This window comes from Danio rerio, chromosome 1, assembly GCF_052040795.2.
Source record: "Danio rerio strain M-AB ecotype USA chromosome 1, GRCz13ab, whole genome shotgun sequence".
Classification (NCBI taxonomy): domain Eukaryota; kingdom Metazoa; phylum Chordata; class Actinopteri; order Cypriniformes; family Danionidae; genus Danio; species Danio rerio.
In genome coordinates this window covers 59,961,787-60,244,209 of record NC_141021.1, presented here as the reverse complement: position 1 = coordinate 60,244,209, position 282,423 = coordinate 59,961,787, and the positions used below count along the sequence as shown (strand labels likewise).

At 38.6% G+C, this 282,423-nt stretch overlaps 22 protein-coding genes and 6 long non-coding RNA genes across 61 annotated transcripts in view; 21 read left to right on the top strand and 7 right to left on the bottom strand.

The window, feature by feature from the left end:
* The window catches only part of LOC147847088 (B-cell receptor CD22-like), a 10,144-nt gene extending 8,958 nt beyond the window's left edge, over positions 1-1,186 (top strand). Inside the window, exon 12 of the mRNA XM_087237992.1 lies at positions 1-1,186. This exon is cut by the window's left edge and continues 364 nt beyond it. The gene's annotated coding sequence lies outside the window, so the exon portion shown is untranslated.
* Positions 1,187-1,234: 48 nt separating this feature from the next.
* LOC147847087 (pregnancy-specific beta-1-glycoprotein 5-like) lies at positions 1,235-11,657 on the top strand. Its single transcript, XM_087238173.1, has 9 exons — positions 1,235-1,296; positions 1,451-1,507; positions 4,089-4,433; positions 4,532-4,777; positions 9,998-10,252; positions 10,371-10,446; positions 10,555-10,600; positions 10,692-10,769; positions 10,853-11,657. The coding sequence occupies exons 2-9, from the start codon at positions 1,453-1,455 to the stop codon at positions 10,955-10,957; spliced, it is 1,206 nt and encodes a 401-aa protein (XP_087094299.1). The 5' UTR covers positions 1,235-1,296; positions 1,451-1,452; the 3' UTR covers positions 10,958-11,657.
* Positions 11,658-13,344: 1,687 nt separating this feature from the next.
* LOC147847086 (B-cell receptor CD22) lies at positions 13,345-20,026 on the top strand. 2 transcript variants are annotated; one of them, XM_087238104.1, is made up of 10 exons: positions 13,345-13,474; positions 13,711-13,767; positions 13,958-14,311; positions 14,410-14,655; positions 17,071-17,325; positions 17,429-17,671; positions 17,746-17,836; positions 17,949-17,994; positions 18,086-18,163; positions 18,247-20,026. In XM_087238104.1, exons 2-10 carry the CDS (start codon positions 13,713-13,715, stop codon positions 18,361-18,363), a joined length of 1,485 nt encoding a protein of 494 aa, XP_087094230.1. In that variant the 5' UTR covers positions 13,345-13,474; positions 13,711-13,712; the 3' UTR covers positions 18,364-20,026. The 2 variants fall into 2 exon arrangements, with proteins under 2 accessions (XP_087094230.1, XP_087094231.1); XM_087238105.1 differs by having other exon boundaries at positions 13,363-13,474; positions 13,711-13,771; positions 14,064-14,311.
* Positions 20,027-21,952: 1,926 nt separating this feature from the next.
* Positions 21,953-28,358, top strand: LOC147837582 (B-cell receptor CD22). Its single transcript, XM_087238056.1, has 11 exons — positions 21,953-22,009; positions 22,172-22,228; positions 22,474-22,827; positions 22,926-23,171; positions 26,619-26,873; positions 26,977-27,231; positions 27,338-27,580; positions 27,655-27,736; positions 27,849-27,894; positions 27,986-28,063; positions 28,148-28,358. The coding sequence occupies exons 2-11, from the start codon at positions 22,186-22,188 to the stop codon at positions 28,232-28,234; spliced, it is 1,689 nt and encodes a 562-aa protein (XP_087094182.1). The 5' UTR covers positions 21,953-22,009; positions 22,172-22,185; the 3' UTR covers positions 28,235-28,358.
* A 3,118-nt stretch (positions 28,359-31,476) lies between these two features.
* LOC141375242 (B-cell receptor CD22-like) lies at positions 31,477-43,669 on the top strand. Of its 3 annotated transcripts, XM_087238128.1 has the most exons (10): positions 31,477-33,035; positions 33,570-33,595; positions 33,693-33,917; positions 34,016-34,261; positions 38,930-39,184; positions 39,286-39,540; positions 39,679-39,769; positions 41,211-41,256; positions 41,351-41,428; positions 41,514-43,669. In XM_087238128.1, exons 3-10 carry the CDS (start codon positions 33,722-33,724, stop codon positions 41,580-41,582), a joined length of 1,236 nt encoding a protein of 411 aa, XP_087094254.1. In that variant the 5' UTR covers positions 31,477-33,035; positions 33,570-33,595; positions 33,693-33,721; the 3' UTR covers positions 41,583-43,669. The 3 variants fall into 3 exon arrangements, with proteins under 3 accessions (XP_087094254.1, XP_087094252.1, XP_087094253.1); XM_087238126.1 differs by having other exon boundaries at positions 32,759-33,035; positions 33,570-33,917; XM_087238127.1 differs by lacking the exon at positions 33,570-33,595 and having other exon boundaries at positions 32,764-33,035.
* A 105-nt stretch (positions 43,670-43,774) lies between these two features.
* LOC100333244 (B-cell receptor CD22-like) lies at positions 43,775-53,682 on the bottom strand. 2 transcript variants are annotated; one of them, XM_087238076.1, is made up of 12 exons: positions 53,657-53,682; positions 50,987-51,055; positions 50,553-50,900; positions 50,206-50,454; positions 48,261-48,515; positions 47,910-48,158; positions 47,765-47,840; positions 47,573-47,615; positions 46,507-46,587; positions 46,328-46,408; positions 45,884-45,964; positions 43,775-44,100 (listed from the first exon to the last, which is right to left on the bottom strand). In XM_087238076.1, exons 2-12 carry the CDS (start codon positions 51,039-51,041, stop codon positions 44,077-44,079), a joined length of 1,542 nt encoding a protein of 513 aa, XP_087094202.1. In that variant the 5' UTR covers positions 51,042-51,055; positions 53,657-53,682; the 3' UTR covers positions 43,775-44,076. The 2 variants fall into 2 exon arrangements, with proteins under 2 accessions (XP_087094202.1, XP_087094203.1); XM_087238077.1 differs by having other exon boundaries at positions 50,553-50,897; positions 53,657-53,674.
* Positions 53,683-57,380: 3,698 nt separating this feature from the next.
* LOC147837581 (uncharacterized) lies at positions 57,381-61,040 on the top strand. Of its 3 annotated transcripts, none has more exons than XM_087238319.1 (7): positions 57,381-57,660; positions 57,906-58,074; positions 59,543-59,593; positions 59,809-59,908; positions 59,999-60,044; positions 60,136-60,213; positions 60,297-61,040. In XM_087238319.1, exons 2-7 carry the CDS (start codon positions 57,999-58,001, stop codon positions 60,387-60,389), a joined length of 444 nt encoding a protein of 147 aa, XP_087094445.1. In that variant the 5' UTR covers positions 57,381-57,660; positions 57,906-57,998; the 3' UTR covers positions 60,390-61,040. The 3 variants fall into 3 exon arrangements, with proteins under 3 accessions (XP_087094445.1, XP_087094444.1, XP_087094446.1); XM_087238318.1 differs by having other exon boundaries at positions 57,766-58,074; XM_087238320.1 differs by lacking the exon at positions 57,906-58,074.
* Positions 61,041-62,806: 1,766 nt separating this feature from the next.
* On the top strand, positions 62,807-71,727 carry LOC103909463 (B-cell receptor CD22-like). 2 transcript variants are annotated; one of them, XM_087238041.1, is made up of 13 exons: positions 63,506-64,845; positions 66,047-66,151; positions 66,256-66,321; positions 66,402-66,749; positions 66,834-67,079; positions 67,165-67,419; positions 67,603-67,860; positions 67,945-68,193; positions 68,263-68,338; positions 68,488-68,530; positions 68,660-68,740; positions 68,826-68,906; positions 71,329-71,727. In XM_087238041.1, the coding sequence occupies exons 3-13, from the start codon at positions 66,264-66,266 to the stop codon at positions 71,350-71,352; spliced, it is 1,719 nt and encodes a 572-aa protein (XP_087094167.1). In that variant the 5' UTR covers positions 63,506-64,845; positions 66,047-66,151; positions 66,256-66,263; the 3' UTR covers positions 71,353-71,727. The 2 variants fall into 2 exon arrangements, with proteins under 2 accessions (XP_087094166.1, XP_087094167.1); XM_087238040.1 differs by lacking the exons at positions 63,506-64,845; positions 66,047-66,151 and adding an exon at positions 62,807-62,954.
* Positions 71,329-79,487, top strand: LOC110439930 (B-cell receptor CD22-like). The gene is made up of 12 exons (XM_087238073.1): positions 71,329-72,352; positions 72,760-73,873; positions 75,348-75,413; positions 75,494-75,841; positions 75,940-76,179; positions 76,264-76,518; positions 76,622-76,870; positions 76,940-77,015; positions 77,166-77,208; positions 77,338-77,418; positions 77,504-77,584; positions 79,086-79,487. Exons 2-12 carry the CDS (start codon positions 73,849-73,851, stop codon positions 79,107-79,109), a joined length of 1,488 nt encoding a protein of 495 aa, XP_087094199.1. The 5' UTR covers positions 71,329-72,352; positions 72,760-73,848; the 3' UTR covers positions 79,110-79,487.
* Positions 79,488-83,212: 3,725 nt separating this feature from the next.
* On the top strand, positions 83,213-93,386 carry LOC137495308 (B-cell receptor CD22-like). Its single transcript, XM_087238119.1, has 11 exons — positions 83,213-84,702; positions 88,449-88,514; positions 88,609-88,956; positions 89,054-89,296; positions 89,381-89,635; positions 89,740-89,988; positions 90,058-90,133; positions 90,283-90,325; positions 90,455-90,535; positions 90,620-90,697; positions 92,984-93,386. The coding sequence occupies exons 2-11, from the start codon at positions 88,457-88,459 to the stop codon at positions 93,005-93,007; spliced, it is 1,455 nt and encodes a 484-aa protein (XP_087094245.1). The 5' UTR covers positions 83,213-84,702; positions 88,449-88,456; the 3' UTR covers positions 93,008-93,386.
* On the bottom strand, positions 87,177-88,427 carry LOC147847085 (uncharacterized). The gene is made up of 4 exons (XR_015477229.1): positions 88,365-88,427; positions 88,171-88,278; positions 87,313-87,367; positions 87,177-87,231 (listed from the first exon to the last, which is right to left on the bottom strand). It is a non-coding gene; the product is annotated as an uncharacterized LOC147847085 (long non-coding RNA).
* A 616-nt stretch (positions 93,387-94,002) lies between the features above and the next one.
* Positions 94,003-101,047, top strand: LOC147837579 (uncharacterized). Its single transcript, XR_015477228.1, has 3 exons — positions 94,003-94,089; positions 100,625-100,717; positions 100,851-101,047. It is a non-coding gene; the product is annotated as an uncharacterized LOC147837579 (long non-coding RNA).
* LOC141375222 (B-cell receptor CD22-like) lies at positions 95,642-114,350 on the bottom strand. Of its 6 annotated transcripts, XM_087238132.1 has the most exons (15): positions 103,978-104,002; positions 103,325-103,416; positions 103,136-103,198; positions 102,237-103,044; positions 101,594-101,685; positions 101,405-101,467; positions 100,967-101,311; positions 100,623-100,868; positions 100,287-100,541; positions 99,937-100,185; positions 99,139-99,214; positions 98,923-98,965; positions 98,741-98,806; positions 97,634-97,702; positions 95,642-95,984 (listed from the first exon to the last, which is right to left on the bottom strand). In XM_087238132.1, the coding sequence occupies exons 6-15, from the start codon at positions 101,457-101,459 to the stop codon at positions 95,943-95,945; spliced, it is 1,446 nt and encodes a 481-aa protein (XP_087094258.1). In that variant the 5' UTR covers positions 101,460-101,467; positions 101,594-101,685; positions 102,237-103,044; positions 103,136-103,198; positions 103,325-103,416; positions 103,978-104,002; the 3' UTR covers positions 95,642-95,942. The 6 variants fall into 6 exon arrangements, with proteins under 6 accessions (XP_087094258.1, XP_087094261.1, XP_087094256.1 ...); XM_087238135.1 differs by lacking the exons at positions 101,405-101,467; positions 101,594-101,685; positions 102,237-103,044; ... (1 more) ...; positions 103,325-103,416; positions 103,978-104,002 and adding exons at positions 112,353-112,601; positions 112,677-112,922; positions 113,019-113,363; positions 113,450-113,557; positions 114,319-114,349 and having other exon boundaries at positions 95,643-95,984; positions 98,741-98,809; XM_087238130.1 differs by lacking the exons at positions 103,136-103,198; positions 103,325-103,416; positions 103,978-104,002 and having other exon boundaries at positions 95,643-95,984; positions 98,741-98,809; positions 102,237-102,260.
* Positions 114,351-117,355: 3,005 nt separating this feature from the next.
* On the bottom strand, positions 117,356-124,428 carry LOC101883531 (B-cell receptor CD22). 5 transcript variants are annotated; one of them, XR_015477141.1, is made up of 11 exons: positions 123,559-123,658; positions 122,625-122,732; positions 120,855-121,202; positions 120,511-120,756; positions 120,172-120,426; positions 119,823-120,071; positions 119,678-119,753; positions 119,493-119,532; positions 119,289-119,359; positions 119,128-119,198; positions 117,356-117,758 (listed from the first exon to the last, which is right to left on the bottom strand). XR_015477141.1 is itself a non-coding variant. In XM_087238121.1 (11 exons), the coding sequence occupies exons 2-11, from the start codon at positions 122,683-122,685 to the stop codon at positions 117,735-117,737; spliced, it is 1,446 nt and encodes a 481-aa protein (XP_087094247.1). In that variant the 5' UTR covers positions 122,686-122,732; positions 123,559-123,658; the 3' UTR covers positions 117,356-117,734. The 5 variants fall into 5 exon arrangements, 3 of the variants coding, with proteins under 3 accessions (XP_087094247.1, XP_087094248.1, XP_087094246.1); XM_087238121.1 differs by having other exon boundaries at positions 119,128-119,208; positions 119,294-119,359; XR_015477140.1 differs by having other exon boundaries at positions 122,625-124,332.
* A 2,632-nt stretch (positions 124,429-127,060) lies between these two features.
* tspan34a (tetraspanin 34a) lies at positions 127,061-201,549 on the bottom strand. 4 transcript variants are annotated; one of them, XM_087236342.1, is made up of 10 exons: positions 201,435-201,549; positions 200,709-200,803; positions 136,861-137,152; positions 134,288-134,365; positions 131,509-131,724; positions 130,034-130,108; positions 129,460-129,567; positions 129,237-129,368; positions 127,740-127,832; positions 127,063-127,513 (listed from the first exon to the last, which is right to left on the bottom strand). In XM_087236342.1, the coding sequence occupies exons 4-10, from the start codon at positions 134,342-134,344 to the stop codon at positions 127,463-127,465; spliced, it is 732 nt and encodes a 243-aa protein (XP_087092468.1). In that variant the 5' UTR covers positions 134,345-134,365; positions 136,861-137,152; positions 200,709-200,803; positions 201,435-201,549; the 3' UTR covers positions 127,063-127,462.
* On the top strand, positions 137,889-160,295 carry LOC103908692 (B-cell receptor CD22). 7 transcript variants are annotated; one of them, XR_015477138.1, is made up of 12 exons: positions 137,889-138,030; positions 139,019-139,072; positions 139,193-139,537; positions 142,751-142,996; positions 143,077-143,331; positions 143,408-143,653; positions 143,719-143,803; positions 143,896-143,926; positions 146,878-146,955; positions 147,864-147,947; positions 148,041-148,580; positions 150,330-150,754. XR_015477138.1 is itself a non-coding variant. In XM_087238114.1 (11 exons), the coding sequence occupies exons 1-11, from the start codon at positions 139,009-139,011 to the stop codon at positions 159,716-159,718; spliced, it is 1,875 nt and encodes a 624-aa protein (XP_087094240.1). In that variant the 3' UTR covers positions 159,719-160,294. The 7 variants fall into 7 exon arrangements, 5 of the variants coding, with proteins under 5 accessions (XP_087094240.1, XP_087094237.1, XP_087094236.1 ...); XR_015477137.1 differs by lacking the exon at positions 137,889-138,030 and having other exon boundaries at positions 139,009-139,072; XM_087238114.1 differs by lacking the exons at positions 137,889-138,030; positions 143,719-143,803; positions 143,896-143,926; ... (2 more) ...; positions 148,041-148,580; positions 150,330-150,754 and adding exons at positions 154,382-154,639; positions 157,326-157,565; positions 157,646-157,721; ... (1 more) ...; positions 159,223-159,303; positions 159,701-160,294 and having other exon boundaries at positions 139,009-139,072.
* On the top strand, positions 163,934-168,808 carry LOC147847084 (B-cell receptor CD22-like). Of its 3 annotated transcripts, none has more exons than XM_087238142.1 (10): positions 163,934-164,075; positions 165,976-166,044; positions 166,125-166,469; positions 166,568-166,816; positions 166,895-167,152; positions 167,254-167,502; positions 167,574-167,649; positions 167,847-167,898; positions 168,191-168,256; positions 168,360-168,808. In XM_087238142.1, exons 1-10 carry the CDS (start codon positions 164,009-164,011, stop codon positions 168,378-168,380), a joined length of 1,452 nt encoding a protein of 483 aa, XP_087094268.1. In that variant the 5' UTR covers positions 163,934-164,008; the 3' UTR covers positions 168,381-168,808. The 3 variants fall into 3 exon arrangements, with proteins under 3 accessions (XP_087094268.1, XP_087094269.1, XP_087094267.1); XM_087238143.1 differs by having other exon boundaries at positions 163,973-164,075; positions 167,847-167,886; positions 168,360-168,670; XM_087238141.1 differs by lacking the exon at positions 163,934-164,075 and having other exon boundaries at positions 165,956-166,044.
* LOC100006752 (B-cell receptor CD22) lies at positions 174,482-179,232 on the top strand. 3 transcript variants are annotated; one of them, XM_087238123.1, is made up of 10 exons: positions 174,482-174,574; positions 174,654-174,998; positions 175,097-175,342; positions 175,418-175,675; positions 176,986-177,234; positions 177,306-177,381; positions 177,570-177,621; positions 177,727-177,801; positions 177,942-178,007; positions 178,115-179,232. In XM_087238123.1, exons 1-10 carry the CDS (start codon positions 174,514-174,516, stop codon positions 178,133-178,135), a joined length of 1,449 nt encoding a protein of 482 aa, XP_087094249.1. In that variant the 5' UTR covers positions 174,482-174,513; the 3' UTR covers positions 178,136-179,232. The 3 variants fall into 3 exon arrangements, with proteins under 3 accessions (XP_087094249.1, XP_087094251.1, XP_087094250.1); XM_087238125.1 differs by lacking the exon at positions 175,418-175,675 and having other exon boundaries at positions 177,570-177,609; XM_087238124.1 differs by lacking the exon at positions 175,418-175,675.
* Positions 181,018-188,354, top strand: zmp:0000000971. 2 transcript variants are annotated; one of them, XM_087238178.1, is made up of 10 exons: positions 181,018-181,062; positions 182,886-182,954; positions 184,692-185,039; positions 185,138-185,380; positions 185,460-185,708; positions 185,785-185,860; positions 186,055-186,094; positions 187,143-187,220; positions 187,420-187,479; positions 187,584-188,354. In XM_087238178.1, the coding sequence occupies exons 1-10, from the start codon at positions 181,059-181,061 to the stop codon at positions 187,602-187,604; spliced, it is 1,188 nt and encodes a 395-aa protein (XP_087094304.1). In that variant the 5' UTR covers positions 181,018-181,058; the 3' UTR covers positions 187,605-188,354. The 2 variants fall into 2 exon arrangements, with proteins under 2 accessions (XP_087094304.1, XP_087094305.1); XM_087238179.1 differs by having other exon boundaries at positions 181,061-181,144.
* On the top strand, positions 192,287-200,482 carry LOC147837578 (B-cell receptor CD22-like). Of its 2 annotated transcripts, XM_087238072.1 has the most exons (11): positions 192,287-192,598; positions 196,308-196,376; positions 196,476-196,823; positions 196,922-197,165; positions 197,245-197,499; positions 197,586-197,831; positions 198,275-198,350; positions 198,592-198,628; positions 198,741-198,821; positions 198,966-199,031; positions 199,134-200,482. In XM_087238072.1, the coding sequence occupies exons 4-11, from the start codon at positions 197,162-197,164 to the stop codon at positions 199,152-199,154; spliced, it is 786 nt and encodes a 261-aa protein (XP_087094198.1). In that variant the 5' UTR covers positions 192,287-192,598; positions 196,308-196,376; positions 196,476-196,823; positions 196,922-197,161; the 3' UTR covers positions 199,155-200,482. The 2 variants fall into 2 exon arrangements, with proteins under 2 accessions (XP_087094198.1, XP_087094197.1); XM_087238071.1 differs by lacking the exons at positions 192,287-192,598; positions 196,308-196,376; positions 196,476-196,823; positions 199,134-200,482 and having other exon boundaries at positions 197,081-197,165; positions 198,966-199,040.
* A 1,042-nt stretch (positions 201,550-202,591) lies between the features above and the next one.
* LOC103909461 (B-cell receptor CD22) lies at positions 202,592-213,724 on the top strand. Its single transcript, XM_087238144.1, has 11 exons — positions 202,592-202,670; positions 205,710-205,796; positions 205,885-206,225; positions 206,324-206,569; positions 206,671-206,925; positions 207,008-207,262; positions 207,343-207,591; positions 208,032-208,110; positions 209,464-209,503; positions 209,588-209,844; positions 210,908-213,724. Exons 2-11 carry the CDS (start codon positions 205,729-205,731, stop codon positions 210,960-210,962), a joined length of 1,845 nt encoding a protein of 614 aa, XP_087094270.1. The 5' UTR covers positions 202,592-202,670; positions 205,710-205,728; the 3' UTR covers positions 210,963-213,724.
* Positions 213,725-216,538: 2,814 nt separating this feature from the next.
* LOC100006649 (B-cell receptor CD22) lies at positions 216,539-227,146 on the top strand. 3 transcript variants are annotated; one of them, XR_015477121.1, is made up of 10 exons: positions 216,539-216,814; positions 217,175-217,243; positions 217,450-217,833; positions 217,931-218,188; positions 220,782-221,036; positions 221,124-221,378; positions 222,903-222,996; positions 223,279-223,321; positions 223,461-224,236; positions 225,817-227,146. XR_015477121.1 is itself a non-coding variant. In XM_087238068.1 (10 exons), exons 2-10 carry the CDS (start codon positions 217,183-217,185, stop codon positions 226,057-226,059), a joined length of 1,572 nt encoding a protein of 523 aa, XP_087094194.1. In that variant the 5' UTR covers positions 216,539-216,814; positions 217,175-217,182; the 3' UTR covers positions 226,060-227,146. The 3 variants fall into 3 exon arrangements, 2 of the variants coding, with proteins under 2 accessions (XP_087094194.1, XP_087094195.1); XM_087238068.1 differs by having other exon boundaries at positions 223,461-223,621; positions 225,999-227,146; XM_087238069.1 differs by having other exon boundaries at positions 216,539-216,818; positions 223,461-223,621; positions 225,999-227,146.
* A 4,262-nt stretch (positions 227,147-231,408) lies between these two features.
* LOC147847083 (uncharacterized) lies at positions 231,409-234,410 on the top strand. The gene is made up of 4 exons (XR_015477254.1): positions 231,409-231,441; positions 233,525-233,596; positions 233,741-233,839; positions 234,319-234,410. It is a non-coding gene; the product is annotated as an uncharacterized LOC147847083 (long non-coding RNA).
* A 3,975-nt stretch (positions 234,411-238,385) lies between these two features.
* Positions 238,386-240,009, top strand: LOC147847082 (uncharacterized). The gene is made up of 3 exons (XR_015477225.1): positions 238,386-238,521; positions 238,786-238,897; positions 239,778-240,009. It is a non-coding gene; the product is annotated as an uncharacterized LOC147847082 (long non-coding RNA).
* A 9,479-nt stretch (positions 240,010-249,488) lies between these two features.
* On the top strand, positions 249,489-256,479 carry LOC147837577 (uncharacterized). Its single transcript, XM_087238337.1, has 7 exons — positions 249,489-249,591; positions 251,661-251,732; positions 252,244-252,315; positions 252,790-252,880; positions 253,162-253,204; positions 253,338-253,498; positions 255,490-256,479. The coding sequence occupies exons 2-7, from the start codon at positions 251,669-251,671 to the stop codon at positions 255,548-255,550; spliced, it is 492 nt and encodes a 163-aa protein (XP_087094463.1). The 5' UTR covers positions 249,489-249,591; positions 251,661-251,668; the 3' UTR covers positions 255,551-256,479.
* The window catches only part of LOC141375215 (uncharacterized), a 45,031-nt gene continuing 13,797 nt past the window's right edge, over positions 251,190-282,423 (bottom strand). The window contains exons 3-4 of the long non-coding RNA XR_015477241.1: positions 282,076-282,130; positions 251,190-251,765 (exon numbers count right to left, since the gene is read on the bottom strand). This is a non-coding gene — a long non-coding RNA (uncharacterized LOC141375215). The remainder of the gene's footprint in view (positions 251,766-282,075; positions 282,131-282,423) is intronic.
* LOC147847081 (cell adhesion molecule CEACAM2-like) lies at positions 266,584-276,573 on the top strand. Its single transcript, XM_087238169.1, has 7 exons — positions 266,584-266,882; positions 266,981-267,238; positions 272,076-272,330; positions 272,419-272,673; positions 273,959-274,052; positions 274,128-274,170; positions 276,484-276,573. Exons 1-7 carry the CDS (start codon positions 266,609-266,611, stop codon positions 276,571-276,573), a joined length of 1,269 nt encoding a protein of 422 aa, XP_087094295.1. The 5' UTR covers positions 266,584-266,608.
* LOC147847080 (uncharacterized) lies at positions 273,206-278,468 on the bottom strand. The gene is made up of 3 exons (XR_015477243.1): positions 278,346-278,468; positions 276,472-276,595; positions 273,206-274,041 (listed from the first exon to the last, which is right to left on the bottom strand). It is a non-coding gene; the product is annotated as an uncharacterized LOC147847080 (long non-coding RNA).

Genomic DNA, 282,423 nt, shown 5'->3' with positions numbered 1-282,423 from the left:
TGTTCTTTTTGCAAAGTTTGCAATAAATTACACAACTGACACATTTGAAACTTGTATAAACATTTGTCTACACGAATTTTGGATGTGTGCATGTTGATCACTTAATATATGCAAATTAAATGTTTTTTTTTTTTTTTAAACCTATCCCTATCTTCTGTCATCTCTTGCCTGCGTTTAACATGACGACGAGCTAAACATGTTTATTCCTGCACATTTGAATAACATTTAATTTTCTAAGCAAGAAACTTTTCTCAGCAAATGGTGACTGACTGTTGCACAACTCAGAAAGTCCACAGACATCATGGCTGAAAATGTGGTTAATGAAATGCACACATGATTCAAGTCAGGCTGGTCTGAGTATTTCAGAAACTGCTGATCTACTTGGATTTTAATGGTCAACTATTTCTAGGGTTTGTAAAGATTGGTCCGAAAAAGAGGAACTATCTAGTGAGCGGCACATATGTGGGCGCAAATGCCTTGTTGATGCCCGAGGTCAGAGGAGAATGGCCAGACTGGTTCCAGCTGATAGAAAGGCAACAGTAACTCAAATAAGCACTCGTTACAACCGAGGTCTGCAGAAGAGCATCTCTGAACACACAACACGTCCAACCTTGAGGCGGATGGGCTACAGCAGCAGAAGAGCACACCGGGTGCCGCTCCTGTCAGCTAAGAACAGGAAACTGAGGCTACAATTCACACAGACTCACCAAAACTGGACAATAGAAGATTGGAGAAACGTTGCTGCTCTGATGAGTCTCCATTTCTGCTGACACATTCGGATGGTCGGGTCAGAATTTGGCCTCAACAACATGAAAGCATGGATCCATCCTGCCTTGTATCAGCGGTTCAGTCTGGTGGTGGTGGTGTAATGGTGTGGGGGAGATTTTCTTTTTTTTTTTTGGCACACTTTGGGTCTATTGGTACCACTTCAGTATCGTGTCAACACCACAGCCTACCTGAGTATTGTTGCTTATTTTATGTCTATCCCTTTATGACCACAGTGTACCCATTTTCTAAATCATCTTAGACTGGTTTCTTGAACATGTCAATGAGTTCACTGCACTCAAATGGCCACTACAAGACGGTACTAGTAAGGTGTACCTAATAAAGTAGTCAGTAAGTGTATATTCTGACTCTCAAAGTTTATTAGGATACTATTTTATTTCCAGTTATGTGGGCAGGAATCAAAAAAGAGGAAGAATTATTTCTGTTTGAGCAAGCATTTAATAAAAGCATAGAGAGAGAGAGAGATGTGTCAGTTTGACGCCTCCTGAAGAGAAGGGTCATCAGGACACGGTAAGTGTTACTGATTTATATGTGAGAAAAACCCTGATTAATACAGTTGAGAAGACCAAATAGAAAAATTCACAAACCGTGATAAACGGATAAATTCTAAGAGCATATTAAGGTGTTTTTTTTCTAATATGTGTGTGTTATTGTGATCTTGTAGTGATGTCAGAGAGAATGGCTGCTCCTCTTACTCTGGTGCTTCTGCTCATGATACACAGTGAGTCAATGGAGAATTATTGAACATTTGGTAACCCTTTACAATGACAGTACATGTATAATGATATGATTATATGCAAATTACACGTTGCTTCATTTTAAACTAATGATGAGTTAAGCAGGTGCTCATCAAGAACTATCTTTAACTAAATCATGACTTCATGCGTGAATAATGCTTCTAATTAATTGTTAGTTCTTGTTTGTTATTAATATATTACGTTTAAGCTAAATGTAACTCATCTGAACTCATGCGCTGTTAATGTATGTTTATGTCTTGACTTTACTTGAGAGGGGCACATTATTAATACCTCATTATTAACCATTCATCAACATCTGTGTTTAAACTGTTTGGTTTGATGTAGTCAGAACACTTATATTATTTTTAATTTGAACCAGAACTGGATGTGCACGAGCGTTACATTTAGGCCAAATCCCAATTCTGTTTTTGTACCTCTTCCAGTTTCAGAATTTTTAAGCCCTTCCCTTTCACACTCAGTTTTAAGGGCCAAGGAGAAGGGCTTCAAAATTTACCCCTTAAGAAATGGGACAGCTATCCTGTCGTTCTGGCTGGTGCATTCTTACTCCTTGACTTCGAGTGTGGTCCTGTAAATTCTCTCTTTTGAGGGCTATCTACCTCTTCCCCTTACCCCTACGCCTTCAAGCTAAAGAGAATTAGGACTCCCCTACCCCTTCACAGGAACGTGCAAAAAGAAGGGGAAGGGCTAAGGGGAAGATTTGGGATTGAGCCTTAAACATGAGTTATTGAGTAGTTAATAATGAGGTGATGATAATGTGCCCCTTCAAGTAAAGTCATTACAAAAATTTAAATTAACAGCTCATGAGTTCATGTTAGTTCCATTTAGTTTAGACTTAATTAATATATTAATTAACAAACCAGATATAATAATTTATTAGGGTAGCCATAATTTACACATAGATTAGTTAAAGCAGTTAAAGTTAGTTCTCAATTAACCAACCCAGGCTCATTCTGATTACGCACTGCTATATACTCTGGATATTACTGCTATAGATCATTTCAATATGGTGATGTCATTGGCCCATAAAACATTTCCTGCAATTCAATCACAAAAGAGCTCTCATAACATTATTTTTCAATATGTGGCTCTTTTTGGATTCTCGAAAGCTATAAAGTGTTGTAAAGTGCATTAAAAATGTAAAACGGGAAATACAATGGGACCACTGTTTTTGTTTACATCTATCAAAATGGTCTACATATTTCTGGGGACAGCAAAACATTCCAGGAGTGAAATTTATTTTATTTTATTTATTCATTTTTATTTTTTTGTGGTTTTTGTTTTCACGAATCCACTAAAAGCTGCTGCGTACACTTTTTGAGATCTCAAAGTGCCTCTCGATTGCCAATCATGCTTGCTGTTCTCACAGAAATCCACCAGAGACCGCTGACTTTCAGACTGACCAGTCGACCAATTTCCCCCACCCTTCCCCTTTCCTAAACCCAACCAATAGCATTTTAAAAAGTAATAAGTGACCCGTCCACTCCTGTCCTTAAACCCAACCTCAGTATTTTAAAAAGTAATTCAGAAAAAGAAAGCCCCCAGATTTTTACCACATTCTCACCCTTTTATTTACTTGTTTATTGTAGCTTTTAATTTTTGTTTTTGTCTTACCTGCTTTCTGGAACCCTTCTTCACTGGATTCGAGCCTTGTTGTCATGGTTAACTTCTCTCTGCATCGCAAGTCTGCTGACGTACGTGTCGTAATGGACAAACGTGTGCTACTGGACAAACTGTTAGCAGCAGTAAAGCCATTCATAACGAGGTAGAAAATGAACTTCGTCATACCACCTTGAAGCGTTCATATGTAGCTCTGGTTACATAATTTGCAGTCTTCAGTACACACCTGTCAACATTCAGATCATAAAATCCAATAGATTTTATCCGGGAGTGCGCGCAAAGTGAAGACCAGGGGGAGGGGGTGGTGCAAAGTAAAGAGGGGGGGGGAGGTGCGCTCAAAGCAGATATGAGGATGGTTGCGCGTTGAGTTTGGTGAGGAGGGGGTTATTGTTCTGTCTCCCAGAAAACTGTATGGGAGATGGGTCTGAAAAACGCAACCCAGGCTCATTCTGGAAATGTAGCTCCGCGAATGTTTCCTTAGACCGCGATTTATGTGGCCAGAGGTACGTATGGCCGCATTTCATTTATTTAAGCAAATGCTACGGGGCAGTGTGATGCCGCTCCTTTTTACGCTCGCCGGCTGATGGCTTACCTCCTTGTGGAGGGCTTTCCTGCCACAGCCAGTTTGTCCAGTTAGCTCATCGTGTATGTCGGCGGAGCGGAGAGCCGGAGGAGAGCCGAACGGGAAGAGCGGCCCCAGAAATTAGGTAAGACAAAAAAAAAATTTTACAAATAAAGCAAACGAGTTCATAACAGAGCGAGAATGTGGTCAAAGTCAGACGAGGGCTTTTCTTTTTCTGGACGGCTTTTGTAAATCATCGCTTGGGTTTAGGAAAGGAGGAGAAGGAGAATAATTTTAATTATTGTAATAACGTTCATGAACAGCAAATCTTTTTAAGTGAATAATTCATTTACTCTGTGTTTCAGGAGTTTATAGTCAGTCTGGTTATGGTGTGAGTTACAGCTCTGAATACATCTGTACACTAAAGGGCTCAACAGTGATAATGGGCTGCACTTACACATATCCTTATGGAGGTTATGTCATGAGGGCTTTCTGGACCAAAGACCTTGTTGAGGGTGTAGAGCCTACAGATCTGTCTGAGGACCCTGAATACAGTCACAGGCTTCAGTATCTGGGAGATAACCAGCAGATCTGCACCATCAGACTGAGTAACGTGACAAAGAAAGATGAACACATGTATTATTTCAGATTCATAACTTACGCACATGACAAATGGCTTGGTACTCCAGGAGTGCGTCTCTCTGTCACAGGTGACTCTCCTGAGGTTTCTCTCTTCTTGTGGTCATTATGTAGAATAATAATCAGTGTGTGAGAGCAGCACTAGATATAATGTGTGTGTTGTGTTCAGATCTTCAGCTGGAGTCTCCTGAGAGAGTGACAGAGGGACATTCAGTCCGTCTGACATGTAAAAGCAGCTGTAAACTGACTGGCATTTCAACATTGATCTGGTACAAAAACTCACAGAGATTGACTGAAGGGAGTGTTCAAAATGATTTTGTCTTAAGCTCAATCAGTAGAGGAGATGCTGGCTACTATAGCTGTGGTGTGCAGAGACGAGATTACATTTCCCCTGCTGTTTATCTGGATGTCAGATGTAAGTTTTTATTATTATTATTATTATTATTATTATTATTTTACCTTTTGAAATTTACCTTTTTAAAGCATTCAGAGTTGCAATAATATTAAAAGTGGTCAATCTATGCAAGTTGAAATGCTAACTTTAGCTATAGTCTTATCATAGGATGAAATATGTGATATTCAGTCTTAAGAAACACTTTGAAGTGGGCGTTCATAAGACTGTCATGACACATTTATAATAACCAATACATTATGAATGTGGTTTTATGAAATCATTTTCCGAGTTGTCATATTAAATGCCACAATGACATTCTTTGGGATGTCTTTGTCATAACCCTGACATTATCAAGAAACTTGTTATGTATCTGTCATAAACATGATTGTTATGTGGCCGTTATAAATGAGTCATAATTATTTTTAATATTTTTTAAATAAATGTGTCATTAAAATGTATTTTAAATAATATTAATGATGATCTTATTAAATTCTTAGATTCTTAAGTGTTTTAGACTAAAATTGCAGCAAGGTGCCGTAAGGTGAAGTTCCATGTACACATTAACAACATATTACCCCACAACATACAATACATCATATTGTAGGTGCATCTCCCTCCTCCCTGGACTCATTTAATGATGTAATGGCCACCATTATAAAATCATTTTCAACTCTATTTGTCCTGCAAATAGGAATGCTAAATCGACATCCTGATGGCAACAGCTGATACACAGAGTAAAACGGGTGATCCCAGGTGCATAGGATACCCTGAGCTTTCTTATAATACCAGGATGGTAAATTACCATTAGACAAGTTTGGCTAAAACCAATGATCTTGCCTGCCACCTTCACAAGGCTACTCGACCTGTTCTTATTAGACACTCATATTACCCTACCAAGCTCAAAGCAGAAAGATAAAACTGATTAATAAATTGTTTATAAAACAATGAGGTACAAACCTGAAACAAACTAGGTTTTCTCAGATAATAACAGTTTTGTTGGACTTTTTTATGGACAGCTTGAGTGTTATGTTGAAATGTCAACATATTGTCAATAACGACCCCTAGATATTTATGTGTGTCCACAATTTCAAAACCTAAACCTTATATATTTGTTATCCCTACTGAAAAAAAACAGCTTAAACCAGCCTAGGCTGGTTGGCGGGTTTTAGCTGGTCAACCAGGCTGGTTTTAGAGGGGTTTTGGCCACTTCCAGGCTGGTTTCCAGCCATTTTCAGCCTGGTCTGGTCAGACTGGGAGCCCAGCCAAAACCAGCTATGTCCAGCTTAAACCAACCTGCTCAAGCTGATTTTAGCTGGTCATTTTCCAGCCTGACCAGCTAAGACCAGGCTGGAAATGGCTGGAAACCAGCCTGGAAGTGGCCAAAACCCCTCTAAAACCAGCCAACCAGCCTAGGCTGGTTTAAGTTTTTTTTTCAGCAGGGATGCTGAGGGTAAGATAAGCCTTCCTGTAATCTATCAACATGTCTTTTGTTTTATTTACATTCAACTGGAGAGAAAATCTGTCACGCCAGGAAGTAAATTCTTCCCCGACAGGACCATGCTCCAAATCCTGATCGTGGAGGAGACTCACAGCAGTGGAGGACGTATCTGAAAAGCGGTGGGGGCGTGTGCACACGAAGTATCTGAAAAGCGATGGGGGCGTGTGCACACGAAGTATCTGAAAAGCGGTGGGGGCCTGTGCGCACGAAGTATCTGAAAAGCGGTGGGGGCCTGTGCGCACGAAGTATCTGAAGAGCGGTGGGGGCGTGTGCGCACGAAGTATCTGAAGAGCGGTGGGGGCGTGTGCGCATGAAGTATCTGAAGAGAGGTGGGGGCGTGTGCGCATGAAGTATCTGAAGAGCGGTGGGGGCGTGTGCGCATGAAGTATCTGAAAAGCGGTGGGGGCGTGTGCGCACGAAGTATCTGAAAAGCGATGGGGGCTTGTGCGCACGAAGTATCTAAAGAGCGGTGGGGGCGTGTGCGCATGAAGTATCTGAAAAGCGATGGGGGCTTGTGCGCACGAAGTATCTAAAGAGCGGTGGGGGCGTGTGCGCATGAAGTATCTGAAAAGCGGTGGGGGCGTGTGCGCACGAAGTATCTGAAAAGCGATGGGGGCGTGTGCACACGAAGTATCTGAAAAGCGGTGGGGGCGTGTGCGCACGAAGTATCTGAAGAGCGGTGGGGGCGTGTGCGCACGAAGTATCTGAAGAGCGATGGGGGCGTGTGCGCACGAAGTATCTGAAGATCGGTGGGGGCGTGTGCGCACGAAGTATCTGAAGAGCGGTGGGGGCGTGTGCGCACGAAGTATCTGAAGAGCGGTGGGGGCGTGTGCGCACGAAGTATCTGAAGAGCGGTGGGGGCGTGTGCGCACGAAGTATCTGAAAAGCGGTGGGGCGTGTGCGCACGAAGTATCTGAAAAGCGATGGGGGCGTGTGCGCACGAAGTATCTGAAGAGCGGTGGGGGCGTGTGCGCACGAAGTATCTGAAGAGCGGTGGGGGCGTGTGCGCACGAAGTATCTGAAGAGCGGTGGGGGCGTGTGCGCACGTAGTATCTGAAGAGCGGTGGGGGCCTGTGCGCACGAAGTATCTGAAGAGCGATGGGGGCGTGTGCGCACGAAGTATCTGAAGAGCGGTGGGGGCGTGTGCGCACGAAGTATCTGAAAAGCGGTGGGGGCGTGTGCGCACGAAGTATCTGAAGATCGGTGGGGGCGTGTGCGCACGAAGTATCTGAAGAGCGGTGGGGGCGTGTGCGCACGAAGTATCTGAAGAGCGATGGGGGCGTGTGCGCACGAAGTATCTGAAGAGCGGTGGGGGCGTGTGCGCACGAAGTATCTGAAAAGCGGTGGGGGCGTGTGCGCACGAAGTATCTGAAGAGCGGTGGGGGCGTGTGCGCACGAAGTATCTGAAAAGCGGTGGGGGCGTGTGCGCACGAAGTATCTGAAGAGCGGTGGGGGCGTGTGCGCACGAAGTATCTGAAGAGCGGTGGGGGCGTGTGCGCACGAAGTATCTGAAAAGCGGTGGGGGCGTGTGCGCACGAAGTATCTGAAAAGCGGTGGGGGCGTGTGCGCACGAAGTATCTGAAAAGCGGTGGGGGCGTGTGCGCACGAAGTATCTGAAAAGCGGTGGGGGCGTGTGCGCGTGAAGTATCTGAAGAGCGGTGGGGGCGTGTGCGCACGAAGTATCTGAAGATCGGTGGGGGCGTGTGCGCACGAAGTATCTGAAAAGCGGTGGGGGCGTGTGCGCACGAAGTATCTGAAAAGCGGTGGGGGCGTGTGCGCACGAAGTATCTGAAGAGCGGTGGGGGCGTGTTCACGTGATGTATCTGAAAAGCGGTGGGGGCCTGTGCGCACGAAGTATCTGAAGATCGGTTGGGGCGTGTGCGCACGAAGTATCTGAAAAGCGGTGGGGGCGTGTGCGCACGAAGTATCTGAAGAGCGGTGGGGGCGTGTGCACGCGAAGTATCTGAAGAGCGGTGGGGGCGTGTGCGCACGAAGTATCTGAAGAGCGGTGGGGGCGTGTGCGCACGAAGTATCTGAAGAGCGGTGGGGGCGTGTGCGCACGAAGTATCTGAAGAGCGGTGGGGGCGTGTGCGCACGAAGTATCTGAAGAGCGGTGGGGGCGTGTGCACGCGAAGTATCTGAAGAGCGGTGGGGGCGTGTGCGCATGAAGTATCTGAAGAGCGGTGGGGGCGTGTGCGCACGAAGTATCTGAAGAGCGGTGGGGGCGTGTGCGCACGAAGTATCTGAAGAGCGGTGGGGGCGTGTGCACGCGAAGTATCTGAAGAGCGGTGGGGGCGTGTGCGCACGAAGTATCTGAAGAGCGGTGGGGGCGTGTGCACACGAAGCATCTGAAGAGCGGTGGGGGCGTGTTCACGTGATGTATCTGAAAAGCGGTGGGGGCGTGTGCACACGTAGTATCTGAAGAGCGGTGGGGGCGTGTGCAAACGAAGTATCTGAAAAGCAGTGGGGGTGTGTGCACACGAAGTATCTGAAGAGCGGTGGGGGCGTGTGCGCACGAAGTATCTGAAAAGCAGTGGGGGTGTGTGCACACGAAGTATCTGAAGAGCGGTGGGGGCGTGTGCAAACGAAGTATCTGAAAAGCAGTGGGGGTGTGTGCACACGAAGTATCTGAAGAGCGGTGGGGGCGTGTGCACGCGATGTATCTGAAAAACGGTGGGGGCGTGTGCAAACGAAGTATCTGAAAAGCAGTGGGGGTGTGTCCGCACGAAGTATCTGAAAAGCGGTGGGGGCGTGTGCACACGAAGTATCTGAAGAGCGGTGGGGGCGTGTGCACACGAAGTATCTGAAGAGCGGTGGGGGCGTGTGCACGTGATGTATCTGAATAGCAGTGGGGGTGAGTTGCCTTCTGAAGGGTTGGGTTGAGTTGCGCCTGACGTACCTGAAGAGCTGGGAGGGATGCGATGGACACTATTTAAGGACCAGGCAGGAGACGCACGATTTAACACTCGTTTGCGGGATTTCGGGAGTCTCAATGCATTTGCGGGAGACTCCCGGAACTTCCGGAAGACTTGGGATGTCTCAAACTGTCTCTGGTGAATATTATGGCCATATATTACCTACTTTATTCACCTTATTCTCCGCCGTCGAGCGGGCGTTGCCATTTGAATATTTTTGTCTCGCGACTTTCGGTCTCATTTACTTCCATTCATTTTTTGACGTTACAAACTGCTCGTTACGCTGCTTGATGTTGCAATTTGATATTTTCTTATTATATTATTCTACTTGGTCTGTATAGTCATGCAAACATTTGTTTGTAGGGCAAGTAGTTTGACCATTTTCTGCTGTTTATTATTCCTAGTCATTTCTTCCATAGACGACTGAATCGGAAGTTCTAAGACAATCGTGAAAACAGGTGCACTTCCGCATTTTAGAATAAGGTCAATAGCAGTAATGCACACATTAACAATTCCAACTTTGATCGACTCGTCATTTCTGCTGCGTCACTCAGTATAGCATGTGCACCTAAAGAGTTTTAAAAGGGGCTGCACACGCGAGCCGTTTCTACACTCATGTTTATGACAGATTTATGACAAGGTGTGATATATTTGCTTATGTCAAGTTGTCATAATTGATATGATTAATTATGAACTTATTAAAACGAAAACAGCAAAAAAGCATTAACCTAAAACATGAGCACACGTTTATTGTGATGTATACGGTGCATATTTAAACTGATCTTCATATTTATTTTTGAGTCTTGTGTTTACATGTTTCTCCTGCAGATGCTCCAGATGCTCCTGTGATCTCCATCAGTGGATCTGCTGTAGTAATGGAGGGAGATTCAGTGACTCTGAGCTGCAGCAGCGACTCAAACCCACCTGCAGAAATCAGCTGGTATAAAGGAGCAAAATATATTGGATTTGGAAGCATTTTCAGCATCTCAAAGACTAGCTTTAATGACAGTGGAGAATACAAGTGTAGAGCCACAAATGAACACGGAGATGAATACTCTGACCCTGTGACTTTAAATGTCCAGTGTGAGTTAACTATGATGATACTGTTTGCCATTTGTCTCTGTTGTTGGTGAAGCTTTTATCACCACACCTGTATCTTCATCAGTCTGGAGAGTTAATCGTGATCTGCTTCATCTTTCAGTTCATCAAGGCTCTGGGAGTGTGATCGCAGTGGTGTTTGGAGTATTCATCATGATCATCATCATCCTATTTATAATGTAAGTAAAATAAAGCTCATATTCATGTAATTGACTATCAAACTAATGCAGAATTACATCTTAATGTTTATTTATGAAACAGTATAATGACTATTGCTTTTTTGACAGTCGACTGAAAAGGATGAACAGAATATCTCCAGTAAACGAGTATGAGGTGAGATGATTAAAAAACCACATAATAAAGTCTGTGAAATACTGAAATAAACCTTTATTTTCCTTTATTCACTCTCTCTGTTTCCCTGTAGAATGTTGATCTCAGTGCAAACACTTATGCAGGTCTTGACCTCCAGTCCAGATCACCTGACCTGTACAACACACTCACTGTAAGTGAAGAATTAAGCACAACACATGTACAAGAGTTTGTTTATCCATGAGTCAGGCAATAAATAATGTGTTTTCCTCTTAGACGGTCCATCCCAGCCCTGCTGCTCACCAGACGAGCTCTTCTGATTATGAGAATATGTCAGCAAATGGGAGATCAGCAGTAGATCTTCATCAGTCTACAGTCTAAACAACCTTGGATTCATTTACAAGCTAGACTAGAGGAGTCATTTTGCCAACAGTACACAAATTACTTACTGTATAAATGCATTTTTTGTTTTCATTATAGCCATGTTAAGATGAACCACATGTTATATGCACAGTGAATAATTTTGGCCACTAGAGGGTAGGGTTGGGTACCGTTGGGGTTATTTCGATTTTAGTGCTAAATGGATACTTTTAAAACGGTACCAGAGCCAAAACGATGCCTGAACCGATGCTTTATAGCCACGAAATTATTAAAAATGTATATCTGAATCATTATAATTGAACAATATAAATAAATCTTTATAATAAGTTTAAAGTAAACATCAGTTCATATTTTATATATTGAATTGCATTAATATATTTTCTTTGATCATTTGTTTGTTAGCATGATTTGTGTGTTAGCATGTGATTTAGGTGTTTACATGAGTTGCTCTTTAAATGTTTCTTTCAAATGTGTCATGTATTATGACACATTTGAAATTTGCATAACATTTGTGTACAAGATGTTTGCATTTATACATTTAGATGAGTTACTATATGTAAATTAAATCTGGTTTTTAAAATCAATCCTGATCTTCTGGCATGTGTTTCCTAATATTTGAGATGATGACATGAGCTCCACTTTCTAAGCAAGCAATTGTCTATAAACAACACGGCTAAAATGTAGTTAATAAAAGACACGCATGATTCATGTCTGATGTTTTGCTTTTTCCAGTGATCAGTGGTTACAAATACTCAAATTACTGTAATTGACTTTTTTTCTCAGAAATTGTTATTTACTAAGTAGTTTTATAAATGTGTATTTTTACTTTCCCTTGAGTACATTTTTAGTGCACTATCACTACTTTCCTTCAACCTGCAGTCACTACTCTATTTCTTTCTTGTCTATGGGGATTGGCTAAAGTAGACAAATTAGTCTTGTGATTCCTGTCAAATCAAATAGCACTTAGAAAGTAAATTGCATGATACTGACCAACATCAACACATGGGTGCTTTATAAATGCAGCAAACCTTTTGGAAGCTTTAAAAATGAAAAAGATGTTCAAAATCTTTACACACATTGACACACAGACTTTAATAAACTTAATGTCACTGATGAAAAAATAGATGTCAACTGTAAAAAAAAAAAAAAAAAAAAAAGGAGGTTGTCTGTATGATGACTGAAATCACCACACAGCCTCAAACAATCACTAAATGGAACGAATGACAAATGGAAGGAAGGACCGAACGAAGGAAAGACTGAACTAATGAAGGAAGGAAGAACCAAATGAATGAAGGAAGTATTCATGGAAGAACGGAACAAACTAAAGAAGGAAGGAAGGACTGAACTAATGAAGGAAAGAACAAATGAATGAAGGAAGGATTCAAGGAAGAACTTAACAAACTAAAGATGGAAGGAAGGACTGAACTAATGAAGGAAGGAAGGAACAAATGAATGAAGGAAGGATTCATGGAAGAACTGAACAAACTAAAGAAGGAAGGAAGGACTGAACTAATGAAGGAAGGAAGGAACAAATGAATGAAGGAAGGATTCAAGGAAGAACTTAACAAACGTAAGATGGAAGGAAGGAAAGACATAACTAATGAAGGAAGGAAGGACATAACTAATGAAGGAAGGAAGGACCAAATGAATGAAGGAAGGATTCAAGGAAGAACTGAAAAAACTAAAGAAGGAAGAAAGGAAAGACTGAACTAATGAAGGAAGGAAGGACCAAATGAATGAAGGAAGGATTCAAGGAAGAACTGAACAAACTAAAGAAGGAAGAAAGGAAGGACTGAACTAATGAAGGAAGGAAGGACCAAATGAATGAAGGAAGGATTCAAGGAAGAACTGAACAAACTAAAGAAGTAAGGACTGAACTAATGAAAGAAGCAAGGACCAAATGAATGAAGGAAGGATTCAAGGAAGAACTGAACAAACTAAGGAAGGAAAAGAAGGAAGGAACGAACGAATGAGCGAACAAAGGACCTAATGAAGGAAAGAATAAAACTTATTAACGAAAGAACAAATGAATAAGCAAACAGATAAAGGGAGGAAGGAAGGAAGGACCGAATGAAGGAAGGAATAAACAAATGAATGAAGGAAGAACAGAACAAACAACCTAATGAAGAAAGGAACAAAAATATAAACGAACGAACAAACAAGGGACCAACTGAATGAAGTAAGGATTCAAGGAAGAACTGAACGAACTAAGAAAGGAACGAACGAATGAACAAAGGACCTCATGAAGGAATGAACAAAAATCTGTTAAATTCAGACATCTCTAAACATCACTGGAAATAACACTAATATATATTTAGTTTAAAAGCACTTTTTTGGCCTTCACAGACTCTCAAAGCTTGGTCAGAGACCATGTCACTTCCTTCCCTAGTTATGTGGGCAGGAATAAAAAAAAGAGGAAGAAACTTTTTGTGTTTGAGCTAACACTTTGTTTAAAGCCAAAAAGAAGAGAGAAAAGTTAGCTTAACCCCTGATAGAGATCGAATTCACCAGAACACGGTAAGAGCTTTTTAATAATATTGGAAATAGCCTGATTAATACTATTGAGGATAGCAAAGACAAGTATTCACAAACGAATATGGGAGCTTAAAATATGACAATCTGAAACTGACAAATTCAACACATTCAGATAGTTGTGCCATTTGTTTAGCTTCATTGATGAACAGGTGGTGATTCAATGAGAACTATTAAAGCTGTATTTTTCTCCTAACCTGCTTGTTATTGTGATATTGTAGTGATGTCGGTGAGAATGGCTGCTCTTCTTACTCTGGTGTTTTTGCTCATGATACACAGTGAGTCAATGGAAGAATTGTACTTTCTGATGTGTTTATGTCCAGTATTGTGTAAACTTAAAGTGTATACTTAAAGCAAAGTTTATTGAAGTGCTGCACATTAAATATGTCATGTTCAAATAAAAATGACTGTTATATAAATCATGAACAGAATATTTGAGGTGAAATATCCCTTTACTGTGTGTTTCAGGAGTTTATGGTCAGTCTGGTTTTGGTGTGAGTTATGGCTCTACACACATCTGTGCACTACAGGGCTCAACAGTGACAATGAGCTGCACTTTTTCATATCCTTATAGAAGTTCTGTTGAAACAGCATTCTGGACTAAAACACAAATTAGAGAAGAGAATGAGGAGTTTCCAGATCTGTCTATGGACCCTGAATACAATCAGAGGCTTCAGTATCTGCTAAATAACCAGTGGAATTTCAACCTCAGACTGAGTCATGTGACAAAGAAAGATGAACGAGAGTATTATTGCAGATTCACCACTGAAATAGCTGCTAACACATGGATTGGCATTCCAGGAGTGCGTCTTAATGTCACAGGTGACTCTCCTGAGGTTTCTCTCTTCTTGTGGTCATTATGTAGAATAATAATCAGTGTATGAGAGCAGCACTAGATATAATGTGTGTGTTGTGTTCAGATCTTCAGCTGGAGTCTCCTGAGAGAGTGACAGAGGGAGATTCAGTCCGTCTGACATGTAGAAGCAGCTGTAAACTGACTGATGCATACACAACATTCATCTGGTACAGAAACTCACAGCCAGTAGCTAGGAGTATTTTAAATGTATACAGTGTTAGTCAAGTCAGAAGAGGACATGCAGGAAACTACAACTGTGGTGTGGAGGGAAACAAATACACCTCTCCTGCTGTTTATCTCAACGTCAGATGTAAGTATTTATTTATTTATTTTTCTACTTTTTGGTATTTACTTTAAAAAACATTAACACTTGCAATAACAGTAAAAAGTGTGATTTATAAAAGTAAATTTACTCACTTTTGCAAAAGTGTTTTTAAATTGTATGACACATGTTGTGTCTTAGGAAATCCTTTCTAGTGTTCTTTGTGGGAATTTAAAAATACATTAATCTTATGTTGTACTCCATTACCCAGCAATACATATATGGATCTTAATCATCAGTTTTTACTTTTATGATACAATTATCACAATGTTTAGTAAATATCGTGTTTCATGAAGCCATTTCATACTTTTCCAATTGTAAATATAATACAATTTTATATTCAATTATTAATATGTGTTGCTAAACACTTAATATAAACTATTTTAAAGACAACTTTAGAACCCTCAAAAACTATTAAAGTTGTATCTCAGCCAAATATTATGCTATCCAAACAAAGTATGAATTAATGAAGATGCTATTTAATCATTCATTCATTTTATTTTCGGCTTAGTTCCTTTATTAATCAGGGGTCGCCACAGCAGAATGAACCACCAACTTATGTTTTATGCAGTGGCTGCTCTTCCAGCTGCAACCCATCACTGGGAAACACCTATATACTTTTATTCTCACACACACACACACACACACACACACACACACACACACACACACACACACACACTCTACAGACAATTTAGCTTACCCAGTTCTCATATAGGCATCACGGTGGCGCAGAGGGTAGCAAGATCGCCTCACAACAAGAAGGTCACTGGTTTGAGTTCCGGCTAGGTCAGTTGGCGTATCTGTGTGGAGTTTGTATGTTCTCCCAGTGTTGGTGTGGGTTTCCTTTGGATACTCCGGTTTCCCCCACAAGTCCAAAAACAAGTAGTACAGGTGATTTTATGGAGGTGAATGAGTAGCACAATTCAATTCAAAATGTAATATGCAAAGTGGCAATGCAATATTGCAAATGGCAATGTATTTCTGTATTTAAATTTCGAAATTCAAATACAGAAATACATTGCCATTTAACACATTGCATTGCCACTTTGCATATTACATTTTGAATTGAATTATGCTACTCATACGCTTCCATGTGAATTGTGTAGGCTAAATTGGCCATAGTGTATGTGTGTGAATGAGTGTATGGATGCTTCACAGTGATGGATTGCAGCTGGTAGGGCATACGCTGCGGAAAACATGCTGGATAAGTTGGCGGTTAATTCCGCTGTGGCCACTCCTAATAAATAAGTGACTGGGCTGAAAAGAAAAGGAATAAATTAATTAATTAATTAATTCCACTATAGCGCATGTGTTTGGACTGTTGGGGAAACCAGAGCACCCGTAGGAAACCCATGCCAAGACAAGGAGAACATGCAAACTCCACACAAAAATGCTAGTTGACCCAGCTGGGGCTCGAATCAGCGACCTTCTTGCTGTGAGGCAACAGCACTACCCACTGGCCCACCTCAGCTTTCATGTAATATAAAAAAATGTATATACACATATACAGACATAACATAAGCACCCAATTGGGGAAAATCCCAAGCACAGATTTGACTTGATCCCATGTATAAGCATTTAAAGACAACAGAAAAGTTCATACTATGACTGTGACATCTGTGTGAGCAGCGCTTTAAACATCTGCACACAAGGTAGAACCAGCTAAAATAAAATTACTACAAAAATAACTACTATAAAGATCAAATAATGCAGTTTAAAAAAGTTTGCAAATGATTATCAAAATTATTAGCTTCATTGATCTACAAACAATGTTATCAATTACTTACTGTAACAGTGAAGTGAAGCTTAACAATGTGGTGAGGATCCTTCTGCAGATCCGTATTTAACAGAATGTTCAGGCAAGCAGAGGTCAATACAGGAACAAATAGATGTGTATGGCCAATCCAGAGTCATAGTTGAAATAGCAGGCAAGTGGTCAGAAGGCAGGCAGCATACAGGAATAATCAAACCAAAACAAAGCAAGGTCCCAAGGGAAACCGCGTCGTAATGTTCACCTACAGGATACAAGACTCAGCAACAGTGTGTGTGTGTCTGTGCTGTTAAAATAGTCCAAGTAATCATATATGAGAGCAGCTTTAGCTGTGAGTGTCTAATCAATGGAGACTTGGAGCAGGTGTTTGTGTGTGTGTATGTTGCATGACTGAATGTGTAGTCCATAAAATGGAGGATTTGTAGTTCATATGAATGTATTCCAGCGATCTATGGTGGTTAGATCGCTGGTGTCACTCAGCTGCTGACTGAGTACCACACCATTACCTTATTATTTAAAAAGAGAAACACAAAACAATGCGCAAACCTTTTAGGACCACGTGTAAGGTACTTAATTAAACTGATCTTCATATTTATTTTCAGTCTGGTTTTTACATGTTTCGCTTGCAGATGCTCCAGATACTCCTGTGATCTTCATTAGTGGATCTGCTGTAATAATTTCTGGAGATTCAGTGACTCTGAACTGCAGCAGCGACTCAAACCCTCCTGCAGAAATCAACTGGTTTAAAGGAACAACATCTGTAGGATCTGGAAGAATCTTTAGCATCTCCAAGATCAGCTCTGCTGACAGTGGAGAATACAAGTGTAGAGCCACAAATGACCATGGAGTGAAATACTCTGATCCTGTGACTTTAGATGTCAAGTGTGAGTTAAGGGTGGCTTAGTAATGGTGATATTAAATGTTATAAAGATGTTGCTTGATATACATTTTATGGTTATTGTTACTGATATCTCTTTTCTGTTTCAGATCCACCCAGGGGAGTGTCAGTGTCTATAAATGGATCTGCTGTAACGGAGTCTAGAGATTCAGTGAGTCTGATGTGCATCAGTGACTCAAACCCTCCTGCTCTGAGCTTCAGCTGGTTTGAGGAGAATCAAAGCTCAGCTGTTGGATCTGGACAGAGTTTCAGTGCAGTACAGAGTGGACGCTTCTACTGTGAGGCTCACAATCCACATGGAGCTCAGAGATCAGACGCCGTCACTGTCACTGGTGAAGCTTTTATCATCACACTCCTGTAACTTCATCAGTCTGGAGAGTTAATCATGATCTGCTTCACCTTTCAGTTCATCAAGGTGCTTCGATAACTGTAGTCGCAGCGGCATCTGGAGGATTATTCATCATCATCATCATCATCGTCATACTACTATGTATAATGTAAGTAAAATAAAGGTCATATTTATATAATTGACTGTCAGTCTAATGCAGAATTACATCCTATCATTTATTTATGAAACAGTACAATGACTATTGTTTGCTTTTTTGACAGCCGAATGAAAAGGATGAACAGAAGATCTGCAGTAAACGAATATGAGGTGAGATGATTAAAGAACCACATAATGAAATCAGTGAAATACTAAAATGAGCATTTATTTTCCTCTATTCACTCTCTCTGTTTCCCTGTAGAATGTTGATCTCAGTGCAAACACGTATGCAGGTCTTGACCCCCAGTCCAGATCTTCTGACGTGTACAACACACTCACCGTAAGTGAATAATTAAACTCTACATGTGTATATGAGTCTGTCAATCCAGAAGTCAGGCAATAAATAATGTGTTTTCCTCATAGACTGTCCATCCCAGCAATGCTGTTCACCAGACGAGCTCTTCTGAATATGAGAATCTGACAGCAAATGGGAGATCAGCAGTAGATCTTCATCAGTCAACAGAGACAAAAAGAGACTAGACTAGAAGAGTCATTTTGCCTACAGTTCACATACATTCCTGTATAAATGTGCTTTTTATTTACATTGTAGCCATGTTAAGATAAAGCACAAGTTAAAAGTACAGTATGTCATTTTGGCCACTAGGGGGCGAGTATTAACAACAAGCAAAGACATTATTTTGATGAGGACGTGTGAAATCATGAGAGTTGTGGTCTTCATCATTAAACAGGACTGCAGAATAATATTGATGAATTAGGGCTACGTCCAGCCCATAATATCTAAACCAGACCAGTGTAGTTTCTGTGGCAATTCGCATCAGATGGCTCGCCACAGTCCAGTAGTAGCTTTTCCTTATATATTCTCTGTTTTTATTTGTAGAGCAATTGTCCCAATATAAACAGACCTCCATTCCAGATCTATTGATCAGTATAACATACTCACTGTAAAGCTGTGGTCACACTGCAATTTTTCGCCCCATAGACTTTTATCCATATGCAAATGCAGCAGAGCTGAAATGCAAACTTTTGTACATCACTGCTTTTCAATGTTCAAGCTTGGTGAACTCACATGATTGCATGAGACCAATAAAAGATCAAAACAAGTGACCTCTCTGTACAGAAAATATAAAGCCATCGCTTGCTTTATATGAGAGTTTGTCAAGAAGTGGTTGATCACCAGGTCTATTCAACATAATAATAAAAAAACTAAAAACTATCAGTTTTCAGGTATTTCACCAACTGATAAATAAATACATAAATAAAATCGTTATAACCAACTCGCTCCTTAAGATCTCAAAACTCAGGGCTTCTGGTAGTACCTAGAATAGCAAAATCAAGTAAAGGAGGTCGAGCCTTCTCTTTCATGGCTCCTACACTCTGGAATAGCCTTCCTGGTAATGTCCGAGGCTCAGACACACTCTCCCAGTTCAAAACTAGATTAAAGACCTATCTGTTTAGTAAAGAATACACTCAATGCATCACCTAGCGGGTTCCACACTGGCTTCTGCATCTTGCTTATATACACTATGAACAGCAGCTACGCTAATTATTCTCTTTATTCTCTATTTTCACCTGGGGATACTCATCCCGAGGTCCTCAGATTAGGCGGAGTCACTGATTGGATCCAAGACCAGCGACATGATGATCCCAAGGATTCCATATCCGGGACCAGGTCATATCCTGAGCTGCTGCTGCGCTGATGGTCGTGGGGAGTGGAGAACATGTGTCTGATTCCAGCGACGCTCCAGGGACAGACGAGTCTTCATTGAGGCCATCTTCCAGCCTAAACCACGGCGAATGAAGTTCTGCACAAGACTTTTGGCCAGCGGAGAAATTTAAATGGTCGTGCCCAACTGAGTCTGGTTCTCTCAAGGTTTTTTTTCTTCACTCCCATCAGGTGAAGTTTTTTTTCCCTCTCCGCTGTCGCCACTGCCTCGCATGGTTCAGGATTGGTAGAGCTACGCATCGATGAATTTGATCTTCAGTGTTTGAACTCTCAGTAATGATTAAATCACACTGAACTGAGCTAAACTGAACTGAACTTAAACACTAAAACCTGAACCACACTGTTCCAGTTACTGAACCACACTGTTCCAGTTACTATGACCATTTATGTGAAGCTGCTTTGACACAATCTACATTGTAAAAGCGCTATACAAATAAAGCTGAATTGAATTGAATTGAATTAATGTGTTTCCCCTAATTTAATTGTAGCAACAAACTATACTACTCTGAGGTAAAGCACAAATTAAATTTTCTCAACTCCTTTCGATGGACACATCCCAGCTACCAATGAAAGGGAAAATGCATCATTAAGAGTCTTTTTGGGAGAGTGTGTTGATATTTCTTTTACTGTAAAAGTAATGGATTATCTCGATGTGTGACTTCAAGCCAACCAAATTTTATAAGTGAAGTTTATTTATAAACTAATTTCAAGAGGATCACGTGCTTATGACTGCTTGCAGCCGGTCCGTCATTATTCAATTTATGATTCACCAATAAGAAGATTCCAAAGCCACTATAAACACCCTGAGTTCCATATAACAGCCATCTTCGTTTTGAAGAATCCAAATCCCCCCTTCCACCCCTACTCCTCCTCCTTTCCTAGATGGGTGGTATGGTGGCCCAGTGGTTAGCACTGTTGCCTCACAGCAAGAACGTCACTGATTCTTGTCCTTATCAAGCCAGCCGACATTTCTGTGCTGAGTTTACACGTTCTCCCGTGCTCATGTGGGTTTCACCCGGGTCCTCTGGTTTCCCCCCACCATCTGAAAACATGCAACTTAGGTTAATTGACTAATCCAAATCCACACCATAGACATGCTCCTAGTAACTAGTTCTCTCTTAAGAGCAATCACTATTTGTTCATTAGCTACTACAGCAGGAGAGTTCTCCAGATCTACCTGAGCTCAAACTCCCCTCTCGCCTTGCTAACGGGAGAACCCCGGGCTCGAGGATCTTATGAACTCAGGGTTCTCTCCCGGGACAACATGCCAGTCGAGCTTTATAACCAATCATAAGCTAAGTGTCAACTTTTAAATATATTACAAAAGTGACACATTTGAAATGTTCACACATTTGTCTACAAGAATTTTGTTTTTTTTTTACATTTGGTTCACTTAATATATGTAAATTAAATGTTTCTTTTTAATAATTCCTGATCTTTCTGTCATGCCTTGCCTGCATTTGAGATGACAACATGATCTCAACTTTCCAAGCAAGCAAATGCTCTCAGAAAATGGTGATGGATTGACAAAACACATTCTTTGTTTTGGCCTTCTGTCCTCATTTGGATGTTGTTTTTATGCAATTGAAAATGTAAACGCTGTAAACACTCTCCAAAGTAGATGCATTTTAAAATATATATTATTTAAAAAGCACATTAGTGTTATTATGCAGCTATATAGGAACATAAATACTTAAGTATTCTTCAACTTAAGGTGCTTTGCTCTGTTGTAACCAGTTCATTCGTGACAAATTGCATTTGTTTATTGTTGTTGTTATTATTCTTATATACATATTTGTTCATTTATTTTCATTCAGGTAACCCCTTTATTCATCAGGGATGGCCACAGCAGAATGAACCACCATGCATATTAAAACTTGTGCTTTTATTTGTATTGTTTAGAGTTGTCTACCTGGTGGGATTTAGAGATGTATGCATCACAATATAAAGGCATAGGAATTAGGATGTGTTTGGATGTTGGTCATGGTGGAAAGCTCACATTGTTTAGATCACACTTGATATATTTATTTGCTGAAAATTAGAAAAGGTTTTAAAACAAATCTTTGAGAATATTAAAGTAAATTACGAATTCAAATATTAAAATGGTCATCTAGAATGAATTGCGCCCTTAACAACCACGTTTTCCCGAAACCACGGTCAATGTTGGGTGTAGGTATCATTTGGAAATGCTCTCCAAAGTAGATCAATTAGAACATTTTAGTATCCCGTTGCAAAATATTAATATAAAAATGTGTTTACCGACTCTCGAAGTTAGCTCAGATACCATACTATGTTCTGTTCCAGTTATGTGGGCAGGAATCAGAAAAGAGGAACACATATTTTCTGTTAGAGCAAGCATTTAAAAACCCCCAAAAAGACCAAAAAAACTAGGAGAAATGCGTCAGTTAAACGCCTGAGCGTGATCAGAGTCACCAGAACACGGTAAGTCTGATTAACACATCATTAACACACATTAACACATCTGAAAATAGCCTGATCCATACTTTTGAAGAGACCAAAGAGAAATATTCACAAACCTTGATAAACCTGAGAATTTTTAAAGCTGTGTTCTACTAATATGTGTATGTTGTTGTGATCTTGTAGTGACATCAGAGAGAATGGCGGCTCCTCTTGCTCTAGTACTTCTGCTCATGATACACAGTGAGTCAATGGAGAATTGTTGAACATTTGTTAGTTGATTGTTCTACAAACTTGTCCTTTGTGACTTGTAATATGTACATTTTATTAAGAACAATATATATATATATATATATATATATATTTTTTTTTTTTTTTTTTTTTTTTTACTGCGCATTAAAAACATCAAGTTCAATTAAAATGATTGTAGTAACATTCATGATTAGCATATATTTGTGGGTCAATAATCTGATTAATGTGTGTTTCAGGAGTTTATGGTCAATATGGTCCTGGTGTGAGTGATGGCTTTGTAAACATCTGTGCACTAAAGGGCTCGACAGTGACAATGAGCTGCGCATTTTATTATCCTTCTGGAAGCTATGTCATGAGGGCATTCTGGACTACAACACAAGTTAGAGAGATGTATGGGGAGTATCCAGACCTGTCTGAGGACCCTGAGTACAGTCAGAGGATTCAGTATCTGGGAGATAAACAGAGGAATTGCTACCTCAGACTGAGACATGCGACAAAGAAAGATGAACGAGAGTATTATTGCAGATTCACAACTAATATGCATGGTAACGGTTGGATTGGCATTCCTGGAGTGCGTCTCTCTGTCACAGGTGACTCTCCTGAGGTTTCTCTCTTCTTGTGGTCATTATGTAGAATAATAATCAGTGTATGAGAGCAGCACTAGATATAATGTGTGTGTTGTGTTCAGATCTTCAGCTGGAGTCTCCTGAGAGAGTGACAGAGGGAGATTCAGTCCGTCTGACATGTAGAAGCAGCTGTGAACTGACTGAGACACCAACATTCATCTGGTACAGAAACTCAGAGGCACTGACTGAAGGGAGAATTCAAAATTATATCGTCTACAGTTTAATCAGTAGAGGACATGCAGGACACTATAGCTGTGGTGTGCAGGGACAGGATTACACCAGTCCTGTTGTTTATCTCAATGTCAGATGTAAGTTTTCATCTTTTTCTGTTTTAGTATTTATCTTTGTAATGCATTAAACTAATACTACACAAACTTTATATTTTTAGTCACAAATAAAAAAAAAAAACATTCACTGTTCAGAGTGGATAAAGTAAGTATAAGCCCCTAGGCTGCAGGTGTCAAAGCCAGTTCCTGGTCATGGTCATTCTGGTGGACCATATGCGCTAGAGATGCGCGGTTGGCGGTTATAGCCGCGGACTCCGCGGATAAACCGCGGATCGGGTGGATGAGGTTACGAAAAAATGATATTTTAATTAAATTCGGGCGGGTGGTGGGCGGTTGTACTGTTTTTATATTCATAGCTGGCGCACCAACAAAAAAGCCTAGGACTGACTTCACAGAATGGGAGGAGGAATCGGATACACTAATTCTGGATGAAGTACAAAAGTATTCCTACAAACTTCCGTATAGACGGATCAGCAGAGGAAAATCTACTTTCCTTTTGGGAGAAATAAGGCCAGTCATTCCCACAGCACCTTTCCAAAAGAATTCTATGTATTTCAGGAACAAGTGCTGCGAGCGAGCGCTCCTTCAGTGCAGCAGGGCGCATTATAGTGGCTATGCAGGCGCTACCGTCTGAATCCTGACACAGATGCTATTTTATTCCTGCATTGTGCCAAGAAAAAATCAAACTAGACCTAAAGTCAGGCATATTAAACCAATTAGCCTATGTTATTTCGGCTACACATATGTTCAATATAAACTTTTGAGTTCGGTCAGCTGATAATTTTACGTTCACATTGGTTTAGCCTATTCTATTCTAGACATGTTGGCCTCGCTTTTACGTTCCGAGGCTAAGGTTATTTTGCCAGAATTTCTTTGTCGCAACTTTAATGGCATAGTATTTCGTTATGCTTCAAGTTTGAGGGGAATGGGGATGATCCTCCATGGGTTATTGGGGCACTTGTCATACTTTAGCCTGGTCAGACTTTATGTTCGTTTAAAGAGGGATGGCATATCTGTTTTTCTAATTTAATTTCTAATTGTGGGGGTGACTGAGCCTACAAGGCTTAGGCATGATATGACTTTTTTATTAAAACTTTTTTCAACTGTTTGCCAAAGCATGCGACTATAGCCTATGCCTACATTAAGATATTTATGTTAATATTTTTTACTGCCTGTTGTTTCTTTTGGCATATAAAATAGGTATTGTCTGATAGAGATATCAATAAAGGTTCATCTGTGTCGCAGAACTGGTGTTGTTTCCGATTTCTACAAGCTCAATAACATTCACAGCAAAAAATAAAAAATAAATAAATAAAAAAATAGTCGAAAAACTGTGCCCATTAATTAGATGAGCAAGGCAAGCAGGTACGTTTTTGGGGTTGCTATGGACAACTACAAAATGTAAACATTATTAGGCTATAATGTAAATGACTTATTATTCTATCTATTTACTAAAAAATAAAGTGAAATAGGCATTTAGTAGTAGGCTAAATAGCAGCATGTTGAAATGATGTGTCAATTCGTTTTCTATTAGACTACAATGAAAAAGTTGTACAGTACAGTGCGTTTAATTTAGGCTATTTATTTACTTTTGTCCCTGTGCGCCGATTGGAGACGGAGTTCACTGCTGATATTCTGAGAGCTCGGGTGCTTCTCATTTTTTATTTGTGCATCCTCGTTTCCTTTCCTTGCTTTCTTTCCCGTGTTTCCACCCCACCGGGATAACGGTACGAGTGAAGGACGCAAGGAAAAGACTCAAGGACCGAGGAATCGAATCAAGTGAAAAGACACGTCCTCGTATCTTTAGCGTCACTTCAAAGCGTCTTCAATTAATGACTTGCAAGATTGGATTAACTGCATGTCTACATTAAAGTCATTCTCTATTCTATAATGATCAATAAAGAAACATTCATTTAATAAAAAAAGGAATAAGCCATTCAAATAAAGAGCCCAATCAGCAGATGGCGGGCGGGTGCGGTTTTAAAAATTGGTCAAAAATGTTAGTGCGGATGGATGGCGGACGGATGATGAATTTTGCCATGCGGTTGCGGATGAAATAATAGCCCATCCGCGCATCTCTAATATGCGCCCAATGATTTAATCATTGTATTTGGAACCGTGTAACAGAGTGATGCACCAATACATCTCCCATGGCCTGCAAAGTCACCCAAACTAAATATTATTAAGCATTTTGTTTTTTGATGGAGCGTGTCAGGAAATGTATTGGTTGCAAGAAGAGGCCCTACACCATACTAATGAATTATTGTGGTCTAAAACCAGGCATTTCGGTGTGTGTGTGTGTGTGTGTGTACATATATATATATATACAGTGTTGGGCAGTAGCATGGCTACAAGTAGTGACGCTACTAGCTTAACTACATTTCTCAGTAGCGTGGCGATAGTGTCGCTACTTTCTAAATCAAATAGCTTTTCAGTAGCCAAGCTATTTTATTAGTCAAGAAGCGCAGTAGCGTCCACAAAGTTACCAATCGTGGATCAATAAGTGACGGCACCAACATTCACTGAGCTGTGAGGGCCAGTGTTTAGCCGAAGAAAGTAAATCCACATGATAGGGAGAAGGATGATTTCTGTTTCTTCCTGTTTTACGGCGTTCGACAACAAACTTTTTGGTGCATTACTGCCACCTCTTGTGAAACTTGCTTGATGGAGAGATGACTGAGGGAGAGGAATTATTTCTGAAGCAGGATTCCTTGTGACCATACCTCAAGAAGTGCATGTTAAGATGCAATAACTTAATTTCTGATGCTGTGCTCAAAAAATAAATAAAAATACTTTAGTATTTATAACACTATAATGCTTTTTACATATATATATATATATATATATATATATATATATATATATATATGTGTGTGTGTGTGTGTGTGTGTGTGTGTGTGTGTGTGTGTGTGTATATATAAATATATATATATATATCATAAAAATACTTCCCTTTACTATAAATGATTATAGTATTTTAAAAGTATGTGTAACACCTGCTTTTATTGTATTTGTTTTAGTTGTTATAATATAATTTGTTTCTGTTTAGTACAGCATATTATTTACAGTAAATAACTAAACTAAACTATTCTTCCTCATATGGTTCATTGACAGTTTTATTGATCTCTAAGATATGATTGACTTGGATTTAAGTTGCTTCGATTTAAAAATTAAAATTGTAAAAATAGCTTAGATGTAGCTAAGCTACTTTTGCCATGTAGCTTTTAGCTTAGCTTGCTTCATTTCCCAGTGAATAGCTTTGGTTTAGTTAAGCTACATTTTAAGTAGAGTAGCTAATAGCTTAGCTCACTTACTTTGTCAAGTAGCTTGCCCAACACTGCATATATATATATATATATATATATATATATATATATATATATATATATATATATATATATATACATATACACAGTTGAAGTCATATATACATAATTTGTCGTTCTTGTTTACATGTTTCTCCTGCAGATTCTCCAAATACTCCTGTAATCTCCATTAATGAACCTGCTGTGATAATGTCTGGAGATTCAGTTACTCTGAGCTGCAGCAGCGACTCAAACCCTCCTGCAGAAATCAAATGGTTTAAAGGAGACACATCTGTAGGATCTGGAAGGATTTTCAGCATACCAAAGATCAGCTCTGATGACAGTAAAAAATACAGGTGCAATGCCAGAAATGAATATGGAGAGAAATACTCTGCTCCTGTGAATATAAACATTCAGAGTGAGTTAATGATGGTTCAGTAACTGTGACATTAAATGTTCTAAAGATATTATTTGATATCAGTTTTTTTATTGATAGTTGATGATTTTTTATCTTTTCTTAGAGCCACCCAGAAGAGTCTCAGTGTCCATCAGAGGATCTGCTGTAATAATGGAGGGAGATTTAGTGAGTCTGAGCTGCAGCAGTGACTCAAACCCTCCTGCACAAATCAGCTGGTTTAAAGGAGAAACATCTGTAAGATCTGGAAGAATCTTCAGCATCTCCAAGATCAGCTCTGATGACAGTGGAGAATACAAGTGTAGAGCCAGAAATAAACATGGAGAGAAATACTCTGATCCTGTGACTATAAATGTTGTGTGTGAGTAAATGATAATTCAGCAATGAAAGATTCCAAAGGCAGTATGTAATACCATTTAATTTTGTTTAATGATAATTTGGGCAATGTTTCTTCTTCTTTTTTTCAGATCCACCCAGGAGCGTCTCAGTGTCCATCAGTGGATCTGCTGTGATAATGACTGGAGATTCAGTGAGTCTGATGTGCATCAGTGACTCAAACCCTCCTGCTCTGAGCTTCAGCTGGTTTGAGGAGAATCAAAGCTCAGCTGTTGGATCTGGACAGAGTTTCAGTGCAGTACAGAGTGGACGCTTCTACTGTGAGGCTCACAATCCACATGGAGCTCAGAGATCAGACGCCGTCACTGTCACTGGTGAAGCTTTTATCATCACACTCCTGTAACTTCATCAGTCTGGAGAGTTAATCATGATCTGCTTCACCTTTCAGTTCGTCAACGTGCTGGGAGAAAAAGAAGTGTGATCATAGTGGCATCTGGAGGCATATTGATCATCGTCATACTATTTATATTGCAAGTACAATTAAAGTAAAAGAAGCATATACAAGTGACTTTCAATCTAATGCAGAATTATGACTTATTATTTATTTACAAAATAATCAATTGACTGTTTTTTTTTTGACAGTCGAATAAAAAGGATGAACAGAAGATCTGCAGTAAACGAGTATGAGGTGAAATGATTAAAGAACCACATAATGAAATCAGTGAAATAATAAAATGAGCCTTTATTTTCCTTTATTCACTCTCTCTGTTTCCCTGTAGAATGTTGATCTGAGTGCAAACACATATGCAGGTCTTGACCCCCAGTCCAGACCACTCGACCTCTACAACACACTCACTGTAAGTGAAGAATTAAACTCTACACATGTACAAGAGTTTGTTCATCCATGAGTTAGGCAATAAATAATGCGTTTTTTCCCCTAGACTCCCAGCCCTGCTGCTCACCAGACGAGCTCTTCTGAATATGCAAATCTGTCAGTAATTGGGAGATCAGCAGTAGATCTTCATTAGTCATCAGAGACTAAACAACATTTAGTGAACAAAAATTTAAACTAAGACTAAAACAATTGGTCAAAAAACATTATCATCAACTGAAATGAAATTTAAAAATTCACAATAAGTAAAAAAAATATATATAAAATAAAACAATCTAAAATAACACAAATAGTTGCTGTATTCAAAATTAATAAGCACTTATTTTTTTACAGAAAATCTGACCTGGTTATAAGTACATGTAGAGGGCGCTTTTATAGCTGAACATCCAGCCTGATCTCATGAGAAAGCATAAGTATTTTACGCTTTGCCAGTTTAGTGGCTAATTCGTATGAATTCGTGCGAGTTTAGTCGTACGAAATGGTACGATTTTAAAAAGGAGGCGTGGCACCTGACCCCACCCCTAACCCCAACTGTCATGGGGGGATAAGCAAATCGTACTAAATTGTACGAATCAGATTGTACGAATTCATACGAATTAGCCACTAAATGAAAAAGTTAGGAATTGCCGTGAGATTGTGTTGGAACATCATATCATATATAAAAACATCCTTTCTATATACACTTAACATTTGTGCTCTAACTTTTGTAAACTAAATATGTAAACGGTTTTGTGTTCTAAAGGTGTAGCTTTATTTAAATTTAGCATTTATCTACATACATGGGGCATACACCTGGCGCAATACGCACGATGCAAGTGTTTTTTGCTAGTTTCAGCCTTGCGTGGGTAACATTTTCACATCTTGCATGATTTGCATCTTGCATTTGCACACATTTGTGTGCCCATAGGCCTACTGGTCTATTAACAACCCAGGCTCATTCTGATTACATACCCCTATATACATATGTGGAGAGAGCAGAATACATCCCAGAAGGTATGTTTTTTTTTTGCAGTTTTAGTTTTCGTGAATCCACCAGAAGCCGCTGTGTATGCTTTTTAAGATCTCAGATTTCTCTCGCTTGTGCCATTCGCGCCTGCTGTTCTCATGTAAGTCCGCCAGTGGCCGCTGTTTACGCTTTTTGGGATCTCAGATTTCTCTCACTAGTGCCAATCGCCCTTGCTGTTCTTACGTAAACCCACCAGAGGCCACTGGCGACTGACTGACAGACTGACTGACCATTCGACTGGCCCACCCTCCTCCTTCCATAAACCCAACCAATAGTGTTTTCAAAAGCAATCCAGGAAAAGAAAAGCCTTTGCCTGTTTTTTTACCATGTTTTCAGATTTTACCACATTCTCATTATTAATTACTTGTTTATTTAATTTTTTGACTTTTTATTATGTCTTACCTGTTTTCTGGAAACATTCTTTGCCAGACTCGAACCCCTTTGTCATGTTCAACTTCGATCTAGGTCTCAAGTTCGCCGACGTACATGGCAAGCCACTGGACAAACTAGTAACAATGGAAAAGTCATCCATGTGGAGGTAAGTGGTCAGTTGGTAACCGCGAAAGAGAACAGTGTCATGCCGCCCTGTAGCGTTCGTTTTAAAGATGAAATGCAGCCATACAGTTGTCCGGCTAAATCATTCGCGATGTCCAGAAATGTATATAGGACTACATTTTAGAATCAGCCTATGTTGTCTAAAAAGGTGTGTTGAGGAGCATTGTTGCCATGTTACTATTTCGTGGCAACTGAAATAAGACCACACCATTGACCAATTAAAAGCTGGTGTATGTCTTTTTTTATTTTTTTATTTTTTAGTCTAGAGTACCTTAGCAAACACTTTGCTTGTTACACACACAGGGATGCACAGCAGCTCACAAATATCTTGAAATGTGAACATTTCAAGGATTAAAATGTGTATTATTGTATATGTAAATATAAATACTGCTACCTTTTCCCACACATTTTTCATTTTAGGGGGCTTTAGTAAGTGCAGCTCTGTTGTAGCTAGTTTGTTCATGACAAAATTACATTACTTTATTGTTGTTATTGTTATATGCATATTTAAATTTGTGTTTATATTTTTATTGTTTAGAGTTGTCTACCTGTCGGCTTATAGAAATGTATGCATCACAATATATATATATATATATATATATATATATATATATATATATATATATATATATATATAGGGGCAAGGAATTTGAACGTGGGTTTGGATGTAGGTCATGGTGGAAGCTCACAGTGTTTTGACCACATTTGATTTATGTATTTTCTGAATATTAAAAATAGCTTTGAATCAAATCTTTGAGTGTAATAAACAAAATTAAATTTGAAATGGATGTCTTGACTGAATTGTGACCAAAAAAAAAAAAAAAAAAAACAGTTTCCTGATTCAACGGTCAATGGTGATGAGTTAAGGTGTAAGGGCTGGGTCAACAGTGTACTTAATAATATATTAAAATATAAATGTAATTACATGCAGATATTTTTTTTTTTATTATAAGTTGAGTTAAAAATGAAGCAATTTAAATGTAAGTTACGTTATGGACATATATTACAATGTTTAAAAGTCTATTGTTATGCATTGATTTACAAGTCTGCACATGAGTAATATGGGTTCATGTGATTAAAATGATTGTTGTTTATGTAGAATATAGCAGAAATTTAGTTTTAATGCATTTATGCAAAGAATAGGGTAATATTTGTGTGTTAAGCCGCCTTTCCACTGCACACAACATTTGGACACGGCTGTTGGAATACGTCCTGTTGTGGCAGTCACACAATTTTCAGTGTTGTCGTGCACCATGGGAGAGAAGCTGTTCTCGCAGTGTCTGAAATAATGGAGTGCAAAAGCAAGAGCCTTTATTCTCTGTGAGTTCACCATGGTTGAATGAACGAATACTAGAAACTCATAGACCACTAAATATTTTGGAGGGAATGTGGAGACACAACATATGAAATCATTTTTTTAGAACTCATTTCTAAATAGAAATGTTTTTTTTTTAATATAGACTTTTTTTCTGATTAAAAAAATAGCAAAAATATAATGAATAAAATTAAATAACAAAATAATAAAATAAAATAATAACAAAAATATATATTTCCCATCTCGCACACACTGACTTTCTTGGACAACACTGAAATAAATCCGGTTGGCTGGTCGCATACAGTCTAGTTGCAGGAGTTAAATATTTCAAATAGTTGTAGGTTGTTATCGGCATTAACGCAAGACTTTTATTGAGCGATTAAAAAAAATTGCTGTTAATCTATTCTCAAAGTTGGGTTGGGAGCTGGGACTATTCTACGCAAGCTATGATGTCTTTGACCTTGATATTTTAGCACGGATGTATACCTGACCAGTGAGCCGTCTGACAAAAACAGTGCCCTTCTGAATCAAGTCAGCAGGATGCCCTTCTGAATCCTTCTCTTACTTCGAAGACATACTAACTATGCTTACATGGACATCTGTAGTCTAGTTATTGACTTTAATAGACAATAATATAACTAAGGTGTTTACGTGAAGTGCTTTCATGTAAGAGTTTTCTGTCATTTTGGGTGACTTTAACTGCAGTTCGGCAGTTTCACCTTCCCTCATGAACATTTCATTCATGCCCCCGTGACAAACTGGGGTGTTAGATGGAAATAAGGAGTAAGGACTGCTAAGAGTGTTATGGAATATAATAACACATATGCCTAATGAAAAGAAAAAAACATGTGTGTGCAGTCCTTTACTGACAGCCGCATGTGTGGATCTTGTTGGAAAATATGGCAAAAAGTCCTACATTTTGGTAATAGTTTGATTGCAGTGTTTACTTCAATAATGCCACTAATATCTGCATACTCAACATGCCTTAATTCCATTTCTGTTTAGTTCAGTGATGACTTTAGTCGGATTAGATCAACAAATATGGCTGTTTGGAGCTTATGTAGGCCTACAGTTCAACATTCATGTTTAACTGAATAAACATTAAGTAAACACAAGCACATCTTATTGAACATCATTTATTTTTATCATCAATTATCAGAGTAGAACAGTTTCTAAAGCAGTTTGTGATGCATTTTGGAAAAAGGAGATGCGCCCCTGATCAAATGCGCCACCTGGCTTGAGAAACATGACTTACTTTTAGTGATTATTTGGGTAGCACACAAATTCTGAATGCCTTCGGCAGAATTCAAATGAGCTAGATTAATTCCAAGATTACAGTGAGATTAATCTAGATTTAAAAAATATATCTATGCCCACCTATAATTTTAATGTATCCGCGGCTCAATTCGGATCCGAATTTTCTACAGATATGATAGGAACTCCATGCAGCTCCCGGAATACTCTCCATTGGAAATGAATGACTTGTCGCTTGTCGTGGCTCAAGAAAGTAATGTTTAACACATGCAAAGTCTCGAGAGAGAGAGAGAGTTCACCATGAGTGCTACTACTAAAGTTATTGCTTATTTCAAAATAAAAGTCCATCTTAAATGTGCAACCACCATCTATGAATTCATTAATGTGCACTGGAAAGCATTGCAACACACAAACACGCCTATATGAATCATTTAGAGTCAGTGCTTTTCAAAACTTGTTTAGTAATTTTATTTCCTAACCCAGCCGTGTCGTCAGGAGTAAAGAAAGAGGAAGAAACTGTGTCTGTTTGCACAACCATTTCTAATTCTACAGTGTTAATCATGAGAAATGCTGAAGGTCAGAGTCACCAGGAGTAGGAGCTACTCTGATTTATTTGTGAAAATAGCCTGATTATTACTGTTGAGGATACCAACAAGAAATATTTACAAGCCATGATGAACAGATGGTGATTAAAGGATCATTTTAAAGCTGTTTTCTTCTGCTAACGCGTGTGTTATTGTGATCTCGTAGTGATGTCGGTGAGAATGGCGGCTCCTCTTACACTGGTGCTTCTGCTCATGATACACAGTGAGTCAATGGAGAATTATTGGTCACACTTTACAATGAGTTTCATTAGTTAATGTTAATTAATGCATTTACTAACATGAACAAACAATGAACGACACATTTACTACAGTATTTGTTCATGTTAGTAAATGAAAATACAGTAGTTCATGTTAACTCATGGTGCATTAACTAATGTTATCAAGCATGGACTTTAATGTTAATAATACATTAGTAAATGTTCAATTATGATTAATAAATGCTGTACTAGTGTTGTTCATGATTAGTTCATGTTACTAAATGCATTAACTAATGAACCTTATTGTAAAGTGTTACCCAATTATTTAACATTTGTTAGTTGATCATGGAAATAACTCTGTGGCTTGTTTTATTGACAAAAATAGTAGTAGTATGACTAGTACTGTATTCAGGGCTATGTATATCTGAATGTTTCACGCTTTATGATGTTCAATGTAAAGGATATTAGTGTAGTAGTGATCGTGAACAGGATGTGAGAGAATAATATGAGATGGAAAATCTGCTTAATGTGTGTTTCAGGAGTTGATGGCACTTTTGGTTTTAGTGTGAGTTACGGCTCTCCACACATCTGTGCACTAAGGGACTCAACAGTGACAATGAGCTGCACTTACAGATATCCTTTTTTACATTTTGTCTCGAAAGCTTTTTGGACTAAAACACAACTTCAAGGGATGTATGGGGAGTATCCAGATCTGTCTGAGGACCCTGAATACAGTCAGAGGCTTCAGTATCTTGGTGATAAACAGCAGAATTGTGACCTCAGACTGAGTCATGTGACAAAGAATGATGAACATGAGTATTATTTCACATTAACCACTAATATAGCTGAATGGATTGGCACTCCAGGAGTGCGTCTCTTTGTCACAGGTGACTCTCCTGAGGTTTCTCTCTTCTTGTGGTCATTATGTAGAATAATAATCAGTGTATGAGAGCAGCACTAGATATAATGTGTGTGTTGTGTTCAGATCTTCAGCTGGAGTCTCCTGAGAGAGTGAAAGAGGGAGATTCAGTCCGTCTGACATGTAACAGCAGATGTAATCTGACTGACACACCAACATTCATCTGGTACAGAAACTCAGAGACATTGACTAAAGGGAGTGTTCAAAATGATCTCGTCTACAGTTCAATCAGTAGAAGAGATGCAGGCTACTATAGCTGTGGTGTGCAGGGACACAATTACACCTCTCCTGCTGTTTATCTTGATGTCAGATGTAAGTTTTCATCGTTTTTAAAACTGCTAGTATTTGCCTTTTTAAAGCATCCAGACTTATAATAGAAGTAAAGGGTTTGACTCACTTGTGCAGTAATGTCACAATATGGTATAAAGATGTGTAATCGTAGTCTTAGGAAATGCTTTCTAGCCCACTGAAAAAAATTATTCAAAGATTATTCCTTGGATTTACTCAATTTCTTTATGTTAAGAGGTGGTAAACAATTTATTTGGGCTGAATTTAAACAAACAAATTAAGTTGAACATTACTACACTTAATTTGTTTGTTTAAATTCAACGCAAACAAATTATTTGCAACAGTTCTGCATGCAACACTTTTTTCAGTGTGTGTGTGAATTTAAACTACATTTTACAACTGCGTTGCTTATATTGCTCATATTTATCCATATGTGAGCAATATAACATATAGATATCATATCCACATATAAAGCACAGCATCTGAGGGCTTTTTTATTTAATCAAACTACTATTTGTTCCGCCTGTGCAGATCGCTGGTATACACACAGATCGCTAACGGACTACAAATCCGCCATTTCAAGAACTACAAGTTCCAGTCATGCACTACACACACACACCGGTTCCTGATGCAGTTTGATTACACTCACACAGCTGAAGCTGCTTAAAGACTGATTAGTTCAACCCAAGCTCATTCTGAAAACGTAGCCCCGCGGACGTTTCTGGAGACCGCAATTTACATGGCCGGAGGTACGTAAAGGCCGCGTTTGTTTTTTTTCGAGCGAACGCTGCCGGGCGGTGTGGCGCCACTCCGCCCCTCCTCTTCGCGCTCGCCGGCCGACGGCTCGCCTCCGAGTGGAGGGCTTTCCCGACGCAATCAGTTTGTCCGGAGGCCCCGGAGGAGGAGGAGGACGACGACGACCGGGTTAGAGTCCGGGGAACGGCGGGTTCCGGAAATCAGGTAAGACGAAAAACGGAATCCGGAAAATAAGGGCGAGAACGCGGCGGGATCCAAAAAGGCGGTTGAAATTGAAGACGGGGGCTTTTGCTTTTTTTTTTTTTTTTTTTCCCCGATCCGGCGGCTTTTCGCGCGAGAACAGCGCGGGCGCGAACGCCGCGCGATCCCGAGAGGCGCCTGCCCGAGACACAAAAAAGCGCGCACAGCGGCCTGTCGCGGATCCGCGAAAACAAAAAAAAACGCTCGAATACGTACCTCCCGGGACGTAAATCGCTGTCCGCAGAAACGGCCGCGGGGCTACCTTTCCACAATGAGCCCGGGTTAGATTAGTTGGACCATTTATACAGCACATAAACTCACTGAGCCCTATCATACACCTGGCGCAAGGCGCAACGCAATTGTTTGCTAGTTTCAGCTTGGCGCCAGAGTCATTTTGACATTTTGCACCACCACACTGTTTAAATGGCAAATGCATTTGCGCTCATATGTGCACCCATAGGCATTCTGATCTAAAAGAGGAGGTGTGTTAAGGCGCAATGCTGACGCTTTGCTATTTTGAGGAACTAATATACACTGCAATAGACCAGCTGAGAACAGGTCTAAAGTTCAGCGCAGAGCGCGTTAGTTGTGCGCCTCGCTTATACATTGCTTAATACACACCGGATGAACAGTAATACACAAATATCTTTACAGATGAAGAAGAATTTAAAGATTAAAATATTACCAAAATTATTTTCTAGGCAAATATAAAAACCCCTGCTTTCATGCCTTCTTCATCTTGGGGGCTTTTTCAGCTTATTCATGACAATTTCCTTTTGTATAATGTTATAATTATTAGCAGTGTTATTTATTATATACATATTTATATTTGTTTTATTAAAAACAAGCTTAGCTTTGTCCTCCTGTCAGGTTTTGGACCATATGGGGCACAGCATGTGTATTAGGATATAACTGAGCACGCTTCGTTATTATAGTTAATTTATTCGTTTGCTGGAAATTAGAACTGAATTTAAAAATAGTTTTGAAACAAACCTTTAACAAACTAAATTAATTATGTATAGGCTAATGGATGTCTGTGCGTACGAGAAGTTTCCCTATTTACAGGGCCAGCCTGTCACGTTAGGCGTGATCAAAACAATAACAAAAACGGGAACAAAAGATAGCGGATTCAAGTGCAGATTTTAATATATTAAAGTGCAAAAACAGTGAACAAAAATCCAAAATATCAAAGTGCAAAGTAACAAATAAACAACAAAACAAGAAACTAAGACAGATAAACATGAACTAGACTAAAGCAAGATACAAGGCAAGATCAGGAACAACAACTAGGAAAAACAGACTTACTGGGTACAAGAAAGACAAACGACGCGATGACAAATTGTGGTTGAATGACTGAATATATAGTCCTGGTAATCACGGAGAATGGAAACAGCTGTGGTTGTAATCAATGTAAACGACAGACCGGGTGTGTGCATGAAAGAATGCATGGAAATGTAGTCTTTATGGACGCTGTAGTTTCACTCATTGTCCATTGAACTACAGCGCCCTCAGGTGGTCACTGACAGATAGGCAGTATAGGCAAATGCTAAGGGCGCTGTACATCCAGGGGGGCGCCTGAAATGTGCGCAGTTAAGTTGGTTTTGTTTTCGATACTCCTGACTGACACATTCAGTGAAAGACGGCAATAACTCAAAAATCTCTTACCCTAAAATGATCTAAAGTGTGTTTCCTACAAAAAGACCAAGCTGGTTATGTTTCACAGCTGTCTTTTTCTTTTATTTTTCGCTCAACATTACGACCACTGCTCTTTAAGCCCTCGCAATATCCATCTAGCCGGAAGAGCTTGGCAGAGCGGAGCTCTTAGTAAGGGACCGTCGGAAAAGTGCTTCTTTTTTTTCCTTTTTTTTTGGCTCCGTCCTGCGTGTTTTATTTGAAACACAACAAATTTTCTCTTAAATGAGCACAAACATTTTCTAAAGTAGTCGAATGCTTCATTATAGATCTGTGCATTCTTACATGAACACCTCTGTTATCAAACAAAACACAATGAGAGCTTGATCTGCCGCTCTTCACTAAATAACTATAATAACTTTAATCAATATCCAAATACAATTAAAAGTTAAATAGATTTTATAGCTTTATTTAATTTCTGTATAGGCCATTTGTTTTTAAAGGTTCAGGACACCCTGGAGAACTTTTTTTTATATATTAACAGATGTGTGTGTGTGTTGAGCATCAGTTAAGACAATGTTAGCACCTGTCAGCTTTAATTGTGGGGAAAACTGGATAATTTTGAGCTTTTGTCAGCTAATTTCAGCTTCCGGGTTTAAAATGATTTTTGGGGCGGGATCAAAATCGGCGACGTAGCGCAGTACTGCAAGTGCAATGATGACGCGTCAGTTTCTCATTATTATTCATAGCGGAGTTTTCTTATCCTATGAGAAGAGCCGGCTGCTTAATTATTCATGAGAGCACGTGCTTTCCGAAGGCAGACCTGCCAGTTTCAAGCAAGCTGTGAGACACGGAGTCACGGACCCACGGAATGCATTAGCCATTCATGAAGGCTCATATGAGTTTGTTTCCATGATCCACGCGGTTTGTTGCATGTTTTCTCCCGCGATCTTGTCAGGGCCGATCATACAGCAAAACTGTGTGTGTGCTGCTGGCATTTTTGTCGGGAGAGCAGCACGAGAATTAGAGAATGGCGGACGCTGTGTTTTATCAGGAGTTCGTTCACATTCAGACACATCGCCGTGCTGCTGTGTTCGCCTAAATCCTCCAGATTACCAGCAGGGCTAATGGTTAAAATAGGCAGGTCAGGAGACCTGCTGCACTGAGTCTGCATTCAAGATCTATAATAGACCCGGGGATCGAGGGAGAATCCTCATTTATAGTGTTTACATGAACACACTTATCTTTATAATTATATAAATTGTGGTTATGTGTATATGAAATTACGAATAACAAATGTAGCAGGGCATTAAATCACTGTTTATTTCTTTGCATTTTAACTTTGTGAACTATAAACTCATGCGTCTCCTCACGGTTTGTCTCATTTCGTGAGCTAACTGTCAACAACAGTTGTTCTCTCCCCTGCTGGCCACGCCCACTCCTGCCCGATGCTCGCGGAGCTCCACGCCCATTAATCATGCATCTTTTGAAAAAATTCTGAAGTAGACTCTAACCGAAAGTGGGGGGTGTCATGGCCCTTTAATAGGCTAAACTTTGAATTTTGAATTTGACACATAATACTGTTTACTCCTGTGATCAACCCTTGCCTACCTGACCATTCCTTGTGTGATAAAGACTCTGCTATTGGATTCTCACCTCCGTTGTCACATTCGGATTGTTACACTATCAACAATGCTTTGATCAAAAAATCTTAGTCGTGCTGAAATACAGCCTTCTCAAATTGCCCACAAAGGCATGATGGATTTGTTTGCATGTTCAATAGCAATACACAATTTAAGCAATTTGGTGGAGTGAGTGATGGATGAAAGCACACCAGTAGCATGAGAAGATTGTGAATACATTACTCTGCAGGTTTTGGAAGTGTTTTGTGCCGCATGAGAAGAAAGAAAAATTCCCAAATAAGTGAATGAAAAGCTGAGTCTGTTCACAGTCCAATGTTTACATTTAGATATTAAGTCCATAATACATTTAGTAGCGTGTATATTTTTAAACTTATCTTTGTATTAATTTTCACAACTTTGTTTTTACATGATTCACCTGAAGATTCTCCAGGGATCCCTGTGATCTCCATTAGGGGATCTGCTGTAATGATGGAGGGAGATTCAGTGACTCTGAGCTGCAGCAGTGACTCAAACCCTCCTGCAGAAATCAAGTGGTATAAAGGAAAAAAATATATTGAACGTGGAAAAACCTTCAAGATCTCAAAGATCAGCTTCGATGGCAGTGGAAAATACAAGTGTGGAGCCAGAAATGAGCATGGAGAGAAATACTCTGATCCTGTGATTTTAAACGTCCAGTGTGAGTTAACAATAACAACTGTGACATTCAATTATTAAAACGTAGTGTGTTATGACAAATTTATTCTTGTTGCTTATTATATCAACATTCCTCTGTGCTAGATCCACCCAAGAGCGTCTCAGTGTCCATCAGTGGATCTGCTGTAATAATGTCTGGAGATTCAGTGACTCTGAGCTGCAGCAGCGACTCAAACCCTCCTGCAGAAATCAGCTGGTTTAAAGGAGAAACGTTTGTAGGATCTAGAAGAATCTTCAGCATCTCAAATATCAGCTCTGATGACAGTGGAGAATACAAGTGTAGAGCCAGAAATGACCATGGAGAGAAATACTCTGATCCTGTGACTTTAGATGTCCCGTGTGAGTTCATGAACGCTCAATTTGTTTTCTAAAGATCTTGTTTCAGATGCTGTCAGATAAGTTGGTGAATCTTTTGTCATGACAGTTCTGTAACTTCACCAGCCTCGAGAGTTAATAATGATCTTCTTCGCCTTTCAGTTCATCGAAGTACTATTACAAGCATGATCACAGCAACATCTGGAGGATTATTCATCATCATCATTATTATCACCACCATACTATTCATAATGTAAGCAAAATAAGCAGCATATACAAAATACTGACTGTTAAACTAATGCAGAATGATCAGTCTCAGCAGGGAAACTCAGAATCTCTGCTACCCAGACACTTCTTCCAGCTCCTCAGGGAGGATACCAATGCTTTTCAGGCAAGCAGAGAGACATACAGTAGTCCCTCCAACATATCCTGGGTCTTGTCCCCAGGACATGAGACAAGCCTGTCCCTGTGGGACAAGCCTGGAACCCCTGTCTAGAAACGTTGCCTGAGTCACCTCAACAGGCTTCTCTCAATGTGGAGGAGCAGCGGATCTACTCCGAACTCCTCCTGGGTGACAGAGCTCCTCACTCTCTGAGGGTGCACTCTGCCACTGAAGGAAACCTATTTCAGCTACTTGTATCCGAGATCTTGACCTTTTGGTCATGATCAATGCTTATGACTATAGGTGAGAGTAGGAATGCAGACTGACCTTTAAATCAAGAGGCACAACAAAGCAGTAAACTGACCACATTGATGCTACTGCCATCTGCCAATGTCAGGTTACATCCTTCCCTCACTCGTGAGCAAACGCCCTAGACTCCTGGGGCAAGGAATTTCCTCCAACTTTTTCAGTTTGAGCAGCATGGCCTTGGAGGTGCTGATTCTAACCACTGTCGTGTCACAATGAGCAACAAATCATGCCTATACGTGCTGAAGGTCCAGCTCCAATTGAGCCAACAGCACAACATCATTTGCAAATAGCAGAGTTGAAATCCTGTGGTCCCTGAACTAGACCCCTCTGACCCAAGGTTGCACCTATAAATCATGTCTACAATTAACAGAACCAGTGATAAAGGGCAGGCCTGAGTTCAACATGCACTGTGTGACCTATCCTGCTCTGGCCATATGATGCAGGACTCTGGAAGAACTGGCAGATCTTGCCTGAAGATTAAGAACCAATCCCCAAGCATAAGTAGAGACCAGGCCAACCTGGTGCTGATGGGGAGGATTAAGGGGAACTTCCACTATGTCACCTACATAGTTCAGTAAAACAGATTATTTAAATGGATTATTTTGTTATAAGCTGACAGAATAACTATTATGAGTGACGTGGCATTAGAGTCTTTCTAGAGCTCTCATTCCCAGAGGTCAAACTATGCTTGGAGGTAAGCCCAACTGTTTCTAGTTGGTAATGTTCAACCTCCTGCTCAAGCTCTTGGGTTAGGGCCTGTTTGTGCTATACTGGGGAATGTCTCTGTCTTTATATTTACTCATAACTAATTTTCAAACCAAACTTAGTCTGACCTGTCACCTTGGACCTTTTGCCTTGGGAGACCCTACCAGGGGCATTTAGCCCTGGACAAAATAGCTCAGATGATCATTCAGCCACTCAAACCCCTTCACCAAATGTGTCAGTTCAAGAAAAGGTCAATTTACAATACAATCACATGACTATAATTTGCTTTTTTTGACAGTCGAAGGAAAAGAATGAACAGAAGATCATCTCCAAACATTTATGAGGTGACATGATGAACCAACTACAAAATAAAATCAATAAAATAATAAAATGAGCCCTTTATTTTCCTTTATTCACTCTCTTTTTTTTCCCCTGTAGAATGATGGTGTCAGTGCAAACACATATGCAGCTCTTGACCTCCAGTCCAGATCTTCTGACCTGTACAACACACTCACTGTAAGTGAAGAATCAAAAAACTTGCATATGCAAATTCATTTGTTTATCCAAGAGTCCGGCAATAAATAATGTGTTTTCCTTTTAGACTGTCCATCCCAGCCCTGCTGTTCACCAGGCGAGCTCTTCTGAATATGAGAATCTGCCAGTAAATTGAAAATAAGCAGCAGATCTTCATTAGTCAACAAACTTACATTCAAATCATGAGCAAAACAGTTCTGTGAGCAGAATTTTAAAGGATACTAAACAGTAATATAGTATAAATCTTGTTATAATTTGTTGTATTTATTTATTTTTTAGAATAGATTTTTTTACTAGATTTTACAAGAAATACCATGGTTAAACTATGGGGACTGTTGCAAAACCATTTTTGACAAATCTAATTACCTACACAATAGTTTATGCTAAGGGTGCATGAAAACATGTTGTAAAAGCCCGTCAGTATTTCACACAATGACTGGTCTATTTGCGCCACCTGCTGGTCATCTTGTACCATCGCAGTATTTTATTATTATTATTTTTTTTGTTGTTGTCTTTTTAAAAGTGGATTAAATGCGAACGTCAAATTATGATAAGAAATAATCCACACGATTAGAGAGTTAAAATGATCAGAATCCATACAATTAAGCCTTGTTAAGCAATCATTGACCAATAATATTCTAGCACGTGACGCAGAGCACTTGACACACCGACAAAAGGCGCCATTTTCAAACGTCAACAATAGAGTTGGTCAGTTTTGCTAAGTTCGCGAATGGTTTCAGTCAGCTCGCTTCTAAGGTCGTAAATGAATCAGCATGTCGTGTTCGGGAGTACACCCACAGGTAAGGACAGTAAAGGGCTTGGTTCTTGGTTCATTGCCTACTACTATTTATGAACAACAACAGCACATACATAGTTTTTTGTGACTATGCCTAAAGTATGTTATAATATAAAGCATTTGTGTTGTACCCGCCATATTTCATCAACTAAATATTATAAGTGTTTGCTAGAATGTTCTCATACACTCTAAAAAATGTTGTTATTTATTTAACCCAATGGTTAATTTAAAAATATTTGGTGCTTTTCTGGCTTATTTTTAAGCTTTATTGAGTTATTTATTTATTAACTCAACTAGTTTGAAGTAGAGAAGTAGAGAAACGTGCAACTTACCCACAGTCTCTCTACTCCACGCACTTATTACACAACGCACACTCTAAAAGGCGCTGTCCCCATTTAGGCATTAATTTACCATATTTCTTTGCTCCGTTACACCTATTACATATGAATAAAACACTGAGATATAACCGTGCTCGGATCGTATCGCTTTCTCACTGCAGTCTATCCGCTTCAGAGTTTGTTTCAATCGAGCCGAGACCACCTCGTTCAAGCAATCTCGGAACGATTGATTTGGCGCAGATCCTAGCGCGATTGCTGGTTTCACATATGCCAAACGAACTGTGCTAACTGGGCAAACGAGACAAGTTCTGAAACAAAAGCGTAGGTGTGAAAGCACTCTTAGAATCAGTCAATTCATGCACACATGTATTTTCACATACCAATGTTGATCTGTAAGATCTTTGTGTGTTTATGCCTAAATATGAAAACAAAATGTTTAAAAAATGACTAATGTTTAAAAAAATTGGTTAAGGGTTCATAATGAGCACTAATGCTCCCTAATTTTCGCAGTGTATTGTGGGAGTTTTCAGAAGTTTAACATTTTGGTAGAAGGAAATAATTTTTGATTGAGAGTCCTTAAAATGGCTCACTCCCTGATAAGTGCCCTGACTTCTGACCAAATGACTACTACTATCATGATAATTTTTTTCTTGCTTTTTGTATTTGTCACCGTGTTGTTTTTATCGAAATGTAAGCCAGCTTTTACAGTATGCATGTAATCTACTAGTGTGTTTAAGTTTGAAATAACATACATAATTCAATAACTTAATGGTGCAGGGGGTAGCACTGTCACCTCACAGCAAGAAGGTCGCTGCTTCAAGCCTCAGCAAGGCCAGTTGGCATTTCTCTGTGGAGTTTGCATGTTCTCCCCGTGTTGGTGTGGGTTTCCTCTTGGTGCTCCGGTTTCCCCCACAAGTCCAAAGACGTGCTATAGGTGAACTGGGTAAGCTAAGTTGTCTGTAGTGTGTGTGTGTGTGTGTGTGTGAATGAGAGCTGGAAGGGTAATTGCAATGTAAAACATATGCTGGATAAGTTGGCGGTTCATTCCGCTGTGGCAACCCCTGATTAATAAAGGTACTAATCTGAAAACTAATGAATGAATGAATTCCACAACTCATAAAACAATAACTCATGATAATAGCAGAATATCAAAAGGGTTGAATTTGACATTAGTATCAACACCAGACAAAACCTAATACTTCGGAAATGATTTTATTGAAGGCTTATCAAAACCAGACATGTTAAAGCAAATAATTACAGATAAAATAACAAAAAGAAATATAAAAGTAAACATCATTGTCTCAACTCTAGCAGACTAACATTAAAAACAGGAGGAAGAAATAGAAATAATCTGGCACTTCATATGCGGTTATTGGCTTAAATAAAAGCGGTTATCAAAGCTTAAAACTTAACAGTCAAACCCGATGTTGTCTGGGAAAGCAAAAGCTCTGCTGCTTTACATCTGCTGCTTTGTTCAACAGTGAACAACACTCCTGCTAATGAGGAGAATATTCAGAGACCTGCAGAGAGAAAGAGAGTATAGCAAAACACCATTAATAGAGATCTATTATGTATATTTTTACGATATTTAAAATATGTCTATGACGTCCCTAGAGCGTGTGTGTGAATTTTCACCTCAAAATACCACAAAAATAATGTTTTCTAACTCTGAAACTGACCTTTATATATATCTACATATATATTTATATTGCTATTCATGCGTAAATAGACACATTTTAAGTTTACTCGCTTCATTTGTGCATCAATTCCGCTTTATTTGCACGTAAAATTCACTTCACAAGAAAAGTTCATTCGTGTCTGCCCAGTGACTCTGTCTTCGTTGCTAAATGGTTAACATGGATTTTATGGTGCACCAGTAGTTCAATAACTTCTCCAGAAACTGTATGTGGAAGATGGAAGCTTTCAGCTGTGCTTCTGACTGAGCCGAGCCCAGTTTGATGAACTGTTGTCTGGTGTCGGAAGGAGGATTTTCTCTTGGAACACCAACAACAGGCACTACAACATAATCACGGCCCTACAAGAGAAATGCTCAATTCGCACCACTGCATCCGGGCGAATTGTGTGTCAGTCTATGTCGCTCCTGTTGCTGTTTATTTGTGCTTCATCTTAACTCCACATCTATAATCCTCTTTATCTACAGTATGCTGACATTATCTTCAGCAGCTCAACACTCTAGCGCCCGATTCACTCGGGGCTTCAGTGTCAACGCTTGACAGAGGGCGTGTCTGAAGTTGGGGCTGACGCGATTGTCAGGGCAGCGTCAGCCAATAAAATTAGTCAGCAATCGGCTACTGTCTGTGCTGGTGTATTTGCATACAGCTATCTGATTGGCTGACGCTTCTGTCGGCGCTTGAAAAGTTGAGCAAGGCCAAACTTCCGCAGCGAACAATGCCTCTGAAGCAGCGCCAACGAATCCACAATGCAGTTCGGCAATGCTTGACGTCACCCATTCAAAGTGAATTTGGGACAGACGGCTGCTTCTCACTCAGGGCTGCAGTTTATGTTAATGAGGCAGAGATATTCACTAGTATATACTGATGACACGTTCAAAGGGAGAATGTCAAAGTGTTTCTGCAGACTGTTTTGATCATGATTGATCAGAAAAAATACTATTAATAGTTTTAAAGTAATTAATTAAAGTAATTAAATATAAGTAATTTTTGCATGATAGGTCAACACATCCCTCTCATCAGAATCTCTTTATTTCCACCAACACCTGTAGCCTCTTTTTTAAAAAGTAATTTTGTGTTTTGAGTTCATGATCATCCAATAGGATAGGATAATATAAAAAAAATGTCTTAGAATGCTAAAATAATAATTTGTCCATTTGTTTTAGTTGTTTTTTTTTTTGCGCTTCACTCCGCGTTTCTAAACGGATGTGAGACGCACTTCAAAAACCATGCATATTATCAAGAGCCCAAGTTCATTATTTCAAAGATCGACACATGGCGAGCACACTCAAATAAAGAAAGCGAAATCACTCACAAATTTACACACACTTTGTTCGACCACCAGAGGTCATTATATGTCTTTTTACGGTGGCGCATATCGACTGTGTATTTAAAGATATGTGGTTTCTGTGTTACGAGCTATACCTATAATGGTAACTTGTCACTTGGTTTTTATATGCAGGGCCAGTGCACAGCATCACATGCTTTACATTTGTAATGTTGAGCTCTGAACTGATTCATCATTGTTATTAAAGAGAAAACAATACAACAGACGCACAATAATAGTTAGGTAGCATCCAGACTAGTTGTTGGAAAACTAACAATAACTTACCATTACATTTCCATACACAGGGTCAGTGACGTGTACATCACAATCAGCACGTGTGCCACCAGGAATCCTCGAAGGATTCATCTTTAGTGTGAAAGAAAAACACAAATAAACAAGTACAAAATACCTAATAACCAACTGTCTTATAGTGCACATCAGTGCTTTAAAAATGTAAAAATAACCAGCCTGATCTCACGAGAAAACATAAGTATTTTAGGTTTGCCAGTTTAGTGGTTAATTCGTACAAATTCATAAAAGTTCAGTCGTACAAAATTGTACGATTTTAAATAGTAGGCTTGGCACCTAACCCCTCCCCTAAACCCAACCGTCATTGGGGGAGGAGCAAATCGTACTAAATTGTACAAATTAGATCGTACAAAGTCATACGAATTAGCCACTAAATCAGAAAGTTACGAATTGCCGTGAGATTGCATAGAAATAACATACCTTTATATTTTCATACAGGGGGTCAGAGAACTGTACATCACAAGCTGTAAGTCTGTCTTGATGAGGCCTTGAGGGATTCATCTTTAGTATGAAAGAATACAATAAACAAACACAAAATAACTAATAACCAACTGTGTTATAGTGCACATTAGTGCTTTAAAAAAATAAAAATAACTTGCCTTTATATTTTCATACATCGGTTCAGTGAAATCAATACAGTTATCGTTGTTTCTGTCATGATGAAGTCTGGATTGATTTATCTTTGGCATTAAAGAAAAATACATCATACACAAATAAACCAGTGCCTATGAACAGTTAAGTCAGGACTGCACAGATATTAATATTTCTGAAAGTTTCCCTGATCAATAAACAACCAAAAACACAATAGCTGTTTCCATCCAAAGATGCGAATTAAATGTATGCGTATAACTGAAATATCGCATAAAAGACGTGCGAATAAAGAAGCGTTTTCATCTAATAAGTCAAAGTGAACAAAATCATCACAAAAATGCCAAATATCAACATTAAAAACAGAATTTGCGGCTGTAGGAGAAGCTGCGTCAGTCTTTTCATCATTTAATAAATGACTTGAAGACAGTACGCTGACACACAATTAACACGTGGTGGTGTTTGAAGGCGTTAGACAAGGAGCACAGATGCTTTTGACAGTTCTGAAGGTCAGTAATAATAAAATAACATTAATACTGGCGTTTTAGAATGACCAAAACAACATTTCAGATGTTTTTGCAGTGTGCTCAGCCTGATGGTTTGTCCCTTTACACGCATTGTTATCATCACATGATCTCTTTTAACAAAATCACATGACCTTTTTTAATGCACATACTGGAATTTGTACGGTAAAAGTGTTTCCATCGTAGTTTGTGCGCATCTTTTCTTATCGAATAAAAAGTTTATTTTACTCAGTTATGCGCATGTTTTTTTTGTGCGCATCTTCAAAATGTATGCGCATCTTGGCGTTTTCCTCAACGGTTTCTTTAAGCACAAACAAAATGCGCATAAAAATACGATTTTTTTTTTTAAATAATTTTTTTTTTTTGCTCGTTCAGACTACTTATTTAAAATGAGCTGAAACAACACAACTCCTGAGGCATTTCATTAGGACAACTGAATTTTTTATGTTCAATCCACATACATATCTTAAAGGTGTTAAGTAAACTTTGTGTAGGGACAACATGAATGAATTATGTGGAACCCTGCATTTTTTACAGTGTAACTATTTCTCACCTGAGACTCCTCTGTATCATTTCTTATCTTCATCCTGTTCTTCCTTTAGAAATAATGATTATATTACGTAACATTATAGAGTATGTAAAGTATTGTGCTAGTCCTTGTTGATTTTCTTTTGATTTTTTTTGACCATTCATGGTAATGTTACCTTAACAACTAGACTACAGTTAAATGCTTAACACATCTTACCAAATCAGCAATATCATAATGACAACCGCAGCTCCACAACCCACTCCAATAGATATGTACAATATCAGCGGACGTCCTACAGCAGACGAAAGAGTAAAACATCAGCACATGTTCACTTTATGAGTAAGTACATGATCTGCTTTACCTTTAACAGTGACAGTGACGGCGTCTGATCTCTGAGCTCCATGTGGATTGTGAGCCTCACAGTAGAAGCGTCCACTCTGTACTGCACTGAAACTCTGTCCAGATCCAACAGCTGAGCTTTGATTCTCCTTAAACCAGCTGAAGTTCAGAGCAGGAGGGTTTGAGTCACTGATGCACATCAGACTCACTGAATCTCCAGACATTATTACAGCAGATCCATTTATAGACACTGAGACGTTCCTGGGGGGGTCTGAAAAAAGACCAAATTTACAATTTACTATAGATAAATATTATAATTATTATGTATTCTTTTTTTAAAAACAATGAACTGTAGAAATAATCATAAACTCACACTGGACAATTAAAGTCACAGGATCAGAGTATTTCTCTCCATGTGCATTTCTGGCTCTACATTTGTATTCTCCTCCGTTATCAGAGCTGATCTTGGAGATGTTGAAGATTCTTCCATATTTAACATATTCTATTCCTTTAAACCAGCTGATTTGTGCAGGAGGGTTTGAGTCGCTGCTGCAGCTCAGAGTCACTGAATCTCCAGACATTATTACAGCAGATCCACTGATGGACACTGAGACGCTCTTGGGTGAATCTAAAATAAATAAAAATAAAAAGTTTTCCAAAAATAAAATCCAGAAATCTTTACATCCCCTCTTAGACTGCAATTTTGTCTAGATAAAATCTTGATGTGGGTTCCAAATATGCCAGACTACACATGAACTCTCAATCAATCATCGCGTGATATCAATAATCTGCATTCTGTCACCAAAATGATGCATAAGTTAAAAATGTCTCTGTAATGTCTTCATTTGTTAGTTTACTTAATTCAATTAATCTTTATTTGTATAGCTTTTTAACAATGTAGATTGTGTCAAAACAGCTTCACAGTCAAGTCAGCTTTATTGTCAATTCAACCACATACAGGACCAGGGCCGGAGGGGGACTCCTTTTCAGCCCTGAAGTGTCAAGCCTGAGACCAGCCCACCTCAGTTCACCACTGACTATTAAAATAATGTCATTTTCAATTCAGTTTCTAATAAACTTCAAATGTTTTTCGCAAATATAAGAAGATTAAAGGGTAGCTAAATCTCGAACACTATACTTTAAAACATCAAACTGTCCTTTCCAGCATTATCTGTACATTATGTGCAAAATTCTTATATAATAGATATCCAGTCCTTTGTAACAGTGGTCACCCAAAAAAATTTATATTTACACCTACATAAGTAATTCAAACAGTATTATACGTCTTAACACACACAAAAAAAAAAAGTTTTAAGTGAAGTTTATTCATAAACTAATATCGATAAATCTAAATTTGCAATACAGGTAATCTCATAATGCAGCATATCTTTTAATAGCATTCAATTTTTAGTCATCAGCTCTTATCAAGGGGGAGTTGTCGAGATCTACCTGAGCTCAAGGCTCCCCTCTCTTCCTTCAAACGGGAGGGAGCCCAGGGCTCAAGAACCTTTGAGCTCAGGGCTCTCTCCCGGGACAGCATGCCAAAATTGCTTATAATCAATCATCAGCTAAGTGTGAACTCTTGAAATAATAAATTAGGTGAGATTCGAACCTAGGTCAGCAGCATCATAACACAACTCACTGACCACTGGACCAAAATAGCTTAATTGTTCGAAATTTTTATATTCACTAAGGTGCTGCTGTTTGGGGTCGAATTAAAATAAATAAAAAGAGCGGAACTGCTGCAATATAATGAACAAAAAGAGTGAGGCTATTACCAAATAAATACATAAATTAAAAAAGTGTGACGGCTGAGAGCGCAAGCAGCTAGGGACACCGGCCCCCGCGCCTAAAAAAACAGATCGGCCCACCAGTAATTCTCCCAGTTCTCCCGATTAGCCAATCCGGGCCTTTACAGGACATATAAAGAATCAAAATTACGTTACTCTCAGATCATAGGTGCCTAGCATATAATATTAATACAACAAGTAGAGCTTTTAAGAAAGAATATAGAAGATAAAAGTGAATTGAAACAGTGTAGTTCAGTTTTCAGAGTTTAGTTTAGATTAGCTTGGCTCAGTTCCAGTAAAAAAATATTAATAAATTAATCTTGCAAAAGAAGACCCAGAAGTATGAGCTGGTAAAATGATTGGAACCTCTCATCACTATTGTGCATGCAACGAGAAGAAATGATTGAGTCTTGGTGCCTATTTGTCATTTATGAATCCTCACAACACCCTACATCAAGCAAACCATGGCAAAATTGGGGAAAATCATGTATTCTGAATGAGGCTTTAAAATTAAAAACCTGCGCTTACACATGACATTGAGATAAACTTCAGGTGATGTGAGTGTGTGTTCATGTACAGCACATCTATATCTGCCTGCATCTTCTCTTCTGACTGACTGCAGCAGGAGTTCATTGCTTCTGTCTCTTCTCTCAGTCAATCTTTGTGAGTTTCTGTACCAGATGAATGTTGGTGTGTCAGTCAGTTTACAGCTGCTGTTACATGTCAGACGGACTGAATCTCCCTCTGTCACTCTCTCAGGAGACTCCAGCTGAAGATCTGAACACAACACACACATTATATCTAGTGCTGCTCTCATACACTGATTATTATTCTACATAATGACCACAAGAAGAGAGAAACCTCAGGAGAGTCACCTGTGACAGAGAGACGCTCTCCAGGAATACCAATCCATCTTCCTGTTGTTATATTTGTAATGAATCTGAAATAATACTTGTGTTCATCTTTCTCTGTCACATGACTCAGTCTGACGGTGCAGTTCTGCTGTTTATCTCCCAGATACTGAAGCCTCTGACTGTATTCAGGGTCCTCAGACAGATCTGCAAACTCTTCTCCATGTTTTACAAGGTCTTTGGTCCAGAACACTTTCATGATCTGATGTCCAGTAGGGTATTTAAAAGTGCAGCTCATGATCACTGATGAGTCTTTTAGTGCACAGATGTGTGAAGGACTGTATTTTACACCCCATTCAGCACCAGAAACTACTGAGACAGAAATAATCAAGAATGTTCAGGTAAAGATAAAGTATACAAAACCTCTTGATAGTTTCAGAAGTGTTGCAGTGACTCACTGTGAATTATGAGCAGGAAGATTAGAGGAAGGGGAGGAGCCATTCTGACTGACATCTACTTTGTGTCACCTACAACACAACAGTGGCTTATTGCAGCATTCACTATTCTACATTTTTTATTTTTACAATTATTCATGTTAACTTTTTTGTGGAATTAAAAAAAAAACATTTTTAACATTTTAAACTTTATTTTTTTCATATGTAAAGATGTTTGCAACCCAGCCTCATTCTGAAAACGTAGTCCCGTGGACGTTTCTGGAGACTGTGAAATGTGTCCCGGGAAAGTACATGTTTTTGCAGTTTTTGTTTTCGCGAATCTGCAAGAGGCCACTGTGTGCGCTTTCTCGCATCTTAAATGTTTTTCGCAAGTGCCGTTCGCGCACACTGTTCTCTCGTGAACCCACCAGAGGCTGCTGTCGAACGACTGAATGATTGACTGGGCGACCGACCAATCGACGGACCCACCCTCCTCCTTCCCTAAATCCAACCAATTTTACAGATTAACCTGCCTGACGATTTACAAAAGCCGCTCAGAAAAAGAAAAGCTCTCATCTGATTTTCACCACATTTTTATTTTTTGGATTCTGTTTTTGTCTTACCTGATTTCTGCAATCGCTCTTCCCCTGACTCCAACGCGGTCTTCGTTGTCAACTCCTCTTTGCATCTCAAGTCAGCTAACGTACACATCGAGATAACCCGACAAAGCCCTCCACACAGGTAAGCGGTCAGCCGGTGAGCGCCAAAAGAAACGGCGTCACATTGCGTAGCTTTCGCTTAAAAAAAAATGAAATGCAGCCATACGTACCTCCGGCTACATCATTTGCTGTCTGCAGAAACGTCCACGGGACTACATTTTCAGAATGAGCCTGGGTTGGATGTTTGTGTTTTGCTGTATACATCCTTTGTGTATTAAGCAATGTGTTTTGCACATGCATAGGCACATAACACTAACACACTTTTAAACACTAATAAAACTCTGCACCATTGACTTTAGAGCTGCTTTTTGTTGCTCAGCGGTGTGGTTTTTTTCAGTTGCCTTAAAATAGCAACACGCCAACAATGCCCCTTAACACACCTCCTTTTCAGACCAGCACGCACATGAGTTTACAATGTGGCACAAATGAGAGTGCTATTTAAACAATGTGGTAGTTAGCAAAAAAATCACTTGTGCTGCATCTGTTGCCATATTGCCACGGGTGTACGATAGGGCACATAATGGCACATATTTAAGTAATATTAAAGAAGAGACTATCACATACATGTAAAAGCATAGTAGTTTCATCAACTCACACACACACGACACCAGAGAATGTGCTTGGGAACCTAAAGAAACCCTGTGGTTTGGTGTTAAAGGTATAGTTCACCCAAAAATGTATTCATTTACACTTCCTCAAGTGCTTCCAAACATTCAACTAACTTCAACTTAAACTCCGCAGACCCGGTACTGGGTTTGTGATGTCATCGACTTTCGCTTTAAGATTTAAAGGGCTAGCATTGCACCAGACCCCCGTAAGTGGTTTCATTTGAAAGTGTAAAATCTATATTTTATTATCTTTATTATCTTATTTTAGTATCTATATTTTATTCACTTTGGATTTTATTCTACTGTATAAAAGTTATTTACACTTAAATACACAGTAATTTGGAGACCCGAGCTGGGTATTGAACATAGGTTCATTATCATATTTTTCTTATGGCACATGTACAAGTTATAGCTCAAATGAAAGCTCTTGCTGGTGCTCATATGGCTCTAGCATTCTTTTTACTGAATTATATTCACATATCAAACAGTTGTTGAATGAATCTCGGTGTTTCCATGGCGCAGAAATGTAAACAATACATTTATGATCAATAAGCAGCCCCAGATAGCACAGACAGCTGTCATCTCTTACCTCATGCTGTGCCCTTCAGGGCCATTCTCCTCTGTTTTTGAGGTGATGTGCATAAGTAATCCTTTTATATGTCTGATGTGGTCCAAACACAGTGAATTATGTTTGATCAGACAAAAGAATAGTGAAATATGTAAACAATGATCGCTCCCTGTGGCTTGTACAGCACCTCTCATCAGTTGGAATACAACAACTTTTGCATAGATTATGGTGGAGACATTTTTCTTTTTTCCTATGATTACAGACATGTGCAGGAACCACCAACATTAATTACAGCACGCTAGACCACACACAACCTAAAAGGTATACTTTCAAATTTGAGTTAATAAAAAAAATACAAAAAGCGCCTCTTTTTTTAGGTGTTTGTTACAACACAGACGACATATACAGATATTTTTAACACTTTCAAATGTGTTTTATAAAAATTCAAAGGATTTTCTTTAAAATGATACCAAATATTTGCACTTACACCTCTGCATGTGGATTTAAGAAGCTTTTAAATTTGGGTAGGCAAAATCCAGGCGGAAATCCCAAAATAGCAGCAGAGTTTAACTGGTTAACTACTATTTTTGCACTACTCAAGCATATTTTCAACTACTCTGTTTTGAATAGCTTTCAAAAGTACAAACATTTTCACTATTAAATGGTGCAGTCCGTTAAAACCATGTTAGCATGCGATGACAACACCTGACAACAACTCTGAAACATTATCTAGGAAACTAAATTATTTAGTTAAGGAATTAAATTAATCTACTGAACGATTAGTAAACGATGCTCTTACCTTATTCATCGGCACTGCAAATGAGCAAAATGAAAGCAGAGTTTGACTTTAGTGGTCAATTTTAATTTCCGGCCTAGTCATGACACTTCACCTACCAGCTGGTTTCGTCAACCCCACAGAGAACATATCCGACTAACTTTATATAAGGTGAAAATAAACTGTCTGCCCATAGCGATGCCCATGCTACGATCTTTAGTATCAATAGCATGATTAATAATAATATCTCAAGTGTGCATTTGGTTCATTAATAACTATTTAATAAATAATGCTAATATATATTACAGATGTTTATGCAGCACTAGTAGAATTTCGTGATTGGTGATCATGTGAGACCTTGTGAGAGATGTTTGCTGCATTTCCTGTATTTGGCTCAAGTGTTCATGTGGGTGTGAAGAGTGCTAGAGTTTTTATACGTCGATAGGAAATGCTTACAATGTTGTGTTGTAAAAATGTTTTATTGCTTAATACACACACACACACACACACACACACACACACACACATATATATATATATTGTATGTATGTAGGCCTACCATATTAGGTAGCCTACTATGTCAGGTGCGCAATCTTAAACTATGACAATCACACAATTTATAAAAGTAAAGCTTTTTTTTTTTATTTTGGTCTTTGGATTAAGCCAAAGGAAGGTTGTATAACTCTTATTTTTATCCACGATCTTACTTTCTCTCAGATTTCAATCCCCAGAGCATCTGACATCACACATAGGACATGCGTTAGGGCTTCCCCTACCGTAATACACCTAAAACATGCATTGCTGTAAATTCGTCAGTGGTAGCGAAGCGTTTTCTCTCTTTAACTGCAGAGAAAAAGTTCAACGAAATTATTTATTGATTCGACAAATATCATAATACCAGCCATACATGTAAAGCACAAACAATGTCCTTCAATTCGGTCACGTCCAGCGGCCGTCATCCTTGAACTCATCTCCTCTCCACCTGTCTGTTCCATTGCTCCGTTTGCTACAACTTTATTTTGCAGTATAAAGCGCATCAAATGTCCAATTTGTGACACAAGATGTCTATATCTCATCTTTGCTATGACTACATGCAAATCACTCACGCTTGATATTACGTCTGCCTATTGCACAAGCTGAAAACTCCCCCTGTTCCCCATTCCATGTAATGTTATAATTGTGAGGGCGCAGGTGAGACGTCATTTTTCGAGAAACATTCAAATACATCATGTGTGAATTTGCAACCTGTAAAGCTGTGATCACACTGGGTTTTTCCTCCCATAGACTTCAATTCATACGCACGCAAATGCGCCAGAACAGAAACGCGGGGTCATGCGTCAAGTTTCGTGGTTTGCTGCAGTGCAAAGTTCAAGCTTGGTGAACTCTGACCTGCGAAATCGCATCACTTGACTGCATGAGACCAATCGAGGATCAAAACATGACCTCTCTGGACAGAAATTTAAAACATGGAGCAATCGCTCGCTTTTGTAAATGTCTAATAAGCTTGTTTAATCCTGCCCCTTTTCGCAGAGCGGTACTGTAACGCCAGGGAGTGACACTGACAACAGAAGGTAAGATCCAATATGCAGGTTTATTCAGCGTCAGGCAAGCAGTGGTCAAATCAGGTTCAAACAGGTATGTGCAGGCAAATCCAGAATCGTAGTCAAAATACAAGCAATAGGTCACAAGGTAGGAGGCTAAACCTGATAATAAGGAATACCAGGGTAGGGTTTACCCACGGAGAAACAAAACAGGGAGAAACGCTTTGTAATGTCACTGGTATAGCAAACAAGACTCGGCAACCAGAGTGAGTGAATGAGTGGTTTATGTATGGTGTGATATCAGTCTGTGACAAGGTTCAGCTGGTGATTGAAATCAGGATAGATGAATGAACAGGCATGCGTGTATGGAAGAAGTGCATGTATGAAAATGTAGTCCTGGGATATGCGGAAGTGTAGTACTGAGAGTTCGTGTGGGAACCAGCGATCTCTGGAAAGCGATCGTTGGTTGTATGACAGGTACGACAGAATATCTCAAACTCAAACTCGGTGTGACCGCAGCTTTAGTCATGTAAAACAATTAACTGCAAAGTAAAATAAATATAATTTATGTAATGTAATTTAAATGAGATGTTTTATGGGATTATTAAAACTATTTTGCGATTTATTTTGCTTTTAATTAAGAATTTTGCAGGATCGCAAACATTTGTGACTTTATAGATTTTTCGTTTGATTCAGTGATCACGGAATCGCAAAAATTTGGTGTGTTTATGTATATATATATATATATATATATATATATATATATATATATATATATATATATATATATATATATATAGGGTGTCACAGTGGCGCAGTGGGGTAGCACGATCACCTCACAGCAAGAAGGTTACTCGTTCGAGCTTCGGTTGAGTCAGTTGGCATTTCTGTGTGTTTGCTTTAGATTGCTTTAGTTCTATTGTTTTGTATTATTTTTCTTTGTATATTCTGCTAAACAGATCCACCACTTTTGATGCTCATAAATATGCATAGAAGTCCTCTTGCTGCTGGTATTAGGAGGTTTGCTGAAGGTCCAGCTGTTGTGCAGCGAGGGGTACCGTGCCAAAACCCAGCTGATTTACAATCTGGACCACCTCTTGTGGTCTGAGAGTGTGGGTATTGGAACAACTCCAAGTCAACCAGGAGTTAAAGGGTTAGTTCACCTAAAAATGAAAATTCACAGTTAATTTACTCTCCCTCAGGCCATTGAAGATGCAGATTTTATTTTATTTTTTTAAGTCAGTAGAACATTAAAGCAGATTTTAGCTGAATTCGTGGTTCTTACTCATTTGTATAATTCAAGTTAATGGTAACCCTTTCTTGAGAATAAAAACACATACAAACAAGTCCAAATCAATCCCTGTGGCTAATGAAGCAAAAGTGAAGCAAATATTTGTAGTTTTATTGATGTGCAGTTCATTGCTCAGTAGTTTCATCTTTTCACCGCTGCCAGTCAAACTCAATCCTTCATCTTAAAACCTCACCATTTTTCAAAGCCTGTAGATTGTACTAAGTTCTTTAAAAACATATATACGAGACACCGATTACTAAGAGATGATGCAAAACAGGAAGTAAAACTGCCAGATGTCAGATTAGGTTAAATGCTTCAGCTACACAACATACACACACTACATTTCCCACAATGCCCCTCTTCTCTCAGGGCTGATAAAGTTCTGGTTATTTAACAATTTTGTCAATGACAGTATCTTGCCCGTTGACTTCCACTGATAGCCTGATTTAGAAACCTGATTTTCATCAGAATGAAAAACTGAAATCATTTCTGTGGCATGACGGTATTATTATGGAAAAAAAAAAACTGAAATATCTGTCAACATATCCCAGATTGGCCAGTTGGCATTTCTGTGTGGACTTTGCATGTTTGTGTGGGTGTGGGTTTCCTCCAGTTGCACTGGTTTCCCCCACAGTCCAAACACATGCGCTATAGGGGAATTGATGAACTAAATTGACCATAGTGTATGAGTGTGTATGGGTGTTTCCCAGTACTGGATTGAGACTAAAGGGCTTCTGCTGCTTAAAACATATGTTGGAATAGCTGGTGTTTCCCCTATAAATATGGGAATAAGCAGAAGAAAAATGAATGATGAATGGTTTATTAATATATTTGACATTTTACCACAGGATTGAGGCCTGCGTGGTATTATCATGTGATCAAACATGATAAATCAAGGGAGGAAAAAAGAGGAAGTGGGTTTTTCCTTGTCAGAACTGGTTTTCACATACAACACCACACATCGACGCCAACACACAGACCAGACCATCAACTCTAATGCTTAATTCACATACAAGTCCATAAACAGAGATATATATCTTGAGTATTTACATCTCCACTTACAGAAGAGCAACTTGAGCAGAATTGTTGTATTATCTGAGTTTGAGAAAGTGATTTTGAGGAAGTGTTCAGAGTTTCAGGCTGATTTTCTGAAGAAATGAAGTTTGCGCTGAGGGTTTGTGTGTTTCTGCTGATGGGTAAGTGCTCGAAGATCTCTGTGAAGGCTTTATTATTGTACAGTATGGGGGATTTAGTGAGTGTGTTTGAGTAAAGCAGTGTTGTGTTGTGTTTGTGTGCTTCAGCGAGAGCTTCAGTGTGTGCTGATATTACAGCAGCAGAAGGAGGAGAAGCTGTTTTTAACTGTCCTTATTATGAAGGATATGAAAATTCTAAGAAACATGTCTATAAAGAACCTTACAAAACTAATAGCCCTATACTGCAGGCTGATGGAGGAAAGTCAGTGTCTAATGGCAGATTCACACTAAAGGACGATCCTCAAGCGAGATTATTTACCGTCACCATCAGAGATCTGCAGATGAATGATGCTGGATTGTATGGATGTGCTCCTGGATTGGAAGATACCAGATTAGTCCAACTAAATGTGGTAAAAGGTAGCTGATTTCTGCAGGGTGGGCCATTTATATGGATACACCTTAATAAAATGGGAACTGTTGGTGATATTAACGTCCTGTTTGTGGCACATTAGTATATGTGAGGGGGCAAACTTTTCAAGATGGGTGGTGGCCATTTTGAAGTCGGCCATCTTGGACACAACTTTTGTTTTTTCAAAAGAAAGAGGGTCATGTGACAAAACAAACTTACTGGGAATTTCACAAGAAAAGCAATGGTGTGCTTGATTTTAACGTAACTATTCTTTCAGGAGTTGTTTACAAGTTTCTGACCACTTATAAAGTGTGTTCAATGTGCTGCCCATTGTGTTGGATTGTCAATGCAACCCTCTTCTCCCACTCTTCACACACTGACAGCAACACCACAGGAGAAATACCAGCACAGGCTTCCAGTATCTGTAGTTTCAGGTGCTGCACATCTGGTATCTTCACACCATAGACAATAAAGATAGTGGGGCCATTCTTTATCAATGGAAACCTCAAGGCCACTGGATATTTGACATTGCTCCATGATGATGTGTTTTCCTCTTTATGCACTGAAGCTGGCACGTTCCCTGAGTTTTTCAGCAAGATGATGCACCACCACATTATGGGTGTCAGGTACGAGCATTCCTAGATGAACAGTTTCCTGGAAAGTGGATTGGTCGTCGTGGGCCAGTTGAATGGCCCCCAAGCTCTCCCGATCTGACACCCTTAGATTTTTATCTTTGAGGTCATCTGAAGGCAATTGCCTATGGTGTGAAGATACAAGATGTGCAGCACCTGAAACTACAGATACTGGAAGCCTGTGCTGACATTTCTCCTGCGGTGTTGCTGTCAGTGTGTGAAGAGTGGGAGAAGAGGGCTGCATTGAAAATCCAACAGAATGAAACTTGTACAGTAAATAACTCATGAAAGAATAAAGCCATATAAATACCATTGTTTTTCTTGTGAAATTTCCAATAAGTTTGATGTGTCACATGACCCTCTTCCTATTAAAAAAACATAAGTTGGATCCAAGATGGCCGACTTAAAAATGACCACCATGGTCACCACCCATCTTAAAAAGTTTGCCCCCTCACATATACTAATGTGCCACAAACAGGACGTTAATATCACCAACCATTCCCATTTTATTAAGGTGTATCAATATAAATGTCCCACCCTGTAATACTATAATACCTTTCTGCATTACTGTCATGTGTGTTGTTGTTGTTATTATTTTTGATATGGACCGTTATTTATCATCGGTGAGTGGAGAAGGATTAAATAAGCATTTGCTTTCAGACATGTTTGAGTTAAAATAGTTTTGTATTGAGTTGTATATTTGCTTCGCTTAACAGTTGTATTTTTATAATTACTTTTTTTCACGTTTGAAATAAAGTCTAAACTCTATTTTTTTCAAGCTGTAGTTAGTAATTGGTTTATAAATGTATTAATTTAATCTAAATAGTGTGACTTTATTTTTCAGCTCCAAAGAGACCAAAACCTGACCAGATCTCCACATCCACCATTCATTCAGGTACCTGAAAATCATTATTGTGCATCCACTTATTTATTTGTACTGTCAAGTTGGCACATAACATTAGTTTTTACCCCCAAACGTCTTTAAAGTTACATTTTGAGTGCGAGTTATCAAAGGTTCAATAACTGGTACAATTTGTTGGTGAAGCGTTTATCATCACACTTCTGTAACTTCGTCAGTCTGGAGAGTTAATCATGATCTGCTTCTTTCAGTTGATGATCTTTCAGTTCATCAAGGCTCTGGGAGAACAAGGACTGTGATCGCAGTGGCTTGTGGAGGATTATTCATCATCATCATCATACTACTTATAATGCAAGTGAAATAAGAAGCATAAACACAACTGACTATCACACTAATGCATAATGATATCTTAATAATGACTATTGTTTGCTTTTTTGACAGTCGACTGAAAAGGATGAACAGAAGATCTGCAGTAAACGAGTATGAGGTGAGATGATTAAAGAAACACTTAATAAAATCAGAAAAATAATAAAATGAGCCTTTATTTTCCTTTATTTACTCAATTTGTTTTCCTGTAGAATGATGGTGTCAGTGCAAACACATATGCAGGTCTTGACCTCCGCTCCAGATCTTCTGACCTGTACAACACACTCACTGTAAGTGAAGAATTAAACTCTACACATGTACAAGAGTTTGTTTATCCATAAGTCAGGCAATAAATAATGTGTTTTCCTCATAGACTGTCCATCCCAGCAATTCAGTTCACCAGTCGAGCTCTTCTGAATATGAGAATATGTCAGCAAATGGGAGATCAGCAGTGGATCTACATTAGTCAACAGAGACTACACAACCTCTAGAAGACATTTCGCCAACAGTACACAAAATGCTTTCTGATAAATGTGTTTCTCTTGTCTTATTTCTCTTATAGACATGCTCAGGTGAAATTCCCCAATATTTTTCATAGCTTTTGCTAATGAAATTAATGTATTATTATGTGTGAACTGGCTGTGTGAAATGTAAAACATTCATTCCTTTCCTTGTCGGCTTAGTCCCTTTATTAATCTGGTGTTGCCACAGTGGAATGAACTGCCAACTTATTCGGCAAGTTTTAATACAGCGGATGCCCTTCCAGCCGCAACCCATCTCTGGGAAAGATTTGTAAAACAGTGTAAATATAAAACAAGTTTTTCTCTGTAAACCTAAAATGACTGCCTATTTTTTATACATCAGTCAAACCTACTAAGATATTGAGTTAAACTTAACTGATGAACTTATTAAAATAAGTTAGAGTAGCATGAAAACATTTGTCGACATGATTTTTTGTCATATTCTTTAAAATGCAAGGGTATATCGGACATATATGAACTCTTATGAACTTACACTGAAATTGTTCTTTGTCTTACAATGTACTTATTGTGTAAATATATTTTACATTGTACTTATAATTGATACAACCCTGCGTATAATTAAATCTGTAATCAATTACACTGATCAATCAATTTCACCTAAACCCACCCTTAAACCTGATCCATATCCCACTTCAAGAGAACCACAAGTGTTCTGCAATACATAATGAACACAATATGTACATTATAAATGCCAAAAATGTTGCCTGGAATAGAGAGAACAGCAAGAGTTCAACGAAGCCAGAAAAATAAAACGCCTGAGCAACAGATCTTATTATAGCCCCTTTCACACATACAGACCTTTCCGGAAAATTGCCGGCAATTTTCCGGAAAGGTTGTATGTGTGAACAGGTCCTTTTTGAAAATACCGGTAAATTCGTTCTGGCTATTTTCCGGAAAGAGAAGTTGTAACATTACCGGTAATTTGCCGGAATGCTGCGCTGTGTGAATGCAGAAGGAAGATTGCCGTAATAAGCGCGTGCACTTCTAGAACGTGCTGACGTGAGACACCTGCTTTAGCCAATCACAACAGTCAGACGCATTTACGTCCGCGCGGTTTGTGAGGATAAAAGCCTTTGAATATTTTTCCAGACACATTTAGCTGCTAGAAGTTAGTCAGATCACGTTTATATGTTCTTCTTAATGCCGACTGTGTAAATAATCATCGATGAGATGCTTATGATAAGCCGTTGTTTGTTTACGTTCGTGTGCCTGCACACGCACATATTATGAACATCTCGACATGCGAAAGTGATCCTGAGAAAGTTGTTCACAATATTGATCATCCACAGAGTTTGTAATTTAGTCAAATGTTTACAAACACAAGCGCAGCCGTTTAAAGCTCATTTGTGGTGAATGATGTCAGAATTTACCGGTATTTTGGAATGGATGTGTGAATGCTCTTTTCCGGAAAAATTCCGTAACGTCCTCGCCTGTGTGAACAGCGCTTTTTTCAATATACCGGTAAAGTCTTTCCGGAAATTTTCCAGATATTTACCGGTATCACTGTGTGAAAGGGGCTTTTATCTCTTCTTTGACCGGGTGACCAAAACCCAAATCTGAGACCTTCAGGCTGACCTGACCAATCAGCAGGTTAGAGCTTCCCCGATGTCTGGCCAACAGCCGACTGTCAGTTTGGTGTGTCCCAGCCCTTGATCCCGGCTCACGCTGTGTGGTTTCAGCCATGATTTGGTCATCTGAGACAAATTTTGTGAATCCTAAAAAATTCTTATAACCCTAGTCTTAAATCTGTGGTTCTTGTTTGTTAATTTGGCATGTTCATTAGCAGCTGAAACCTGGCTGTTGTGATCAAATTCACCCTCTGATACCTTCTTCTAAAATATTCAGACTCTTCCCTTCAGTGTGAATCTTTTACGGCGAGTGTTAAACCAAGAACCAAATGGAGCGCAGAACCAATGCGATAACTTCAAAACGTCATGGGTAGATCTGTGATCAGACAGATATCATTTGACAATGAAGAGCTCAGTTTTGCTTTCTCACTTCCTCCACAGCCATTATAGGGGAAACTTGAATGATATCTATATTTACCTTTTCAACTGTGCAGAATCAAACAAGGGCCTCTGTAAGTAGCTTAAATATGATGATGAATATTTCATAGATGCAATTCACTCCATTTAATCACTCCATCCTTGTTTTTAAGTTCCACTTTAGTTAATTGACTAGCCCTAACCAACAGCAAATTGGCTATGTTTGTCAAATGCTCAATCAAGCAACTGCTTTCTATTGTTCATTATTAAGTAAAATACACCCAATGATAAACGCATAATGAGAATCTCTACAGACAGATTTAAAATGTCTCTCACCTGAAGTTTGATAACGTCATGTTGACTTGTTAAGACTCTTCAACTGTAGGCTGTGAAGTTTCATTTCCTCCTGTTGAAATACAAGGTGTTGGCCACATAAAGACCCCAACACTGCTTCTTCCTGGTCATTTCTAGTGCTGTCGCTGCTCATGAATGTTGGTGGAACAGGTAAGGGAGTAAACTTTTTTCTTATGATATATCATTAAATCTGCCGGGATCTTTGATGAAACTGTTGCATGTTGCACAGCTCTATCTGGGAAGTCCTTTACTGGTTGGAATCTAGTGATCGTTTGCACTAAAATTCTGATGGCAGGCAAGCTTCTGTAAATACTCTTAATATTAGTATTGATATCTGTACTTTGTGAATGATCTGAACAGTGTTTTTAAAGTCAAGTCAAGTGCATTAAAATAGTTATGTAGGTTGAGGTTGAAATTGGACATCCTTCATGTTTTTATCATTGACAAACCGCTTTTCAGTGTTATTGTTTCTGAAAGGAAAGGATTTAAGTCTGCATGATGGCTTTTCCTGAAGCTGAAGTTAACTGTAGCTATTAACTGTAATCTTCTCAACTGTAAAAACAATTATTGAAAAGTATTTAGGGCGAGGCGGGGGCGCAGTAGGTAGTGCTGTCGCCTCACAGCAAGAAGGTCGCTGGTTCGAACCTCGGGTCAGTTGGCGTTTCTGTGTGGAGTTTGCATGTTCTCCCTGCGTTCGCGTTGGTTTCCTCCGGGTGCTCCGGTTTCCCCCACAGTCCAAAGACATGTGGTACAGGTGATTTGGGTGGGCTAAATTGTCCGTAGTGTATGAGTCTGTGTGTGAATGTGTGTGTGGATGTTTCCCAGGCATTGGTTGTGGCTGGAAGGGCATCCGCTGCGTAAAAACTTGCTGGATAAGTTGGCGGGTCATTCCGCTGTGGCGATTATATATTAATAAAGGGACTAAACCGACAACAAAATGAATGAATGAATGAAAAGTATTTAAAAACTTTGAGTATGTAAAGCTCTGATACACTGACTAAATGCAGTTGTGGTTTGTTTGTTCGTAAGAGACGAAGTTACTGACCTCCAAGCTTGTGGCCTTCAGATTAGCTCAAGGATAGTGTGGAGAGCTTTCGATATATGCTTGTATGGCCGAGCAGATGCATCAAGCCTTACATCACCAAGTGCAATACAAAGCGTGGTATGCAGTGAGGTAAAGCAAGCCAGTAACTAATGCAATTGAGATGGGTTCTTTGGCGTGACCTGAAAATTCTTGCCTGACATCAGTAAAGTGTAAGGGCCAGGCCGCACCAAGCCCTGATAGTTTGTAGGTTAGGCTTGTTGGTTCGGTGTTTTCAACACATTGGCTCTCATCTGGTTAATATCTGAGCTCATTGGCCAGATTCAGCTTGTTGGATCGGTATCAGAAGAGAGTGCTCCAATTGTTTTTCCAGCAATGAATCAGAGTGTGAGTGTGATGTAGCGAGTAAACAATTCAAGAAGGATCACAAAGAGGCTGGCTGTAATTCCACTACATTTCTCAAATGTTTGCAAACGGTACGGATTATTAGACTATCAGATATATTTACAGGAGCGAATCCCTCTGTGGTGAGAGACAATAATTGTGATAATCATACTGAACGCTGCTTTGTCTGTGTGCATAGGAAGTTTGCAGAATGAGAAAACAGACACTGCCTGTTGTAGACACATCCTCTTGCACAGGTGCAGAACGTGGCTCTCGCTTCACTCTGCTTTTGTTCTTTTCCTGTGTTCATGTGTAGCTTTTTGGTCCCGACGTGATCCAACAGAAGATGACAACACAGTTGGGTTTTATTGGTGCTAGTTGTTTTATCATCGGTTAGGTCTATCCCGGCCTTAAGGTTAAGTGCGGGACAGCAAACTCCATAAATACATGGATGAGGAATTTGGTGCAGAGGAGCTGGATTGGCCTACACAAAGTCCTGAATTCCTTTGAGTTGAATGAGACTGTCAGACCTGACAAATGTGCTTGAATAAAAACAATCATGAACTCTAAAACTTTCTGGAAAGCCTTCTGAGAAGACCTGAAGCTGTTAGATGGGTGTCAGACTCCATGTTAATTGTAAAATTATATTATTGTAAAATATTACTTCCTGCAGATCAAGCTTGGGGTGTCATTATAGTTCATCTGCATGTAATGGCTGATGTCCCAAAACTAATACAGTGTAGGTCAACCAGATTGACCAGTCTTAAGGCTTGTGCACACCAGGACGCTTTTTGCTCATGTTTTCTGTCAACGTTTAACACCTCGTGACTAAATACAGTGTGCCAATATGATCATTCATACCAACGCGCAAAACGCCAAGCACAAAAGCGTCATTTTTAAAGAAACGCCTTATGCACGATTTTTTGTTTTGACGCACAGTGTCAAAGCCTTCTCCTCCAATCAGATTGGCACTTTTGTTCATGTGTATGAAGCTGCTGAAGTTAATGTAAGCAGCACTTGGAGACGCTGGAGCTGCTGCTTGATCCAGCCATGCATGTTCGAATCGCCAGTAACTTTAACAACAATCGTGTCAACTTTCTGCCTTCTTTCTCTGTGTTACAAGCGGGTGTCAGAAGCTTAAATTCGTGTAGCGCCATCTAAAGTCAAGGAGTGATTTTGCTTACTCTTCAGCCTGACGGCAGTGAAAAATCGATTGAGTTTGAATCTGGAAAAACGTCTCAAATTGCTGACGATAAACGAAAACGAAAAGCGTTCCGGTGTGCACGAGCCTTTAGGCTTTCTAAACCATGCCCGTCTTTGTTTATAAACTTAATTTACGTTCATTATGTGCTACTTTTAGAGTGTTTTATCATGTCCCTACTGGAAAAAAACTGCTTAAACCAGCCTAAGCTGGTTGGCTAGTTTTAGCTGGTCAACCAGGCTAGTTTTAAAGTGGTTTTGGCCACTTCCAGGCTGGTTTCCAGCCATTTCCAGCCTGGTCTTAGCTTGTCAGGCTGGGAGATTACTAGCTTAAACCAGCTTACAGCCTAGATAGGCTGGGGGCCCAGCCAAAACCAGCTATGTCCAGCTTAGACCAGACTGGTCAAGCTGGAAATTAGCCTGGAAGTGGACAAAACCCATCTAAATCCAGCCTGGACAACCAGCTAAAACCAGCCAACCAGCTTAAGGTGGTTTATGCTTTTTTTTTTTTTTTTTTTTTTTTTTTTGCAGCAGGGGTATATTGCACAAAGAACGAGTTATGGCAATGTATTCTCTGTCAGCATCTGTTTTTCTCATTACTGTTTGTACTGAACAGGAAAACAAAGATGAGAGCATTATCTAGCTTAACCACATAGCGTTTCTAAAATAGTCGCAGTGAGTGTAGCTAAACCTCAACAAAAAGCAGCACCAGGACTAACAGGTACCAAATAATGCTTTCTACATTTTTATTCTGCCCTGAACAATTATAAATAAACACAAGTTTAAAACTATGTTCAAAGAAGCCTGTGTGTGTGTGTGTTGTAGGTGTTGCTATGGTGATGTTGATCAGAATGGCTCCTCTTCCTCTGATCTTCCTGTTTGCTGTTCACAGTGAGTCACTGCAACAGTTCAAAGAGAGACTGTATGCTGCATTTAATGCACAATTCATCACTATGAGCTCTGTGTTTCAGTGGTTTCTAGTGCTGATTGGGCTGTGAATTACAACCCCTTACACATCTGTGCACTAAAAGACTCATCAGTGATAATGAGCTGCACTTATAAATACCCTACTGGACATCAGATCAGGAAAGTGTTCTGGAACAAAGACCTTGCAAAACATCGAGAAGAGCTTGCAGATCTATCTGAGGACCCTGAATACAGTCAGAGGCTTCAGTATCTGGGAGATAAACAGCAGAACTGCACCGTCAGACTGAGTCATGTGACAAAGAAAGATGAACGCGAGTATTACTTCAGAATCATTACTGATAGAACTGACGGAAAATGGACTGGTAAACCAGGAGTGCGTCTCAATGTCACAGGTGACTTTCCTGAGGTTTCTCTCTTCTTGAATAATAATCAGTGTATGAGAGCAGCACTAGATATAATGTGTGTGTTGAGTTCAGATCTTCAGCTGGAGTCTCCTGAGAGAGTGACAGAGGGAGATTCAGTCCGTCTGACATGTAAAAGCAGCTGTAAACTGACTGACACACCAACATTCATCTGGTACAGAAACTCACACACATTGACTGAAGGAACTATTGGAAACAAACTCATCCTTGATCCAGTGACAAGAGAAGATTTAGGCAGATATAGATGTGCTGTAGATGGACACACACTCACATCACCTGATGTCTATCTCAATGTCAAGTGTGAGTACAGATTTATTGATCATTAGTGTTCAGTTCTCTAGATCCTGTTTGAACTCATTTAAATATTTGGTTTTGTATATTTTAGATCCACCCAGGAATGTCTCAGTGTCCATCAGTGGATCTGGTGTAATAATGGAGGGAGATTCAGTGTCTCTGAGCTGCAGCACTGACTCAAACCCTCCTGCAGAAATCAACTGGTTGAAAGGAACAAAACATGTTAAACATGGAAGAAACTTCCGCATCTCAAAGATCAGCTCTGATGACAGTGGAGAGTACAAGTGTAGCGCCTTCAGTGAAAGTGGAGATAAATACTCTGATCCTGTGACTTTAGATGTCCAGTGTGAGTTTATGATCATCTGTACACTTTTTTTTCTGCAACCTTTTGTTATTTCAATCAGTTTTTAACATCTATACTTAATGGTACATTTGGTCTATTTTAGACCCCCAGGAGCATCTTAATCACTGAAATGTTGTCTGTAATGCCACATTTATTGCTAACTATATCAACATTCTTCTGTCCTAGATCCTCCAAAGAGCGTCTCAGTGTCCATCAGTGGATCTGCTGTAATAGTGGAGGGAGATTCAGTGACTCTGAGCTGCAGCAGTGACTCAAACCCTCCTGCACAGAACTTCAGCTGGTTTAAAGGAGAAACATCTGGAAGATCTGGAGGAATCTTCAACATCCCAAAGATCAGCTCTGATGACAGTGGAGAATACAAGTGTATAGCCACAAATGTGCATGGATGGAAATACTCTAATCCTGTGACTTTAGATGTGCAGTGTGAGTTTAAGAGGATGTGTACATTGTTTATGGTCTGTATTTTTTCTTTGCATTGTTTGCAATATCTATAAATGTAAATTTTAGACCCCCCCAGGAACGTCTCAGTGTCTATAAATGGATCAGCTGTAATAATGTCTGGAGATTCAGTGAGTCTGATGTGCATCAGTGACTCAAACCCTCCCGCTCTGAGCTTCAGCTGGTTTAAGGAGAATCAAAGCTCAGCTGTTGGATCTGGACAGAGTTTCAGTGCAGTACAGAGTGGACGCTTCTACTGTGAGGCTCACAATCCACATGGAGCTCAGAGATCAGACGCCGTCACTGTCACTGTTAAAGGTAAAGCAGCTCATTTACTTACTCCTACAGTGAACATTTTCTGATGTTTTACTCTTTCGTCTGCTGTAGGACATTCGCTGATGTTATACGCATCTATTGGAGTGGGTTGTGGAGCTGCAGTTGTCATTATGATGGTGCTGATTTGGTGAGATGTGTTCAGCATTAACTGTAGTCTAGTTGTCATGAAAACACTACCATAAATGTTGATTTTGTAGTAAGATTTTATTTTTGGAAATAATACAAGAATAACAACATGCTCTATACTGGTAATTAACATATTCACTGTATTTAAAGCATGAGCAGGATGAGGAAGAGACATAATACAGAGCAGTCTCAGGTGAGAGAATCTGTAATTAGTAGTTTATTGATCAGGGAAGCTTAGTCATAAATAATAATATCTATATAATTCTGAAATGTTCATAAGCACTGGTTTTTGTGTATGATGTATTTTTCTTCATTGCCAAAGATGAATGAGTCCAGACCTCATCATGACACAAGCAATTATTACTGCGATAATTCGACTGACTCTGAGTATGCAAATATAAGTGTAAGTTATTTTTTTATATAGTTTTAAACCACTGATGTGCACTTTATCAGTTATTAGTTATGTGTGTTTTTCTTTCATACTGAAGATGAAGACTTTTAAACCTCATCATGACACATGTACAGACTCTGATGATGATTTCACTGACCCTGTGTATGGAAACATAATGGTAAGTTATATTTCGTTTTCCACTGTTAGTGAAGTTGATATCTACACTGCAAAAATGCTTTTTGTCTTGTTTCTTGTCCAGATATCTAAACACTCTTAAATCAAGCAGAAATTTCTAGACAAGCTAAACAAATTGTCTTGTTTTAAGATATAATATGCCAAAATTAAGTGAGTTTTTCCTTAAAACAAGTTAAATAATCTGCCAATGGGGTTAGCAAAATAATCTTAGGTCAAAAGGAAAAACAAGATTATGTTGCTTACGCCATTGGCAGATTATTTTGCTTGTTTTAAGGAAAACCTCATTAAATATTGGCATATTATTTCTGAAAACAAGACAAAATATTTTGTTTGTCTAGAAAATGCTTCTTAATATAAGAATTTTAAATATTTGGACTAGAAGGAAGACAAAAAATCTAAATAAGAAATGCATTTTTGCAGTGTAATTATTAGTTATTTTCATCTTTAATTACACTAATGAATCAGTCCAGACCTCAACATTACAGATGCAAAGCTTGAGACGCTGTTGACTGACCCGGCATATGAAAATAATAGCATTATAATTATTGTACTTTGGACGCCGATTTGGTTATCATCATAGAAATGGTCAATTTGTGGTCAATTAATAATGCTTTAGTTTGAATAATATAGTTGTTGTCTTAGGTAAGGATGTTAATAATTATCTTTGCAATTGTTTTATATTGTTGTGGACTGATAAAATTATTCTCATGTTTATTCTCCGTTATGACAGTATGGGTGCTGATGCAGCTGCCGGTGTAGTTTTCTGTACTGTTGTAATCCTACAATAACTGGCCACTTTATTAGGTACACCTTATTAGTACCGGGTTCTAGTAGCATTCAGAAATGCCTTAATCCTTCATGGCAGAGATTCAACAAGGTGATGGAAATATTCCTCAGAGATTTTGCTCCATATTGTCATGATAGCATCACACAGTTGCTGCAGATTTGCCGAGTGCACATCCATGATGCCAATTTCCACCACATCCCAAAGGTGCTCTATTGGATTAAGCTCTGGTGACTGTGGAGGCCATTTGTGTACAGTAAACTCATTGTCATGTTCACCAGCCTGAGATGATTCATGTTTTATGACATGGTGCGTTATCCTGCTGGAAGTAGCCATCAGAAGATAAAGACACTGTGCTCATAAAGAGATGGACATGGTCAGCAGCAATACTCAGGTCGGCTGTGGCGTTGATGCTCAATTGGTACTAATTGACCTAAAGTGTGCCAAAAAATATCCCCCACACCTCCACCACAAGCCTGAACCACTGATACAAGGCAGGGTGGATCCATGCTTTCATGTTGTTGGCACCAAGTTCTGACCGTAAATCTGAATGGAGACTCATCAGAGCAGCAACGTTTCTCCAATCTTCTATTGTCCAGTTTTGGTGAGTCTGTGTGAATTGTAGCCTCAGTTTCCTGTTATAAGCTGACAGGAGCGGCACCCGGTGTGCTCTTCTGCTGCTGTAGCCCATCCGCCTCAAGGTTGGACGTGTTGTGTGTTCAGAGATGCTCTTCTGCAGACCTCGATTGTAGCAAGTGCTTATTTGAGTTACTGTTGCCTTTGTATCAGCATGAACCAGTCTGGCCATTCTCCTCTGACCTCTGGCAACAACAAGGCATTTGCATCAACATATGTGCCACTCACTGGATATTTCCTCTTTGTCGGACCATTCTCTATAAACCCTAGACATGGTTGTGCATGAAAATCCCAGTAGATCAGCAGTTTCTGAAATACTCAGAGCAGCCCGTCTGGAAGCAACAACCATGCCACATTCAGAGTCACTTAAATCCCCTTTCTTCCCCATTCTGATGCTCACTTTGAACTGCAGCAGATCGTCTTCGCCATGTCTACATGCCTAAATGCATTGAGTTACTGCCATCTGATTGGCTGATTATAAATTTGAGTTAATGAGCAGTTGGACAGGTGTACCTAATAAAGTGGCCAGTGGTGTATAGTTGTTGCTTAGATTGATCAGTGGTTGAAGGAAGTCTGGAATAACTGCAGTGTGTTCATGTGATGCTGGTGTTGGAAATGCATCACTGAGTAATGGAACACTCTCTTTTTTTATTGTTTTGGAAATAGGCACATTTTGCAGCCCTCCTAGAGTTAAACAGTCGAGTTTTTCTATTGTTGAATCAATTCAGATGAGCACTTTAGCTTAGCTTAGCATAGATTGTTTGGATTAGCATCTCTGTCAAAAATGACCACTCAGTGATGTTCCTGTTTAATTAAAACTTTGCTTTGAATGTTCTCTGAATATGAATGCTCTCTTTTTCTTATATAGAGTTTGAGTTTGAATTGTTTATTATGAATAAGTTTTGTTGTAATGATATTGATGATGGGGTTTTATTTTGTCCGAGTGTTTAATGCTGTTATGTTGTCCTTTTCTCTCTCTCTGCAGATCTCTGAATATTCTCCTTATTAGCAGGAATGTCGTTCACTTGTTGAATGAAGCAGCAGATGTAAAACAGCAGAGAGTCAGGCTTTTCCCCAGACAACATGTGGTTTAACTGTTTAAGTCTGTCGTGTCTTTGTAAATACATTAACATTAGTGTGTGAAACAGCACATGTGGAGTGCCATTTATCCGGTTTTACCTCTTTCTAATTTTTCTTGTTTTTATTAGTCAGGAAGAGAGGTGACATAATTGTTCTCAATTTCATATTTCTTTTGTTATTTGAATTCTTTCAGATACATCTTGTTAAGTCATTTTAGCCTCTCCATCTTTTCATGATTTGGTTTGAAAATCTGTAATTATTTGCTGTATAATTTCTGGTGTTTTAATAAAATTATGAAAATGTATTTCTGGTATTTGGTTTCTTTTTCTTATACAGAGGGCTGGATAAGACAATATCAATGTCATTAACATTATACCCACCCTAAATAGCCTATCTCAAATGTTTGTTTGCTTATCATAAATTGCAAAGCATTAACTGTAATGTTATTGTTCTGCATTTTAGTACTTAATCATTGATAAACAGCAGTATGTTCAGAGATTGGTACATATGTGCTTCGTACAAAACTGATTCTCTACACTAATTATGCTGATTAATTGTGTATAAAAACACTGTGAGCCTGTCCTAGAGAAGATATTATACATATCTGGTTTGTCTGCGCCACCTGCTGGTCACCTTGTTTCAATGCAATATAATTGTCTTTATTCTAAAATGATTAAAAAAATCTAAATAGTCATAAAAACAATCCACATGACTAATAAATTATACTGATATGAATCCCTACTATCAGAATCTGTCAAGCAAACTCGTTGACTTAATTTATTGGTGCATTTTCTCTTAAAATATATTCCTCTCAGAGCGGCGTGGTCACATGACTCCCGGGAGCGGTTGTCATCATCTCCCAAAGGCGCCATTTTTAAACGGAACGTCAATATTATCGTTGTTTTGTTTATACTTCTAAGATTGTGAACGTCCCTGCTGAAAAATCCAGCTTAAACCAGCCTAGGCTGGTTGGCTGGTTTTAGCTGGTTGACCAGCCTGGTTTTAGAGGGGTTTTGGCCATTTCCAGGCTGATTTCCAGCCATTTCCAGCCTGGTCTTAGCTGGACAGGCTGGAAAATGACCAGTCAAATCCAGCTAAAACCAGCTTGACCAGCCTGGTTTAAGCTGGATATAGCTGGTTTTGGCTGGACTCCCAGCATAGCTAGGCTGGTCAAGCTGGTTTTAGCTGGTCATCTCCCAGCCTGACCAGCTAAGACCAGGCTGGAAATGGCTGGAAACCAGCCTGAAAGTGGCCAAAACCCCTCTAAAACCAGCCTGGTCAACCAGCTAAAACCAGCCAACCAGCCTAGGCTGGTTGAAGCTGGATTTTTCAGCAGGGGTGTCAGTTCCCTGGCTCCAAAGGTCGTAAATAAACCAGTGATCGTGTTTAGGAGTTCAGCCATCCCTGCTGAAAAATCCAGCTTAAACCAGCCTAGGCTGGTTGGCTGGTTTTAGCTGGTCAACCAGGCTGGTTTTAGAGGGGTTTTGGCCACTTCCAGGCTGGTTTCCAGCCATTTCCAGCCTGGTCTAAGCTGGTCAGGCTGGGAGATGACCAGCTAAAACCAGCTTGACCAGCCTTGCAGATTGGGAGCCCAGCCAAAACCAGCTATGTCCAGCTTAAACCAGACTGGTCAAGCTGGTTATAGTTGGATTTAGCTGGTCATTTTCCAGCCTGACCAGCTAAGAGCTCTTTGGTGCACTTTTGCGAGAACTTTTTTTACCGGAACTAATAAGGTAAGTTTCATAATAAAAGTCCGTCAGTATGAAGCACACAATTTCAAAATAAAATCCACTGTAATACATTCGAGCACCATTCAAACCTATTACGTTCCCTTACAAAATAAATTTTAAAATAGGTCATTTACAAGCGCAGAACCAATGCGATAACTTTAAGACATCATGGGTAAAACTGTGATCAGGCAAATATCTATAGCTTGACAATGATGAGCTCAGGCAGTTTTGTTTTCTCACCTCATCCACAGCCATTACAGAGGAAACTTGATCTATATTTACCTTTTCAACAGAAGAGAAACAAACAAGGGCCTCTGTAAGAATAAAGAAGCCTAAATATGATGACTGTTTCATGAATGCAACTCTTATATTTAATCACTCCATCTTTGTTTTTAGGTTCCAGTTTATTTAATTACCAATTTGCTCTTGGTTAGGCTAGTCAATGTTTGTCAAATGCTCAATCAAGCTTTCTATTGTTCATTATTATTAAGTAAAAATACACCCAATGATAAACGCATAATGAGAATCTCTACAGATTTAAAAATGTCTTACCTGAAGTTTGATAACGTCATGTTGGCCTGTTAAGACTCTTCAGCTTTAGGCTGTGAAGTTTCATTTCCTCCTGTTGAAATACAAGGTGTTGGCCACATTAAGACCCCAACACTGCTTCTTCCTGGTCATTTCTAGTGTGGTCGATGCTCATGAATGTTGGTGAAACAGGTAAGGGGCTGTTTTTAACCTTTCTCTTATGGTATAGCATTAAATCTGCTGGGATGTTTGCTGAAACTATTGGATGTTGCACAGCTCTACCTGGAAATATGTCCACTAGCAAGTACTTTACTGGTTAGAAACTAGTGATAGTGATAGTTTGCACCAAAATTCTGATGGCGGGCAAGCTTGTGTAAATACCCTTAATATTAGTTGAATGATGTAAAAAAAATAATAATAATAAAGTCAAGTAAAGTGCAGTAAAATAACTAATAATTATGAAGGTTGAAGTTGAAATTGGACATCTTTTGAGTTTTTATTGTTGACAAACCAGCTTGTCAGAGTCATCGTTCTGCAAGGAGAAGATTGAGGCCGACATGATGGTTATGGAAAGCTCCAGTACAGTGAATAAATGCAGTTGTGGTTAAAAGTCGCTTTGTCCATTGGTAAGAGATGAAGTTACAGACCTCCAGACTTGTAAACTTCAGATGAGCTCAAGGATAGTGTGGAGAGCTTCTGATATATGCTTGTATGGCCGAGCAGATGCATCAAGCCTTACATTAACTAGTGCAATACAAAGTGTGGTATGCAGTGAGGTAAAGCATGTTCGCAGTTGAGACATGTTCTGTGGAGTGACCAGAAAGTTCTTGCCTGACTGCATTGTGCCAAATGTAAGGGCCAAGACACACCAAGCCCTGATGGTTAGCCATTGGGCCTTGTAGGTTAGGCTAGTTGGTTTGGTGTTTTGGTCACACTTTACAATAAGGTTCATTAGTTAATGTTAATTAATGCATTTACTAACATGAACAGTGAACAATACATTTGCTACCGAATTTATTCATGTTAGTTAATGAAAATACAGTTGTTCATTGTTAGTTCATGTTAACTCATGGTGCATTAATGTTAACAAGCATGGACTTGGATGTTAATAATGCATTAGTAAATGTTCACTTATGATTAATAAATGCTGTACAAGTGTTGTTCATGATTAGCTCATGTTGGTAAATGCGTTAACTAATGAACCTTATTGTAAAGTGTTACCAAAATAAAAAAGCTGAACAATCACATGTACATCAGTGTTCAGTGTTAGACATTGTAAATCATGCAAATCTTTGTTTATAAACTAAATGAACTTTTGTTTTCTGCTACTTTTATTAAGTGGAGGTTTTGTATCTGAGTGTTTATCGTGTGTTTAAGACAAAGAATGAGATGTGGCAATTATTTCTCTTTCAGCCTCTGTTTTTCTGCCACTCTTTGTACTGAACAGGAAGACGGAGATGAGAGCATTATCTACAGCCACACAGTGCTTGTAAAATAGTCACAGTGAGTGTAGCTAAACCTCAACAAAAAGCAGCATCTGGACTGACAGGGACCTAATAGTGATATCTTCATGTGTATTCTGCCCTATGCAATTAGAAATGAAAACAAGTTTAAAATAATGATTAATGACAACTCAAAAATAAGACAATATGTGTGTGTGTTGTAGGTGTTGCTATGGTGATGTTGATCAGAATGGCTCCTCTTCCTCTGATCTTCCTGTTTGCTGTTCACAGTGAGTCACTGCAACAGTTCAAAGAGAGACTGTATGCTGCATTTAATGCACAATTCATCACTATGAGCTCTGTGTTTCAGTGGTTTCTGGTGCTGATTGGGCTGTGAATTACAATCCTTCACACATCTGTGCACTAAAAGACTCATCAGTGATAATGAGCTGCACTTTTAAATACCCTACTGGACATCAGATCAGGAAAGTGTTCTGGACCAAAAACCTTGCAAAACATCGAGAAGAGCTTGCAGATCTGTCTGTGGACCCTGAATACAGTCAGAGGCTTCAGTATCTGGGAGATAAACAGCAGAACTGCACCATCAGACTGAGTCATGTGACAAAGAAAGATGAACACAAGTATTATTTCAGATTCACTACTGATAAAACAAGAGGAAAAGGGACTGGTAATACAGGAGTGCGTCTCTCTGTCACAGGTGACTCTCCTGAGGTTTCTCTCTTCTTGTGGTCATTATGTAGAATAATAATCAGTGTATGAGAGCAGCACTAGATATAATGTGTGTGTTGTGTTCAGATCTTCAGCTGGAGTCTCCTGAGAGAGTGACAGAGGGAGAATCAGTCCGTCTGACATGTAGAAGCAGCTGTAATCTGACTGACACACCAACATTCATCTGGTACAGAAACTCAGAGAGATTGACTGAAGGAACTATTGGAGACAAACTCATCCTCAATCCAGTCAGAAGAGAAGATTTAGGCAGATATAGATGTGCTGTAGATGGACTCACATCACCTGAGGTCTATCTCAATGTCACCTGTGAGTGCAGATTCATTGATTTTTAGTGTTTAGTTCTCTACTGGAGATTCTGTTTGATTAAAGATTTGGTTTTGTTCATTTTAGATCCTCCAAAGAGCGTTTCAGTGTCCATCAGTGGATCTGCTGTAATAATGTCTGGAGATTCAGTGACTCTGAGCTGCAGCAGCGACTCAAACCCTCCTGCACAAATCTTCTGGTATAAAGGAATAGAATATGTTGAATATGGAGGAATCTTCAACATCTCCAAGATCAGCTCTGATGACAGTGGAGAATACAAGTGTAGAGCCTTCAGTGAAAGTGGAGATAAATACTCTGATCCTGTGACTTTAGATGTCCAGTGTGAGTTTATGATCATTTCTACAGTTCATTGTTTTAAAAAAGCCTAATAAATAATAATTATAATATTAATCTATAATAAATTGTAAATTTGGTCTTTTTTTAGACCCCCCCAGAAACATCTCAGTGTCTATAAGTGGATCTGCTGTAATAATGTCTGGAGATTCAGTGAGTCTGGTGTGCATCAGTGACTCAAACCCTCCTGCTCTGAACTTCAGCTGGTTTAAGGAGAATCAAAGCTCAGCTGTTGGATCTGGACAGAGTTTCAGTGCAGTACAGAGTGGACGCTTCTACTGTGAGGCTCACAATCCACATGGAGCTCAGAGATCAGACGCCGTCACTGTCACTGTTAAAGGTAAAGCAGCTTATTTACTTACTCATAAAGTGAACATGTGCTGATGTTTTACTCTTTCGTCTGCTGTAGGACATTCGCTAATATTATACGCATCTATTGGAGTGGGTTGTGGAGCTGCAGTTGTCATTATGATGGTTCTGATTTGGTGAGATGTGTTCAGCATTAACTGTAGTCTAGTTGTCATGAAAACACTACCATAAATGTTGATTTTTTTAGTAAGATTTTATTATTGGAAATAATACAAGAACAACAACATACTCTATACTGGTATTTAACATATTCACTGTATTTAAAGCATGAGCAGGATGAAGAAGAGACATAATACAGAGCAGTCTCAGGTGAGAGAATCTGTAATTAGTAGTTTATTGATCAGGGAAGCTTAGTCATAAATATTAATATCTATATAATTCTGAATTGTTCATAAGCACTGGTTTTTGTGTGTGATGTATTTTTCTTCATTGCCAAAGATGAATGAGTCCAGACCTCATCATGACACAAGCAATTATTACTGCGATAATTCGACTGACTCTGAGTATGCAAATATAAGTGTAAGTTATTTTTTTATATAGTTTTAAACCACTGATGTGCACTTTATCAGTTATTAGTTATGTGTGTTTTTCTTTCATACTGAAGATGAAGACTTTTAAACCTCATCATGACACATGTACAGACTCTGATGATGATTTCACTGACCCTGTGTATGGAAACATAATGGTAAGTTATATTTCGTTTTCCACTATTAGTGAAGTTGATATCTACACTGCAAAAATGCTTTTTGTCTTGTTTCTTGTCCAGATATCTAAACACTCTTAAATCAAGCAGAAATTTCTAGACAAGCTAAACAAACTGTCTTGTTTTAAGATATAATATGCCAAAATTAAGTGAGTTTTTCCTTAAAACAAGTTAAATAATCTGCCAATGGGGTTAGCAAAATAATCTTAGGTCAAAAGGAAAAACAAGATTTTGTTGCTGACCCCATTTGCAGATTATTTTGCTTGTTTTAAGGAAAACCTCATTAAATATTGGCATATTATTTCTGAAAACAAGAAAGAATTTTTAAATATTTGGACTGGAAACAAGAAAAAAAATCTAAATAAGAAAAGCATTTTTGCAGTGTAATTATTAGTTATTTTCCACCTTTAATTAGACTAATGAATCAGTCCAGACCTCAACTTTACAGATGCAAAGCTTGAGACGCTGTTGACTGACCCGGCATATGAAAATAATAGCATTATAATTATTGTACTTTGGACGCCGATTTGGTTATCATCATAGAAATGGTCAATTTGTGGTTAATTCTGTGGTTAACCCGGTGTGGTCTTCTGCTGCTGTAGCCCATCCGCCTCAAGGTTGGACGTGTTGTGTGTTCAGAGATGCTCTTCTGCAGACCTCGATTGTAACGAGTGCTTATTTGAGTTACTGTTGCCTTTGTATCAGCATGAACCAGTCTGGCCATTCTCCTCTGACCTTTGGCATCAACAAGGCATTTGCGCCCACAGAACTGCCGCTCACTGGATATATTCTCTTTTTCAGACCATTCACTGTAAACCCTAGAGATGGTTGTGCGTAAAAATCCCAGTAGATCAGCAGTTTCTGAAATACTCAGAGCAGCTCGTCTTGCAGAAACAACCATGCCACGTGTAAAGTCACCCAAATCCCCTTTCTTCCCCATTCTGATGCTCACTTTGAACTGCAGCAGATCGTCTTGACCATGTGTACATGCCTAAATGCATTGAGCTGCCCATGTGATTGGCTGATTAGACATTTGAGCTGTTGGACAGGTGTACCTAATAAAGTGGCCGGTGGGTGTATAGTTGTTGCTTAGATTGGTCGGTGGTTGAATGAAGTGTGGAAAAACTACAGTGTGTTCATGTGGTGCTGGTGTTGGAAATGCATCCCTGAGTAATGGCATTTTACAACTCTCCTAGAGTTAAACAGTCGAGTTTTTCCATTTTTAAATCAATTCAGATGATCTCTGGGTCTGGTGGGAGCACTTTAGCTTAGCTTAGCATAGGTTGCTTGAATTAAAAGTCTCAGTAATGTTCCTACTTAGTTAAAGCTTAGCTTTGTGAATGCTCTGAATGTGAATGCTCTTTATTTCTACAGAGTTTGAATTATTATGAATAAGTTTTGTTGTAATGATATTGATGATGGGGTTTTATTTTGTCCGAGTGTTTATTGTTGTTATGCTGTCCTTTTCTCTCTCTCTCTGCAGATCTCTGAATATTCTTCTTATTAGCAGGAGTGTCGTTCACTTGTTATATGAAGCAGCAGATGTAAAACAGCAGAAAGTCAGGCTTTTCCCCAGACAACATGTGGTTTAACTGTTTAAGTCTGTCGTGTCTTTGTAAATACATTAACATTAGTGTGTGAAACAGCACAAGTGGAGTGTCAGATTTATCTGGTTTTACCACTTTCTAACTTTGCTTCTGTTTTTATTAGTCAGGTTGAGGTCAGATAATTGTGTTTACTCTCATATTTCTTTTGTTATTTGAATTATTTCAGATGCATCTTGTTAAGTCATTTTGGCCTCTCCATCTTTTCATGATATGGTTTGAAAATCTGTAATTATTTGCTTTATAATTTCTGGTATTTTAATAAAATATTATATAAAGTATTTCTGGTGTTTGGTTTCTTTTTTTTATTCAGAGGACTGATTAACTTTATATCCACCCCAAATATCTCAAAAGTTTGTTTGCTTATTATAATTTGCAAAGCTGTAATTGTAATGTTGCTAATGTTTTTCTGTATTTCAGTACTAATCATTAATAAACAGCAGTATATTCAGAGATTGGTAGGACATATAGGCTACGCACAAAACGTGTAGATTCTCTACACTAATTATGCTGATTAATTGTGTATTAAAACATGGTGAGCCTGTCCTAGAGAAGATCTTCTCTTCTTATCTGATCTGTTTTTGCCACCTGCTGGTCACCTTGCTTCAATGCAATACAATTGTCTTCCTTTCTAAACCCTACTGAAAAAAACAGCTTAAACCAGCCTAGGCTGGTTGGCTGGTTTTAGCTGGTTGACCAGGCTGGTTTTAGAGGGGTTTTGGCCATTTCCAGGCTGGTTTCCAGCCATTTCCAGCCTGGTCTTAGCTGGTTAGGCTGGGAGATGACCAGCTAAAACCAGCTTGACCAGCCTAGCCAGGCTGGGAGCCCAGCCAAAACCAGCTATGTCCAGCTTAAACCAGGCTGGTCAAGCTGGTTTTAGCTGGATTTAGCTGGTCATTTTCCAGCCTGACCAGCTAAGACCAGGCTGGAAATGGCTGGAAACCAGCCTGGAAATGGCCAAAACCCCTCTAAAACCAGCCTGGTCGACCAGCTAAAACCAGCCAACCAGCCAAGGCTGGTTTAAGCTGGATTTTTCAGCAGGGAAATGATTCAAAAATCTAAATAGAGGTTAGCGCGCCGACATATGGTGCAGCAGCACGTCAGGGCATCGCGAGTTTGGGTCACCCCCCAACTTTGCTTCCTGTCTCATTACTGTCCAATCTAATAAAGGCAAAAAGGTCAAAAAAAAGAAAGAAAAAGAATAGTCATAAAAATAACCCTCATGACTAATAAATTATACTGATATGAATCCCTACTATCAGAACTGTTTAGCAAAATCGTTGACTATTAATTTATTGGTGCAATTTCTCTTAAAATGTTTATTCCTGTCAGCGCGACGTGGTCACATGACTCCCGGGAGCGGTTGTCGTCATCTCCCAAAGGCGCCATTTTAAACATGAACTTAAAATTAAAAGATATTCATGACCTGCTTTATCTGTCAGTTCGTCAAGGTGCTGAGAGAACAAGGATTGCAGTGGTGTGTGGAGGATTATTCATCAACATGCTACTCCTTATAATGCAAGTAAAATAAAGAACATAAACACAACTGGCTGTCACACTAATGCAGAATGATATTATTATATTATTATTATCAACACAGTTAGTGCATTGTGTTTATTTTTTGATGACAGTAGGCCACCTAATTTAAAGTGGGACCAATAAAACATATTATTGTACTCAGCTAGAATGTAAAAGTTACCCTGCTGAAAAATCCAGCTTAAACCAGCCTAGGCTGGTTGGCTGGTTTTAGCTGGTCAACCAGGCTGGTTTTAGAGAGGTTTTGGCCATTTCCAGGCTGGTTTCCAGCCATTTCCAGCCTGGTCTTAGCTGGTCAGGCTGGGAGATGACCAGCTAAAACCAGCTTGACCAGCCTAGCCAGGCTGGGAGCCCAGCCAAAACCAGCTATGTCCAGCTTAAACCAGGCTGGTCAAGCTGGTTTTAGCTTGATTTAGCTGGTCATTTTCCAGCCTGACCAGCTAAGACCAGGCTGGAAATGGCTGGAAACCAGCCTGGAAATGGCCAAAACCCCTCTAAAACCAGCCGGGTCGACCAGCTAAAACCAGCCAACCAGCCAAGGCTGGTTTAAGCTGGATTTTTCAGCAGGGAAATGATTCAAAAATCTAAATAGAGGTTAGCGCGCCGACATATGGTGCAGCAGCACGTCAGGGCATCGCGAGTTTGGGTCACCCCCCAACTTTGCTTCCTGTCTCATTACTGTCCAATCTAATAAAGGCAAAAAGGTCAACAAAAAAAGAAAGAAAAAGAATAGTCATAAAAATAACCTTCATGACTAATAAATTATACTGATGTGAACCAGGCTGGTCAAGCTGGTTTTAGCTGGATTTAGCTGGTCATTTTCCAGCCTGACCAGCTAAGACCAGGCTGGAAATGGCTGGAAACCAGCCTGGAAGTCGCCAAAACCCCTCTAAAACCAGCCTGGTCGACCAGCTAAAACCAGCCAACCAGCCTAGGCTGGTTTAAGCTGGATTTTTTAGCAGGGTACCTGGGATAAAGAGAGAGAAGACCAAGAGCTTAATGAAGCCAGAATAATAAAAGGAGAGACTAAAAAGCCTGAGCAACAGATCTTTTATCTCTTCTTCAACCAGTTGACCAAAACCCAAATCTGAGACCCTCAGACCAATGTGCAGGTTAGAGCTTCCTCAATATCTGACCACACTGTAAACCACTGAAATACACAGAAGTCAAGCCTATAGACCTGGTTTTTATCAGCACTTCTGTGCCTTTGGAAAACTAAATGATACTTATGGTAATTTTTTATAAAATTTTTTAAAAGCTTTTTGCAATGCTAACAATTTCCTTTGATGATTTTCATCTTTCTTTGAAAGCCTTTCACTTTCATTAGAATGCTTCTCTGTTTTTACTCAAACTTTTCAGCCCACGACCCCTAAAATAACAACTCCAGTGACTCACGACCCCCACTGTGCTTGGAGGTGGTTATAATCAAACAATTATTGCGCACAATGGTGCACACACACCAAAAGGAACTATATAAACATAACAGTGGCGTAGCGCAAAATGCGGAGGCCCCCCTGCAGGGATCGCCTACGTCATACGTCAATTTGCATATCACTGACGTCATCACGTTCTACCATTGCTGTTTAACAGCCTATGGTTAATAAAGGGGTATTTATAATTGCACTACACTTTATATAAGCATGTTTATTTAACTAAATGTATTGCTGTTTGAATACAGTATGTCATTATAGATGTGTAACGTTAGTGAATGTGCAGTAATCTCTCATATGTAATAAACTCAGACAAGTTCACAAACTGTCACTAAAATATCTGTGATTGTAAACAAAAAAAAGAATAAACGGTCCAATTAAGTTGTTAAAAGAAAGGAGAAGTAGATCGGTTAGACTGTACAAGGGAAATACCTTCACACTGCCTGTGCTAAATCATTTGTCGTCGGTACGCAGAGGGGTGATCTGCTCTCGGGCTGCAGGTGGGAGAGGCTGCTGTAGAGGACTGACTGGGCCGCCTGTCAGTGCTGTGAGGCGGGGGAGGGGCCGGCGGCATCACACGCAGCTCATTGAGAAGAGTAGGGACGGTACAATATGGACAAATGACAGTCTAAAAAAAATCTCCAATAACACTCAAAAAAGTTGCTAGATTTGTCGCTAGGGGGTCTGAAAAGTCGCTAAATCTAGTGACAAAGTCGCTAAGTTGGCAACATTGGCGGCAAGCAATCAGAATGAAGTAGTCCACCGCTTGAGAGGTGTTCAGAGAACACAGACCTGTGAACTTTGGTTCCGACCACAGTTGTGCCCAAGAGTTTGATTATTGCGGTTGCCGGATTATCAATTCACGAGTTCACACTTGCATTCGTTTAAGTATAAAGCATATTTGGCGTGCTGTCAAAGAGGAGTTGGGATTCGAGCGAAGTATCTAGCCCGGCCCCAGAGCGCTCCCTCCGGGAATGCAATGCAAGAGGTGAGGTGACGGGGTGGTGGAGGGATGCTAAAGTCGTGAGATGCTGCAGGTAAGACAGCTTTGGTATATATAGGCGTTGCTCAGAAACTGATTTGATGATGGGATAATTGTCAATGACGTATTCGATACTGAAACTTCTGCGCATGCTCCTCCCGAAATTTGTTTACAAACATCACTTATTGAAAATCGCGACGACGCGGGGCCCTCTAATTACCCCCCTACGGGCCCGTCCGCTACGCAACTGAAACATAAGCATATTAGCAACACAAAAAAAGTGCAGCAGTCTAACAACGATATATTTTTCTATAATCATTATTCATTGGTTTAATTTAATATTAACCTCACTTAATGAGAATGGTGAGCACAATGTTTATAGCACAAGACTATTCTTGGTTTAATTGTAGAGACTTGGAGCCACTTGGAGTTCATCCTCCTTGTTTTGTCGTGGCCTTAATTTTTAATGAGTGCCATAAAGGTGTAAAAGTTTAATATTGTACCGCAAAATCAATCTGCTGCCCCTAACGCTATTGCTGTGATGTTAATCAAGCATAATTACCCTGGGGGTTGCAAATAAAATATAATAATTGGTAAAATATGATAATTCTGAGTTAATTAAAATATATGAGATTTTTGGAAATCACCAATCAGAGTGATCTCTTCTGATGGTCTGATGCCAATTCAACATGCTGAATCAGCCCAAAGAGCTTCAACATTACCCTGAAACAAACTAGCCTGACCAATGAAGTCATCTAGGTGCGTTTTCAGCCATGATTTGGTCATCTGTGACAAATTTTGTGAATCCTAAAAGATTCCTGTAATTTTTGGCTAAAATCTGTGGTCCTTGTTTGATCATTTGGCGTGTTCATTAGCAGCTGATTCCTGGCTGTTGTGATCACATTCTCAGACTCTTCCCTACAGTGAGACTTTCTTACGACGAGTGTCAAACCAATAGCCAAAAGGAGCGCAGAACCAATGCGATAACTTTAAGACGTCATGGGTAAAACTGTGATCAGGCAAATATCTCTACAGCTTGACAATGATGAGCTCAGCCAGTTTTGTTTTCTCACCTCATCCACAGCCATTATAGAGGAAGCTTGATCTATATTTACCTTTTCAACTCTTGAGAAACAAACAAGGGCCTCTGTAAGAATAAAGAAGCCTAAATATGATGACTGTTTCATGAATGCAACTCTTATATTTAATCACTTCATCTTTGTTTTTAGGTTCCAGTTTATTTAATTACCAATTTGCTCTTGGTTAGGCTAGTCAATGTTTGGCAAATGCTCAATTAAGCAACTGCTTTCTATTGTTCATTATTATCAAGTAAAATACACCCAATGATAAACGCATACAGACAGATTTAAAATGTCTCATTTGAAGTTTGATAACGTCATGTTGACTTGTTAAGACTCTTCAGATTTAGGCTGTGAAGTTTCATTTCCTCTTGCTGAAATACAAGGTGTTGGCCACATAAAGACCCCAACACTGCTTCTTCCTGGTCATTTCTAGTGCTGTCGCTGCTCACAAATGTTGGTGAAACAGGTAAGGGACTTTTTTTTTTTTTACCTTTTTCTTTTAGTATAGAGTATTAAATCTGCTGGGATGTTTGCTGAAACTATTGAATGTTGCACAGCTCTACCTGGAAATATGTCCACTAGCAAGTGCTTTTGTGATGATGAGTCAGACGTAGTGGGATCCATTTGCAGCGTCTTTATTGAAAACAACACAAATAAAGAGGCAGATGTACGTTTCACAGTCGAGATGGGTAAATCAGGGAACTCACTCAAAGTCGGGTCACAAGCAAAGTCGTAGGCTGGCAGCAAGAATACATAGATGAGGATACAGGCTAGGATCTGGGCAGGTGGCATAGAATCACAGGTTAACAATCAGTCCGGGTCGGTAACAGTAAACAGTCAGATGATGTGGGGAAAACTGCTTGGAATTGAATGCAGAGCAAAACAAGACTTCGCACAGAATGACAGGCGAGAAGGGCTTATAAGCGTGTGTGGGTATGGGTTTCAGCTGGACGGTCATCAAGGTCCCGCGGGGTCTTGTGGGTAATGGAGTTCTTATGACTTCAGTAGTCGGGTGAGCGGGACCTCTGCTGGTTGGTGAGGGGATTAACTGGGACCGAGTCTGTGACAGATTTACTGGTTAGAAACTAGTGATAGATTGCACCAAAATTCTGATGGCGGGCAAACTTGTGTAAATACTCTTAATATTAGTATTGATATTTTTACTACTTGAATGATGTAAAAAAAATAAATAAATGAAGTCAGGTAAAGTGCAGTAAAATAACTGATAATTATGAAGGTTGAAGTTGAAAGTGGACATCTTTTGAGTTTTTATTGTTGACAAACCAGCTTGTCAGAGTCCTCGTTTGAGGCTGACATGATGGTTATGCAAAGCTCCAGTACAGTGAATAAATGCAGTTGTTCACAGTTTAATTCGTTCTATACACGCTGTTTTTGCCAGACTTCCTTTTAAATCATGCACGTTACCCAAAGTGGACCGCTAATGTTAGGTGATCAGTGAGTTCGGCTTCTTTGGGGTGGCTTGGAATCGCCGGCGTTTTAAGTTTGGTCGGAGATGTGGCTTGTGTAGAGTGGGGCAATTGGATTAAAAGTTAGAAGAGCTGATGTGCCGGCGTCTTGCGGGGATTCGGTCTCGAATTCTGGCGGGGCAGCTGCTGAAGTTTTGAGGAGAGCGAGGTTCTGGCTGGAGGAGTTGTTGTTTGTTGTTCTTCCTTGTTAGAAGGTTAAAGGATGCTGAAGCGTCTATTAAATGCGGGAGCGTTGTAGCGGGAAGCATTCTTCCAAAACGAAGATAGAGCAATAAGGAGAAAGTGATCCCTTTATATTAATCTAGGATCATTAATCTAGGTCACAACGTAGAAATGTAAGACGTGAGAAGGCTGTAGCAACGTTGTCGTGCGACATTCAGCAACCGCGAGGCGGCGTTCTTACTACTTGTATTAATATTTTTTGTGGCAGTTTATCAATACTGCCTAGAATACAGGATAAGCAGCAATTCTTTTCCAGTATTGCTTAATATGAAATATTGTTCATTTATTTTTCCTATTTAATTTAACAACTGCATGTGTAAACTTTAAAGTGTAAAAATGCCACACAAATGAATATAATCAAACTTTTTATTATATATTTCACAACATTTAATACATACAGTACACATACAGTATCTAATTATAAGCAAACAGTATAAAATAAAGTTTAGATATATATATATATATATATATATATATATATATATATATATATATATATATATATATATATATAATTAAACTAAAGGGTAAACAAACAAGAAATCATTAAAATGTAAATAAATATATAAAATAAATATATAAATTAAAATTCAAACACTGGGCAGTGAAGCTCTGGACTGGAGAATACAGCAGACCGGGGAGCGCAGCTGAAGACCAGTCGTAGTTGTTGGTATGGAGAAAGCAGTCAGAGGAAGAAACAAATTCAACGGATAATCCAGCTTCAGAGATCCACAGCAGACAAAAGTCAAAATAGGCAGTGAACAAGAGAGGACAGATCAGAGCTTGACACAACAGCACTACACAGGAAGTGACTATGACTAGCAAGTTATTGTAGTTTCAGACATTTATTGTAATTTCATTACATATAAAATCTCCAGAGTAATTATGTAGACTACTTTATTTTAATGTTTCAATAATATATCATATACCAAAATTACAAACAATTAAATAAATTTAGAGAGACAGGGAAAACAGGTTTGAGTTAACAGAAGTCAGAGTTAGTCTCTGAATACTCACTTAAATTATGAGAAGAGAAAGAACAGGCCCTGTGGTTGTGGCGTTGCTCGCTGTTAATGGAATGTTAAACTTAGTGTCATTTCAATAACAGCTGTACAAAATAATAAAGTAATTTTTCATAAACATGATCTATTTTCCACATTATGGACATGCTGTTTTAGGTAACATAACTACATTTAATAGTAAATAGAGTAGTATACTTCTTACCTCATTCAATTCTTCTTTCCATCAGGAATTACAGCAACACTGATCTGAGGTGAATTCAACAGCTGAAACATTCTGAAAGACAAGTTACACGAGTAATTTGAAAACAACAGTGAGTGATTAAACAATAGTTTCATGCAACTTACGCATAATTAAAATCCAGAAATTATCAATAGAAGATTACCTCCATGTAAAAATAGCCTGTTGAGCAAAGAGAAGAGTGGGTTTTAAATAAAACATCAAAAGACCAATCAAAATAGAAATTTAGACTAGCAGACCTTTTAATTACTATCTATATTAATTAGGCATATGAACCTCAATTTATATACTTTAACTTATAGGGATAGCTCACCCAAAACTGACAATTCTGCCATTTTAGCCTCATCCTTTATTTGTTGCAAACTTATTTAGCTTTTTTTTCAGCTAAACAATAAAGAAGATATATTAAATAAAGCTGGAAAACTGTAACTATTTAATTCCATAATGTTTTCCTACCATGAAAGCAAATGCTTACAGTCTTTAATGTTCAACAGAATAAAGAAACTTAAAGGTTTAGAATCACTTATTATTTACAGGGCAAATAATTCGTGAGTACATATCATTTTTGAGTGAACTGTTCCTTTAACGGGATGCAATCTGCACAGAGGTGTTTTGTTTTTAAAAATTTTGTGTGTTTTGTAAAAAGTGGGTCGGCTTGTGTGAAGTATAACTGATCACGATGGATATGGAAAAAAATGAACTTCAAAAACATTATTGTCCATTTGACTAAAGACAAGGCGTAGGTAAATAATCAGGAAATGTTTTATCGAGAGATTTAACATAATGATTTTAATGTTGTTGTCGTCCGTTAACGGAATGCCGAAATGTTACTCGCTCGTAATAACTTCATTACGGCTTTTGTGTGTGTGTAATGTTGGAACAGATTGTTGTCGAAATCATAGGTTTGTTTGAATATTCACGATTTATGTATCTTATTTAGCAAGAAGAAATAAAGCAATACTCACGTCTCCTCGGTCGTTGATGAATGAGACGACGGCTTGTTGAAATTTAAACTGATTCAGCTGTGACCAGTAAATGTTGTACAGTGGTCGTCCACGCCACCTAAGCACAACCTAAAGCATGCGACCCTCATGATGTTGAAATGGCAACCTTATAACATCGTTGTGACAACCTTTAGCAACAACGTAGAATCCTCAACCTTTTTGCAATGTTGGTACAACGTTGTAGGAAGGTCGCTACGTTGAGGCAACGTTGTGTGTTTGTTGGGGTGTGTGTGTTGTAGGTGTTGCTATGGCGAAGTTGATCAGAATGGCTCCTCTTCCTCTCATCTTCCTGTTTGCTGTTCACAGTGAGTCACTGCAACAGTTCAAAGAGAGAATGTATGCTGCATATAATGCACAAGCTGTTGCCAGTTTCATCACTGAATTAATTCTATGTTTCAGTGGTTTGTGGTGCTGATTGGGCTGTGAATTACAACCCTTCACACATCTGTGCACTAAAAGACTCATCAGTGATAATGAGCTGCACTTTTACATACCCTACTGGACATCAGATCATGAAAGTGTTCTGGAACAAAGACCTTGTAGAACATGGAGAAGAGTTTGCAGATCTGTCTGAGGACCCTGAATACAGTCAGAGGCTTCAGTATCTGGGAGATGAACAGCAGAACTGCACCGTCAGACTGAGTCATGTGACAAAGAAAGATGAACACAAGTATTATTTCAGAATCATTACTAATGTAACTAAAGAAAGATGGATTGGTAAACCAGGAGTGCGTCTCTCTGTCACAGGTGACTCTCCTGAGGTTTCTCTACTCTTGTGGTCATTATGAGAATAATAATCAGTGTATGAGAGCAGCACTAGATATAATGTGTGTGTTGTGTTCAGATCTTCAGCTGGAGTCTCCTGAGAGAGTGACAGAGGGAGATTCAGTCCGTCTGACATGTAAAAGCAGCTGTAAACTGACTGATACACCAACATTCATCTGGTACAGAAACTCACAGAGATTGACTGGAAATATTGGAAACAAACTCATCCTCAAGTCAGTCAGAAGAGAAGATGCAGGCAGATATAGATGTGCTGTAGATGGACAAACACTCACATCACCTGAGGTCTATCTCAATGTAACCTGTGAGTACAGATTCTTTAATCTTTAGTATTCAGTTTTCTACTGGAGATTCTGTTTGATTAAAGATTTGGTTTTGTTCATTTTAGATCCTCCAAAGAGCGTCTCAGTGTCCATCAGTGGATCTGCTGTAATAATGTCTGGAGATTCAGTGACTCTGAGCTGCAGCAGTGACTCAAACCCTCCTGCACAAATCTTCTGGTATAAAGGAATAAAATATGTTGAATATGGAAGAATCTTCAACATCTCCAAGATCAGCTCTGATGACAGTGGAGAATACAAGTGTAGAGCCAGAAATGACCATGGAGATAAATACTCTGATCCTGTGACTTTAGATGTGCAGTGTGAGTTTATGATCATTTCAACAGTTCATTGTTTTAAAAAAAGCTTAATAAATAATAATTATAATATTAATCTATAATAAATTGTAAATTTGGTCTTTTTTTAGACCCCCCCAGAAACATCTCAGTGTCTATAAATGGATCTGCTGTAATAATGTCTGGAGATTCAGTGAGTCTGATGTGCATCAGTGACTCAAACCCTCCTGCTCTGAGCTTCAGCTGGTTTGAGGAGAATCAAAGCTCAGCTGTTGGATCTGGACAGAGTTTCAGTGCAGTACAGAGTGGACGCTTCTACTGTGAGGCTCACAATCCACATGGAGCTCAGAGATCAGACGCCGTCACTGTCACTGGTGAAGGTAAAGCAGCTCATTTACTTACTCATAAAGTGAACATGTGCTGATGTTTTACTCTTTCGTCTGCTGTAGGACATTCGCTGATATTATACGCATCTATTGGAGTGGGTTGTGGAGCTGCAGTTGTCATTATGATGTTGCTGATTTGGTGAGATGTGTTCAGCATTAACTGTAGTCTAGTTGTCATGAAAACACTAACATAAATGTTGATTTTGTAGTAAGATTTTATTTTTGGAAATAATACAAGAATAACAACATACTCTATACTGGTATTTAACATATTCACTGTATTTAAAGCATGAGCAGGATGAAGAAGAGACATAATACAGAGCAGTCTCAGGTGAGAGAATCTGGAATTAGTAGTTTATTGATCAGGGAAGCTTAGTCATAAATATTAATATCTATGTAATTCTGAAATGTTTATAAGCACTGGTTTTTGTGTGTGATGTATTTTTCTTTATTGCCAAAGATGAATGAGTCCAGACCTCATCATGACAGAAGCAATTATTACTGCGATAATTCGACTGACTCTGAGTATGCAAATATAAATGTAAGTTATTTTTTATATAGTTTTAAACCACTGATGTGCACTTTATCAGTTATTAGTTATGTGTGTTTTTCTTTCATACTAAAGGTGAATATGAGACCTCATCATGACACATGCACAGACTCTGACGATGATTTCACTGACCCTGTGTATGGAAATACAATGGTAAGTTATTTTCAGTTTTCTAGCATTATGCTACCTAATTATTAGTTATTTTCCAGCTTTAATTACACTAATGAATCAGTCCAGAACTCAACATTACAGATGCAAAGCATATGATGCTGTGCACTGGCCCTGCTTATGAAAATGAAGTGATAAGTTACCGTTATAATTATGGCCCACTTCACAGAAACATACCAAGCGGCATTTTTAAATACACAGTCGATGTCTGCCACTATAAAAATACATATAATAAGCTCTGGTGGTCGAACAAAGTGTGTGGAAATTGTGAGTGGTTTCGCTTTCTCTATTTGAGTGCACTCGCCATGCGTATCTAAATTTATAATAATGAACTTGAGCTCGTGATGATGTGTGATTATAGAAACTTTTATAAGAGGTTTAAATAGTTTTGCGGCAGCAGTGTGTGAATGTCTCCAGCCCCTAATGGTCAAAAACGAATAAATTGTATTCTTTTATAATCAGGCTTGATCAAAACAGTCTGCAGAAGAACTTTGATTGACATTCTCCCTTTGTACGTGTCATCAGAGGGTGAAAACCCCACCCACTAGTGCCCATCTCTCCCTCATTAGCATAAACAGCAGCCCTGAGTGAGAAGCAGCCGTCTGTCCATTAGCTATTAGAGTGTTTGAGTTGTCATCTCTCTAATTGGGGTGAGATGGCGGGGCGTTGGATGGCGGCGGGGTGGGGAGTCATGGAAGAAAGTGAAAGTGAACAGCGGACAGCAGAGGAGGCCGGTTGAGGAGGGGGATCAGTAAAATGAGGTGCCGGATCAGATTTCAGAGGTTCCTGATCTGGTTTGTTCCAGCACAAATTAAGCCCTGGTTACGACCCTGGTTTAGGTTAAAGGCCGCAGCATAAAAGAACACAAGACAAATGCACTTATTAAGTAGTGACGTGTTGGCAGAGCCGGAGCAAGCTGAACTGCCGCTCTAGGCAGAGGACGATCATGCCGCCCTCAACCCCAATGTGAAAACGAAAGTGACCGGTTATGAAAATGAAGTGAGGTGTCGTGGACCTCTTTTCCAGCGCCCTATGCGCGGATATAACTGAGGACGCGCGGGTGCTGAGGGAGGGAGGGAGGTGTCGCGGACACTGCGCTCTCTATTCTGCCGCCCTATGCGCGGATATAACTGAGGACGCGCGGGTGTCGCGGACCTCAATTCTGCTGCCCTATGCGCGGATATAACTGAGGACACGCGGGTGCTGATGGAGGTGTCGCTGACGCCGCCCTCTCTATTCAGTCGTCTATGCGCGAATATATTTGAGGACGCGGGTGGTGAGGGAGGTGTCGGGGACATAACTGAGGACGCGGGTGGTAAGGGAGGTGTTGCAGACGCCGCCCTCTCTATACTGCCGCCCTAAGCGGCCGCCTAGGTCGCCTCTATGGACGCACCGGCCCTGCGTGTTGGATGACGTATGCAATACTGTTTCCGGGTTTTCCAAGCCGCCACTCATTTGAATTGAGAAATTATTAATTTATAACTTTTTATTCTTATCACAAAGTAAAGTTAATTTTAAATAAAGTCATAGTGTACACAACAAGCTCTGGGCTTGCTGCATAACAAATACCAAAATTTTAACAATTTATAAAAAAATGAATCACTTTCTGGTCATCGGATATTAGGCATGATATATATTTTGTAAGCCACCTACCTCGGAGAGGACCCACAGAAAAAAATAATAAACAAAAAGTACACAGTAACTAAACACCCAAATCAAACTAACCTTAATTAACAAAATAATAGAAATAAAAATACAAAATCTACCCTAATCAATATTAAATAAATGTTGGTGTGTAAATTATCAATATTTACACACCAACATGGGAAGCACAATCAAATTCAACATTTAGCAACATAATAGTGTGTACTATACGCAAAACAACATGCCAGCCAACTCGCTCTCCCGCCCCACGCCCGTTTTCCCTTTAAGGACGCACTGGGTCACTCCAGCCAATTCCAGGGCACGTCGCTTGCGTAATTAGGACGGGGCCTGCAGATGTAAAGAGAGGGAGAGAGACAGACACACATACCTGCCAACGCAACAATACCACTATAATTATTGTACTTTGGACGCCAGTGTATTTACCATCACCATCTATCGTGTGGTCACTAATATGGTTATCATTATAGAAATTGTCAACTGTGTTTTTTGCTTAGCTATTTTAGACAAGTGTGGTCACTTAATAATTAGTTTGAACACCAATTTAGTTGTTGCTGACACTGATATAATTATCCTTGTGTTATGCTGTCCTTTTCTCTCTCTCTGCAGATCTCTGAATATTCTTCTTATTAGCAGGAGTGTCGTTCACTTGTTGAATGAAGCAGCAGATGTAAAACAGCAGAGAGTCAGGCTTTTCCCCAGACAACATGTGGTTTAACTGTTTAAGTCTGTCGTGTCTTTGTAAATACATTAACATTAGTGTGTGAAACTGCACATGTGGAGTGCCATTTATCCGGTTTTATCTCTTTCTAATTTTGCTTCTGTTTTTATTAGTCAGGTTGAGGTCAGATAATTGTGTTTAATCTCATATTTCTTTTGTTATTTGAATTCTTTCAGATACATCTTGTTTAGTCATTTTAGCATCTCTATATCCTGATGATTTGGTTTATTTGAAAATCTGTTATTATATGCTGTGTAATTTCTTGAATAAAATGCTTAAAGTATTTCTGGTATTTGGTTTCTTTTTCTTATCGAGAGGGCTGATTAACTTTACATCCACCCCAAATATCTAAAAAATCTCAAAAATGTGTTTGTTTATCATAATTTGCAAAGCTGTAATTGTAATGTTGCTAATGTTTTTCTGTATTTCAGTACTAATCATTGATAAACAGCAGTATGTTCAGAGATTGGCATAGCATATAGGCTACGTACAAAACTGATTCTCTACACTCATTATACTGATTAAACAGGTATAAAAACAATGTGAACCTGTCCCAAGGAAGATATTATACTTATCTGGTCTGTTTGCGCCACCTGCTGGTCCCCTTGTAATAATGCTGTATAATTGTCTTCCTTTCTAAAATGAAAGTGATTCAAAAACCAAAATAGACATAAAATAATCCATATGACTAGTAAATTATAGTGATCTAAATCCATACTATCAGACCTTATAAGCGAAATCGTTTGTAAATAGTGTATTGATTAAAATATGTCTCTCAAAATCGTCGCGTTTTTATCAGGTTTTCATATTCCTCTCAGCGCGACGCGGTCACGTGACTCCTGAGCAGTTGCGCTTGACGTCATCGACCAAAGGCGCCATTTTTAAACGGAACGTCAACATTAGTTTTGGTTTGTTTATATTTCTAAGATCGCGATTGGTTTTCCCTGGCTCCAGAGGTCGTGAATGAACAAGTATTTCATGTTCAGGAGTTCAGGTAAAGACATTAAAGGGTTTGTTTCACTACACAGTGGGACACTAATAGTGCCATAATATCCTGGTTGTACAACACTGGTATTTAGGAACAATAACAGCACTGATATTTCACATCTTTTTAATATTGTTTCTTAAAGTAGGATATTTTGTTTCATGTACCTGCCAAATTTCAGCCATTAATTAGGATATTTGCTAAACATACAACTTATAAGTGTTTTAAGAGTCAAATGCAGACCTATATGGCTGATTCCAGCGTTATGGATGTGACATTTGCAGTAAAAAGTCAAAACATAAATCCGCAGAGAAAGTATATGTTAACATTATATTGAATCATCTGTTTATATTTTCCAAAACAACTAACCACAGAGTTATGGGATCAAAAAAATTCAATCTGTGAACATTTTTATACTTTAAATTAGGAAAATCAACAAGCGTTTTGGATGTGACAAAAAAAGTCTGCGAGTTTACAGTATACAACATATTTCGTAGAAATTCTGTGAATTAAACTGCACAACCCAAAATAAATAATGCTCAACAAAAGGATAAGAGTTGGCTCTTTATAGAACAAAACTGATTGATTGTATTTTATTTTGACATTTTTGCATTTTTGAGGGAAAAGCTGTGTTATGGATGTGACACTTTTTCGTTATGGATGTGACGGATGTGAAATTGCCATTTGTTTGACTTTGGTAAATCAAATATATTAGTTTGAAAACATTGACAGAGACATTTTTAAGTATTTTTAAAGTATTGTAAAACACTTGCCTGCGCAAAAAATGTAGAAACGGTTTCGCTATTTTGGTGAAAACGTTTTTCTTTTCATGGCAAGGTTGACATTTTCATGGAATTGCTCATATGCATCTAGATGTGTTTATGTTTCAATATCAACAAATAATGTTTGTTTTAACCATCTCTGGTGTTTTAAGTTTGGCTTGTTAGTTCGTGTGACTAATGTTTTGTGCTTTAGAAATTCTGTAAAGAGACCATTATGAGCATCGATGCTCAATGATTTTATTGTGGGAATGTTCAGACATCTTAATATTTGCACTGGAAGAATCTTGTGATGGAGGCAGTACTTAAAATAGCAGAATTCCTCATCAGTGTCCTGACTACTAACTCCATATCCTCACACTTTGCATTTGAAGCAGTCGCTGTGTTGTTGTTTTAGTTTATGTAACTGCTAGCTGACTTGTACAATATGCCTTCAACCTACTAGAGTGCTTTAAGTATAAACAATGCTGTGTTTGAACTGAACAGAGAGGTAAGTAACTGTTTCTGAATAGTTGTGCTCATGTAACGGAGGCCAGCTAGTGTGTGCTGTGCAGGTAAACCTCACTCCTCTGACCTCAAAAGCTGCTCTAGCGACAGACGCTAGAGACCATGGTCTTTAGCCTCCTTGGTAGAGCACCCGATTCCCATACGGAAGCTCGCTGGTTCGATACCAGCTCGGAGTGGGTTGGGTGGTTGTAGGACCGGCGGGGTTACACTCACACAAAAAATGTTTAGAATGTTTGAAACAATAATAATAATAATAATAACTTAATACCCAAATATACTCTTGAATAAGTTTATTAAAGGTTTAACAAAACTAGAAATTATAAAGCAAATAATTACAAATCTACAAAGGAATTGTCAGGAGAGGGTGGGGCCAAAATATTGAACAAATTTATTTTTTTTTATTTACCAAAAAACAATTCAAATAACCTGACAAAAATAGAAAAGAGTAAAACCTAAATAATCTGGCACTGCATATTTACAAAGACACAACAGACTCACAGCTTAAAACTCAACAACAGTTAAACCACATGTTGCATGGGCAAGCAAAAGTGGGACTATCTGCTTCTCTTGCTTCATTCAACAGTGAACAGCACTCCTAATGAGATCTGCTTCAGAGATCTGCAGAGAGAGAGAGTAAAGCATAACACTATTAAACATTATATGTGACAACATAACAACCCATCATTACAATTATAACAAAAGGATCTTATAATATAGAACTACAAATTCACTCTCTATTAGAAATAGAGCAGTCTCCTGTTTATGTAATTTTTTTGAATAAATTAGCAACAACATTGTCTGAGCCTCTTTTGTAATGCATGTCAAAGATAATACAAGTCAACATTAATGGACAAAGCAACATCTCCAGCACATTGTAAAAGATCTGAAATGTTGTTTTGCTGATTGTAAAAGGCCTCAGCCGTCAACTGTCTTGAGCATCTGTCTGTGCTCCCAAAGAGAGTCTGACTCCCCTAAAAGCCACTACGTTCATTGCATTTCGTCTTCTGAGGCGCAACTTATTTATTAGACAAGAAAAAAACGCCACAGTGGCAAATCCCTACACACTCGACTACATTTCTCTGCTTGATATTTAGTGCCAGTTTACCAGGAAGTTATGATATTGCTCCATTTGTCTATTGAATGGAAATGCTGCTTTATTCACAAATGTTTTGTGCAATATTCCAGATTTGCAGATATCTAATTCACATCTTTGGATGGAAGCATAGCTGTGAATGCGAAATGCTAATCTCAGCTTTGACAGGCTTCACCATCACCTAGGTCAGGGGTCTCAAACTCAATTTACCTGGGGGCCACAGGAGGCAAAGTCTGGGTGAGGCTGGGCCGCATAAGGGATTTCACAAAAAAAAAGTCCTCAAATGTCATTATTAACAGTTTTAAGTATTTCTTCTGAACATGAAGTGTCCTGAACATTAATAGAACATTGAGTGAAGATTATGAACAGTTCTTCTGAACATGGCATCTTTTGCCTACTCCTTGCTGCCAGAGACTTGACAGCGCTTCTTCTCACAAATCTGAACCACATTTGCCTTTAGAGCAGAAGCAGTTGAGACCCTCAGTATGGCTTGAAGATGATCATCATTAAGTCTAGACCTGTACTTTGACTTATTGAAGTCCTAGGGAAAAAAGTGGGGGAACTCACTCAAAACTTCCATTCCCTCACCTAAAAAAAAGGCATATATATGTATAAATAAAACACCCCCACCCCACTCCAGTCACATCAGTCTGTACCAGTCTGTATCTACCTATAATATCAATATATAGGCCTATAAGATGCAGGGCAGGCACGTGCACACATAGGGCTCAACCTGTGCAGAGCACATGCCCTTTTTAGTCTTGCATAGAAAGTGCCCTTCCAAAATGATCAAAAGTGCCCCCGCGACGCGACACACCCTCGGTCCCGCCCTTCAGTAGGCGCGCGATAACACCGCTCTTGAGTACGCGCGCGACAACACAGCTGATCAGAACGCGCGCGACAACGCGCATTGAGTGACAAGCGCGCTGTGTACGGATAGAATCAGCGGAGCGGGGAGCGCTCTCTCTCCCCGCTCCGCTGATTCTGTCAGAGTACAGCGGTCGGCGCGGGCCACAAAATATTGCACTGAGGGCCGCAAATGGCCCGCGGGCCGTGAGTTTGAGACCCCTGACCTAGATAATCAATCTTTTTTTTTGGTGAACTCACACTTGCCAAGTTTAAAGTTAATAATGAGGCATCAGCCAAATTATTAAAAACATTCATAGTAACTTACCTCTACATTTCCATACACAGGGTCAGTCATATCATCACCACTGTCATGATGAGGTCTTGAAGGATTTGTCTTTAGCATGGGGAAAAAAGAAAATATAGTTAAAAATTAGAGTAGACGTTTCGGTTCAGTTACGGTAATCATGCTGTCGATTTGGTTCAATTCAATATCACGGTGCAATGACGACCCTTTCCATACACAATTTTATATTTTACTTCACTGCGCAGCAATTCTTCTATTAAAATGTACAAATATATTTGAGCAATTCCATGAAAATGTCAACCTTGCCATGAAAAGAAGAATGTTTTCACCAAAATAGAGAAACCGTTTCTACATTTTTTGCGCAGGCAAGTGTTTTACAGTACTTTAAAAATACCTAAAAATGTCTCTGTCAATGTTTTCAAACTATTATATTTGATTTACCAAAGTCAAACAAATGGCATTTTCACATCCATCACATCCATAACGAAAAAGTGTCACATCCATAACACAGCTTTTCCCTCAAAAATGCAAAAATGTCAAAATAAAATACAATCAATCAGTTTTGTTCTATAAAGAGCCAACTCTTATCCTTTTGTTGAGCATTATTTGTTTTGGGTTGTGCAGTTTAATTCACAGAATTTCTAAGAAAAATGTTGTATACTGTAAACTTGCAGACTTTTTTTGTCACATCCATAACGCTTGTTTATTTTCCTCATTTAAAGTATAAAAATGTTCACAGATTGAATTTTTTTGATCCCATAACTCTATGGTTAGTTGTTTTGGAAAACATAAACAAATTATTCAATATAATGTTAACATACACTTTCTCTGCGAATTTATGTTTTGAATTTTTACTGCAAATGTCACATCCATAACGCTGGAATCAGCCATTTATATTCTATTTGTAATACAATTTTGTCCTTTAAAACAGTCAGATTTATGATTTGAAAAGCCCAAGTACGTGCACAGAACAACATGAGCATTTATAGCAAATAAACAAATATAAATAAACCGATATCGAATTGTCCTCGCCTGCATCGCAGTGCACTGAAGAAACAATTCAATTTGACACGCCTAGCAAAAACAAACACAAAATAGTGCACACTATGATAATAATTAATACCTTACCTTTACATTTTCATACACAGGGTCAGTAAACTTGTTGCTACTTTCATGATGAAGTCTGGATTGATTCTTCTTTGCCATTAATGGAAAATACATCATACACAAAATTAACCAGCGCAAACAGAAACATTCAGTTTAAGAGAGATCTGGATCGATATCCTGATCACAAAATGTGTTTTCCTCACCTGAAGCTCCACTGTATCATTCCTCTTCTGCATCCTGCTTTTCCTTAAAAACAATGAACGTTACATTACAGTATAGAGTGTTCTGCTGAAAATATTGAACTTTTCCTTGTGTAGTTTTAATTATAAAATAGAGGAAAACAACAATACTTGTGTATTGTTATGTGGTTAATATGGTTGTTACCAGGACAAGCCTGTTAAATGCTGAACACATCTTACCAAATCAGCAACATCATAATGACAACCGCAGCTCCACAACCCACTCCAATAGATATGTGTAATATCAGCGGACGTCCTACAGCAGACGAAAGAGTAAAACATCAGAAAATGCTCACTTAAGGCAGGGGTTCCCAAACTTTTCAGCACGCGACCCCTAAAATAACAATACCAGTGACTCGCGACCCCCAATATCCCCTGAGGTGATTATAAATACAGAAAACTTGCATTCAATGGCGCGCACACACACACCAATAGACCAAAGTCTATTCTTCGTTTATTTTTTTTTTTATGTATTTCAGTGCTGTAAATGGGCCAGAAAGTTTAACCTGGTGTTATAAAATCGATCTGCTGCATCTGACGCTATTGCTTTGTCTTTAATTTGGTTTAATTTTGTTTAAATTTTTGTTTGTTTTGTTTGTTTTTTTGTTTTAATTTTGTTAATTTTGTTTAATTTTGTGTTTATTTTTTTTATGTATTTCAGTGCTTTAAATGGGCCAGAAAGTTTAACCTGGTGTTTTAAAATCGATCTGCTGCATCTGACGCTATTGCTGTGTCTTTAATATAATGTATTTACCCCAGGGGTCGCAATCCAATAGAACAAGTAAATAAGCTACTATGGTAACTATAAACGACTGTTTTTTTCTCTTCAGTTGGTTATGGATAAAATATGGTAATTCTTATGGTCTAATAATAACAAGTAGATTTTTGGAAATCACCAGGCGACCCCCCCCCATCATTTTTGTGGACCCCCACTTTGAGAACCACTGACTTAAGGAGTAAGTACATGAGCTGCTTTACCTCTAACAGTGACAGTGACGGCGTCTGATCTCTGAGCTCCATGTGGATTGTGAGCCTCACAGTAGAAGCGTCCACTCTGTACTGCACTGAAACTCTGTCCAGATCCAACAGCTGAGCTTTGATTCTCTTTAAACCAGCTGAAGCTCAGAGCAGGAGGGTTTGAGTCACTGATGCACATCAGACTCACTGAATCTCCAGACATTATTACAGCAGATCCATTTATAGACACTGAGACGTTCCTGGGAGGGTCTGAAAAAAGAACAAATTTACAATTTATTATAGATAATTTTATTGATAAATACAATGATGTTTATTATAATAATGAAGTATAAAAAACATCATAAACTCACACTGGACATCTAAAGTGACAGGATAAGAGTATTTCGATCCATGGTCATTTCTGGTTTTACACTTGTATTCTCCACTGTCATCAAAGCTGATCTTGGAGATGCTGAAGATTCTTTCAGATCCAATATATGTTTTTCCTTTAAACCAGTGTATTTCTGCAGGAGGGTTTGAGTCGCTGCTGCAGTTCAGAGTCACTGAATCTCCCTCCATTATTACAGCAGATCCACTGATGGACACTGAGACGCTCTTTTGAGGATCTAAAATGAACAAAACCAAATCTTAAAATCATCAAACAGAATCTCCAGTAGAAAACTAAATATCTATTAATCTGTACTCACAGGTGACATTGAGATAGACCTCAGGTGATGTGAGTGTGTGTCCATCTACAGCACATCTATATCTGCCTAAATCTTCTCTTCTGACTGGATTCAGGGTGAGTTTGTTTCCAATAATCCCTTCAGTCAATCTCTGTGAGTTTCTGTACCAGATGAATGTTGGTGTGTCAGTCAGTTTACAGCTGCTTTTACATGTCAGACGGACTGAATCTCCCTCTGTCACTCTCTCAGGAGACTCCAGCTGAAGATCTGAACACAACACACACATTATATCTAGTGCTGCTCTCATACACTGATTATTATTCTACATAATGACCACAAGAGGAGAGAAACCTCAGGAGAGTCACCTGTGATGTTAAGAGTCACTCCTGGACTACCAAGCCATCTTCCTTCTATTTTATCTGTAATAAATCTGAAATAATACTGGTGTTCATCTTTCTCTGTCACATGACTCAGTCTGATGGTGCAGTTCTGCTGTTCATCTCCCAGATACTGAAGCCTCTGACTGTATTCAGGGTCTACAGAGAGATCTGTAGGCTCTACCGCTTTTACAGGGTCTTTAGTCCAGTACGCTTTCCTGATCTGATGTCCAGTAGGGTATGTATAAGTGCAGCTCATGATCACTGATGAGTTTTTTAGTGCACAGATGTGTGGAGAACTGTAATTCACAGCCCAATCAGCAGCAGAAACCCCTGAGACAGAAAAAAAAAATCAAGAGTGTCGAGGTGAAGAAGATAAAGTTTGCAAAACCTCTCGATAGTTTCTGAAGTATTGCAGTGACTCACTGTGAATCATGTGCAGGAAGATCAGAGAAAGGGGGCGAGCCATTTTGACAGACATGGCAACACCTATAACACAACGACAGTGGCTTATTGTAGCATTTTTTTAGACCCCTAATAACACCCCTCCCCCTTTTCATTTAAATTTGTTTTATTGTAATATTAGATGACCAAAGCTTGTAAACATATATTTACCAATCCAAATGAAGGATGAAGAACTCAGAAGAAACCCTGTGGTTCAGCGCTTCCTTTTTGAACTTCCTTTCTCTGCACAGAGCAACTTAAACCTGTCACCATAGATAGATAGATAGATAGATAGAAAATAAAAATCCACACAGTTATGCTGTAAATTATTGACCTTATTCTTTCACGCTTGAGCAGGCCCAGCCATTATAACCTAATTCTCAAGGCTTTCGTTCTCATTGACTTATTTTTGGATGTAAAAAAAAAAAAAACACCAGTTCATTATGTTGCAAAATAATAGCATATTTTATTATATTATTTTTATCCTTAGGTATGGTCTTCAACACAACTGTAGAGCAAGTACTTTGAGTGTTTACTACCATCTGTTTTCAAATCCAATCTGAATTCCATTTCAAGCAATTTTCCCTTTCGTCAAATATTGTCAAAATGATTTAATACAGTTGTTGTTTTTTTGCTATTTGTGTACCTTTTAAATACTTAAAAAGACACATTTTCAGTATTAAAAAGATAGAGTTCATCAAAAACTTGTTAACATGCCATGTGATACCTAACAAATGGCAGAACAATTCTTGAATATCATCTAGGAAGCAGAATTTAATACATCTTCTGAGCGAATAGTAGACGATGCTCTTACCTTATTCACCAACACTGCAAGTGAGCAAAATGAAGGCAGCTCTGAATTTTTACTCGGAACATTTCTGTGGTCAACACCTTTTACACGTGGTCTATGTGTCATGTGTGCTAAAGATAATACAAGTCAACATTAATGGACGAAGCAGCATTTCCAGCACATTGTAAAATATCTGAAATGTTGTTTTGCTGATTGTACAAGGCCTCAGCCGTCAGTCTGTCATCACAGAGCTTCAGTATTAATATTTATTATATTAGTTTATTATGACCTCCAGAACGGTCTTGAGCATCTGTCTGCGCTCCCAAAGAGCGTGTCACCCCTCCAAAAGCCACCACGTTCATTGCGGTCCGTCTTCTAAGGTATAACTCACTTATTAGAGTTACAGTGACTTCTCCCAACACACTCGACTACATTTCTCTGCGTGATGTTTAGTGCCTGTTTATCAGGAAGTAATGTTCTTGTTCTCTATTGAATGGAAATCTCACACCTGGGCTACCAAGCCATCTTCCTTCTATTTTATCTGTATTAAATCTGAAGTAATACTTGTGTTCATCTTTCTCTGTCACATGACTCAGTCTGACGGTGCAGTTCTGCTGTTCATCTCCCAGATACTGAAGCCTCTGACTGTATTCAGGGTCTACAGAGAGATCTGTAGGCTCTACCGCTTTTACAGGGTCTTTAGTCCAGTACGCTTTCATGATCTGATGTCCAGTAGGGTATGTATAAGTGCAGCTCATGATCACTGATGAGTCTTTTAGTGCACAGATGTGTGGAAAACTGTAATTCACAGCCCAATCAGCAGCAGAAACCCCTGAGACAGAAAAAAAATCAAGAATGTCGAGATGAAGAAGATAAAGTTTGCAAAACCTCTCGATAGTTTCTGAAGTATTGCAGTGACTCACTGTGAATCATGTGCAGGAAGATCAGAGAAAGGGGGCGAGCCATTTTGACAGACATGGCAACACCTATAACACAACGACAGTGGCTTATTGCAGCATTTTTTTAGACCCCTAATAACACCCCTCCCCCTTTTCATTTAAATTTGTTTTATTGTAATATTAGATGACCAAAGCTTGTAAACATATATTTACCAATCCAAATGAAGGATGAAGAACTCAGAAGAAACCCTGTGGTTCAGCGCTTCCTTTTTGAACTTCCTTTCTCTGCACAGAGCAACTTAAACCTGTCACCATAGATAGATAGATAGATAGATAGATAGATAGATTGAAAATAAAAATCCACACAGTTATGCTGTAAATTATTGACCTTATTCTTTCACGCTTGAGCAGGCTTAGCCATTATAACCTAATTCTCAAGACTTTCGTTCTCATTGACTTATTTTTGGATGTAAAAAAAAAAAACACCAGTTCATTATGTTGCAAAATAATAGCATATTTTATTATATTATTTTTATCCTTAGGTATGGTCTTCAACACAACTGTAGAGCAAGTACTTTGAGTGTTTACTACCATCTGTTTTCAAATCCAATCTGAATTCCATTTCAAGCAATTTTCCCTTTCGTCAAATATTGTCAAAATGATTTAATACAGTTGTTGTTTTTTTGCTATTTGTGTACCTTTTAAATACTTAAAAAGACACATTTTCAGTATTAAAAAGATAGAGTTCATCAAAAACTTGTTAACATGCCATGTGATACCTAACAAATGGCAGAACAATTCTTGAATATCATCAAGGAAGCAGAATTTAATACATCTACTGAGCGAATAGTAGACGATGCTCTTACCTTATTCACCAACACTGCAAGTGAGCAAAATGAAGGCAGCTCTGAATTTTTACTCGGAACATTTCTGTGGTCAACACCTTTTACACGTGGTCTATGTGTCATGTGTGCTAAAGATAATACAAGTCAACATTAATGGACGAAGCAACATTTCCAGCACATTGTAAAATATCTGAAATGTTGTTTTGCTGATTGTAAAAGGCCTCAGCCGTCAGTCTGTCATCACAGAGCTTCAGTATTAATATTTATAATATTAGTTTATTATGACCTCCAGAACTGTCTTGAGCATCTGTCTGCGCTCCCAAAGAGCGTGTCACCCCTCCAAAAGCCACCACGTTCATTGCGGTCCGTCTTCTAAGGCATAACTCACTTATTAGAGTTACAGTGACTTCTCCCAACACACTCGACTACATTTCTCTGCGTGATGTTTAGTGCCTGTTTATCAGGAAGTGATGTTCTTGTTCTCTATTGAATGGAAATGCTGCTTTATTCACAAATGTTCCATGCCAGTGGTTCTCAAACTGTGGTACATGCAGGGCCGGCGCGTACATAGAGGCGACCTAGGCGGCCGCTTAGGGCGGCAGTATAGAGAGGGCGGCGTCCGCAACACCCTCCTTACCACCCGCGTCCTCGGTTATGTCCGCGACACCTCCCTCACCACCCGCATCCTCGGATACATTTGCGCATAGGCGACAGAATAGAGAGGGCAGCAACTCCTCCATAAGCACCAGCGTGTCCTCATATAAATCCGCGCATAGGGCGGCAGATTGGAGGTCCGCGACACCCGCGCGTCCTTAGTTATTTCGCGCATAGGGCGGCAGAATAGAGGGGGCAGCATCGGCGACACCTCCCTCCCTCTCTCAGCACCCGCGCGTCCTCAGTTATATCCACGCATAGGGCGGCAGAATAGAGGTCCGCGACACCTCACTTCATTTTCATAACCGGTCACTTTTGTTTTCACATTGGGGTTGAGGGCGGCATGATCCTCCTTTGCCTAGAGCGGCGGTTCAGCTTGCTCCGGCCCTGGGTAGATGAACCACAAGTGGTAAGCAGACTTCCTTCTAGTGGTACGCGGAGTAGTCACTGAATAATTCAAGTAAAAAAATTAACACACTTTTAACCCTTTGGCGCGTACTATAACAACAATGTGATCAGTAAATTTGATTTTAATAGGGTAAACTTTTTTTATTTTATTTTCATTTTTCTAATGTTGTTATGTATTCTATCATTTTAGGTTATTTTCCTCCCCATTCTTGTAACGGTTGTTGAAGGCGTATCTCGTATTTTTATATCCAAATGTTGACAGGTATAGTTTAATCACTTGCTTCTCTGACACGCATATCGAGCAGTAAGCAGATCTAATTTCTAATTTAAATATGTAAATCCCATTCATATATTTAAAATACAAGCTAACGTTTTTAAAGACATATATACATGCAACATTTTTCAAAATATTTCAAACTGAATATTACAACAGTACAACAAATGTATGTTTTTGCATTGCATCATTTACACATGCTATATATTTAATATTTCGCTCTTTAAAATGAGCATACACTTATCTTTAGTAGACCCTATGAGTTTAATTGACAGTACACACTAGGGGTGTCACAATTTCGATTTTTAAATGAAATCGATCGAAATTTATGCTCAATTTCGATTATCGAATCAAAAAATAGAATCGTTGATGCTGCCACGCCCCCATGTCACGTCAGCTTGGCTTGGCAAGCGGGAAAATAACAGGCTTGTTGAAGTGCTTGTTAAACTGCAGAAGCAGGAGACCCGTCGACAGAGCTTAAACCCTCTCCTCTTTCAATGAAGTCGCCGGTGTGGAAGCATTTTGGATTTCCAGTGAGTTATGTTGACAACGTTCGTGTTGTCGACAAAAAAAAACACAGTTTTGCAAGCTCTGCTATGTACGTATTACGTACGGTTTGTCCGATAGACAACACCGGCATCGCGATCCTCCGCCCGCCCCCGTTGCAAATCCGCTCGCGAAAAGTACACACTCAGGCCCTGTTTACACTGTCTTTGTTTTTAAATGGCATTTTAGAACGACAACGATTTGACATCCACAGTGGCGTGTAGCATTTCTGAGCAGCCCTCCTTCCTCTCTACCTCTGAAAATGCACATCACGTGACCACACAGATGCACACACAGCCATGCGCTCGAGACAGCAGGTCCAGGCAGTCAGAGGACTGCTTCAATCTTTCACTCACTTGTACTTAGTCATTTTAGCGAACACCTCAGATACTGTTGGCTGGTTCCTGTTGGTTGTGCGTCTTTTTTACCAACGCCATTATAACGACACAGATCACTGCTTATTCATGAGTCCCGCAGAAAAAGTGATTGACAGGTGGTAATTTTGTGTGTATCTTGCCTTTATTCATTTACTGTATGATTTGTTTATGGGTAAAACAAAGACCATGCCGGTCAGGTAGTTTAAACGGTAGGCTACAAATAATTAATTGGTCATTAATTAATTAATTATTCATAATCGAATCGAATCGTGCCTTTAGAATCGAAAATGTAATCGAATCGAGGATTTGGAGGATCGTGACACCCTTAGTATTCTTACATGAATAAATAAATAAATAAAAGCAAAATCTGCCTTCATATCAGATGTTGGAGCAACAGGTGACGACAGCTCTCTTTCTAACATGGGTCACGTGATCACACAGTCAACTCTAGCTTGACAGCATTGAGCTCAGCCAGTTTTGCTTTCTCACCTCCTGCACGGTCGCTGCAAAGGAAGCTTGAATCATACCTATATTTACCTTTTCAACAGTAAATTAATGACAACAGAGAATGTATAAACAGAGAAGCTTTTATATGATATCAGCTCTTAAATAGATGTGCCTGACCACTATAGATCTCTAAACTCTCATTCATTTCAGATGTCTTGGAAGAAGTTGCTCTTTAACTTATTTATTATATTAATTACATCCTCACATCTGAATATGATTAACATTTTTGATCTGATGTCAGAACAACAGTACAGAATCTGCATTACTGATTATTTCAAATAATATTCGGCTGTTTGTGGACTTAGGGTCATCTGTTATATTATTTCTTAAACATTTTATGTTGACACTGTAGATCACAATACTCTTGAAATGACTCGAGTGTGTTGTTGGGGTTCTGGGCCTTGATATACAGGGTATTAAGTATACTTAAAGAGGAAAACGTTCATGTAAATGTTGAGTCCTTCACCTTATCCCCTGATCCTATCCACTTTGGTGTTCCTCAGGGATCTGTTCTTGGACCGCTCCTGTTTTCCCTCTACATGCTCCCTTTAAGCACAGTCACCACACAGCATGAAGGTCGCTGGTTTGAGTCCCGGCTGGGCCAGTTGTCATTTCTGTGTGGAGTTTGCATGTTCTCCCTGTGTTGGCGTGGGTTTCGGGGTGCTTCAGTTTCCCCCACAGTCCAAACACATGCGCTCTAGGGGAATTGATTAACTAAATTGGCCATAGTGTATGAATGTCTGTGTCAATGAGTGTGTATGGGTGTTTTCCAATAGTTGATGGTTCATTCCGCTGTGGCGACCCCTGATAAATACAGGAATAAGCTAGAGGAAAATAAATGAATGTTTGAATGAATGTCTGAGTGATGTTATACCAGACATCGCAAGTGTCCTGGAAAGGAAGCTCCAGGAGTGTCCTGCCTATTCGTGGCTCCCTGATGCCCACGAATGAGATATTAAAAAAGCAGAATACCTCATCAGCATCTCGACTATTGACACCATATCCTCACACTTTGCATTTGAAACAGTCACTGTGTTGTTGTTTTAGCTTATATAACTGCTAGCTGACTTGTACATTATGCATTTAACCTACAAGAGTGTAAGGGTGTTTTCACACCTGCCTTATTTAGTTGGGTTGAATCGCACTAGAGTTTGTTTCCCCTTTTGGTGCGTTTCATTTGGGCAGGTGAGAATGCAGCAATCGTACTTGAGTGCGCACCAAATGCGGACCAAATAAGCGTACCGAGACCTGCTTGAAGAGGTGGTCTTGGTACGCTTTCAAACAAACCCTGGAGCGGTTAGTTTGTGGTGAGAATATGATCCGTACTAAAACAGGTCCAACCGCAAAAAGTACTGCGCCTTTTGGACTAATCCAGCTGCCGTAGGCCGATGCGCTGTGCATTATGGGATGTAGAGGAAAAATATTTGTTGACAGCGCTTTACCAACAGAGAGAGAGAGGAGAAAACATCACCTGATGGATCATTGGTAATATTTCCTCAAGATGACCATGTCGCAATATTTTATTTATTTATTTATTTATTTGACATGGACATCACAAATACACTGGACAACCAAATGCATTTGTTTAAGTGTTTTGCAGTTGTCGCATTTGTTTAAGTGTATTTGTTTAAGTGTTTTAGCAAACTTGCTAATTCTCAACACCTGTCATTTAGCTGTATATTCTCAATGAAGCTAAATGAATTCACGCCTCCTCCTGAAGTGACGTGCGATGCATTAAACACTGTTTTCCAGCCACAGCTTCATTCTCAAAATGTATAGTTTGTCTAAAGCAGGGATACAATCAGCCAGCGCAGTCGTCCCTCCAGAGTAAAAACAACATTTTGTGTCTGCCGGTTTGTTTACTTGTATGAGTTTATTGGCATTTTCCCGCATGTGAATTCTGACCGATCGATAAGCAGCTTAGGAAATATGTTCAGCAACATCTGGCCAATGAGAGATGTGGATTTTGTCAGATGACTGCATTTTGGTTTGTTTCAACCGGTTCGAACCAAAGCCAGCAGTGTGGTGTAAAAACGACCCAAAGACAGCAGAAAATGCAACAGTGTATCATTTATTACCCTTGGTCCGGACCAAATGAAGTGAACTACAGATGTGAAAGCACCCTAAGTATGAAATTAAACAATACTGTGTTTGGACTGAACAGAGAGCTAGGTAACTACACATGCTTTTAATTTATTATACCATTTTATAATAGTTGAAATCATAATAAAAAATAACCAAACACCCAGATATACTCTTAAATCATTTTATTAGAGATTTAACAAAACCAGAAATTATAAAGCGAATAATTAAAAATCAAAGGGACCAAGTTGTCAGGAGAGGTTAAGGCCAAAATATCAAACAAAACAAGATTTACCAAAATAATTCAATTAACATAAATTTCCTAGCAAAAGAAATGTGATATTAAATCCAATTATCTCACTTCTCAACATGACAAAATAAGAAATGGGTAAAACCCAAATAATCTGGCATTGCATATGCGGTTAGCTGTTATAGCTCTATACAAACACTAAAACAAGACACTTAAACTACACAGTTAGACCATGTTGTCTGAGAAAGCAAAAGCAGGAATCTATCTGTCTTTTTCTGCTGTTTTACATACGTTGCTTCGATTTGGATTTGTGGATCTGCAGAGAGAGAAAGTATAGCATAACACCATTAATTACTATATGTGACAACATAACACCCCACCATTAAAATTACTACTTTCTTAGATTTCTTATAATTCTTCAAGTTTCTTATAATATATAACCACAAATTCACTGTCAGTTAAAAATGTAAGAGTATTCACCCGTTTTTTACAATTTATTTTGTTTCTTAATTAGCAATAACATTAGCTATGTTTCCATTTTTTAAACCTTTAGGCATCTTAATGTAATGTCCATGGCGTTATTTATGCATGTGATGTATGCACTAGTTTTACGTGGTGGACATTGCGCTCTCTCGCTCTCATTAACATGCTTAAATACCTGTGCTATATGACAATATGAAAGCTGTTTAAGTCCTCGTGTGTGAGATTTAAGGTTTGGGACTCTGCTGAAGTCTGTTCTGAAATGAAAGTGTCAGACTTGATGTCATTCGCTATGTTTGTTAATGACGCGAGACTCAAATTGACTGGTGAACATCTAATCTGTTTCCACTGCAGACACAAGAGCACAGATCCGATTCATATCGAATAAATTTCCTCATATGAACAAGATCTGAATCTGATTTGAGTAAATCATAATCCACGTGATTTGTTCCTGCTTACACGTACATGAGAGAAAAAAAATTGGAAACGAGTCACTTGAACAGTGCAGTGTAAATGCGGGCAAAGAGAACCAAATCGGTTAATAAATTACTTGTGCCTCAGAAGACAGTATGCCAACGCGTAATGAACGTCGAATTAAGTTGTTTATAAGCATTTTCAAAATGTATGTGCATGTCAAGGATAGTACAAGACGACGTTATTGGACAAAGTAGTGTTTCCAAGACTTTTGTAAAAATTTGTTTTGCTCATAGTAAAACTCCACACGGAATCTGCGCGTGCAGAATTCTGCAGATTTTTAGCCCATCATTAATTTTGTTTATTTACTTGAGTAAATGTGTAAATCTAAATTTATTCAGTTTTTATTCAGTAATTTATTACTTTTTATTTAATATTTTAAGGTTTTAGTTATGATACGCTGCTGGATACTCCCAAAATAATTCAGCAGAAATCCGCAGATTTTTACCAAAATTCTCAGCAGAAATAGCAAAAAATGTCCGCAGATTCCGTCTGGCCCTAGCCATCAGTCCGTCATCACAGCACAGTGCTGTCTTGAGCATCTGTCTACGCTCTCAAAGAGTGTCTCATGCCTCCAAAAACCACCGCATTTTGATTCGTCTCTGTCTTCTCATTTTTTTAGAAGAAAAAAGATTACAGTTTCTTTTCCCACCGAACAACTTTTTTTTTTTGTCTGATATCTGCCAACAGTTTGTTAGGAAGTGACGATTTAGTTTTTTTTTTTATATATATACTTAAAATCCTGCCTTATTCACAAATGTTTCATGCAATAACCCACATCTTTGGAAGGAAACACAGCTGTAAATGTCAAATGCTAATCTCGGCTTTGACAGGCTTCACCTTTAACTCACACTTGCCACATTTAAAGTTAATAATGATGTATCTGCCAATTGATGAAAAACATTTATAATGTTATAATGACCTGCGGAGGCTAGATCGCTGATGAACACTATACATTATTCACACTACTACACATCTGCCTTTGAACTGGACTACATATCCCATCATGTACCTCATACACACCAGTTCCAGTATCCAAACACAGCTGAAGCTCGTGAGGACTGATTACCAGGTCTATAAATACACCTCACCTTCACACACACTTGGCTTAGTCTTGTTTTCTGTGAACATTTCTAAGCGTTACTCTTGTCTAGCCTAGTTTTGTTTTTTTGTTCTTGTTGTTTTGCTGAATCGGCGAGAAAGTGGTAGTGCTGTCGCCTCACAGCAAGAACGTTGCTGGGTCGCTGGTTCGAGCCTCGGCTCAGTTAGCGTTTCTGTGTGGAGTTTGCATGTTCTCCCTGCCTTCGCGTGGGTTTCCTCCGGGTGCTCCGGAGTCCAAATGCATGCGGTACAGGTGAATTGGGTAGGCTAAATTGTCCAAAGTCTATGAGTGTGTGTGTGGATGTGTGTGGATATTTCCCAGAGATGGGTTGCAGCTGGAAGGGCATCCGCTGCGTAAAAACTTGCTGGATAAGTTGGCGGTTCATTCCACTGTGGCGACCCCGGATTAATAAAGGGACTAAGCCGACAAGAAAATGAATGAATGTTTTGCTGCCTGTCCTGATCTCTCGCCTCTTTTTCTCACCCCAAATTTAGATTACTAGTATGATCAGGTTCACCTCTGTTAACCCAGATTCTGTGTTACACATAACTTACCGCTATATTTCCATACACCGGGTCAGTCATCTCATCTTTGCAAGCTGTACGTCTGCCATGATGAGGTCTTGAAGGATTTTTCTTTAGCATGAAAAAAATATATATAAATACTATAAACAGACACAAAATAGAGCACACTAGTGTATGATGATAATAATAAATACCTTACCTTTACATTTTCATACACACGGTCAGTAAACCTATGGGTCTGATTCCTCTTTGCCTTTAGTAGAAAATACATCATACAAAAAATAAATCAGCACAACAGAAACATTCAGTTATGAGAGATTGGGATCAATTTACTGATATACGTTTACCAAATAAAACCAAATATGTGTGTTTTTCCTCAACTGAGGCTCCTCTGTATCATTTTTCTTCCACATCCTGGTTTTCCTTAAGAACAAAGAATGTTATATAACAGTATAGAGTGTTCTCCTATGACAGTTTTGGACTTTTCCCTCTTATTGTTATTCTTGTTTCATTTCTAAAAATGTAAGTTTACCAGGACAACAAGTTAAATGTCAAATACCAAACACATCTCACCAAATCAGCAACATCATAATGACAACTGCAGCTCCACAACCCACTCCAATAGATATGTGTAATATCAGCGGACGTCCTACAGCAGACGAAAGAGTAAAACATCAGAAAATGTTCACTTAAGGAGTAAGTAAATGAGCTGCTTTACCTTTAACAGTGACAGTGACGGCGTCTGATCTCTGAGCTCCATGTGGATTGTGAGCCTCACAGTAGAAGCGTCCACTCTGTACTGCACTGAAACTCTGTCCAGATCCAACAGCTGAGCTTTGATTCTCCTCAAACCAGCTGAAGCTCAGAGCAGGAGGGTTTGAGTCACTGATGCACATCAGACTCACTGAACCTCCAGACACTATTACAGCAGATCCATTAATGGACACTGAGACGTTCTTTGGTGCGTCTGAAACAGACATAATTATGTTTCTCCAGATAAATTCTAGAAATGTTTAAAAAGAACTAACAAATCTGCACTCACAGGTGACATTGAGATAGACCTCAGGTGATGTGAGTGTGTGTCCAAGTACAGCACATCTATATCTGCCTGCATATTCTTCTCTGAATGAAATTAAGATGAGTTTGTTTCCAGTAGTTCTTTTAGGCAGTGTCTGTGAGTTTCTGTACCAGATGAATGTTGCTGTGTCAGTCAGTTTACAGCTGCTTCTACATGTCAGACGGACTGAATCTCCCTCTGTCACTCTCTCAGGAGACTCCAGCTGAAGATCTGAACTCAACACACATTATATCTAGTGCTGCTCTCATACACTGATTATTATTCTACATAATGACCACAAGAAGAGAGAAACCTCAGGAGAGTCACCTGTGACAGAGAGACGCACTCCTGGTTTACCAATCCACATCCAATCTTTGTCAGTAATGATTCTGAAGTAATACTCGTGTTCATCTTTCTTTGTCACATGACTCAGTCTGACGGTGCAGTTCTGCTGTTTATCTCCCAGATACTGAAGCCTCTGACTGTGTTCAGGGTCCTCAGACAGATCTGAAAACTCTTCACTATTTTTTACAGGGTCTTTGTTCCAGAACACTTTCCTGATCTGATGTCCAGTAGGGTATGTAAAAGTGCAGCTCATGATCACTGATGAGTCTTTTAGTGCACAGATGTGTGAAGAACTGTAATTCACACCCCAATCTGCACCAGAAACCCCTGAGACAGAAATAATCAAGAATGTTTAGGTGAAGATAAAGTTCGCTAAACCTCTTGATAGTTTCAGAAGTGTTGCAGTGACTCACTGTGAATCATGAGCAGGAAGATCAGAGGAAGGGGAGGGGCCATTCTGACCGACATCAACATTGTTCTTTATTTAAACTTGTTTTATTACAATTTTATAAGACAGGACCCTGTAAAGGTATATATTTTACCATTAGGCTCAGGATCAAACTGAGTTGATGAAGAGAATTACATAAAGACTATAATAACAATTATTCTAGTAATCCAAATCAAGACATGATATTAGCACAGACGTTCCATCAGCTCAAACACACAACATCTAACTATGCGCTAAATAAATAGGATCTTAACCAAACCCTGTGGTTAACTTCCCTTTTCTGTCCGAGGTAACTTTACCCACTTCTACAGTGTTAAGGTAACCTTATGCATGCAAATAGACACTCCATGTTATATGTACATGTTAGTAATTAGCATTTGCAATTTAAAATAACATACAGAACTGCCATTAAACCATGATAGACTTTTGCCTGGAATATAATAATATTACTAAGATTATTTAGATTATTCTTAAATGAATAGTTCTCCCAGGAATGAAAATTCCCTTACTCTTCCTCATGTAGTTTTATACCTTTCTGAGTTTCTACTGTTAAACAAAAACAAAAAAAGATGTTATGAACAATGTTGGTTTCTAGAACAAATTGACTACTGTAGTAGGAATTAAAAATACAATGGAAGTAAATGGACACCCAGTCAAGCGTGAGTACATTTTAATTTTGGGTAAGCTATGCCTTTAGCTATTAACTTTTTGCATTAAATTCATTAAAAACATGGTAACTTGTAATCTCTAACTAAAGGTGGAACAATCCCAGAGCATTATCTAGGAGGCAGAATTGAACAAATCTACCGAGCGATTTGTGAACGATGCTCTTACCTTATTCACCAACACTGCAGATGAGCAAAATGAAAGCACACTCAAGAGTTTTCACGCTCTGAGCAGTTTGGTGGTCAACATGACCCCTCACCTACCTGGTAGTTTTAGCAGCCTGACAGAAAACAAATCTGACTGAAGTCACAAACATTTCTCATAAAGATGTGCTCGTAATGATCTTTATTATCGGAGTGCATTTGATTCATTAATACCTATTTCATGATAAGTAAGCAGGAAGCACTTCAATCAATGCTGATGAACGTTACAAATGCTTCCTGTTGTGTTTTATCATGCGATCTCTACTTTTCTAAGAGCAGCTTTGTGTCACTCTTGTATTTAATCCAGATGTCTCTAACAGCAAATATGGTCATAAATACACTTTTGAGCAAATATTTACATTTATCCAGCTTAGAACTTGTAGCATCTCATGACTAGTGATCATGTGGCCTTTGTGAGAGATGTCTACTTGTCTGACGAATTTCCTGTATTTGGTTCATGTGGGTGTGAAGAGTGCAAATGTCTTTAGAAGTTTTGATTAGCCAATAAGACATGCTTAAACGTAGTGTAAAAATGTTTTTACAGCAATTTATCAATTATTTATATATATATATATATATATATATAGAGAGAGAGAGAGAGAGAGATTTTATTTTTTTTTTTACTTAATAAAATCAACTTTGACATTTAAATGGAAAAGTACACACTAATCAGACTAAGATGTGCAACAAAACGTTTGGTAATATATATCTAATTATCTTTAATTAACTTATTGGTGATAATGGGCTGCACTTTTACATACCCTCCTGGATATCAGATCATGAAAGTGCTCTGGACCAAACTCCTTATAAAGGGTGGAGACTTTCAAGATCTGTCTGAGGACCCTGAATACAGTCAGAGGCTTCAGTATCTGGGAGATAACCAGCAGAACTGCACCGCCAGACTGAGTCATGTGACAAAAAAAGATGAACACAAGTATTATTTCAGATAATTTCAGTGTGGAACTGCTTCCTGCTCGATTTGTATGATTTGCCAGAAACTCTTTGAGGCCAACCGGTAGTCTTCCTTGGTCTCACCAAACACTTCCCAGGCCCAAGTTTTTGCTTCTGCAACTGCCTGGTCTGCAGCACAGTTTGCCTATCGATACCCTTGGGAGCCCTAAAAGCCAAACACAGCTGGTAGGACTCCATCTTTAGCTTGACGGCATCCTTTACTTCATGTGTCCACCACCAAGTTCTTGGATTGCTGGCATGACAGGCACCATAGGCATAGCTCCTCAATGCTGCTTTATCAATGGAGTTGCAGAACATGGACCACTTAGTCTCAGTGTCTCCTGTCTTCCTCAGGATCTGGTCAAAGCTCATCCAGAGGTAAGAGTTGAAAATCCCTCTGACATGAGGTTCAGTCAGACGTTCCTTGAGGGCCCTCAATACAATACTGCCAAGTCTTTCCGGCTTTCCACTCTGCCAGCAGATCCAACTCACCACCAGGTGGTGATCAGTTGACAGTTCTCCCCCTCTCTTAACCCAAGACTACTACAAAGTCAATCATCGACCTCCAGCCTAGGATGTCCTAGTGCCATGTGCATTGATGGACACCCTTATGCCTAAACATGGTGTTTGTATTGTTTGTACCTGAAGCTGCCCGCAGGAGGACGGTCCCACATCGCTTCTTCAGGCTGGATTCTGTAGCATAAAACCCAGCCATCAGGTACTGTTGCATATAAGCCCCTACCTCAGGCCTGGCTTCAGGGTGGGGGCCTGGGCTGCACTATACCAGGTAATGTCACAGTTCATGTTTTAGCATTCATAAGGGTTTTTTTTTTTTTTCTTTGACCTTAGTAGTGTTGGCTTGTCACTTTTGTTTGATATTTTCTTGTTGAATTTACACATATATACATATTTTCATTATTGTGGAGATTTTATTTTGTGTGTGTATATATATATATATATATATATATATATATATATATATATATATATATATATATATATATATATATATATATATAATCACTTTGTATACTAAAACACTTTTGTTAACATTTCTTTGTCCCTTTATCTTTTACCTGTTGCAAAAATTTACCATACCTTAAAGGGGACATATTCTGCCCATTGTTTTCAAGATGTAAAACAAGTCTCTGATGGAAAGAAAATTATACTGCGCTAAAACAAGGTGACCAGCAGATGGTACAAATAGACCAGACATATGTTCTCTGGGACAGGCTCACATTAGCTACATTTCCATCCACCTATTTTTATGCGCATAAAAAACGGTTGAAGAAAACTCCAAGATGCGCATACATTTTGAAAATGCGCATAACTGAGTAGGATAAACTTTTTATTCGATAAGAAAAGATGCACATAAACTATAATGGAAACTTTTACTGAACAAATTTCAGTTTGCGCATTAAAAAAGTCATTTGATTTTGTTATATGAGGTCATGTGATGATAAAAATGTATGTCAATGGATAAACCAGCAGGCTGAGCACACTGTAAAACATCGGAAATGTTGTTTTGGTCATTTTAAAATGCCTTAACCATTGCAGTATTAATACTACATTATTGTAAATTACCTCCAGCATCTGTGCTCTGCACCTCATGCCTTTTAATGCCACCACGTGTTCACTGCGTGTCTGGATTGTCTTCTGAGGTGCAAGTAGTTTATTAAATGATGAAAAGATTCACACAGCTTCTTCTAAATCAAATCAAATCACTTTTATTGTTTTACCACAGCAAATTCTGTTTTTCTGTTGATTGTTGGTGGCAGCTAATCAGGTAGTGATGATTTTGTTTGCTTTAACTCGTCGGGTGGAAATGCTGCTTCATTCGCACGTCTTTTATGGGATATTCCTGTTTTGCGCATAAAGTTTATTCGCATTTTTAGACGGAAACATAGTTGTGTAGTACATTGCATATTAATGTGCAAATAATCAACAGAGTGTATGATATCAGTTTTTACGTATGTTCTACCGATCTCTGAACATACTGCTGTTTATTAATGATTAGGATTTATTCTTAAGTATTGAATGACAGAAGATGATAAGCAATAGCAATGTTTTATTTACTGCTTGGTGAATTATGGTAAGTAAATAAACGTATGTTACATAAAAAAGATTTAAATAATTAGTCACTTTCAATTGATGAAACTCATTCTCCAATCATTTCTCTGTCGTTAACAAAAAAAAATCCTGATGTCCCTCTGTCGTGACTCTTCTCCCTTCTAGGGGCATGGGGGAAAGGAAAAAATAAATTTGGACAGCTGCTCCACTCAAACACTAATGTTAACATATTTACAAAGACACAACAGACTTAAAGCTTAATCCTCAACAATAGTTAAACTACATGTTGTCTGGGCAAGCAAAGGCATGACTCTGCTGTTTTACATCTGCTGCTTCATTCAACAGTGAACGATACTCCTGCTATAAAGGAGATGATTCGGAGACCTGCAAAAAGAGAGAGAGAGCGAATCAAGGACAGCATACCACCACTAAACACTATGTAAGAGATAAAGCATATCCAGGAGGTGGAGTGTGGGTGGAGTATATCCAGAAAAAAGTGGGGCACTGTTGTATTTATTCAGCCGGCTGACTAGTTCTCTGCAACTACACCATATCATGTTATATGAATTACTCGTATTTTATTTCAACATTAACCTCACCTAATGAGGAAAGTCCATTCTGGGATTAATTTTGAAGACCACCTCTTGGAGAACATCTTCCACATTCAGTCATGACCTGTATTTCTTTTTTAGGTGTCAGAAAGTTTACCATTGTGCCATAATATTAATCTGCTGTCATCATCATCATCACTTTCATTCGCTTATCCGGGGCTGGGTCACGAGGGCAGCAGTCTTAGGAGAGAACCCCAGACTTCCCTCTCCCCAGACACTTCTTCCAGCTCCTCAGGGTGGGATCCCGAGGCGTTCCCAGGCCAGCCGAGAGACATAGTCCCTCCAACGTCTCCTGGGTCTTCCTAGAGGCCTCCTCCCTGTGGGACATGCCTGGAACAACTCCTTAGGTAGGCGTCCTGGAGGCATCCGAAGGAGATGCCAGAGCCACCTCAGCTATCTTCTCTCAATGTGGAGGAGCAGCAGCTCTACTCCGAGCTCCTCCAGGTGACAGAGCTCCTTACTCTGTCTATAAGGGTGCACCCTGCCACCCTATGAAGTAAACTCATTTCAGCCGATTGTTTCCGAAACCTTGTTCTTTCAGTTATGGCCCAAAGCTCATGACCATAGGTGAGAGTAGGAACGTAGATTGACTGGTAAATTGGGAAATTTGCCTTTCGGCTCAGCTCCTTCTTCACCACAAAGGACCGATACATCAACAACATTACTGTTGCCGCTGCACCGATCCGCCTGTCAATCTCACGCTTTATCCTTCACTCACTCGTGAACAAAACCCCAAGATACCTGAACAACTCCACCTGGGGTAAGGTCTTTTATCCAACCTTGAGATGGCAATCCACCTTTTTCCAGTGGAGCACCATGGCCTTGGACTTGGAGGTGCTGATTCTCAATCCAACCCGACCCCCACTTTTGGGAACCACTAATCTAGATTAGCACCAACATTGTCTGAGATTGTTTTGTAATGGATGTCAAGGATGAATTCTTGACCATTCTATAAGCCACTGACTTGATTTAGAAATTAGCACAGGTGAGTTTTATAAAATGGAATATAGTATTGAAGGACAGTTACAGATTTTAGCCAATTTGTTTTCCTTGATAAACAATTATGGCCTTGGTGACATTTGTAAAGGTTTAAAGTTAATGAGGGATCAGCCAAATTATGAAAGACATTCATCATAACTTACCTCTACATTTGCATACACAGGGTCGGTCAAATCATCATTGCAGACTGCATCGTCATGATCAAGTCTGGACTCTTTGGACGTCTTTGCAAGGAAATAAAAGAAAGAAATCAATAGACAGAAAAGAACTAATATGGTTTAGACCACACCAACTATATGAATACTTTACATTTGCATACACAGGGTCCATGAAATCCTCACAGTATTCGTTGTCTCCGTCATGAGGAGGTCTGGACTGATTCATCGTAGCCAGTAGAATACATCACACACAAAATAAACCAGTGCTTATGAACGATTAAGCCAAAACAGACATTCAGTTTATGAAAGATCTGGATCAATATACTGATAACTATACTTGCTTTACTCACCTGAGACACTTCTGTATTGTTTCTCTTCATCTTGTGTTTCCTTAAAAACAATGAATAGCGAGTATGTTTTTGTAGGAACTTACTGGACTTATGTTGTTTTTCTTGTTTTAATAATGGGAAAAACCTCTAAACAAATTATATGTTTATGGTGATTACACTGCAGTTAAATGCTGAACACATCTCACCAAATCAGCAACATCATAATGACAACTGCAGCTCCACACACTACTCCAATAGATATGTATAATATCAGCGAATGTCCTACAGCAGACGAAAGAGTAAAACATCAGAAAATGTTCATTTTAGGAGTAAGTAAATGAGCTGCTTTACCTTTAACAGTGACAGTGACGGCGTCTGATCTCTGAGCTCCATGTGGATTGTGAGCCTCACAGTAGAAGCGTCCACTCTGTACTGCACTGAAACTCTGTCCAGATCCAACAGCTGAGCTTTGATTCTCCTCAAACCAGCTGAAGCTCAGAGCAGGAGGGTTTGAGTCACTGATGCACATCAGACTCACTGAATCTCCAGACATTATTACAGCAGATCCATTTATAGACACTGAGACGTTCCTGGGGGGGTCTAAAAAAAACCAAATTTACAATTTATTATAGATATTTTTTTGACAAATAAAAAGATGTTTATTATAATAATGAAGTATAAAAAATAATCATAAACTCACACTGGACATTTAAAGTCACAGGATCAGAGTATTTCACTCCATGGTCATTTCTGGTTTTACACTTGTATTCTCCACTGTCATCAGAGCTGATCTTGGAGATGCTGAAGATTCTTCCAGATCCTACAAACGTTGTTCCTTTATACCAGTTGATTTCTGCAGGAGGGTTTGACTCGCTGCTGCAGTTCAGAGTCACTGAATCTCCAGACATTATTACAGCAGATCCACTGATGGACACTGAGATGTTGTTTGGAGGATCTAAAATGAACAAAACCAAATCTTGATGAGTTCATCTAACAGAATCTCCAGTAGAGAACTAAACATCTATTAATCTGTACTCACAGGTGACATTGAGATAGACCTCAGGTGATGTGAGTGTGTGTCCATCTACAGCACATCTATATCTGCCTGCATCTTCTCTTCTGACTGACTTGAGGATGAGTTTGTTTCCAATAGTTCCTTCAGTCAATGTGTGTGAGTTTCTGTACCAGATGAATGTTGGTGTGTCAGTCAGTTTACAGCTGCTGTTACATGTCAGACGGACTGAATCTCCCTCTGTCACTCTCTCAGGAGACTCCAGCTGAAGATCTGAACACAACACACACATTATATCTAGTGCTGCTCTCATACACTGATTATTATTCTACATAATGACCACAAGAAGAGAGAAACCTCAGGAGAGTCACCTGTGACAGAGAGACGCACTCCTGGTTTACCAATCCATCTTTCTTTAGTTACATTAGTAATGAATCTGCAATAATACTTGTGTTCGTCTTTCTTTGTCACATGACTCAGTCTGACGGTGCAGTTCTGCTGTTTATCTCCCAGATACTGAAGCCTCTGACTGTATTCAGGGTCCTCAGACAGATCTGCATGCTCTTCTCCATGTATTACAAGGTCTTTGTTCCAGAACACTTTCATGATCTGATGTCCAGTAGGGTATGTAAAAGTGCAGCTCATGATCACTGATGAGTCTTTTAGTGCACAGATGTGTGAAGGACTGTAATTCACACCCCAATCAGCACAAGAAACCCCTGAGACAGAAATAATCAAGAATGATCAGGCGAAGATAAAGTATGCAAAACGTCTAGATCAGGGGTGTCCAAACTACAGCCCACGGACAATCTGCGGCCCGCAATCAGTTTTGTGGCGGCTCCATGAGGCTTTTTATAAATATTTATAGAATCTGGCCCGCTATACAAAAATGAACGTAATTCAATAAATGATCACCAGGTGCCGCTATGACATGCCTTCAATTAGGCAGCAATTCTTGTTATGAAGTAAAACGAACCGAACAAACTGTAGGAAACACAATTGATAATCACGTTTTGGCGAGCCATGATACAAGCAAGAAAAACGAAAATCAAAAGTGAATGCAGGAAATTTTTGTCTCGTTGAGGCAAAGAATATTTTTTCACAGAGGTCAGCGAAACATGTATCTGTTTAAATTGCCAGGAATCAGTTGCAGTAATGAAGGAATATAATATTAAAAGACATTATAAAACAAAACATCAGGCCTTCAGCTCTTACACTGGTGCAGAACGAGATCAAAAAGTAAAACGATTAGCAGCTCCTCTATCAGCTCAACAATAGCAGTTTTTTTTCGTGCTTATAAAGTGCAAGATAATTCTACGCTGGCTAGTTATGAGGTAGCTCAGCTAATCACACAGCACAGGAAACCCTTCACTGAAGGAGAATTTATACAGGAGTGTCTGATGAGTGTTGCAACTGTAATTTGTCCAGAGGATATTCAAGATTTTAAAAATGTAGGTCTTTCTAGAAACACAGTTGGACGATGAATTAAAATAAATCCATAATACAAACAGACACACACACGCATATTTATATATATATATATATATATATATATATATATATATATATATATATATATATATATATATATATATATATATATGAGCAATATCACCTAGTAGCAGTGCGATATGGCTGTATATCGGCACTGGTGGGAGGCGCGCGATGTGCCCCCACCAGTGCGATATACAGGCTTATCGCACTGCTACTCGTGTGATATTGCATTTATACGACAGTTTGACGACATAATTGTGTATATAAAAACAAAATCAAACATGGAGAGTTAAAACAGTTAAAAGCATCTTTTAAACTTTAGATCTGTAGTGTCTCTGCTTTTTGCTGGCTGTATGTGTGCGGAGTAATACACAAAGGGTAAAGAGGCTGTAGGAGTTCTGATATTGCAGAATTATATCTGATATTGCAGCATAAATATATATATATATATATATATATATATATATATATATATATATATATATATATATATATATATATATATATATATATGCGTGTCTGTGTGATGTATGTAAAATTTGGCCCGGGACAACATTTTTTTTTTTTTTTTTTTGCATCTGGCCCTTGGCCCAAAAAGTTTGGACACCCGTGCTCTTGATAGTTTCTGAAGTGTTGCAGTGACTCACTGTTAATGATGAGCAGGAAGATCAGATGAAGGGGAGGGGCCATTCTGACCGACATCACCATTGTTCTGTATTTAAACTTGTTTTATTGTAATTTTATAACACAGGACCCTGTAAAGGTATATATATATATATTACCATTAGGCTCAGGAACAAACTGAGATGATGAAGAGATTCAAAATTAAGATTTTAATGACAATTATTCTGGTAATCCAAAACAAGACATGATATTAGCACAGAAGTTCCATCAGCTCAAACACAACCAACACCAAACTATGTGCTAAGAAAACAGAGGAAAGAAACCCTGTGGTTAACGCTTAACTTCCCTTTTCTGTCCAGTTTTAAGGTCACTTTATATTTGTTATAAAAACCACCCAATTTGCTGTAACATTTGCAACCATCCTTTTAGAGCCACATACAAAACAGAACACTGTCATATGAACAATTTAAAAATAAATAAATACATAAAAATAACATGAATTGGTCATGCTTTACCTTGTATAATGTCTTAGTTTGCCCAAAATGTAAAACTACCTCATCAATTACTCTCCCCACATGTGGTTTAAAACCTATAATAGTTTCTTTCTTCAGTTGAACACTGAAGACATTTTGAACAATGTTGGTTGTTGGCACCAATTGACTACCATAGTAGCGGGTAAAAATACTATGGAAGTAAATGTACACCAGCTACCTGCATTCATCAAAATCTCTTATTTGAGTGCAGCAGAAGAAAGAAACTTGAATAGTTTTTGAACATGAACTATCTATTTAACGACTGCTTTGTTTAGCATTTTCAGTTGTTGTGTTCGCTATTGAAAAAAGTACATTTTGTTAAAAACGTTAACATGCAACACTTAACTATAGGTAGAACAATACTGCAACATTATCTAGAAGAATGTAATTAATCTACTGAGCGATTAGTAAACGATGCTCTTACCTTTTTCACCAACACTCTTAGTTTTTTCACTCAAACAGCTCTTAGTTTTCAAACTGTTAAAAATGTTGGTGGACAACGCCTTTTAACGCAAGGTCTATCTATCACACCTCATCCTGGTGTCATTTTTATCAACATTGCAGAACATGTCTGACTAAAGTTGTGAAAATTTAGCTGAAATAAGGTCTGCCCATAGAGATTCTCTTGCAATTATCTTTATTATATATGAAAATAATAGCTTTATTGTTCATTTCAATAATAACAATTTCGGGTCCCACTTTATATTAAGTGTACTTAACTACTATGTTCTTACATCAAAAAAATAAATACAATGTACTTACTGTGTTTATAATGTATTTGAGAACACGGTGCATTTGAGTTGGGATAGAGGTTGGGTTATGGACAGGTTTGGTGGCATGGGTAGGTTTAAGGGTGGGTTAAGGTGTAAGGGATGGTCAACAGTGTATTTACAAATGTAACTACAAAAGTTAATTACAGATGTAATTACATACATGTATTTAATCAAGCATAAGTAAACAGTAAATACATGCATTTACACTATAAGTACATTGTAACAAACTATTAATTCCTGTGTAAGTCCATATTAGTCAAGGCCACTTAATATAAAGTGGGACCCTATTTCGTATAAAAATAACTTTAAGTGATGCTGATGAATATTGCAGGTGCTTCCTGTTGTGTTTTATTACATGATCTCTCTTTTTCTAAGGGCAGCTTTGTGTCACTGCTGTATTTATTTCAGTCTCCAACTGCACGTAGTCATAAATACTTGTTTGTGTTCTAATATTTAGACTTATAGACTTAGCATCTCATGGCTAGTGATCATGTTACTCTTGCGAGAGATGTTTGCTTGCCTGACGCATTTCCTGTACTTGACTCAAGTGTCCAAGTGGGTGTAAGAGTGCTAATGTTTTTGTTTTTTTTAGATGTTTCGATTGGCCAATAGGACGTGCCCAAATGTAGTGTAGTGAAAATGTTTTTACAGCGCTTCATTTACACATTCTATATATTTAATATTAAATATTTTTATATTATATTATTATATTATTATCAGTTTTTTTCTCTGATAAGTAAACCCTAAGAGTTTAAATGACAAAATACACATAATTGTAAAATGTGTACCGCAAATATATATTAGAATAACCTGCACTGCAAACCTTTTCATTGGCATCTTGCGGGTTTTGGGAAAATGTGAGTTCCTGATTGTGATGAATGATGGGATATGCTTACTTGATTTGAAGGTTTTTAAATGTGAGACAGTATTGAGGTTAAAATACAGGAAATACATCATGTAAAGAGTTCAAGAAAGCAGGTGTCAGAATCAGAACAGGCCCCAAATAATCCAGGGTTTATAGGGATACTTCACCCAAAAATGAAAGTGTACATTTTATTCTCCCACCCTCAGGCCACTGAACATATAGGTGACTAAGTGTACATGTGAGTAGCCAAGAGGCACAAATGAAAGTCCTGGGATGTTGGCAGAAGGCCAGGGTTGTGCCAGAGAGACAGTTCAGGGAGGATCAGACAGGACAGGGATCATACGAGGAGCGGAGTTTAACTAGGACAAGCAGACCTGGTGGATTGACGGGCTTGTGATCTGTGGGAAGCTGGCAGGGTTTTGAGCATGACTGAAGCCAACAAAGCTTTGTACTGGACAGGAGCTGACTTGAAGCCCAATAGGGTCCAACTCAACTAGAGGCTTGAGGCAACAAGACATGGAGCTTGGAAGACACAGATAAGACAAAGAGCTTGGGAGGCACAGATAGGACAAGGAACTTGGGAGGCACAGATAGGACAAGGAACTTGAGTGACATCTTCAGAGGAAGGAACCTATTGGACCTATGGGGCAAGAAACTTGGGTGACACTAACAGGGCAAGGAACTTTGGTGACAATGACAGAGAGGACAAGGAACTTGGATGACACAGACAAGGCTAGGAACATTGGTGACTCTGATAATACAAGGAAGTTCAGTGACTTGGGTGGCAGGAAACTTTGAGGACCCCACAGGACAAGGGACTTTAGTGTTAATGACAGGGCAAGGATCTTGAGGAAGATTGACAAGGAAAGGATATTTGATGACACTAAGAGGGCAAAGAACTTGGGGCAAGGCTTGTAAGGAAATATGGGGCAAGTGATGAAAAGGGGAGGATGAAATGTTTGGGGCAAGGAACTTGGGTGACACTGATGGGCCAGTTATGGTGCAAGGAACTTGAGTTACAATGACGGCAAGAAAATTGGTTGATGAAGGACAGAACTTTGGGGACACAGATGGAGCAAGGACCTTTGGTAACACCAACATAGCTAGCAACTTTTGTTACAGGTGGGGCAAGGAATGTGGATGACACTTATGGGGCATGGAACTAGGGTGATACCAACTAGACAAGAAATATGGGTGACGGGCAAAGGAATTTTGGTGACACGGCAGAGCAAGAAACTTTGGTGACATGATGGGACAAGAAACTTGTGTGACACTGACAAGACAAAGAACTTGGGTGACAAAGGTAGGGCAAGGAATGAGGATGAAACTAATGGGGCAAAGAATTGGGTGACACTGACTAGACAAGAAACTTAGGTGACACCAACAGGGCAAAGAACTGCCCAAGCCCCTTGCCCTGCTTTAATCACTCAAGTTCAAATAGAACTTGCCACCATTTACTCAAATAGAAATTACTTTTCCTATGGCAGTACATGTGTCGGGATATCTGTTTGATTTACTGTCATTCTTTCATATATATATATATATATATATATATATATATATATATATATTATTTTATTTATTTTTTTTTTTAAACAGGAGAGGAACCTGAGGGTGAGTAAATTATTAGAGATTTTTCAGTTTGCATGAACTGTCCCTTTAAAGGCTGATTTATACTTCTGCGTCAAACACCGGCGTATGCTACGGCGCTGACGCATAGCCCTTTGCCGTGGCCATCGCCGTCACTGACGTGCACCTCTCAAAAAATGTAACTACACGTCGCAATGACGCGTAGCGTAAGCTCTGTGATTGGTCGGCTTGGTAGAGCTGACGAGTCTGGGCGGGACCGAGAGCCGCGCGAGCGATTGTTTACAAGTGTGGAGTACCGTGAAGGAGCTCCGGATGGAAAGTTTTGTTTTGTGTTTACCTCATAGTTAAAGTTGTTGCACGTCCGCCGGTTCCTGCCTCAAAATGAGCGAGTTTGAGCTACTTGTACAGCCCGGAAGTGTTCAGGAAAAGCAAAAAAGTAGCGAAGAAACTCGACACAGAGGAACATTTACACCTCACTGCCAACTAGCGTTTCGGAAGTGTTAATGCAGACCGACAGAGACAGCGCGCAGAAGTTTAAATGCTCAGCCACGCGCGTTGCCAGCGCCGTGGGTTACGCCAATCACTTGACGCAGAAGTATAAATCAGGCTTTAGTCAACTTTTTAGTGAGCGCCCTCTAGTGGCTATGCATTCATATTGCATAACATATGCTTTACTGGAAAAAAAACATGCACAGAGGTGTTTAAAAATACAGATTTTTATTCATACAATGAAACGAATATATTAAAATATTTCCAGATGAAGATTGTTCATGTATTTAATTATACATAAAAAAGGATACTGTTGAAAATATGTGGTGATCTTTAATGAGCTGTAGTATTCAACACAACATCGCATTAGATATAGATATTTTAAAGTCTGGATCGTATTTTAGTAGTTAAGCAAAGGTCAAAATTTACATTTACTTGAGGTTAAAAAAAGTTTAAAAAATCATTTAAAAGAGAACAAATAAGCTGTGCAAATGTCATTCATACTGCAGCCAGTATATTATTTACATGACTTTTATTAAATTAGCAAATAGAAAAGGCTAGAGTAAACAGTGATGTACAGTAAACACAAATCTCTGTAGTCAGTCCTGCTCTCATTTCCCTACGTTCTTGTAGAGGATCATGGAAACAACCATTGCTGCAATCTGTGAGGAAACAAACAATGAAATGATTGTAAATGTTAGCTGTAAATATTTAATAAAGTAATAATACAGTGGATGTGTTTGATTCGTCAATTGTAGTTTATCACATACTGAGATTTAGTGCATGCACATTCATTTTCAATGTTCACCGTTTGTTAATCTGTGCATATTGAGACACATTAGTCTACATTGAGTTCCTTCATTGAGTTGAAGGTAAAAAAGTAAATACCTCTAAAGCTGCGATTCCCAAAGCCACACCAGCCAGCAGGAGTGCATTATCTTCAATCAGCTTCACTAATGTCTTAAAGCAGCCCTCGATAACCTACAACAACAGAAAACACACACACTGATGAACAAACACACACAGCATCTGCATTCGCCTAGACATTTAGTTGTGTAATGATTCTGTCTGACATTGTTGGATCGTCCATCTGTATTATTATATATTTGTTTTAAAGTTATGCAAAACTATTTGTAGATTAGTTAGGTCGGGGATTAGGATGTATAATAATGTCCTACATTCCCAACTTTATGACTGGTTGCATTTTACAGTAGGACATTTATTATTTGCAACCCATTTGGCTTTATAAATGCACCGGTCAAACGAAAATTAAGATCATTACTTTACATAGGAAATTGTTTGAATCAATGCCACCAATTACTGCAGACGATTTATAGGGTACTATGAAATACATAACATTTTTCTGGCAAAATCCTTTTAATTGTTATTATTATTATTATTATTATTATTATTATTATATATTAGTACATTGTAAATAAAATTGTTGACTCAACAATCTGAGATTTTTAGTCATAAATAAATTTTACTTATTTCCTTATTTAGAAATGTTCAGCTAACTAAAGTTAGATTTTTAAAGCTGAATCTAATAAGTCCAGTTAACTTAAGTTTATATGTTGAATCTAGTAAGTGCAACTAACTTAAGTTTTTTAATGCTGAACCATATAAGTTCTGCTAACTTTTTAAAGCTGAATGCAATAAGTTCAGCTAACATAAGATCAGTTTTATAGCGGAATCTAATAAGATCAACTTACTTAAATTTTCTAAGCTGAAACCAATACGTTCAGCTAACTTAACTTTTTAAAGCTAACATATTTTTTTAAGCTGAATCTAATAGGCTTAGCCAACTTAAGTTTTTAAAGCTCACTTTTTTAAAGCTGAATCTAATAAGTTCAGCTAACTTTAGTTTTTAATGCCAACTTATTTTTCAAAGCTAAATCTAAGAACTTCAGCTAACTTAAGTTTTTTAATGCTAATCCAAATAAGTTCTGCTAAGTATTTTAAAGCTGAATCCAAAAGTTTAGCTAATTTAAGTTCAGTTTTTTTTTTTTTTTTGCTGAATCTAATAAGTTCAGCTAACTTAACTTTTCTAAACTGAATCCAATAAGTTCAGCTAACTTAAGTTTTTAAAGCCAACTTATTATTTTTTTTTCAAAGCTGAATCAAATAAGTTCAGCTAACTTAAGTTTAGTTTACTGGTCTTATTGGGTGAGTTAACTGAACTTTTGTAAACAAGTAATTAAAATTTTAAAAAGTCCACACACAAAAAATCTTTTAAATGATGGCACTCAGTTTTCTTTTTGTGCACCACAGTAAAAAAAGTGACTAATAATCGTCAAATTAAAGATGATGCTATTGAACTGTTCAATGTCCAATCATAAATGCAGGTTTGTTAGTGAGTCTGAGCACAGAGCGTTCTCTACATACCGCATCTTCTGCTGCCCTTTCATCACATCGCTGTGAACCGCTCGAGCAACACTTTTCAGGATACATCGATGTTTCTTCCACAAAATTAGAGCCGCTAAAGTCAGTGTAGTTGTTATATCCACAGCAGTTCAGCTAGAAACAAACACATATAATGACACTGATTATTACGAAGCAGAGAGATGTTGATGTCAGAAAGCGTCTGGAATTAGAAAAGATGGTGTACCTCATTCATAGTGGTGTTCCAGATTGAGCTGAAAGGCTCATCCTTTCCATAATTATCCTTAATGCTTTTAGCCACTTTCTGTCCGATTTCATTCAGAGTTTCCTGAACCTAAAAGACAATGAAATGACAGAAATGAATGATGGTAAAATTGATATAAAGTTCACTTCCTCTCAGGCATGAATTATTTAGTTATCCAATTATCTAGTATGTGTTTTATGTAACGTATGCCCTACCAGCTGCAGTACTGGAAAACACCCATACACTTTTACATTCACACTCATACACTACGGGTAATTTTAGTTAATCAAGTCCCCTATAGTGCATGTGTTTGGACTGTGGGGGAAACTGGAGCACCCGGAGGAAATCCACGCCAACACGGGGAGAACATGCAAACTCCACACAGAAATGACCACTGACCCACTTGGTACTTGAACCTGCAACCTTCTTGCTGTGAGGGCACAGTGCTAACCACTGAGCCACCATGTCACCCAATGCAAATCATTTTAAGTTTGGATGGCTATTAATTTAGTCTTCGGTGTGTTTTTCTGTTGTGTCTCAGTGCATCATTTCTCACCACAGGCTCAAAGACGAAGAGCACCACAGCGGCCGCCACCTCCACGAGGAAGATGATGAGCACGATGATGAAGAACTGTGAGGAAATTAAAAATAAACACTGTTACATCTGCATCCGCTGGTGAACTCGGAGAGGGAAATGTTTGGTAACACTTCACAATACTAATGCATATTCAGGGCCGGCGCGTCCATAGAGGCGACCTAGGCGGCCGCCTAGGGTGGCAGTATAGAGAGGGCAGCATCTGCGACACCTCCCTTACCACCCGTGTCCTCGGGTATGTCCGCGACACCTGCCTCACCACCCGCGTCCTCAAATATATTCGCGCATAGACGACTGAATAGAGAGGGCAGCGTCAGCGACACCTCCATCAGCACCCGCGTGTCCTCGGATATATCCGCGCATAGGGCGGCAGAATAGAGAGCGCAGTGTCCGTGACACCTCCCTCCCTCAGCACCCGCGCGTCCTCAGTTATATCCACGCATAGTGCGCTGGAAAAGAGGTCCGCGACACCTCACTTCATTTTCATAACCGGTCACTTTCGTTTTCACATTGGGGTTGAGGGCGGCGTGATCGTCCTCTGCCTAAAGCGGCAGTTCAGCTTGCTCCGGCCCTGTGCATATTAGTGCACCCATGTTGTAACCGAATGTAGAACTGCGCGACATTGAAAAAACAATTTAATTGTGACATTTTATTTTATATATAATAGATCAGGGGTGTCTAAACTCGGTCCAGGAGGGCCGGTGACCTGCTGAGTTTAGCTCCAACTTGCTTCAACACACCTGCCAGGAAGTTTCAAGGGCTGCGTCCGAAACCGCCTACTACTCAGTAGGTAATGCATTTGAATTTATATAGTGTGAATCTATATAGTGTGCAAGTATGCGGTTTCAGATGCAGCCTAGTTTCTAGTAAGAGCTTGATTAGCTGGTTCAGGTGTGTTTGACTAGGGTTGGAGCTAAACTCTCCAGGACACCGGCCCTCCAGGACTGAGTTTGGACACCCCTGTAGCAACTAGATATATCTTTCTTAAAGTTAAAATGTTTTCTTTAAAGTGACTTGAAATGCTCACACAGTCACAAGCCTTAAAAACACACGCAAATGACAGATGTATTGTTAACTTAATTGTAAAACTCCACAAGTAAATAAGTAAATGTATTTATATACTGCAGCATATTTATCACTTATCATTAAGTGCTAAACATACACAAGATTGGAGCAAAATTAAGAGGAATAAGACAAATATAAAACGAACTCATACAAACAATATGAAAATACACACAATAATTCAAAGAATTGGGTGGAAAAATACATCTTCAACATTGTTTTAAAAGAAAAAGTTGTCCAGAGGCAACACAAGTCATGTTTGTTTTTAACTGTGGCTCGTTATTCAACTATAAGTCAGATGCACACACTGCGATATCGATGCTGACATATTATGCAGCCGTAAGCAAATGTTGTAATGTAAAGCAGTAACTCACAGTGAGAAGCATGCATTTGCTTTCCTTCACGGCTCCGCAGCATCCCAGAAAGCCCATGATGGCCAGAAACGCCCCGACTCCGATCAGCAGGTACCCGATGTTGGCCAGCTGCGCCAGTTCAGGAGGAGCATCTTCAATGTGCTCCAGAAAACCCAGGAGAGAAACTCTGTCCACGGCCACCCAGATGCCCACCGCCAGGACAGCAGCACCCGCCAGCTGCAGACGGGAGAAACTGAGGTTACTATACTACTGCACTTTTAACTCTTTCCCTCACCAGAGGTTTCTTTTTTTATTTTTTAATTTTGAAGTTGCTAGCCATCGCCATTCTGAAAAAAACGTCACTTCTGCTACGCTCTCCACCATATTTATGGCGGTATGGTCACACTCACATCCGCAGCACATTTAAACGAGATTAAATGAAATTGATTTGTTGCTTAAAAAATGAACTGCTTCGGATGATACCTTTAAATGTGTTTTGTGCCTACAAATCTGCGACATGTCTGTCTCGGCTTCCTTTTCTGTACATTTATTCATGGCTTTGGTACTGTTTGCCTTGGCCATGGACTCCAGGACATACAGCTTATTACTGCTGATTAAAAACCCACCCAAAAACAACAGCATTTAAAGAAAACACATTATTAGCTGAAACATGAACTGTTGTAATAACCTCCACCACCGGTGAAATGTACATTTGAAGTCAGAATTATTAGCCCCCCTTATTATTTTATTTTGTTTTTTAAATATTTCCCAATAGATGTTTAACAGAGCAAGGAAATGTTCACAGTATGTCTGATAATATTTTTTCTTCTGGAGAAAGTGTTATTTGTTTTATTTCGGCTAGAATAAAAGCAGTTCTTAATTTTTTAAACACCATTTTAAGGGCAATATTATTAGCCCCTTTAAGCTATATTTTTATCGATAGTCTACAGAACAAACCATCATTATACAATAACTTGCCTAATTACCCTAACTTTACCCTAATTACCCTAGTGAAGCCTTTAAATGTCACTTTAAGCTGTATGGAAGTGTCTTGAAAAATATCTAGTCTAATATTATTTACTGTCATCATGACAAAGATAAAATAAATCAGTTATTAGAGATGAGTTATTAAAACGGTTATGATTAGAAATATGGGCAGCTAATAATTCAGGGGGGCTAATAATTCTGACTTCAACTGTATATCTCAGTTGTTCTCAGTGCATTCCAAACAGCAGAGAAGCTCTCAGGGCATTTACAGTGAAGACTATCACCCCTGAACACTACTACACATCGGAACGTGTTCAATAGTCAAATTGTATTTGAAGATGAAGTGTAGCAGCATACCATAGATATATACATTAGATGTCGCCTGGCCTATTGTTGTCTATTGGACGGAATGCGTCAATAGCGCCGCCATCTTGCTACAGGGTAGCGCTCCTTTGAAATGAATGCGGGACCAAGGTACAGTGGAGGACTGTGGCCATCCAAAGCCAGAGATATACACATATATCTATGATCGGGAGTTTTCCTGGATGTTAGTATGTAATTTTTTTTTTCTAATTACGAAAATTATAATTTTACATAACTTTTCTACATTGATGGATCAGTGACCGCACGGGCATTCCTGACAGAAAACTTGTGTTTGTGTGTACAGAAATGTACTATTCACCCTCCCTGTTAAATTTGATCTAATCATGTCCTGAAACACAGCTCCTCTCCTGCTTTCACTTCTCATACTGACAGAGGGAGCGATTCGCTTGTGAATGAATCCCCCGAGCAACTCTTTCACTAACGTTAGCCGACAGTAATACAAGTTTCTGGCAGCGCAGCATCTCGTTGTCTTATTTCTTTTGCATTGTTTGCTGATTTTATTCAACAAAACTAGCATAAGCCGAGTGTTTAGTGTGAGTTGGAGCTGCTTTGCCTTATGGTGAATGCAGTAAGTGACTCTTATCATCAATAACGTTACCTGATTAGCACAAAAGTTCAGAACATTCAAAAACAGAAAAAAACTTAATATTACCTATGAAATGTTCTGCCTTTGTGCTTTGTTTTCTTTGTTTGCTTGTAACTACACCCGTAGACAGCGCTAAAGTCCCGCATCTTAACGTAATAACACTGTCTTGACTAGTGCGGTTGAATGACATTTGTCCTGGGAGCACTGTACCAATGTGGCAGCGCTATTGACGCATGCTCAGGGTCCCTATGCAATATCTAGTGTATATATCTATGGCAGCGTACTCCATCATTTTAGGTTATGCAAATAAGAGTAAGATATCATTTAAAGGTGTAAAGGGGCTCTTGTTTTAGTTTATAACAAATTTTGATCAAGTGATTCAAGTCAAAATCATGTTTCATGTGGACATTTTGCATGTATGAAAATTTATCAAAACTCAATCCTTTATACTAATATACAGCACTTCATTAAGACAGCTTCCAAATGGATTTTTTTTTTAACCCTCAGATTCCAGATGTTTAATAGTTTACGTTTTTCCATTTTATTCTAGTCACAGAAAAAGTTTGATTGTCTAAGTTAGTTGTTCTTTACTAAACGCCCTCAGTCAGCGCTGACCTTGTTAAGGTAATCTTCAAGTGTTTTACAGTTAAAGCCTATAATAAAGGCTCTGTGTGCGAAACATGACGCTGTTTTTATGGGTTTCCTTGTTCGATAAGAGTGTCTGTAACTCAACCTGGGGGTTTTGCGGTAGAAGTAGCTCAGAGATAAGCGCTCGGTCATAAAAGCATTAAAATAGATGTCCTCATTGTCAAAGACCTCGTAAACATTTTATTTTATACTCACGAAGATGATGCCGTTGAAGACAAACATCATGACTTTGAGGAAACCCTTGCAGCACATTTTGATGTATTTTCCTGGTTCCTGAATGAGAAAAGAGGACTTTTATTAACAAACACAAATCAAAATAAGAGAATGTAAAATGAAGTCGAAATGCTTTAAAGATGTCGAAAAGTTACCATTATACTGTATTAGAAACACATTTATGTACAAACCGTTTGTTTTTTGATATAAATGTACAGTTGAAAGCAAAATATATGAAATATAAGTGCTACTTTTATATATTTCATAACACATTTTACAACGTAAAAGTTTTAACAACTAATTTCAATTAACCAATTTCTTTGTCATGATGACAGCACATAATATTTGACTAGGTTTATTGCTTTGTCTTGTAGCCAATTGAAAAAAAAAAAAAAATATATATATATATATATATATATATATATATATATATATATATATATATATATATATATATATATATATATATATACACATACACACACAGTTGAAGTCAGAATTATTAGCCTCCTGTTTATTTTTTCCCCAATTTCTGTTTACATGAGAGAAGATTTTATTTGTTTTTAAACACATTTCTAATAATGTAATAAGGGCTAATAATATTGACCTAATTTAGGGCTAATAATATTGACCTAAAAATTTAAAAAGTGCTTTCATTCTAGCCGTAATAAAACAAATGAGCCTTTTTCCAGAAGAAAAAATATTATCAGACACACTGTGAAAATTTCTGTGCTCTATTAAACATTATTTAGGAAATATTTTAAAAAGAAAACTAAATTATATGGGGGCGAATAATTCTGACTTTAACTATATATTTATATAAATTTATATTGTTTATTATTTATACTTAAAATAAATAAGGAAAATGAATAGGAAACACTGTGAAATTTTCATTGCTCTGCTAAGCAGCACTTAAGAAAATATTAAATATTATAAAAATGTATGCGTTTACTTATAAAGAACACATTAATTTGCTTAAAAATTTACTAATTTACAAAATATTCCAACAGCTTCCAATAGAAGATTAGAATAAGCGATGTTTTCAATGTGTTCAACATAGTAAAAGAATATAATATATAATAAAATGTGTTTATGATGTGAATAAACTGTGAATATAGACGGTAATGCAATTGACTCTTCATTGTACAGCGTCTGTTTAATCAGCAGTTTCTCTCAAATGACATCAGAGCTGTAAAAACACATTAAAATGACTGAAAAGCAATAATAAAACAAAGCTAAGTGCAGTAACAGAAATCTGTGTGTGAAGAGATGCTGTGAGCTCTAAAGTACGTTTTGGAAGCTTTCTATGTTTATTTCCATGTAAACTATACAGAAATAAAAGAAACTGTGACATTCTGGGAAATACTCGACTACAGATGGAGATTGTGAGTCATTTCTGGTGTCTTGGTTCCTCAAAATGAAGCACACTGGTACTGACTCTTTATCAAATACACTTAGCTGGTGTTTGCTATAATTATAACCGCTGAACCGCTGGTTTCTGACTCATTAAATGTGTGTTTGTAGGAGATAAACATGCTGTGATATTTAGATTTTACACTAAAGAAACTTTTAGTCTATCTTAGAGAGCATTACTTTCTCACGAGGAAATGTAAGTATTTTACGTTTTCTCAGTTTAGTGGCTAATTTGTGCGAGTTCAGTTGTACAAAAATGTAAGATTTTAAAAAGGAGGCGTGGCACTCAACTTTACCTCCAATCCCAACCGTCATTGGGTGATGAGCAAACCATACTAAATTGTACAAATTAGATTGTTATGAATTGCCGTGAAATTGCATTGCATTTTTAAGTGCTTTATTTGTACTTTTACTTGGCTATTTTCCTTCCAAAAAAGTGTATTTTAGTTGTTGACTACATTTATGGTGCGTTAACTCTACTTTTACCCTACTATTTTCCTTTAAAAGTGTATTTTAGTTGTACTTGACTACATTTTTATTGATTTTTCTGTACTTTTACTCTAAATTCCTTCAAAAATGGTGTATTTTACCTTTACTTGAGTACATTTTAGTGCTTAATTTGCACTATTACTCCACTATTTTTTTTTAAATGTGTATTTTACTTTTACTTGAGTGTGTTTGTAGAGCTTTATCTGTACTTTTACTCTATTTTGCTTTAAAAAGGTGTATTTACTTTTACTTGAGTATATTTTGCTGCTTTATTTGTACTTTTACTCTATTTTCCTTTTTCTAACGTTTTTTTTTTGTCTTTTTTACTTTTACAAATGCTTAATTACCCTACATGCCTCATTAACCTAGTTAAGCCTTTAAATGTCACTTTAAGCTGAATATTTTGAAGAATATCTCGTCTAATATTATGAGCTTTCATCATGGCGAAGATAAAAGAAATCAGTTATTAAAAATAAAGAATTATTAACTATTAAGTTTAGATATGTGCTGATAACATCTTTTCTCTGTTAAACAAAAATTGGAGAAAAATATATAAATTTAAGTAGAGTCAAATAATTCTGTCGTCAAGTGTATGTCTATAATCCCCAACACATAAAGATATATAGATAAATAAGTAAATGATATATAAATACCTGTATAATAAGTGTTACCTGTCCACCGCTGATGCTGATCTCAGTCTGACACCGCCAACACCAGCAGACTGAAGTACCTGCTGAAGGTGGAGTTCACTGACACACACACACACACACACACACACACACACACACACACACACACACACACATACCCCTCATATGTTTTTCAGAGACTGTTGCTCAGGGATGCGGCTCTGGCACAAGGGCTCATCAGCTGATCATTCAGTCAGAGATGGTTGAGTTTTACTGCTGTAGAAACAGACCTTTGCTCCCATAAACTGAACATTACCTGCGTACAGTACAAATATAAATATAGCTGTTTATTCTGTCTGTTTATCTATCTATCTATCTATCTATCTATCTATCTATCTATCTATCTATCTATCTATCTATCTATCTATCTATCTATCTATCTGTCTATCTGTCATTCTATCTGTCTATCTATCTATCTATCTATCTATCTATCTATCTATCTATCTATCTATCTATCTATCTGTCTATCTATCTATCTATCTATCTATCTATCTATCTGTCTATCTATCTATCTATCTGTCTATCTATCTATCTATCTATCTATCTATCTATCTATCTATCTATCTATCTATCTATCTATCTATCTATCTATCTGTCTATCTGTCTATCTATCTATCTATCTATCTATCTATCTATCTATCTATCTATCTATAATTTGATCTATCTATCTATCTATCTATCTATCTATCTATCTATCTATCTATCTATCTATCTATCTATCTATCTATCTATCTATCTATCTATCTAGCATTTGATATATCTATCTATCTATCTATCTATCTATCTATCTATCTATCTATCTATCTATCTATCTATCTATCTATCTATCTATCTATCTAGCAAGCATTTGGTCTATCTATCTATCTATCTATCTATCTATCTATCTATCTATCTATCTATCTATCTATCTATCTATCTATCTATCTATAATTTGATCTATCTATCTATCTATCTATCTATCTATCTATCTATCTATCTATCTATCTATTTAGCATTTGGTCTATCTATCTATCTATCTTCCTGTCTGTCTGGAGGGTTTGGAAAGAGGAAGTTTAATCATCTTGTTTTGCCGTGATGGGGTTAAGATCTCTGTCTTTTCATCATTCATCATTCGTCACTGCTAAAAGGAGCACGGTAAGACAGACTTTTATATCTCTCAGTTCTCCTAGTCTTTTTGAACACAATATAAACATTCAGTCTTGATAACCCTTCACTCATTTCAAACCTTTATGAGTTCATTTTTCTGATAAACACAAAGGAAGCTGTTTTGAATCATGCTGAAACCACCTGTAACCACTGACTTTTCATGGTAGGAAAAAGAAACACTATTAAAGTCATTTGTTACAGGTTTCCATCATCCTTCAAAATATCTTCCTTTGTATTCAAGAGAAGAAAGAAACAAACAGATCTGAAACAAGGAAGAGGAAATGATTTTCATTTTTGGGTGAACTATTCCTTAAAGGTCACTATTAGAGTAAACAAAAGTCTTTAGATAAAACCTATTGTAATGGTATTTTAAAAAAATAAAATGAAAACACCCTTACAATATGGCACGTCAAGATTTTGCCAAGTACGATGCGATCCTGGATTAACATCTATGTTGATCCTGGAACATAATTTTAGTTGGAAAATGTAATCCATACCTATTCCCTACCCCTAAACCTAACCATAACTGTACATTCTTTCCAAAATCAGAAGGAAATAATAGATTAATAACAATCATATAGAAGTGCATAAACCTAACCGTAAGCCTTAACATTAATAATAAACATATCCCTTAATTCTGATTGTTGTTCCAGGATCAACATAGATGTTAATCCAGAAACATGTCCTACTTGGTGATATAAGATTGGCGCTTCAGTATAAATTATTTGAGTTTTTTTATAGAGCCATTTAAAAGCAAGACTGACCAAAGTGCTGTACATAAGACAAAGTCAAATAAAAAGACAGAATATAAAAATGTTGAAATGAGAAATGACGAAAAACATTCAAATATTAGTAATAATACCTAAATGTTAAATAGATAATAGTGCTTGTACACGTTTTACTCAAAATATATAGTAAGAATATATGGTAACAGAGATAAATAATGTCATTTTACATATCTACTATATGTCTGTAGGTGCTGCTGTCGTGATGAAGACTCTTATTCTGCTTTTCCTGCTGATGATTTACAGTGAGTCACTGCAATCTTTGTTTTTTTTTAGTTGTTCTGGAAATCTGACTAAGATCACTGATGAAAAAATAGCATTGTTCATTCATAAAGGCGATAACAGAAAATATATCTGTGTTTCAGGGGTTTCTGGTGCTGATTGGGCTGTGAATTACAGTTCCTCACACATCTGTGCACTGAAGAGTTCAGAAGTGATAATCAGATGCACTTATAAATACCCGACTGGACATCAGATCATGAAAGCATTCTGGACCAAATACCGTGCAAAAAAAGGTCAAGATTATCCAGATCTGTCTGAGGACCCTGAATACAGTCAGAGGCTTCAGTATCTGGGAGATAAACAGCAGAACTGCACCGTCAGACTGAGTCATGTGGCAAAGAAAGACGAACACATGTATTATTTCAGATTCATTACTGATAAAAATAAAAAATGGATTGGCACTCCAGGAGTGAATCTCTCAGTCACAGGTGAGGTTTCTCTCTCCTTGTGGTCATTATGTAGAACAGTGGCTCTCAGACTTTTTTCATCGAGTTCCACCTCAGAAATAGGTACCACCATGAAGTGATAATCTTTGACAATTGAAATCAAGGAGCGTAGTAGGCCTAGTAAAACAGCTACAGCTCTGACAGTTTAAAAAAACGTTGCAGATTAACTACTATTATTAAGAAAATGATTATTATTATCAGCCACTTTAAACATTATAAATAGTTTGAACATTAGCACTGCACTGTCTAAAAAAACAAACAAACAAACAAAATAAAATGTCAACGTTTAAATTAAAACATGCTTTTAGGTGAAGTTTCACAAACTAATTTCGAGAGGAGCACGTGATATGATTGTGCACTGCTGGCCACTCATCAATAATAAGCCAATCAGAGTGATCCTATAGCTTAATATAAATGAATCACTTTCTCCGTATCTTCTTTTTGGAAGAATCCCCCCTTCCACCCCATCTCCTCCTTTTTCTCCCCTTCTAAAGGGGTAGCGATCGAGACCTACCTGATCTCGGATCCCCTGATATGCTTAAAAACCGGGCGGGAGCCCTGTGCTCAAATATCTCGAGCATAGGGTTCTCTCCCGAGACAGCATGCCAAACCTGCTATAAATGCCAGGCATATCTAAGTGGGAACTCTTGAAAAGTTAATTAAAAAGGGTAGGCTACTGTTCTTAAAAAGTAAAAATAACAATAATAAAATTCCTGTACTTAAATGTAAAGTGCTAACCTATAGTATCCTATTCAACAAATCCTGAAAATGTTGCTTGGACCTCATAAATATAGGCATTATATATGTTGCATGTAGATATGACATATTGGATTCCTCTGCCTACCCCTAGAAGGAAGCCCGCGTACCGCTGGTGGTACACGTACATTTGAGAACCACTAATGAAGAATAAGAATCAGTGTGTGAGAGCAGCACTAGATGTAATGTGTGTGTTGAAAAACAGCTACAGCTCTGACAGTTTAAAAACGTTGCAGATTAACTACTATTATTAAGAAAATTATTATTACAGTTTTTCTCAGTCGCTTTGGTGCGTTTCTCACAACACCTCTGCATTTCTGCACAACAGTTAATGCATTTCTCAAAACAATTAGTACAAACTGCAAAACCTAGCTGATAACCTGCAAAAGCGCGTCACATTCTCAAAATGGAGAGCTCGATCCTCAAAAGCAAGTATTGATGTCAATCAAAGAGTCAGTATTATCAAAATGAAAAGTCCTGCCACCATTGTTTATGAACAAGATAGACTTGTTTTCATTATGTCAGTTTACTCTGGACATTTTTTCAATGCAAAAAAGTCAGATTTTGGTAAAACTTTGTGAAAATGCTCAAGACAGTACTATATACTATTAGCACAGCCAATTGAAAACTACAGTAAAGTTAGACATCACTGCGTTGAGTGAGTTATCTGAGTACAAGACACTGAATATGTATGTTTCACATTTTTTCTGCATTTGCTCTTTACAATTTGAATTTATTCACAGCATTGTGCAGAAGAATAAACACACCCTTATTTACAACAAACATAAACTTTCTTTGGGTTGAACTGTGCACAACCGTAAACAATACTGCAGAACATATTGGAACTGAACCAACATACATACACAGGTCGGTAAATCATTCATGAAACTGTTCAATTTAGAAGACATTTTCAGTAAAATAAAGATTTAAACCCATTTTTTGGTCACACTTTACAATAAGGTTCATTAGTTAATGTTAAGTAATGCATTTACTAACATGAACAAGCAATGAACAATACATTTACTACAGTATATATTCATATTAATAAACGTTAGTTAATGAAAATACAGTTGTTCATTGTTAGTTCATGTTAACTCATGGTGCATTACCTAATGTTAACAAGAATGTTAATAATGCATTAGTAAATGTTCAATTATGATTAAAAAATGCTGTACAAGTGTTGTTCATGTGATGTTCATGTTAGTAAATGCATTAATTAATGAACCTTATTGTAAAGTGTTACTTATTGTAAAGTGTTACTAATTAGCTTGCAAGATTTTGACAACTAGTTCAACATTTGTGTATGTAATGACTCAAGTAATGAAATGGGGCTATTATTTTTATTTGCAATGACTATTCAGCTTTGACACGTTTAGTTCATTTTGACTGACATGACATAAGCAGATGATAATGTTATAAACAGCAGAGAGTTGTATGAAAGCAATTGATGCATGTCCGAAAGCATTTGCAGTTTGCTGAAAGGAATGAGAAACTGCTACTAGGATGTGCACAAATGACTAATTGTTTTGAGAAATGCATGACCTGTTGTGCAAATGTTAATAGTGTTGTGAGAAATGCACCAAAGCCACTGAGAAAAACTGTATTGTCAGCCACTTTAAACATTATAATTAGTTTGAACATTAACTGCGCTGTGTCTAAAAAACTAACAAAATAAAATGTCAACATTTAAATGAAAGCATGCTTTTAAAAGTTAATAAATTAAGTAAAAATAAATAAATAAATAAATAAATAAATAAATAAATAAATAAATTCCTTTACTTAAATGTAAAGTGCTAACCTATAGTATCCTATTCAACAAAACCTGGAAATGTTTCTTGGACCTCATACACTGCAAAAAATGCTTTTCTTACTTAGATTTTTTGTCTTGTTTCTAGTCCAAATATCTAACAATTCCTAAATCAAGAAGAATTTTCTAGACAAGCAAAACATATTGTCTTGTTTTGAGAAATAATATGCCAATATTAAGTGAGTTTTTCCGTAAAACAAGCAAAGTAATCTGCCAATGGGGTAAGCAAAATAATCTTATGTCAAAAGAAAAAACAAGATTAATTTGCTTACCCCATTGGCAGATTATTTTGCTTGTTTTACGGAAAAACTCACTTAATATTGGCATATTATTTCTCAAAACAAGACAATTTGTTTAGCTTGTCTAGAAAATGCTTCTTAATATAAGAAATTTTAGATATTTAGACTAGAAATTAGACAAAAAATCTAAGCAAGAAAAGCATTTTTTGCAGTGTAAATATAGGCATTATATATGTTGCATGTAGATATGACATATTGGATTCTTCTGCGTCCCACTAGAAGGAAGCCCGCGTACCGCTAGTGGTACACGTACCACAGTTTGAGAACCACTGATGTAGAATAATAATCAGTGTATGAGAGCAGCACTAGATATAATGTGTGTGTTGTGTTCAGATCTTCAGCTGGAGTCTCCTGAGAGAGTGACAGAGGGAGATTCAGTCCGTCTGACATGTAGAAGCTGCTGTAAACTGACTGACCCCCCAACATTCATCTGGTACAGAAACTCACAGAGATTGACTGAAGGAACTATTGGAAACAAACTCATCCTCAAGTCAGTCAGAAGAGAAGATTTAGGCAGATATAGATGTGCTGTATATGGACACACACTCACATCACCTGAGGTCTATCTCAATGTCACCTGTGAGTACAGATTCATAGATGTTTAGTTCTCTACTGGAGAGTCTGTTTGATGAACTCAAGTTCTAGTTTGATCATTTTAGATCCTCCAAAGAGCGTCTCAGTGTCCATCAGTGGATCTGCTGTAATAATGTCTGGAGATTCAGTGACTCTGAGCTGCAGCAGCGACTCAAACCCTCCTGGAATAATCAGCTGGTTTAAAGGAAAAATGCTTGTCGGATCTGGAAGAATCTTCAGCATCTCCAAGATCAGCTCTGACGACAGTGGAGAATACAAGTGCAAGGCCAGAAATGCACATGGAGCGAGATACTCTGATCCTGTGACTTTAGATGTCCAGTGTGAGTTCATGATGGTTCAGCGATGTAGACGATGTTAGTTGTGAATATTAAAGACATCATTGCTTATCTGTTTTAGATCCACCTAGGAGCGTCTCAGTGTCCATCAGTGACTCTAAAAATAAAGTGGGGGGAGATTTAGTCACTTTGACCTGCAGCAGTGACTCAAACCCTCCTGCAGAAATCTGCTGGTTGGAGGAGAATCAAAGCTCAGCTGTTGGATCTGGACAGAGTTTCAGTGCAGTACAGAGTGGACGCTTCTACTGCGTGGCTCGCAATCCACATGGAGCTCAGAGATCAGACGCCGTCACTGTCACTGTTAAAGGTAAAGCAGCTCATGTACTTACTCTGCTCTTTCTAAACAAGCTTAAACCATCTGTCTTTTCTCAGTAAAGCACTGGAAGATATATCATACTGCTGTCGTAGTATCACTTTGTGGAATTGTCGCTGCTTTCATCATTGGGTTAATAACCTGGTAAGTGTCTGAGCTTCTTTTGTTGCATTAAATTACTGTTGTAGGGAGTTTAATAGGATTTAGTGTTGATATAATGTTTTCTTTTCGAGCAGCTATGTGAAGCAGAAACAAATGCGTCCTCAGGTCAGTGAGTTTCACTATAATTCAGGCTCAAATACTGAGTTTGTCCAATAGAGGGCCAAAAAGTCACAGATTGTATCATTAAAGGGGACCTATTATGCAAAAATCACTTTAATAAGGGGCTTTACACTGTTTGTGTGGCAGCAGTGTGTGGATATAACCAGCTTCTAATGGTAAAAAATTAATACATTTTATTTGTTATAATCAGAATTTAAAATTAGTCTGCAGAAACACTTGGATTGACATTCTTCCTTTGTATGATGTCATCAGAGGGGGAAAGCCCCGCCCACTCGTGACCATCTCTCCCTTATTAGTAAGGTCAGACGGAATCTGCGGACATTTTTTGCTATTTCTGCGCTGAATTTTGTGCGGATTTATGCGGAATGATTCTGGAAGTATCGTAACCGTAATGTAGGAAATAAAAAGTAATACTTTTTTTAACTTGTATTTAATCTTTACAATGCAAATCCATCTAGATCCACTTCATTTGGTAAACAAAGCACGTCTCTCAAATAATATATCTACAAAAAAACTAAAAATATTACTTTACAAACTATATTGTAAATAAATCATATAATATTTTTAAATTAGTCAATAATATTACTCAAATTAGATAAAAAACTGAATAAATATGAATTTACACGCATTTACACAAGTAAATAAACAGAATCAATGATAGCTAACAATCTGCAGAATTCTGTGTGCACAGATTGCGTGTGGGCCTACTCATTAGCATAGAACGTTAGTCTTGTTTTTAAAACTGCCTCTATTCTTACAAATAGGCATTTGTAGCCCTGCCCTCTTATGACAAGAGCACAAGCTCATTTGAATTTAAAGCAGTGGTCACCAAAACAGCACAATTTGGATCAAAGTCTAACAGGGTGTTTCAGAAAGATATAAAATATTATCTTTGTGGTACTTTGAGCTGAAACTTCACTACACATTCTAGAGACATCAGAGATGCATTTTACTTTTTGTAAAAAGAGGCATAACAGGTCCTCTCTAATAGATGCTTGTTCAGAACACCATGATGTGTGTGTGTGTATATATATATATAGGCATAGATGAAAATAAATTAATATAGATTAATCTAGATTAAAATGGCTCATTTGAATTCTGCCGAAGGCATTCAGAATATGTTTGCTACTCAAACAATAACTAAAAGTAAAGCCTGATTTATACTTCTGCGTCAAACACCGGCGTATGCTACGGCGCTGACGCATAGCCCTTCGCCGTGGCCATCGCCGTCACTGACGTGCACCTCTCAAAAAATGTAACTACACGTCGCAACGACGCATAGCATAAGCTCTGTGATTGGTCGGCATGGTAGCGCTGACGAGTCTGGGCGGGACCGAGAGGCGCGCGAATGGCGCGACGCCGCGCGAGCGATTGTTTACAAGTGTGGAGTCCCGTGAAGGAGCTCCGGATGGAAAGTTTTGTTTTGTGTTTACCTCATAGTTAAAGTTGTTGCACGTCCGCCGGTTCCTGCCTCAAAATGAGCGAGTTTGAGCCACTTGTACATCCCGGAAGTGTTCAGGAAATGCAAAAAAGTAGCGAAGAAACTTGACACAGAGGAACATTTACACCTCACTGCCAACTAGCGTTTCGGAAGTGTTAATGCAGACCGGCAGAGACAGCGCGCAGAAGTATAAATGCACAGCTGCGCGCGTTGCCTGCGCCCTGGGTTACGCCGGTCACCTGACGCAGAAGTATAAATCAGGCTTAAGTCTTTGAGAACGGGTTTCTCTAGCCAGGTGGCGCATTAGACCAGGGGCGCATCTCCTTTTTCCAAAATGCATCACAAACTGCTTTAGAAACTGTTCTACTCTGATAATTGATGATAAAAATAAATGATGTTCAATAAGATGTACTTGTGTTTACTTAATGTTTATTCAGTTAAACATGAATGTTGAACTGTAGGCCTACATAAGCTCCTAACAGCGATTTTCGATCATCTTAATCCGACTAAAGTTATCACTGAACTAAACAGAGGCATGTTGAGTATGCAGATATTAGTGGCATTATTGAAGTAAACACTGCAATCAAACTATTACCAAAATGTAGGACTTTTCGCCATATTTTCCAGCAAGATCCCATAACACTCTCACCAATCCTTACTTCATATTTGCATCAAATACTCCAGTTTGTCATGGGGGCATGAATGAAATGTTCATTAGTTAAAGTGAAACTGCCAAACTGCAGTTAAAGTCAGGCATCATGCTGATTTGATTCAGAAGGGCACATCTTTGTCAGACGGCTCACCGGTCAGGTATACCTTCGCGCTAAAATATCAGGTGAAAGTCATCATAGCTTGCGCAGAATAGACCCAGCTCCCAACCCGACTTTGAGGATATATTAACGGCAATATTTTTATCGCGCGATAAGAGTCTCGCGTAAACACCAATAACGGCCCACCACTAATATATATATATATATATATATATATATATATATATATATATATATGTATATATATATATATATATTTTCAAATATATATATTTAAATATATATATATATATATATATATATATATATATATATATATATATATTCAAATATATGCTGTATCTGAAATCGCCCCCTCATTCACTATACCCTACATCTATAGTCAACTTGAAGGACTGAATATATATATCCAGTATCGTAGTTCAACATTTACTAATGCATTATTAACATTCAAATGCATGCTTGTTAGCATTAGTTAATGCATTGTGAATTAACATGAATTGACAATGAAACAACTAACATTAGCTAACATGAACAAACAATGTAAATCTACACAGAAAAAAACACTAATGCATGGAATAACCTTAACTAATACAACCTTATTGTAAAATGTAGGCCATTTTCTTTTCTATGCATTTAAAAATGTATTTTTTACTGTTCAATACCAGTGTTCTGCCTGGTAACTCTGATTGCAACATTGACTTTTTCAGTTCTCTTCCATTCAGACCCTCACAAACTATTCTGATGACATAAGCATAATCTTCGATCCCAGGCAGATGCCATATGTGTATGAGAATGTGATGGTAAGTCTGTTTTTCTTACACCTACAGCACTATTCAAATATATGCTGTATCTGAATTCGCCCCCTCATTCACTATACCCCACATCTATAGTCCACTTGAAGGACTGAATGAAACAAGGGAGTGAACTGGAGCATTTTTCTGTGTTTTGCTGGTTGATAAATCTCAGACAGATTCGATTTTAAAGATAGTCATTAGCATTTTATGAGCTGTCTAGTAATGAAATGTCTGTCATGTATAAAAAAACATAAAAACATTACATTAATTAAACAATTTTTCATTTTGAAACTGTCAGATAGGATTCTGCTATATGGCTGCCATCTAGTGGTCAGGTGGGAAATCATTCAGCAACCTCACAGTGCATTTTGGGTATTTTCTAGCTGTTGAGTGTGCATGGGTTGTACACTCATTAGTAGAGTGCATTGAGGGCACTTCAGTTTGTCCACTATAGTTTTATACACCACTATAGAGTCTGCAGATAGAAAATAGCTTGGCTAATTCTGGCACATTTTACAGTGATGTTCATTAATGTACATTGCCTCTGTAAACAAATAAACTAAACTAAAAGTGGCTGCTCCCTCAAATAGTGCACAATTTAAGAATGTAGGGGGCGATTTCATATACAGACATCGTGTTTGGTGTCCTGTCACAAATCCAGTGATGGATTTATAAGTACCAATTATAGTAATATAATAAATAATTATAATAATAATAAATAAGTACCAGGAACTAGCTATTAAATACAATGAAAAAAGCCACCAAAAGTGAGCCGTACTGACCTGATCTGAACCATGTGGGTTATACAGTGGAACAAGCAACTCTAGATAGCATTGCTATAGTAGACCACTTCAGTTTAACACATTATCTTCCTCTTTCTCCTGGTTCACATGATTTCTTCTCTTTTCATGAAGGATGTTCATCCCTGCACAGACAGTCATGATCCTAAGATGACCATTCATCTGTATGAGAACCTTGCAGTTTATGGAAATGTTGCTGTGAGTGTCCAGATTTTCAATCAATACTGTCTTCTCTCAACACCACTGCAAGATTTAAGTGAATGTTGTTTTTGTGTCTCATTACTGGCTCAGATTAACAGGAACATGGCTTAGTGGATGATCTCTGAGTGGGCGGAGCTCTGGATGATTGACAGGACTGACTGATGATGTTTTACTGGAGAACTTTGGGCGGGGGAAATTTGACATTTGATGAACTTGGAAGAATCGGCTTGTTGTTATTGTGTGTAGATATTAAGATTACATTTTCAGGCAGTATTTCTTTTTTGTGTTTTTCTCTTCTTTCTAGTCCAAATTTCTAAAGATTCCTAAATCAAGATAGATTTTCTAGACCAGTGTTTCCAACATAAGCTCATTCTGAAAACATAGCCCTATATACATTCCTGGAGATTGGGAATTATGTAGCCAAAAGTACATATGGACTTATTTTATTATTAAAATGAATGCTGTGCTGTTCCGTTTTACACTTACCAGCTAACTGCTTACCTCCATGTGGACGGCTTTCCCACTGTTACCAGTTTGTCCGGTAGCTTACCATGTATGTCCGCAGACTTGAAGCCATGGTGACAACGATGACGAGGTTTGAGTTTGGTGAAGGACAGTTCCAGAAAGCAGGTAAGACGAAAAGAAAAGCTAAAAAATAAAACAAACAAGTAAATAACAGGGTGAGAATGTGGTAAAATTTGAAAACATGGTAAAAATCAGGCGAGGGCTTTTCTTTTTCTGGATTGCTTTTTATAACTGTCAGTTGGTTTTTGGGAAGTGGGCGGGTCAATCAGTGCGTTTGAAAACACTATTATTTGGGTTTAGGGATAGGGGAGGGTAGAGGGATCGGTCTGTCAGTCAATTGACAATCCTCTGGTGGATTTACGCAAGAACAGCAGGTGCGAATGGCACTACCTGTAGAAATTTGAGATCTGAAAAAACGTACACAGCGGCTTTTGGTGAATTCTCGAAAACAAAAACTACAAAAAAAGTATCTCCTGGGATGTATTTTGCTTTCTCTAGAAATGTATATAGCAGTACACAATCAGAATGAGTCTAGTTTGAGTGTTTCCCAATCATTTTCCTGAAGGTACTAAACAGTACATACTTTGTAAGTCTCCTATATCTGACCCATAAACTTCATGTCTAAAGCTGCGGTCACACTGCTTTTTTCTCCCCATAGACTTGCATTCACATGCACGCAACTGCGTCTGACCGGAAACACAAGTTCATGCATCAAGTTTCGCATTTCACTGTATTGCAAAGTTTAAGCTTGGTGAACTCTGACCTGCAAAATCGCATCACTGCGTGAGACCAATCGAGGATCAAAAACATGACCTCTCTGTACAGAAATTTAAAGCATAAACCGATCGTTCACTTTATTAAATGTTATCTTGTTTAATCCCGCCCCTTTTTTTACAGCACCGTATGACAGAATTTCACACGCACAAACTCTAGTGTGATCGCAGTTTTAGAGTCTCTTCTTTGATCTGATCAGTTGATTCAGGTGTGTTTGGTTAGGCAGAGGTTAAAAAATGTAAAGAGACACTGTTCTAGACAGGTATCCTGGCTGAGTCCAATAGTATCTGGGTGCAGACTTGAATTTGCAAACTGAGACTGGGCATATCAGACTTGCAATGTCAGACACAATGCACTCAATATAGCTATTGGTGTCACTGTGATGGGTAGGGTTAGAGGTGGGGTTAGGTTTGCACATTAAAAAGTTTTGCATGCAGCTTGCCTTGCAACGGCACCAAGTCTGCAACCAGACCCCTCTTGCTGAATCTGCTTTCTCCAAACGTCTGCTTTCATTTTCATCAATTGGGGGATGAGATCCTTTCCACTGTCACAGTATTTGCAATTGATTAAGTTGCTCTTCAGTGGATCTGAACTACATTCAGCACAGGTTCACCATTTTCAAAACACAAGTCTTGAAAACGTACCTCTATATACTTTTCTGGAGAGTGCCAAATATGTCCCAGGAGGTAAGTTTTTTGCAGCTTTTGTTTTTGTTAATTCACCAGAAGCCGCTGTGTATGCTCTTTAAGATCTCAGATTTGTCTCGCGAGTGCCATTTGTGCCTGCTGTTCTCACGTAAATCCACCAGAGGCCGCTGTTGACTGACTGACTGCCTGACCCATTGCCTGACCCACCCTCCTCCTTCCCTGAACCCAACTAAGTGTTTTCAAAAGCACAGATTGACCCGCCACCACCTTCCCTAAACCCAACCAACAGTTTTCAAAAGCAATCCAGAAAAAGAAAAGCCCTTGCCTAATTTTTACCACGTTTTCAGATTTTATAACAGTCTCTCCCTGTTATTTACCTGTTCATTTTATATTTTGGATTCTGTTTTTGTCTTTCCTGCCTTCTGGAACAAAGCCGGACACGAACACTGTCATCGTGATCAACTCTTCTCTGCATGTCAAGTCCATCGACGTAGATGGTGAGCCACTGGACAAACTGGGTACAGCGGAAAAGCCGTCCATACAGAGTTCAGAGGTCAGCTGGTAAGCTCAAAAAGAAATGGCATCATACCGCCCTGTAGTGTATGTTTTAAAGACGAAATGCAGCCATACATACATCTGGCTACATAATTCACAGTCTCCAGAAATGTATATAGGGTTACGTTTTCAGAATGAGCCTATGCTGACTAAATTAATTGTTATTTAACTATAACTACACTAGCATTTTACCCGAATTTAACCTTATATGCAGGAACCACAATCTGAAATATGGTGGCTTCGCTTATTTGACATTATCTACATTGTAAAAGTGCTACAGAAATAAAGATGACTTTTAATGCACATTGGACGATGTCAATGAACTGTCTTTGTCAGCATTGTTGGAACTGCAATGTTTATTTAGTGTTTCAGCAGTTCCCTGAACAGGAACAATTTATTTTTAAACATTTTAAACATTATTGACCTTATTCTCCACGTACAACCATTGGAATTGTTTTGGTTCGAGATTTTCACTCTCATTCACTTCAATTAATTTCTAGACTTTACAAACAACTTGTTATGCCGCTTGATATTTTCATATCATATTATTCTACTTAACAACACTTGTTTGTAGAGTAAGTAGTTTGACCACATTCTGTCGTTTAATATTACTAGTCATTTCTTCAATAAGCGGCTGAATGGAAGGTTGTAAAACGAGCGCACTTCAGTGCAATGCAGAATAAGGTCAATCATTAACTACAGTATAGTTTTGAAGCAATCTTTCCATTGTCTCTCAAGAATAGCTTCATTGTCGTCAATTTCAACAATATAGTTATTCTTGCAATAGATCGATTGATTATAAATATACTTAAATATGAAAACATTACAAAAAAAATGACCTCTTTGGACTCTCTCATTTTACCCTTTAGTCTAAAGTGATTTCTGTGGTAATGCACTTGATAAACCCACATGCCACTTCTGCTTTATCTGCACTATTTGAGGCGTGAAAACCTCATATCAAAATATAAGGCTTTAATCAGAGTGTCGTCAAGACTGTGGAAACAACCGACTGGTTTGTAGTGTTACCACTGTTCATGAGTGTTGGTGAAACAGGTAAGAGCATCACTTTATAATATATGTCTAATTTCATTATTATTATTAATGCTGTTGTTATTAACAATAATAAAGTTCAACAATTTAAAACAAATTTTTAAAAAAAGTTTACTTTCTTTATATATAAAAAAATTATTCCATGCTGAAGAGTTTTTGTCCTAATTTTATATTTCTATTTTAGCGACATTGTGGCTGAACAACAACATAAACTACTATGACAGTGACAACATTTACATGGACATCAGTAATCAAATGATTTGCCCTAATCTGAATTAGAGATGCACGACATATCGGCGGCCATATCGCTATCGCCTGATAAATGCTATTTTTAGGGTTATCGATCCAATGTCAAAATTAGGCTGATATCTTTAAGCTGATAAATAACATAATTGAACAATTAATTATAATTGAACTGACAGCCTCTCTTCGCATTGTTTATTCCTTCAAAGTTTGCCCTTTCTTTGTGTGGTATTGGCGTCAATAACTCATTAAGTAACCATATTGTCTTATCATTGTAGATTTGTTTGATAGAGTGTCATTGTGTGGTTTCAATCACCTCAGGGAAAATATTACATGTGTAAACAACAGGAGCGATGCCTGCGTGCTAAACAACTCCTTGGGGTATTTGTATTTCAATATGATTAATTGTTCTTATCAATGAGTTGCTTGCCATGCGTTGTTGATGTAAGATTGTATTTTTGTATATATATACAATAGGATTGTGGATACAATAGGATTGTATAATTATCGTCTATAGAATATTGGCTATCGACCTCCGAATCTAAAGAGTTATTAGTTATCGATAGCAGCCAAAAAATTTATATCGGTGCATCCCTAATCTGAATAAGACACTAATATGTTTAAGGTGTTTACATGAGTTGTTTTTTGAATGTCCATTTCATCATCCTATTTTAGTGTTTTAGTTCGCTTTGGGTGTATGGCCATACACGATAAATGCGCTATATAAATACACACATTACATTACATTCAGAATCGACTGTGGATGACAATGATGAGTAAGAAGATAATAAGATAAATGATCGTAATTTTAACCAAACACAGCTCATTTCCATGTACACTTTTTATGTTCAAGAGTAACCTGTAGCATCAATTAGGATATATGCTATATATGAAAAACTTCATATATTACAAAGGGACAAGATTTACAACTCCAAAATAAGCCAATGCCTGTGTTGTAGGTGTTTCTATGCTGATGTCGGTCAAAATGGCTCCCGCTCTTGCTCTGATCTTCCTGCTCATGATTCACAGTGAGTCACTGCAACACTTCTGAAACTCTAGAAGGGTCTTGGCATTCTGCATTTGTATGCACAGCCTGATGCCAGTTTGTTTTCGATTTCTGTGTTTCAGTAGTTTCAAGTGCTGACTGGCGTGTGGGTTACAATCCTCATCACATCTGTGCACCAAAGAACTCTACAGTAATAATAAACTGCAATTATACATACCCTACAGAACATCAAGTCAGCACAGTGTTCTGGACTAAAATTATTCTTAAGGAGAACCGAGAAGATTATCCAGATCTGTCTGTAGACCCTGAATACAGTCAGAGGCTTCAGTATCTGGGAGACAAACAGCACAACTGCACCATCAGACTGAGTCATGTGACAGAGAAAGATGAACACGTGTATTATTTCAGATTCACTACTGATAGACCTGAAGGGAAATGGCTTGGCAGTTCAGGAGTGCGTCTCTCTGTCACAGGTGACTTTCCTGAGGTCTCTCTCTTCTTGTGTGCATTATATAGAATAATTCAATTCATTTTTATTTCTCTAGCGCTTTTACAATGTAGATCGTGTCAAAGCAGCTTCACATAGAAGATTATAGTCAATTAAAACTGTGTCAGTCCAGTTTTCAGAGTTGAAGATCAGTTTAGTTCAGTGTGGTTTAATTTTCACTGCTGAGAGTCCAAACACTGAAGAGTAATCCATCGATGCGCAACTCCACAAGTCCCAAACCAAGCAAGACAGCGGCGAGGAACAAAACTTCACCAATTGATGAAAGTGAAGGAAAAAAACCTAGACAGAAACCAGGCTTACTTGGGCACGACCCTTTCTCCTGTGGCCAAACTTTTTGTGCAGAGCTGCAGTCTAGGTGTTGAAGGCTGGAGAACGCTGGACATCCATCGTGGAGAAGCTGCAGGTGGTAGTGGTCACCGGCTGGTGTTCAGGCTGGCCCTTCAGGATTAATGCAAGGACTCGTCTGTCACTTGGGTCTTACAGGGATCATTCTCATGCTCTCCTCTCCTCTATGACCACCACAGCAGCTGCTCAGGATACGGCCTGGTCCAGGATTATGAAAACCTCGAGATAATGTAAAACAGACTAACATAAGCGCAGATGCTATTTAAATTATAATGTCTTTTGGGAAGTGTTCCTGCCACCGGTTGCCCAAAATAATGCAGACTAACAATCCTTTAGAGGATTTGGATTTCGATAGCTTTTGTGTTTTATGTGTATGCTAATGCAAAGAGATGTGTCTATATTATTAATCAGTGTGTGAGAGCAGCACTAGATATAATGTGTGTGTGGTGTTCAGATCTTCAGGTGGAGTCTCCTGTGAGAGTGAAAGAAGGAGATTCAGTCCATCTGACATGTAAAAGCAGATGTAAACTGACTGACACACCAACATTCATCTGGTACAAAAACTCACAGATATTGACTGAAAGAGGAGACAGAAGCAATGAACTCCTGCTGCATTCAGTCAGAAGAGAAGATGCAGGCAGATATAGCTGTGCTGTACATGGACACACAATCACATCACCTGAAGTTTATCTCAATGTCATGCGTAAGTAAAGATTTGTTTTATTTAAAAAATTTCCTGAATTTATCTTTGGATAACTTTTAATTATGTCTGTTTCAGACAAACCCAGGAGCGTCTCAGTGTCCATCAGTGGATCTGCTGTAATAATGTCTGGAGATTCAGTGACTCTGAGCTGCAGTAGTGACTCAAACCCTCCTGCTCTGAATTTCAGCTGGTTTAAAGAGGAAACGTTTGTAGGATCTGGAAGAATCTTCAGCCTCTCAAAGATCAGCTCAGACGACAGCGGAGAATACAAGTGCAGATCCATCAATGAACATGGAGATACATATTCTGATCCCGTCACTTTAAACATTCAGGGTGAGTAAATGATAGCTCAGTAAAACAGGATTGAGTCACAAAGTATTAAAGTACCAGAATAATTGGGATATTTCCAGGATTATGTTTTCAACTCTGTTTACCTGCTTGTGTTTTTGTCATATAATTCCTGGGCTGCGTCCGAAACCGCATACTTCCATACTATATAATACGGTAAAATCAGTATGCGAGCCAATTAGTATGTCTGAACTCCTAGAATTTGAAAATCAGTATGCGAGATGTACCCGGATGACTTAATACTTCCGGCGATATCATGGAGTGCGCTATCCCATAATGCCCCGCGAGAGAATTCATGAATAGAAGTGAATCGAAGCAACTGACACAGGTAGGTCATGTGACCATGACAAAATGAGGAATGTAGTACGTCCGAATCCCTTTCATACTTTTCACATTCATACTGTGTAGAACGTACTTTTCTAACGGCCGAGTAGTACGCTTAAATTCAAATGCAGTACCTACTGAGTAGTAGGCGGTTTCGGACACAGCCTTGGTTTCCTAGTTTTCCCTGGTTCTGTTTTCCCACCCTTGTACCCAGCACCTGCCTCTAGTTTGCTTGATTAGTCTGTCCATAGTGTTTCCCTAGTTCCGTGTCTGGTCTTAACGTCATTTCAGCAGACTTCTAAAGCTGCGGTCATACTAGAGTTTAAGCATGCAAAATTCTGTCGTACAGCGCTGCCTAAAAGGGGCTGGATTAAATAAGATGATTAGACATTAGTTATTGCTCCATATTTTTAATTTGTGTCCAGAGAGGACATGTATTGATCCCCGATCGGTCTCACGCAGTCAAGTGATGCGATTTTGCAGGTCAGAGTTCACCAAGCTTGAACTGTGTCTGCTGGATGTTCCTGTTCCTTGATGTTAGGATGTGTATGTTCTGGCATGATTTGTAATTAAAACATAGTAGGCTTTTTTCCCAATGTATTCTTCTTGTATTTACTGATCATCTGTGACAAGACCAAACTGTTAACATTTTTGGCATGTGGAAATCCCCAGTTTTCAGTAACTTTCCCTGCTTTATTTGGAGCATGAGAGCCACTCTTTCAAGCAACATATGGACTCATTCCTCCATCTTCCGCACCAGACAACCTTCCTGGATGACTGCCTGAGTATGTTTCTGCTTGCTGAATTGAACACCCACACATGAGCGCAGTTGTCCGAGGATAGTCCTTGAGGGAGGTTCTCGGACTGCATTGGTTGGGTGCTGGTGTCCTGCAGATCAGGTGAGCCAGAAAGTTAATCACTATGTAGGAGGTGCTCAGAAGCTCGTCTAACCAGGTGACCCATCGGTTGGCTCCATCACTGCAGCCAGTCTACCATTGCTGTCATGGCAGCCCCCTGTATGACCCCCAGTTCACCCTCAGCCTGTCCCAACAAGTCTGCAGTGTTTGCCTTAAGACTTCAAGTCATCAGCACCTCCCAGTTTTTTGGTCCCCTTGTCATCACCTCCCGTTTCTCCACTGTCCCACAAGCTCTGCCAGACTCTCTCATTTCCCAGGTGCATTTTCCTTCTTTTCTGGATTCTGCCTCAGCCACTGCACCCCATTTTCTCAATCTTGCCATCATCATGGACCTTTTCTTCTATCCATATTCAGCTTGGCACCATCCCACTATCACTGCCAGGATCAATTCGTTTCTCCAGCTCTACCATGGTTACTCATTTGCCTGCCTTCGCTTCAGAATTCTGCTCCATCAGCTGCACCCTATTGCTCCATCCTGCTAGCAAGATTTACCTTCTTGTTTCATCCAGATCCACCTTGGTTCTCTGTTGCTTTGGCTCTGCTGTGGTCGTCCAGTTCTATATCATTTCCTCAGTTGGCTAAACCTCCATCTCCATTTTGGCCCTCTGACCCTGCAGTTTTTCACTCCTCCCTCATCCCACCACCATGGCCCAAAATCCCAACTGCCAGGCATCCTCACTCCTCTGGCTCTGCCATGGTTACTAACTTTTCTTCTGGACTTGGACTTTTATCCACCTTGGTCCTCTGTTCCTCTGGCTCCAATGTGGTATTCCACTTCCATGTCTTTGTCTGGTTGGGCCAAGCTGAGCCTGTTTTTTTTCTCAAGGTTTTCTCCTTCACTTTCATCAGTTAATGTAGTTTGTTCCCCACCGCTGGCTTTATTGGTTTGGGAGCTGTGCATCATTGGATTTGCTCTGTCTTTCAACAATGACATTTAAATTACACTGAACTGAATTAACTTGTGAAAACTAAAATGAAGTAGTTTCAGTTTCCTAAAACTTCATCTTTGACACAATCTACTTTGTAAAAGTCCTATAGGGAAAATATCCATCTCCACTATGGACCTTAGCTTAACTCTAGCTCCGCAGTTCTCCATCTCCTCCTTGGTCTCCACCTCAACCTATGTTTCCGTCAGTTACTCCATCTTCATGGCTCCTCATTACATTGATTCCACCTTGGGGAGTCCTCCTGGCCGTCCTGGGTCTTCACCAGTCTCCTGCTCCAATACCTTTGGTCCTTTCCAAAACCTCATGTCTAATTTTTCCTTCTGGCTCCTAAAAGTAAACTGCACTTAATATTCTGCCCAAAAAATGCATGCCAAATTTTCATCTTGGAGATTAAGTAGAGATTAGGTGGTAGCAATTTATGCAACTTGCAAAACTGCTCCAATCACCAAATCAAAATAATTTTGTTTCTTTTGTCTTTTCTAGATCCACAAAGGAGTGTCTCAGTGTCTGTCAAAGTAATAGTGTCTGGAGATTCAGTGACTCTGATGTGCATCAGTGACTCAAACCCTCCTGCTCTGAGCTTCAGCTGGTTTAAGGAGAATCAAAGCTCAGCTGTTGGATCTGGACAGAGTTTCAGTGCAGTACAGAGTGGACGCTTCTACTGTGAGGCTCACAATCCACATGGAGCTCAGAGATCAGACGCCGTCACTGTCACTGTTAAAGGTAAAGCAGCTCATTTACTGTTTATAAAAGGATGAAACTGAATAATTTATTATGTTTTACTCTTTTGCTTCTGTTGTTAGGATGCCCAGTGCTATTCTACATCTCCATTGGAGTGGCTTGTGGAGCTGCAGCTTTCATCACAATAGGGATCATTTGGTAAGATGTGTGTGGTTCTGTGTAGTGTGTCATGATGGACGTAAGCTGACGGTAAGTTTTAAATGTTTCATCCTCATTGTCAACAATGGTACGCTAAGGTACATTAAGGTAACTTTTTAGCACATTAACATTAGTATTATATTAATAGTTAATAAAACTGCATGCTTATTGCTGAAGAATGTTTTGATTCAACTGATGAATGTGGTCTACAGTTGTGCTACACAGATGAATCTAGTCTATAGCCCTATTCCAGCAGTGACTCTTTCTCATGAAGAGAAAAATCTCCACAGCTCCTCAGTGATTAAACACAAGCTTGTGGATGAAGATAAATTTGCGGTGGAAATCTGAGTTTGTAATTCAATGAACCCAGAATGTTCATGTCACACACTATCATTCACATGTCTGTAAGATGACAATATTTACATGTGGGATCCTCAAATCTGTCCCACAAGATCACTTTACCACAGAGCTTTGATTTTACTCTGATCAAACTTCACTTGAGGCATCATCGCTAATGCTATCGTTATACCTGTCGACCTTCCTGTTATCCTGGGATTCTCCCAGATTTCACCAACCTACCCCACTCGCATCCTTTTTAAATATTTTCCTATGAAAAGGTAACAGTAATGGCTACATAGAGCTGATCTTCCCTTTATGCATAGTTCCTTGCTCTTAAATGCTAAGTAATTGCTAGTGTAACCCTACACCACCCAATCCACTCCGAGCTGGGATTGAACCAGCGACCTTCCGCATGGGTTGCTCTACCAAGGAGGCTAAAGACTAAGGCCTCTAGTGTCTCTCACTAAAGCACCTTTTAGAGTTTAGAAGAGTGAGGTTTACCTGCACAGTATTTCACTAGCTGGCCTCCGCTACACTCACCCCCCTAAAGCTCACTCCTATTCGGGTCACGGCACCAATGTAACCTCGCTGGTCTTACACCACCCAACATGCTCAAAGCTGGGATCAAACCAGTGACCTTACACATGGGAGTTGCTAGATCACCTTTTAGAGGTCAGAGGAGTGAGGTTTACCTGCACAGCACTTCACTAGCTGGCCTCCACTACACTAGAGCTGTTCAAGAGATGTTATGCTTTCACTGCATTTTAGTTACGCTTTGAAATTAATGGAAAAATGTCTGCATTCACATCCTTTCCATTATAGCTATGCACCATAGCTTACCCCTTAAAAACCCTTACACCATTCTTAGAAACAATTACAGTCTGAATAGGGCGTATGGTACCAATGTACAATGAAATCTAAAATGTCACCTAAGCTTTAAGCCCTATTCATATAAGTTAAATCATCAAATATGTTGTAACTGACTGTAATACTGTGATTGTCTACTAAGGAGATACTGGTGGAAGAAAAGGAGAAATGACAATCAGCAGTATCAGGTGAGAAACCTTAGTTTTGTCAGTCATTTGCTGAACGTATATAATTTAGTGAGGTGTTTATGGGCATAATTTTGTGTGTCCTCTTTTTTTCCTCTTTAATGGTGAAGTTGAGTTATTCCAGACATCATGATGGCAGTCCTAAAGCTTGTGATGATGAGGTCAACCAACATGTGTATGAGCATGCAACAGTAAGTGTTTCGATATAAAAGACTAAACTCTTTACACTGTAGATTAGGGTTGTCAAAAGTATCGAATTTGGTACCAAACGCTACTGATGCTCCAAAATCCCTGTATCTGTGTTTGTACTTGGTGAACTTGTTTGTATTTCTGTTGAGCAAATGAACGGAAAACGGAAACGGAAAAGAAGCAGTGATTAAGTATGCTGTAAACAGTGCTCAAATATTAGTGGGAAATGGACATTTTAAAATGTCAGTACTCATAGTACCGAATGATCCTCAATGCTTTTAACAACCTTACTTTAGATAAGAGGAACCTTAGAATCAGTTGACATATCAAGTTTTTTACTAACCATTTTGACATATTTGTTATTTACGAGTTCTCATTTTACTTCTTCCCACAATTAAGGCTCCTCAAATGACTTGAACTGAAGTCCTCTGTGCTGGAGAATCACTAACCTACAAGTACACACCCAATATGTCTTCCTTCTAGCGTTCTAACGTCTAATGTTATTCTATTGAAACTGCAATAATATGTTCATTTTGTTTCTATGTCATCATGAAGAGGCTGTAGTGCATCCGACTGTGGACCGAGTCCTAAATGATTGACAGGAGTGTCATTTTAATGCATGAATGAAGCAATTTCAGGTTTATTTCATAGATGGCGAAATGGAATGGAATCTAAATGCAAACTAATTAACTTACTAAAGTGTTTATTTTTTTGTCTTCACTTTGCATCACATGAGAAGCATACTTGATATAGATTACTAACAATTGTTACCCTAAATATCTATCCTTTATTGTTTCTGATAGACATCTATAATCAATAACAATATTACTCCAATGTCAATTAATAATTCTGAATAACACCAAAATGAATGTTAAACAGCATTACGTTACCACACTGTTGGAGAAATGCACTCATTTTGTGACATTACACTCCTAACCTGTACTTAAGATGCTGTACTGAGGAACAACATTTAAATAAAGTTACTTACCTTTAATATGGCAGTTGTCTGTATTTCTTTTCTGAAGACTTTTTTTTCCCCCTAAATCCCCAATCACACCATTAGCAACAACGTGGCAAAATTCCATGCATTTTTAATGCAGAGCTGACATCTGATGTATGAATGTATGTGGTATGTGTGTGGCAAGTGGCAGAAGATACCTGACAAGATTCAGAAATGTACTTCATGCAAATGAGAAGCAACTTTCATAAGCAATTTCCAATGCAAAATACATGCACGTGACTCATGTTCTGTTGTGTGGTATCTGTTGTGCCCATAGGAGACTCAAATATAAGTTACGATTGTCCTTTTTGAAACAAGACTGAAATTATTAAAAAATGTTTTAAAAAGGTGCATGATTTTATCCTTTGGGAACTGTTTGGATTTCAAGCGACGAGCATTGCAAACAAAATCGATGACGACTGACAGAGCAGGGATGAGAATCATTGATAACCCCATCCTGAATGACTGATGGCCCCGCCCTAAATTACTAATAGATTCGTCCTATATGACTGATAGCCCAGCCCCTAATTACTGATAGACTGCCGTAAAGTATCCAGCCATAAAAGTCTTGCCGTAAAGGATTGATAGCCCCTGCTGAAAGGCAGACCATGTGACCAGAAGTGAAGTTAAGAGGAAGATAAGGTTAATTTAGATTGAAGAATCTGAGTACAAATTAACTTTTACGAAAAGGTTCACAAATACATAGTTTATAGCAAGCATAAAAAGTTGTATTTGATGATTCTAAGGGGTCAAGCCATTTTTTGGCCCCTAGAGATACTCATAGGGTGTACTCACACTATGTACAGTTGCCTTGAACCGGGCCGAAGCACGCTTGTCCCCCCTCCTGTCTCCTCCGACGGCCTGCACACTTACGTCTTTGATGATGCGCTGGTCAGTTTAAGAAGCTCTCTCGCTAAGCACAGTGAAGATTTCTTTATTGTTTTAGTTGTTTGTGATCATCACAAACATTTCGCTGAACAGATCAGCCACTTTTGACGCTCATAAACAATCGTAAAGTCCTTATGCTGCAGAAATTAGGAGATTTGCTGAAGGTGCAGTGAGGGGTTTGCATCTTTAATAATCTACGATAGTTTGCGTTCATTAAACCGTAAGAATAATTAATAAATCCATATGAAACCTTCCCTTAAAAGTCACGTCTCATCTTCAGTTTCGGGTTCAGGCACATTTTGCACTCACACTATAAGCGTACCATGCCAAAGACCAAGTAAACTACACTTTGGCACACCTCTTCCAACTGGGCCAGGGCCGACCAAGTGAACCATGACTGAGCCCGATTCAGAGTACTCGCACTTCTTAAACGATCCGGGAAACGGGCCTGGGCACGGTTCGGATAGCATAGTGTGAGTACGCCCTTAGGGGCCCACCAGACACCCAAACACCCACCCCCCGACTCCTTTAGACTTTTCGTCCAAATCCCCACCCCCCTGGACACTCTTCCCTTTTGTCTTTGAGACCCTCTAAATCAGGGATCACCAAACTTGTTCCTGGAGGGCCGGTGTCCTGCAGATTTTAGCTCCAACCCTAATCAAAAACACCTGAACAAGCTAATCAAGGTCTTGCTAGGTATACTTGAAACATCCAGGCAGGTGTGTTAAAGCAAGTTGGAGCTAAACCCTGCAGGGACACCGGCCCTCCAGGACCGAGATTGGTGACCCCTGCTCTAAATCAAGGAGAGGGTGCTCGCTGCAGAGCCATTTGAGGAGAGGTGAGCTCCAGAGAGGGGGAGCATGAGCTGTCGCTCCTCCTCCTGTAAGCTGTTTTAATGCGTACACCAACCCCACCCCTAACCCTACCCCCAGTGACATCACTTGTAGAAGAAGTGCAAAAAAGGTGGAGCTCAAGCTTAAGCTCCCCCTCTCTGGAGCTCACCTCTCCTCAAATGGCTCTGCAGCGAGCACCACTTGAAATCAAGGGTCACCAATCTCGGTCCTGGAGGGACCTATTCTCATGAATAGTGTTCCTCATGGTCAAAAAAACACCAACAATAAAAAACATAACTGTTTTTTTTATTTCCATTACTAGAGATGCCATATTAGGTTTTAGATTTTTCTTGTGTGCATCCCTATCAACTCCTGAGGTCATGGATCAGCAGGTCCAGCCTGATTTCACGAGGAAATGTAAATATCTTACAATTTGTTGGTTTAGTGTCTAATTCGTATGAGTTTAGTCATATGAAAAGGTAGGGTTTTAAAAGGGGGCGTGGCAACAAACCCCGCCCCTAAACCCCACCATCATTGGGGAGGAGCAAGTCATACAAAAATCTACGAATGAGATCAGATAAAATTCATACAAATTAGTCACTGAATCTAACCGAATTGCTACAAAATATTGTTGGAAAGTCATGAACACAAATTTGGGTAAAGTCTAGATTGGATATGCGGCCGACCGGAAGTGTGGTATGCACATTAATATAGCAGTATCTTTTCATAACACTGTATAACAATAATTGATATTTTTAAAGTACTGTGATGGTTGGGTTTAGGGTGGGGGTAGGCGTTAAAAAAATAAAATTTATTGGCTAATTTATTAGATAGCATAAATAACACTAGCTGCAAATACAGGGTGTTTGCAGGAATCGTAAAGGTAATTTTAATACCTTTTAAAGACCTTCTCAGAATATTGTAAGACCTCATCGCCACCTCAAATTCTAATCAGTGTTAAACCTTTAACTTACAGGTTTCAGCCACTGTTTAAACTCATCTTTCTCCAACCAGAAGACGCAAACTTACATTTTCCCGTTCCTGTTTCCTGTCTGTTTTGCTACATGTGGTGTTGCTCCATGGTTTCACTACACCCAGATGGAGGCGCTTGACCGGATGCATCCTAACCCAAACTAAATGCGTGGATTGAGCACGCAGTTGTTAATATTTGGAGGAAAATAAAAATATTTATGGAGTATTATTAGAGTTAAACACTTAGGACAATGATTGAATAAAAATTAAGAACTCATAAAAACACAATTAAGACTTTTAAATACCTTTCAAGGCCCTTAATTTTCTCATTATTGATTTATCTTCTTTTTGTACATTTTAAGACCCCGCGGACACCCTGAACTACTGTTATTACGGTACTGTGTTTAAGGTTGGGGTGGGGGTAGACGTTAATAATATGCAATAAATAGGAAAATTAATAAATAATACAAATAATTCTCGTTAACTTCTGGCTGCAACCGTATCCCATCTAGCAACAAACAAACTAAATAAATTGATTGTTTCATACGCCAGCAACATTTCAACTATTAAACAATCACAAATGTTCAGGCTGCAAATGTTTTAGTGCACTAGAAGATTTTTGTGATTGAGATCTCACTTAAAATAGATCCTGATCACTGCCCTGATTAGTGCAAAAGGGAGCTGACTGAAATGCACTCTCTAACTTCCTCTTTTTGCTGGGTTTGGTCTTCGCAATGCTTTTCTGTGGCTCAAGATAGTCACACATTTGTGACCATCTTTACTGAAAAGTTACACTTCTTGGAAAAAAAAGTCCAGTAGAACTCAAAACAGAGCAATCTGCATAAACAAAATTATTATTTTCTTTGTCTCTTAGAAACTGATCCACTTAATAAAGATTCATAGCACTTCTGCTTTATCTGTGAGCTGCGTGTCAACCTCATATTAAGATATAAGGCATTAATTTAGATGTCAGTAAATGTAGGATGTTGATCACGTGTCATTGAGAATGTGTGAATGTCACTACTGGTGTCATGCAGATCATTTTTACTGCTATCACTGGTCAAGGGTGTTGGTGAAACGGGTAAGAGCATGGTTTTATTTATATTTCACTGAAATCACATATCTTTTTATAGTTTTGTGGCATACATGGGCTATTTGTTCAGTGGATGACGTTTTGTTTATAGTAATGGTTTTATATGTCCAAAGCCAACAGTGCATCAAAGTGCTTTTTAACTTGTTAATAGCTATTTAAATAACACAATCATGTAATATCCAAGATTATAAAGTATGTTTCTGAACAGAAAGTCAAGCCTCTATTTATGTACTATACTGCATATTAATGAGCCAAAACATGATGAGGAAACACTTGGTTCTCATTATTATGTTGGGCACAGAGAAATTAGTTGTGTTGGTCGAATGGTAATTGCAAGGTGACAGTTTCGGTGAATCGGCATGACATACAGCATAATTGTATTCAGCAGAGGAATTTATCAACAGTCAAACATTGATACACAAAGGCTACACCATCTGGTCTGAGCCTTCAGATCATCCAATAACGTTATATTGATGGTTATGTGAGAAATAAACAGCACAGCCGCAGACCAATCAGATGGCCTATGGTGACATGTGATTGCATGCTAGTGTAACGGAGGCCAGCTAGTAAGTGCTGTGCAGGTAAACCTCACTCCCCCGCACCTCTACAGCTGCTTTAGCGACAGCTGCTAAGGGCCATGGTCTTTAGGCTCCTTGTTAGAGCACCCGATTCCCATATGAAAGGTTGCCGGTTCAATCCCAGTTCGAGGCGGGTTGGGTGGTGTAGGACTGGTGGGGTTACATTGGTGCCGTGACCCGGATGGGAGTGAGGTTTAGGGGAGTGAGTGTAACGGAGGCCAGCTAGTGAAGTACTGTGCAGGTAAACCTCACTCCTCTGACCTCTAAAGGTGCTCTAGCGACAGATGCTAGGGGCCATGGTCTTTAGCCTCCTTGTTAGAGCACCCGACTCCCATACGGAAGGTTGCGGGTTAGATTCCAGCTCAGGGCGGGTTGGGTGGTGTAGGACCGGCAGGGTTACACTAATACATATTATTACATGGAATACTGAATTCTGAGGGCGTCAAGGTGGCACAATGGGTACCACAATCGTCTTACAGCAAAAAGGTCACTGGTTTGAGGCTTGGCTGGTTCAGCTGACATTTCTCTGTGGAGTTTGCATGTTGTTGGCATGGGTTTCCAAAGACATGTAGAATACGTGAATTGGGTAAGGTGAATTGTCCGTAGTGTATGTGTATGAATGAGTGTGTATGGGTGTTTCCCAGTGATGGGTTGCAACTGGAAGGACATCCGCTGCATATAACATATGTGGGATAAGTCGGAGGTTCATTCCGCTGTGGTGACTCCAGATTATTAAAGGGACTAAGCCGAAAAGAAAATGCACTTACACCACTTGACTTTGGACTTGTGGAGAAATCGGAGCACCTGGAGGAAACCCACATCAACATGGGGAGAACACACTAACTCCACACAGAAATGCCAAGTGAACCAGCCGAGGCTCGAACCACTAACCTTGTTGCTGTGAGATGATTGTGCTACCCACTGCACCATCATGATGCCCAGTCAGATACTATTGGGCAATAGCCTTCAGTCTTATAACAGTGCTCTGCTTTGTGTCGGGCTTTTGATAAACCTGTCAGGTTTTATTTTTGTCATAACAACCTGCTGGATTGTTGGAATTTTATCCCTAACTTAAGAATGTCAAAGACATGCTGTCAATCAAAACATGGCGGGAAAGATTTTGGACACTTAAAAGCCCATGCAGTGCAAGAAATACTATAATGTAGTGATTTTTTTTTTTAATAATAAACATTTTAAACATGAAAACATGATTTTAGAAACTGAACATGTGAGTGAAAACTGTGTGTGTGTGTGTGTGTGTGTGTGTGTGTGTGTGTGTGTGTGTGTGTGTGTGTGTGTGTGTGTTGTAGGTGTTGCTATGGTGATGTCAGTCAGAATGGCCCCTCCTCTATCTCTGATCTTCCTGCTCATGATTCACAGTGAGTCACTGCTGTGTTACTGGTACATTTTTCGAAATTCTGTATTAGACTTTTCTCAAACATCCATTTCTGTGTTTCAGTGGTTTCTAGTGCTGACTGGGCTGTGAATTACAGTTCTTCACACATCTGTGCACTGAAGAACTCATCAGTGACAATCAGCTGCACTTACACACACCCTGCTGGACATCAGATCATGAACGTGTACTGGGCTAAAGTGTTAATACATGGTGAAGAACCTCCAGATCTGTCTGAGGACCCTGAATACAGTCAGAGGCTTCAGTATCTGGGAGATAAACAGCAGAACTGCACCATCAGACTGAGTCATGTGACAAAGAAAGATGAACACGAGTATTACTTCAGATTCACCACTGATATACCTGATGGGAAATGGGTTGGTAAACCAGGAGTGCGTCTCTCTGTCACAGGTGACTCTCCTGAGGTTTCTCTCTTCTTGTGGTCATTATGTAGAATAATAATCAGTGTATGAGAGCAGCACTAGATATAATGTGTGTGTTGTGTTCAGATCTTCAGCTGGAGTCTCCTGAGAGAGTGACAGAGGGAGATTCAGTCCGTCTGACATGTAAAAGCAGCTGTAAACTGACTGACACACCAACATTCATCTGGTACAGAAACTCACAGAGATTGACTGAGAGAAGAGACAGAAGCAATGTTCTCCTGTTGCAGTCAGTCAGAAGAGAAGATGCAGGCAGATATAGATGTGCTGTACATGGACACACACTCAAATCACCCGAGGTCTATCTCAATGTCACCTGTGAGTACAGATTTGTTAGTCTTTTAATGATTACTGTAATTTTACATGCTATATAACTTTTTATTATGTCTGTTTCAGACCCCCCCGGGAACGTCTCAGTGTCCATCAGTGGATCTGCTGTAATAATGTCTGGAGATTCAGTGATTCTGAGCTGCAGCAGCGACTCAAACCCTCCTGCTCTGATCTTCAGCTGGTTTAATGGAGAAACGTTTGTAGGATCTGGAAAAGTCTTCCACTTCTCCAAGATCAGCTCTGATGACAGTGGAGAATACAAGTGTAGAGCCAGAAATGAGCATGGAGGGAAATACTCTGATCCTGTGACTTTAGATGTCCAGTGTGAGTAAATGATGGTTCAGTAACTGATATATAATCTCCTATGAATGTAGACTGTGCCATATTTATTGAAAATGTCAATGATATATGTTTTTCTGTTTCAGATCCTCCCAGGAACGTCTCAGTGTCCATTACTGATAAATCTGGTCAGCTTTTTTCTGATTCAGTGAGTCTGAGCTGCATCAGTGACTCAAACCCTCCTGCTCTGAGCTTCAGCTGGTTTAAGGAGAATCAAAGCTCAGCTGTTGGATCTGGACAGAGTTTCAGTGCAGTACAGAGTGGACGCTTCTACTGTGAGGCTCACAATCCACATGGAGCTCAGAGATCAGACGCCGTCACTGTCACTGTTAAAGGTAAAGCAGCTCATTTACTGCTTTAATGAGAGTATAATTTTAAATGTTTTAATTTTTCGTCTCTGTTGTAGGTCCTCCAGTGCTATTCTACATCTCCATTGGAGTGGTTTGTGGAGCTGTGTTTTTCATCACAATGGGGATCATTTGGTAAGATGTGTGTGGCTCGATGTAATGAGAAAGTCTGAAACTCACTTGATTACTGCAGTAAACACTGTATATAAACCAGATGTCATCACATTGAAATAGCAGTGGTCAGTCCTATAAATCCCACTGGTTAAATGATGAATGTATTAAACATTGTGGTTCTGATTGGCTGTTAATGTGTGAAATCATTGACTTTAAAGGGGAATCAGGAGGATGAAGGAGAGAAAAGCCAAACAACAGGTCAGAAAACAGGTTTGATCATCAGTAATTTACTCATCAGAATGTATTTGTGGCTTGATGAGATATTATTTTCTCTTTGTTCTGTTTTGTTTCTCTCTTTCATGGTGAAGGATGACAAGCATAAAGCTTGTGATGTTGATCAGCCTGTGTATGAGAATGCAACGGGAAGGGTTTTAGCTGATACTTTTCTTATAGACTAAACTCTCTTCAACTTATAGAAATAGAGTTAATCGGTCATTAATGCTAGTTTTAAATATCAAATGTCTATTGGTTGATTAAGTAGAAACTTTGTCTCTTCATGAAGGCTCTTCAAGACGGCTCTGACCACTGTGAACTTGAACTGGACTCTTCTGTCTATGAAAACCTTCCCGTAAGTAAAGAACAGACGTGATACAGAAAAACTAGCCTGAAGGTTCATTGATATTTTAGTTTAAACTGTAATTAATAATTAATTTACTTTCGTTTTTCTTCAGAATAACAAGAGGATGCTGTAGTGTTTCAGAAGCACAACAAACATTTCGCCGCCTTTATGAATCTCTTTGTGTTTCATTTATAGATGAATGGGTGAAAAAATGTTAATCGACTGATGTAAAACTGTTACTAATCACTTAAATCTGCTCTTTTACGCTTCAAATACTTTTTTTTAGCATTTGAAGGTTTTTAATCTTAAGCATCAGTGTGTTGTCGGTGAAAAGCATGTAAATTAGATGTCCTGTATGTTAGATTCTTCAACTATTTAACATCAGAGTGAGAGCAAAATAAATATCAAATCACATTACATTTATAGACTGTGAGAGAAGTGCTTCTTTTTTTGACTCGATATTGTGTTTAACATCTCATCCTAAACAACATGTAAATTAGGTTTATTTTTTCAGTCTGGTGTTTGTTTGTATATTTGGTAGATAAAAAAACTTTTTAACAGATGCCATAATGTTCAATAGTATGTTCCTGCATAACCAAAGAGCCTTAAACACATTTCTAGGACCATAGTTTTAACCCTGTCCAGTAGGGACTATCAGTGGTTTTAGAGTGGAACCTTCAGCCCTATTTGTTATTCAGTCATTTAGGGCGGGGCTATCAGGGCGTGTCTCATTTTTTCCTCATGCTGTGTTCACACCAGACACTCTGGTACACACTGATAAATCGCGATATTCACGCCTAAATAGATGCGTGAACATTTCTAGTTTACTCGCTTCATTCGCGTGTCAAATCGTGTCATGGTCAGGGCTTTGGTCTGCCTGGTGACTGTAGCTTCAGTGCTAAATGGTTATTATGGATTTTATTGAGGGAATCCGCTTGTTAAGTGGTGACGAGTTGGTGACGTATGTAATATTGTTTCCGGGTTCAAGCCGCCATTCATTTGAGTGGAGAAATCATTCGTTTATAATCACGTTTTATTCCTATCACACATTAAAGTTAATTTTATATAAAGTCATAGTGTATACAACAATCTCTGAGCTTGCTGCATAACAAATGTCAATATTTTTACTATTTATAAAAAATGAATTACTTTCTGGCCATAGGATATTAGGCATAGACATATATACTGCGATCGTAATTTTCGAAAGTATTAAATCGCTTTGTAAACGTTTATTATTACCATTTCATGAGTCTCCCCATTCAGTTGAATAGAGCGCTTGGACCCGGAAGCCGCTTCGCATGACGTCACACTTAACAAGCGGATAACTGTGTTTATGTGCTGTGTTTATAAAGGCTGAGAAACAGTGTTGATACATTTGGAGCCGTGTCTGAGTGCACTTGATCCTTTCAGAGGTGCACCCAACTCTGTGAGTTCAGAAACTGAACCTGGATGATGGAGACTTTTAGCGGTGCTTCCGAGCCGAGCCCGATTCGAGTTGTTTTCCAGTGTCGGCAGGAAGATTTCCCCCCGAGACTCCAACAACAGGCGCTACGTCATAATCACGGCCCTACAAGAGACAGCTCCTGATTGTTTATTGCGGCGCGAATGTCCGCTGAAGTTCAGATTTTCGAACTTAACTGATTCACGTTAATCGCGCAAAATGCTCAAATTCCGCCGCAGGATGTCTGTTCGCGTCTTTGCATTGACTTAACATGTAAATCACTCGTGCTTGATGCTTCTTCCGTGTCTGGTGTGAAAGCAGCATCCTCCTTTATCCATTCATCAGTCTTCCTCTATTTGTTGGTAATGTCCATCTTTCAACAATACACGGTTCTCAAAGGGCAAAACCACACACCACCATACTTTTTAATGAACTCAGGACTATTTCAGGGGAATTTATGTCAAGATAGAAGAAAAGATTAGACAATGAGACGATCTTAACTTTTCATGCCAACTTTAACAATCCACAATCTCAAAGTAAACTCCTTTTTTATCTGCTTTATGCAGTGTGAACTGAAACTTCAGCCTGATCTCATGAGAAAACTTAAGTATTTTACGTTTTGTCAGTTTAGTGGCTAATTCGTATGAATTAGTATGAGTTCAGTCGTACGAAATGGTATGATTTTAAAAAGGAGGCGTGGCACCTAACCCCACCCCTAACCCCAACAGACAATGGGGGATGAGCAAATCGTACTAAATTGTACGAATTAGATCGTACGAATTCATACAAATTAGCCACTAAATGAAAAAGTTACGAATTGCCGTGAGATTGTGTTGGAAACTTAGATCTTATACTGTAGGCAAATTAATTCTAGATATTAATTATCTTTCAGCTTAGTCCCTTATTTATCAGAGGTTGCCATAGGAGATCAAACTGCCAACAATTATGGCATATGTTTTACGCAGTGGATGCAGCCACATCACAGTACTATAGCGCATGTGTTTGGACTGTGGGGAAAACCGGAGCACCCAGAAGAAACCAATGCAAAGGGAAGAACATGCAAACACATTACAGAAACGACAACTGACCCAGCCGGGGACTTGAATCAGTGGCCTTCTTGCTGTGAGGCCACAGTGCTGACCACTGAGACACCATGCCTAATAAAAATTCATTTTGCAACTAAGTAGCACTGTATTATTTACTACATCATAATAATTGCATGCAAAGTAAAATTATTCATGCTTTAAGGATCACAAAATTGAACTTTTCCAAAGTATTTTTCAGAATTATCCAACCACAGATGCCAGTTTATTTCATCAGGATTGTAATGCTCAGGTTCAGTCGCTAAGATAGGCCAAGATGTGCTTCATGTGACCAAGTTAGTGTTATGGGTTTCCCAATTGTCATATAGACATTTTCATCTCCTCCATAGTAAGAACATTGCTGCATCCCAACCCGCATACTATCTGTTCTAAGTAGTATTTGAAAATAGAATTAGTATGTCCCAAATCATAGTATGTTGAAAAGAGTATGCCAGAGCTTCCCGCATGGTTGGCTATTTCTGGTAAGTGTAGAAGTGTCCATACTCTAACCTCTGATATTGCCCAAAATACATGGTGCGTTGGACACAAATTCAATGTGAACTGCAAACGCGTGTGAAAAGTGTAAATAAACTACAAACATGCTGGACACATGAGACCAGCCGTCAAGTAGAAAGGCTTCGGTAAAGATGTTTTAATGACTGTTAGTCAATATCCAGCCCACTGGAGCATATTTAAATCTCATTATCTGTGTTATATTTCATCTGCAACATTTATTCATTCATTTTCTTGTCGGCTTAGTCCTTTTATTAATCCGGGGAACCGCCAACTTATCCAGCAAGTTTTTACGCAGCGGATGTCCTACCTACTGCGCCACCGCCTCGCCTTCATCTGCAACAACAATACTGAATTTATATAAAGATGCATTTGGACGTCGGAACGTCTAAATGCATAATTATCCAAAGACCTGAGGAGATTTCTCTGCATGAAAGACTCATGAATGGGAGATTAACCTGCCGCTGGTTATCTAATAAGGTAGGAAATAAAATACAACAGAAATGTGGATGGTGTGTGGATGATTGACAGGGGGCATAACTGTGCAACACAACGATCTGTTAAACTGAGCAACACAACGATCTGTTAAGGAGTAAGTAGTATATTCCAAAGCTTGCATACTCTTCTGTTGCACGCTCAAAAGTGTAAACATTTTCCTTCACAAAAATAGTACATACTTTTAGGGGCGTTTTAAGGGTCTGTGAATTGGGACTCAGCCCATCTCTGGCTTTACTCTGACTGACTTCCTCTTCCTGCTTGGTGTGATGCTCATGACAGTTACATGATCACATGTTCAACCACAGTGCACAAAGCTTCTGTTAAAGATGCACACATTTCTCATTTAAAAGGAAATTGTATTTGTGACCCTTTGACAGTTCCACCTCCAAGAAAAAAAAACACCAGTTAGAGTATAAACAGCAATTAATCAATCAGTGCATTGCAAAGTTTGTCCACAGATGCTCCAGCAGCTCTCAAACCGGAACTATTTGCAGCTAATCTCTCAAAACCAGATTCTACATGATGCACTTTTAGATGCACTATAAATTATCATAGCGCTTCTGCTTTATCCGTGGGCCATGAGGTGTCAAACCTCATCTTAAAATATAGGGTGTTGGTCATATGCCAATGTGTGAAGGTTAGTACTGGTTGCATCCAGTTCATTTTACTGCTATCACTGATCGTGGGTGTTGGTGAAACGGGTAAGAGCACCATTTTATTCATAAAATTTCACTGAAATCAGATATCCTATGGGATACATGGGCTATTTGTTCAGTGGATGAAGTTTTGTTGGTAATGTTTTTTTTTTCTTTTATGTTCCTGTCCAATGCCAACATCAAAATGCTTTTTAACTTGTTAATATCTATCTAAATTACACAATCGTGTCATAAAATCCAAGATTTTAAAGTATATTTCTGTACAGAAAGTTTATGAACCACAAAAAAATATTAGCTGGAGTAAATGTTTTACTAGCCTTGGTTTATGTACTATATTGTGTATATAAATTGGTGAATAGTGGAAACGGGCCATTTGGGGCTTCTCCACACCACAACTCTTCTGGATGTGGGAAAGACCCTGATGGTGGACTCATTTGAGAACAATACATGTTTCACATTGTCCACAGCCCAGATTTTCACTCCTTGCACCATTGAAACTGACATTTGGCATTTGCACAACCAAAGTTTTGGCTGTAGCAGCCTGGCCATGTGTATTGACCCTGTGGAGCTCTCGATAAATAGTTTTGGTGGAAACAGGAGAGTTGAGGTGCTTATTTAATAAAAGTGAGTCGAGTAGCTGTGGTTTTATGTTTCTTGGATACAGTCGGATTATCAGACAGACATATTTGTCTGATAATCCGATATCCCATATCCCATAGATATCCCATAGTTGTTTGGGTTCAGTAACTAATGTTATAGTATGATGCATTACAATATTAGTTAAAAAAAAATGTTTGTTTTGAATTGTTTGCATTTGTGAACTTATTATTCATACGTGTTGTTCAAATGAATATTCTGTGTATTTTGCATTGAGGATATGTAGCATGCTAAAAATAGTGTGCGGGCTCTTTAAGAACTGCGTCTGTTAAATCTTTAGAAGACAGCGGAGTCCCACAGTTTTCTTTACCGCATTTGTGATGTTTGTGATGTTATTTACTTTATTTATTTAATTATTTATTTTTGAGCGAAGATTAAAAGACAACATCTGACAAGAAACGGACTACATAGATTTCTTTATTGGACACAGATCAACTAAGAATGAAACAGAAACCAAAATGCGCACCCACAATCCCTTTCAGACAGCTTCCACTTGTTTCCACAGTTACTCCTGTTGGATGTGGTTCTTTTTCTTGATAATTTGCTAACATTATTCTGGATACCGTTGCTCTTGGTAATCAGAAAGGCTTGCTGTCTTGGTCACAAATGTGCCAGCGAGACGAGCACCAACAATTTGTCCTGTGAACTCTGATTTGTCACCCTGAGCTATTGCTTTGCTAAGTAAACCTTCACACTCGGCTCTTACTGCTGGAATGAAGATCAGTAAAGATTGGTTACCAGGCTGATCAAATTTAGCCATGAAACATCCAAAACTTAATTGGTCAGTGTTTCAGTTTCATTGTTCCGCCCCTATATATCCAACAGAGGACAGAATCAACAGGTCAGAGCAAAGTCAAACTACAACAGACCAATCAGATGGCCTATGGTGACATAGTAATGCATGCTATTACATATTAATAGTGTTCTACTGTGTAAAGCTGCAGTCACATTACATTTTTGCCACATAGACCTCCGTTAAAACCCATGCGAATACAGCAGACTGAACATACAAGTGACAAGTTTTGCATGTCACTGCCTTCCAAAGTTCAAGCTGGGTGAAAAGCAGGTTCAAAAAGTGACCTGTCTGTACAGTAATGTAAAATATGAATGTCATTGTCTAATCGTCTGGTTTCATCCCGTCCCTTTGTGCAGCGCCACACGACCAAATTTTGCATGCTCAAACTCTAGTGTGATCATGACTTAAGAAATGCTGTCAATCAAAATATGACTTGGCGAGATGTTGGACACTTAAAGAACCATGCAGTGCAAGAAATACTGTGTTTTTCTTGAATAAATAACATTTCAAACATTAAAACAAGACTTTGAAAAATATATCTATGAGTGAAAGCTGTGTGTGTGTGTGTGTGTGTGTGTGTGTGTGTGTGTGTGTGTGTGTGTGTGTTATTATTGTAGGTGTCAATGGTGAAGTTGGTCAAAATGGCCCCTCCTCTTCCTCTGATCTTTCTGTTCATGATTCACAGTGAGTCATTAATGTTTAAGTAAAACATTTGGCTAAATTTAGTTTTAGTTTTTCTCAAACATCCAGTTCTTTTTTTCAGTGGTTTCTAGTGCTGATTGGGGTGTTAAATACAGAGCTTCACACATCTGTGCACTAAAAGACTCATCAGTGATAATGAGCTGCACTTATACATACCCTACTGGACATCAGATCATGAACGTGTACTGGACCAAATATTATGTAAAGAGTGGAGATCCTCCAGATCTGTCTGAGGACCCTGAATACAGCCAGAGGCTTGAGTATTTGGGAGATAAACAGCAAAACTGCACCGTCAGACTGAGTCATGTGACAAAGAAAGATGAACACAAGTATTACTTCAGATTTACTACTGATCAACGTAATGGGAAATGGATTGCTGTTCCAGGAGTGTGTCTCTCTGTCACAGGTGACTCTCCTGAGGTTTCTCTCTTCTTGTGGTCATTATGTAGAATAATAATCAGTGTGTGAGAGCAGCACTAGATATAATGTGTGTGTTGTGTTCAGATCTTCAGCTGGAGTCTCCTGAGAGAGTGACAGAGGGAGATTCAGTCCGTCTGACATGTAACAGCAGCTGTAAACTGACTGACACACCAACATTCATCTGGTACAGAAACTCACAGAGATTGACTGAAGGAACTACTGGAAACAAACTCATCCTCAATCCAGTCAGAAGAGAAGATGCAGGCAGATATAGATGTGTTGTAGATGGACACACACTCACATCACCTGAGGTTTATCTCAATGTCACCTGTGAGTACAGATTCATTGATCTTCACAATTATTTTGTGTCAGAGGAAATCCTGTTTAATTTTTGTTTCTTTTTAGATCCTCCAAAGAGCGTCTCAGTGTTCATCAGTGGATCTGCTGTAATAATGTCTGGAGATTCAGTGACTCTGAGCTGCAGCAGTGACTCAAACCCTCCTGCTCTGATCTTCAGCTGGTTGAATGGAGAAACGTTTGTAGGATCTGGAAGAATCTTCAGCATCTCGAATATCAGCTCAGATGACAGTGAAAAATACAAGTGTAGAGCCAGAAATGAGCATGGAGAGAAATCCTCTGATCCTGTGAATTTAAACATTCAGTGTGAGTTAATCTCGTTTCCACTGAGCGCTTTAGTACAGTACAATTTGGTACAAGTCACCCTGATCAGGCTTGTGTTTCCATTGCCAATAGTATCCTTAATTGATAGGTCAGGGGTGGCTAACCCTGTTGCTGGAGAGCCACCTTCCCTGCTGAAAAAAACAGCTTAAAACACAATAGGCTGGTTGGCTGGTTTTAGCCGATTGACCAGCCTGGTTTTAGAGGGCTTTTGGCCAATTCCAGGCTCATTTCCAGCTATTTCCAGCCTGGTCTTAGCTGGTCAGGCCTAGAAGATGACCAGCCAAAACCAGCTTGACCAGCCTAACCAGGCTAGGAGCCCAGCTAAAACCAGCTGTGTCCATCTTAAACCAGGCTGGTCAAACTGGTTTAATTGGTTTTAGCTGGTCACTTTCCAGCCTGGCCAGCTAAGACCAGGCAGGAAATGGCTGGAAAACAGCCGGGAAATGGCCAAAACCCCTCTAAAACCAGGCTGGTCAACCAGCTAAAACCAGCCAACCAGCTTAGGGTGGTTTAAGCTGGATTTTTAGCAGGATTCCTGCAGATTTCAGTTGCTACCCATATCAAACACACCTGAACTAATTAATTAGGACCTGAATAGCACTTGATAATTACAGGCAGGTGTGTTTGATATGGGTTGCAACTAAAATCTGCAGGAAGGTAGATCTCCAGGAACAGGGTTGGGCAGCCCTGTGATAGGTGGTGTATATAAAAGAGGAAGTGGTGTCTAATGTGAGCCACATGTTTTTAGATGCAACAAGAATGGCCTGTAAACAACAATGGAGGACATACAGCAGAATCTGTTGTTCTTCATGGCAAGTGACGGTTTGTCACAAGAAGAGACCAGCTTTGTTTGAGTTCAGGTCCATCCTGGTCTACTGCTGCACACTGACAGTGTGTTATTACTGTCGTGTTTCAGCTCTATATTTAAAAATGGCTATCCTACAGTGCCGTTCGCCTGGCTTGTTGCATGTGCAATTGATCATTCTCTATAAACCAATCAGCTTTCCGCAGTGAGTCTGCCTCCACCCTGTTAGTACTGTATGATTGTGCTAGGCATTCTGACGAAAGAGTCTCAAAAAAATGATGTAGTATTGTTCGCCATTTTCATACCAACTTTTGGAAATGCGAGTATTGCGTATCAAACTACACTGTACTGAACCATAGCTCTCAGTGAAAATGAGTTTGGACTGGTTCTCAGAGTGAACATGTGTTCGTGAACAGGCCTTTGTCGTAGATATTATGGTGTCGTAATTAGAAAACACAACCTATTTCCTCTTGTTGTCTTCTTTCAGACCCACCCAGGAACGTCTCAGTGTCCATCACTGATAATTCTGGTCAGCTTTGGTTTGATTCAGTGAGTCTGATGTGCATCAGTGACTCAAACCCTCCTGCTCTGAGCTTCAGCTGGTTTAAGGAGAATCAAAGCTCAGCTGTTGGATCTGGACAGAGTTTCAGTGCAGTACAGAGTGGACGCTTCTACTGTGAGGCTCACAATCCACATGGAGCTCAGAGATCAGACACCGTCACTGTCACTGTTAAAGGTAAAGCAGCTCATTTACTGCTTTAATGAGAGTATAATTTCTGATGTTTTACTCCTTTGTCTCTGTTGTAGGTCCTCCAGTGCTATTCTACATCTCCATTGGAGTGGCTTGTGGAGCTGCGGTTTTCATCACAATAGGGATCATTTGGTAAGATGTGTGTGGCTCGATGTAATGACAAAGTCTGAAATTCACAGGAATAACACTGTTAATAAACCAGATCTCATCACATTATAATGGCAGTGGTCAGTGCTATTAATCCCACTGGTTAAATGATGAATGTATTAAACATTGAGCTTCTGATTGGCTGTTAATGTGTGAAATCATTGACTTTAAAGGGGAATCAGGAGGATGAAGGAGAGAAAAGCCAAACAACAGGTCAGAAAACAGGTTTGATCATCAGTAATTTACTCATCAGATTGTAGTTGTGACTTGATGAGTTGTGTAAAGATATTATTTTCTCTCTGTTCTGTTTTAATCTCTTTCATGGTGAAGCTGGATTGTTCCAGACGTCAGGATGACAAGCGTAAAGCTTGTGATGTTGATCAGCCTGTGTATGAGAATGCAACGGTAAGGGTTTTAGCTGATGCTTTTCTAAACTTTGTTCAACATAGAGAAAGGAATTAATCGCTCATTAATTCTAGTTTTAAATACCAAAATGTCCATTGGTTGATTATATAGAAACTTAATCTCTTGGTCTCTTCATGAAGGCTCTTCAAGACAGCTCTGACCACTGTGAACTTGATCTGGACTCTTCTGTCTATGAAAACCTTCCCGTAAGTAAAAAACAGACGAGATACAGAAACACTAATTAGCCTGAAGATTCATCTTTATTTTAGTTAAAACTGTAATTATTAATTCATTTAATTTTGTTTTTCTTCAGAATAACAAGAGGACGCAGTAGTGTTTAAAATGCTCAGCAAACATATCACCGCCTCTATGAATCTCTTTGTTTCAGTGCCTTTAGTGTGGGACTTTCAGTCTTTTAGGACAGGGCTTTTAATCATTTAGGGTGTCTCATTTCTGCTCAGCCTTTATCAATTCATCAGTCTTCCTCCATTTTTGATGGCCTCAGCCATGTCACCCTGCTACCCAAGAGCGGTTACTCTCTGCAGCTAAGCAGAGCTGAGCTTGGTTGTTCCTGGATGTGAGGCCACATGAGAAAACTAGGTCTCTGTTGGAAGTGGTGTTAGTGAGGCCAGCAGGGGGCACTCCACCTGCAGTCTGTGTGAGTCCTAATGCCCCAGTATAGTGAAGGGGACACTACACTGTCAGTGGGTGCCATCTTTCGGATGAGACGTTAAACTGAGGTCGTGACTCTCTGTGCTCATTAAAAATCCCATGGCACTTCTCATAAAGAGTAGGGGTGTAACCCTCGTGTTCTGGCCATATTCCCTCTCGACCCTTAATCATCATGGCCTCCCAATCATCCCTATCTACTGAATTGTCTATATCTCTGTCTTTCCACTCCCCCTATAGCTGGTGTGTGGTGAGCGCACTGGTGCTGTTGTCCTGTGGCTGCCGTCGCATCATCCAAGTGGATGCTGCACACTGGTGGTGGTGTGGAAAGAGCCCTCTCATGATCATGAAGCGCTTTGGGTTTATGGCCATATGTGATAAATGCACTATATAAATACACACATTACATTTACAATGTCCATCTTCCAACAATCCAATCGGTTCCCAAAGGACAAAATCACACACCGGCCTACATTTTTATAATTCCAGGACCATTTCAAGTGGAAATATGTTTGAGATGGAAGAAAAGATCAGACGATGGGACAGTTTTCATTTTTTATGCAGACTTTAACAATCCACAATCTCAAAGTAAACTCTTTTTTTATCTGCTTTATGAAGTGTGAACTAAAAACATTGCCTATCACAAATAACCTGTAACAATGTTGACGTAAATTTCACTTCTATCTTATACTGTGGGCAGATTAATTCTAGAAATAATGCTCTGTTTATGTGTTAAGTACCTAATAAAAATGTATATTGGAATGAACTGAAGTACTGTATTATTTAAAATATGATAATTGTATGCAAAGTAAAAGTAGTCATGCTTTAAGAATCGTAAAATTGCACTTTACTAAAGTATTTGCGAGATTATCCAACTAAAGTTTCCAGTATATTTTATCAGCTAGTGATTCTCTTTTGTTTGGCACTACTTTTTTATTCTCATATGTTTGGCACTACTTTTTGGTTTGATTGTAAAGAATAGATTTACTAAAGCTGCTCTGACATTCCCATACTGTCAACTCCCCAATAACTAATGTTTCTTATGCTCAGACAACATTAAAACAGCATTATCTTCAGGTTTATAATGCTCATGTTCAGTCCTGAATGCAAGTTTCCGATCTGCATTGGGAGCTCTACCAACTGCTGATGTAACGGAGGCCAGCTAGTGTGTGCTGTGCAGGGAAACCTTACTCCTCTGACCTCTAAAGGTGTTCTAGCGACAGATGCTTGAGGTGATGGTCTTTAACCTCCTTGGTAGAGCAACTGACTCCCATGCGGAAGTTCGCCGCTTCGATCCCAGCCCGAAGCGGGTTGGGTGGTGTAGAACCGGCGGGGTTACACTGATTGGCTCTTTAATTTAAAGGCAGGACTTATGTGACTAAAGACGCCATTTTGGGTTTGTAGAGAGGCCTCCAGCTTTATTCTGCTTGGCTTCCCCTTCATGTTAGGTGTGATGTCACTCAGAGTCTCAGTCGTTCATGAGGGTCACATTATGTCTTCAACCACAGAGCAATGCAAAGGTTCACACATTTGAGCTTCTCACGTTTCTCAATTGAGAACAAAATGTATTTTGGTAAACTGTATTTGTGACAATTTTTATTGAGAAGTTACACTTCCTAAAAAAAGACAGAGATTATAAATATCTATTAATCAATCAATGCATTGGAAGCTTATGAAATGCCTAGTATTTTACTGCAATAATGATAAAGGGGATTTAAGTGACTTTGAACGTAGCATGGTTGTTAGTGCCAGACAGGCTGGTTTGAGTATTTTAGAAACTGCTGATCTACTGAGATTTTCACGCACAACCATCTTTAGGGTTAACAGAGAATGATCTGAAAAAGAGGAAATATCCAGTGAGTGGCAGTTCTGTGGGCGCAAATGCCTTGTTGATGCCAGAGGTCAGAGGAGAATGGCCAGACTGGTTCCAGCTGATAGAAAGGCAACAGTAACTCAAATAAGCACTCGTTACAACCGAGGTCTGCAGAAGAGCATCTCTGAACACACAACACGTCCAACCTTGAGGCGGATGGGCTACAGCAGCAGAAGAGCACACCGGGTGCCGCTCCTGTCAGCTAAGAACAGGAAACTGAGGCTACAATTCACACAGACTCACCAAAACTGGACAATAGAAGATTGGAGAAACGTTGCCTGCTCTGATGAGGGGGCTGCTCTGTTAAGGGGTTGGTGGGATGGTTAACGATGGCGAACAGAAGGCCAGGGGGCACTTGATATCATTTTGGAAGGGCTCTTTATATCCAAGAGAAAAAAGGGCAAGGCTTTATATAAATATATATATACACATGTTTATATATATATATAAACAGTCTGAAAGAATTATAAAATAAGGATCCTTACAGGCTCATATAAAGCTTCTGTCATTCATAACCTTTAGCATATTGTTATTTCTATGATGACGCACTTAATAAACTTTCTGAGCACTTCTGCATTAGCTGCACTATTTAAGATGTCAAAACCACATGTTAAAATATAGAGTGTTAATCACGTGTCATTGACAATGTGTGAAGGCAAGTACTGGTCTCATCTAGTTCACTTTACTGTTATAACTGGTCGTTGGTGTTGGGGAAATGGGTAAGAGCATTGTTCAATAATATTTCACTGTTTTAGGGTTTATGGGGCTAGTTGTTCAGTGGATTAGTTTTCGTTGTGCCTGGTAATGGTTATGTATGTTTGTGACTAAAGTGTAATTGAGTATGCTCTTTAATTTATTGCATAATAGCTTTCTAAATAACAAAAGCAGACTTCTAATATTCAAGATTTTGGGGTTAAGTGATTTTGTGCACTCACTGGGTTTTTTTCTTCGCTGGGAATGTACGTTTTTCTGATGAGAGAGAGTGTTGGTTTGTTTTGGAGCAAGCGAAGGTATCCTCGTCTATGCCGTGCAAAAGTTAATTAAAAATGAAGGTTGAAGAGGCTTCCTGGCCTTCTTTAGACTGTTACACTGGTGTCAGAAGTAACTGTTGCATCATCTTGCTTGTTTTTGTCCTGCAAAGCCATGTGGCAGCAGACTAAAGAAGAGGTCAAGTCCAAACCTAAAGACTATGTTTGTTCACTTTGCTCTGAGGGAGGGGAGCAGTGTAGCGTGCTAGAAGAGTTTAAACTAAAGTTTCTGAGTTATATTTTGGTGTGTGATAATGTGGGGTTTTGAGGTAAAGCAGGTCTGAGCACTCATCAGGGTTCTTTTCCACGTTGATGTATGTTTTTCCGGATCCGAGAGTTGGTTTGTTTGTGGGCGTGTGAAAGTATCCTCATCTAGGCTGTGCAAAAGGTCATTAAAAGAGAAGTTTGACCCGTCAAATGAAAGAACAGTCTGATGAGAGAGTTGGTTTTGTTTTAGCCAAGTAAAGGTATCCTTGTCTATGCCGTGCTAAAGTTCATTAATTGTTACGGATGAAGAGCTAAAAGCTTCCTGACCTTTTTTAGACTGTTACACTGGTGTCAGAAGTAAACCACTGCATAGTCTTTCCTTGTTTTTGTCCTGCAATGTGCAGACCCAAGAGGAGATCATATTCAAGACTGTGTTGGTTCCTTCGAGGTACAGGTTTTGGGGTAAAGCGAGTCTGTGCACTCGGCAGGATTTTTTTCCCCAAGTAATGTGTTTTTATGATCCGAGAGTTGGCTTGTTTTCAGGCATGTGGAGGTATTCTCGTCTACACTTTGCAAAAGTTTATTAAAAGAGGAGTTTAAACAATCATATGCTTCCTGACCCTTGTTCAACTGCTACAATATTAATGACAAGAAAGATTTGTTGTTGTTGAGATTTGTGAAATTTGAGACTTGTTCTGTTATGTTGGGATCTGAAAGGGTTTTCGTGTCTAGGTTTTTTGTTAACATTGTGCTGAAGAGTAGATCCTGTGGTGCGGCTAAATACTGGATAAAGACTTCTGAGTAGGTGTAGTCACACTAGGCCAGGGGTGCTCAACCCTCTCCTTGGAGATCTACCTTCCTGCAGAGTTCAGCTCAAACCCAAATCAAACACAACTAAACCAACTAAGTTGAATCTAAATTAGCACTTGGTAATAAAACACGGATATGTTTGATCAAGGTGGCAACTGAACTCTGCAGGAAGGTAGATCTCCAGGACCAGGGTTGAACACCCCTGAACTTGGCAATCGGAAGTGTGCCCGAGTGCATTTGTCTATGCTAGCGCATTTGACTAGTCTGAGTGCTACTGCCTGGCTCTGGCCTTGTTGGAAAAGGGTGGGCTACAGCATGGTGCAGTTGGACTCGGAAGCTGTAGATATTTAGTGTGAATGGACAACGTGCAATAATTCCCTAATATACAAACCCAGATAACTACTTTATTTCAAGCTTAAGAATCATGAACCGAGATTTAAAAATATTTATATTATATATTTATAACTCTGCAATAAGCCACTATGCTTGTGTTGTAGGTGTCGCTATGGTAATGTCAATCAGAATGACTCCTCCCCTTCCTCTGATCTTCCTGCTCATTGTTCACGGTAAGCCATTACTGTTTCAGTGACTATACTTTTCTGTGGCAAAGGGGAGACGTGACGGCGGAGTAAAGATCCAATTTCATCTTTAACAAGCATGGTCAAACAGGCAGGGGTCGAATGTCAGCATAGACAACAACAGAGATATTCCAAGAACGCAATCTGTTAAACAGGCCAATAATTAACACAATTGGCAAACAAAAATCAAAAGAAACCGTCCAAAGGTCAGAAACAAGGGCAAGGTTAAACCAAGGGAAAACACTTTGAAATGCATTAACTTCAATTTCAGTTTTATTTATAATGCACCTTAAAACAACAAAGTTGACCAAAGTGCTAACAATAAAGGGTGTAACAATGCATAACATATACTTTAAAATAAATACAAATTAATGAACATTAAATGTTAACATGTGCCAAAGGCCAAATTAAAGATGTGCGCTTTAAGAAGAGATTTAAAAAGGGTAATAGAAGAGGCTTGTCTAATGTGCAGATGCAGCCCATTCCACAGTTTAGGTGCTGCCACAGCAAAAGCGCAGTCCCCTCTCATCAACAGGCTGTGCATACACTGTGCAACTTTTTTGTGATTTCTCACACACTATGTGTATGAAACCAACACATAACACCCATTACTTCTTTTTTAATTTCATGGTGGTTGGCAAACCAGTATGTGGTGTATTTATGCCACCAATAGGAAGGAGTGTATGGCTCAGTGGAAAGAAAGAATTAAAAATTTTGCTCTGATTAAACTGTCCCTAACGAGGGCTCAGAAAGACTTCTGAAATGCCAGAAAACAATCCGATTGGGAGAGTTGATGCAAACTCCACACAGAAATGCCAACTGAGCCGAGGTTCGAACTAGCGACCCAGCGACCTTCTTGCTGTGAGGCGACAGCACTACCTACTGCGCCACTGCCTCGCCATAGCTGAAATTCAGTCAAATTCAAAGAAGAGTCACACAAGATAGTATTAAGCCTAAAATTGGATCAAAAATCGCACAGTGCATTCCCAGCTAAACCCGACTCAGCCGTGGAAGATTGAGAGAGTGGTGTATGTGTATGTGCATACAGGGGCACCACTATGCCAGGGTAATTCAGAATGATTCTAAGAGACCAAGATCATGGATATAGACTGCACATAGACTGCAGCTCTGCACCAGACGTTTGTCCAGAGAAGAAATGGTCATGCCTAACTGAGCCTGGTTTCTCCTGTGGTTTTTTCCCTTTACTTTTGGCTACTAGTGAAGTTTTGTTCCTCCACTGTCTCCACTAGCTCGCTTGGTTTGGGACTTGTTGAGGTGTGCATCGATGGATTTGCTCTTCAGTGTTTGGACTTTCAGCAGTGAAAATTAAACCACACTGAACTGAACTAAACTGAACGTCAAGTCTGAAAACTGGACTGGCACACTCTCAGATTACTAGAACTTCTATGCGAAGCTGCTTTGACACAATCTAGATTGTAAAAGCGCCACAGAAATAAACATGAAATGAATTGAGACCTGCTTTATTAGTATTAAAAATATTAGCATGGGACCTAATCTCTTTCATAGTGCCATCCTTTCATGTTAAGTCCATGTTATACATATTAATATTCTACAACTATGTGTGATAAAAAGGTGAACTGAAACTGGTGTGTGGTTGCAAGGCATGATGGTACGTGTAGTCTATGAGGGTAATATAAGTAGTGCTCTGACAAAAGTATTATGCTTTCCTCAATCATAAACAACTTTTGGACTTCTGTGTTTCAGGAGGTTCAAGTACTGAATGGAATGTTAAATACAGTCCTTCACACATCTGTGCACTTACGAACTCATCAGTGATAATGAGCTGCACTTATACATACCCTGCTGGACATCAGATCAAGAATGTGTTCTGGACCAAAACAACAGATAAAAGGGATGATGAAGAGTTTCCAGATCTGTCTGTGGATCCTGAATACAGTCAGAGGCTTCAGTATCTGGGAGATAATCAGCAGAACTGCACCGTCAGACTGAGTCATGTGACAAAGGAAGATGAACACAAGTATTATTTCAGATTCATTACTGATAAAAATGGCAAATGGATTGGTAAAATTGGAGTGTGTCTCTCTGTCACAGGTGACTTTCCTGAGGTTTCTCTCTTCTTGTGGTCATAATGTAGAATAATAATCAGTGTATGAGAGCAGCACTAGATATAATGTGTGTGTTGTGTTCAGATCTTCAGCTGGAGTCTCCTGAGAGAGTGACAGAGGGAGATTCAGTCCGTCTGACATGTAGAAGCAGCTGTAAACTGACTGACACACCAACATTCATCTGGTACAGAAACTCAGAGAGATTGACTGAGAAAACTATTGAAAAGCTCATCCTTGATCCAGTCAGAAGAGAAGATGCAGGCAGATATAGATGTGCTGTACATGGACACACACTCACATCACCTGACATAAATCTTAATGTCACCTGTGAGTGCAGATTTGTTAGTTCTTTATAAGCATTTCTAAAACTTATCTTCAGAAACATATTTGATTTTGTCATTTTCAGACCCACCCAGGAACGTCTCAGTGTCCATTAATGGATCTGCTGTAATAATGTCTGCAGATTCAGTGACTCTGATCTGCATCAGTGACTCAAACCCTCCCGCTCTGAGCTTCAGCTGGTTTGAGGAGAATCAAAGCTCAGCTGTTGGATCTGGACAGAGTTTCAGTGCAGTACAGAGTGGACGCTTCTACTGTGAGGCTCACAATCCACATGGAGCTCAGAGATCAGACGCCGTCACTGTCACTGTTAAAGGTAAAGCAGCTCATTTACTCTTTTAAAGAGATGGACTTTAATAATTTCAGATGTTTCACTCTTTTGTCTGTTGTAGGACCTCCAGTGTTATTCTACATCTCCATTGGGATGGTTTGTGGAGCTGCGGTTTTCATCACAATGGGGATCATTTGGTAAGATGTGTGTGGTTCGATGTAATGAGAAACTCTGAAATTCACAGGATTACTGCAGTAAACTCTGAATATAAACCAGATCTCATCACATTAAAACTCATTATCATCCTATAAATCCCAGAGGTTAAATGATGAACGTATTAAATATTGAGCTTCTGATTGGCTGTTAATGTGTGAAATCATTGACTTTATAGGGGAATCAGGAGGATGAAGAAGAGAAAAGCCAAACAACAGGTCAGAAAACAGGTTTAGTTATTAGTAATTTACTCATCTAACATACACTCATTCTGAAAGCGTACAGTAGTCCTATATACGTTTCTGGAGATCACAGATCATGTAGCTACATGTATGTATCGCTGCATTTCATTTTTAAAATGAATGCTATGGGGCGGTATGACGCTGTTCCTTTTCACGCTTACCAGCTGACCGCTTACCTCCATATGGATGGCTTTTCCACTGTAACCAGTTTGTCCAGTTAGCTCACTATGTATGTCAATGAACTTGAAATGCAGAGAGGGGTTGACCACAACCACGGAGTCCAATAAGGATTGGTTCCAAAAAGCAGATAAGACAAAAACAGAGTCCAAAAAATAAAATAAACAAGTAAATAACAGGGTGAGGATGTGGTAAAATCTGAAAACATAGTAAAAATCGGGTGAGAGCTTTTCTTTTTCTGGATTGCTTTTTAAAATTGTTAGTTGGGTTAAGGCAGGGGTGTCAAACTCAATTCCTGGAGGGCCGAAGCCCTGCACAGTTTAGTTCCAACCCTGCTCCAACACACTTACCTGTAGGTTTCAAACAAGCCTGAAGGACTCAATTAGTTTGATCAGGTGTGTTTAATTAGGGTTGGAACTAAACTGTGCAGAGCTGCGACCCTCCAGGAACTGAGTTTGACACCTGTGGGTTAAGGGAAACGGGTGGGCGGATCAATCTGTGCTTTTCAAAATACTGTTGGTTGGGTTTAGGGAAGGAGGAGGGTGGGTCAGTCAGTAAACAGTGGCCTCTGGAGGATTTGTGTGAGAACAGCAGGCGCAAAATGGCACCTGTGAGAGAAATTTGAGATCTCTAAAGAGTGTGCATAGTGGCCTCTGGTGGATTTGCGAATATAAAAACTGCAAAAAAAATGTAGTTTCTAGAAAGTATTTGGTGATCCCCAGAAATATATATAGAGGTACATTTTCAGAAGGAGCCTGGGTTGTACTCATCAGAATGTTTTTGTTTGAGTTGTTATTATTATTAAGAATATTTTCTCTCTATTCTGTTCTCTTTCGTGACCAAGCAGAATCCTTCCAGACATCAGGATGACAAACGTAAAGCTTGTGATGTTGATTTAAATCAGCCTGTGTATGAGAATGCTACAGTAAGTGCTTTAGCTGATGCTTTTCTAAAACGCTGAACACAGTCGTGAAGATTAAAATATAAGTTTGATTAAAGTAAACCAGAGCTTTACCTTATAGAAAAAAGTGCTCCATAATGCTAAATCGAATAGAATTATTTGAAATATTAAATGGCTATTGTCTGATTATATAGAAACTATTTCTGTTTGTCTCTTCATCAAGGCTTTTCAAATCAACAAATGTGAACCTGAACTGGACTCTTCTGTGTATGAAAACCTTCCAGTAAGTAAAAAACTTACTGGTTATTAAAACTAATTAGCCTAAAGATTCTTGCTATTTTAGTTAAAACTGTAATTAATTATTTATTTACTGTATTTTTCCTTTAGAAAAACAAGAGGAAGCCATAGTGTTTTTGGTGCACAGCAAACATTTCACCGCCTATACGAACCTCTTTGTGTTTCATTTATAGATGAGTGTGTAAAAATTGAAGCAAAATGTTAATTGACATGATGTAAACCTGTGTTACTAATCACCTTAATGTGCATTTTGCACATGACTTTTAAAGTTTTTAACCTTGGAGGCTGAGTTGTGAGTTGGCTATGTAAATTAAGAGTGGTCAAAGGTGTCAAGAGTGGTTTTGGGAGGCCGGTGAAAGGGCAGATGGGTGGTTAGGGACAAACAGCAAAGGCCTCCCGGTAAAAAAAAAAAAGTTGAAGAGTGAGAGCAGGGGCTTTGTGGGGGTTTTGACAATGTAAGTGAAGAGTAGTAGGAGATGGTGCAGCCCTAAGCAATTTGTCACTCTTTTCCCCCACTTACGACACACCTGGGTGGAGCAGCAGAGCTGATACAGATCTATCCGCACCTGTACGATTCCTCACGAAGAGATTTTAAAGAATCAGAGGACTTCACACCGGTCGAGAAGCACAACTGCATTGCATAACGTCATATTCGCTTTCTCTGCGCAGCAAACAGAATACATTACGTATCTCGGGGAGAGGGTTGTTTGCCAGATGTTTATGAAACCGTTCTCTTCCAGCCGCTATTGTTGTTTATAGCACTCAGAAACAGCATGGCATATTTACAACCCTGCCTACTCAGTTGTAAAAACTTTTTTTGTCTCCAAATGAAGATTGAAATAAAAGTTTGATTAAAGTAAACCGGAGCTTTAACTGATCCTGTCACAATCACCAGCGATCTAGTCCATACAGATCACTGGAGAACTAAAAATCTGCCACCAAAAGAACTACAAATCCCATTTTGCCTGTTCACACACACCTGTTCCAGATCACTAATAATGACACACAGCTGAAGCTCATGAGTGAATCATTAACTGGACTATAAAGACTCTCCTCTTTGCAACAAACATTGCTGAGTCTTGTTTTACCAACCTGGGCTCAGCCCAACCTAGCCCCGTGGACGTTTCTGCGGACCGCGAGATACGTCCCAGGAGGTACGTATTCGAGCGTTTTTTGTTTTCGCGCATCCGCTAGAGGCCGCTGTGCGCGCTTTTTTGCGTCTCGGGCGCTTCTCGGGAGCGCGCGCCGTTCGCGCCCGCACCGTTCTCACGCGAAAAGCCGCCAGATCGGCCGACCCGGCTGCCCTCCTCTTCCTCCTCCTCCTTCCCTAAACCCGAGCGACGATTCACAAAAGCCGTCCAGAAAAAAAAATAAAAGCCCTCGTCTTTGAATTTGACCGCATTTTCGGATCCCGGCGCGTTCTCGCCCTTATTTTTCGGATTCTGTTTTTCGTCTTACCTGATTTCCGGAACCGCTGTTCCCCGGACTCGATCCCGGTCGTCGTCCCTGTGGCCGGCTCCTACTCCTCCGCCTCTGGGGCCTCCACTCCGCCGACGCAACGCTGTGAGCTAAGCGGACAAACTGGTTACATCGGGAAAGCCCTACACTCGGAGGCGAGCCGTCGGCCGACGAGCACGAAGAGGAGGAGCGGAGCGGCGCCACACCGCCCCGCAGCGTTCGCTCGAAAAAAACTAAACACGTCCGTACGTACCTCCGGCCACGTAAATCGCGGTCTCCAGAAACGTCCGCGGGGCTACGTTTCCAGAATGAGCTTGGGTTGTGTTTTACCCTGTGTACCATTACAAATCGTTCTTCCTTGTTTGTCATGCCATGTTTCGATCCTTGCACGGTTTACCATTTCGATTTGAAGCCGGACCTTTTACCTGTAATCTGACCACATATTTTGGATTACCTTTATGCTTTAGTTTTGCTCTTGTTTTGACCATTGCCTGTCTGACTACTCTTGTCATTAAAGAACTGCACGTAGATCCTCACCTCTGTCATCAGCATCCATATGTTACAGACTGAAACGTTGACTAGAGTTTGTAGAAGAGTGGAGCAGAGCAACTCTCCTCCCTGCTCAACGTGTCCTGTAATCATCTCCATTCCATGATTTCCATTCCCACTCTGAGCCAAACTGAAGCAAGTGAAAATGGTAGCGACTTTGATAAACAGAGTTATAAGCTCTTTTAAAGCGATCAAGGGAGATGGAATAGAGTTACAGAGTTGTATACATATAGCATATAAGTACTTGACCAGTTATTATTGTGTTTGACCAAAATAGTTCAGTTGAGTTGTTAAATAATAAAAGATGTCATATGATAAACTGAAACGCACCTTTTCAGCAAGTATTTAGCAATCCACGGTCACAAAGGAAATCTCTGCTTTATGCAGTGCAAACTGAAAGTTGGCACATATCACTCTAGACCAGGGATCACCAAAGTTGTTCCTGAAGGGCCGGTCTCCTGGAGATTTTAGCTCCAACTCTAATCAAGCACACCTGAACAAGCTAATCAAGGTCTTACTAGGTATACTTGAAACACCCAGGCTGGTGTGTTGAGGTAAGTTAGAGCTAAACCCTGCAGGGACACCAACCCTCCAGGAACGAGATTGGTGACCCCTGCTCTAGACCATGGGTCTCAAACTCAATTCCTGGAGGCCTTCAGCTCTGCATAGTTTTTCTCCAGCACTAATCAAATACAGCTGATCCAAATAATCGAGTGTTCAAAAGAGTCTTGAAGCCCTTGATTAGTTGCATCAGCTGTGTTCGATTAGTGCTGGAGAAAAACTGTGCAGAGCTGCAGGCCTCCAGGAATTGAGTTTGAGACCCATGGTCCAGACATAATCTTCTGTAAATGTTTTGCTAATTGCCTAATAAAACTCATTTTGCAGTTAACTGTGGTGATGTATTTATTTCTTAGCATGACAATTGTATGCAAAGTAAAAGTATTCATGCTTTAATAATTGTAAAATGTTAGTTGTCCCAAGTATTTAGCAAGATTATCCAACTAAAGATTCCAGTATATATTTTTTCAGCTAGTGTTTTATTCCTATTCTCCTTTATTCTCCTGCACCAATTTTTGGTTTGATTGTAAATATAGGACTTACCATCCTGCTCCGATATTCCCATGCTCTCCAATGAATAGTTTATTATAGTTCATTCAACTCAAATCATTCACTTTTCAGCACTTTACAGCTTCTCCGTGTGTTCCCCAGGGCTCAGTCCTGGGGCTCCTGCTTTTTATCATCTACCTCCTTCCACTCGGTAATATTCTCCGTAAATATAGCATACAGTTTCACTGCTATGCAGATGACACCCAGCTCTATCTCTCTGGCAAACCCTCTTCTTGTTTTCCACCTACATCCCTTACAGACTGCTTAGCAGAAATCAAGTCCTGGCTCTCTCTTACCTTCCTCAAACTAAATAGTTCAAAAACTGAGGTTTTGCTTGTTGGTACCAAATCAACACTCTCCAAAACTGACAGCTTTTCTCTCTCAATTGACGACTGTTTCATTTATCCCTCTAAACAGGTTTAGACAAGAGTCTGGGTGTCATCCTTGATAGCACCCTATCTTTTGATTCTCACATCAATAACATCACCCGTTCTGCTTACTTCCACCTACGCAACATTAACCGTCTCCGCCCTTCTCTTACCCCTCATGCCACTGCTGTTCTCGTTCATAGCCTTGTCACATCTCGTTTAGATAACTTCAACTCTCTTCTCTTTGGTCTCACTCATAAATCTCTCCGTAAGCTTCAGTTGGTCCAGAACTCAGCTGCCCGTATCATCACCAGAACCCCTTCTTCTCATCACATCACCCCTGTCCTGCAGCAGCTTCATTGGTTACCTGTTCATTTTCGAATTGACTTTAAAATCTTGATGTTAACATTCAAAGCCATCCACAATCTCGCCCCTCCATATTTGTCTGCCCTCATCCACATTTCTGTTCCTTCTCGCACCCTGCGATCTTCTTCCTCTCTCCACTTGTCTGTTCCCTCTTCTCGCCTTTCAACTTTGGGCAACAAAGCATTTAGCCGCTCTGCTCCGCGGCTTTGGAACTCACTACCACCTGCCATCAGAAACATCGACTCCCTTACACTGTTCAAATCAAGACTCAAAACCCCCTTATTTAAGATGGCTTTTAATACTTAATTTTATCTGCACTATTGCTGTGTATATTTTATTATTTCTCTTGTTGTTTTATTGCTCTTGTTGATTGTACGGTGTCCTTGATTTGCTAGAAAGGCGCCTTTAAATAAAATGTATTATTATTATTATTATGTATTATTTCTAACACAAAAAAATAGCATTAGCTTCATGTTTGTAATGCTCATGTTCAGTCCTGAATGCAAGTTTCAGATCTGCATTGAGAGCTGCAGTGCCTTGCTGACTCCAGCGAATGCTGATAGGCTCTTTTAAATAAAGGCGGGTCTTCTGTAACTAAAGACACCATTTTGGGTTGTGAAGAGGCCTCCAGCTTGACCTAAGCCAATTGAAGCCAAGCCTGAAATCTTAAAAGGCTAATGCTAACATTAACTCCACGGCAGTACACAGGAAAGGCACTATGTGATGCACTTTACTTGACCTTTACTTGAAGTTAGTGTTATGGGTGTTCCGGTGGTAGATATGTTCATCTCCCCCTTAGTAAGAAGATATCTGGCTTTACTTTGACTGACTTCCTCTTCCTGCTAGGTGTGATGTCACTCAGAGTCTGTCGCTCATGAAGGTCACATGATCACACGTTCAACCACAGAGAGCAGAGGAAATCGCATGTGTCACCCTTTCACAGTTACACTTCCAAGAATAAAACACCACTGAGAATATAAACAGCTATTAATGCACTGGAAAGTTCATGCTCAGATGATCCAGCAGCTCTCAAACCAGAACCATTTATAGATTTTGTCTAGATTTTCTGTCTCTCAGGATCAGGTTTTATATGATGCATTTAGTAAAGCTTCTGCTTTATCTGTGAGACACAAGGTGTGAAAACCTCAATAAAATATAGGGTGTTAATCACGTGTCATGGACAATGTGTCAATGCCAGTACTGGTTACATCCAGATCATTTTACTGCTATCACTGGTCAGAAGTGTTGATGAAATGGGTAAGAGCATTCTTTTATATTATTTTACTGAAAGCAGATATTTATGGGTTCTTTGAAAGTAGTTCAGTGAATTATTTTTGTTGTTGTTCTATCTGGTAACGATATTATATGTTTGAGATCAATATATACATCAAAATCCGCTTCAGTCTGTTACATAATAGCTGTCTAAATAATGCCAATGGTTGGTCCACCCTCTCAAAATCGATGTCGTCCACTGTTAGACTTATCAGAAAGTATACTTTTCTATCTAAGACCTTGAAGAAGTATCAGCTAACAGAGCTTTCTGGAGCTTAATGCTCTCCATGAGGTTTTACAATTGGGTTTTAAAGCCTTTCGTAGTAGTCTTCACTGCTACAAGTAATGAGGGATACTTTGTTATTTAGGTACTTGAGGCACTCTGCAGTCCTTATTTCATGGGATCCTTATTTATTGTCTTGAGAAGGTTGTAAAGTTCAGGGCTCGGTTCTCAATTGGTTTAGATCTAACTGAAGATTTTGTGTTACAGTTGTAACTCATAAGCAGGGCGGTTGTTTTACATTCTTGATTTGAATGTGCCTAATGTTGGAGCACATCTGATTCTTTCTGAAAGCTGATTCCAGCAGCGAGGGGCGCTGTTAGTTGCTGAAGGCGTGTTTCACCCTGCTCTGGCCCCGTTTACACTAATGCGTTTTAGTTTGAAAACGCATAAGTTTTGCTACGGTTACGCCATCCGTCCACACTACGCCGGAGTTCTCGAGCGCCGAAAACGGAGCGTTTCGAAAACGCTGGAGAGGCCGTTTTTTTCATTCTGAAACGCTGCTGCTCCGTCTCAGTGCGGATGATGGAAAACGGAGACATCTGAAAACGGAGGCGGGGCTGCTGACATTCGCCTCTCTGATTGGGGCTTTTCCTGAATATTAAGTAGCCTAACACACACAGTCCAGTCCTGCATCTTCTCCGTGTAAGTTTAGACTTCGCAAGTTTGATCAAGGCTGCAGTCTCTTCTTCTCAGTTTGATATGGAAAAGCAGACTATACCGAGGACACGGGTAAATCTTCAAAGGGAACAGTGTACTTTATAACTTCATTCACATCACTCTGGCTACGTTGTTTCACTTCCTCAACAATAAAATGTAAACATGATTTAAGGAACTGCCTATCTTCATTTTAATATTAGCAGCTTAGACAGCAGACATGTTGAGGCGTCGTGCTGCATGAGCGTCATCTTCACTGTGTGGATATTTATAACAAAACGGAGCCGATAACAACACTGCCTCCTTTCAATTTCAGTGAAAATACGAAACATACCCTCTCTTTTACTGAATATCAGTTTTAATAATCGATAATGGCTATTATAAAAGTATAACATACAATAAGTTTATACATTATAGGAAATTAAGGCAAGCGATCAGTCAATATACAGAATAGGCTACGTGGTTACATTAATCATTAACTTATCTTTGCGCTCAGCCAAAACACGTTACCTGAGAACAAGTAATAGATTCCAATGACCAAAGTCAGGGAATATGTCGTTAGATAAAGACAACAAGATGAATGAAATATCCCGTTTAATAAATATTGTGAGATTAGATCCAGCGGGAGATGCTTGATGAGAAGTCCGACTAGCACAGCTCTCATCTGGGTAGATGGGCTGCAGCGCTTGCCCAAGTGTGTGTGTGTGGTCACGTGATGTGCGTTTTCATATTTTTGGTGTGGACGGAGAGCAGTTCAGAAACGCTGGGTAAAACGCGAGTGTGGACGCGGATCGTTTTCATTCTAAAACGCCGTTTTAAAACTAAAATGCACTAGTGTAAACGGGGCCTCTGACTGAGCTCTTGGTATTTTAAGTTTATATGATCTTAATGATCCGAGTGATCTGTTAGGTTTGTATTCAGTCAGCATATCTGTAATGTATTGAGGTCCTAGGCCGATTAGGGATTTATAGACAAGTAGTAATACTTTAAAATCTATTCTAAATGTAACTGGGAGCCAGTGTAAAAACCTGAGGACAGATGTGATGTGCTCTGATTTTCTGGTTCTGGTCACACCAAGATTCTTGACCTTATTTTTCGTTGTTTGACCCTTAGAGCCAAGGTACGTATTCACCTTGAGAAGCTCATCTCTGTTCCCAAACACAATTACTTCAGTTTTCTCTTTGTTTAACGGAAGAGAGGATCATCCTAGCGGCGCCCCTGGGCCCAATTGGACCTTGTAAAAGGCAAATGGCCAAAACAGATCAACTGGAGCTTGAGAAGATGTCATGATCAGAAGCAAAGTTTACCTGAATCAGGAGACGTTCGACAGCACTATTGATCATTTCCCATGTTTTAATATCAAATGATGACATATTGATTATTTCCTACACTTCACCATTGATCAAGCTGTTTCAGAGCCTGTTTTAGAAAGAATACTAGTTTGCGATTAAATGCTTAAGGCTGTTCCAGAGTCAGCTCTAGTGTGACTTCTGAGTCTGATCACATCCATGACTCCACTCTAGATCAGATCCAGTTCTAGAGCCAGTCCATGACACCACTTCAGATCCAGTTCTAGAGCCAGTTCCTGACTCCACACCAGATCCTGTTCCAAAGCCTGTCCATGAATCCACTTCAGATCCAAGACAAATCTAGTTCATGACTCCTCGCCAGAGCCAGTTTCAGAGCCATCGTCTGTTCCATGACTCCACCCCAGATTCAGAATCAGTGTGTCCATGACTCCACTCCAGAGCGATATCCAGAATCAGTGCCTGTCCATGACTCCATTCCAGTTTCAGAGTTCATTACTCTATGCCAGAACCAGTTTCAGAGCCAGAGCCAGTCCATGACTCCACTCCAGAGCCAGTTCTAGTTTTGCTCCTGCCTGATCTCCTGTCCCACCAGATTCATGCTGGTTTCCTGTTCTTCCAACTCTATGCACCTGCCCTGTTGGGTCTGCCCTGGCCACATAACTTGCCGCCCCCACCCTGACTGGCTATGCAGCATCACTGCCCCTGTCTTGTTCTTCTCCATGTAGCTGATCCACTATTTCTCCACTTTTGTTTGCTTTTGCTGAGGCCTGATGAACACTTCATTCGTTCATTTATTTTCTTTTTCGGCTTAGTCCCTTTATTAATCCGGGGTCGCCACAGCAGAATGAACCGCCAACTTATCCAGCAAGTTTTTACGCAGCGGATGCCCTTCCAGCCGCAAACCATCTCTGGGAAACATCCACTCATAAACTACGGACAATTTAGCCTACCCAATTCACCTGTACCGCATGTCTTTGGACTGTGGGGGAAACCGGAGCACCCGGAGGAAACCCACGCGAAGGCAGGGAGAACATGCAAACTCCACACAGAAACGGCACCGACCCAGCGACCTTCTTGCTGTGAGGCTAGGCCACTACCTACTGCACCACTGCCTCGCCCCCTGATGAACACTTTATATTGGTTATTTTGTTTGTGAGCATCTGCACACGGGATACACCTCTTGCATCTCTCTTTTCTGTACCTAGCACTATTCACTATTTATAACAGAAACTGTGGTTTATTTTGTCACTGGTGTGGGCATGGCCTAAAATGTTGGCTTTTCTTAGATAAATAACATCTTTGTTGAGTCTTTGATTGTTTTTCTTTGCAATTTGCAGTGGATTTTCAGTATTTTTGCCCTGAAGCATTTTAAAAAGACACAAAAACATTCTATTACATCATAGTAGAGTCATGAATGCTGCAATAAAGTCCTGTGCTTGTATTGAAGGTGTTTCTATGATGATGTCAGTCAGAATGGCTCCTCATCTTACTCTGCTCATTCTGCTTATGATTCACAGTGAGTCATTACTGTTTAGTGACACATTTGTAAACTTTTTTATTGTGCTTTTCTCTAACATGAACTCTGAAATTTTGCAAAAAAACATCTGGGTTTCAGGGATTTCTTGTGCTGATTGGGGTGTGAATTATAGTGCGCCACACTGTGCACTAAAGAACTCAACAGTGATGATGAGCTGTAATTATACATATCCTACTGGACATCAGATCGTGAATGTTTTCTGGACAAAAGAAAAAGACAGAAAAGAAAAGGAGGATCATCCAGATCTATCAGAGGACCCTGCATACAGCCAGAGGCTTCAGTATCTGGGAGATAAACAGAAGTACTCCACCATCAGACTGAGTCATGTGACAAAGAAAGATGAACACCGATATTTTTGCAGAATCATTACTAACAAACCTGGTGGGAAATGGATTGATGTTACAGGAGTGCGTCTCTCTGTCACAGGTGACTCTCCTGAGGTTTCTCTCTTCTTGTGGTCATTATGTAGAATAATAATCAGTGTATGAGAGCAGCACTAGATATAATGTGTGTGTTGTGTTCAGATCTTCAGCTGGAGTCTCCTGAGAGAGTGACAGAGGGAGATTCAGTCCGTCTGACATGTAACAGCAGCTGTGAACTGACTGACACACCAACATTCATCTGGTACAGAAACTCACACACATTGACTGAAGAAACTATTGGAGACAAACATCCTCAAGTCAGTCAGAAGAGAAGATGCTGGCAGATATAGATGTGCTGTAGATGGACACACACTCACATCACCTGAGGTCTATCTCAATGTCATGTGTGAGTACAAATTTGTTAATTCTTCCAAATTCCTCTTCGGGATTTATCTCTGGAAAACTTTCAATTATGTCCATTTCAGACCCACCAAAGAGCGTCTCAGTGTCCATTAGTGGATCTGCTGTAATAATGGAGGGAGATTCAGTGACTCTGAACTGCAGCAGCGACTCAAACCCTCCTGCACAAATCAGCTGGTTTAAAGAAGGAAATATTGTAGGATCTGGAAGAATCTTCAGCATCTCCAAGATCAGCTCTGATGACAGTGACAAATATAAGTGTAGAGGCATCAATAATCATGGAGAGAAATACTCTGATCCTGTGACTTTAGATGTGCAGTGTGAGTTAATAATCATTTTTACATGGTTAAAATTATTGCATTTTTTTTCAATCTCTATAATAAATGGTAATTTTTGTCCTTTCCAGATCCTCCCAGAAACGTCTCAGTGTCCATCACTGATTCTGGTCAGCTTTTGTTTAATTCAGTGAGTCTGGTGTGCATCAGTGACTCAAACCCTCCTGCTCTGAACTTCAGCTGGTTTAAGGAGAATCAAAGCTCAGCTGTTGGATCTGGACAGAGTTTCAGTGCAGTACAGAGTGGACGCTTCTACTGTGAGGCTCACAATCCACATGGAGCTCAGAGATCAGACGCCGTCACTGTCACTGTTAAAGGTGAAGCAGCTCATTTACTCTTTAAATAAGTTCTGCCATGTAACACTATTGCTCCTGCAGGAGCACTCCTCCGGGTGCTCCGGTTTCCCCCACAGTCCAAACACATGCGCTATAGATGAATTTAATAAACTAAATTGTCCTCAGTGTTAACACTGGTCTCAGTGTTGTTTGTGCTACTGTAACCCACCAGTCCTACACCACCCACTTGCTTAGAGCTGGGATCAACCCTCCAATTGTTTTGCCTCTAGTGTCTGATGCTAGAGCAGCTTATGAGATCAGGGCCGGCCAAGTGAACCATGCCTGAGCCCGGTTCAAACGAATCAGGAAACGCACCTGGGCACGGTTCGGATAGCATAGTGTGAGTGCGTCCTGAGAATTGTCATGACAGAGCTAGCGGGATTAACTTGAGTCTTTTGTGGCTTACAAATTCGTCTCTCTTTTAGGACACCCGGTGCTCTTCTACATAGCGATTGGAGTGGTTTGTGGAGCAGCGGTTTTCATCACAGTGGTGATAATTTGGTAAGATGTGTGACGCTATGTAGTTTATCACAGTGGTTGTTACCAAATTCCAATTGTCTATGTCTTCTTTTTACAATGAGAAAGGCTGAAATTCGCATAATGATAGAGTAAACCCTGTATTACAAACCAGATTACAGTCAAATGGCAGTGGTCAGTCTTTTAAATCTCAGTGGTTAAGTATGAATGTGCAGTAAACATCGAGGTTCTGATTGGTTAATTTGTGAAATCATTCTCTTTAAAGGGGAATCAGGAGGAAGAGAAATGGCAAACAGTCTCAGGTCTGGAAATTACTCATCAGAATGGGATTCAGAATGTATTAGTATATGGGTTGGATAAAGGTATAATTTTCTCTTCTCTTTTTTTCTTTCTTGTTTCTCTCTCGTGGTAAAGCTGAATCATTCCAGACATCAGGATGACAGACGTAGAGCTTGTGATGTTGATTTTAATCAGCCTGTATATGAGAATGCAACGGTAAGGGCTTTAGCTGATGCTTTTCTATAATAATTAAACTCTTTTCACTTTAGAGAAAATAAATAATATCCTTCCTAATCTTAGTTTTAAATATCACATTTTTGGTGTGTTTTTAAGAATTTGTCTCTTTGTCTCTTCATCAAGGCTCTTCAAGTTACCTCTGACCACTGTAAACCTGAACTGGACTCTTCTGTGTATGAAAACCTTCCAGTAAGTTAAAAAAAAAAAAACCCTAATAGCCTAAAATCTAATGTTCTTGGTATTTTAGTTACAAATGTGATTAATGATGTATAAACTGTCTTTTTTATTCAGAAAAACAAGAGGATGGTGTAGTGTTTTGGACACAGAGCAAACAGTTCACAGGGTAACACTTTATTTTGATGGTTCATTTGAGTATTAGAAGATCGTCTGCTTAATATCTGTTGATTCTGCTCCTTCAACAGACATTTAACTGACTATAAGCAACTTTGCAAGTAAATGTCAACTTACACTAACATTAACCCCAACCTAACAGTCTACTTGTAATCTAATGAGAATTAGTTGGCATGTAAATGCAGTGTAACTTAAATTCAATAAACGCACCATCAAAATAACGTGTGACCTTTTACAGCCTTTAATAATGTCATTGTGTCAGATTTATAGAAGAATATGGAAGCTATACTCACTAAAATCTGTTTGTCTTTAATTTCTTTATAATAATAACTTGACTTTTTATGTTTTTAACCTTAAGTTTCAATGTTTCCTGTGGAAAGCGAGGAGAGAATGTCTCTACATGTATAATTTAACATTTTTTGCGTCAATTAACACATGAATAACAGCATATCATATATTAAACAGCATTACATTTAAAGACTGAGAAATGCTTTGTTTTATAACACAAGATTAACTCTTAATCTTGATTTTGTACTAAAAACATGTAAATAAAGTTACTTACCCTCTACTCTGGCTATATGTTTGCATTTCTTTATTGATAATGAAAATCATCCATCTTTCTGTAAAAGAAACCTTATAAATGTCTATTAGACATCTAAACATAGACATCTTAGCTAAAATAAGCCTACACTGTAAAACCCAACAGTCAACTTTATCAAATGAAATGAGTGGAGTTTTCTTAAAATTGACTGAAAGTTAATTCTAGTCTTTTGAAAAGAGTTTCGAACTCGATGTTGTAGGTAATGAGTTAATTAAACACCTCATTACTTTAACTAAAACTCATTTCGATTTTTTTAAACTTAAATGGTTTGTAGAAGTCGGTTTCCTCAAACGGTTTGAGTTGCCTTAACTTATTGGGTTTTACAGTACTCATCCGGTTTGAGTCCTCTTCATTTATAGAGTGTTACTGTGCTCAAATTGCTTAATTTACTCAAATGGATTAAGTTCACAGTACTCATTAGGATCAGTTTTTAAACTTAAATGGTTTGTAGCAATCGCTTTCCTCAAATGGGTTGAGTTACCTTAACTCTTTGGGGTTTACAGTGTAAATTTGGGCTGCCAGTAATAAGTTATATATTTGATGACTGTTCTACTCTGGCTATTCTTAGATGTCTGTCATGACGGTTAAACACGATTATGGATGTATTAAAGCATGTGCTTGTTTGTTGTAAAAATTTGTAGTTCCTTTCTGGGTGCAGATATCTTGCCATTGTGGCTGGTGTATTCTGGGAAATTTTCTTACCCTTGGTTTCGAGAGTGGTCCTGAAAAACTTCCATTCGAAGGACGATCTACTTAAAAATAATTTTTTCCTTTTATTTTATAATTTTTTCTATCTTTATTTCTATAAAGTATCAATGTATATCGTGTCAAAGCATTTACTCTAGCTCTCAAAGGTGCAGTATGAGATCTGGCCAAATGCTAACTTACCCTGGAAGCAATGAATATGCATGTACCTCCTTAATGCAAATTACGATCCAAAGCCACACCTCCTGAAGTCCTGAATGAGAACTGACACGACCCCAGGCAGCATTAACTCATGAGTCATTCACTGGTGAGAAAACTGTACATTACTTTATAATTCGTCAATTACAAAGCTTTTAAAAATTGACTTTCCCACAAGGAAACACAACTGAGTACATCACAGAATAACTTCAAGGATTACATTGTATAACAAATTTATTCATTCATTCATTTTTCAGCCTAGTCCCTTTATTAATCTGGGGTCGCCACAGTGGAATGACCTGCCAACATATCTAGCGTAATTTTTTTACGCAGCTGATGCCCTTCCAGCTGCAACCCATCACTGGGAAACATTCACACACACTGTATAGCAAATTATAATAAATAAATAATGTAAAATTGGCTAAAGCTAAATAACTAGTAAGCTAGCTGTTCACAAACTAACTTAAACACTGAAAAGGTAAACTACAACATATGACAGGTAATATTAAATGTGGAATATATTCAGAATATTCAGAATTAACCAATAACATGCACAATTAAACCTTAAACAACATCACATATGCTCTGAAACATCCAAAATATCAAAAATATGAGCCAATCTATCAAAATCAAGCACATCTACACGTCAATTAATGCTCTAACCATAACATATCTTGACAAACATATATTGACAAAAATTTACAGATTCTGTGAAGAGCTGGAACAACCTTCCTTACCGTTCCCACAAGGAAACACATCTGGGGCCAAACAATAGCCCACCTCCCTCACACAACTCACAGCTCCCCCGGAGGAAAGGAAGAGATGTAACATCCCTCTATATATCAGCACTGTGGCCTCACAGCAAGAAGGTTGCTGATTTAAGTCTCTAAATCAGTTGTCATTTCTGTGTGGAGTTTGCATGTCTCCCCGCACTGGTGTGGGTTTCCTCCAGGTGCTTCCGTTTCCCCCACAGTCCAAACACATGTGCTAAAGGGGAGCGGATGAACTAAACTGGCTTTATTGCATATGTGTGTGAATGTAAGAGTGTATGGGTGTTTCCCAGTACTGGGTTGCAGCTGGAAGGGCATTCGCTGTGTAAAACATATGCTGGATAAGTTGGCGGTTCATTCCGCTGTGGCAACCCCAGGTAAATAAAGGGACTAATGTTACGGAGGCCAGCTAGTAAGTGCTGTGCAGGTAAACTTCACTCCTCAGACCTCTAAAGGTGCTCTAGTAACAGATGCTAGATGCCATCGTATTTAGCCTCCTAGGTAGAGCAACCGACGCCCATGCCGAAGATCGCCGGTTTGATACCAGCTCGGAGCGCGTCTGGTGGCGTAGGACCGGCAGGGTTACACTAAGTCGAAGGAAAATTAATAAATGTATTCAAAATTTGGCATTTCTATTATTTTCTCAAGCCATACTTTAAAATGTGCTTTAATACAGGATGATGGAAACCCAGCTAGCTTCTGTGTTGTGGAGGATTCAGCTGTCTGTTCAGAATTTGCATAAAGGTTCAATGCAGTTCGCAGGTCTCTAATAAACACACAAAAGAGGAAGAGAAACCAAGAGTTTAGCTATTACCTTAGGTCTAAAATCTCAACATGTGGCCAAAAGCAATAAATTATTATTATTTTCAAATGTTTATGGCTGACTTTGTTCACTTTCAAAACAGTCGCGTCTAAATAGAAATCAAATGCATCTGAAAATCAGAAATGCTTTGAAAATGTGGGAAAGGTTGTGTGTGTAGCATCTGCTTTCACTTCCTCTTTGTTTCTCTATCTGACTCGCTCAGGCACTGAGGGATGCTACTTGATTTGCCTGGGCTGTTTCTGATCAGATGTTTTCTTCATGTGGTGAGTGTGGGTGAGATGTACTTTGCAAAAATACTAAGAAAAAAGGAAGATAAAGAGTTGCTCTTTAAGAGAAAGTGTCTTATGGCTGTACACCTCTGTTCACGAGGCTGATAAACGGTAAGAAACATTCTGTTGGTAGTTTTTAGCGTTGCTTATTACCTTTGATATACTTTACTTTACTTTATTTATTGTCCACAAGTGGAAATTTATCTTTGGCTTCACCACACAACCACATCAGCGTTTACATTACACACATCACAGAAGAAAACATTCAACACAAATACATTCAACGTCGTCACATATATCACATTTAAAAACTCAATTTAAAACCCTACACATAATTAAAACCCAGTATTTAAAATTCTAATCGCACTTGGCAGGACATTTGATACACATTTTTCTTTACTTGAGGTTGCCTTCTCAATTCTCATTAAATAAATTTCATTTTTATATCTGCAATGTCTTCATCATTTGCATTTGTTCTTAAGTTGTGTTGTAATTTATTGTCGCTTTTTATTTGACTGTTTACGGATGGTGTCTTAAAAAATCATTCATTTCATTTTCGACTTAGTCCCTTTATTAAAATGGGGTCACCACAGCGGAATGAACCGCCAACTTATCCAGCACGTTTTACACAGCGTATGCCCTTACAGCTGCAACCCATCACTGGGAAACATCCATACACTCTCATTCACACTCATACACCACAAACAATTTAGCCTACCAAATTCACCTATAGTGCATGTGTTTGGACTTGTGGCGGAAACCGGAGCAACCAGAGGAAACCCACGCAAACATGAGGAGAATCCTTTATTATTATTCATTTATATTATCATACATGCTAAAAACAGAAAAGTCTGGACGTTTTGTGACTGTCGTGTCTGAGTACAGTACTGGCATGTGACTTTCTTTGTTGACTCCATTGACTTAAATGCATTGTTCATTTTAAGTTTAACCAAATTTGACTTGTAAGTTATGTGAAACTCCAGAAAAACATATTCCAGGTCATATTTTACCTGAGAATCATATTATTTATTTTAGACAATTGTCAGGGTCAAACATTATTCCAAGATTAATTTTCTGAGATTGTAATGTTCTTGCAGCAAGGGAACAATACAGAAGAAACACTAGAGGTTCCATTCTGGTTGCTCAAAGGGCAATTATTCGAGGCAAGTTTTTATACAGGCATACAAACAGATGATGATGCATTGGGCTCTATTTTAACGATCTAGGTGCAAAGTCTAAAGCGCAGAGCGCAAAAGCATTAAGAGCATTTCTGAATCCACTTTTGCTATTTTAAGGACAGAAAAATATCTCTGTATTATCTTAATGAGTTGTGGGTGTGTTTTGAAAATAAACCAATCAGAGTCTCATCTTCCATTTCCTTTAAGAGTCAGTTGCGTTGCACCATGGCGCATTTGCTATTTACATCACTTAAGTGTTAAAACTGAATCCTTCACTAGCGAGAAAACTGTTAAACAGAGCATCTGCAGCACGAGAATAAAGAATGAGCTTCCTCCAATCGGCTTTCACTTTCTCTTTCTTTCGTGGAGAAGGAAACGGTGTTATACTCACTCCACTGAAGACATCCATAATTCATTTTGTTTGTTAAGTGCAAAGATTTGTTTAAAAACTATTTCTAAATTCAGATCTAATTTCAGCAAATGAATGAATGAACAATGATTACGAAGTGTGGTCAAAAAACTAAGTAATGTCCAAACCAGGGCTTGATTTGTGCCGGAACATGAAATCTCTGAAATCTGTTCCAGTACCTTATTTTACCGATCCCCCTCCTCAACCACCCTCTTCCCGGTCCGCTGTTCACTTTCACTTTCTTCTGCGACTCCCCAACTCTCTTTACGTTCATCCGCGACAACACCACCCACTCACTATCGTTCGCAACACCCCTCCGCCATCCACCGCATCAACCCCACCCACCCTACCCCCCGCTCTCCATTTTCGTGCGTGATACCTCTCCATCCTTGAGGAGTAACATGCTGATCCGTCACCCCAATCTGTTCCGGGACCTCGCAATTCACAAATTAAACACCGTTCCAAACACACATGCTGTGCCCCATATGGTTCAAAACCTGACAGGTGGACAAATCTAAGCTTGTTTTTAATAAAACTAATTTAAATAAGCATATAATAAATAAAACTAATAATAATAATAACATTATACCAAAGCAAATTGTCAAGAATAAACTAAAAAAAAAAGCCCTGTTGAGGTGAAGAAGGCATAAAGGGCAGTGGCTTTTATATTCACCTAGAAAATTACACTTTTAGTAATATTTTAATTCTTTTTCATTTGTAAAGATATTTGTGTATTGCTGTACATACTGCGTTTATTAAGCGACAACAAGGCGCACAACTAATGCGCTTTGCTCTGGACTTTAGACCTGTTCCTCAAAATAGCAATGCTCCAACAATGCGCCCTAACACACCTCTTTTCTAGACCGAAACACCCATGAGTCCACAGAGTGGTGCAAATGGATTTGCCATTTAAACAGAATAGAGCGAAATGGGAAAATTTTAATTTGCACCTTATTGTGCCGGGTGTATATTAGGGCCCACTGTCTTTAATCATTGGTCTAAGCAGTCTGTTTGGTAGAATCCTATTGATCATATAATCATATCATTGTCAGCACAATATTCCTCCAACTGGCATATTCCAACCATTCAGCTGATTGAAAACTACAGTTGAGCATGTGATTATATCTAAAAACATTTTTAAAAATGTACTATTTTTGTACTTACAATGGGAAAGTTGTTTTATTTTATGTTAAGACAAATTATTAATTGTTGGGTCAGTTGGTGTTTCTGTGTGGAGTTTGCATGTTCTCCCCGTGTTGGCGTGGGTTTCCTCTCCCACAGTCAAACACATGCGCAATAGGAGAATTGATTAACTAAATTGGCTGTAGTGTATGTGTGTGTGAATGTGTTTCCCAGTAATTGGTTGCAGCTGGAAGGGCACCCGCTGTGTAAAACATATGCTGGAATAGTTGGCAGTTCATTCCACTGTGGCAACCACTGAAATAGTAATAGAGACTGTTCTTGATTCATTTAAAGAGCTTCGCATTTTCAGAGGTTGAGATATAATAATAATAATAATAATAATAATAATAATAATAATAATAATAAGTGGCTGTTCATCAGTTGTGTTGTAGGTGTTGATATGATGATGTCATTCGGAATGGCTCTTCCTCTTCCTCTGATCTTCCTCATCTTCGGGATTCCTGGAAAGTCTGAACTAACTCTGCTTTTTCAGCATCCTCCAGCATTACAGTCACAGCTAATTTGAATTCAACAAATTCATTTTAGATGTTTTCAGTGAAGGCGATTGGGCTGTGCATTACAGTACTTCACACATCTGTGCACTAAAAGACTCATCAGTGATAATGAGCTGCACTTATACATACCCTACTGGACATCAGATCATAAAAGTGTTGTGGAACAAAAACCTTGTAGAACAAGGAGAAGAGCTTGCAGATCTGTCTGTGGACCCCGAATACAGTCAGAGGCTTCAGTATCTGGGTGATAAACAGCAAAACTGCACCATCAGACTGAGTCATGTGACAAAGAAAGATGAACACAAGTATTACTTCAGATTTATAACTAATATAGAGACAGGAAGATGGCTTGGTAAACCAGGAGTGCGTCTCTCTGTCACAGGTGACTCTCCTGAGGTTTCTCTCTTCTTGTGGTCATTATGTAGAATAATAATCAGTGTATGAGAGCAGCACTAGATATAATGTGTGTGTTGTGTTCAGATCTTCAGCTGGAGTCTCCTGAGAGAGTGACAGAGGGAGATTCAGTCCGTCTGACATGTAAAAGCAGCTGTAATCTGACTGACACACCAACATTCATCTGGTACAGAAACTCAGAGAGATTGACTGAAGGAACTACTGACAACAAACTCATCCTCAATTCAGTCAGAAGAGAAGATGCAGGCAGATATAGATGTGCTGTAGATGGACACACACTCACATCACCTGAGGTCTATCTCGATGTCACCTGTGAGTACAGAATCTGAGAGTTTAGATTGTGTTGAAGATTGAAAGATCAAATTGACTAGAATGTTAATTATTTCCATTAATATGGTCAACTGGACTTCTAGATCCTCCAAAGGAGACCTTAATTGTCATCGATAGATCTGCTGTAATAATGGAGAGAGATTCAGTGTCTCTCAGCTGCAGCAGCGACTCAAACCCTCCTGCACAAATCAGCTGGTTTAAAGGAACACAATATATTAGATCTGGACGAACATTCACCATCTCAAATATCAGCTCTGATGACAGTGGAGAATACAAGTGCAAGTCCTTATATGGAAATGTAGATAAATACTCTGATCCTGTCACTTTAGATGTCCAGTGTGAGTTCATGATCATCTACACATTGGTTCAACTTTACAAATTCACAGTTTTCTAACATCTATTGTGGATTTTAATGTTTAGATCCACCCAGGAACATCTCAGTGTCCATCAGTGGATCTGCTGTGATAATGTCTGGAGATTCAGTGACTCTGAGCTGCAGCAGCGACTCAAACCCTCCTGCACAAATCAACTGGTATAAAGGAAAAACATCTGTAGGATCTGGAAGAATCTTCAGCATCTCCAAGATCAGCTCTGATGACAGTGGAGAATACAAGTGTAGAGCCACAAATGAACATGGAGGGAAACACTCTGATCTTGTGACTTTAGATGTCCAGTGTGAGTAAATGAGGGTTCAGCTATTTAAAATTACAAAGATGGTATTTATTATATCGGTTTATTTCTTCTTCTTTTTTCAGACTCCCCTAGGAGCACCTCAGTGTCTATAAATGGATCTGCTGTAATAATGTCTGGAGAATCAGTGAGTCTGATGTGCATCAGTGACTCAAACCCTCCTGCTCTGAGCTTCAGCTGGTTTAAGGAGAATCAAAGCTCAGCTGTTGGATCTGGACAGAGTTTCAGTGCAGTACAGAGTGGACGCTTCTACTGTGAGGCTCACAATCCACATGGAGCTCAGAGATCAGACGCCGTCACTGTCACTGTTAGAGGTGTGTATCATCATTTGGTAATGTGATGAGTGTTTCAGCTACTAGTGAACTCTGCTTATTTTCACTTTGGGTTTGCAAGGTTCAGTACGTGCTGTAATGGTGCTTATAGACATTATGGGATTGGAGGGGAATTTACAATAACTTAAAACAATTATTGTTCTTGATTTAGTAATTCACAGTTCAAACGCCACAGTTTTAGCTCTGATTGTTTTGTGGGAACATCAACAAAAGCCTGAATTGGAAACACTTTCTAAAATCGAAATTTTGCCGGTCACCTTTGCTGATGATTGGGATAAAACCTCATCTTAACATGGTTAATGCCTTATCACTGCCTTAATGTACTACAGATTAACAAATTCAGAAGCTGATAGAGACGCATTCTTGCCTTGATTCTGTCATTTAAATGATGATAAAAACATCTTACACTTGTTTTGTTGTAGGAAGAATGTTTGCGTATGCAGCCGCTGGAGTGATTGGTGGACTGGCAGGGTTGCTCCTCATTTTCATCATTGTTTTCATGTGAGTCCTTGAGAAAAATGAGTGCACCAAGGCTAATTCAAATCTATTGTGTTGCCCAAAGTATTGCAAACATTGTGAAGTTTATTTATAAACTCATTTCGAGAGGATCACATTCTTATGATTGATCACAGCTAGTCCCTCATTAGCCAATTCATAATTCACCAATCAGACCATTCCTAAGTCACCATAAAAAACGTTCCATACCCCACAGTCATTTTTGTATCCAGTCATTGAAAGTATCCCCCCTTCCATCCCTACAATGCCTCCTTTCCTCCTGGCATGGTACACATTATACATCTCCATGTGTACACATAGGCCATGTCCACACTAATGCGTTTTCATTTAAAGACGCATATTTTTGTCTCCGTTTTGCCCTTCCATCCACACTGAGACGTGTTTTTAGGAAACAAAAACGTATCTTTTTGAAAACGCTCTCCAAAGTGGATAAATTTGAAAATGCCGTTTTCGTGTCGTAGTGTAGACTGTGAAAACGGAGTCTTTCGAAAACGATGACGCATTTTTTGTCATGTGACACTCAGTCATGTTACTAATTCGTTTACTTTATTTTCGTTGCGAGTATGATTTTAGTGATGTCGTCCTTACTGTGAGGGTAAGCAGCGTCATCAGCAGGATACTGTTCTTTAAAGCGGTCCAGTATATCAGCGTATTTGTTTTGGCACGTCTCCCAGTCTACAATTTCACTCTCTTTTGCAACTTTGTATTCATGTGTTACTCGAAGCAGCAACTCTACTTCATTGTCAGTCCATTTAAAAAACTCTGTGCTTTTCCTCGACATTTTGCCGCAACGTTTCAAAGAGCCGGAAAGAAAATAAACATCAGCCGGAAATGACACGTGCCGAAGCGTCTTACGTTTCACACATACGCAGTACAGGTTGAAAGCATTTGTAGTCGTTTCAGTGTGGATGACAAAGTTTTGGAAAACGAATAGAAACGACAGTGTGGACGTGAAGCGTTTTTAGAGGAAAACTACGTTTTCAAATTTATCCGGATTAGTGTAGACATGGCCATAGGCTTCCCCCGGGTCCCCCGGTTTCATCCAGCCATCCAAAAACATGTGACTTAAGCTGATTGACTTATACAAATCGGCACCATAGACATGCTCCTAGTAAGTAGTTACCTCCTTATACCAATCCCTAATTGTTCATTAGCTACAAACAGCAGAGGAGTTCTCAAGATCTACCTGAGCTCAAACACCCCTCTAGCCTTGCAAACGGAAGGGCTTGAGGATCTTATGAGCTCAGGGCTCTCTCCCGGGATAGCATGCCCAACAAGCTTTATAATCAATCATCAGCTAAGTGTGAACTCTTGAATTGCACATTTATTATATTACAGGAAGAGCAAACACAGATCTGATGGCAACACACAAAAGCAGGTGAACGACGCAATTAATTAATATTACAACCACCACCAAATCTGCCTTGAATAAAGTCTAAAAACGAGTATTCTCTCATTTTAGGATGATCTGTATGTCAACTTATCGGGACAAGTCTCAGCACAAGGTGGTCTTCAGCCTAAATCTGATCCCGCCAATCAAAGCGAAGGCCTGTATTCCCTGGTGACCCTCAGCAGATTCAATAAAGGTCATGCTGAAGGAAAAACGTCAGATTCTGAAGATGAAGACGAGATCCAGTATGTTACCGTTCGGCATCACAGAAACGAGAACGAAAGCCAGTATGTCAACTTCAAAACACAACTGTCTGATTCAGAAGTCAGGTAAGAACTAATCAAACACAATATATTACAGTTAAGCATTATTAAGGTGGTTTTTACATCAAAAAACAGCAAGTAATTGACAATTTTCGCTGATAATTTTGACTCTCATCATTAGAACTCTCTGTTTGAATGGGCGTGACCAATTGTAGACTCAAACTCAAACACCCACGGCTCTGATTGGCTGACAGATTTGCATATAAACAAGTCTAAACAGGTAGTAAAGTAGAAGTAGGTGTTAATTTGTTTCTGCTTAGGAGGCGGGGCTTATCCACACTATTACATCATAGAGCAGAACATTCTAGAAGCCGGGGTTCAATTAGAAAGACTTCAATTTGAGCTGATTTTAGAGAAATACCAAAGTGTTAAGTTCTGAAACTTACAGGATATTTTAGTTTAACTCTGTTTTTTTATAGAAATATGTTAGTCAGAGAGCCACAGCATCAGATACACAGAATCATTAGACATCAACTGCTCCAATGTGGTGGTAGAATACAATTTAGCTCACGTTTTCTTTCTCTCGGAATAAAACAATATAATTACATATTCATGCATTAAGGAAAAAAAAAAAGAAAACAGTACAGAGAATACATAAATACAAATACTCAAAGGGTACAACAGTAGAAAATAAAATAATATAAATAAAAAAGAATAATAATAAAAATTAAAAACAAAAACACTCTCCATTCATAACTATGTCAGGGGTAGGGAAAATAAGTCAGCTATATACTTGCATACATATACACATACATATATACATGCTTATTTATTTTTTATTTTTATTTTTTAAAGTGTAAGAGGAGGGGTTGCCAGATAGTGTCAAATTTTTCAGTATTACCGCAAACTGTATATCTTATCTTTTCTATTTGCATAGACTGCATCAGATCATGCATCCAATGTATGCTTTCAGGATATTTTAATAGCACCATGAGCTCTTATACACCAAATGATCAAGGGGATTTTGGTGTTTCATAACATGCCCCCTTTAATAGCTATTCTGAATGCACCTGTGTATTAGCTGATCCATCACTGATGCATTTATATCTCTGTACTTATTATTTGACAGATCTGCTGATCAGAGTGTGGAGGATCAATCTGTGATTTACAGCACTATCAAATGAGCCACAGATCAATATACTGCAGTCACTGGGAAAACAGGTCTTCATGATGATGATGATGTCTCCCTCATGTGGTGGGACTGTAGCACTGCAAATCTGATGCTGCTTTTCTTTTTTATAATAATATACTTTTTTGCAAACCTTAACGCAGAATTTATTTCTCATTCACACTTGCTGCCTGATATTTGATGCACAAGACTAGAGACGATTCTGGATAGATTTAAGATTTTATATTCGTCAAAATACACATTACTTTGCTTACACATTTATTATTAGCAACACATTTAGTAACACAAGTGATTTAAAATTGTAATGCATTACTTTTTTCCCCAAAACTGCTGGTGATGAAGAGATTTATTTATTTATTTTCTGAAATTATTGCATAAGCTATGTAGAGTAGAAATGTCTTTTAAAAGGCTTGTATTTTTAATCTGGCTCCCTCTGCTGTTTAAATGGAGTAATTGGATACCGACTGATACTGTTTGCTGTTGATTGTGGAGAGAAAAACAAAGATGAGAAAGAGGAAAGAAAACAGAGGATAATGGACCACAAGCTTTGAGTCTCAGTGCTGTTGTGTATTTGTATTTTCTTTCCAGTTGCATGGTGGTGCTGAATTATTTATGAGGTTTCTGGCTATAAGCTAATCTGTGTACACTGGCTAGTCGACCTGTATTGATCTGTATGAGTAGTTTCAGCTGAATCTTGAAAAATTCTAACCTTTGACACGTCATTCAAGCCAGCAGGCACACAACGTCATAAGACCAACCAACACAATCTCACGGCAATTCGTAACTCCTTAATTTAGTTGCTGATTCGTATGAATTCGTATGATCTAATTCGTACATTTTAGTATGGTTTGCTCATCCCCCAATGAAGGTTGGGTTTAGGGGTGGGGTTAGGTGCCACGCCTCCTTTTTAAAATCGTACAATTTCGTACGACGACTGAACTCGATTACTACGAATTAACCACTGAACTGGCAAAACGTAAAATACCCACGTTTTCTCGTGAGATCAGCCTGTACCAACATAAGCTCATTCTGAAAATGTAGTCCTATATACATTTCTGGAGATCGCGAATTATGTAGTCAGAAGTGCGTATGACTGCATTTCGTTTTTAAAATGAACACTACGGGGTGATATAACGCCATTTTTATTCACGCTTACCTGCTGACTGCTCCGTATGGACGGCTTTCCTGCTGTTACCAGTTTGTTTAGTGACTCACCCTGTACGTCATTGGAAAGTTTCCTTTTGCTAATGTCTAATCGCAGCATAAAACGTTAATATTAGGTTAGATTTAGGTCATGATGTCGGGTGACAAAACGGTCTAGCCAGCGTATAAGGACAACGTTATTCTGATGATGAATAATGATGTTGATTTTTGGTCATATTGACATCAAATACTGGGTTTTATGCATCTGGACACCAAAATCCAACATCTGATATCAATGCAGGGGTTGCCGCTGACTTTTGACGAACAACCGTGAAGAGGGGGGGGGGGTCTCGGACAGAAGTGAAGAGCAGGTGGGGATGGGTAAATGTTTGGGCCCCTAACATTATCTCTGGGAGCCCCAAAACTATGTGGGTCCTTTGAATGGTCCTAACTTCCCCCCCTCTACCGCCGCCCCTGGATAGATGTCGTAGTGGTAACGTCCTTACAACAGTACGCTGTAACATCATTAGACGTTGATATTTGGTTGTTTTTAGGTTGTGTTGGAAAGTGACCATAATCCAACGTCTGTCTGATGTTGGACGCTCACGTCGGCCTGATGTTTGGTTCTGGCATCAACTCAATTTTCCAACCCAGGTTCATTCTGAAAATGTACCACTATTTACATTTCTGGAGAGCGGCAAATACGTCCCAGGAGCTACGTTTTTTGCAGAGTTGGTTTTTGTGAATCCACCAGAGTCCCCTGTGTATGCTTTTTAAGATTTCAAATTTCATTCCCAAGTGCCATTCGCACCTGCTGTTCTCGCATAAATCCACCAGAGGCCGCTGTTGACTGAATGACTGATTGACTGACCAATCAACTGATCCACCCTCACCCTTTCCTAAACCCAACCAACAGTTATCCCCTGATTTTTACCTTGATTTCAGATTTTACCCCATTCTCACCCTGTTATTTACTTTATTTTTTTTGGATTCTGTTTTTGTTTTACCCGCTTTCTGGAACCATTCTTCACCAGACTCGAACCCTGTCATCATGGTCAACTTCTCTCTGCTTCTCAAATCTGACGTACAGGGTGAACTACAGGGCAAACTGGTAACAGAGGAAAAGCCGTCCATACGGAGGTAAGCGATCAGCTGGTAGTGTGAAAAGGAATGGCATCATACCGCCCTGTAGCGTTCGTTTTAAAGATGAAGTGCAGCCATACGTTCATCTGGCTACATAATTTACGATCTCCAAACATGTATATAGGGCAACGTTTTCAGGTCTATGTTTAAATTTTCATTTACACCCAACATGCAACATCCTCCGACATTGAGATGCATCAGTCTGATGTCATGTTGACGTTCTGTGCTTGCTGGGAATGCTGTACTGATTTTCCACTCATGTTTTTTTGTTCTTTTATTTGGTTTCTTGTGTCGGTTTGAGAGGGATGTGGGTACGTTTTGTTAATTTTTCTTTTCAGTTTTAATTTGTTTGTTTATTTTGATTGGTAGTTACTAATAGAATGATTTCCATTTTGATTTGGTATTGTGGCCTTCTCTCTTTCTGAAGCCTGTATTACAGTTCTGCAAATAAATTTAGTTTTTCATTGGTAAGTTTTGAATCAGGGCCGGAGTGGGACTCTTTTTCAGCCCTGGAGTTTCAAGCCTTAGACCGGCCCACCTCAGTTCACCACTGACTATATTAAAATAAGGTCATTTCCAATTCAGTTTCTAATTACACTATCATGTCTTTTTTTGAGAAAACAGCTCTTTTAGAACTTCAAATGTTCAACAACCCTAACAGTATTATGTCTTAACAATAAAAATGAAAAAAAAAAGTTACTCAGACAAGGACCGAACCCAGGTTGGCCGCGTCATAATCTAACGTACTAACCACTGTACCACAACAGCTGTACGTAGAATGGTGACTTATCTAGTTATATCATCATTAACCTGCAGGCTGCATCCTGCTCACGAGGCTACGAGAAAATAGATAAAAAGAGCAGAGCTGCGGTAAAATAATGAATAAGAAGGCTGTGGTCAAGTAAATAAATAAATTATTTTAAAAAGTGTGACTGCTCAGAGCAACAGATTCTGGAACTAGGGACACCAGCGGCCAAAAAAACGGACCGGCCCACCGGGAATTCTCCAGGTCCTCCCGATTAGCCAATCCGGGCCTGTTTTGAATATTATATTATTAATGACCTCCAGAATCAAGAGCGTCTGTGCTCCGCGTCAGACACCTTCAAACTCCACCACGCATTCACTGCGTGTCAGGATTGTCTTCTGAGGCTCAAGGTATTTATTAGATGAAGATTGACGCAGCTTCTCCTACTGCAGCAAAGTTAGTTTGTACTGTTGATATTTGGCGCCAGTTAATCAGGAAGTGACGATTTTGTTCACTTTGACTCGTTGGATGGAAGCTCTGCTTTACCGTACGTTCACACCGAAAGCGGCGAGAGCGTCTAAGGTCGCTCTGGCCGCCCTGGCGACAACGCTGTCTGCCTTCAGCTCCAGTGGCGAGAGCGTCAAAACTCGCTACATTGATCTCGTACTTAAAGGAGCCGTTGCAGCATATCAGTTACATTCCTGCATAAAACATGTTTTTAGCGTGAAAATGTTGCGCACTTCTAATCAAATTCATAAAACAATGGAAGATCAAGTTGCATGTGATGTGGCTTTGCTTTATTTATCCAATATGTGTCCATATGTCTGAAATATCCTGAAGCAGCAGTACTGTTTTGTACTGTCACATCGCGTGAGATTCCCGCTTTTTTTAAGATAAATTTAAATATCATTAATGAACTTCAGTAACTCGCCAGTAACTTATTTAATGTATGTTCCTGTAAGAAAACATTGTTAATAATTGGAAATCCGGCTACTGCAATAATCAAACCCTTTGGAACAACTGTGGTCGGAACCAAAGTTCATAGGTCTGTGTTCTCTGAACTGCTATCAAGCGGTGGATGTCTTTATTCTGATTGCTTGCCGCCGAACCGCGTCATAGCTCATTACCATAAAGTTGACTTCATTTCAACTCTCCTCGACGCTCACGCCGGCGAAGACGCGTCGCGCTGCTCCTCGCCGCTTATCGCCTCCTATCGCCGCCGGCTCTCATTGAAAATGAATGACTTCCGGCTACTTTGACGATCTCGCCGCTTTCGGTGTGAACGTACGGTTATTCGCACGTCTTTTATGCGATAATCCAGTTTTGCGCAAAAAGTTAATTCGCATTTTTGGATGGAAACAGAGCTATTGATAGTTTTACTGATCACTAAGATATGATTGACTTGGATTTTAGTTGCTTCGATTTAAAAAATGAAAATTGTAAAAAATAGCTTAGATGTAGCTAAGCTACTGTTGCCTTGTAGCTTTTAGCTTAGCTTGCTACATTACCCAGGGGGTAGCTTTAAGTGTATTCAAGCTACATTTTAAGTAGATTAGCTAATAACACTACATTTTTTTCACATAGCTTGCCCAACACTGTTAATCAATATCATTTTAGGCTCATTTAAATATTAATAAAAGCTGTGTGGGCTGGGGGTTTGTATGAGTCGGATTGAAATCTTACACCTAAAGCCTCTGCTGGTTCTAAGTGAGAAGTGAAACTTCAGCCATCTTCCTCTTTCTGGACACGCACATGCACTGAAAATAATGTGCTCGCATTTAATAATAGATTTCATTAAAATTCATTCTATTATAACTACACAAAGTATTGATTTTAGTTTGTCACTATTGAAATGGAGCTTAATTTATTAAGTCATATAATCATGCATAATAGCATGTAGTGATGCAACTAAACATTGCAGAAAAAGCAGACACTAAATGCATGACTCATGTGTGCAACAGGAAGCACATATCGAGTCATCATCATCATCATATTGGGGACTTCACAGAATCTGGTAATAATTCCACAGAAATCAGACATATGGCCATATTTGATAACTACTATATTTGAACATATCCACATGTTTGCAATTCCAATGGTTGACAATATATATGCACGTTTTTGTTATATTTTGAATTGTGTGGCATATGACATATTTTATACATATATATATATATATATATATATATATATATATATATATATATATATATATATATGATCCATGTAGGCCCTCGCATGTCTGAGAATATATTTATTTATTTTTATATAATCCCGTATGGGGGGCAGCGCAGTGCACAGTGGGTAGTGCTGTCACCTCACAGCAAGAAGGTCGCTAGTTAAAGCCTCTGCTGGGTCAGTTGGCATTTCTGTGTGGAGTTTGCATGTTCTCCCTATGTTGTCGTGGGTTTCCTCCGGGTGCTCCAGTTTCCCCCACAGTCCAAACACATGCGCTATAGGGGAATTGATGAACTAAATTGGAACTACATCAATCTCGCACTCATTGTAGTGTACCATACCAGTAATTGGTTATCAGATATAAATATCAGATATACTGTGAAAATTGTTTTGCTTTGTTAAACGTAATTTGGGAAATATTTAAAAAAAAGAAAAGAAATTCTGTGAGATATAGTGATATAACGAGAGAGAGAGAGAGAGAGAGAGAGAGAGAGAGAGAGAGCAAGACTATTGTCAAAAGCATCTATAAAAACAGGAAATGGTGTGGTGTTGATTATAAAGGAGGCTGGCAGATCTAAATCTTCCTCATTTGTCTTCATGTGTCTTCTGGATCAGTTGATGAGCGGTCCTGCAGTGCGGTAGGTAATGATTAGATTATTCATATATTTATTTATGAACAAGCGTACACTATCAGTCAACCGTTTGAGACCCATACGATTTTTAAGTGTCTTTAAAAGAAGCCTGTTTTGCCCTAAATCAACTTTAATATAAACTTTAAATAAAGAAAACATGAGCTACATTACATTTGTTTTATCTTATAATAATATTTTCAAATTGTACATGATTTTCTAAAATCACAAATGTTTTACATTCATTTTTGATCCAATAAATGCAGGTTTTTGTGATCCTTTGAAAGTATTTTTGATTTAAGTGTATGTGAAATTTTGGAGTTTTTTTTTTAAACATCCAATAATAAACCTGTTGTATTATTGATACAGGTGTTGCCATGGTGATGATGATGTCAGTCAGAATTGCTCTTCTTCCTCTGATCCTTCTCATGATTCACAGTGAGTGTCTGTTGTGCTTTCATTTGTCCTTCTGCGATATAAAAGTGGGTTGTTAATTTGTTATGGTTATATAATTTAAATTTTATACATATATTAAAAACTGACAGTTAATCAGCATGTTGTGTTATCAATTTGTGTCAATAATCTTTTTAATAAGTTGTACTATTTGCTCAGCTGTTGAATTCTGCTTTTCTTCACTTTAACAGACGTTGTTTGTGATGGTGATGAGGATGATGATGATGATGATGATGATAAAAAATGGCGTGTGAAGTACACTCCTGAACACATCTGTGCACTAAAATCCTCAACTGTGATAATGAGCTGCACTTATAAATACCCTAAAAAACATGAGGTCAAGACAGCATTCTGGACCAAATACCCTCCAAAACAGGGTCAAGAGTATCCAGATCTGTCTGTGGACCCTGAATACAGTCAGAGGCTTCAGTATCTGGGAGATAAACAGCAGAACGACACCATCAGACTGAGTCATGTGACAAAAAAAGATGAACACCAGTATTATTTCAGAATCATTACTAATGTAACAGGAGGAATGTGGATTGGCACTCCAGGAGTGAGTCTCTCTGTCACAGGTGACTCTATGAGGTTTCTCTCTTCTTGTGGTCATTATGTAGAATAATAATCAGTGTATGAGAGCAGCACTAGATATAATGTGTGTGTTGTGTTCAGATCTTCAGCTGGAGTCTCCTGGGAGAGTGACAGAGGGAGATTCAGTCCGTCTGACATGTAGAAGCAGCTGTAAACTGACTGGCAAACCAACATTCATCTGGTACAGAAACTCAGAGAAATTGACTGAGAGAAAACAGAAAAGAGACAGAAGCAGTGAACTCGTGCTGCAGTATGTCAGAAGAGAAGATGCAGGCAGATACAGCTGTGGTGTACATGGACACACACTCACATCACCTGAGGTCTATCTCAATGTCACCTGTGAGTACAGATTCTCTCATTATTTGAACAGCTCAAACTCTGTGAACATCCTCCAGTAGCTGAAGTGTGAAATGCTGAAATGTTATTTTATGGCTAGCACATCAACATTTATATAAAAGACAGACATTTCCTCTTTCCACATACTATGCACTTGGTAAGTCGTAACGTGTGGTAAACTGTGGTTTCCGGGTCTAAGCCACTCCTCATTTTGTTTGAGAAAATAATCATGACTTCTTTTTATAAATCACACTTTAAAGGTTCAGGACACCCCAGAGAACTTTTTTTTATATATTAACAGATGTGTGTGTGTGTTGAGCATCAGTTAAGACAATGTTAGCAGCTGTCAGCTTTAATTGTGGGAAAACTGGATAATTTTGAGCTTTTGTAAGCTCATTTCAGCTTCCGGGTTTAAAATGATTTTTGGGGCGGGATCAAAATCAGCGACGTAGCGCAGAACTGCAAGTGCAATGATGACACATCGGTTTCTCATTATTATGCATAGCGGAGTTTTCTTATCCTATGAGAAGAGCCGGCTGCTTAATTATTCATGAGACCTGCCAGTGTCAAGCCCGAGCTGAGAGACACGGAAACCACGGCACAGTTTTTAGCCGTTCATGAAGGCTCGTATGCGTTTGTTTCCATGATCCATGCGGTTTGTTGCATGTTTTTCCCCGCGATCTTGTCAGGGCCGATCATACAGCAAAGCTGTGTGTGCTGCTAGCATTTTTGTCGGGAGAGCAGCACGAGAATTAGAGAATGGCGGACGCTGTCTTTTATCAGGAGTTCGTTCACATTCAAACACATCGCCGTGCTGCTGTGTTCGCCTAATTCCTCCAGATTGCCAGCAGGGCTAATGGTTAAAATAGACAGGTCAGGGAGAATCCTCATTTATAGTGTTTACATGAACACACTTATCTTTATAATGATATAATTTGTGGTGATCTGTACATGAAATTACGAATAACAAATGTAGCAGGGCATTAAATCACTGTTCATTTCTTTTCATTTTAACTTTGTGAACTATAAACTCATGCGTCTCCTCACGGTTTGTCTCATTTTGTGAGCTAACTGACAACAACAGTTGTTCGCTCACGTTCTCCCCTGCTGGCCACGCCCACTCCTGCCCGATGCTCGCAGAGCTCCACGCCCATTAATCATGCATCTTTTGAAAAAATTCTGAAGTAGACTTTAACCGAAAGTGGGGGGTGTCATGGCCCTTTAAAGTGAACTCTTTAAAAAACCATAGTGTACACTACAGTCTCTGGACTTGCTACATCAGAGACACCAATATTTTCCCAATTTAAAAGAAGTCAATAACTTTCTAAACATTTGAAATTGGGTATTAATAGAAAGATTGCGATTATGATTTTCCAAAAAAATTACAGCACTCTGGGAACGTTTATTAGTACTATTTATTAAGCCTCAACATGTATGTTAGGGCGCTAACAAAGGCCAGCTAGTGAGTGCTGTGCAGGTAAACCCCACTCCTCTGACCTCTAAAGGTGTTCTAGTGACAGACCGACTCCCATGCGGAAGGTTGCCGGTTCAATCCCAGTTCGGAGCAGGTTTGGTTGGTGGTGTAGGACCAGCGGGGTTACACTTGGAGGTCTTAACAAGCAAATATATATTGGTCGGTGACTGTAAGAAGATCACTAGTTCGAGTCCCAGCTAAGTTGGCATTTCTGTGTGGAGTTTGCAATGTTCTCCTCGTCTTGGTGTGGGTTTACTCTGGGTGCTCCGGTTTCCTCCACAGTCCAATCACATTCGCTATAGGGGAATTGGGTAAACTAAGGCCCAATCCTAATTTTCCCCCTTAGCCCTTCCCCTCAACTCTGGCCCTCATTTTGCATGTTCCCGTGAAGGGGTAGGGATGTCCCAATTCTCTTTAGCTTGAAGGCATAAGGCTAAGGGGAAGAGGTGGATAGCCCTTCGAACAGAGATTTTCAGGACCACACTTGAAACCAAGGGGTAAGAAAATTTCCCACAACGGCAGGATAGCTGCATCCGGAAGTCAGGAGATCCACAAATTAGTAATTTTTTTTTGTCATTGTTACAAATTTTTCCAACAAACTAGCACATGTTTCAATATATTCATAACCGCGTTCGTGTTTGACCGCAATGCTTTAAAAAATGTTAAAATAAAAGCCGCTACATTTTGAGATCTATAATCTCATTGTGAACACAATGGCTGCTCAACAGTGCTCAAATGTTATTGTGAAATGGAAGTTTTTAAAATATCAGTATCGATTGGTTCCAGTATCATGACAACACTACTCTCAACAACTTTAATCATGAAGTAAAACCACAACAAAAGGATCCATCTGAAGCTCCACCTTTGGACTCATTAAACAATTGCGTCACTGGCCTTGCTCCACCCCCATGGTTATCAACCCCGCCCACAATCACAACCACTACCAAGCTGACCAATCACTGCTCTTGAGCTATGCGTCATCGATGAGAGGTGTGCGTCAGAGTCAGTGCTTTACAGTGTAACAGTGCAGTGTTATGTGTGCATATTTTGCAGTGGAATGTTGTGAAAGGAGTTTCCTTATTTAATGATTTTACAGAGGTCTATTATTCACAATTTTTTTAGATCCTCCAAAGAATGTCTCAGCCTCCCTCAATGGATCTGCTGTGATAATGTCTGGAGATTCAGTGACTCTGAACTGCAGCAGTGACTCAAACCCTCCTGCAGAAATCAGCTGGTTTAAAGCAACCAAGTACGTAGGATCTGGAAGAATCTTCAACATCTCCAAGATCAGCTCTGATGACAGTGGAGAATACAAGTGTAGAGCCAGAAATGACCATGGAGAGAAATACTCTGATCCTGTGACTTTAGATGTCCAGTGTGAGTTTATGATCATCTACACATTACATTCAAATTCCAAATTTAAAATTTTTTAATATGTAACATTTTTTTATTTGAAACTTTCAGATTCACCAAAGAGCATCTCAGTGTACATCAGTGGATCTGCCGAAATAGTGGAGGGAGATTCAGTGACTCTGAACTGCAGAAGTGACTCAAACCCTCCTGCAGAAATCAACTGGTTCAAAGGAAATAGATCTCTGAATTCTGGAAGACTCTTCAACATCTCCAAGATCAGCTCTGATGACAGTGGAGAATACAAGTGTAAAGCCAAAAATGCACATGGAGTGAAATACTCTGATCCCGTGACTTTAGATGTCCAGTGTGAGTTAATGACAGTTCATTGTGACTGATTCACTGAGTGAACATGTATTTTGTGAACAGGCCTTATGTTGGTCTTACAGATTATGGTGCCAGTTGGTTATACAAATTGGAAATCAGACCAGATCACCAATCCAGATAATTTTTATTGATCATTAATAAGATCAAATTTAATTAATGTATTTCATGTCAAAAACAAAATGTCATCAATGTACTATTAAGTAAACGTTTAGAAATCACCCTAACACGAAGAGTCAGCTTCAACGCTTCCTAATCACTCTGAATGGGTGATGTCAGGCGTTGCCGAACTGCATTGTGGAACAGCGTTAGCCAATGAAATTAGTCAGCAATCAGCCACTGTCTGAGCTAGTGTGTTTGCATACAGCAATCTGATTGGCTGAGGCTTCCGTCGGCGCTTGAAAAGTTGAACAAGTCCCAACTTCTGCAGCGAGCATTGCCTCTAAATTGGCGCCGACGGAAGCCTCAGCCAATCAGATTGCTGTATGCAAACACACTAGCTCACACAGTGGCCGATTGCTGACTAATTTCATCGGCTAACGCTGCTGTGAAGATCGCGTCAGCCCCAACTTCAGACACGCCCTCTGTCAAGCGTTGACGTTGAAGCGCCGTATGAATGGGGCATAACACTTTTAAATAACAATTCATGCTATAGGGTATATGCCGAGCTAGTGTTTTTCCCATACTGATAAACTTCCTGTTATTGTGAGTTTTTTCCATTTTATACAGTCCTTTTACAGCATCGATGTCGTAATGTAATTCAAACACAATCGGTTAAAAAGACTTTGGCATTTATTTAGTTGTTCAAGCGTAAAATGAGAAAAAAAAAGCGATTTGCTCGCACTCACCCGTCAGAATCGGCAGGCTAGCGTAGAAGCTCCATTGAATATAATGGGGTAAAAGAAATGCTTATATTATAAAGACATGGCGGGGGGAAATGTAATGTTAATGCAGTGCTTCTTGTACAATCTGAGACCCGCTTTATATCAGATATCACTCAGCCAGTGGAGATCGCTGATTTTTAAAGAAAACAGACCTTAAACATGCCGATTTTGCATTGGCAAACAGATTAACCCTGGTTACTGGCAAATTAATAGTCCTATTAGCATGCTTAGGCGTATACCCTATTAAGTTCTGGCTTATCATCTGCCTATAATTACAATATTATTTGTTTTTAGTAGTTATAATTTTTATTTTTTTGCTACATCCTCAATCCTACCCAAAACCTAAACCTAACTTCCACCTTGCAAACTACTAACAAGCAGCAAATAAACAGTTTAGTGAGCTACTAGCCTTAGTTAATGGTTTGTTGCTAGCATGAATTGTGACTTAAAATGAAGTGTTACCAAAAATACTGTGTAATATGCTAATAATTTTAGTTAACGAACAGAAATTCAAGTAATAGCATATCAATGAATGATCTTCTTTACTTAACTCAAGTGCATAGAGCTGGCAGAATAATAGACTGTTTGTTTGATTTTTTGTAACCAACGTGTCTGATTTCTGTAGATTCAGTACATCGGGATTATTTCCTGTATGCCGTGTTTGTGATCGCAGTCGCATGTGTAGTTTTACTTCTCATCTGCATTGTCCTGTTCATAAGGTGAGGTGTTTGGTTTAAATCAGTGTGTCTCAACCACGTTCCTGGAGGAGCACCAGCACTGCATTTTCATGTCTCTTTAATCAAACACACCTGATTCAGATCATCAGCTCATTAGCAGAGACTGAAAGACCCATAATGGATGTGACAGACAAAAGAGACATCCAAAACATGCAGTGCTGATGGTCCTCCAGGAACGTGGTTGAGAAACACTGGTATAAATAACTTAGATTAATTCATCATTTAATATCGATGTGTGTTTACATGTTCATCTCTGTGCTACAGGCAGAGAAAAAAGGCTGGAGTGTCAAACAACAGACAGAATCAGGTCAGAAGATTTAATAACAGCTTCATTATGTTGTTCTTTTATTGTTTTAGTATCTGATTTCTCATGTTGATCATGCTGGATTCATCATCAGAGTTTGGCTCATGCAGGTGATTTAATTTTAATTGACTTTTTTTTCCAGGTTCAAGATCCTAGCAGACACGTCTATGAAAATGGCTCATTTGTGAACGTTTCACCCAAGAAAACAGATGGAGGACAAACCCCTCAACCCACAGATCCTGAGACCGTTGAGTACGCAACCATACAGGAAAACCAGCAACTCCAGCCTGATTCTGCTCTCAGGTGAGAAACTAAACGACTTAAAACACATTCGCTTACATCAGGGGTTCTCAACCTTTGAAACGAAAGCCCACCTGTCTGGCATTTTCCCTAAAATGTTTGTCTGCACAAAAATGTGGATGCGGATCTCAGGCACGTGCAAACATAGGGCTCAACCTGTGCAGTGCACATGCCCTTTTTAGTCTTGGATAGAAAGTGCCCTTCCAAAATGATCTGAAGTGCCCCAGCGACTTATTAGATCGATTATTAGATTTGCTAGGAATATTTATGAATGTCTCCAAAACCCTCAGAGCAGTATTAATGCGTCCTGAAGTAAAGTGAAACGGCTATACGTCGGGTTTGCTGGCCTCACGCATCACGCACCTGTCTGTCAGTCAGTCAGCATGTCACCTTAAAGGTTTAAACAAATGAGGCACAGCACTACTACGGTTACAAAAAAGTTTGCGCTGTTATAATACACTTACCTTTAATACAACTTGGTGCGATTATAACCCGCTATTAAAAATATATATTGTTTTGAATGAGAAGCTGTAATGTAGCCGTAGTGGGATGAATTTTGGCATGGCGCCCCACCATGGAAGAATGAATGTAGCGGAAACCATGTAGTAAATACTAGGGGTGTCACGATTTCGATTTTTAATCGAAATCGATCAAAATTTATGCTCAATTTCGATCATCGAATCAAAAAATAGAATCGTCGATGCTGCCACGCCCCCATGTCACGTCAGCTTGGCTTGGCAAGCGGGAAAATAACAGGCTTGTTGAAGTGCTTGTTGAACTGCAGAAGCAGGAGACCCGTCGACAGAACTTAAACCCTCTCCTCTTTCAATGAAGTCGCCGGTGTGGAAGCATTTTGGATTTCCAGTGAGTTATGTTGACAACGTTCGTGTTGTAGACAAAAAAAAACACAGTTTTGCAAGCTCTGCTATGTACGTATTACGTACGGTTCGTCCGATAGACAACACCGGCATCGCGATCCTCCGCCCGCCCCCGTTGCAAATCCGCTGGCGAAAAGTACACACTCAGGCCCTGTTTACACTGTCTTTGTTTTTAAATGGCATTTTAGAACGACAACGATTTGACATCCACAGTGGCGTGTAGCATTTCTGAGCAGCCCTCCTTCCTCTCTACCTCTGAAAATGCACATCACGTGACACACAGACACAGATGCACTCACAGCCATGCGCTCGAGACAGCAGGTCCAGGCAGTCAGAAAATCAGTTGACTGCTTCAATCTTTCACTCACTAGTACTTTGTCATTTTAGCGAACACCTCAGATACTGTTGGCTGGTTCCTGTTGGCTGTGCGTCTTTTTTACCGACGCCATTATAACGACACAGATCACTGCTTATTCACGAGTCCCGCAGAAAAAGTGATTGACAGGTGGTAATTATGTGTGTATCTTGCCTTTATTCATTTACTGTATGATTTGTTTATGGGTAAAACAAAGACCATGCAGGTCAGGTAGTTTAAACGGTAGGCTAATAATAATTAATTGGTCATTAATTAATTAAATATTCATAATCGAAAATTGAATCGAATCGTGCCTTCAGAATCGAAAATGTAATCGAATCGAGAATTTGAAGGATCGTGACACCCTTAGTAAATACCCATCAGATTATTTATAATAGGTTATTAAATCTGGGAAATGTGAGCTGCTTTAACATTGTAGCTGTTTTTGTTGCCTGTGCCTTAAATTGGCTAAGGCACTCCTACGTCAAGTCGCAGTGGGCCTCAAAATGGGAGGGATTTTGATTTCCTATTTTAACATCAGGAAAAATAATAATAATAATAAAAAGAGACTTTTTGCGTTTATATCAACCCAATATGACTGTGGACACACTATAGTACACACAGTTCTGTTCAAACAGCTTACAAAAGAGGATTTACATCTTAGGTGCCCATTAAAGTGAGAGGTACTCCTGCTTAACGTAGTTTTATTTATTTTCAGCCACTGTGTTTAAACTTTTTAAAAAGTTGTTCAATTGTTTAAGATTCATGGTTTCATTTAATTAACATTTTTATTGCTAATGTAATTCCATTAAGATGCCCATTGAATACCATTAAGCCCATAAAGTTGTTATATAACTTTACCAAATATCAGTTTATTTTTCATTATTATTATTTCTTCATTTCAGTTTTTACATTTGAAAATACAATGCAAAAATGTGTTTATGTTTACACTGTATTCTATATAGTGTGCTTTTGATGGCTACTTTTACTGTACTATAATATGCATACAGTATAAAGAAATATCGGCCGATATATTGTTATCTGTATTTTTGTAATCCCTAATACCAGCATCGGCCCCAAAAAACCCATAACACTCTGGTTTTAATTGTCTTTAAATAGTCATTAATATTTGATCTTTGCTCCACAGATCTGGTGCTGTGGTGAATAATGAAGTGTTTTACAGCATGATCAAAGCTCCGGGATCATAAAGTGGATTGAAAGTGAAGCGTAATGACATTTACAGCAGCTTTGAGTTAGATTATTATATTTAATTACCATGTCAAGTCACATCAGGAACAGTCCACTCAACGTTATTAACTTCTCCTCACTGTTGACTGTCTTTAGCAAGTTGTGGTCAGATTTAGCAACACTGCAGACTAGAAGCATTTCTTTGTGGTTATTTACATCAGTGTGTCTTCAGTAGACTGTGGTTCAGTGTGTCAGAGAAGGAAATTACAGCATCTACTTTTTTACTTGCTTTGCTGATTTCTGTTAATAGCTTGCTTTGTAATGTTTTCCAAAGATTTGAGAAATTTTCATGAATCACTTCAATAATAGTGTTATTTTGCAATCATGTGCCTTAGTTTCCCTCTTTCTCAGTCAAAATATGGACAAAACCTGCTGCAGCATTTACAGAGTAAAGGTTGTTGCTAGAAGAGATACAGCTGCAGCCGGAGGTTTAGGAGAATTATTTATATATTTTTTTTAATTACCCATTTATTATGTTTTATTAACGTCTACCCCTATCCCAACCCTAAACACAACTATCACAGTAATGTAAAAACAGCATTTATACCAAGCATTGTTGATATTATTATATATTAACTATTATAATGTATTTCCCAGTGATGGGTTGTAGCTGGAAGGGCATCCGCTGCTTAAAACATACGCTGGATAAGTTGGCGGTTCATTCCACTGTGGCGACCCTAGATTAATAAAGGGACTAAGCTGAAAAGAAAATGAATAAATGAATTATATTGTATTTTATTACACATGGCCCCATGTTAACCATAAACATAACTCACTGTAATGTAAAATATATGAATAATTATTGAAGTGTCACAAAATGTATGCTATAGTGATGTGAGTATCTGCAGCTGTATCTCTTTTAGGCTTTACCAGTAAAGTTGGGCTGATGCATTTATTTTTAAAAATCAACCATCATTGGATTTTTCCATATTTTACCCAAAATTGTGTGTAAATAACCCAGCATTTCTAGAGTATATAAATACAGTGTACTCATGTCTCATATGTTGATGTGTTTTAAGATTGTGCAATAAAACGTTTCTTGTTAAACATTCTTGTTATTTATGTCTGACATTAGAAACAGGGCTTCTGCAGGTTTCACCATTTCAAATTTAGGAACTTTTTGAGACCATGAAGAATTAAATTTCTGATTTATATAAGGTTAAACGCTGAGGATTAAAAAAAATGGCCCAGCAGAAACAAATATACTTAAAAAAAATAACTTTAATGAGTTATTTCTTAGCCACATATATTAAATGTGTTAAAACACACAAAACACAAAAGACTATTAATATTAATTTTGAATATAGTTTTGCTTATTTAAGTTTATTGATATGTATTGTGATGATTGGATTGTGGTGATTGGATGTGTGGATCGATTGGATAGCTTTTAAACAAATTTAAGACCCGTTTAAAACGATTTAAGACCTACAAGACAATATTTAATTGATTTTAAAACCTTTTAAGGCCTAAAATGTTGTTTATGAAATGTAAGAGCCTGTGAATACCCTGTAGACGTGGATCGTCACATCAGAATCACAGTGACAGTGAATTATTTAAATGCTGGATTTGTGAATCGCTTTGTCCTATAAACACCTTGATAATCTTGGCAGTAACCTACAGTTTACCTCATCAAAGCTGATGACGACATGTTGAGACGCTCCTCGTGTTTCTGTACATGTAGTAAACCTGTAAAACACTGGAGATAATTTGTTCACAAAACATTTCTGCCTGTTTAATGTGGTCGCGCGACCTGAGGCGGAGAAACTCGACTGCGCATGTGCAGTAACGGACCAATCGCGCGCATTATGAAGATGAATTCACTAGTTATAATTTTGTTTCAGATGTAATCAAGATTTAGTTTATTTATTTTAAAGTTGACCACAAAAGAAGATAATAGAAAAAGAAAAAAAAAACGCTAGATATTTATTTATCTTTATCTCTGATGCCAAGTTAGGCAGTTAAATATTGTTTTTAATTATTGCTTTTAAAGGGTTTTTAAAACATTTTTATGTAGTATTAACAGGCCAAGTGTTATCTGTCTTGTCCCAGATCGGGATGGATAAAAATAAGACACCACAGTGATGATCATTACTCAAGTTGTCCACTAGGGCGCGCTGTTAGTCTGTTCTCTCAGCTTTTCTCCAGTTTTCGGTCATTAGTGGTGTTTCCACTATATATTCCCTCTCTCGTTCCCTAAACCCAACACTCACAAGAAACAATCTGCATTTGTACATTTTTAAAATACTTCATTATGTGTGATTTATGAGCAAAAGAAGTCTCCACAGGGTCAAACATGACTCATGTACTGTAGGCTATATAGGCTACTCCTGTGGACATTAGCTCAGTAAAATGTAAAGACATGTGCTTTACTCCCCTGCTGAATAAAACAAAAACAATATGATTTAAACTATCACAGAAGACTTCTTTGATAATATTGAAAACGATGTAGAGTAGTAGCCTACAGTAGTTTGTTGTTCTGAACATATAGACAGTTTCACAGATTATTTTAGGTCAGGGTTTATAAAAATATTAGAAAATATTTGTAAAAATGCATTAGAAAAGCACATTAGAAAAGCACATTACTAGTGTACATCTCAAGACAAAACAATATCAAGTATTTATTTAAAGACAAATCACTTTAATTATTATAATAATAATAATATAATAAATAATAAATAATTATAATAATATATTAGACATTTAATGTAGTCTGCATGGTGGATGATCCCAGCTGGATTGAGAAAGTCCTCCAGGCAGCATGAGAGTCTTGCAGCTACCGTGGGGCCGTCTGGATAAAATGAAAGAGAGCTGTGTGTCATCGGCATAGCAGTGATGAAAGAAACTATGTGATTGGATGATGGCTCTCAGTGATATGGTGTTAATAGAGAATAGTAGGGGACCCAGAACAGATCCCTGAGGTACTCCAGAGCATACCTGTCAACATTGGGATGTGAAAATAAGGGATATTCCCATAACCTTTTATGCTCATTCAGGACAAAATTAGTTGTGTTTAAAAGAAAACCCACCAACATTGACATCTTTAGATGTTATTTTTATTAAATACTTCAAATCGTGTGTACAGAATCCATTTGAGAAACAGCGTCTATTTATCACTATGTAGCGCGTTAGCTGACAGTCACGCACTGCTACATGACTGTTTTGAGGATGGCATATAAGGGGCAACTGCATTTATTTTAAAGAGTTTTAATGCCTAAATACAGCGAATGCACATAACATATTTCAGGCACGTGCACACATAGGGATCAACCTGTGCAGTGCACATGCCCTTTTTAGTCTTGGATAGAAAGTGCCCTTCCAAAATTGATCAGAGGTCAAACATTCAATGGACAGACGGCTGCTTCTCAAGGCTGATTTATACTTCTGCGTCTAACACCGGCGTACGCTACTGCGCTGACGCATAGCCCTTCGCCGTGGCCATCGCCGTCACTGACGTGCACCTCTCAAAAAATGTAACTACACGTCGCAACGACGCGTAGCGTAAGCTCTGTGATTGGTCGGCTTGGTAGCGCTGACGAGTCTGGGCGGGACCGAGAGCCGCGCGAGCGATTGTTTACAAGTGTGGAGTCCCGTGAAGGAGCTCCGGATGGAAGTTTTGTTTTGTGTTTACCTCATAGTTAAAGTTGTTGCACGTTCGCCGGTTCCTGCCTCAAAATGAGCGAGTTTGAGCCACTTGTACATCCCGGAAGTGTTCAGGAAATGCAAAAAAGCAGCGAAGAAACTCGACACAGAGGAACATTTACACCTCACTGCCAACTAGCGTTTCAGAAGTGTTAATGCAGAACGACAGAGACAGCGCGCAGAAGTATAAATGCACAGCCACGCGCGTTGCCTGCGCCGTGGGTTACGCCGGTCACTTGATGCAGAAGTATAAACCAGGCTTGCACTCAGGGCTGTTTATGCTAATGAGGGAGAGATGGGCACTAGTGGGCGGGGCTTTCCCCCTCTGATGACACGTAGAAAGGGAGAATGTCAATCAAAGTGTTTCTGCAGACTGATTTGATCAAGTCTGATAATATAAAATAGAATTAATTTACTTTACCATCAGAGGCTGGAGATATTCACGCACTCCTGACACACAACAGTGTTTAAACCCCTTTGTCTAATGTTTTTCCATTGATTATGGTAGATGTGATGTCATTTTAGGCTCATTTAAATATTAATAATAGCCGTGTGGGCTGGAGGTTTGTGTGAGTCGGATTGAAATCTTACACCTAAAGCCTCTGCTAAGTGAGAGGCGAAACCTCAGCCGTCTTCCTGTTTCTGGACACGCACATGCACTGAAAATAATGTGCTCACATTTACTTATAGATTTGAATAACAATTCATTTTATTATAAATGCAGAAAGTATTGAATTTAGTTTGTCACTACTGAAATTTATTCAAACAAATCAAACACGATCATGCAAAATCAGAAGATCATGCATAAAAGCTTGTAGTGATGCAACTCTAAACACTGGAGATGATGCAGACACCTAAAATACAGCATGACTCATGTCTACAACAGGAAGCAGCCGTCATCATCATCATATCGGGGACTTCTGTAAATAATTCCACACAGAAATCTGACATATGGCCTTATAAGCTGACTAATATATTTGAACATATACATGTTCAGCCATTGGATTTGCAAATATGTGCAGATGTACAAATATTAGTAATATTCTGAACTATGTTGCATGTATGACACATATTTTATATATGTGCAATCCAAACAAGAACTTATACATCATATATTTCCATATATCAGAAATCTATATGGAACATATCACTGTAGGTCCTCGCATGTCTGAGTATATTTATATTCATCTATATATTAAGGCGTACGCGTTTTATTTTCTTGTTTTTAATACAGTAAAAGCTTTGAAATTGGTCATCACTGTCGCCTCACAGCAAGAAGGTCTCTGGTTCGAGTCCCGGCTGGGTCAGTTGGTGTTTCTCTGTGGAGTTTGCATGTTCTCTCCGTGTTGGCGTGGGTTTCCTTCGGGTGCTCCCGTTTCCCAAACACATGCGCTATAGGGGAATTGATTAACTAAATTGGCCGTAGTGTATCTAAATGAGTGTGTATGGGTGTTTCCCAGTACTGGGTTGCGACTGGAAGGGCATTCGCTGTGTAAGTGTGTGCTGGAATAGTTGGCAGTTCATTCAGCTGTTGCGACCCCTGATGAACAAGGGACTAAGCTGGAGGAAAATGAATGAGAGAGACTATAATTAAAAGTGTATATATAAAAACAGGAAATGATGCTGTGGTTATAAGAGGCCGGCAGACTCTAAATCTTCCTCATTTGTCTTCTGGATCAGTTGATGAGCGGTCCTGCAGTGCGGTAGGTAATGATCAGATTATTCATATATTTATTTATGAACAAGCGTACACTATCAGTGTTAATGTTCTCAAAAGAAGCCGGTTTTGCTTTAAATCAACTTTAATATACTGGGTTTTTAATAATAAAAATGAACTAAATTACATTTATTTTATATTATATTAATATTTCAGAATTAACAATCAAGGGTGTAGAATTGGCATGGGCAGAAGGGACGTGTCCCAATATCCACCAATTCCTGAAATATCCCTACAAATAATTTAATGGACTTTGAACGATCTAAAAACCATTATATCTTTCTTGGTCTTTAGTTAACAAGTTATATCTTTATCTAGTCTCTTTGAGAGGACTGAGATGCTTCCAGTGAGTGCAGGCCTGTAGCCAGGGGGGGTTCGGGTGGTTCAGAAGACCACCCCTCACTGACAAAGGTCAAGAATTTGTCCCATACATGAGCTCATTTGTCCTGCTATAATGACTGCTGTGACATCACAAATAATGAAATAATCCATCAAAAAAGGCTTTAAGACCAAACTGAATCCTCTGTCGGCTGTTGCTTCGGTGGGAATATAATCTGATGTAGGAGAGGTCTTCTTTCACTACTGTTTTGCTTTTAAACAGAGAAAACATTTTACAGGGAACTTTTATTCTAAATCTTTACCTTATTTCTGAAATTAAAATGAGCAATAAAAAGGTGTGAAGCACCAGAAGCGGACCATATTAAATTCATTTAAATATATTGTGGCTATTGTTGATATCCAGGAATTTTCAACCGTACTTTTTTTTTTTTTACCAAAAAGGCTAGAAAAACTCTGAAGAATTCATTACTGTTGTTTTATTATGATTTTTATTTATTTATTTTTATTATTGAAATGGCCAAATTGTGACTGAGGACAGTTGAATGTGCTGACCAGTTTGCATTTTGTCTAATTAATGACAGTAGGCTACAGTTTTTTTTTACTTTAAACCTTGCTGAAAAATCCAGCTCAAACCAGCCTAGGCTGGTTGGCTAGTTTTAGCTGGTTGACCAGGCTGGTTTTGGGGGGGGGGGGGGGGGGGGGGGTAGCCATTTCAGCCAGGTCAGGCTGGAAAATGACCAGTTAAATCCAGCTTGACCAGCCTAGTTTAAGCTGTACATAGCTGGTTTTGGCTGGGCTCCCAGCCTGGCTAGGTTGGTCAAGCTGGTTTTAACTTGTCATCTTCCAGCCTGTCTAGCTAAGACCAGGCTGGGAATGGCTAGAAACCAGCCTGGAAATGGCCAAAACCCCTCTAAAACCAGCCTGGTCGACCAGCTAAAACCAGCACAACCAGCCTAGGCTGGTTTAAGCTGTTTTTTTCAGCAGGGAAACGTTAACAGATTGCTATGTTATGATGATATATGATGTGATATATTTGTTGTCTTGTTTTAATTTTTCTTTACTGCAAATTTTTAGGAAATATTTTTAGTACTTCAAAAATTGTGGTTAAGATGACATCTGACTAGCCAATCCAGCAAAAACAGTACTGCTTAAGATGTCACTAAAATGCAGTGTTTAAATCTCATAGTTAAGCAGAAGCTGAGGCGTAAAACTGCAAAAAGGTCCGCTTTTGCAGAAAAAAAGAACCACCTCTTTCACCAGGCTGGCTACAGGCCTGGAGTGGATTTGATAATTTAACTTCAAAATGAAATAATGCTCCGTCAACCCTTAGTAACCGATTTGTGCACAAAGGGTTAAAGTCAAGTTTGCTTTGAGTCCACTATAGTACTATTAACCAAGGCTGTGCAATTAATGGAAATTCAGTTTACGATTATGAAAAACAATAATCTGAAATAAACTGGTACATTGCGTCACACACCTCTCTAAACTTCTCTACATTCATACCTACTCAGAGCCAGATTGCAGTGAAATCATGTAAATTGACTGTTGTGGCGTAGAACACTCTTCATTAATTGTTATTTGTATTATTAAGTGTTTCTTTTACATTATTAAGTACTTTATACATGTAAACAATTTGCGCTATGCATCTCTAGGCATGTATGTCCCCACCAATGTCAAGAGCGAATCTACACCTTTGCACCAATAATAAACCTGTTGTGTCATTGTTGTAGGTGTTTCCATGGTGATGATGATGTCAGTCAGAATTGCTCTTCTTCCTCTGATCATCTTCCTCGTGATTCACAGTGAGTGTCTGTTGTGCTTTCATTGGTGTCTTTCTGCAACATAACAGTGTGATGTTAATGTAAATTAAATCATATACATGAACAACAGACAATCACAGCAGCAAACATCTTCAGTTTGTCAATTCTGCTCATTTTGTTTTACAGAAGTTGTTTGTGATGATGATGATGATGATGATGATGAAGAAGATGATGAAGATAGCAGGAAAGTCGATGATGATAAAGAAGATGATAAAGTTGTTGTTGGTGGTGATTCTCTCTTTATTTGAACAGCTCAAAATCATCCAGAAATCACACTTACACTTTAGTTTAAATCACAATTCATGTTGTTAAATGCTGGCTTATCATCTGCCTAACACTGCAATATCATCTGTTTTTCAATAGTAGTAAAGTATGATTGTATTTCTCATCACTAATCCCACCCAAAACCTAACCCAACTTTCAATCAATAAGCAGCTGATCAGTGAGCTACTGGTCTTAGTTAATGGTTTGTTAATAGCATGAATTGTGACTTAAATTAAAGTGTCACTGAAATTACTGTGTAAGAGGTTAATAATACATTTAGTTAATGAACTGAAACTCAAGTAATACCACATTAATGACACGCATAATTCAACTGCATAACACTGTGGCATCTTCATTCAGATTCTTTGTCATTTCTGGCAGAATAATACGCTGGTTTGCTCCATTTCTGTAACTAACGTGTCTGATTTCTGTAGATTCAGTACATCAGGATTCCTCCTCCCTGTATACAGGGTTTGTGATCGCAGTCGTATGTGTAGTTTTACTTCTCATCTGCATCGTCCTGCTCATAAGGTGAGGTGTTTGGTTTAAATCAGTGTTTCCCAACCAGTTTCCTGGAGGAGCACCAGCACTGCACATTTTCCATGTCTCCTTAACCAAACACACCTGATTCAGATCATCAGCTCATTAGCAGAGACTGAAAGACCCGTAATGGGTGTGACAGACAAAGGAGACATCTAAAACATGCAGTGCTGGTGGTCCTCCAGGATTGTGGTTGAGAAACACTGCTTTGAATAGCTTAGATGAAATCCTCATTTAATAATAATGTGTTTTTTTTTTCATGTTCATCTCTGTGCAAAACAACAGAAAGAATCAGGTCAGAAGATTCATAAACAGCTTCATTATGTTGTTCTTTTATTGTTTTAGTATCTGATTTCTCATGTTGATCATGCTGGATTCATCATCAGCGTTTGGCTTAAGCAGAATATTTAGTTTTACACTTTCTTTTCTGACTTGTTTTTCCAGGTTCAAGATCCTGGCAGACACGTCTATGTCAATGGCTTATTTGTGAATGTTTCACTCAAGAAAACAGATGGAGGACAAAACCCTCAACCCACAATCGAGTACGCAACCAAACATTGTATAACGATGGTTTGTTCTGTAGACTATCGAAAAATATATAGCTTAAATGGGCTAATAATATTGCCCTTAAAATGGTGTTTAAAAAATTAAAAACTGCTTTTATTCCAGCCGAAATAAAACAAATAAGACTTTGTCTAAAAGAAAAAATATTATCAGACATACTGTGAAAATTTCCTAAATCTGTTAAACATCATTTGGAAAATATTTAGGCAAAAAAAATCAAAGTGTGGCTAAAAATTCTGACTTCAACAGTATATACACTGTAAACGATTTCTGTTGTTTTCACGGTATTATACTGCATTTCTCAACAGTTGTTTACTGTATAAGCTGTGCACAGTGTGTTACTGTATATATTGCTGTTTTCACAGCATGATAATGTATTCTCAACATTTCCATACTGTGAACATGATTAACAGTATGTTACTGCAGATTTTACAATGAATTTGGGGAAAAAATCAGTTACTGTGCTTCTAAATACAGTACTGCAAATGACCATGAAAAACTCTACACACACTTTGTATTATTATTATTATGTTTATTTTATTTTTTGACAAAGTATTTTGTGAAGAAAAATAAACTAACCAGTTTCTTCAGACTGTTCAGTGCATAAAACTGTCCCCTGGTTTTCCACTTTTGGGTGTACTGCACCTTAATTTTATAAGGTTAACATGAAAATATTAAATCATTTTTAATCAACATAACTTTGTGCTTAACCAAAACGTAAACTGGAACAAAAGTAATTGATTCATGAAACCAAAGTCAGCTTAAATGTCAGAATGACCAGCCTGCTTTAGACGGATTCATGAGGATTGGGCACCCGTCATCACCATGGAGGTCACATCTCCGCATTTTCAAAACAATATTTTAAAATACCCACCATCTCTATAAATAAACCACAGACTTGAGTTTAAAACAACTACATTCCCGCATGAAAAACGGTTAAAACTAAATTTCATAACACATTCATTATAGAGCCATCTAAGACCGGGGCAAGTCTTACATGTCTAGCCGATTATAACCTCGTTTCGCCGGATACATGAGTGATGATGGACACCCTGGAGGTCAGACTCTCCGCTATCGGCAAAGCACGCTTAAAATTTACACATGATATCTATAAATAAACCACAGATTTGAGTTTGTAAGAACTACATTCTCGCATGAAACACTGTTAAAATTTAATTTCGTGACATATTAAACGCAATATTTATAATATTAGCTGGGCTTTCTCATCCGCCATTACCATTTGCTTGTTGATGTGAAATGAATTCTGGGAGAAAAAAAATATTAATTCTCAAAACACTTCAAACGAATTTTATTCTTATTGTCAACGTCAGATATATGTAATAATTTCGCTGGTAAAGTGAATAAAAAACAATGTTACTATATTGTAATCAATATCACGTTTGCACTGGTTCGGTTCAGCACTCGAGCGACTCTGAATCGTATTGAACCGTTTGCTCGGGAATTATTTGATCACACGTGTTCACAAGCACATTCAGCAATATGCAATTAGTGTATAATTAGTGTATAAATGCGTGTGGCCAAGCAGTATTACGAAATAGTAATGAATCATATACAGAAAGGAATCGGTTTTAGGCGGATTCAAATTTTTACTGTTCACTAAGGAGCCGATTCATAGAACCGAACGGACACGACTCGACCTGCAGGCAACGGCTCTCCTAATTTGAAATTCACCTGTCGTCCTTCATCCAGCGAATTCATCCTCGGTAAGTGTTTTAAAGTCAAATTCTGTCCGTTGAAGGATTGTTTTGTATATATTTCTGTGTATTGAGTGTGTAATTTAAAACAATTAACCAAGTGACATTAGTTGTAACGTTAGGTTCTTATGTTTTGTCACGCTGTCCGTTAACAAATGGTAACGTTATTTTAAACAAGAAATAACAGACGCCAGGCGGTCATTGTAGTGTTTGCGTGGTATTAGATACAGTGAGTTTATCTTTAGTGAGTTTTTGACCATACGCTAAGTTACCTGAAAAACATAACTTTAACTTATTGTAACTGCATTAATGAATTCTCTATTTCAGCACAACACTGAGATGAAGACGAAGTCACCATGAAAAGTTAAACGTTTACCGTTAAGGTAAGCTCTGGTCTTCACATAGTCATTATGACTAAGCTATCATTATGGTAAAATTTTTCAACTGTAAGTTAGTTATTTAAACTAAACTCATAATGAAATGAGTCTTAACTGTTTTATTAAATGGAGCTGAAAATTAAATGCAGTTGAATTATTTTAAGCTAAAGTTAATATTAACAAAATACATATTAATTGTCTATTTCTCAATAGTGTTAATGAGCTTGATGTATAGTGTGTCATTAATTGTACTTTTAATTTTTGGTGTTCAGGTGTACCTGAGGTGAGTGTACGTTCTGAGTACACAGATATAAGCCAAAGTCATTATCACTATATATATATATATATATATATATATATATATATATATATATATATATATATATATATATATATATATATATATATATATAAATATATCCGTCCTATTCTAAGAGAAATTGATGGGGTCAGGGAATGATTTGTGTACAAATGTGTTTTAACCCCATACAGATTGGTATGGTTGTACCATAGATTTAGATTAATTAATGTTAAGTCTTATTTTACTCTTATTATATTTATCTGTTTTTCAGCTACGTAATTGATGTTGAAAAACTGATGCTACCAATCACTCCTCACTTGATTATTCAAGGTAATGTTGATGTCTTCCTCATTTTGATTAGATTTTTAAATGTCAAGTTGTTCACAGATTTGTTGTGAGGAGTTTCATGTACAACCACTTTTTCTTCTTCCAGCAGTTCCTAAGATAAAAAAAATCTGGTGTTAAAACAGCCACGGCTATGCTATTTGCCTACCAAGTGCTGAGTAAATATTAGACAAACATTTTTTTCTATAACTGTTGTCTTTGTGTTTATTAGCAATTTTACTGGGCATATGTGTTTGTTTGTTTTTCAAACAGCCTGGAAACTGTAAGTTTAGTTCAATATGTTATTTTATGCTATTCATTTTTGTCTTAACATGGATTGCATGTTGAAGCTATCGTTTCATAGTGGGAAAATGGATTCTGCTTGTTCACAGAAGGGACAGTTCACCCAAAAATGAAAATAATAGCATCTTTGGCATTCTCCACTTGTTTCAAAATAGTTAAATATTTATTTTGTTCCGTTGAACACAAACTCCTATTTTTTAAAGAAATTTGGTTCAAATATGGATGTCAACAGTTACTGGTTACTAACATTCTTAAAAATATCTGCTTTAGTGTTTAACAGAAATTCAAACTAGTTTAAAACACGTGGAGTAAATAGTGGCAAAATAGTAAACTATTCCTTTAAATATTTTATTCTGAGACTTTTATTTATATGTGTCTTGTCTTTTGTCATATTGTCCTTCTAGCTCAGATTGTGATGAACCTGGAATGTGACACCAGTTACTCTTAAGTCAAGAACCGAATAAAGCACAGATGTGGAGGGATTTGCAGCCAAACTAACTGGAGGGAAGGAACCTTTAGGTAAAAACACCTGCTTTATTTAGATCTGAAGTATTTTATTTGACATAGAGATTTATTGTTTTAATTCTAATTTAAAGCAAACAAGGTTGAGCACCCCTGGTCTAAAAGCTCAAAAATGCTGTTTCTGTGATAAGGTTAAATGTAGTTCAGAAATAGATTCATTAGGATCAATGCTTAAAGTAAACATTTTCTTCTCTCTGTAGACCAAACATGTTTACTATCCCTCACATTTTAATAAATTGTTTCTGTTTTTGCTTCTTACAGTGTGGGTGAACATACTACCTGGATGTCCAACAAAGGCTGCACAAGAGCTCATTTGATAGCACACATTCTGTCCTGTCTACATCTCTGATGACCTGGAAGTGCTTTGACATCAGTGAGTAATACATCTTTATATTGTCATGCATACAGGATTTCTGTAAGCTTAGCTTTAATGTTAGTTTGTAATCAGCAGTGACTGTTTTAAAAAATTAAGTATTTAAATTATTCTAAACGTTTTACTGATGCTGTGCACAGTAACGTTATGATGATTTAGTTTGAGGAAATGTCACTGGAGAGGTGTTCGTATAAAAAAATATACTTTTTTTCGTATACTTTTTTTTATAAAAAATAAATAAATAAATAAATTGTATGAAATGACTCGATAAAATGTTTATTTGTCTCGCTGACATGCCATCACTGCTGCATATTGAAATACAGTAATGTGAATTGACAGCAGAATATTACCACAAACATTTCATGAAGTAGGCTAGACTGCTCTTTAGTTCTCTACTCAACTTTAACACATTTCCTCGTGTCGCTGAGCCTCTCTGCAGATTTTGCCAAAAATGAATGCTTAGTGATTACTTTGTTTTATGCAAACCATATATCAGTAACTCATCATTAGCATTATTTTTAAATATAATATCTGGAATCAGATATTCAAGCTATACAGAGTCAGACATTAAGTTAAGATGAGACTTTATTTTTTACACACCTGTGTGGACACCTGACTAGCGATCTTCAAGAACAATGCCCGCTGATCTTTTCCCCATTAACGTTAGTGTAATTGTGAATTGACAACAAACTGTATTTCACCAACAAAAACAATTAAAAAACTGTTTTATATGACTGATATATATATATATCAAACTATATATATATATATATATATATATTTAAACAGCAGTGCAGTGTTTCGTTTCTAAATGAATTAAATGGTTTGAGGGATGATTAGTTTTTACTTCAGTGATTGATTTTGCTTGTCATTTTTGCAGGATCATCATCATGTTGCTGCCCTTTTTCACTGTCCCTTTCCACATCATTTGGCCTTCATCATTTCCTGTCTTGTAGCAGTATTCTCACATTTTTTAAAATTGTAATAATTTTTGATGCATTAATTGTTGACTGGTTTTAATGATCAATTGTTCATTAGTGTTCTGTTGCTCTGTTATATTGAATTATTGCTACTGTTTCAGCATGGTTTACACAATAAACCTTTATTGTGAAGTTAAAGTTTCAGTTTCTTTATTTTTCTTGTACGTCTTGAACAGTTAAAATAACACTTGTGCAATTTTTGAACATTTTTACCCATTATAAAGTAGCACTATTAAATAAAATAAAATAACATTTAATAACTGTAAAATACTATACAGTAATAATGAAAGTAACATTAAAATACCGTAGTTCTTCATGGTAAAAATGTACAATAAAATACTGTTTTCAGTTTTGCAGTATGTGCACCACTACTGTAATTAGTGTTACAGTAAAAATCAACAACAGTAAAATGATGTATTACATTTTACAGTAAATGTAATACTAATGTAATTAGTATTACAGTAATGTTACTGTTTTATGAAATACAGCAGCTACTGGATAATTGTTGCCAGTAACTTACTGTTGATTTAACAAGAAATCGTTTACAGTGTATAGTGAAATACTAGCAAACAGTGTTGCCAATTTAGCAATTTTGTTGCTAGATTTAGCAATTTTTCAAACTACCCTAGCAACTTTTTTTTTCAAACCACACATAGCAACAAATTTAGCAATATTTAACATTAATTTGGCTACTATTAGCAATTAAAAAAAATAATAAATAAGACTCAAAAGAGCAGAGGCTGCAGGCTTCACTCAGTAAAGTAAATCGCTAGCTCAGATTGTTTTTCATAACTGTTCATTTACTGATATTTGTTAGCACGTGTAATTGTTGGTAATTTAGGTAGCAGTTAGATCCAATAGTGCTATAACTCTATTTTTCATACAAATCTAAATGGGCATATTTGAAATAATGTTTTTGCTGAGATGGCCAGTCCATTTGAGAAAGCATTAATTATTTTGTAAAATACATAAAGATGTAGTATTGAGTTGCGATTACACAATGACATTGTCACGCCAAGTAATATGTTAATAACCTATTTATTGTGTATCTGGATGTAATGTTTTAATAAAATACGCGGCGCCTCAGAGAGTAGAGACATGACGGGGTTACGCTTGTCAGATACTACGTGATGACGTCACTGATATGTAAATTAGTGCTGAACGTCCTCTGGCAACATTTAGCTACTTTTCGGGCAGGCTTTAGCCACTTTTCATTGAAAATGGTTTGCAACACTGCTAGCAAAGTCCCTTTAGGGCCAGTCATTTCACTCGGCGGCCATCATTTAATATTGATGTGTGTTTACATGTTCATCTCTGTGCTGCAGGCAGAGAAAAAAGGCTGGAGTTTTAAACAACAGACAGAATCAGGTCAGAAGATTCATAAACAGCTTCATTATGTTGTTCTTTTATTGTTTTAGTTTCTGATTTCTCATGTTGAGCATGCTGGATTCATCATCAGCGTTTGGCTTAAGCAGAATATTTAGTTTTACAGTTTCCATTCTGACTTGTTTTCCCAGGTTCAAGATCCTGGCAGACACATCTATGAAAATGATTCTTTTGTGAACGTTTCACCCAAGAAAACATATGTCGGACAAACTCCTCAACCCACAGATCCTGAGACGGTCGAGTACATAACCGTACATTAAAACCAGCATCTCCAGCCTGATTCTGCTCTCAGGTGAGAAACTAAACGACCTAAAGCACATTCGCTTAGATTAGAGTTTCTTAACTGTTTTCACTCTGGCGCCCACCTTTTGAAAGCCCACCTGTCTGACATTTCCTCCAAAATGTTTGTCTGCACAAAAATGTGATGGCATCTGGGATTGCAGCTGGATGTTATTGGGAGATCGCTGACAGGAACAGTGCACAGCTCCACCAGAGCGCATCTGAAGCTCATATGCTAATAAATTTTACAGTCTATAAACACCACTGAGCCTCGCTAGATCCTCCTGTATGGGCGTGCATTTGTTATAAAACACTTGCAGGACTTTAATTTGCACAAATATGCGCATATATTAAATTGTTCACAAAAATACACAGAGACACTTTCACTTCACTCATAGTGTGTGACTGAACAGACGCAAGTGTACGGGTCGCAGATGCAATCATGAGGCTGTTTTTGCACCAAATTTGAAGTAATCACAGAACACAAAGTGCATTGCTTTGATTATTTTAAAATCACATACTGATACTGAAATCAATATATTATAGTACAATATTGTGATTTTAATCTCGCGGCCCACCTGCAGGATTGCTGAGGTCCACCAGTTGACAATCTCTGGCTTACATGATATAAAACATTTACACTAAGTATTTCATTTAGAGTTTGGCTGATAAATCCTTTTTCTGATTTCATGGGCCAACATAATGCTGCTGATCTGACATTTTCTTCAAATGTATTTTACAGAACATATAACACAAACCAACTGCTTGAAATTGCACTAATAAATTGCACATGAATATGACTATAGTTCAGTCATTCACAGTTATTCAGACGCTGCATGAAGCAAAATGTGATTTTATCTGACGAAACAATCATAATTTAAGAAATGCGATGATTCCTGGTTAACCTAGTTTTATTGGTTTGTGTTCAGTCACTGTTTGATTCATTTACTTACCATTCTGATTACTAATGTAATCCTATTAATATGCCTGTTAAATAAAAGCCCATTCATTTACTAATATATATATATATATATATATATATATATACAGTTGAAGTCAGAATTATTAGCCCCCCTGTTTATAATTTCTTTAACAGAGAGCAGATTTTTTTCAACACATTTCTAATCATAATAGTTTTAATAACTCATCTCTAATAGCTGATTTATTTTATCTTTGCCATGATGACAGTAAATAATATTAGAGTAGATATTTTTCAAGACACTTCTATACAGCTTCACTAGGTTAATTAGGGTAAATAGGCAGGTTAGGGTAATTAGGTAAGTTATTGTATAATGATGGTTTGTTCTGTAGACTATCGAAAAAAAAATAGCTTAAAGAGGCGAATAATATTGACCTTAAAATGGTGTTTAAAAAATTAAAAACTGCTTTTATTCTAGCTGAAATAAAACAAATAAGACTTTCTCCAGAAGAAAAAAATATTATCAGACATATTGTGAAAATTTCCTTGGGCTTTGGTGCGGTACGCTTGTAGTGTGAGTGCAAAACACGCTAATGCCCGAAACTGAAGGCGAGACGTGACTTTTAAGGCGCTGTTTCATATGGATTTATTAATCATTCTTACTGTTCAGTAAACGCAAACTGCCGTAGTTTATTAAAGACGCAAACTCCTCTCTGCACGACAGCTGCACCTTCAGCAGACCTCCTCATTCCTGCAGCACGAGGGCTTTACGATTATGAGCGCCAAAAGTGGCGGATCTGTTCGGCGAAATATCTGACTGCGCGTCACCGCATCCCTTAGGACTGTTTGGCGAAATATTTGACTGCATGTCACTGCATAACAAACGACTGAAACGATATAACTAGAGAAATCTCCACTGTGCTGAGCGAGAGCGCTCACTGAACAGCGCACCATTGGTGACGTAAGCGTGCCCAGGCCCGATTGTAGTGTGAGTGCGGGCTGTCAGGGGAGACGGGAGGGGGGACAAGCATGCTTTGGCCCGGTTAGAGGCAACTGTACATAGTGTGAGTACGGCCTAAGTTAGAGGAGAGTGGGGGGTGTATTAGGGGGACAAAAGAGTCAGTGAAGGGCAGAGTTCAGGAGGGAGACAGTTCTGGGGAAAAAGCTGTTCCTCAGTCTGCTGGTTTTTGTCCGGGTGAGCTTGAAGCGGGTAATTAAATGGTCATTAATATTTACAACATATAACATTTTTAAATAAGTAGTTAAATTGTTTAAGATTCGTGGTTTCGTTTAATTACCATTCTGATTACTAAAGTGATCCAATAAAGATGCCTATTGAATACCATTAAGCCCATGAAGTTGTTATTCAACTTTACTAAATATCAGTTTATTTTTCGTTATTATTATTTCTTCATTTCAGATTTTTTACATTTGAAAATACAATGCAAAAATGTGTTTATGTTTACACTGTATTCTATATAGTGTGCTCTTAAAGGGTACTTTTACTGTACTATAAAATGCATATAAAGAAATATCGGCCGATATATTGTTATCGGGATTTTTTAATCCCGGATATCAGCATCTGCCCAAAAAACCCTTAACACTCTGGTTTTATTTGTCTTTAAATAGTCATTATTATTTGATCTTTGCTCCACAGATCTGGTGCTGTGGTGAATAATGCAGCATGATCAAAGCTCCGGGATCATAAAGTGGATTGAAAGTGAAGCTTTATGACATTTACAGCAGCTTTGAGTTAGATTATTATAATTAATTACCATGTCAAGTCACATCAGGAACAGTCCACTCAACGTTATTAACTTCTCCTCACTGCTGACAGTCTTTTTGGTCAGATTTAGCAACACTGCAGACTAGAAGCATTTCTTTGTGGTTATTTACATCAGTGTGTCTTCAGTAGACTGTGGTTCAGTGTGTCAGAGAAGGAAATTACAGCATCTACTTTTTTACTTGCTTTGCTGATTTCTGTTAATAGCTTGCTTTGTAATGTTTTAAAGATTTGTAAAATTTTCATGAACTGCTGCAATAATAGTGTTATTTCGCAATCATGTGCCTTAGTTTCTCTCTTTCTGTCAAAATATGGACAAAACCTGCTGCAGCATTTACAGAGTAAAGGTTGCAGCTAGAAGGGATACAGCTGAAGCCGGAGGTTTAGGAGAATTATTTATATAATTTATTAAATTACCCATTTATTATATTTTATTAATGTCTACCCCTATCCCAACCCTAAACCCAACCATCACATTAATGTAAAAACAGCAATTATACCAAGCATTGTTGATTTATTATATATACATTTTGTATATAATATATATTGTATTTCCCAGTGATGGGTTGCGGTTGAAGAGAAACATAGGGGAGTGCGAGGCACAATGTAACGCGGTGTTAAATGTAACACAGTATTAACCATAGCATGCTTCAGAGGTTTTCACCACAGTGACAGCAGACGTCGTCCTACCAATTATTGAAAAAGTTTAATTTTGGATAAGAAACACAGGAGAAACCATTTTTGCAGTATCTTTTATTATACTCAATATTTTTTTTTTTTTTTTAAATCTGTAAAAGTATGTAGATAAAATCTTATACTGTTGCGATCACCGTCTTCTAGGCTAAAAGATGAAACCATTATGAAAGATGTAAGAAACAGTGACTGAGAGCCAGTTTTGAGGAAACCACGACACAGCGGGTTTAGCTGTAACAGGGTGTTACAATTAAGCCACACACTGTTGCACACCAACTAAACTAACACAATATTTTTTTGAATTTTGAGTGTAATATTGGAAACTTTTAAAACAGAAAATAAGTATTTTATAGCTAATAATGCAAATGAATGCAGTGTATAATAATGGATAATAATGCAAACAGATTCAAATGTGTTTATCCAATAAACAAATAAATACATAAACATATTGTGCTATGTAGAATTAAAAAATTAACAAATTCCTCAGGAAATATAGCTATATTTAAAGTAAACAGAAATTAAATTAAGTGTGTGAAATCTGCCTTTAAAAGCATGTGTTACAACTAACTCTCTGTCTGGTACAACTTGCCCCGCAGGTGGGGTAAATTGTAACATTTTTACTCCTGGCACTTTTGGCAATACTGCACAGAAACCACAGGTCCGGTGATCATAATTCCAGTGCTCATTTGTAGGAGAGGCTTGTGTTTTGTTGGTAAAAAAATATGGTTTGTCCAGCCTGATCTCACGAGAAAACGTATATATTTTACGTTTTGCCAGTTTAGTGGCTAATTCGTATGAATTCGTACGAGTTCAGTCGTACGAAATGGTACGATTTTAAAAAGGAGGCGTGGCACCTAACCCCACCCCTAACCCCAACCGTCATTGGGGGATAAGCAAATCGTACTAAATTGTACGAATTAGATCGTACGAATTCATACGAATTAGCCACTAAATGAAAAAGTCACGAATTGCCGTGAGATTGTGTTGGTTTGTCTAACCCCATTACTTTGTTTATTATTTGACCAAAACCAAAAAGTGTTACTTTGTCTCCCGCTCTCCCCTAAGCTGGATAAGTTGGCAGTTCATTCCGCTGTGGCGACCCCAATTTAATGAAGGGACTAAGCTGAAAAGAAAATGAATGAATTATATTATATATTATTACACCTGCCCCATGTTAACCCTAAACATAACTCTCATAGTAATGTAAAAATATAATTAATTATTGTAGTGTCACAAAATGTATGCTATATTGATGTGAGTATCTGCAGCTGTATCCCTTCTAGACTTTACCAGCAAAGTTGGGTCTATGCCCTAATTTATTTATTTTTTTAAATTGAGCCATTATTGGATTTGTCCATGTTTCACCCAAAATTGTGTGTAAATAACCCAGCATTTCTAGAGTATATAAATACAGTGTACTCATGTCTCATATGTTGATGTGTTTTAAGATTGTGCAATAAAACATTTATTGTTAAACATTCTTGTTATTTATGTCTGACATTAGAAACAGGGTTTCTGCAGGTTTCACAAAGTCAAATTTAGGAGCTTTCTGAGACCATGAAGAATTAAATTTCTGATTCATATAAGGCTAAACGCTGAGGATTTAAAAGAAAATGGGCCAGCAGAAACAAAAATTTACTTAAAAAACTAGCTTTAGAGTTATTTCTTAGCCACATATATTAAATAATGTGTCAAAACAGACCATAGCCTACATACATTTTTTTTAATGCATGCTTACGTCATCAACTTAAAAACTAAATGGGCGCCCAAAAGATTAATAATATTAGTTATGAATATAGTTTTGCTGATTGAAGTTTATTGAGATGTATTGTTGGTGATTGGATGTGTGTTTGACCGATTGGTAGCTTCACATGAACACATTTAGGATCCGTTTAAAATGATTAAAGACCTACAAAACAATATTTAACTGAATTTAAGACCGTTTTAAGACCTAAAATGTTGTTTATGAAATGTAAGAGCTCGTCAATACCCTGTAGAAGAGGATCATTACATCAGAATCACAGTGACAGTGAATTTTTTGCTGGATTTGTAAATCGCTTTGTCCTATAAATACCTTGATAATCTCGGCAGTAACCTACAGTTTACCTCATCAACGTCGATGACGCCATGTTGAGACGCTCCTCGTGTTTCATGTAGTAAACCTGTAGAACACTGGAGATCATTTGTTCACTAAACATTTCTGCCTGTGTATTGTGGTCGCGCGACGCCGCTACCTGAGGCGGAGAAACTCGACTGCGCATGTGCAGTAACGGATCAATCGCGCGCTTTAGAGAAATAGTTTACATTATGATGAACATTATGAACATAAATTCACTAGTTCTGATTTTGTTTTAGATGTAATCAAGATTTAGTTTATTTATTTTAAAGTTTACCACAAAGGAAGATAATATAAAAGAAAAAAAAAACGCTAGCCATGTATTTTATCTTTATCCCTGATGCCAAGTTAGGGGAAATATTTCAAATATTGTTTTTAGTTATCGCTATTAAAGCACTTTGGTAACATTTTTATGTAGTATTAACAGGCCAGGCGTTATATGTCTTGTCCCAGATCGGGATGGATAAAAATAAGACACCACAGTGATGATCATTACCCAAGTTGTCCACTAGGGCGCGCTGTTAGTCTGTTCTCTCAGCTTTTCTCCAGTTTTCGGTCATTGGTGGTGTTTCCACTATATATTCCCTCTCTCGTTCCCTAAACCCAACACTCACAAGAAACAATCTGCATTTGTACATTTTCAAAATACTTCATTATCTGTGATTTATGAGCAAAAGAAGTCTCCACAGGGTCAAACATGACTCATGTACTGTAGGCTATAGGCTACTTCTGTGGACATTAGCTCAGTACAATGTAAAGATATGTGCTTTACTCCCCTGCTGAATAAAACAAACACATAAACAATGTGATATAAACTATCACAGAAGACTTCTTTGATAATATTGAAAACGATGTAGAGTAGTAGCCTACAGTAGTTTGTTGTTCTAAACATATAGACACGGTTTCACAGATTATTTTAAGCCAGGGTTTATAGTTAAATTAAGGGCATTTAAGCAGCTTTTATAAAATATAATAATAAAATAGATTGACATAGATCTGATTAGACCAAATACAATTTATTTGTTTACCATTAGAGGCTGGAGATATTCACACACTGCACACAACTGTGTTTAAACCCCTTATAAAAGGGATTTTTTTCACAATAGGTCCCCTTTAAAACACTCATCTGGACTGCCACCATTAGTATTTATTTTCAGCTCTGGGTTCATAGTAAAATGAGGCATTTGCATTTACGATGCTTTTTTTTCTGTCAGAATCATTAACAAACAGATCTAGAGAGATCGCTACAGATTTTAGTCTAAACAGCCAAAGTGAGAAAGGTTTACCTGAGACCACCTGTTTGTCTGATGTTTTTCATTGATTATGGTAGATGTGATGTCATTTTAGGCTAATTTAAATATTAGTAATAGCCGTGTGGGCTGGAGGTTTGTGCCAGCCAGACTCAAATCTCACACCTAAAGCCTCTGCTGGTTAAAAGTGAGAAGTGAAACCTCAGCCGTCTTCCTGTTTCTGGACACTGACAATGATGTGCTCATATTTAATTATAGATTTTAGTACAATTCATTCTATTATAACTGCACAAAGTATTGATTTTAGTTTGTCACTACTGAAATGGAGCTTAATTTATTAAAACAAATCAAACACAATCATGTAAAATCAGAAGATCATGCATAAAAGCTTGAAGTGATGCAACTCTAAACACTGGAGATGATGCAGACACCTAAAATACAGCATGACTCATGTCAGGAAGCATACAGCCGTCATCATCATATTGGGCATTACACAGAATCTGTAAATAATTCCACACAGAAATCTGACATATGACCATATATGATAATATATATATATATATATATATATATATATATATATATATATATATATATATATATATATAATTTTTTTTTCAGCCATTGGATTTGCAAATATGTGCAGATGTACAAATATTAGTAATATTCTGAACTATATGCCGCATATATGACACATATTTTATATATTTGCAACCCAAACATGAACTTGTACATCATATATTTCCATATATCAGAAATCTATATGGGACAGATTCGTGTAGGCCCTCGCATGTCTGATGACATTTATATACATCTATATATTAAGGCTTAGAGTGTGTGTTTTATTTACTTGTATGTAATACAGTAAGCGTCAACAGCTTTGAAATTGGTCAGCACTGTCGCCTCACAACAAGAAGGTCTCTGGTTTGAGTCCCGGCTGGGTCAGTTGGCGTTTCTGTGTGGAGTTTGCATGTTCTCCCCGTGTTGGCGTGGGTTTCCTCCGGGTGCTCCGGTTTCCCAAACACATGCGCTATAGGGGAATTGATGAACTGTAGTGTATGAGTGTGTGTGTGTCTGTGAATGGGTGTTTCCCAGTACTGGGTTGCAGCTGGAAGGACATCCACTGTGAAAAGGAAGTAAGCTGGAGGAAAATGAATGAGAGAGAGAAACTATAATTAAAAGTGTATATATGAAAACAGGAAATGATGCTGTGGTTATAAGAGGCCGGCAGACTCTAAATCTTCCTCATTTGTCTTCTGGTTCAGTTGATGAGCGGTCCTGCAGTGCGGTAGGTAATGATCAGATTATTCATATATTTATTTATGAACAAGCGTACACTATCAGTGTTAATGTTCTCAAAAGAAGCCTGTTTTGCTTTAAATCAACTTTAATATACTGGGTTTTTAATAATAAAAATGAACTAAATTACATTTATTTTATATTATATTAATATTTCAGAATTAACAATCAAGGGTGTAGAATTGGCATGGGCAGAGGGGACGTGTCCCAATATCCACCAATTCCTGAAATATCCCTACAAATAATTTAATGGACTTTGAACGATCTAAAAACCATTATATCTTTCTTGGTCTTTAGTTAACAAGTTATATCTTTATCTAGTCTCTTTGAGAGGACTGAGATGCTTCCAGTGAGTGCAGGCCTGTAGCCAGGGGGGGTTCGGGTGGTTCAGAAGACCACCCCTCACTGACAAAGGTCAAGAATTTGTCCCATACATGAGCTCATTTGTCCTGCTATTTTGACTGCTGTGACATCACAAATAATGAAATAATCCATCAAAAAAGGCTTTAAGACCAAACGGAGTCCTCTGTCGGCTGTTGCTTCGGTGGGAATATAATCTGATGTAGGAGAGGTCTTCTTTCACAACTGTTTTGCTTTTAAACAGAGAAAACATTTTACAGGGAACTTTTATTCTAAATCTTTACCTTATTTCTGAAATAAAAATGAGCAATAAAAAGGTGTGAAGCACCAGAAGCGGACCATATTAAATTCATTTAAATATATTGTGTCTATTGTTGATATCCAGGAATTTTCAACCGTACTTTTTTTTTTTACCAAAAAGGCTAGAAAAACTCTGAAGAATTCATTACTGTTGTTTTATTATGATTTTTATTTATTTATTTTTATTATTGAAATGGCCAAATTGTGACTGAGGACAGTTGAATGTGCTGACCAGTTTGCATTTTGTCTAATAAATGACAGTAGGCTACAGTTTTTTTTTTACTTTAAACCTTGCTGAAAAATCCAGCTCAAACCAGCCTAGGCTGGTTGGCTAGTTTTAGCTGGTTGACCAGGCTGGTTTTAGGGGGGGGGGGGGGGGGGGGTAGCCATTTCAGCCAGGTCAGGCTGGAAAATGACCAGCTAAATCCAGCTTGACCAGCCTAGTTTAAGCTGTACATAGCTGGTTTTGGCTGGGCTCCCAGCCTGGCTAGGTTGGTCAAGCTGGTTTTAACTTGTCATCTTCCAGCCTGTCTAGCTAAGACCAGGCTGGGAATGGCTAGAAACCAGCCTGGAAATGGCCAAAACCCCTCTAAAACCAGCCTGGTCGACCAGCTAAAACCAGCACAACCAGCCTAGGCTGGTTTAAGCTGTTTTTTTCAGCAGGGAAACGTTAACAGATTGCTATGTTATGATGATATATGATGTAATTTATTTGTTGTCTTGTTTTAATTTTTCTTTACTGCAAATTTTTAGGAAATATTTTTAGTACTTCAAAAATTGTGGTTATGATGACATCTGACTAGCCAATCCAGCAAAAACAGTACTGCTTAAGATGTCACTAAAATGCAGTGTTTAAATCTCATAGTTAAGCAGAAGCTGAGGCGTAAAACTGCAAAAAGGTCCACTTTTGCAGAAAAAAAGAACCACCTCTTTCACCAGGCTGGCTACAGGCCTGGAGTGGATTTGATAATTTACTTCAAAATGAAATAATGCTCCGTCAACCCTTAGTAACCGATTTGTGCACAAAGGGTTAAAGTCAAGTTTGCTTTGAGTCCACTATAGTACTATTAACCAAGGCTGTGCAATTAACGGAAATTCAGTTTACGATTATGAAAAACAATAATCTGAAATAATCTTGTACATTGCGTCACACACCTCTCTAAACTTCTCTACATTCATACCTACTCAAAGCCAGATTGCAGTGAAATCATGTAAATTGACTGTTGTGGCGTAGAACACTCTTCATTAATTGTTATTTGTATTATTAAGTGTTTCTTTTACATTATTAAGTACTTAATTTATGTAAACAATTTGCGCTATGCATCTCTAGGCATGTATGTCCCCACCACGAATCAACGCCCTTGCACCAATAATAAACCTGTTGTGTCATTGTTGTAGGTGTTTCCATGGTGATGATGATGTCAGTCAGAATTGCTCTTCTTCCTCTGATCATCTTCCTCGTGATTCACAGTGAGTGTCTGTTGTGCTTTCATTGGTGTCTTTCTGCAATATAACAGTGTGATGTTAATGTAAATTAAATCATATACATATTGTCACCATAGAATTATGAGGTTCTATCTGACATTTTTGTCAAAATTGAATTATTGACATAATCTTATTAAATGACAGCTCATTTACATTATGGGATGTGTTTTATAAGTTGTTTACATTTTAAGACTTTTTTATTTAACAAAACAAATGTTACACACATACTGTTTGCTATGGAATGCAGAAACTTTAAAGCTCAATATCTCAAAATCATTCAGAACGCAGACAGAACCTTATCATTCTGAACAGCAGACAATTAATCAGCATGCTGTGTTCTCAATTTGTGTCAATTGGGTTTTTATTAATAAAGTAAAAACATAATCCCAGCAGTTTTGTCTTTCTTCTTCATCCTACACTCACTTAAAGTTCCATCAGCAAACATCTTCAGTTTGTCAATTCTGCTCATTTGTGTATTGTTAATTTTGTTTTACAGAAGTTGTCTGTGATGATGATAAAAGCAGTGAAGAGAATAAAGATAAGGAAGATGATGATGATGATGATGATGGTGGTGATTCTCTCATTATTTGAACATCTTAAATCATTCAGAAATCACACTTACACTTTAGTTTAAATCACAATTCATGTTATTAAGTGCTGGCTTATCATCTGCCTAACACTGCAATATTTCTTTTTCAGTTTTAAAGTATGTTTTACGCTTCCCTAATCCTTCCCAAAAACACTTTCACACCTTACAAACTATCAATAAGCAGCTGATCAGTGAGCTACTGGTCTTAGTTAATGGTTTGTTAATAGCATGAATTGTGACTTAAATTAAAGTGTCACTGAAATTACTGTGTAAGAGGTTAATAATACATTTAGTTAATGAACTGAAACTCAAGTAATACCACATTAATGACACGCTTAATTCAACTGCATAACACTGTGGCATCTTCATTCAGATTCTTTGTCATTTCTGGCAGAATAATACGCTGGTTTGCTCCATTTCTGTAACTAGCGTGTCTGATTTCTGTCATTTCAGTACATCAGGATTCCTCCTCCCTGTATGCAGTGTTTGTGATCGCAGTCGTATGTGTAGTTTTACTTCTCATCTGCATCGTCTTGCTCTTAAGGTGAGTTGTTTGGTTTAAGTCAGTGTTTCTCAACCAGTTTCCTGGAGGAGCACCAGCACTGCACATTTTCATGTCTCAATCAAACACACCTGATTCAGATCATCAGCTCATCAGCAGAGACTGAAAGACCCGTAATGGATGTGACAGACAAAGGAGTCATCCAAAACATGCAGTGCTGGTGGTCCTCCAGGAACGTGGTTGAGAAACACTGGTGTAAATAACTTACATTAAATCATCATTTAATGTCGATGTGTGTTTACATGTTCATCTCTGTGCTGCAGGCAGAGAAAAAAGGCTGGAGTGTCAAACGACAGAGAGATTCAGGTCAGAAGATTTAATTACAGCTTCATTATGTTGTTCTTTAACTATTTTAGTATCTGATTTCTCATGTTGATCATGCTGGATTCATCATCAGAGTTTGGCTTAAGCAGATTATTTAGTTTTCTGACTTTCCCAGGTTCAAGATCCAAGCAGACACGTCTATGAAAATGATTCATTTGTGAACGTTTCACTCAAGAAAACAGATGAAGGACAAACCCCTCAACCCACAGATCCTGAGACGGTCGAGTATGCAACTATACTGGAAAACCAGCAACTCCAGCCTGATTCTGCTCTCAGGTGAGAAACTAAACGACCTAAAACACATTCGTGGATGCTGATTAGATGGCATCTGGGATTGCAGCTGGATGTTATTGGGAGATCACTGACAGGAACAGTGCACAGCTCCACCAGAGCGCATCTGAAGCTCATATGCTAATTATATTTACCGTCTATAAACACCACTGAGCCTCGCTAGATCCTTCTGTATGGGCGTGCATTTATTATAAAACACTTGCAGGACTTTAATTTGCACAAATATGCGCATATATTAAATTGTTCACAAAAATACACAGACACTTTCACTTCACTCATAGTGTGTGACTGAACAGACGCAAGTGTACGGGTCGCAGATGCAATCATGAGGCTGTTTTTGCACCAAATTTGAAGTAATCACAGAACACAAAGTGCATTGCTTTGATTATTTTAATATCACATACTGATAATGAAATCAATATATTATAGTACAATATTGTGATTTTAATCTCGCGGCCCACCTGCAGGATTCCTGAGGTCCACCAGTTGACAATCTCTGGCTTACATGATATAAAACAATTACACTAAGTATTTCATTTAGAGTTCGGCTGATAAATCCTTTTTCTGATTTCATGGGCCAACATAATGCTGCTGATCTGACATTTTCTTTACAGAACATATAACACAAACCAACTGCTTATAATTGCACTAATAAATTGCACATGAATATGACTATAGTTCTGTCATTCACAGTTATTCAGACGCTGCATGAAGCAAAACGTGATTTTATCAGACGAAACAATCATAATTTAAGAAATGATTCCTGGTTAACCTAGTTTTATTGGTTTGTGTTCAGTCACTGTTTGATTCATTTACTTACCATTCTGATTACTAATGTAATCCTACTAATATGCCAATTAAATAAAAGCCCATTAATTTACTATATATATATATATATATATATATATATATATATATCTATATATATATGAGCAATATCACACGAGTAGCAGTGCGATATGGCTGTATATCGGCACTGGTGGGAGGCGTGCGATGGCATTATATTATATATTATATATATTGCGTTTATACAACAGTTTGACGGCATAATTGTGTATATAAAAGCAAAATCAAACATGGAGAGTCTCGAAAACCCTTTTGTATGAGGAACTACTTTCTTCCGCATTGGATTCAAATCTTAAGCTGACAGTTAAACAGCTGAGCAAGCATCTTTTAAACTCTAGATCTGTAGTGTCTGCTTTTTGCTGGCTGTATGTGAGCGGAGTAATACAAAAAGGGTAAAGAGGCTGCAGGAGTTCTGATATTGCAGAATATCGCACGGCTTTCAGCCAATCAGATTTGAGAACCAGACAGAACTGTTGTATATATATATATATATATATATATATATATATATATATATATATATATATATATATATATATATATATATATATATATATATTAAGTCTGAATTATTAGCCCCCCTGTTTATTTTTTCCTCAGTTTTTTGTTTAACGGAGAGATTTCTTCAACACATTTCTAAAAATAATAGTTTTAATAACTCATCTCTAATAACTGATTTATTATATCTTTGCCATGATGACAGTAAATAATATTTTACAAGATATTCTTCAAGACATTTAAAGGCTTAACTAGGGTAATTAGGTTAACTAGGCAGGTTAGGGTAATTAGGCAAGTTATTGTATAACGATTGTTTGTTCTGTAGACTATCAAAAAATGTATAGCTTAAAGGGGCTAATAATATTGATCTTAAAATGGTGTTTAAAAAATTTAAAACTGCTTTTATTCTAGTCGAAATAAAACAAAACAGACTTTTTCCAGAAGAAAAAATATTATCAGACATACTGTGAACATTTCCTGAATCTGTTAAATATTATTTGGAAAATATTTAAAAAAGAAAAAAATATTTAAATTGGGGCTAATAATTCTGACTTCAGCTGCATAAGAAAAAACATACTGATTGGGTTCTAGTTTCTGTAAATAGTCATTAATATTTGATCTTTGCTCCACAGATCTGGTGCTGTGGTGAATAATGCACCGCTTTACAGCTTGATTAAAGCTCCGGGATCATAAACTGGATTGAAAGTGAAGCTTGATTACATTTACTGCAGAGGATTATAATGAATTAACCATGTCAAGTCACATCAGGAACAGTCCACTCAACTTCTCCTGGCTGTTGACTGTCTTTAGCAAGTTATGGTCAGATTTAGCAACACTGCAGACTAGAAGCATTTCTTTGTGGTTATTTACATCAGTGTGTCTTCGTAGACTGTGGTTCAGTGTGTCAGAGAAGGAAATTACAGCATCTACTTTTTTACTTGCTTTGCTGATTTCTGTTAATAGCTTGCGTTGTAATGTTTTCCAAGATGTGGGAAATTTTCATGAACTGCTTCATTAATAGTGTTATTTTGCCATCATGTGCCTTAGTTTCTCTCTCTCTCGGTCAAAATATGGACAAAACCTGCTGCAGCATTTACAGAGTAAAGGTTGTTGCTAGAAGGGATACAGCTGAAGCCGGAGGTTTAGGAGAATTATTTATATTATTTATTAAATTACCCATGTATTATATTTTATTAACGTTTACCCCTATCCCAACCCTAAACCCAACAATCACAGTAATGTAAAATCAGCAATTAAACCAAGCATTGTTGATATTATTATGTATTACCTATTATATTATAATTTATTAATACCTGCCCCCATGACAACCCTAAACATAACTCTCACTGTAATGTAAAAATATGATTTATTATTGTACAGTGTCACAAAATGTATGCTATATTGATGCATTGAGTATCTGCAGCTGTATCCCTTTTAGACTTTACCAATAAAGTTACAACAGTATATTTATTTTCGGGAAAAAGAATTATCGGACTTGTCCATATTTCACCCAAAATTGGGTGTAAATAACCCAGCATTTCTAAAGTATATAACTACAGTGTACGCATGTCTCATATGTTGATGTGTTTTAATATTGTGTATTAAAATGTTTCTTGTCGAAAGTTATTTGTTTGTGACAGTATTTCTGACATTGTATAGAACCATGAAGAATGAAATTTCTGATTTATATAAGGCTAAACGCTGAGAATTTATTTTAAAATTGGCCAAGCAGAAACAAATACTTAAAAACTAACTTTAGTGAGTTATTTCATTACATATATTACATAATGTGTCAAAACACACAGACCATACATACATTTTTTAATAACTTAAAAACTAAATGTGCGCACAACAGACTAATATTAGTTATGAATATAGTTTTAATTGTTGAAGTTTATTGGTGATTGCATGTGTGTTGGATCCAGGGGCGCCCCCAAGGGGTCCACGGCCACCCCTGTGTAAACTTTCCACCCGAATATGATTTTTCTGTTGATATTATTAATTTAAATGTACTTAAGTAAATTGAATAAATAAATAAACAGCAGCCTCTAAATTATTGTGGATTGATTGGAGCCACCGACATATCTGATTCACTCTTCATGGCCACCCCTAAGAAAATGTTCAGGGTGCGCCACTGGTTGGATCGATTAGATAGCTTTACATAAATTAAATTTAAGATCCGTTTATAATGATTTTTAAAGACCTACAAGACAATATTTCACTGAATAAATGTAGTTTTTGAAATGTAAGAGCCCGTGAATACCCTGTAGAAGTGGATCAGAATCACAGTGACAGTGAATTATTTAAATGCTGGATTTGTAAATCGCTTTGTCCTATAAATACTTTGATAATCTCGGCAGTAACCTGCAGTTTACCTCATCAACGCTGATGACGACATGTTGAGACGCTCCTCGTGTTTCTGTACATGTAGTAAACCTGTAAAACACTGGAGATCATTTGTTTTCAGTAAATTCAAACATGTTTTTATTAATTTCAAGATGCTATCAAGATTTATTTATGAGAGAAATATGGGAAAATACTTAATAATAGGATATAAAAATAAAATATGGTACGTTCCCAGAAAAAAAACAGGAGAGTTGTCATGTATAGATTGAAGTGTTTGTCGAACAACAGGTTTGCGAGGGAATGCCAAAACTTTAAAAATATGTTTACCCATCACTTTACCTATTACGTCCCTTCCGGGTCTCCGTAGAACTACATATTTTTGTTTTAAATTATCTCTAATAAAAAACTTTAAAAAAAACAACATAATTTTTATGCAGTATTAACAAGCCAAGCATATCATACAGAATATACCTGTGTGGACATTTGCTCGGTACAATGTAAAGAATACAATGTGTTTTATTCCCCTGCTGAATAAAGCAAACACACAAACAATATGATATAAACTATCACAGAAGACTTCTTTGATAATATTGAAGACTATGTAGATTTGTAGCCAACAGTAGTTTGTTGTTCTGACCACATAGGCACAGTTTCACTGATTATTTATAGCCAGTGTTGGGGAGAATACTTTTTAAATGTATTTAGTTACAGAATACCTGCTTTAAAATGTATTTTTTACGTATTCCGTTACTTTGCTTAATCCTGGTACTGTACTCTAAACACTTGGAATACTTGCCCTTGAAAACAGCCTTGAGTCTATTAAAGAAAAACTAGTTTATGTAAAACCAAGGTAATGTAACAGGTTCTATCCAACATTTTAATTTCTATTATGAAAACTTCTCACCTAGGAACAATATTGCAAATATTAGAAGAATGCAAAATGTGTTTGCTTTACAAAAATGTAAACATCAAAATGAACAAGTTTGGTTTTAAGGTTGTTAGCTGGCAGGCTAAGATTGCACTGCACTGTCAGGTTTCGCTCACCCCTCTCATTCTTTAAAGAGAAAAAATACTTCCAAGACGTGAATGCATTTTTTTACTTTACAGCTGCTAAAAGGTGGCTTCGGTTGCGGCTCCAACCCCTCGAGCTCCTGGTCTGAATCCTCAATATCCAGGGCCAGTGGCGCAATTCCCGGGGTGGGGGATTTTTTTTTTCACTTTTTTTTAGATATAGCACTTTACTTCATGCTAAACTTTTCCCTCGAGAGATTTTTAAAATTTAGGCTTTTCTGCACACAATAACTCAACATTGCTGCACATTTATAAAACTATCACCAACATTCCACAACAGTATCCCCATCACTCAGATTTGGTCCCCCCCACCTCTCAGACCAGAATTGCACCCTTGACCAGGGCTGCCAACTTTGGCTAAGGTGCCCATAAGTCCCACCCACATTTGTGTCAGAAAAGCGAACGTGAACTTAAGAAGCGTAAACGAAACTTCTGAAAGTGCAAACGAAACATCAAGCAGCAAATTCACCAACAATGACGGTAAAAAAAGCAGTTTATTCAAAAATCATGGTGGTTGTCTGGTTGTCCGGTGTTTGCGATCGTCCTTTTTGCTGCGTGAGAAAATGGAGGTGTGGCGTAAGAGCAGGAGAACAGGATAATTTGCGTGAGTTTCACTGAGTTAACGCTGGTGATTGCAGTCGGGAGTGTAGCTTCTGTTTCTATGGTTTCGGCAGCAATTTAGTAATATTGTTATGGGCCAGACACGCATCGCCCGAAGTATTCCAATGGTATTAGGAAAGTAACTGTATTCTAAATACCCTGTTTAAAAATAGTCAACCCAGGCTCATTGTGGAGACGTAGTCCCGCGGACGTTTCTGGAGACCGCGGAATACATCCCGGCGGGTACGTACGGCTACAGTTTTTGCTGAATCCGCGAGAGGCCGATGTTGTGTGCTTTTTCGCATCTCAGACGCCTCTCGCGAGTGCAGTTCGCGCCCGTGCTGTTCTCGCATGAACCCACCAGAGGCCGATGTCCGACTGACCGGATGATTGACTGCGCGACCGGCCAATCGGCTGACCTGCCCTCCTCCTTCCCTGAACCCAACCAGTTTTACCAATTGACCCGCCCGCCCGCTCGCTTCCCTAAACCCGAGCAACAGTTTACAAAGGCCGTCCAAAAAAAGAAAAGCCCTGATTTGTTTTTTTTTCTACAGCGTTTTCGTATTTCACCGCGTCCTCACCCTGTTACGAAACTCGTTCACTTAAAATTTTGGGATTCTATTTTTGTCTTACCTGATTGCTGTAACTGCGCTTCCCCGGACTCGAAACCGGTTGCCGTGGTCAACTCCTCTCTGCATCTCGAGCCTGCCAACGTACACGGTGACCTGAGTGGACAAACGGGTTGCAGTGGGGAAGCCCTTCACAAGGAGGCAAGCGGTTGGCTGGCCGGCCGGCAAGCGTGAAAGGGAACAGCGTCACACCGTCTTGCAGCGTTCGCTTAAAAAAAATAAATGCAGCCGTACGTACCTCCCGGGACGTATTCCGCTGTCTCCAGAAACGTCCGCGGGACTACGTTTTCAGAATGAGCTTGGGTTGAAAATAGTACTAAATAGTACTTGTAACGGAATACAGGTACTCATGAATAGTATTTTAAATACGTACTGCGGGTACATGTATTCTGTTACTCCCCAACAATGTTCATAGCCAGGGTTTATAGATAAATTAAGGGCTTTTAAGCAGCTTTTATAAAAATGCATTACTAGTGTTCATCTTAAGACAAAACAATAGCAAGTATTTATTTAAAGACATTCATTCATTCTTAATGTAATAATAGCCGTGTGGGCTGGAGGTCCGTGCCAGTCAGACTCAAATCTCACACCTACAGCCTCTGTGCTGGTTCTAAGTGAGAAGTGAAACCTCAGCAGTCTTCCTGTTTCTGGACACGCACATGCACTAAAAATGATGTGCTCATATTTAATAATAGATTTTAGTACAATTCATTCTATTAAAACTGCAAAGTATTGATTTTAGTTTTAAACTATTGAAATGAAGCTTAATTTATTCAAACAAATCAAATACAAACTCATAAGATCAAGCATAAAAGCATGTAGCGATGCAACTCTAAACACTGATGATGATGCAGACACTTAAAATACAACTCATGTTCGCAACAGGAAGCGCACAGTTGTCATCATCGTCATCATCATATTAGGAACGTCACAGTATCTGTTAATAATCCCATTTAACCATATATGTATATGTTTGTATTTCTAGTGGTTAAAACAATAACAATATGTTTCCATTTTTCCAAAATCTTGAAATCTATGTTGCATTTATTACATCAATATTATGTATGTGCAAACATGAACTTGCATGTCATATATGTAAATGCATATATTACCATATATCAGATTTCTATATTGGACAGATCCACGCAGTCCCTCCCTCGCATGTCTGAGGATATTTATATAACTTTTAAGTAAATTTTTTACAACATCCATCATCAAAGTCCAGCTTAACATGCAATAGTCTTATATTTTAGGCTTTGCTTTACTGGAAACTATACGTGTGATCTCATCTGGAATGGAAATTAAACCTGAAAAAAAAAAAAATTTTTATGAGACTTTAAAAAATCTGAAAGAAACAAACATTATGTCCCATATCATACATAGACTATAATCAAAAGTTTATGTAAAGAAACAGGAAATGATGCGGTGCTGGTTATAAGAGGCCAGCAGACTCTAAATCTTCCTCATTTGTCTTCTGGTTCAGCGGTCCTGCAGTACGGTAGGTAATGAGCAGATTATTCATATATTTAATTATGAAGAAGTGTACACTGTTGGTTGAGATCAATACGATTTATATGTTCTGCTTCAAATCAACTTTGAGTTAAAGGTTTAAATAATAATAATATAAAACTGAAATATATTAAAGTTATATTTTAACAATATTTCAGAACTGTGCATGTTTTTTTCTGTATTCATGATCCAATAAATGCAGCCTTTAGTGATCCTTTGAAAGCATTTTTGATTAAACGGTGTGTGATTTTTTTGGCGTGTTTTCCTCTCAAAACATCCAATGGACCCTTTTTCATAACACTGTTATAATGCCTTTAATGGTCATTATCATCTTTAATCCTTAGAACGTTTTAACATATAGACTTTTGTTTATATGTATTTATTATAAGTGGGCATAGATAATTTTTTTTTTAATCTAGATTAATCTCACTGTAATCTTGGAATTAATCTAGATTAAAATGGCTCATTTGAATTCTGAATTCTACCGAAGGCATTCAGAATTTGTGTGCTGCCCAAATATTGTGAGAACAGGTTTCTCCAGCCAGGTGGCGCATTAGACCAGGGGCGCATCTCCTGTTTCCAAAATGCATCACAAACTGATTGAGAAACTGTTCTACTCTGATAATTGGTGATGAAAATAAATCATCTTCAATAAGATATGCTTGTGTTTACTAAGTGTTTATTCAAGTAAACATGAATGTTGAACTGTAGGCCTACATCAGCTCCAAACAGCCATTTTTGATCACCTTAATCCGACTAAAGTCATCACTGAACTAAACAGAAATGGAATTAAGACATATGGAGTCTGCAAATATCAAGAGACATTACCGCGATCAAACTATTACCGTCATGTAGGACTTTTAGACAAGATCCACACATGCAGCTATCAGTAAAGGGCCGACCGCGCACACACACACATCCAGTCCTGCTAGATGTAGCCCAAAAGCTATCCAAAACCTGTCGAAATGCAAAATAAATAAATAAATAAATAAAAAATGCAGTCATCTGTAAGAATGAAAACGATGTACAACCACCCAATCTGGCAACCAGTGTTGGGCTAGCTTAACTACATTTCTCAGTAGCGTGACGCTATTTTCTACAGCAAATAGCTTTTCAGTAGTGAAGCTATTTTATTAGTCAAGTAGCGCAGTAGCGTCCACACAAGCTACATTTACAGATCACGGATCAATAAGTGACTGCACTGATATTCACAGAGCTGTGGTGCCGTTGTCTAGCCGATGAAAGTAAATCCATATGATGGCGAGAACGATGATTTCTTCTTCTTCCTGTTTTACGGTGTTCCACAACAAAGTTTTTGGTGCGCTACTGCACCCTCTGGTTGGCAACGTCACCAACCGAAACTTTCTTGATGGAAAGATCGTTTAGCACAGCATATTTGTGTAAATAACTGAACTGAATAATTATGCCTCATATGTTTCATTAACAGTTTTATTGATCACTCAGATGTGATTGAATTGGATGTAAGTTGCTCCGATTTAAAAATGAAAATTGTAAAAATAGCTTAGATGTAGCTATGCTACTTGTGCCATGAACCTTTAAGTTTAGCTTGCTACATTTCCCAGGGCGTAGCTTTTGGTGTAGTTAAACTACATTTTAAGTGGAGTAGCTAATAGCTTAGCTCACTACATTTTTCAAGTAGCTTGCCCAACAATGCGGAAGCCACCTGCTGATTTGATTTACAATTTACAAGGTCTTTTTTGTCAGACGATTCACCAGTCAGGTATACATCCGCTCTAAAATATAAAGGTGAAAGTCATCATAGCTGAGAATGGTCTGGATGCAATCTAAGCAGCATACAATGCTTTTTAATGCACTCACCTAACCCCACCTCTAACCCTACTCCTCACAGTGACGTCACTAATGACATTGCAAACGCAGCACGTTAACACCAATAACAGCCCACCACTAGGATTTATGTAGATTTTTTATAATCTTTGCATCAAATTACAAAAATTAATTACCGCTTGTGCGAGGTGTGTGTAATGCAGTGTGTTTGTGCGCAGAACAGTAAATCTGACATTATTCACCTTCTGGCTGCCGTTATCAGTCTCACACTGTTGTTTTCCTTCTTCTGAAAGTCTTAATAGCACCCTCCTGGAGTTTTTCTGTTATTATTTCTGCAAATAGGATTGTAAAAGAATGATTTGTTGTATTCTCCCATTCACTGTGCTCTGAGTTTACCAACTATGATGCCTTCTGCTGCAGAGAAACCGGCAAATGCGAAAAGGCTGAAAAGGTGTTGGTGATGATGATCTCAGTCAGAGTTGCTTTTCTTTCTCTGATCCTCCTCATGATTCACAGTGAGTTTCTATTGTGCTTTAATTTGTGTCTTTCTGCAATATAACAGTGTTGTGCATTTCAATTGACCCTTCGCAACCAAAAACTGTAGCTATGTGCAGGAGGTCTGTCAAGCTTTCGAGCGAGAGAAATAGACCAAAGCATTGTGCATATGGGTTGTGCTAATCTGACACCCGGTATCCTAAAAGTTTGGACAGGGTGGGGGAATTTTTTCCCTTTTCAAAACCTAAAACCCAAGAGGAGAAATGCCAGTGTGGATCAAGCTCCGTGAGAGGCGCTGAAGGAGCGGAGCTACGTTGGTTTTGTTTTGATATTCCTGACACATTCAGTGATAGACCGACTGCAGTAACTCACACACCTCTCACCCTAAACAGATCTAAACTGTGTTTCCTACAAAAATACAAAGCAGGTTCTGTTTCCCAGCTGTCTTTTTCTTTTTTTCGCTCGATATTATGAGCACTGCTCCGTTTAAGCCCTCGCAATAGTAGTCATACTAATAGCAGTCATATTTGCATCAGTTTCAAGCTACGAATATTTCTAATGACATATCAACAGAACAAAACAGAGATGTGATCACAATCAGATCAATATACTTCACCCGCAGCTGTTTTCCAGTCATTTATATCCCTCATGTCCATGTTAGAACTACAATTCACCAATGTTTTCATCCGTCTTTTGGAGATTTACTCATTGGTGACGCTGTTATAGCAGGTTAGTGTCTGCTTCTATATTTGTTGTCAGATTAATATTTGCTGGTAGGGGAAATCTATTTGTTCACTTCTGCTATTTGCACTTTGATTTGCTTTTTAATTTATTTATTTCTTCCACTTAACTGCAAATTAAAATAGAAACTGTAAAAGGAGCACACAAACATACTGACAGATATAGCTACTGTACATTGTTATGGGTCAATGATGCTAATTTTCAGCACAAATCCATCAATTTCCCCTTTCTGGCTGCTCTTTCTATGAAGGAATTGTGTTAAAGCACTGTCCATGCGTGTTTCCTCGTTGGTTAGTAATGCTATATTTCAGGGCTACTCAATTAGTTTGTCATGGGGGCCAGTTCATGAAAAGCATCTCAAACCAGGGGCTGGAGAGATATGACTTGCAATATAAGTGATAACACAACAGCAATATAAGAAGTCATATGCAGTATTTGTGCTCATAAAGACACTCACATTGACTTTTTCTACATTAAATTGTTAATATGTTGGGTTATGAAACTACAAAACATCACTGCATTGTAAAATGTGGCTTTTTCTATCCAAATGCTGTATTTCAAGGCATAAAATCAGTGTATTGCTCAAGTAGGCTTCTTCTACATTCAGACATATTCATAGGTTGTTTTAAACTGCAACAATCCAATGGTAATCCAATGGGTTTCGTATTGGCATAACTTTGTTTAGTTGCAACCTCTTTTATCCATGCAACAGAAGTGTGTCGTTGAGAAGCCTTAAATGAATAAAAGCTGGGTTAATAGTGAAATCGGCTAATCATTGCATCCCTATAACGATATCAGTGCATTGTGCAAAAGGCCTTTTCTTCGCTTCACTCGCTTAATGTCAGGTGACTCACGCTCTGCGCATCTTCAACTGCAGCTTGTGCAGTATTGAACAGACGCACGTCACTTCATAACTATAGTGGCCGTTTTTCGACTAAATTTAGTTTTGATATCTTGGTCACGCTATTTGGAGGGCCGGAACAAATTGCCTCGGGGGGCCGGGTTCGGCCTGCAGGCCGCCAATTGAATAGCCCTGCTATATTTTATCAAACAACCATTAACCTATCAGGCTTTAGGGCTAAAAAAGAGATATCACGATTTATTTAGTTATTATTAGATCATTTTTTAATTTCAACTCTTCTGCTTAGCATGAGCTAAGCTGTTGAATGATCAGCGTTTGAGGCGGCTAGGCTAAGCTAGCTTCAATTTTGATTGAATTATTTTCTAATCGGTTGCCTATTATGTGGTGAATATACCCTGTAATGCATATTGCAGTCATTTTCTGTCTGGCTTTCTCAGATATCTCACCTGTTCGTCAAAAATGACTAATTATATCCCTGGGAATGTCTAACACCAGCACATACACATTGTAATAGACGTACCAGGCACGAAAGCTTGATAGGTGTAGCAACTAGGGGTGTCAAAATTAATTGTTTCTTCGGTGCACCGCGATGCAGACGCTGACAGTTCGGTATCGGTTCAGTAATAATCATAACCGGTTGTTATGTACTGATGTCATTTATCTCCGATGCGCTCTGTCGTGAGGGAGGTGAGCGCGAGTATTTACAACACTCAAGACAACTCAGGGCCGGCCCGTGGCATAGGCACCATAGGCAAATGCTAAGGGCGCTGTACATCCAGGCGAGCGCAGTTAAGTTGGTTTTGTTTTCAATTTTCCTGACACACATTCAGTTATAGACGGCATTAACTCAAAAACCTCTTACCCTAAAAAGATCTAAAGTGTTTCCTACAAAAAGACAAAGCAGGTTATGTTTCACAGCTGTCTTTCTTTTTTTTCGCTTGACTTTACGAGCACTGCTCCGTTTAAGCCCTCGCAATATGTGTTTAGCCGGGAGAGCTCGCGCTGAGAGGAGCTCTCAGCAAGGGACCGTCGGAAAAGTGCTTGATTTTTTTGTTTTTCTGCTCCGCTCAGCACGAGCTCTCCCTGTTGCGAGGGCTTAAGTGTGTGTGTGTGTGTTTGTTTGTTTGGTGCTGTCTATGTTTGTGTATGTGTTTGAATGAGAGACAGTGTGGTACTGTGTCTCTGTGTGTTTATACAGACAGCTTGTTATAGCCTCCCCCCTAAAATATAATACTGTATATGGAAAGCATCGTCAATGCACCGTGATGCACCGAGATATCGAATTGAACCGAATCGAAGGCATGATAATCGTAACCGAACCGTGAGACCAGTATAGGTTCACACCTCTAGTAGCAACAGTAACTAAAAATTGCGGGGCTTAGCGAAGGGTCAATTATATACATCTATTGACAACTGATAATTAATCAGCATGCTGTGTTATCAATTTGATAAAATTATTTATATTAATAAAGTTGTACTATTTTCTCAGTTGTTGGATTCTTTTTCTTCATCCTCCACTCAACAACCGCAATTAAAATACCCTGAACATGATCCGTTTGTGAATTCTGCTAATTTGCTTATTGTACATTTTGTTTTGCAGAAGTTGTTTGTTTTGTTGATGCTGATGATGATAAATGGGGTGTGAAGTACACTCCTCTACACATCTGTGCACTAAAATCCTTAACCGTGATAATGAGATGCACTTATAAATACCCTAGAAAACATAAGGTCATGACAGCATTCTGGACCAACAACCCTCCAAAACAGGGTCAAGAGTTTCCAGATCTGTCTGTGGACCCTGAATACAGTCAGAGGCTTCAATATCTGAGAGATGAACAGCAGAACGACACCATCAGACTGAGTCATGTGACAAAGAAAGATGAACACCAGTATTATTTCAGATTCACTACTAATGTAACAGGAGGAGTGTGGATTGGCATTCCAGGAGTGCGTCTCTCTGTCACAGGTGACTCTCCTGAGGTTTCTCTCTTCTTGTGGTCATTATGTAGAATAATAATCAGTGTATGAGAGCAGCACTCGATATAATGTGTGTGTTGTGTTCAGATCTTCAGCTGGAGTCTCCTGAGAGAGTGACAGAGGGAGATTCAGTCCGTCTGACATGTAAAAGCAGCTGTGAACTGACTGACACACCAACATTCATCTGGTACAGAAACTCAGAGAGATTGACTGAGAGAAGACAGAAAAGAGACAGAAGCAATGAACTTGTGCTGCGGTCAGTCAGAAGAGAAGATGCAGGCAGATATAGCTGTGGTGTAGATGGACACACACTCACATCACCTGAGGTCTATCTCAATGTCACCTGTGAGTACAGCTTCTCTTACTTGAATAGCTCAAAGTCATAGCTGGAGTGTGTGAATGCTGATATGTTACTTTATGACTAGCACATCACTTTTTATATGAAAAAATAACTAACATTTCCTCATCCCACATACTATGCATTTGGTAACGTGTGGTAAACTTGAGTAACGTACTGTGTGGTAAACTGTGGTTTCCGAGTCTTAAGCCACTCCTCATTTGAATTGAGAAAATATTAATTTATGACTTCTTTGTAGTCTTACTGTATATCACACATTAAAGTGAATTTCTTCTGAAATCCCGGTGTACACTACAGTCTCTGAACTTGCTGCATCAAAGACTTTAAAGGGCCATGAAACCCCCTCGTTTCAGCAGGGTGTTTTCACACCTCTACTTTGGAAAAAGTCAGAAAAGTGGGCGTGTCCAGCTCTGTTTAGGGGGGAGTGTCAGAGGAAGAAAAGTGGGAGGGTGTGGGAGTGTCTATTTGGGCACGCGCGAGTTTCAGAGTCAAAATACACACACACACACACACACACACACACATACAGGAGAAAGTGACTGTGTTTACATGGACATCTGTAGTCGAATTATTTGCCAAATTATTAAATGGTGGACTTTAACTGCAGTTTGGCTCTTTCATTCAGGGAATTCATTCATGCCCCTCGCGACACACGAGATATTTGATTCCAGGAGCTGCTCTAAGCGTGTATTTTTCATGCAATGTTTGATACCGCACGGCGAATGAGAGAAAAAAAACTCAGCATTTCCCGGAAACTTAGATGCAGGTAGTGTCAGAAAGCTGCATGTGTTATTCCGGTCACTAAATGCGGTAAAAACCCTACACGAGGTTAAAGTTTGGTTGTGGTGCTAACGTGTTTACACTCGGTGCAATAGTTTGTTAGATACGAACAAACTGAATAAACAAAGAGCACTGCTCGCTCACTTACCAAATCTGTAGAGACAGGACAATCACCAGCAACTAGAGCCGCGTCTTTATGAAGAGAATAGTACAAACGAATCCAGATCTCAGCGTTTGCAGATGAGAACAGCTCTCAGGTAAACAATAATCCTCCTTAGACACGTAAGTTATTGTTGTCGAGCGTCGCGTACACTGTTAATCCACACGTGAGTCTGAGCTCTCACAGAGAGAAAATGAAAACAAAACTTCACTGCAGCAAACTATAAAAGCAACACTTCACGCTTGTATTGCCAACACAACATGGCGTCTCTGTCGTCTAAACACTGTGACAGTAATGAATATTAATGAAGTTGCACAATAGAGCGCGCTGATTGGTTTGAACCAAGCCTTACGCCTGTTTCACACCGCAAGCGTCAGCGGCGCGTGAGCAGAGCGTGAGCAGCGCGTATGTCGAGCAGTAGCAGCACGCAGGCGTTTGCCTTTCACACCAGCTGCGTCTGCAGCGCGCAGCTCTTCGGCAGCTGCTGCTGAGATCAACCTATCTCTGTCTATTCTATCTAGTTATCCATGTCTCTCTATATACAAATACACTTTTTAAACTTTTCATCTGCACCAAGGCCCCTCCTATGCTGTTTCTTTAACCGGCAAATGTTTATTTTACAAATTCTATAGATCAAATAGTGATGTATGCTTCTCAATCTAACTTATATGAGAAGTGTCTACAGTCAGAAGACAATCGCCTGTGATATCATGTCATTTGTTTTTTATTATCTGGTTGCTGTAGACCTAGTTATAATAATATTTATACAATATAGTTATAATGATATTTATACATGATCAAACTAGTGTTACTTTCTCCGCTTCAGTGATGTCCAGCGGCAGAAAAACAGCTCGTTAATTCATGCTCGTGCAGTTGATGAGACGGACAAAAGTAACCAATGCATGCCATTCTTTTACTTATTTTCGTGTTGTCAGATTCAGAGTGCAATTTGTGCAAACAGCTCCCGGTAGGAATAACTCGAGTGAACATAAAACAAAGCCGATTAAAACTTCCTCTGCTCAGCTGCACAGAACACAGCGAGCTCACATCATCCAGCATGCGTGCCGAACTACACTACCCACAATACACTGCGCCATGGACTACAAATCCCGTAAATATTCCATTTCCCCTCTCCTACAACACTAGTGTGCAACTTAAGCAAAACTGATAGTAAAATTGTTTTACATTTGGTTTTGTAGTTCGGGCCTAAATAAATGTTTGTTGCCGTTTTAAATCGTTTTAAGTGAATTTGAATGACTATATATAAACCATTTGACATTATTAACGCATTTATTGGGTAAAATTGCTACTTTTTACTGTCATTCAATGTGTTTTGGTCGTTGTCAATGCACTGTCACTTTAATTGAGCGTGAGCAGCGCGTCAAAAATAGACCCAGCGCCGAAACTATCGCTGCACTGCTGCTTCGGCGACGCTCACGCCTCGCTCTGACGCGCTGCTGCCGCGTGCGGTATGAAAGCTCTAATCTGTTAACATGGACGCCGAAAACACACGCGCTGCTCAAGCTCTGCTCACGCGCCGCTGACGCTTGCGGTGTGAAACAGGCGTAACTCATGCATTAATGCATCACACTGTAAGACGTAATAAGACTCACTCTGGCACAGACGTCCAGTCTGCAAGCTGGAATACACACTATTATCTCATGACCGTGACGCAGCTTCAAAAATTAGTTTCAAACCGGAAGTACGAATTTGCTTGAAATAACGCAAAAACAACCAATTTACACTTTTTAGTGAAATATAGGTGTCTTAATAGTGTTTTTAGCAGTGTGGGACACATATACCACTGTCAACAGCTCAAAACATGTGTTTTGGTGTTTCGTGACCCTTTAATATTTAAATTATTTACTGTATGATGATTAATCACTTTCTGGCCATAGGATATTAGGTATTAATAAAAATATTGCCAATCATGCTTTTCAAAATATCTCAGCACTCTGTGAGAATGTATTAGTACCATTTATTGAGCCTCAACATATAGTCTAATAGAGCACTAAAGCTGCGTCAAGTGACGTCAGATTTAATGAGCAAATTTAGTATAATGCCGTCTTGTTTAACAGCTGATTTAAATGGCCAGTTCTTTAGAAAAGATCGCATCGAAAGAGCTGTGTTAAGATCGACATGTTCCCTACATAGTGCTCCTATAAGTGGAAAAAGTTATTGCTTATACAGGGCTCGAAATTGCGACCATTTTGGACGCATATGCGGCTGAAATTTTTTCTATGCGACCTCAAAATATATTTGGGAGCGTTTGTGCGAGTGCATAAAGTTGTTGTGTGCGACCAGTTTTTACTGCAAAATGTTCACCACATGCTCGGATTCGGGAGACATTCAAACAGAATGCATCTCTAAGCTCTTTGTCTGCACTTGAAACGCAGCGCTCGGGAATGGTTTAAAACAGTTGTCATGTCATCTTGCTGCAGTAAACAAAGCCAAGTCCGTAATGCTTGCCCCGCCTTCACGCTCTTCTTATTGGCCCACCACTGCTCTAGCGCTGAAATATCAGCTGTCAAACACTCAGTCAATGTCTTCTGGCTTGGTATGACAGAGAGAGCTACAACCGCGAAAAACTGTAAAGCGATGAAGATGAGAATGAAGATAACACTGACAGATTTTGTTTTAGAAACCACGACATCTAAAGTTAGTGACCATGTGCTGTTAATCCACCATCTACACTTTTCGAAGAGGGGATACAAGACTTCCGTTGGCTTCAAGTCCGCTATAAAAAGTCTGTGGGAGGGAATTTTCAGGTAACTGTTTGCCACATCTAGCACGAGAACTTCTGTTTAATCCTTCATATAATCGCCAGATGCTGTCCGCCATGCAAGTGGCAGCTATATGTCAAATTCAACACCATGTACACCATTGCAAACAGGCTTGCACTGAGTAAACTAACATCGCTACTCATGAAAAGACCGGTATGGCTATTAACATAACGTATGCATGTAATAAGGTACAGCATGTGTCAAAAGCATCAGTGCAATATCAGACACAACCCGTAAGAACAGCACAGTTATACCGTTAACAGATTCATTCATGTCAAGCAGTGCGTGCAGTCAGTGTATGCATTAGTCACTCACTTATGATATAAAAATCTATTATCTTGTGATAACGGGATTTCGTTGAGACATATTTTCCTTAAGCTTGCATAAACATATATATATATATATATATATATATATATATATATATATATTTTTTTTTTTTTTTTTTTTTTTTTTTTTTTGCTCGTTAGTTTGATTAGAGTTGATTTCAAATTCAAAATAACCCTCTTTCAAATTCAAAATTTCAAAAATAAATATGTTTGTATAAAACTTGTAGTAACGGTGCTTATAATTTGTGGGTGCGACTAAATTTTGGCTGATGCGCCTAAATTTTTAAAAGTTAGGAGCACCGGTGCTACCAAGCAAAAAGGTTCATTTCGAGCCCTGTTATAGGTTACACTACGCCTGGTCAATAAGCATATAAGGGGATCCAGGATCAGGTAAGTCTCAAGATAGACCAGTAGGGAGAAAGCGATCCATTTAGAGTAAGCTTGGATCAGTCTGATTGGTTAATACTGATTACAGATGAGAAGCCAGTCGTGCTCAATCATGCCACGTGCTCCTCTCAAAATTAGTTTGTGAAACTTCAGTTAGCAGCAGTATCAGGAGATATTAAGCAGACAGTCTACTAATACTCAAATGGACCATCAAAATAAAGTGAAAATAAAATAAGATTTACCACAGACATCGAGTTATTGAACAATCCAAGGTAATGATGTAACAAAGTGGAGGTGTGCATTATTTTCTAACAATTCAATGGCCAGGTCTGTGATTTAACAAATAGGTTTGATGCTGTTTTTTGTTTTTGTTTATTTGTTTTAGATCCTCCAAAGAGTGTCTCGGTGTCCATCAGTGGATCTGCTGTAATAATGGAGGGAGATTCAGTGACTCTGAACTGCAGCAGCGACTCAAACCCTCCTGCAGAAATCAACTGGTTTAAAGAAAAAACACCTGTAGGATCTGGAAGAATCTTCAGCAGCTCCAAGATCAGCTCTGATGACAGTGGAGAATACAAGTGTAGAGCCAGAAATGACCATGGAGTGAAATACTCTGATCCTGTGACTTTAGATGTCCAGTGTGAGTTTATGATAATCTTACTTTAAATTCTCAAATTTAAAAAAATAATAATAATATCTGCTGAAATGTTTCATATTTGTCATTTTAGATTCTCCAAAGAGCGTCTCAGTGTCCCTCAGTGGATCTGCTGTAATAGTGGAGGGAGATTCAGTGACTCTGAGCTGCAGCAGCGACTCAAACCCTCCTGCAGAAATCAACTGGTATAAAGGAAATCAATCTCTGAATTCTGGAAGAATCTTCAGCATCTCCAAGATCAGCTCTGATGACAGTGGAGAATACAAGTGTAAAGCCAGAAATGCACATGGAGTGAAATACTCTGATCCTGTGACTTTAGATGTCCAGCGTGAGTTCATGACAGTTCCGTAACACATCTGATTCTCTGAGTGAACATGTATTTTCAAAACAGGCTTTATACAAACTGCAAAACAGCCCAGATTATTGACTATGTTCTTAGGTAAAAAGTTTAGAAAGTATAGCCTAATTGTTTTATACAGAATTCAAGTAATACCACATCAATGAACTATATCTTCTTTCGCTTAATTCAAGATGACTGAGGGAGAGGAGTTCTATACAGTATATATAGTTCACTGTAGTAAAGGCAGAAGTATACTATGGTAATTACTACTAGTTCATGATAGTTACTAATGATACATTATATTGTGTAATCTATTAATGAAGAGTATATATATATATATATATATATATATATATATATAGTTGATGTCAGAATTATTCACCCTCTTTGATTTTTTTTCTTTGTTAAATATTTCCCAAATGATGTTTAACAGATTCAGGAAATTTTCACAGAATGTCTGATAATATTTTTTCTTCTGGAGAAAGTCTTATTTGTTTTATTTTGGCTAGAATAAAAGCAGTTTTTATTTTTTTAAACACCATTTTAAGGACTAAATTATCACCCCCTAGTCTACAGAACAAACCATCATTATACAATATCTTACCTAATTTCACTATACTGCCTAGTTAACCTAATTAACCTAGTTAAGCTTTTAAATGTCACTTTAAGCTGTATAGAAGTGTCTTAAGGAATATCTAGTCTAATATTATTTACTGTCATCACGGCAAAGATAAAATAAATCAGTTATAAGAGATGAGTTATTAAACTATTATGATTAGAAATGTGTTAAAGAAATCTGCTCTCTGTTAAACAGAAATTGCGAAAAAAAATAAACAGGGGGCGAATAATTCTGACTTTAACTGTATATACAATATAATGCTCATTCCTAAATATTTCCCTTTACTATAAATTACTATACAAGTGTGTAGAGGCAGAAATGAACATGGAAATACTCTGATCCTGACTTTAGGTGTCCAGCGTGAGTTAATGACAGTTCAGTAACACCAGTGATTCTCTGAGTGAACATGTATTTTCAAAACAGACCAGATTCTTGATGAAAGATGAAAGTTTAGAAATGATAGTGTAGCCTAATGATTTTAGTTGAACAGAAATTCAAGTAATACCACATTAATGGACTATATCTTCCTTCGCTTCATTTAAGTGGATAAAACTGTGGCTTTTCCTTCAGTTTTTGTGTCATTTCTGACAGAATATTACACTGACTTGTGACAGTTTTGTGGCCTTACCACCAACATGTGTGTGATTTCTGCAGTTCCAAAACGTCAGGATTTCTCCATCAACGCAGCATTTCGGATCGGAGCCGCATGTGCAGTTTTACTTCTCGTCTGCGTTCTCCTGTTCATAAGGTGAGACGTTTGGTGTAAATAACTTACATGAAATCATCATTTGATATTAATGTGTGTTTTATCTCTGTGCTGCAGTACAAGAAAAAAGGCTGGAGTGTCCAACAACAGACAGAATCAGGTCAGAAGACTAAATTATAACTCCAGCATGGACACACTTTGAGCAAGACTTTACTGTAGGGGTGAAGGGGATGGTGAGAGAACAGTAGGAGGAAGGGGAAAGGAAGTAAGAGGATGAACAGTGAACAGGTAGGTAGGTCGATCGGGTGTCCTACAATGATGCCCAGAGACTCAGGGCTCTATTTTGACGGTCCGTGTGCAGAGCGCAAAACGCAGGGCGCAAAACGTGTCAGTATGCATTTTTGCTGATTTAAAGACGGGAAAATCCACTTTGCACCGTGGCGCATGGTCTAAAAGGGTTGAGCTTATTTTCTTAATGAGTTATAGGTGTGTTTTGAGAATAAACCAATCAGAGTCTCATCTCCCATTCCCTTTAAGAGCGTTGCGTCACGCCATAAGCACATTTGCTATTTACAAGACGTAAAGTAAGTCTAAGTGGAAAAAACTGAGCATTTCACAAGCAAACAGTTAACAGTTTTTTAACAGAAAACTGTTAAACAGAGCATCTACCGCACAAGAATGAGAGATAAATGATCTACTTTCACTTTCACTCTCGTGGATAGGACATCAATTAGTCTATAAATAATTAATTGCGTTTGTTAAGCGCAAATATTTGTTTCAAAACTATTTCTAAATTCAGTTCTAATTTCCAGCAAACGAATAAATAAACAATAATAACGAAGTGTGTTCAAAAACCTGAGTTATACCCTAAAACACATGCTGTGCCCTATATGGTCTAAAACCTGACAGGTGGGCAAATCTAAGCTTGTTTTTAATAAAACAAATATAAATATGGATATAATAAATAATACTGCTAATAATAATAACATTATACAAAAGCAAATTGTTATGAATGAGCTGAAAAAGCCTCCCGAGATGAAGAAAACATAAAAACAGTGGTTTTTCATATTTATGTAGACTAGAAAATAATTTGTAATATTTTAATCCTTTATATTTATATCCTATATCTATTCTTTTTTATATCCTATTTATAGGCCTATCCTTAATATTTACATTTTTTCATATGTAAAGATATTTGCGTATTGCTCTACATCTTGTGTGTCGGCTATTAAGCAGTGTGTTAGCGAGGTGCAACTCTGCGCTGGAGTTTAGACCGGGTTTGTTTTGGTCTAATGAAAAATCTATTATAGTTTCTCAAAATAGCGACGCGCCAGCGGTCCGCCTCAGAACGCCTTCCTTTTTAGACCAGAACGCCTATGGGCGCACATATGAGCGCTAATGCATTTGCTAGTTAAAGAGCGTAGCGCAACGCCTAAAAACAACTCTTGCGCCAAGCTGAAACTACCAAACAAGTATTGCGCCGCGCCTTGCGCCATATTGCGCCAGGTGTATGATAGAGCCCTCAGAGTGGGGGTACTGTCTCTTTAATATTTTGGTTGAGTAAATGGACTCAATGTTCCTACCAACCCAAGCTCATTCTGGAAACGTAGCCCCGCGGACGTTTCTGGTGACCGCGATTTACGTGGCCGGAGGTACGTAAAGGCCGCATTTGTTTTTTTTTGAGCGAACGCTGCGGGGCGGTGTGGCGCCGCTCCGCCCCTCCTCTTCGCGCTCGTCGGCCGACGGCTCGCCTCCGAGTGGAGGCCCTGGAGGAGGAGGAGGAGCCGGAGCCGGCCGCAGTGGACGACAACCGGGATCGAGTCCGGGGAACAGCGGGTTCCGGAAATCAGTTAAGACGAAAAACGGAATCCGGAAAATAAGGGCGAGAAAGCGGCGGGATCCGAAAACGCGGTCGAAATCGAAGACGAGGGCTTTTGCTTTTTTTTTTTTTTTTCCATCCAGCGGCTTTTCACGCGAGAACGGCGCGGGCGCGAACGCCGCGCGCTCCCGAGAGGCGCCCGCCCGAGACGAGAAAAAGCGCGCACAGCGGCCTCTCGCGGATCCGCGAAAACAAAAAAACGCTCGAATACGTACCTCCCGGGACGTAAATCGCGGTCCGCAGAAACGTCCGTGGGGCTACGTTTCCACAATGAGCCCGGGTTGGATTCAACCTATGTGTGAAGAGAGGGTTACAGGATTGTGAATGGGAAGCGATGAAATGGAGGGAAGGAAACAAGAAGAACCATGAAAACGAGAAGAACCATGCTTTAAGTTTTTAACCATGCTTTTAAGCCTTAAGTTTTAGGGAGTAAGTGATTGGTTAGGGAGACAAAGTGAGGCGTGGTCCCACTCCTGAACCTTTGTTAACAAGTTAACTCCATTTCATCATGGTGTTCGTTTATTATTTCGTATCTGATTTCCTATTGCTTTTGGCTCAAGCAGGTGATTTCGTTTTTCTGACCTGTTTTTCCAGGTTCAAGATCCTCCACGCTCCAGCAGAGACATCTACGAAAATGATTCGCTTGTGAACGTTTCCCCCAACAGGACAGATCAGACCAGCTGAACATCTCTTCAATCCACAGATACTGTGGAGATCAGGTAAGCAACAATACAACATAACATCAACTATTAAATCAAGTATGAAAATCAGCAAATGCTCCATCCTGATTCTGCTGTCAGGTGAGAAACAGCCGTAAAACACATCATATTAAAACTTTTACATTACTTGTGTACATTAGTATTAATTTTACATCAGTATTTGTTTAAATGGTCATTAAGATTTGATCTTTGCTCCACAGATCTGGTGCTGTGGTGAATAATACAGTGATTTACAGCATGATCAAACCTCCGGGATCATCAAGTGGATTAAAAATGAAGCTTAATTTACTGCAGCTTTTCATTTAATGTTTATATTTAATTAAATGTGTGGCATCAGGAACATTACATTTAGCTTTTTTAATTTCTCCTCAGCGTTGTCTGTCTTCAGTTAATTTGGCAATGCTGCACACAAGAAGCAATTCTTAGTGGATATTCATATAAGTGAGTCTGTCTTTGTTAACTGTAGTTTAAGCACTTCAGAGTGGGAAATTACAACCTCTACTTGCTATATTTTAACAAGTCAATTTATGTTAATAGCTCATTTTGTTATGTTACCAAAGATGTGGGAAATATTTATAAACTCCTGCATTAATAGTGATATTTTGAAACTATGTGCCTTAGTCTCTCTCTCTTTACAGGGTAAAGATGGTTTTTGCTAGAAGAGATACAGCTGTGGGCAGAAGTTAACAAGAATGACATTATTTATTAAATATTTGCCATTAATTGTATTTTATTAATGTCTACCCCTACCATCACAGTAATGTAAAAACAGTAATTATACCGAGTATTGCTTATATTATTTATCATATTACCCATTAAAGTGTATTTTATTACACCTGTCCCGACCAACCCTAAACATAACTCACTATAATGTAAAAATAATAATTATTGTACACAATGTGTCACAACAATTATGCTATATTGATGTGAGTATCTGCAGCTGTATCCCTTCTAGACTTAACTAGTAAAGTTACAGCAGTATATATATATATATATTTTTTTTTAAAATTAACCATTATTGGATTTGATATTTCACCCAAAATTGTGTGTAAATAACCCAGCATTTCTAAGAGTATATAAATGCAGTGTACGCATGTCTCATATGTTGATGTGTTTTAAGATTTTGTATTAAAACATTTCTTGTTAAACTTTCTTGATATTTGTTCGTGACATTATTTCTGACATTAGAAACAGGGTTTCTGCAGGTTTCACCAAGTCAAATTTAAGACCTTTTTGAGACCATGAAGAATGAAATTTCTGATTTAAATAAGGCTAAACACTGAGGATTTAAAAGAAAATGGCCCAGCAAAAACAAATGTACTTAAAAAAAAGTAATTTCTTAGCCACATATATTGTTTAATTTCTCAAAACAGACCATACATACTTTTTTTTAACAACTAAATGTGTGCACAACAGACTAATAATATTGATATGAATCATATGAATATGGTGAATTAGTTATTGAGGTGTATTGTTGGTGATTTGATGTGTTGGGCCGATTGGATAGCTTTACATGAACAAATTTAAGACCCATTTAAAATGATTTAAGACCTACAAGACAATATTTTATTGAATGTAAGACCTTTTAAGGCCTAAAATGTTGTTTTTGAAATGTAATACCTGTATAAGTGGATCATCACATCAGAATCAGTGACAGTGAATTCTTTAAATGCTGTATTTGTGAATCGCTTTGTCCTATAAATACCTTTATAAACTTGGCAGTAACCTACAGTTTACCTCATCAAAGTCGATGACGCCATGTTGAGACGCTCCTCGTGTTTCTGTACATGTAGTAAACCTGTAAAACACTGATAATTTGTTCACTAAACATTTCTGCCTGTGTTATGTGGTCGCGCCGCGAACTGAGGCGGAGAAACTCGAATGCGCATGTGCAGTAACGGACCAATCGCGCGCTTTAGAGAGATAGTTTACATTATGAGGAACATTATAAACATTAGTTTACTCACGCTGAACTTGTTTCAGATGTAGTCAGGATTTAGTTTTTTAAAAGCTGACCACAAAATAAAATATTTTGCTGGAAAAAAAATGCTAGTCATTCATTTTTTTATATCTCTGATGATAAGTTGGAGGAAATATTTGAAATACATATTTTGTTTTAAGTTATCGCTAATAAACAACTTTAAAAAATATGCAGTATTAACAAGCCAATAAAAAAACAAGATGTTCCCAGGTTGTCCACTAGGGCGCGCTGTTAGCCTGTTCTCTCAGCTTTTCTCCAGTTTATGTCATGTAGTGATGTTTCCACTATATATTCTCTCTCTCTTCCTCTAAACCCAACACTCACAAAAAAAAAACAAAAAAAAAAACATTTTGCATTTGTACATTTTCAAAATACTGTGTGATTCATGAGCTAAAGAAATCTCCACAAGATCAAACATGAATGGTGTATGTATATACCTAATGTGGACATTTGATCAGTACAATGTTAATAATACATTACTCCCCTGTTGAATAAAACAAACACATAAACAATATGATATAAACTACCACAGAAGACTTCTTTAATAATATTAAAAACAATGTAGAGTAGTAGCCTACAGTAGTTTGTTGTTCTAAACATATAGACACAGTTTCACAGATTATTTTAAGTCAGGGTTTATAGTTAAATTAAGGGCATTTAAGCAGCTTTATTTGCTAGTGTACATCTTAAGACAAAACAATAGCAAGTATTTATTTAAAGACATTCATTCATTCTTCTTCAGCTTAGTTTCCTTAATTCATCAGGGGCTGCCACAGCGGAATGAACCACCAACTTATCCAGCATATGTTTTACACAGCGGATGCCCTTCCAGCCGCAACCCAGTACTAGGAAACACCCATACACACTAATTCACACACATACACTACGGCCAATTTAGTTAACCAATAGCGTATGTGTTTGGACTGTGGGGCGAACCGGAGCCACTGTTAGTCTATGCTGACATTATCTTCAGCAGCTGAAGCACTCTAATGGCTAATGGACAGACGGCTGCTTCTCACTCAGGGCTGCTGTTTATGCTAATGAGGGAGAGATGGGCACTAGTGGGCGGGGCTTTCCCCCTCTGATGACACGTAGAAAGGGAACATGTCAATCAAAGTGTTTCTGCAGACTGATTTAATCAAGTCTGATTATATAAAATAGAAATAATTCACTTTTACTATTAGAGGCTGGAGATAGTCACACACTGCTGACACACAACTGTGTTTAAACCCCTTATACACTGTAAAAAATGGCCGTGATTTCAACGGTAAAAAACGCTACAGTACAAATCCGTAAACTGGTTAACGGTATGTTTCCCTTATATATACGGTGAATAACCGTAAATTTACTTTCCCAGAATTCCCTGCATGGCACATCACTTTTTATGTATTTTTTTGACATTAATATGGGTATTTTTAGTTGTTTCCCCATCAGTTATGTACATTAGAGATTTATGTTACATCTAATGTTGATAATGTTTATTTCATGACTTTAATTTTATGCGTGCTACCACACTGGTGTTTAGCTGTGTGAGTGACACTGAGCACCTTCTATATGCCGATACTCTTTTCTGCTTGTGGGAAAAGTTGATTGTGATGAGCATTGGCACATTATGTAACTTTCTCATCACCACCTGCATGTGGGTGTGCTTATGTGTCTAACTGTGTAACAAAAGATGTGTAGATGTTGGTCATTTAAAATACAGATATATTACCTCTATAAATTAATACAATACGGTAGTTTATTGTAAAAATGAGAAATTACTTTTACGGTTTGTACCGTGTTTTTAACGGTAAAGTACTGGCAACCACAGCTGCGTTTTTTACCGTAAATTTTACGGATTTATTTTTTACAGTGTAAATTTTTTTGTTTTTCCACAATAGGTCCCCATTAAAACACTATGAATGAGTGAAAACTCTGACTCTGATTGGCTGTTGTCATTTTCCTCTCTTGTCTGGACTGCCACCCTTAGTATTTATTTTCAGCTCTGGGTTCAGAGTGTATATTAATATGAGATATTTGCATTAAACTATGCTTTTTTTCGTCAGAATCATTCATAGATATTTTTTAGACTAAACACCCAAACCTATTTTAGATTATGGGGAAAGGTTTACCAGAGAACACTTGTAGTCTGATGTTTTTCATTGATTATGGTAGATGTGATGTCATTTTAGGCTCATTTAAATATTAGTAATAGCCGTGTGGGCTGGGGGTTTGTGCCAGCCAGACTGAAATCCCACAAAGCCTCTGTTGGTTTTGAGAGAGATCGAAACCACAGCCATCTTCCTGTTTCTGGACACGCACATGCACTGAAAATGATGTGCTCATATTTAATAATAGATTTTAGTACAATTCATTCTATTATATCTGCACAAAGTATTGATTTTAGTTTGTCACTACTGAAATGGAGCTTAATTTATTCAAACAAATCAAACTCAATCATGCAGAATCAGAAGATCATGCATAAAAGCATGTAGTGATGCAACTTTAAACACTGGAGATGATGCAAACACTTAGTATATGATTCATGTGTGAAACAGGAAGCGCAGAGTCGTCATCATCATATTAGGGACTTCACAGTGTCTGTTAATAATCCCATTTTACCATGTATATTTACATGTTTGTATTTCCAATGGTTGAAACAATAATAACATGTTGCCTTTTTTGGAATATCTTGAAATGTATGTTGCATATATTACATAAATATTATGTATGTGCAATCCGAACATGAACTTTACTCAAAAATATTGATTTTTATAACATGTTCACTTAATTAAAATGAGCTCAAACACAATTCTTGAGATTTCATTGGGACAACTTAATTTTTTTTGTAATGTTCAATCCACATAAATTTGTTAAAAGTGTTAGGTTAACTTTATTTGTGTTGGAACTACATGAATGAATTGTGTGGAACCCTGCATTTTTTACAGTGTTGCATGTCATATATGTAATTGCATGTATTGGCATATATCAGGCGGCGCAGTGCCAGTAGGTAGTGCTGTCGCCTCACTGCAAGAAGGTCGCTGGTTCGAGCCTCGACTTAGTTGGCGTTTCTGTGTGGAGTTTGCATGTTCTCCCTGCATTCGCATGGGTTTCCTCCGGGTGCTCCGATTTCCCCCACAGTCCAAACACATGCACTATAGTGGGATTGGGTAGGCTAAATTGTCTGTAGTGTGTGTGTGGATGAGTGTGTATGGGGGTTTCCCAGAGATGGGTTGCAGCTGGAAGGCCATCCGCTGCGTAAAACATGTGCTGGATAAGTTGGCAGTTCATTCCAATGTGGCGACCCTGTATTAATAAAGAAACTAAGCTGAAAAGAAAATGAATGAATGACATATATCAGATTTATACATTGGATAGATCCACATTCCACGCAGTCCCTCCCTCGCATATATGAGGATATTCATATAACTATTAAGGGACTTTTTACATGATGCATCATCAAAGCCCAGCTTTACATGCAATAGTCTTATATTTTAGGCTTACCTATACTGGAAAGTGGAAACTATACGTGTGATCTCATCTGGAATGGAAATTAAAGCTGGAAAAATAAACATTTTATGAGATTTTGAAGAAGTCTGAAAGAAACAAACATTCTTATGTCCTATATCATATACAGTTGAAATCAGAAGTGTACATACACTATATAAAAATTATTATATTATATTTAAAAAAATTGTTTAATAAAGGCTTTAACTCTCAAGTAATCATTTATGGAAAAATACCTGATATATAGTTGAAACCAGAAGTTTATACACTGTATAAAAAGGCACATAACCATTTAAAAAAGGTCAGATGTTAATGTGACTAAACCTTTTCTCTTTTAGGTAAGTC

Coding starts and splice junctions, on each gene's coding strand:
- LOC147847087 (XM_087238173.1), top strand. CDS start 1,453: ATGTCAGAGAGAATGGCTGCTCCTCTTACTCTGGTGCTTCTGCTCATG. Junction 10,253..10,370: donor TGTGACTTTAAATGTCCAGT/GTGAGTTAACTA, acceptor TTCATCTTTCAG/TTCATCAAGGCTCTGGGAGT. Junction 10,770..10,852: donor ACCTGTACAACACACTCACT/GTAAGTGAAGAA, acceptor TTTTCCTCTTAG/ACGGTCCATCCCAGCCCTGC.
- LOC147847086 (XM_087238104.1), top strand. CDS start 13,713: ATGTCGGTGAGAATGGCTGCTCTTCTTACTCTGGTGTTTTTGCTCATG. Junction 17,837..17,948: donor GTCATACTACTATGTATAAT/GTAAGTAAAATA, acceptor CTTTTTTGACAG/CCGAATGAAAAGGATGAACA. Junction 18,164..18,246: donor ACGTGTACAACACACTCACC/GTAAGTGAATAA, acceptor TTTTCCTCATAG/ACTGTCCATCCCAGCAATGC.
- LOC147837582 (XM_087238056.1), top strand. CDS start 22,186: ATGGCGGCTCCTCTTGCTCTAGTACTTCTGCTCATGATACACA. Junction 22,828..22,925: donor AGTGCGTCTCTCTGTCACAG/GTGACTCTCCTG, acceptor TGTTGTGTTCAG/ATCTTCAGCTGGAGTCTCCT. Junction 27,232..27,337: donor TGTGACTATAAATGTTGTGT/GTGAGTAAATGA, acceptor TCTTTTTTTCAG/ATCCACCCAGGAGCGTCTCA.
- LOC141375242 (XM_087238126.1), top strand. CDS start 32,981: ATGTCGGTGAGAATGGCGGCTCCTCTTACACTGGTGCTTCTGCTCATG. Junction 41,257..41,350: donor CATCTCCAAACATTTATGAG/GTGACATGATGA, acceptor TTTCCCCTGTAG/AATGATGGTGTCAGTGCAAA. Junction 41,429..41,513: donor ACCTGTACAACACACTCACT/GTAAGTGAAGAA, acceptor TTTTCCTTTTAG/ACTGTCCATCCCAGCCCTGC.
- LOC100333244 (XM_087238076.1), bottom strand. CDS start 51,041: ATGTCAGTCAGAATGGCTCCTCCCCTTCCTCTAATCTTCCTGCTCATA. Junction 50,901..50,986: donor CTTCCTGCTCATAATTCACA/GTGAGTCACTGC, acceptor TTTCTGTCTCAG/TAGTTTCTGGTGCTGAATGG. Junction 45,965..46,327: donor CCCTGTATGAAAATATAAAG/GTATGTTATTTC, acceptor TTCACACTAAAG/ATGAATCCTTCGAGGATTCC.
- LOC147837581 (XM_087238318.1), top strand. CDS start 57,621: ATGAAGTTTGCGCTGAGGGTTTGTGTGTTTCTGCTGATGG. Junction 59,594..59,808: donor CACATCCACCATTCATTCAG/GTACCTGAAAAT, acceptor TGCTTCTTTCAG/TTGATGATCTTTCAGTTCAT. Junction 60,214..60,296: donor ACCTGTACAACACACTCACT/GTAAGTGAAGAA, acceptor TTTTCCTCATAG/ACTGTCCATCCCAGCAATTC.
- LOC103909463 (XM_087238040.1), top strand. Junction 68,194..68,262: donor CGTCACTGTCACTGTTAAAG/GTAAAGCAGCTC, acceptor CGTCTGCTGTAG/GACATTCGCTGATGTTATAC. Junction 68,907..71,328: donor CTGTGTATGGAAACATAATG/GTAAGTTATATT, acceptor CTCTCTCTGCAG/ATCTCTGAATATTCTCCTTA.
- LOC110439930 (XM_087238073.1), top strand. CDS start 73,849: ATGCTCATGAATGTTGGTGAAACAG. Junction 76,519..76,621: donor TGTGACTTTAGATGTCCAGT/GTGAGTTTATGA, acceptor GTCTTTTTTTAG/ACCCCCCCAGAAACATCTCA. Junction 77,016..77,165: donor ATTATGATGGTTCTGATTTG/GTGAGATGTGTT, acceptor CTGTATTTAAAG/CATGAGCAGGATGAAGAAGA.
- LOC137495308 (XM_087238119.1), top strand. CDS start 88,457: ATGGCGAAGTTGATCAGAATGGCTCCTCTTCCTCTCATCTTCCTGTTT. Junction 88,957..89,053: donor AGTGCGTCTCTCTGTCACAG/GTGACTCTCCTG, acceptor TGTTGTGTTCAG/ATCTTCAGCTGGAGTCTCCT. Junction 90,698..92,983: donor CTGTGTATGGAAATACAATG/GTAAGTTATTTT, acceptor CTCTCTCTGCAG/ATCTCTGAATATTCTTCTTA.
- LOC141375222 (XM_087238135.1), bottom strand. CDS start 113,510: ATGTTGATGTCGGTCAGAATGGCCCCTCCCCTTCCTCTGATCTTCCTG. Junction 112,923..113,018: donor AGTGCGTCTCTCTGTCACAG/GTGACTCTCCTG, acceptor TGTTGAGTTCAG/ATCTTCAGCTGGAGTCTCCT. Junction 100,869..100,966: donor AGTGACTCTTAACATCACAG/GTGACTCTCCTG, acceptor TGTTGTGTTCAG/ATCTTCAGCTGGAGTCTCCT.
- LOC101883531 (XM_087238120.1), bottom strand. CDS start 122,685: ATGGTGATGTCGGTCAGAATGGCCCCTCCCCTTCATCTGATCTTCCTG. Junction 119,533..119,677: donor ATTATGATGTTGCTGATTTG/GTGAGATGTGTT, acceptor ATTGTTTTTAAG/GAAACACAAGATGAAGAGAA. Junction 119,360..119,492: donor ACAATACAGAAGTGTCTCAG/GTGAGTAAAGCA, acceptor ACGATGAATCAG/TCCAGACCTCCTCATGACGG.
- tspan34a (XM_087236342.1), bottom strand. CDS start 134,344: ATGTGCTGCAAGGGTTTCCTCAAAGTCATGATGTTTGTCTTCAACGGC. Junction 129,369..129,459: donor GGAACACCACTATGAATGAG/GTACACCATCTT, acceptor GTTTGTTTCTAG/CTGAACTGCTGTGGATATAA. Junction 127,833..129,236: donor AAAGGGCAGCAGAAGATGCG/GTATGTAGAGAA, acceptor CTGTTGTTGTAG/GTTATCGAGGGCTGCTTTAA.
- LOC103908692 (XM_087238114.1), top strand. CDS start 139,009: ATGTCTGTAGGTGCTGCTGTCGTGATGAAGACTCTTATTCTGCTTTTC. Junction 139,073..139,192: donor TTTCCTGCTGATGATTTACA/GTGAGTCACTGC, acceptor TCTGTGTTTCAG/GGGTTTCTGGTGCTGATTGG. Junction 143,654..154,381: donor CGTCACTGTCACTGTTAAAG/GTAAAGCAGCTC, acceptor TGTCTGTTTCAG/ACAAACCCAGGAGCGTCTCA.
- LOC147847084 (XM_087238142.1), top strand. CDS start 164,009: ATGTCACTACTGGTGTCATGCAGATCATTTTTACTGCTATCACTGGTC. Junction 167,503..167,573: donor CGTCACTGTCACTGTTAAAG/GTAAAGCAGCTC, acceptor TCTCTGTTGTAG/GTCCTCCAGTGCTATTCTAC. Junction 167,650..167,846: donor ATCACAATGGGGATCATTTG/GTAAGATGTGTG, acceptor TTGACTTTAAAG/GGGAATCAGGAGGATGAAGG.
- LOC100006752 (XM_087238123.1), top strand. CDS start 174,514: ATGGTGAAGTTGGTCAAAATGGCCCCTCCTCTTCCTCTGATCTTTCTG. Junction 175,676..176,985: donor TGTGAATTTAAACATTCAGT/GTGAGTTAATCT, acceptor GTCTTCTTTCAG/ACCCACCCAGGAACGTCTCA. Junction 177,382..177,569: donor ATCACAATAGGGATCATTTG/GTAAGATGTGTG, acceptor TTGACTTTAAAG/GGGAATCAGGAGGATGAAGG.
- zmp:0000000971 (XM_087238178.1), top strand. Junction 182,955..184,691: donor CTTCCTGCTCATTGTTCACG/GTAAGCCATTAC, acceptor TCTGTGTTTCAG/GAGGTTCAAGTACTGAATGG. Junction 185,381..185,459: donor CATAAATCTTAATGTCACCT/GTGAGTGCAGAT, acceptor TGTCATTTTCAG/ACCCACCCAGGAACGTCTCA.
- LOC147837578 (XM_087238072.1), top strand. Junction 197,500..197,585: donor TGTGACTTTAGATGTGCAGT/GTGAGTTAATAA, acceptor TGTCCTTTCCAG/ATCCTCCCAGAAACGTCTCA. Junction 198,351..198,591: donor ATCACAGTGGTGATAATTTG/GTAAGATGTGTG, acceptor TTCTCTTTAAAG/GGGAATCAGGAGGAAGAGAA.
- LOC103909461 (XM_087238144.1), top strand. CDS start 205,729: ATGATGATGTCATTCGGAATGGCTCTTCCTCTTCCTCTGATCTTCCTC. Junction 205,797..205,884: donor ATCTTCGGGATTCCTGGAAA/GTCTGAACTAAC, acceptor AGATGTTTTCAG/TGAAGGCGATTGGGCTGTGC. Junction 208,111..209,463: donor ATTTTCATCATTGTTTTCAT/GTGAGTCCTTGA, acceptor ATTATATTACAG/GAAGAGCAAACACAGATCTG.
- LOC100006649 (XM_087238068.1), top strand. CDS start 217,183: ATGGTGATGATGATGTCAGTCAGAATTGCTCTTCTTCCTCTGATCCTT. Junction 221,037..221,123: donor TGTGACTTTAGATGTCCAGT/GTGAGTTTATGA, acceptor TGAAACTTTCAG/ATTCACCAAAGAGCATCTCA. Junction 223,622..225,998: donor CAGCCTGATTCTGCTCTCAG/GTGAGAAACTAA, acceptor TTTGCTCCACAG/ATCTGGTGCTGTGGTGAATA.
- LOC147837577 (XM_087238337.1), top strand. CDS start 251,669: ATGGTGATGATGATGTCAGTCAGAATTGCTCTTCTTCCTCTGATCATC. Junction 251,733..252,243: donor CATCTTCCTCGTGATTCACA/GTGAGTGTCTGT, acceptor TTTGTTTTACAG/AAGTTGTCTGTGATGATGAT. Junction 253,205..253,337: donor CAAACGACAGAGAGATTCAG/GTCAGAAGATTT, acceptor TGACTTTCCCAG/GTTCAAGATCCAAGCAGACA.
- LOC147847081 (XM_087238169.1), top strand. CDS start 266,609: ATGAGATGCACTTATAAATACCCTAGAAAACATAAGGTCATGACAGCA. Junction 272,331..272,418: donor TGTGACTTTAGATGTCCAGT/GTGAGTTTATGA, acceptor TTGTCATTTTAG/ATTCTCCAAAGAGCGTCTCA. Junction 274,053..274,127: donor TGCGTTCTCCTGTTCATAAG/GTGAGACGTTTG, acceptor TCTGTGCTGCAG/TACAAGAAAAAAGGCTGGAG.